The sequence below is a fragment of the Oncorhynchus nerka genome, linkage group LG2 (genome assembly GCF_034236695.1).
Source record: "Oncorhynchus nerka isolate Pitt River linkage group LG2, Oner_Uvic_2.0, whole genome shotgun sequence".
Classification (NCBI taxonomy): domain Eukaryota; kingdom Metazoa; phylum Chordata; class Actinopteri; order Salmoniformes; family Salmonidae; genus Oncorhynchus; species Oncorhynchus nerka.
Window position 1 is genome coordinate 88,687,026 of NC_088397.1, and position 288,358 is coordinate 88,975,383.

General features: G+C 44.4%; 3 protein-coding genes and 1 long non-coding RNA gene across 6 annotated transcripts in view; 2 read left to right on the forward strand and 2 right to left on the reverse strand.

Annotated features, from left to right (window-relative positions):
- Positions 1-58,912: 58,912 nt before the first annotated feature.
- Positions 58,913-109,098, forward strand: LOC115121694 (dual specificity calcium/calmodulin-dependent 3',5'-cyclic nucleotide phosphodiesterase 1B-like). Its single transcript, XM_065004209.1, has 14 exons — positions 58,913-59,382; positions 71,626-71,739; positions 84,467-84,649; positions 90,707-90,773; positions 90,979-91,095; positions 91,381-91,521; positions 92,115-92,215; positions 101,998-102,123; positions 102,465-102,566; positions 103,129-103,249; positions 103,628-103,709; positions 104,124-104,241; positions 104,479-104,615; positions 105,707-109,098. Exons 1-14 carry the CDS (start codon positions 59,330-59,332, stop codon positions 105,805-105,807), a joined length of 1,563 nt encoding a protein of 520 aa, XP_064860281.1. The 5' UTR covers positions 58,913-59,329; the 3' UTR covers positions 105,808-109,098.
- Positions 108,988-187,272, reverse strand: LOC135561898 (protein phosphatase 1 regulatory subunit 1A-like). The gene is made up of 8 exons (XM_065004210.1): positions 186,929-187,272; positions 144,202-144,262; positions 134,066-134,103; positions 133,880-133,943; positions 128,897-128,941; positions 128,579-128,749; positions 111,169-111,300; positions 108,988-110,703 (listed from the first exon to the last, which is right to left on the reverse strand). Exons 1-8 carry the CDS (start codon positions 187,007-187,009, stop codon positions 110,639-110,641), a joined length of 657 nt encoding a protein of 218 aa, XP_064860282.1. The 5' UTR covers positions 187,010-187,272; the 3' UTR covers positions 108,988-110,638.
- A 44,615-nt stretch (positions 187,273-231,887) lies between these two features.
- Positions 231,888-288,358, reverse strand: part of LOC115122803 (integrin alpha-7) — a 146,903-nt gene continuing 90,432 nt past the window's right edge. For 2 of the 3 annotated variants that reach the window (XM_065004214.1, XM_065004211.1), the window contains exons 5-22: positions 285,375-285,582; positions 284,779-284,972; positions 284,378-284,466; positions 282,930-283,156; positions 282,765-282,826; positions 282,034-282,203; positions 281,521-281,670; positions 278,360-278,475; positions 273,741-273,924; positions 267,664-267,818; positions 267,310-267,387; positions 266,966-267,068; positions 264,640-264,858; positions 264,293-264,409; positions 260,972-261,085; positions 258,640-258,738; positions 257,748-257,873; positions 231,888-234,969 (exon numbers count right to left, since the gene is read on the reverse strand). In XM_065004214.1, coding sequence (XP_064860286.1) covers positions 234,817-234,969; positions 257,748-257,873; positions 258,640-258,738; positions 260,972-261,085; positions 264,293-264,409; positions 264,640-264,858; positions 266,966-267,068; positions 267,310-267,387; positions 267,664-267,818; positions 273,741-273,924; positions 278,360-278,475; positions 281,521-281,670; positions 282,034-282,203; positions 282,765-282,826; positions 282,930-283,156; positions 284,378-284,466; positions 284,779-284,972; positions 285,375-285,582 — 2,564 coding nt within the window. In that variant the 3' untranslated portion in view covers positions 231,888-234,816. Of the gene's footprint in view, positions 234,970-235,555; positions 235,687-257,747; positions 257,874-258,639; positions 258,739-260,971; positions 261,086-264,292; positions 264,410-264,639; positions 264,859-266,965; positions 267,069-267,309; positions 267,388-267,663; positions 267,819-273,740; positions 273,925-278,359; positions 278,476-281,520; positions 281,671-282,033; positions 282,204-282,764; positions 282,827-282,929; positions 283,157-284,377; positions 284,467-284,778; positions 284,973-285,374; positions 285,583-288,358 lie in introns of all 3 variants that reach the window. The other variant, XM_065004215.1, reaches the window with a different exon arrangement.
- LOC115122804 (uncharacterized) overlaps positions 285,521-288,358 on the forward strand; it is an 11,663-nt gene continuing 8,825 nt past the window's right edge. The window contains exon 1 of the long non-coding RNA XR_003862519.1: positions 285,521-285,608. This is a non-coding gene — a long non-coding RNA (uncharacterized LOC115122804). The remainder of the gene's footprint in view (positions 285,609-288,358) is intronic.

The following is a 288,358-nucleotide window of genomic DNA, read 5'->3' on the forward strand; positions in this document are numbered from 1 at the left end:
CATGGGGATGCTGTGGGAGTTGAATCCTCGGTCTTATCTAATTCGGCTCACTGTGAACAATTGCTGGAAGTGGCGCAAGGATATTTATTTCCATTTTCTGTGATCAGGTTTTCCTGCGCTTTCCGATGTAACGCACGTTATGTTATAGCCACAGTCGTGATTTAACCAGTTTTAAAAACGTCCGAGTGTTTCCTATCCACACATTCTAACCATATGAACGTACTATATTCCTGGCATGAGTAGCAGGGCGCTGAAATGTTGCGCGATTTTTAACAAAATGTTCAAAAAAGTAGAGGGTAGGAGCAACAGGTTAAGTGACTCAAACATTACAATAAAATCTATGAGCAACAAAAAAAAACACCTAAAAAACATCAGCTGAGACGTTATAAATAGCTCTCTGTAGTATGTAATGATTGAGATGGGCTAGTTGATGTGGACATTTCTCAGACGTTATAAATAGCCCTCTATAGTATGTAATGACTGAGATGGACTAGTTGATGTGGACATTTCTGACAGATTATAAATAGCCCTCTATAGTATGTAATGACTGAGATGGACTAGTTGATGTGGATATATCTGACAGATTATAAATAGCCCTCTATAGTATGTAATGACTGAGATGACAAAAGGAAAACTAATGATCCTCTACCTAATTTTGAAATTGCACCTTTATTATTTTTTGTATTTTTAATTTCACCTTTATTTAACCAGGTAGGCCAGTTGAGAACAAGTTCTCATTTACAACTGCGACCTGGCCAAGATAAATTACAGTGTGACAAAAACAACAACACAGAGTAACACATAGAATAAAGAAATGTACAGTTAATAATGCAATAGAAAAGTCTATATAGAGTGTGTGAAAAATAAGATTAGGGCCGGTAGGAAATAAATAGGCCATAGTGGCGAAATAATTACAATATAGCAATTAAACACTGGAATGATAGATGTGCAGAAGATTAATGAGCATGTAGAGATACTGGGGTGCAAAAGAGAAAAAGAAAGAAAAAAACAATACAGGGATGAGTTAGTTGGGTGGGCTATTTACAGATGGGCTATGTACAGATACAATGATCTGTAAGCTGCTCTGACAGCTGATGCTTAAAGTTAATGAGGGAGATATGAGTCTCCAGCTTCAGTGATTTTTGCAGTTCGTTCCAGTCATTGGCAGCCGAGAACTAGAAGGAAAGGCGGCCAAATGATGAATTGGCTTTGGGGGTGACCAGTGAAATATACCTGCTGGAGCGCGTGCTACAGGTGGTGCTGCTATGGTGACCAGTGAGCTGAGATAAGGCGGGGCTTTACCTAGCAAAAACCTGTAGATGACCTGGAGCCAGTGGGTTTGGCAACGAATATGAAACGAGGGCCAGTCAACAAAAGTATACAGGTCGCAGTGGTGGGTAGTATATGGAGCTTTGGTGACAAAACGGAGGGACTGTGATAGACTGCATCCAATTTGCTGAGTAGAGTGAAATTGCAGAGCGCCAAATTCAAATACAGAAATACTCATTATAAAAATTCAGAAAACATACAAGTATTTATATAGGTTTAAAGATTAACTTCTTGTAAATCCAACCATGGTGTCAGATTTCAAAAATGCTTTACGGCGAAAGCATACCTCATGATTATTTGAGATTTGAGAAACAGTAACCAGCCAAGTAGAAGAGTTACACAAGTCAGAAATAGAGATAAAATTAATCCCTTACCTATGATGATCTTCATATGGTTGCCCTCAGAAGACATTCATTTACTCAATAAATGTTTGTTTTGTTCGATAAAGTCTCTCTTTATATCCAAAAACCTCCGTTTTGTTTGAGCGTTTTCTTCAGTTATCCGCAGGCTCAAATACAGACATAAAAATCCAATTTGTATCCGTAGAGTTCATAGAAACTATGTTTACATTCAATCCTCAGGTTGTTTTTAGCCTAAATAATCAATAATATTTCAACCGGACAATAACGTTGTCAATATAAAAGGTAAACAAGAAAGGCACTCTCTCGGTCGCGCGCAAGAAAAAGCTCTGTGACACTGCAGGGTCCACTCATTCAGACTGCTCTTACTCCCTCATTTTTCAGAATACAAGACTGAAACAATTTCTAAAGACTGTTGACCATCTAGTGGAAGGCATATGAACTGCAATTTGAGTCCTAAGTCAATGGATACTGTAATGGCATTGAATGACAGGTTCTAGAGACTCCAGGTCAGAGGAGTGGGACATACAGGACTGTATGAGACAGGTTCTAGAGACTCCAGGTCTGTCAGGGTTTACCAGAATTGGACCCAGAAGCAGACCAGGACAAGGTGAGTATAAAGATGGTGAGTATTTATTAATCGATGAGAACGTGGAGGTAGATAGTTCCGGGTGGAGGAGCGGGCAGCGGAGGTGGGTTGATGGGAGTGGATAGGCAGATCCAATGGATAACAACACACTGGCGATGAGCAGACAGGGATGGGGTATGGGTTCCGGGTGAATGGTTCATGGCTAACGATCCGGCAGGGAATGGATGTCAGGTCAGAGCTTTTGAAGGGGAGAGGTGATGATCAGGACAGGTGTGCAGATTACTGATGGGATACAGGTGCGGGTGAACATTGACCTCCCAACAAGCTAATTCGCCCGGCAACCAGACAGGGTGCGTTCCAGGACACCGGAAACACACTCCAGGACAGAAACACAGGCAAACACAGACTCAGGAAGCGGGATTCGTGACAAGGTCAGAGGAGTGGGACATACAGGACTGTATGAGACAGGTTCTAGAGACTCCAGGTCAGAGGAGTGGGACATACAGGACTGTATGAGACAGGTTCTAGAGACTCCAGGCCAGAGGAGTGGGACACACAGGACTGTATGAGACAGGTTATAGAGACTCCAGGTCAGAGGAGTGGGACATACAGGACTGTATGAGACAGGTTCTAGAGACTCCAGGTCAGAGGCATGGGACATACAGGAATGTATGAGACAGGTTTTAGAGACTCCAGGTCAGAGGCATGGGACACACAGGAATGTATGAGACAGGTTTTAGAGACTCCAGGTCAGAGGAGTGGGACATACAGGACTGTATGAGACAGGTACTAGAGACTCCAGGCCAGAGGAGTGGGACATACAGGACTGTATGAGAGTATAACTAAAAACAGGAGCTAAGGAATAGTTTCAGATTAATACAGTAGTGTTTCAAAATGAAGGCCTGTCATCTCAGAGATTTCACAGTTTATAATGTGAATTTGAAAATGTAATATCCCTCATATTGTGGACTGGGCTGACCTACAACTACAGTAGCAGGCCAACACGTTCCCAGACATGTGTTGAGTCCAGGTAACGGACTAAACTGTCTAGTCTACATGCCCTAATCACCCCCTGTTTCTCCCCCAGGCCCTCCCTTCGCCCTTAGCCCTATGATGCTCTGCCAGACTGGCATCATTTTCATCACCCTGCCCTGTCAGCTGAGTGGTTGGCACAGCGATTGGACATAATGCTGGCTAAATGAGCTGAGTGGTTGGCACAGCGATTGGACATAATGGGGCGGCAGGGTAGCCTAGTGGTTAGAGCGTTGGACAACAGCAATACCGGAAGGTTGCAAGGAGGGGGGTCAAATATTTCCCTGAGCTGACAAGGTACAAAAATAAACTGATAAATTAACAGTTCTGCCCCTTGAAAATAAGAACTAGTTGTTCTTAAAATAGCTGGCATTCTTGCCTTTTTTTGTTAATCGTTAATAAATAATAGGTAAATAATGCTGGCTAAATGAGATGATCCTGGGGCTCTGGTCTGGCACAAAGCCCCAGGACCAGCTTGGACATAATGCTGGCTAAATGAGCTGAGTGGTTATAGGCACTGCTGGATTGGACATAACTGCTGGCTAAATGAGCTGAGTGGTTTTTGGCACAGTGCTCAATTTGATTGGACATAATGCTGGCTAAATGAGCTGAGTGGTTGGCACTGCGATTGGACATAATGCTGGCTAAATGAGCTGAGTGGTTGGCACGGCGATTGGACATAATGCTGGCTAAATGAGCTGAGTGTGTGTTCCTGGCAACTGGACCTGGCCCTCCTTGTTGGCACCAGATGATCAGCAAACAGATTTGACATAATGCTGGCTAAATGAGCTGAGTGGTTGGCACGGCGATTGGACATAATGCTGGCTAAATGAGCTGAGTGGTTGGCACGGCGATTGGACATAATGCTGGCTAAATGAGCTAAGTGGTTGGCACAGCGATTGGACATAATGCTGGCTAAATGAGCTGAGTGGTTGGCACAGCGATTGGACATAATGCTGGCTAAATGAGCTGAGTGGTTGGCACAGCGATTGGACATAATGCTGGCTAAATGAGCTGAGTGCTGCTTCTCCTTGCCACGTCTCCATAACATCTGCCTCCCCCGGAGTCTGTAATTAGCACCTCACTGTGGAGCAACAGCCTGAATACTGAACACTCTGAGAGGTATAGGAAGGGAGGGGGGTCAGGGTTAATATTTCTCTCTCTCAAGCAAGTGAAATAGATAAGAAATACAATTGAAATAAACAACGATAAATTAACAGTATACATTAAAAGGAAAATAAATATGTTATATTTACACTGGTGCTTGTTCTTCACTAGTTGCACTTTTCTTGTGGCAAAATAGCCAAATGGCATTCTAGTTTGCACAGTTTTTTTGTTAATCGTTTCCAATGTGTCAAATAATAATATTTTAGTGTTCTCATGATTTGGTTGGGTCTAAATGTGTTGCTATCCTGGGGCTCTGTGGGGTCTGTTTGTGTTCGTGAACAAAGCCCCAGGACCAGCTTGCTTCAGGGGACTCTTCTCCATGTTCATCTCTCTGTAGGTGATGGCTTTGTTATGGAAGGTTTGGGAATCACTTCCTTTTAGGTGGTTATAGAATTAAACGTCTCTTTTCTGGATTTTGATAATTAGCGGGTATCAGCCTAACTCTGCTCGGCATGCATTATTTGGTGTTTAATGTTGTACACAGGGGATGCTTTTGAAGAATTCTGCGTGCAGTGTCTCAATTTGGTGTTTGTCCCATTTTGTAAATTATTGGTTGGTGAGCGGACCACATACCCCAACCATAAATTATTTCTAGCCAGATCCTAATTGGGATGTCCAATTTGTTCCTTTTGATGGCACAGATGCCCCTTCTTGTCTTGTCTCTCAGATCGTTCACAGCTTTTGGAAGTTACCTGTTGTGCTGATGTTAAGGCCGAGGTATGTGCCGTTTTTTGTGTGCTCTAGGGCAACAGTGTCTAGATGGAATTTGTATTTGTGTTCCTGGCAACTGGACCTTTTTTGGAACCTCATTATTTTTGTCTTACTGAGAATTACTGTTTGGGCCCAGGTCTGACAGAATCTGTGCAGAATATATAGGTGCTGCTGTTGGCCCTCCTTGATTAGGGAGAGAAGCACCAGATGATCAGCAAACAGAAGACATTTGATTCTAGTAGGGTGAGACCGGGTTCTGCAGACTGTTCTAGTAACCTTGCTAATTCATTTATATATACATATATATATATATATATATATGTGTGTGTGTGTGTGTGTGTGTGTGTGTGTGTGTGTGTGTGTGTGTGTGTGTGTGTGTGTGTGTGTTGAAGAGGATGGGGCTTAAACTGCATCCCTGTCTAACCCCACAGCCCTGGGGTCTCTCTTTCTCTCTCAATTTCAAACAGCCTTCATTGGCATGGGAAAGTCTCTCTGGCTAACAAACATTCCACTGTGAGTCAATAACTTCCGGAGACACCTGAAACCCCACCTCTTTAAGGAATACCTAAAAAAGTGACTGATGCTCTTAGTAAATATTTAGATGCAACTGTTAAACTCACAGTGGAATGTAGATTGTATTTACTAAGAGCATCAGCCAGTTTTCCTCAGGGATCAATGTCAGTGTCATGCTCTGAGCAGAGACATGCAACCATCTCCGTTTTCTGCTCCAGTCTTTCTAACTGAAGACAAAGCATATCTTAAACATGTGCTTTGAAATCACCCCTACTTGTTTTTGTTTGTTTTATGTGTCTGAGTGAATTCTCAAGTCACTTTCCCTCCAGCTTCAAGTAGTCCTTTGTCTTATGCTGTGACTACTACTGGGCTCAGAACCAAGTTCCAACGTGCCAAAGGGATTGTGTTCTCATTCAACTCCTTATCCATATGTAGAAGCAGTCATATCCATAATAATTATACACTCTGACAAGCAAAAATATGTCATGGCCAGGGGGCTAAACTCACTGAGAGCTGTGGAAGGGGGATCCCAGATACAGTACTGCTATTATGCAGAGATAGCAAAAAGAAGAGGAGAAGACAGGAGGAGAAGAGAGGAGGAGAGGATGAGCGGAAAGGAGGAGAGGAGGAAAGGACAAGAGGATGAGAGGATGAGAGGAGAGGAGAGGGGAGGACGAGATTAAAGGACAGGAGAAAAGAGAGCGGAAGAGTGGAGAGGATGAGAGGAGGAAAGGACAAGAGGATGAGAGGAGAGGAAATTATTAAAGGAGAGGAGAGGAGAGGTGGACATTACAAAAAGAAAACCAGCCCCGTCGCGGACCAGGATGTCTTGCTCCCAGACAGACTAAACAACTTCTTTGCTCGCTTTGAAGACAATACAGTGCCACTGACACGGCCCGCTACCAAAACCTGCGGACTCTCCTTCACTGCAGCTGACGTGAGTAAAACATTTAAACGTGTTAACCCTCGTAAGGCTGCAGGTCCAGACGGCATCCCCAGCCGCGTCCTCAGAGCATGCGCAGGCCAGCTGGCTGGTGTGTTCACAAACATATTCAAATAATCCTTATCACAGTCTGCTGTTCCCACATGCTTCAAGAGGGCCACCATTGTTCCTGTTCCCAAGAAAGCTAAGGTAACTGAGCTAAAGGACTACCGCCCCGTAGCACTCAGTTCCGTCATCATGAAGTGCTTTGGGAGACTAGTCAAGGACCATATCACCTCCACCTTACCTGACACCCTAGACACACTCCAATTTGCTTACCGCCCAATAGGTCCACAGACGACGCAATCGCAACCACACTGCACACTGCCCTAACCCATCTGGACAAGAGGAATACCTATGTGAGAATGCTGTTCATCGACTACAGTTCAGCATTTAACACCATAGTACCCTCCAAACTCGTCATCAAGCTCGAGACCCTGGGTCTCGACCACGCCCTGTGCAACTGGTTACTGAACTTCCTGATGGACCGCCCCCAGGTGGTGAGGGTAGGTAACAACATCTCCACCCCGCTGATCCTCAACACTGGGGACCCACAGGGGTGCGTTCTGAGCCCTCTCCTGTACTCCCTGTTCACCCACGACTGCGTGGCCATGCACGCCTCCAACTCAATCATCAAGTTTGCAGACGACACTACAGTGGTAGGCTTGATTACCAACAACGATGAGACGGCCTACAGGGAGGAGGTGAGGGCCCTCGGATTGTGGTGTCAGGAAAATAACCTCACACTCAACGTCAACAAAACAAAGGAAATGATCGTGGACTTCAGGAAACAGCAGAGAGAGCACCCCCCTATCCACATCGACGGGACAGCAGTGGAGAGGGTAGAAAGTTTTAAGTTCCTTGGCGTACACATCACGGACAAACTGAATTGGTCCACCCACACAGACAGCGTGGTGAAGAAGGCGCAGCAGCGCCTATTCAACCTCAGGAGGCTGAAGAAATTTGGCTTGTCACCAAAAGCACTCACACACTTTTACAGATGCACAATCGAGAGCATCCTTTCCGGCTGTATCACCGCCTGGTATGGCAACTGCTCCACCCACAACCGTAAGGCTTTCCAGTGGGTAGTGAGGACTGCACAACGCGCTACCGGGGGCAAATTACCTGCCCTCCAGGACACCTACACCACCTGATGTCACAGGAAGGCCATAAAGATCATCAAGGACAACAACCACCCGAGCCACTGCTTGTTCACTCCGCTATCATCCAGAAGGCGAGGTCAGTACAGGTGCATCAAAGCAGGGACAGAGAGACTGAAAAACAGCTTCTATCTCAAGGCCATCAGACTGTTAAACAGCCATCACTAACATTGAGTGGCTGCTGCCAACATACTGACTCAGCTCCAGCCACTTTAATAATGGAAAAATGTATTTAAAAAAATATATCACTAGCCACTTTAAACAATGCCACTTAATCTGTTTACACACCCTACTTTACTCATCACATATGTATATACCTTACTCGATACCATCTACTGTATCTTGCCTATGCCGTTCTGTACCATCACTCATTCATATATCTTTATGTACACATTCTTCATCCCTTTACACTTGTGTGTATAAAGTTAGTAGTTGTGAAATTATTAGGTTAGATTACTTGTTGGTTATTACTGCATTTTCAGAACTAGAAGCACAAGTATTTCACTACGCTCGCATTAACATCTGCTAACCATGTGTTTGTGACAAATAAAATGTCATTTGATTTGAGATGAAAGGAGAGGAGAGGAGAAGAGAGAAGGCGAGGAGATGAAAGGAGAGGAGATGAAAGTAGAGGAGAGGAGAGGAAAGAAGAGGAAAGAAGAGGAGAGGAGAGGAGAAAGTCAGACAGACAGCTCTATCTTCTCACTACCTGTGTATTTTGATTCAAATGAACTCAACCAGCAAACATGTAATGCTGCCACAGATCTGAACAAGCTGATCTTTTACAAGTGCTATTGAGTTTCTTACATTTCTAAGATTCAAAACAGATATGAATTATTCCGGCCTGCCCTCTACTGTGATGATGACATATGGAGGTGAATGGTGGAGGCACGTAGCTATACCTCTTTTTCTCCACATGGCTCAAACCTGGGAGATCTGCAGTTCTATGTATCGCCCCTGGCATCTATTTCATTTATTTCATCCTTTATTTAACTAGGCAAGTCAGTTAAGAACAAATTCTTATTTACTACAATGACGGCCTACCCCAGCAAAACCCTCCCTAAACCCGGACGACGCTGGGCCAATTGTGCGCCGCCCTATGGGACTCCCAATCAAGGCCGGGAGTCCCATAGTACACACAGAGAGATGCTTGACTGGCGAGAAAAGTGAATTTGTGCGAATTGCCGGAACCTACTAGATTTGATGTACCTAGAAACACATAATAGGGATCTACTAGATTTGATGTACCTAGAAACACATAATAGGGATCTACTAGATTTGATGTACCTAGAAACACATAATAGGGATCTACTATGTTTGATGTACCTAGAAACACATATAATAGGGATCTACTAGATTTGATGTACCTAGCAACACATATAATAGGGATCTACTAGATTTGATGTACCTAGCAACACATATAATAGGGATCTACTAGATTTGATGTACCTAGAAACACATATAACAGGGATCTACTAGATTTGATGTACCTAGCAACACATATAATAGGGATCTACTAGATTTAATGTACCTAGCAACACATATAATAGGGATCTACTATGTTTGATCTACTATATAATAGGTTTGATGTACCTAACACATATAATAGGGATCTATCACACATATAATACTAGGGATCTACTAGGTTTGATGTACCTAGCAACACATATAATAGGGATCTACTAGATTTGATGTACCTAGAAACACATAATAGGGATCTACTAGATTTGATGTACCTAGAAACACATAATAGGGATCTACTATGTTTGATGTACCTAGAAACACATATAATAGGGATCTACTAGATTTGATGTACCTAGCAACACATATAATAGGGATCTACTAGGTTTGATGTACCTAGCAACACATATAATAGGGATCTACTAGATTTGATGTACCTAGCAACACATATAATAGGGATCTACTAGATTTGATGTACCTAGCAACACATATAATAGGGATCTACTAGGTTTGATGTACCTAGCAACACATATAATAGGGATCTACTAGGTTTGATGTACCTAGCAACACATATAATAGGGATCTACTAGGTTTGATGTACCTAGCAACACATATAATAGGGATCTACTAGATTTGATGTACCTAGCATCACATATAATAGGGATCTACTAGATTTGATGTCCCTAGCATCACATATAATAGGGATCTACTAGGTTTGATGTACCTAGCAACACATATAATAGGGATCACTATTTGATGTACCTAATCTACTAGGTTTGATGTACCTAGCAACACATATAATAGGGATCTACTAGATTTGATGTACCTAGCATCACATATAATAGGGATCTACTAGATTTGATGTACCTAGCATCACATATAATAGGGATCTAATAGATTTGATGTTCATAATTGTGGATGTAGGGGCACACGGCCGAAAGAGCTATGGTGGAGTGTTTCAAGATAGTTATTTTGGGTCCAAACTGCTCCAGAAGACCCTGGATTTACTACAGCCAGCTGTCCTGCCGGGTTCCACAGCGCCAAGCCCTCAACGCCAAGTTTTCCTGGGAGATGTAGCTTCCCCCCTACATGAGAACCTCATGCGCCCTTATCCAGGTATGTTGATAATAGAATGTTGGAATCAATTTGACTTTTTCTGTATCTAATTTCCCTTGTTACTGCATACATACTTTATATGAAATCCATGTCTGTAATATGGCCATACATTTGGCAGAAGGTTAGGAAGTGCAGCTCAGTTTCCACCTCATTTTGTGGGCAGTGTGAAAAGAAACAAGGGCCTCAGTGGAGATGTCGTGGAAAGGCTGCTCCGGAAATGTTGCTGCTGGCTTGTTGGGCAGATGAAGCATGGGGTTTGTTGAAGGATGGGTTATGTTGTTGTATTTTCTATTGTATTCGAACTGTTACGAACCCCTTTGGCCCTGCAGTCTAGGGGGGATGGAAACGAGACCCGTAAATATATCTCATGCAAATCATAACAGTTTGAAGGAACAGTGAGAACTAATAACCACAGACAACCTAAACCTACCGTCAAACACTTAAGTTGAGGCTGAACTAGAAGCAGAAACTCGCATCACCCCTACAGATGACCAATCACGGATGAAGGGGCTTCGGCTTTCAAACTTCGGCTGGCACTAGAGAAAAAAAAAAAAACAACCGACAAAACCCTAACCGAACTTCAAAATGAACAAAAACATCACAAAATGACATCATAATATATGCTTGAACTGTACCGAACTGTTTCGGTTGGGAAGCATACGGCCGTCTTTACACCAGTCCCACACCCAACCCTATTCCCATCCTCAAGTACAACCCCATTCCCAACCCTACCTACCAAGCACAACCCTAAACCCCAACCAACACCCAGGTCCCTCCTCTTCCCACCACCTCCCCTCTTTTCCTCCACCGAACTACCCCAGACCGCCTTGTTAAAGTGTCTAGCTCCCTCAGACTCTGTGTGAAAATAATAAACACAAGTCTATTCAGGCTGATTCTAATTGATGTCAATCATTGGTTTGCTGCTCAGTGTGGTTGATGTTGATTTATTACATAAACACACACTGAAAAATCCCCTTATCCCTCCTTACTGCTATCTCTCCGAGAGTGAAGATCTGGGTTCAAATAATATTTAAAAAAAATTCAAATAATGTATGCTTCCTTGATTGAGTTTGTGTGGTGCAATGAAACCAGGAGCATAGACTTAAAAGTGCAGTCCCCAAGCATCTGGCACTCCATGCAGGCTAAAACAAACACCATGTATTTTGTTTTACAAAATACAAACACAAAAATGCTTTCAAATACTATTTGAACCCAGGACTGCTGAGAAGTTTTCTGTTGAGAGAGTTTGAATCTGGTTCAGAAAAGCAGAAAATTACACATGGCTGTGGAATAGCTGGAACTTTCTCTAGTGTGCTTGTCTGTCTCTTGGTAAATCATTATGTCTAATCTGTAAATAGCTGTGTTTGTTATGTATCTCAGAGCTGTTTGCCAGGTTAATGAAGACCGTATGGTTGGAGCCAGGAGGGAAAGAGTCTGTACGCGGGCAGAAATCTGGAAACACATTTGTGTTGTCCATTACTGTACTTATGTGACAAGGTGTCAAAATATAGGAAATTATTTGAATTGCGCTTTCAAATTGCTTTCAAGTCTTAAAATAATTGTTTTCCTACATTAATTTAAATTTTGTGAATGTCTCTAGGCAGGGTAGCCTAGTGGTTAGAGCGTTGGACTAGTAACCGAAAGGTTGCAAGTTCAAATCCCCGAGCTGACAAGGTACAAATCTGTCGTTCTGCCCCTGAACAGGCAGTTAACCCACTGTTCCTAGGCTGTCATTGAAAATAAGAATTTGTTCTTAACTGACCTGCCTAGTAAAATAAAGGTTAAAAAAATTAAGAAAATTCATGTGTAAGAATTGAAACACCAAATGAATCCCCAGCTCTCAGGTCTGAGGAGATAGGGCCATTTTGTGTGAGTTTATAAAGCCTACTGTACCTGGGAATGAGAGGACGGACAGACAGAGGTGGAAGCCTGCCACTAAGAGCTGATGCAATGGAACTCTCAGATCCTATGGACAGTTTCCCAGACCCAGGTTAAGCCTGGTCCCAGATCTGTTTTGCCAAGTCTATGTGACAATGACCATAGGAGTTAGCAAGACAGCACGGACACATCTGTTACCAGGCTAGGTTAAGTCTATATATTTCTGGAATGTAAAGGTAGTTCAAATGGAGATTCTCCTTTGAGCATGCTTTTCAAGTTCAGGAATAGACTAGGCTTCAATCTGGGTCTGGGAAACCAAACAGGCCCATACTGTACTGCAGCATGCTGATCACCTCAACCACAAGCAGGTATAGGGTGACATCTAGTGGAGACGGATGGAACAGCACTCTCTACAGCTCAAATGGGGTAATAGCTGAAACTGTATCTATTTTCAAAAAGGATACGCTATTGTCACCTGTCACTGGCAAACCTGTTGTAGTGCCTGTACTAACAGGGGATTCGATCCTAGTTATAGAGACCAAAATTGAATCAGCATTATGCACGAAGTTGTTACTGGGCTGTCTGCACCCCGGCCGTGATTTGGAGTCCCATTGGGCGGCGCACAATTGGCACAACATCGCCTAATCCCCTCAGGAGGCTGAAAAGATTCAGCATGGGCCCTCGGATCCTCAAAAAGATCTACAGCTGCACCACTGAGAGCATCTTGACTGGATGCATCACCGCTTGGTATGGCGATGTGCTTGGCCTCAATTTCCTTTCGTCCACGGTCAGCTCCTTTGTCTTGCTGATGTTGAGGAAGAGGTTGTTGTCCTGGCACCACACTGCCAGGTCTCTGACCTCCCTATAGACTGTCTCATCGTTGACGGTGATCAGGCCTACCACTGTAGTCTCGTCAGCAAACTTAATGATGGTGTTGGAGTCGTGTGCGGTCACTCTGTCATGAGTGAACAGGGAGTACAGGAGGGAACTAAGCACACACCACTGAGGGGCCCCCATGTTAAGGGTCAGTGCGGCAGATGTGTTGTTGTCTACCCTCACCACCTGTGGGCGGCCCGTCAGGAAGTCCAGAATTCAGTTGCAGAGGGAGGTGTTCAGTCCCTGGGTCCTTAGCTTAGTGATGACCAGCATTCTCACTTAGGTGCTCCTTCTGTCCAAGTGGCAAGGTCAGCGTGGAATCCAATAGAGATTGCTTAATTTGTGGATCTGTTGGGTGGTATGTGAATTAGAGTGGGTCTAGGGTTTCTGGGATGATGGTGTTGATGTGAGACATGACCAGCCTTTCCAAATATTTAATATAAGTGCTACGGGGAAGTAGTCATTTAGGCAGGTTATCTTGGTGTTCTTGGGCACAGGGACTATGATGGTCTGCTTGAAACATGTAGGTATTACAGACTCGTTCAGGGAGTGTTTGAAAATGTCAGTGAAGACACTTGCCAGTTGGGCAGCGCATGCTCTGAGTATGTGTCCTGATAATCCGTCTGTCCCTGCGCCCTTGTAAATGTTAACCTGTTTAAACCTGTCTTACATCGACTATTGACATCCAGAACAGGAGGAAAATAAGCAAATTAGTTTAGGCGCTACATGTCAGGAACCGAATAAGCACATTCGATTATACTAAATCCACACACTAATTTTAGTTAATGACCTGAAATTAGTGAATTCATCAAAATTCATCAAAATGACTCCAATCCCCCCCTCCAGGTTCTGTTCCAGACATGCCCGGTTCTGTTCTAGACATGCCTGGTTCTGTTCCAGACATGCCCGGTTCTGTTCTAGACATGCCCGGTTCTGTTCCAGACATGCTCGGTTCTGTTCCAGACATGCTCGGTTCTGTTCTAGACATGCCCGGTTCTGTTCCAGACATGCTCGGTTCTGTTCCAGACATGCTCGGTTCTGTTCCAGACATGCTCGGTTCTGTTCTAGACATGCCCGGTTCTGTTCCAGACATGCTCGGTTCTGTTCTAGACATGCCAGGTTCTGTTCCAGACATGCCAGGTTCTGTTCTAGACATGCCCGGTTCTGTTCTAGACATGCCCGGTTCTGTTCTAGACATTCCCGGTTCTGTTCCAGACATGCTCGGTTCTGTTCTAGACATTCCCGGTTCTGTTCTAGACATGCCCGGTTCTGTTCTAGACATGCCCGGTTCTGTTCTAGACATGCCCGGTTCTGTTCCAGACATGCTCGGTTCTGTTCTAGACTGTTCTAACCGCAGCCCGTCTGGTGTTCAACCTTCCCAAGTTCTCTCACGTCACCCCGCTCCTCCGCTCTCTCCACTGGCTTCCAGTTGAAGCTCGCATCCGCTACAAGACCATGGTGCTTGCCTTCGGAGCTGTGAGGGGAACGGAACCTCAGTACCTCCATGCTCTGATCAGGCCCTACACCCAAACAAGGGCACTGCGTTCATCCACCTCTGGCCTGCTCGCCTCCCTACCACTGAGGAAGTACAGTTCCCGCTCAGCACAGTCAAAACTGTTCGCTGCTCTGGCCCCCCAATGGTGGAACAAACTCCCTCACGACGCCAGGACAGCGGAGTCAATCACCACCTTCCGGAGACACCTGAAACCCCACCTCTTTCAGGAATACCTAGGATAGGATAAAGTAATCCTTCTCACCCCCCTTAAAAGATTTAGATGCACTATTGTAAAGTGGCTGTTCCACTGGATGTCTTAAGGTGAACGCACCAATTTGTAAGTCGCTCTGGATAAGAGCGTCTGCTAAATGACTTAAATGTAAATGTAAATGTTCTAGACATGCCAGCTTCTGTTCCAGACATTCCCGGTTCTGTTCCAGACATGCCAGGTTCTGTTCCAGACATGCCTGGTTCTGTTCCAGACATGCCCGGTTCTGTTCCAGATATGCTCGGTTCTGTTCTAGACATGCTCGGTTCTGTTCTAGACATGCCAGGTTCTGTTCTAGACATGCTCGGTTCTGTTCTAGACATGCCAGGTTCTGTTCCAGACATTCCCGGTTCTGTTCCAGACATGCCTGGTTCTGTTCCAGACATGCCAGGTTCTGTTCCAGACATGCCTGGTTCTGTTCCAGATATGCCCGGTTCTGTTCTAGACATGCTCGGTTCTGTTCCAGATATGCTCGGTTCTGTTCTAGACATGCTCGGTTCTGTTCCAGATATGCTCGGTTCTGTTCTAGACATGCTCGTTTCTATTCTAGATATGATCGGTTCTGTTCTAGACATGCCCGGTTCTGTTCTAGACATGCCCGGTTCTGTTCTAGACATGCCCGGTTCTGTTCTAGACATGCTCGGTTCTGTTCTAGACATGCTCGGTTCTGTTCTAGACATGCCAGGTTCTGTTCCAGACATGCCTGGTTCTGTTCCAGATATGCTCGGTTCTGTTCTAGACATGCTCGGTTCTGTTCTAGACATGCCAGGTTCTGTTCTAGACATGCTCGGTTCTGTTCTAGACATGCCAGGTTCTGTTCCAGACATTCCCGGTTCTGTTCCAGACATGCCTGGTTCTGTTCCAGACATGCCAGGTTCTGTTCCAGACATGCCTGGTTCTGTTCCAGATATGCCCGGTTCTGTTCTAGACATGCTCGGTTCTGTTCCAGATATGCTCGGTTCTGTTCTAGACATGCTCGGTTCTGTTCCAGATATGCTCGGTTCTGTTCTAGACATGCTCGTTTCTATTCTAGATATGCTCTGTTCTGTTCTAGACATGCCCGGTTCTGTTCTAGACATGCTCGGTTCTGTTCTAGACATGCCAGGTTCTGTTCTAGACATGCCAGGTTCTGTTCTAGACATGCCAGGTTCTGTTCTAGACATGCCAGGTTCTGTTCCAGACATGCTCGGTTCTGTTCTAGACATGCCAGGTTTTGTTCTAGACATGCCCGGTTCTGTTCCAGAAATGCCTGGTTCTGTTCCAGATATGCTCGGTTCAGTTCTAGACATGCTCGGTTCTGTTCTAGACATGCCAGGTTCTGTTCTAGACATGCTCGGTTCTGTTCTAGACATGCCAGGTTCTGTTCCATACATGCCAGGTTCTGTTCCAGACATTCCTGGTTCTGTTCCAGACATTCCCGGTTCTGTTCCAGACATGCCTGGTTCTGTTCCAGACATGCCTGGTTCTGTTCCAGACATGCCTGGTTCTGTTCCAGATATGCCCGGTTTTGTTCTAGACATGCTCGGTTCTGTTCCAGATATGCTCGGTTCTGTTCTAGACATGCTCGTTTCTATTCTAGATATGCTCGATTCTGTTCTAGACATGCCAAGTTCTGTTCCAAGCTTCGACCACAATAGCTGATGGACAAGACCATGGAATTATCTTTCAAATACATCAACAAGAGCATCAACAAGAAGCTCCTCAACATCAACATCAGGGTAAACAGTGTAAGCAGCTACACTCAATCCACCACAATAATCGTATTAAATGTTAATATATATAATGATCATCTGTAAAATGTGTCTAATCTGATATGAATTGTTATCATGAATCAAAGCAGCAGCATCTGACAGGCATCCACATACAGGAGTCTGAGGTGATGACCACCATAACCAATTACTATGACTTCAAATCAAACTTTATTCGTCACATACAACACCTTACCATGAAATGCTTACTTAAAAGCCTTTAACCAACAGTGCAGTTCAAGAAGAGGTAAGCAAATATTTACCATATCAACTAAAGTAAAATAAATAAATTAAGTAACACAATAAAATAACAATAATGAGGCCATATACAGGGGGTACCGGTACCGAGTCAGTGTGAGGGGGTACAGGTTAGTCAAAGTAATTTGGACATGTAGGTAAGGGATGAAGTGACTATGCATAGATAATAACAGTGAATAGCAGCAGTGTCAAGGGGTGGCAATGTAAATAGTCTGGGTGGTCATTTTATTAATTGTTCAGCAGTCTTATGGCTTGGGGGTAGAATCTGTTAAAGAGCCTTTTGGTCCTAGACTTGGCGCTCTGGTACCGCTTGCCGTGCAGTAGCAGAGAAAACAGACTATGACTTGGGTGACTGGAGTCTTTGACAATTTTTTGAGCTTTACTCTGTCACTGCCTAGTATATAGGTCCTAAATGGCAGGAAGCTTGGCCCCAGTGATGTACAAGGCCGTACGCACTACCCTCTGTAGCGCCTTATGGTCAAATGCCAAGCAGTTGCCATACCAACCGGTCAGGATGCTCTCGATTGTGCAGCCGTAGAACTTTTTGAGGATCTGTGGACCCAAATCTTTTCAGTCTCCTGAGGGGGAAACGGTGTTGTCGTGCCCTCTTCACGACTGTCTTCGTGTGTTTGGCCCATGATAGTTTGTTGGTGATTTGGACACCAAGGTACTTGAAACTCTCTACCCGCTCCACTGCAGCCCCGTCAATGTTAACCTTTAAGGATCCGCCCATTTTTTTCAATTTTCGAAAAAAATTACATACCCAAATCTAACTGCCTGTAGCTCAGGTCCTGGATATGCATATTCTTGGTACCATTTCTGAAGAAACACTTTGATGGTTGTGGAAATGTGAAAGGAATGTAGGAGAATATTACACAATAGATCTGGTAAAAGATAATACAAAGAAAAAACTGACCGTTCTTTTGTATTTTTTTGTACTATCATCTTTGAAATGCAAGAGAAAGGCCATAATCTATTATTCTAGCCCAGATTCAATTAGATTTTGGCCACTAGATGGCAGCAGCGTATGTGCAATGTTTTAGAATGATCCAATGAACCATTGCCTTTCATGTTCAAAATTGTGCAATCTCCTCAAACAATAGTATGGTATTCGTTCACTGTAATAGCTACTGTAAATTGGACAGTGTATTTAGATTAACACGAATGTAAACTTTCTGCCAATATCAGACATGTCTATGTCCTGGGAAATGTTGTTGTTACTTACAACCTCATGCTAATCGCATTACCCTACGAGGTGTTAATGGGGGGCCTATTCGGCCCACCTATTCGGTCCTGTGCCTCTGGTGTATTCATTATGTGTGATGAAGGATTGTAGGGAGGTCATGTAATAATAAAGAAATTATTATGATGAAAATAAAATAAAACACATCAATCTATCAACCAATTTCAGAATAGAAAATAGAAAAATATCTTAGTGATGATACAACAAAATAATACGCTATGTATGACATCTCACCCAATTTTTGGGGATAGGCTGTGGCATTTCTTTGATAACCCACAATTCCATGGTATCCAATTGGTAGTTACAGTCTTGTCTCATTGCTGCAACTCCCATATGGACTCGGGAGAGGCAACGGTTGAGAGCCATGCGTCCTCTCAAACCTGCACTGCTTCTTGACATCAATGTGTCAGAGGAAACACCTGGCGTGCACTGCTCCCAGCAGTGCATCCAGAGGCCTGCCACAGGAGTCACTAGTGAGCAACGTGACAAGAACATCCCTGCCCACCAAACCCTCTCCTAACCCAGAGGACCAATTGCTGGCCGCCCCATGGGTCTCCTGGTCACGGCTGGCTGCGACAGAGCCTGGACTCGAACCCAGAGTCTCTAGTGGCACAGCTACCACTGTGATGCAGTGCCTTAGACCACTGCGCCACTCGGGATAACATGTCTTCATGTTATCCAGAGGTAAACAAATCATCGGCCAGAGCGCCAAGTGTGTGCTTCAAGAGCGAAAAGAGATGGGTGGGGCTAAAGCTTAAGAGGGTGTTAACTTTCAAAGCAGAATTACTTTCCCATTGTTCCTCAACTGCAGGGTATGACATACAATTTTGTAGCTCTGAGTCTCTATTTTCATATAATCTAAAAAACACTATTTCAAATGTTGCTACAGAAGACTGAATCCAGGTGGCGAGTCACCTATGAGGATATTTGTTTTATTTCACCTTTATTTAACCAGGTAGGCAGTTGTAAATGCCATGACTAGCAGGTGTCTATTCCCTTTTGCCCTCTGTACTGTTCCACTGCATTATTTGATGTCTGTTCTGTTACAGAGCAACATGAATGCATCAACCCACTATATTATTTGACGTTTATACTGTTACAGAGCAACATGAATGCATCAAACCATTGTATTATTTGACATCTGTACTGTTACAGAGCAACATGAATGCATCAACCCACTATATTATTTAACATTTGTACTGTTACAGAGCAACATGAATGCATCAACCCACTATATTATTTAACATTTGTACTGTTACAGAGCAACATGAATGCATCAACCCACTATATTATTTAACATTTGTACTGTTACAGAGCAACATGAATGCATCAAACCATTGTATTATTTGACATCTGTACTGTTACAGAGCAACATGAATGCATCAAACCATTGCATTATTTGACATCTGTACTGTTACAGAGCAACATGAATGCATCAACCCACTATATTATTTAACATTTGTACTGTTACAGAGCAACATGAATGCATCAAACCATTGTATTATTTGACATCTGTACTGTTACAGAGCAACATGAATGCATCAACCCACTATATTATTTAACGTTTGTACTGTTACAGAGCAACATGAATGCATCAAACCACTGTATTATTTGACATCTGTACTGTTACAGACCAACATGAATGCATCAACCCACTATATTATTTAACGTTTGTACTGTTACAGAGCAACATGAATGCATCAACCCACTATATTACAGAGCAACATGAATGCATCAACCCACTGTATTATTTGTCCTGGCTGTACCGAGTCTGTGTTCTGACTACAGACTAACACTTTTTCAGGATCATGTTTATGAACTGCTGAATAAAATTCAACACTAGTAGATTTGTCCCTTAGGGCCACCGTAAGTGTCACACAGCACATTATAACTAACTTACAAGTTATCATGTTAGCCTACTTTTTAACCTGCATCATTAATTAATTCAGTAATTCATGAATCCACTCACTTACTAATTCATCCATTCACTCACTCACTCACTCACTCACTCACTCACTCACTCACTCACTCACTCACTCACTCACTCACTCATTCATTCATTCAGTAATTCAGTAATTCATTCAGTAATTCAGTAATTCATTCATTCATCAGGCGATGAATTGTTGTTCTTCACCAAGAACTACCTGGAGCTCATCATCACCTACACGTCCATCATCGTCATGTTGTCACGTATTGATGAAGGTCTTGACGGCCATGTACAACTGTGCTCGCGAGATGCACAACGGAAACAGGTAAGACCGGTTACATCTATTAGCCATTTAAATACAGTCAATTCAGGAAGGGATTCGGCATACACATTTAAGAATAGAATGGAAACAGACCTCATTGAAAATTATATTCTTTCATTGACATTTCTGAACAGACAATTAATGAATTTCTTTTCATAGGCAAATACATAACCAGATCACATACTCACACTGCAAGCTCATTTCACTCTGAATTAAATTCATACTAGAAATAATCAGACATAGGCTTTCTCCACTCATTCAACGGAGGATGGCATTTCAACAAAAATGTATGATTAAAAAAAAATCTGATTTTCTCATCAGGATGGTGTTAGCGTAAGCTAAGCAACTGCCCAGTCACGACAACTTGACTTCTCTTAGCCATCGACATAGCCATGCATCATCTCAAAGATGATTACCCATAATTGCACACAGTTGTCTCCTCAACTAATAACTGGTTAATTGGCAGTAACAACACATCTTTCCCTTCCTGTCCAACCTTTCCCAGAGCGAAAAGCAGTACACTGACATTTTGAGTCTTGACATATTTATTTATATCTACAAAATGGCAAGAAGAAGTTTACATTGATCAAAGATGCCGAGGAGGAGGAAATACAACAGGGAACAAAGAAATTGAATGTCACAGCAATTTTCCACCAGTCCCTTCATAATACGCCTCAGTAGCTTGGAGATAGAGAGCCACTTGTGATCAAGCTAACGGAGTTTAGAAGGAGAGGTGTAACACCACAGTAGTGGAGAATGCCTCTCCTTCATCTCCTAATCAAAGACTGGTAAGCAGTAACGACAGAATGGGGAATCTGATTCACTTTTTGTGTGGCTTATGCCACCACATGATACTGCTGTTTGTATGACTTAGTACTGTACATGACAATGTAAGTGTATACATGCATGAATGTGTGGTTGATTGGCTAAGTCATGTGTGATTAATTTGACTGATCCTCCAGTGACACTGCGTATCCTCGCCTGGCTCAGATGTTTCTGTGGAATTAACTGCCCATGAAAAAACTCACTGAGGAGTTCGGACCTCACATTATGGTAATGTCGACTGTATGCTCACTAGGGTATATTCACCCTGTTATATTCACTATGGTGTATTCACTAGGGTTTATTCATCTGGGTATATTCACAAGGGTATAATATAATGTTTACATACCCTACATTATTCATCTCATATGTATATGTATATACTGTACTCTATTTCATCTACTGCATCTTTATGTAATACATGTATCACTAGCCACTTTAACTATGCCACTTTGTTTACATACTCATCTCATATGTATATACTGCACTCAATACCATCTACTGTATCTTGCCTATGCCGCTCTGTACCATCACTCACTCATATATCTTTATGTACATATTCTTTATCCCCTTACACTTGTGTCTATAAGGTAGTAGTTTTGGAATTGTTAGCTAGATTACTTGTTGGTTATTACTGCACTGTCGGAAATAGAAGCACAAGCATTTCACTACACTCGCATTAACATCTGCTAACCATGTGTATGTGACAAATACAATTTGATTTGATTTGGATATTGACCTCATCCCATCAGTAGATGATGCAAGGTTATGCCTTCCTCAGCATTTTAAATAAGCATGCCACATTCAATAACAAATGAACCAGTAAGAGATATAGCCCTCGCTTCACTCCAGACCTGACTGCCCTTGACCAGCACGAAAACATCCTGTGGCGTACTGCATTAGCATCGAATAGCCCCCGTGATATGCAACTTTTACGGGAAGTTAGGAATCAATATACACAGGCAGTTAGGAAAGCTAAGGCTAGCTTTTTCTAACATGAATTTGCACCCTGTAGCACAAACTCCAAAAAGTTCTGGGACACTGTAAAGTCCATGGAGTTTAAGAGAACCTCCTTCCAGCTGCCCACTGCACTGAGGCTAGGAAATGTTGTCACCACTGATAAATCTACTATAATTGAGAATTTCAATAAGCATTTTCTATGGCTGGCCGTGCTTTCCACCTGGCTACCCCTACCCCGGTCAACTGCCCTGCACCCCCCACAGTATCTTGCCCAAGCCTCCCCCTTTTCTCCTTCACCCAAATCCAGATAGCTGATGTTCTGAAAGAGCTGCAAAATCTGGACCCCTACAAATCAGCAGAGCTAGACAATCTGGACCCTCTCTTTCTAAAATGATCTGCCAAAATTGTTGCAACCCCTATTACTAGCCTGTTCAACCTCTCTTTCGTATCGTCTGAGATTCGCAAAGATTGGAAAGCTGCCGCGATCATCCCCTTCTTCAAAGAGGGAGACACTCTAGACCCAAACTGCTACAGACCTATATCTATCCTACCCTGCTTTTCTTAGGTATTCGAAAGCCTAGTTAACAAACAGGATACCGACCATTTTGAATCCCACAAACCTTCTCCGCTATGCAATCTGGTTTCAGACCTGGTCAAGGGTGCACCTCAGCCACGTTCAAGGTCCTAAACGATATCAAAACTGCCATCGATAAGAGACATTACTCTGCAGCCGTTTTCATCGACCTGACTAAGGTTTTCGACTGTGTCAATCACCACATTCTTATCGGCAGACTCAACAGCCTTGGTTTCTCAAATGACTGCCTCTCTTGGTTCACCAACTACTTCTCTGATAGAGTTCAGTGTGTCAAATCGGAGGGCCTGTTATCCCACCTCTGCGCAGACGGCACCATTCTGTATACTTCTGGCCCTTCTTTGGACACTGTGTTAACTAACCTCCAGACTAGCTTCAATGACATACAACACTCCTACCATGTCCTCCAACTACTCTTAAATGCAAGTAAAACTAAATGCATGCTCTTCAACCGATCATTTCCTGCACTTGCCTTCCCGTCCAGCATCACTACTCTGGACGGTTCTGACTTAGAATATGTGGACAACTACAAATACCTAGGTGTCTGGTTAGACTGTAAACTTTCCTTCCAGACTCATATTAAGCATCTCTAATCCAAAATTAAATCTAGAATCGGCTTCCTATTTCGCAGCAAAGCATCCTTCACTCATGCTGCCAAACATACCTTCGTAAAACTGACCATTCTACCGATCCTCAACTTCGGCGATGTCATCTACAAAATAGCTTCCAAAACTCTACTCAACAAATTGGATGCAGTCTATCACAGTGCCATCCGTTTTGTCACCAAAGCCCCATATACTTCCCACCACTACGACCTGTACGCTCTCATTGGCTGGCCCTCGCTTCATACTCGTCGCCAAATCCACTGGCTCCAGGTCATCTTCAAATTTTTGCTAGGTAAAGCTCCGCCTTATCTCATCTCACTGGTCACCATAGCAACACCCGTAGCACGTGCTCCAGCAGGTGTATCTCACTGGTCACCGCCAAAGCCAATTCCTCCTTTAGCCACCTTTCCTTCCAGTTGTCTGCTGCCAATGACTGGAACGAACTGCAAAAATCCCTGAAGCTGGAGACTCATATCTCCCTCACTAGCTTTAAGCACCAGCTGTCAGAGCAGCTCACTGATCACTGCACCTGTACATAGCCCATCTGTAAATTGCCCATCCAACTACCTCATCCCTGTATTTATTTAGGTATTTATCTTGCTCCTTTGTACCCATGTATCTCTATTTATTGCCTTACCTCCCTTATTTGACCTCATTTGCACACACTGTATCTATACTTTTTCTACTGTATTATTGACTGTATGTTTGTTTATTCCATCTGTATCTCTGTGTTGATGTATGTGTCGAATTGCTTTGCTTTATCTTGGCCAGGTCGCAGTTGTAAATGAGAACTTGCCTACCTGGTTAAATAAAGGTGAAACAAATGTAGATTTTTTTTTAAATCTCTTGGTCCTGTGGTACTCTACATGTTAACCTCTTGGTCCTGTGGCTATCTACATTTTAATCTCTTGGTCCTGTGACTTTCTAAATATTAATATCTTGGTCCTGTGGCTCTCGAAATGTTAGTTTCTAGGTCCTGGGACTCTACATGTTAGTTTCTGGGCCCTGTGGCTCTCTACATGTTAGTTTCTGGGCCCTGTGGCTCTCTACATGTTAGTTTCTGGGCCCTGTGGCTCTCTACATGTTAGTTTCTAGGCACTGTGGTTCTCTACATGTTAGTTTCTAGGCACTGTGGCTCTCTACATGTTAGTTTCTAGGCCCTGTGGCTCGCTACATGTTTGTTTCTGGGCCCTGTGGCTCACTACATGTTAGTTTCTAGGCACTGTGGCTCTCTACATGTTAGTTTCTAGGCACTGTGGCTCTCCACATGTTAGTTTCTAGGCACTGTGGCTCTCTACATGTTAGTTTCTGGGCCCTGTGGCTCTCTACATGTTAGTTTCTGGGCACTGTGGCTCTCTAAATGTTAGTTTCTGGGCCCTGTGGCTCACTACATGTTAGTTTCTAGGCCCTGTGGCTCTCTACATGTTAGTTTCTAGGCCCTGTGGCTCTCTACATGTAAAGAAACAATGCATTCAACGTCTGTAGTCATAAACTGGATGTAGTCTTTGCATAGGAATGTGGGACCAAATAGGCCTACGAAACATTTGACTTCTGTAATACACGTTAAGTGAATTAGTACAAACACTTATGACAAATAGATACATAAACTGCTTTAATTTATAAATGGTAAAAAAGACATGTATGAACATACCCTAAAGTGAAAGGTGTCATTTTGTAATGTTGCCTCGTATGAAACATTTGATCTCATATTCAAAATATAAATAAATACAGACAGGAGTGTATCTGGGAATGATCTTACTGCCGTAGGGCCGACATATGAACTTGGGTTTTCCACAGATGGCATGAGTACCTGTCCTGGATGGATGGGGCACTGAATACTTTGTGAGTACTAGCTTTCATCTTCAGACTCAGGAGCCAGTATAGACTTATGCTGAATTCTGATAAATGTCTTCAGTGGTTGCACACTGTATTCCCATTGAGCTCTCCTCTGGATACTTTTCCCGCTTTTCTCTAGTGGGTTTCCTGCTGTGTCACAGCAGTCCGAACACAAACCAGGAGCTGTGGAAGACGGCCCTTTATCTCAACATCATCAGGGATGAGACACTTAACATCCACAAGTACACAGACGACTACTGTGATGGTCTGAAAGGGTACGACATTATTATGACATGTTGTATACTAGGTCCACTGAGTGATGGGCCTGGGACTCAAGCGTATTTTATTCTAGGCCCAGTTTCCCATTAGTGATGGCAAAGCCCGGTTTCCCATTAGCGATGGCAAAGCCCGGTTTCCCATTAGTGATGGCAAAGCCCGGTTTCCCATTAGTGATGGCAAAGCCCAGTTTCCCATTAGCGATGACAAAACCCGGCTTCCCATTAGCGATGACAAAACCCGGTTTCCCATTAGCGATGACAAAACCCGGTTTCCCATTAGCGATGACAAAACCCGGTTTCCCATTAGCGATGACAAAACCCGTTTCCCATTAGCGATGACAAAACCCGGTTTTCCATTAGTGATGACAAAGGTTTTGGTAAACAGTTTTAACCATGTTCCTACGAAGGTTTTAATGCAACAATATATATGTTAGGGACACAAGGCCCTGTCTGGTAATGTGTTGTATTGTGACGGTAAGCTATTGTCAAATACATCTTACTATTGACAACATATTCTGTTTCTTCGTGTCAGGTACAGTAAGCGTGTTGCAGACATCAAAGAATGCAGGGAGCTATAATATATGCAGACAGAGAGTTCCTATCCTGTACTATAATAGATGTAGACAGAGAGCTCCTATCCTGTACTATAATAGATGTAGACAGAGTTCCTATCCTGTACTATAATAGATGCAGACAGAGTGCTCCTATCCTGTACTATAATAGATGCAGACAGAGAGCTCCTATCCTGTACTATAATAGATGCAGACAGAGAGCTCCTATCCTGTACTATAATAGATGAAGACAGAGAGCTCCTATCCTGTACTATAATAGATGCAGACAGAGAGCTCCTATCCTGTACTAGAATAGATGCAGACAGAGGCCTCCTATCCTGTACTATAATAGATGCAGACAGAGCGCTCCTATCCTGTACTATAATAGATGTAGACAGAGTTCCTATCCTGTACTATAATAGATGCAGACAGAGAGCTCCTATCCTGTACTATAATAGATGCAGACAGAGAGCTCCTATCCTGTACTATAATAGATGCAGACAGAGACCTCCTATCCTGTACTATAATAGATGCAGACAGAGCCTCCTATCCTGTACTATAATAGATGCAGACAGAGTGCTCCTATCCTGTACTATAATAGATGCAGACAGAGAGCTCCTATCCTGTACTATAATAGATGCAGACAGAGACCTCTTATCCTGTACTATAATAGATGCAGAGAGAGCTCCTATCCTGTACTATAATAGATGCAGACAGAGCTCCTATCCTGTACTATAATAGATGCAGACAGAGAGCTCCTATCCTGTACTATAATAGATGCAGACAGAGAGCTACTATCCTGTACTATAATAGATGCAGACAGAGAGCTCCTATCCTGTACTATAAAAGAAGTAGACAGAGAGCTCTGAAAGTAACACAGGCCACCAGTATGGAACTGTTGCTGAATATGAACTTGTCTATGTGTGTATCTCTCTCTCTCTCTCCCTCTATCCCTTTCTCTCCCTCTCTCCCTTTCTCTCCCTCTCTCTTTCTCTGTCTCTCTCTAAGGCGTTGTTTGTCTTCATGGCTCTGTCATTTTTCCCATGACGAGGTTCTGTGGCTCGTCAGACATTCTGACAATATTCCCAAGATCAAGACCCCATGGGACTGCATAGACTCATACATTTGAAGTAGCTGACACAAAGCAGACCTTCCTACCACCTAAAACAGACCGTCCTGCCATGACACTTTGCACATATCAACCAAATATATACAGTACCATATTACTACTTCAGCTGTCAAGTCACAAAACTAAACAATGTAGCAAATGCTTATACTACAGTGGTCTGGATAAATAGTCCTGCTGTTGATACAGTAGTCTTTAGATTGTGTTTAAGTATAGTACTACTGTACTGTTGATATAGTAGTCATTAGATTGTGTGTTTAAGTATAGTTCTACTGTACTGTTGATACAGTAGCCATTAGATTGTGTGTTTAAGTATAGTTCTACTGTACTGTTGATACGGTAGTCATTAGAATATGTGTTTATGTATAGTCTTACTGTTGATATGGTAGTCGGTCACTAGTTTACGTATAGTAATACTGTTGATGCAGAAGTCAAATAAAATAAAATGTATTTATAAAGCCCTTCTTACATCAGCTGATATATCAAAGTGCTGTACAGAAACTCAGCCTAAAACCCCAAACAGCAAGCAATGCAGGTGTAGAAGCACAGTGGCTAGGAAAAACTCTCTAGAAAGGCCAAAACTTAGGAAGAAACCTAGAGAGGAACCAGGCTATGAGGGGTGGCCAGTCCTCTTCTAGCTGTGCCGGGTGGAGATTATAACAGAACATGGCCAAGATGTTCAAATGTTCATAGATGACCAGCAGGGTCAAATAATAATAATCACAGTGGTTGTCGAGGGTGGAACAGATCAGCACCTCAGGAGTAAATGTCAGTTGGCTTTTCATAGCTGATCATTTAGAGTATCTCTACCTCTCCTGCTGTCTCTAGAGAGTTGAAAACAGCAGGTCTGGAACAGGTAGCACGTCCGGTAAACAGGTCAGGGTTCCATAGTCGCAGGCAGAACAGTTGAAACTAGATCAGCAGCACGGCCAGGTGGACTGGGGACAGCAAGGAGTCATCGGGCCAGGTAGTCCTGAGGCATGGTCCTAGAGCTCAGGTCCTCCGAGAGAGAAAAAATGAAAGAAAGAAAGAGAGAGAATTAAAGAATTAGAGAGAGCATACTTAAATTCACACAGGACTGTGGATAAGACAGGAGAAATACTCCAGATATAACAGACTGACCCTAGCCATGTATAGTCCTAATGTTGATACAGTAGTCATTAGATTATGGGTTTATGTATAGTCCTACTGTTGATACAGAAGTCACTAGTTTATGGGTTTGTGTATAATCATACTATTGATACGGTAGTTACTAGTTTGTGACTATTATTGTATCATTGCATCAATGACGTTGTCCCCACAGTGACCATACGTACATACCCCAACCAGAAGCCATGAATTACAGGCACATCCGCACTGAGTTAAAGGGTAGAGTTGCCGCTTTCAAGGACTGGGACTCTAACCCGGAAGTTTACAAGAAATCCCGCTATGCCCTCCAACAAACCATCAAACAGGCAAAACGCTCTAAACATTCTACACCGGCTCTGACACTTTCCAGATGTGGCAGGGCTTGCAAACCATTACAGACTACAAAGGGAAGCACAGCTGAGAGCTGCCCAGTGACATGAGCCTACCAGATGAGCTAAACTACTTATATTCTCACTTCGAGGAAAATAACACTGAAATATGCATGAGAGCACCAGCTGCTCCGGAAGACTGTGTGATCACGCTTTCCGCAGCCGATGTGAGTAAGACCTTTAAACAGGTCAACAAACCGCATGGCCAGACGGATTACAAGGACGTGTACTGCGAGCATGCGCTGACCAACTGTCAAGTGTCTTCACCGACATTTTCAACCTCTCCCTGTCCGAGTCTGTAATACCAACATGTTCTTAGCAGACCATCAAAGTCCCTGTGCCCAAGAACACTAAGGTAACCAGCCTAAATGACTACCGACCTGCAGCACTCATGTCTGTAGCCATGAAGTGCTTTGAAAGGCTAGTCGTGGCTCACATCAACACCATTATCCAGAAGCCCGAGATCAACTTCAATTTGCATACCAACAGATCCACAGATGATACAATCTCTATTGCACTCCACACTGCCTTTTCCCACCTGGAAAAATGGAACACCTACAGTATGTGAGAATTTTACTCATTGACTACAGCTCAGCGTTCAACACCATAGTGCCCTCAAAGCTCATCAATAACCTAAGGACCCTGGGACTAAACACCTCCCTCTGCAACTGTATCCTGGACTTCCTGACGAGCTGCCCCCAGGTGGTAAGGGTAGGTAACAACATGTCTGCCAAGCTGATCCTCAACACAGGGGCCCCTCATGGGTGCGTACTCAGTCCCCTCCTGTACTCCCTCTTCACTCATGACTGCACTGCCAGGCACAACTCCAACAGCATCATTAAGTTTGCAGATGACACAACCTGATCACCGACAATAATGAGACATCCTATAAGGAGGAGGTCAGAGACCTGGCCGTGTGGTGCCAGGACAATAAACTCTCCCTCAACGTGATCAAGACAAAGGAGATGATTGTGGACTACCGGAAAAAGAGGACCGAGCACGCCCCCATTCTTATCGACGGAGCTGCAGTGGAGCAGGATGAGAGCTTCAAGTTCCTTGGTGTCCACATCACCAACAAACTAACATGGTCCAAACACACCAAGACAGTCGTGAAGAGGGTACGATAAAACCTATTTTCCATCAGGAGACTGAAAAGAGTTGTCATGGGTCCTCAGATCCTCAAAAGGTTCTACAGCTGCACCATCGCAAGCATCCTGACTGGTTGCATCACTGCCTGGTATGGCAACTGCTCGGCCTCTGACCGCAAGGCACTACAGAGTGTAGTGCGTACGGCCCAGTAAATCACTGGGGCCAAGTTTCCTGCCTTCCAGGTCCTCTATATAAGGCGGTGTCTGAGGAAGGCCCTAAAAATGTCAAAGACTCCAGCCACCCTAGACTGTTCTCTCTGCTACTGCACGGCAAGCTATACCGGATTGCCAAATCTAGGTCCAAGAGGCTTCTAAACAGCATCTACCCCCAAGCCATAAGAGTCCTGAACATCTAATCAAATGGCTACCCAGACTATTTGCATTGCCCCCCCCCCCTCTCCCCCTCTTTTACACCGATGCTTCTCTCTGTTGTTATCATATATGCATTGTCAATTTAACTTGTTATGGCTGGGGATAGTATTGAGTAGCTTGGATAAATAAGGTGTCCAGAGTAAACTGTCTGCTACTCAGGCCCAGTTGCTAATATAGATTTGGACAGAAAACACTCTGAAGTTTCCAAAACTGTTTGAATGATGTCTATGAGTATAACAGAACTCAAATGGCAGGCAAAACCCTGAAAAACAATCCAACCAGGAAGTGGGACATTCCTAAGGCTTCCACTAAATGTCAACAGTCTTTAGAACCTTGTTTGATGCTTCTACTGTGAAGGAGGGGGGAATGGGAGCTGAATGAGTCAGTGGTCTGCCAGAGTGGCATGTGAGAGTTAGCTTGCGTTCCATTGCATTTCTGAAGACAAATGAATTCTCCGGTTGGAACATTACTGAAGATTTATGTTAAAAACATCCTAAAGATTGATTCTATATTTCGTTTGACATGTTTCTACAAACTGTAACGGAACGTTTTGACTTTTCATCTGGCCTGCGCGTCATGAATTTGGATTACTGGGATAAACAAAAATGATGTATTTGGACATAAATGATGGACTTTATTTGAACAAATCAAACATTTATTGTGGAACTGGGATTCCTGGGAGTGCATTCTGTTGAAGATCATCAAAGGTAAGTTAATATTTATAATGTTATTTCTGACTTCTGCTGACTCCACAACATGGCGGATATCTGTATGGCTTGATTTGTTGTCTGAGCGCTGTACTCAGATTATTGCAAGGTGTGCTTTTTTAAAATCTGTCACAGCGGTTGCATTAAGGAGAAGTGTATCTATAATTCATGCATAATAGTTGTATCCTTTATCAATGTAAACATAAACATAAGGTACCAATGTAATCTCAGACTTTTGTATATAAATATGAACTTTATCGAACAAAACATACTGTACATGTATTGTGTAACGTGAAGTCCTATGAGTGTCATCTAATGAAGATCATCAAAGTTTAGTGATTCATTTTAGCTCTGCTTTTTATGACTCCTCTCTTTGGCTGGAAAAATGGCTGTGTTTTTCTGTGACTAGGTGCAGACCTAACGTGTGGTGTGCTTTCGTCGTAAAGCCTTTTTAAAATCGGAGACTGTGGTGGGATTAACAACAAGTTTATCTTTAAAATGGTGTAAAATACTTCTATGTTTGAGGAAATTTAATTATGAGATTTCTGTTGTTTTTAATTTGGCGCCCTGCACTTTCACTGGCTGTTGTCATATCGATCCCGTTAGCGGGATTCAAGCCATAAGAAGTTTTAATAACTCTACCTTTTAAAAAATACTGATAAGAATCAGAAATTAAAGTAACAAGCAATTAAAGAGCAGCAGTAAAATAACAATAGTGAGACTATATACAGGGGGTACTGGTTACATATTACCTCAACTAACCAGTGCCCCCGCACATTGAATCTGTACCAGTACCCACCTGTATATAGTCTCGCTCTGGTTATTTTACTGCTGCTCTTTAATTGCTTGTTACTTTTATTTCTGATTCTGATCAGTATTTTTAAATCTGCATTGTTGGTTAGGGGCTCGTAAGAAACCATTTCACTGTAAGGTCTACACCTGTATATATACAGTATATATATATATATTCACTCCTAAAGACTGAACTATGACTCCTATATATTCCACTGCTAAAGACTGATCTATGACTCCTAAATATTCCACTGCTAAAGACTGAACTATGACTCCTAAATATTCCACTCCTAAAGACTGATCTATGACTCCTATATATTCCACTGCTAAAGACTAAACTATGACTCCTAAATATTCCACTCCTAAAGACTGATCTATGACTCCTATATATTCCACTGCTAAAGACTGAACTATGACTCCTATATATTCCACTGCTAAAGACATGGTTGTGTTTGTCTCCAGTTTCTCCTCTCAGAGCAGTGAGGTTTCTATGCAGTGCTACATCATGTCTTTCCCTCTGGTCTGGTTTGGTCTGGTCTGGTCTGGTCTGCTCTGGTCTGCAGCCAGAGTCCACCAGCTGTGTCCAGATGAGGGCAGTACTGGGCTACGAGACACTATCTGGGTATCTGACCGTAATAACATATTTTAACTGGTTATGCTAAATTTATAGACAGCCATGTAATTTTCAGGTCACATCACGTCAAATACTGAATGGTGAAAGCAATTATTCCATTGGTGTGAAACATCTCAATAAATTGTGGAGAAAAAACCCAGAAAAAACTAATTGTTTATGAATATGGTAAAGTCTGAGAGACATCTCTTCGTGTTTCTTGTTGATGTCTAGACGGAGGCGGTTGAGAGGAGGTGCAACCTCAATGACCAGGTGTGTGTGTGTCTGCGTGTGTGTGTATGTCTGCATGTCTGCGTGTGCGTGTATGTTTGCATGCATGTGTTTGCGCGCGTGTGTGTTCGAGATATGTAACCTCGATGACCAGGAATCTGGGGGAAGGTTACAGGTCACAGAGCTAATTAACTATAAGATTCATGCAGCCATTTGACAGTATTTCCAATTATATTACAACGCCCTCGTAGTCACTGCGCTAGATTTAAAGGTACAATCTGGCATCTGGGAACCTTTTCAATGGTAATTTACATTCTACATATTTACCCTTTAATAAAGCAAATCCCAGATTGTAGCTTTAATGTAGGAGTGTGCCAGTAGGAAAGTGAAGAGGAGGTGGTGTAACGAGAGAAGGTTTTTTCTCTCTATGCTGGAAAACATAGTGAGAGTGTTTAGTTTCGACTCCTGAGAGGTTGCAGCATAGCAGGAAGAAGTCAAATCACTCATTTCATTTTCTGTAAACGCTGAAAGCAACGGATAACAGATTTGAATGGAAAACATTCTATTACTGTTTCTTCTATGTGGTTCTCTTAATCATGTTCCCTATTAGCTGTTGCCCAAACACTGTGGCCAGATCGTAAGTGCAGCTTGCCATAAGAAGCAGAAGAAGCCGGTGCCCAGAAAAGGAGAGGTGTAAAGAGGGAAATCTGGCATAGAGAGGCAGAGGATGGACCGCGCCATCGTCATCAAGTCAGTGCTTTTAACCATCCATCCCCCTATAACTTTTTATCCCTCTCTCTACCACTCCATCCATCCCCCTATAACTTTTTATCCCTCTCTCTACCCCTCCATCCATCCCCCTATAACTCTCTATCCCTCCCCTATAACTCTCTACCCTGCCCTCCATCCATCCCCCTATAACTCTCTATCCCTCTCTCTACCCCTCCATCCATCCCCTCTATCCATCCATCCCCCTCTCTCTCTACCACTCCATCCATCCCCCTATAACTCTCTATCCATCCATCCCCCTATAACTCTCTATCCCCTCCATCCATCCCCCCCTATAACTCTCTATCCCTCTCTCTACCCCTCCATCCATCCCCCTATAACTTTTTATCCCTCTCTCTACCCCTCCATCCATCCCCCTATAACTCTCTACCCTCCATCCATCCCCCTATAACTCTCTATCCCTCTCTCTACCCCTCCATCCATCCCCCTATAACTCTCTATCCCTCTCTCTACCCCTCCATCCATCCACCCTATAACTCTGTATCCCTCTCTCTACCCCTCCATCCATCCCCCTATAACTCTCTATCCATCCATCATCCATCCCCTTTCTCTCTCCATCCATCCATCCATCTCTCTATCCCTCTTCACCCCTCCATCCATCCCCATAACTCTCTTCCATCCCCCCCTCCATCCATCCCTCTGTATACCCCTCCTATCTCTCCATCCATCCCCTCCATCTCTACCACTCCATCCATCCCCTCCATCCCTCTGTCTATACCCCTCCATCTCCTCTATACCCCTCTCTATACCCCTCCATCCATCCCCTATAACTCTCTATACCCCTCTCTCTCTCCATCCCCCATCTCTCTCCATCCCCTCCATCCATCCCCTATAACTCTCTATCCCTCTCTCTACCCCTCCATCCATGTCTATACTCCTCTACCCTCCATCCATCCCCCTATCTCTCTCTATACTCTCTATACCCCTATCCCTCTCTCTACCCCCATCCATCCCCTCTATAACTCTCTATCCCCTCTCTCTATACCCCTCCATCCCCTCTAAACTCTCTCTCTTTACCCCATCCATCCCCCTATACTCTCCATCCTCTCTCTACCCCCATCCATTCCTCTATAACTCCTATCCCCCTCTCTCTACCCCTCCATCCATCCCCTCTCTTACCATCTCTCTACCCCTCCATCCATCCCCTATAACCTCTATCCTCTCTCTACCCCTCCATCCATCCCCCTATAACTCTCTATCCCTCTCTCTACCCATCCATCCCCCTCTCCTATCCCTCTCTCTACCCCTCCATCCATCCCCTCTTTTATCCCTCTCTACCCCTCCATCCATCCCCCTATAACCCCTCTCTACCCTCCATCCATCCCCTATAACTCTCTATCCCTCTCTCTATACCCTCCATCCATCCCCATATAACTCTCTATCCCTCTCTCCACTCCATCCATCCCCCTCTCTCTCTACCACTCCATCCATCCCCTATAACTCTCCATCCCTCTCTCTACCCCTCCATCCATCCCCTCTATACTCTCCCCTCTCTCTACCCCCTCCATCCCCATATAACTCTCTATCCCTCTCTCTACCACTCCATCCATCCCCATAACTCTCTCTACCCCCATCCATCCCTCTCTATACCCCTCCATCCCTCTCTCTATCTCTCCATCCATCCCCCTATAACTCTCATCCCTCTACCCCTCCATCCATCCCCCTATAATCTCCATCCCCATCCATCTACCCCTCTCCATCCCCTCTCTCTATCCCTCTCTCTACCCCTCCATCCATCCCTATAACTCTCTATCCCTCTCTCTATACCCTCCATCCATCCCCCTATAACTCTCTACCCTCTCTCTACCCCTCCATCCATCCCCTATAACTCTCTATCTCCCACTCCATCCATCCCCCTATAACTCTTGCCATCCCTCTCTCCCCTCCATCCATCCCCTATAACTCTCTCATCCCTCTCTCTACCCCTCCATCCATCCCCTATAACTCTCTATACCCCTCCATCCATCCCCCTCCAACTCTCTATCCCTCTCTCTACCCCTCCATCCATCCCCCTATAACCTCCTACCACTCCATCCATCCCCTATAACTCTCTATCCCTCTCTCTACCCCTCCATCCATCCCTATATCTCTCCATCCCTCTCTCCCCTCCATCCATCCCCTATAATCTCCTAATCCCCATCCATCCCCTATAACTCTCCTCCCCTCCATCCATCCCCCCCTATACCCTCTATCCCTCTCTCTACCCCTCCATTCATCCCTATAACTCTCCATCTCTCTCTACCCCTCCATCCATCCCCCTATAACTCTCTATCCCTCTCTCTACCCTCCATCCATCCCCCTATAACTCTCTCTACCACCCATCCATCCCCCTTAACTCTTATCCCTCTCTCTGCCCCTCCATCCATCCCCCTATAACTCTCTATCCCTCTCTCACCCCTCCATCCATCCCCCTATAACATTGTCTCTGTGACATCCCTCTCTCTTTTACCCCTCCATCCATCCACCTATAACTCTATCCATCCATCAATCCTTTCTCTTCCATCAATCCATCCATTTCTCTATTCACCTCCGTCCATCTCCAATCCTTCCATCCCCTCTCCATCCCTCTGTATACCCCTCCATCTCTTCCATACCCCTCCATCTCTCTCCATACCCCTCCATCTCTGTCTATACCCCTCCATCTCTCTCTATACCTCTCTGGTAGGGAGGCTACATCTCTCTCCATACCCCTCCATCTCTCTCCATGGGTCCATCTCTGTCTATACCCCTCCGGTACCTCTCTATACCCCTCCATCTCTGTCTATACCCCTCCACCCTTTCTATACCCCTCCATCTCTCTCTATACCCCTCTCTATACCCCTACATCTCTCTCTATACCCCTCTCTATACCCCACATCTCTCTCCATTCCCTCCATCCCTCTCTATACCACTCCATCCCTCTTTATACCCCTCCATTCCTCTCTATACCCCTCCATCTCTAATCTATACCCCTCCATCTCTCTCTATACCCCTCCATCCCCCTCCTGTGTGACCCCTCCACCTCTCTCTATGTCCCTCTCTATACCCCTCCATCCCCTCTATACCCCTCCATCCCTCTCTATGTTAGTCCATCTCTCTGTTGTCCAGGATCCCCCTCTAGGTTCCTCCACCTCTCTAGGATCCCTCACTATGGAGTCCATCCCTCTCTATACCCCTCCATCCCTCTCTATACCCATCCATCCCTCCCCCTCTCTAAGAGCTCTAGCCCCTCTCTATGCCCCTCCACCCCTTCTATACCCCTCTCTATGGTGATCTATACCCCTCCACCCCTCTCTATGTCCCTCCACCCATCTCTATACCCCTCTCTATACCCCTCTCTATCACCCCTCTCTAACCCCTCTCTATACCCCTCCATCCCTCTCTATACCCCTCCATCCCTCTCTATAGGAGAGACCATTCCTCTCTATACCCCTCCATCTCTCTCTATACCCCTCCACCTCTCTCTATACCCCTTTATATACCAGATCCCTCTCCATACCCCACCTGGTACCCCTCCACCCCTCTCTATACCCCTCCATCCCTCTCTATATCTCTCCACTCCTGTCTATATCTTGCCATCCCTCTATCCCCTCATCCTTCTCTATATATCTCCAAATCCCCATCCATCCCTCTCCATACCCCTCTCTATACCCCTCCACCCCTCTCTATACCCCTCCACCCCTCTCTATACACCTCTCTATACCCCTCTCTATACCCCTCCACCCCTCTCTATACCCCTCCACCCCTCTCTATACCCCTCCATCCTTCTCTATATCTCTCCACCTGTCTATATCTTGCCATCCCTCTATCCCCTCATCCTTCTCTCTCCAAATCCCCATCCATCTATATACCCCTCCATCCCTCTCTATACCCCTCCATCCCTCTCTATACCCCTCCATTCCTCTCTATATCCCTCCATCCTCTATACCCCTCCATCTCTCTCTATACCCCTCTCTATACCTCTCTATATATCTCCATCCCCATCTCTATACCCCTCCATCCCTCTCTATACCCCTCCATTCCTCTCTATACCCCTCCATCCCTCTCTATACCCCTCCACCTCTCTCTATACCCCTTTATATACCACTCCATCCCTCCACCCCCCTCTCTATACCCCTCCACCCCTCTCTATACCCCTCCATCCCTCTCTATATCTCTCCACTCCTGTCTATATCTTGCCATCCCTCTATCCCCTCATCCTTCTCTATATATCTCCAAATCCCCATCCATCCCTCTCCATACCCCTCTCTATACCCCTCTCTATACCCCTCTCTATACCCCTCCACCCCTCTCTATACACCTCTCTATACCCTCTCTATACCCCTCCCACCCCTCTCTATACCCCTCCACCCCTCTCTATACCCCTCCATCCCTCTCTATATCTCTCCACTCCTGTCTATATCTTGCCATCCCTCTATCCCCTCATCCTTCTCTATATATCTCCAAATCCCCATCCATCCCTCTCCATACCCCTCTCTATACCCCTCTCTATACCCTCCACCCCTCTCTATACCCCTCTCTATACCCCTCTCTATACCCCTCCACCCCTCTCTATACCCCTCCACCCCTCTCTATACCCCTCCATCCCTCTCTATATCTCTCCACTCCTGTCTATATCTTGCCATCCCTCTATCCCCTCATCCTTCTCTATATATCTCCAAATCCCCATCCATCTATATACCCCTCCATCCCTCTCTATACCCCTACATCCCTCTCTATATCTCTCCACTCCTGTCTATATCTCGCCATCCCTCTCTATACCCCTCCACCCCTCTCTATACCCCTCCACCCTCTCTATACCCATCCATCCCTCTCTATACCCCTCTCTATACCCCTCTCTATACCCCTCCACCCCTCTCTATACCCCTCCACCCCTCTCTATACCCCTACATCCCTCTCTATATCTCTCCACTCCTGTCTATATCTCGCCATCCCTCTCTATACCCCTCCACCCCTCTCTATACCCCTCCACCCCTCTCTATACCCCTCCATCCCTCTCTATACCCCTCTCTATACCCCTCCACCCCTCTCTATACCCCTCCACCCCTCTCTATACCCCTCCATCCCTCTCTATATCTCTCCACTCCTGTCTATATCTTGCCATCCCTCTATCCCCTCATCCTTCTCTATATATCTCCAAATCCCCATCCATCTATATACCCCTCCATCCCTCTCTATACCCCTACATCCCTCTCTATTTACGTAAGTAATCACACCCAGAGTCATTAGATTTATAGTATCACCTTTGGCAGCGATCACAGCTGTGTGTCATTCTGGGTAAGTCTCTAAAAGCTTTGAACACCTGGAATGTGCAACATTTACAAAACATTATTTTATTATAAGTTGTTTGTTGATCGTTGCTTGACAGCTATTTTCTCATCTTGCCATAGGTTTTCAAGATGATTTAATTCAAAACTGCAACTAGGAACATTCACTCAGGAACATTCAATGTCATCTTGGTAAGCAACTCTAGTGTATCTTCTTTGGACTTTGCCTTCGCTCAGCTCTATTCCGTTTCTTTTTATCCTAAATTCTCTAATTCTTGTCGATGACAAGCATACTCATAACATGATGCAGCCACCACCATGCTTGAACGTATGAAGAGTGGTACTCAGTGATGTGTTGTGTTGGATTTGCTCCAAACATTGTATTTAGGATATAAAGGTAATTTCTTTGCCACATTTTTTGCTAAATTACTTTAGTGCCTTAATGCAAATGAGATGCATGTTTTGGGATATTTGTATTCTGTACAGCACTTCCTTCTTTTCACTCTGTCATTTAGGTTAGTGTTGTTGTTGATCCATCCTCAGTTTTCTCCTATCAGAGCCATTAAACTCTGTAACTGTTTTAAAATCACAATTGGACTCGAGGCGAAATCCCTGAGCGGTTTCCTTCCTCTCCGGCAACTGAGTTATGAAGGATACCTGTATTTTGTAGTGACTGAGTGTATTGATACACCATCCAAAGTGTAATTAAAAACTTCACCATGCTCAAAGTGATATTGATTGTCTGCTTTTTTGTATTTTTACCCATCCACCAATAGGCTCCCTTCTTTGTGAGGCGTTAGGAAACTAACTGGAACCATGCTGGATTGAGGGACCTTACAGATAATTGTATATGTGTGTACAAAGATGAGATAGTCAGTCACAAATCATGTTAAACAGTATTATTGCACCCAGAGTGAGTCCATGCAACTTATTATTGTGACCTGTTAAACACATTTTTACTCCTAAACTTTTAGACTTGCCATGACAAAGGGATTGAATTCCTATTGACTCAAGACATTACAGCTTTTCATTTTTAAAACAATTTGTTGGCATTTCTAAAAACATAATTTCACTTTGACATTATGGGGTATTGTGTGAGCCCAGTGACACAAAATCTAAATGTAATAAATGTTTTATTCAGGCTGAAACACAACAAAATGTGGAAAAAGTCAAGGGGTGTGTAAACTTTCTGAAGGCCACTGTATATTGTATGAATTCAGGAGGTCAGACAATCATAGCTAGGTTACTATTTTCTTTCAAAATTGACATTCATACAAACGCAGGAGACTCTAATGGATGTGTGTACATGTTCTGTTTCGTCTCCAAGTCCCTACCAGATCATTATCTCTCCGTCATGCTGCCCCTCCAGAGTGGCAGCTCAGCAGTATGACTGCTTCTACCCGAGTCACTAACGTAAATACAGGCAGCGGAGAGAGAGAGAGAGAGAGAGAGAGAGAGAGAGAGAGAGAAATATGGAAAGAGAGAGTTAGAGGAGAGGGAGAGAGTTAGAGATGGAGAGAGAGATAGAGGGTAGAGAGAGAGAATGAGAACAAGACAACGAGAGAGAAGGGGTTGTGCCCGTTTCTACAGAAAGCAGACAAGAAAGACCCTGGACTGGAGCTAGCTTTCAACCAAGCCAACTTGCTGGTCCAGAGTATCATATCCATCACATGGTCCTCTTGAGCCTGACTGTTGTACATTCAGACTGCCGTTCCAGTCCTGTTTGATGCTCATGACGTTGGTTTGTCCTTGTTACATGATCAGGATCCATCACAACCAGACCACCCAGGAGATGCTTTCACTCTAGTGGTAGCATGAGACGGAGTCTACAACCCACACAAGTGGCTCAGGTAGTGCAGCTCATCCAGGATGGCACATCAATGCGAGCTGTGGCAAGAAGGTTTGCTGTGTCTGTCAGCGTAGTGTCCAGAGCATGGAGGTGCTACCAGGAGTCAGGCCAGTACATCAGGAGACGTGGAAGAGGCCGTAGGAGGGCAACAACCCAGCAGCAGGACCGCTACCTCCACCTTTGTGCAAGGAGGAGCAGTAGGAGCACTGACAGAGCCCTGCAAAATAACCTCCAGCAGGCCACAAATGTGCATGTGTCTGCTCAAACAGTCAGAAAAAGACTCTATGAGGGCCCGACATCCACAGGTGGGGGTTGTGCTTACAGCCCAACACCGTGCAGGACGTTTGGCATTTGCCAGAAAACACCAAGATTGGCAAATTCGCCACTGGCGCCCTGTGCTCTTCACAAATGAAAGCAGGTTCACCCTGAGCACATGTGACAGACGTGACAGTCTGGAGACACCGTGGAGAACGTTCTGTTGCCTGCAACATCCTCCAGCTTGACCGGTTTGGTGGTGGGTCAGTCATGGTGTTTCTTTCTGTTTCTTTGGGGGGCCTCCATGTGCTCGCCAGAGGTAGCCTGACTGCCATTAGGTACCGAGATGAGATCCTCAGACACCTTGTGAGACCATATGCTGGTGCGGTTGGCCCTGGGTTCCTCCTAATGCAAGACAATGCTAGACCTCATGTGGCTGGAGTGTGTCAGCAGTTCCTTCAAGAGGAAGGCATTGATTCTATGGACTGGCCTGCCCGTTCCCCAGACCTGAATCCAATTGAGCACATCTGGGACATCATGTCTCGCTCCATCCACCAACGCCACGTTGCACCACAGACTGTCCAGGAGTCAGCGGATGCTTTAGTCCAGGTCTGGGAGGAGATCCCTCAGGAGCCATCCACCACCTCATCAGGAGCATGCCCAGGCGTTGTAGGGAGGTCATACAGGCACGTGGAGGCCACACACTACTGATCCTCATTTTGACTTGTTTTAAGGACATTACATCAAAGTTGGATCAGCCTGTAGTGTGGTTTTCCACTTTAATTTTGAGTGTGACTCCAAATCCAGACCTCCATGGGTTGATAAATTTGATTTCCATTGATCATTTTTGTGTGATTTTGTTGTCAGCACATTCAACTATGTAAAGAAAAAAGTATTTAATAAGAATATTTCATTCATTCAAATCTAAGATGTGTTATTTTAGTGTTCCCTTTAGTTTTTTGAGCAGTGTATATATAAACTCAAACACACAAAAACACAACCGATGTATAGCGGACAGTCCATCACAACACTCTACACTGACTCACAGGCTGACTCATACAGGCTGACTCATACAGGGTGACTCGTACAGGCTGACTAGTACAGGCTGACCTGTACAGGCTGACTAGTACAGGCTGACTCGTACTGGCTGACTCATACAGTGTGACTCGTACAGGCTGACTAGTACAGGCTGACTCATACAGGCTGACTCATACAGGGTGACTCGTACAGGCTGACTCATACAGGCTCACTAATACAGGCTGACTCGTACAGGCTGACTCATACAGGCTGACTCGTACAGGCTGACTCATACAGGCTGACTCATACAGGCTCACTAATACAGGCTGACTCATACAGGCTGACTCATACAGGCTCACTAATACAGGCTGACTCGTACAGGCTCACTTATACAGGCTGACTCGTACAGGCTGACTCATACAGGCTGACTCATACAGGGTGACTCGTACAGGCTGACTAGTACAGGCTGACTCGTACAGGTTGACTCATACAGGCTTACTCATACAGGCTGACTCATACAGGCTGACTAGTACAGGCTGACTCGTACAGGCTGACTCATACAGGGTGACTCGTACAGGCTGACTAGTTCAGGCTGACTCGTACAGGCTGACTCATACAGGGTGACTCGTACAGGCTGACTAGTACAGGCTGATTCGTACAGGCTGACTCGTACAGGGTGACTTGTACAGGCTGACTAGTACAGGCTGACTCGTACTGGCTGACTCATACAGGGTGACTCGTACAGGCTGACTAGTACAGGCTGACTCGTACAGGCTGACTCATACAGGGTGACTCGTACAGGCTGACTCGTACAGGCTGACTCGTACAGGCTGACTCATACAGGCTGACTCATACAGGTTCACTAATACAGGCTGACTCATACAGGCTGACTCATACAGGCTCACTAATACAGGCTGACTCGTACAGGCTCACTTATACAGGCTGACTCGTACAGACTGACTCATACAGGCTGACTCATACAGGCTGACTCGTACAGGCTCACTAATACAGGCTGACTCATACAGGGTGACTCGTACAGGCTGACTAGTACAGGCTGACTCGTACAGGCTGACTCATACAGGGTGACTCGTACAGGCTGACTAGTACAGGCTGACCCGTACAGGCTGACTCATACAGGGTGACTCGTACAGGCTGACTCATACAGGCTCACTAATACAGGCTGACTCATACAGGCTGACTCATACAGGCTGACTCATACAGGCTGACTCATACAGGCTGACTCATACAGGCGCACTAATACAGGCTGACTCGTACAGGCTGACTCATACAGGCTGACTCATACATGCTCACTAATACAGGCTGAATCGTACAGGCTGACTCATACAGGCTGACTCATACAGGCTCACTAATACAGGCTGACTCGTACAGGCTCACTTATACAGACTGACTCGTACAGACTGACTCATACAGGCTGACTCATACAGGCTGACTCGTACAGGCTCACTAATACAGGCTGACTCATACAGGCTGACTCGTACAGGCTCACTAATATAGGCTGACTCATACAGGGCACGCTCCCATCCAAATAGACAGGGCTGAATTAGAGCAGGTTAAGGGCTTCTAGTTCCTCTGTATCCAAGTCATCTAAACACATGCGCACAGTCGTGAAGAAGGCCGCTTCCCCATAAGGAGGTTGAAAAAGTTTTGCATGCGCCCTCAAATACTCAAAACAAGTTCTACACCATTGAGAGCATTTTGACTGGCTGAATGACTGCTACGGCAACAGCACCGCCTCGATCACATGGCGCTACAGAGTGTAGACAGCCCAGTACATCACTGGGGCCTAGCTCCCTGCCATCCAGGACCTCTATATCAGGCAGTGTGGTAGGAAGGCCCGGAAAATCATTAAAAACTCCAACCACCCAAACTATCTCTGCTTCCGCATGGCAAGCGGTACCGGTGCAAAATGTCTGGCACCAACTGGCTCTTGAACAGCTTCTATCCGCAAGCAATAAGACTGATAACAAAATAGCTGATTTTACTTTAAAATAAAGTAAAATCAATCGTTTTTTCTCAGTGATGATTGAATTATTTGATAAAAAGCGGGACATGATTGTTTCATTGCGGTTCAATGGGTCAAAAGAGAGGACTTTCCGGCACAATCTGGGACATGTAGTCACCCTGAACATAATAGAACATAATTATTTACCTTTGTTTAACTAGGCAAGTCAGTTAAGAACAAATTCATATTTTCAATGACGGCCTAGGAACAGTGGGTTAAACTGCCTTGTTCAGAGGCAGAATGACAGATGTTTACCTTGTCAGCTCAGGGATTCGATCTTGCAACCTTTCAGTTACTCGTCCAATGCTCTAACCACTAGGCTACCTACCACCCCACATAATAGAACAGAACAGAATAGAACAGAATAGAGCAGCACGTAATAGAACAGAATACAGTAGAACAGAATTGAATAGAATAAAAGAGAACACAATTAATTAGAATGAACTGAGCCACTTACAGAAATGCTCTGCTGACTCTGCTATAGTAAGCTGCTTATCACAGAGAGATATAACTGAGTCTTTTGTGAAATGGTGCGAAGCCAATTACTTGGACCTAAATGTACTTAAGACCAAGGAGCTGGTGGTAGATTTTAGGAAAAAGAAAGATGTTATTAATCCCATTTCTGCTAAGGGTGAAGAGATTGACGCTGTTGGTTCTTAGATGTACTTGTGTGTAAAAGTGGACAACAAATTAGACTGGAAGGAGAATGCTCACCGTGTCAATACAAATGACCTCTCTAGACTGTGCTTTATAAGGAAGCTTAGATCTTTTAAAGTACGTGACAAAATGCTTTGTATGTTCTATAGCAGTGTAGCCGAGTGCAATGACCTATTCCATTGTGTGCTGGAAAGGGAGTTTAACGAAAGAGGACTCTTTTACAAATATTGAACAAATCATTAAGAAGGACATTGCTACAATTGGCTGCAGCCTGGAATCACTGCAGGACATGATCCTGAGAAGGCTGCAAGTAATAACACATGATCATGGATAATGACACACACCCACACCAGAGCACTCTGATGACACACACCTACTCCACAGGGCTCTGGTGACACCTACACCACAGGGCCCAGATGACACACACCCACACCACAGGGCTCTGATGACACCTACACCACAGGGCCCTGATGACAAACACCCACTCCACAGGGCTCTGATGACACACACCCACTCCACAGGGTTCTGATGACACACACCTACTCCACAGGGCTCTGATGACACACACCCACTACACAGGGCTCTGATGACACACACCTACTCCACAGGGCTCTGATGACACACACCCACTCCACAGGGTTCTGATGACACACACCCACTCCACAGGGTTCTGATGGCACACACCCACTCAACAGGGCTCTGATGACACACACCCACTCCACAGGGCTCTGATGACACACACCCACTACACAGGGCTCTGATGAGACACACCCACTACACAGGGCTCTGATGAGACACACCCACTACACAGGGCTCTGATGACACACACCTACTCCACAGGGCTCTGATGACACACACCTACTCCACAGGGCTCTGATGACACATACTCCACAGGGCTCTGATGACACACACCCACTCCACAGGGTTCTGATGACACACACCCACTCCACAGGGCTCTGATGACACACACCCACTCCACAGCACACTGATGCAACACAGGAGCAGCTTCAGTAGCAGGTTATTCCTGCCCAGACGTTCCACAGAGAGGTTTAGACCGTCATTTCTACCCACAGGCATTTAATGAGTGTAATTGATGAACTGTTTTGAGGTCGTACTATTGGAAAATGGTGCTGCCTGTTTTTTCCCCAGAGTAGGATAGAAAACAGCACTTGAATCAGACTATTATTTTAGGGATACTGTGGTACATACATGTGCCTTTATGTTTCTTTAATGTGTGCTGTTTTTTATATTGTGTTTGTCCTTGTTAAGTGTCCTGTCATTGCAAGTCATTGATGATGCATGCTGTAATTAATCAGTTTCCCAAATTGGGATTATTAAAAGTAATACTCTACTCTCTCTCTACTCTAGAACAAAATAGAATGGAACAGAAACTAACAGAATAGAACAGAATAGAATAGAACAGAATATAACATAGAATGCAATGATTGCTAACGTGTTTACGGAACTTACTAATGAATTATAGCCACAGCATTAGCATTTTTAGCATCAGCATGCGCTCTAATTTGAGAGGCAATCAGAGCAGGAGAACGCTTATTTTAATAGTTGTCTCTGACTGTGGAATGCCCCCTGGTCTACTTACGTCACTCCCCTGAGAGTGAGAGTGGAACAGACCGAGCAGACATGCCAGACTTGGGTTCAAATACTATTGGAAATCATTTGAAAAATTCTATCTGTGCTGGATTGAGCTTGTCTGACAGAATGGAACCTCTAGAAAAGTCCTAAAATTGCAAACGTTGCCCACTTGGCTCTCCAGGCAGGCTAAAGCAAACACTCAAAGTATTTAACAGATAGTAGTTTAGTAATAGTATTTGAACCCAGGTCTGCAGCGCAAACAGTCCGGTCCAGGATAACCCCTAAGACGTCAGAACCACCAGGCACCAAGCAGAGGCAAGCTGACCTCCCTGAGAGAGACACATATCATGTCTGTCTGCTCTGAAACCTCTCCTCTAAAATTACCACCTTATCGGAAACATTCTGCCCCTCAAACTCCCCTGCCTACACCGCTGTGTGGTCCAGAAAGAGGACATGTGTAGTTATTAACTAATGATTTATTGTCTCAGTTTAGGAAAAATATTAACTTAATTGATGCCCTTTTCAAGTAAGTAAATGACAGTATCAGTAAGAGATGTATTTTTAGAGACATGATACAGGTACCCATAAGGGTGTTTAAGCCGGCAGGTCTGACTTGGGACATTGCCCCTGGTCTGGTGGCAGCCATCGCCAGTATGCGAATAGGTAAACACAATGGCCTCTGGTGGAATGTCACTGTTCATACAGGTAATGGTCCAAGACAATTGATCCTATCTGGCTCGTAGGACCACTATATGGGTTTATGACAAGATGGGAGGATAATACAACCTTTTCCCCTTGAAAGTTGGACCCTGCACAATACAGCTTTATGACAAAATTACATGATGCCTCTCCCCCCCCCCCCCCCCCCCCCCCCTCAGGAGGCTGGAAAGGTTTGGCTTGGGCCCTCAAATTCTCAAAAAGTTCTACAGCTGCACCACTGAGAGCATCTTCACTGGCTGCATCATCGCTTGGATGATTTGATTTGATCATTGCTTGGTATGGCAACTGTTTGGCATCTGACCGCAAGATGCTACAGAGGGTAGTGCGTATGGCACAGTACATCACTGGGGCCGAGCTTCCTGTAATTCAGGACCTCTATAACAGGGGGTGTCAGAGTAAGGCGCTGAAAATTGTGAAAGACTCTAGCCACTCAAGTCATCAAATGTTCTTGTGCTACCGCACGGCAACCAGTACCGATGCAGTCTGGAACCAAAGGACCCTGAGCAGCTTCTATCCCCAAGCCATAAGACTGCTAAATAGTTAGGTAGATATATTTATCAAAAATATAATCGCAACATGCAACAATTTCAAAGATTTTACTGAGTTACAATTCATAGAAGGAAATCAGTCAATGGAAATAAGTTCATTAGGCCCTAATCTATGGATTTCACATGACTGGGAATACAGATACGCATCTGTTGCTCAAAAAAGTCAGGGATGTAAGCATCCCAAACATCCTGTCAATCCAAAGCATTCCAAACATGCTCAATGGGTGACATGTCTGGTGAGTATGCAGCTTCTTGATATGCCACACCTGTCAGGTGGATGGAGTATCACTCAATCAATAAAACGTATTTATGAAGCCCTTCTTCAATCAGCTGGTATCTCAAAGTGCTGTACAGAAACCCAGGCTAAAACCCCAAACAGCAAGCAATGTAGGTGTAGAAGCACAGTGTCTAGGAAAAGCTCCCTAGAAAGGCCGGAACCTAGGAAGAAACCTAGAGAGGAACGAGGCTATGAGGGGTGGCCAGTCCTCTTCTGGAGGTGCCGGGTGGAGATTATAACAGAACATGGTCAAGATGTTCAAATGTTCATAGATGACCAGCATGGTCAGATACTAATAATCACAGTGGTTGTAGAGGGTGCAACAGACAGTAGGGGAGGTAAGTCCAACTCTTACTATAGTAGACAGTATGGAGGTAAGTCCAACTCTTACTATAGCAGACAGTAGTGAGTTAAGTCCAACTCTTACTATAGCAGACAGTAGGGAGGTAAGTCCAACTCTTACTATAGCAGACAGTAGTGAGGTAAGTCCAACTCTTACTATAGCAGACAGTAGTGAGGTATGTCCAACTCTTACTATAGCAGACAGTAGGGAGGTAAGTCCAACTCTTACTATAGCAGACAGTAGGGAGGTAAGTCCAACTCTTACTATAGCAGACAGTAGGGAGGTAAGTCCAACTCTTACTATAGCAGACAGTAGTGAGGTAAGTCCAACTCTTACTATAGCAGACAGTAGGGAGGTAAGTCCAACTCTTACTATAGCAGACAGTAGTGAGGTATGTCCAACTCTTACTATAGCAGACAGTAGGGAGGTAAGTCCAACTCTTACTATAGCAGACAGTAGGGAGGTAAGTCCAACTCTTACTATAGCAGACAGTAGTGAGGTAAGTCCAACTCTTACTATAGCAGACAGTAGGGAGGTAAGTCCAACTCTTACTATAGCAGACAGTAGTGAGGTAAGTCCAACTCTTACTATAGCAGACAGTGGTGAGGTATGTCCAACTCTTACTATAGCAGACAGTAGGGAGGTAAGTCCAACTCTTACTATAGCAGACAGTAGGGAGGTAAGTCCAACTCTTACTATAGCAGACAGTAGTGAGGTAAGTCCAACTCTTACAATAGCAGACAGTAGGGAGGTAAGTCCAACTCTTACTATAGCAGACAGTAGTGAGGTAAGTCCAACTCTTACTATAGCAGACAGTAGTGAGGTATGTCCAACTCTTACTATAGCAGACAGTAGGGAGGTAAGTCCAACTCTTACTATAGCAGACAGTAGTGAGGTAAGTCCAACTCTTACTATAGCAGACAGTGGTGAGGTATGTCCAACCCCAAACAGTGTCTCTTACTATAGCAGACAGTAGGGAGGTAAGTCCAACTCTTACTATAGCAGACAGTAGGGAGGTAAGTCCAACTCTTACTATAGCAGACAGTAGTGAGGTAAGTCCAACTCTTACAATAGCAGACAGTAGGGAGGTAAGTCCAACTCTTACTATAGCAGACAGTAGTGAGGTAAGTCCAACTCTTACTATAGCAGACAGTAGTGAGGTAAGTCCAACTCTTACTATAGCAGACAGTAGTGAGTTAAGTCCAACTCTTACTATAGCAGACAGTAGTGAGGTAAGTCCAACTCTTACTATAGCAGACAGTAGGGAGGTAAGTCCAACTCTTACTATAGCAGACAGTAGTGAGGTAAGTCCAACTCTTACTATAGCAGACAGTAGTGAGGTAAGTCCAACTCTTACTATAGCAGACAGTAGTGAGGTAAGTCCAACTCTTACTATAGCAGACAGTAGGGAGGTAAGTCCAACTCTTACTATAGCAGACACTAGTGAGGTAAGTCCAACTCTTACTATAGCAGACAGTAGTGAGGTAAGTCCAACTCCTACTATAGCACACAGTAGTGAGGTAAGGGATTTGATTTGTTAACTTAATTTTCCACTGGGGAAATTCTTCTTGCAGGGCCATATGTTTACCTTACCTTGATACATGTTCTTCCCTTCAAAAAACATAATTTGTCAAATGTTTTCTTTTGGATATCAAAGTCTGGCCGAATATTGCATTGCCCGTGTGTCTGGACTCCATCATGCTAACTGGTTCAATCTGGTTGACATTCCACACCAGTTTACCAGAATTTTGGAGCACAGTGAAATCAGTGTAGTAGCACAGTGACATCTTTGAGTACTATTAATTCCCCACTGACTTTAACTGATGCACATCACAGGGACTCTGTCTGTTACCAGGGACTCTCAGAGACTGCCTGTTACCAGGGACTCTGTCTGTTACCAGGGACTCTGTCTGTTCCCACGGACTCTCAGAGACTCTGTCTGTTACCAGGGACTCTGTCTGTTACCAGGTACTCTCAGAGACTCTGTCTGTTACCAGGTACTCTCAGAGACTGCCTGTTACCAGAGACTCTGTCTGTTACCAGGGACTCTGTCTGTTACCAGGTACTCTCAGAGACTCTGCCTGTTACCAGGGACTCTGTCTGTTACCAGGGACTCTGTCTGTTACCAGGTACTCTCAGAGACTCTGTCTGTTACCAGGTACACTCAGAGACTGCCTGTTACCAGGGACTCTGTCTGTTACCAGGGACTCTGTCTGTTACCACGGACTCTCAGAGACTCTGTCTGTTACCAGGGACTCTGTCTGTTACCAGGTACTCTCAGAGACTCTGTCTGTTACCAGGTACTCTCAGAGACTGCCTGTTACCAGAGACTCTGTCTGTTACCAGGGACTCTGTCTGTTACCAGGTACTCTCAGAGACTCTGCCTGTTACCAGGGACTCTGCCTGTTACCAGGGACTCTCAGAGACTCTGTCTGTTACCAGGGACTCTGTCTGTTACCAGGTACTCTTAGAGACTCTGCCTGTTTACCAGGGACTCTGTCTGTTACCAGGGACTCTGTCTGTTACCAGGTACTCTCAGAGACTCTGCCTGTTACCAGGGACTCTGTCTGTTACCAGGGACTCTGCCTGTTACCAGGGACTCTGCCTGTTACCAGGGACTCTCAGAGACTCTGTCTGTTACCAGGGACTCTGTCTGTTACCAGGTACTCTCAGAGACTCTGCCTGTTACCAGTGACTCTGTCTGTTACCAGGGACTCTGTTTTGTGTCCCAAATGACACTCTATCCTCAATAGTGTGCACTACCTTTGAGGTGGCACACCCCATAGGGCTCTGGTCAAAATTAGCGTACTACATAGGGAATAGCAGATTTTGTTTATAGGCAGCTAAATGTTGATGTGCTTTCATAAAGTTAGTCTTGGCCAACAGCCTGTTGACCTAAGTGACTTGGCACAGAGCCGAAATGAAATATGCATCATCTGCAAAATATGCATCATCTGCAAAATATGCATCAAAGCCAAAGAAAGGGTGGCATTTGCTTTCCGGTGGTTTTAAAATGGCTGGTATTCAAAGGAGTGAAAGGACACCTGAGATCTTGGAAATGTGCTGTTTCCTGCTGCACCACAAAGTGTTGTGTTTCATTTGTTTACTTGCTTTAGGTGGTACTGAATGCATCTAAAAAAACAATACTTTGTTCTTCATGGAAGCTGCAAGGTCCTTCTGAAACCCGTGGTTGATGCTATCCACCAATGTCTTCTGGGAGATCTTTGTCAATGTATAAAAAGACCTACCATTTGGTTTTCTCGATACCTGTGTGGTTGTGTCTTCAATATGCAGGTCACCACAACAACATCCACTGTCTGGCTACAGCAGTCAATCAGCTGATTAATTGATTCAATTAATTTGTTGATTGATTGCAGGGCACCCCTGATTGTAAGTCGTTATGGACAATAGTGTCTGCTAAATTACCAAAATGCGGTCTTGTTTGGGGGAAGAGCTCATTAGAATAATAACCACCAGTGTGCTTTGCAAATGTTCATTTTTAACATTTATATGTTGGTCATTTAGCAGACGCTCTTGTCCAGAGCGACTTACAGTCAGTGGAATCATCTAAGGTTGATTTAAAAAATTAAAAAAACATCACAGTCATAGAAAGTAAAAGGTATCTGTAACCGTGACTGGAATCTTGTTGTATTTGAGGATACATTGGTCTTCAAAACCTCATCGTTTTGTAACAAGATTTATTTTGATGAATCTTGGCCCTGCTCTTTGGGGTCCGGGCCATGTAGCTGTCTCTGTACCTGTAAAAGCACAACTCTTTGGGGTCCGGGCCACGTAGCTGTCTCTGTACCTGTAAAAGCACAACTCTTTGGGGTCCGGGCCACGTAGCTGTCTCTGTACCTGTAAAAGCACAACTCTTTGGGGTCCGGGCCACGTAGCTGTCTCTGTACCTGTAAAAGCACAACTCTTTGGGGTCCGGGCCACGTAGCTGTCTCTGTACCTGTAAAAGCACAACTCTTTGGGGTCCGGCTGTCTCTGTACCTGTAAAAGCACAACTGTCTCTGTACCTGTAAAAGCACAACTCTTTGGGGTCTCTGTACCTGTAAAAGCACAACTCTTTGGGGTCCGGGCCAGCTGTCTCTGTACCTGTAAAAGCACAACTCTTTGGGGTCCGGGCCACGTAGCTGTCTCTGTACCTGTAAAAGCACAACTCTTTGGGGTCCGGGCCACGTAGCTGTCTCTGTACCTGTAAAAGCACAACTCTTTGGGGTCCGGGCCACGGCTGTCTCTGTACCTGTAAAAGCACACTTTGGGGTCCGGGCTGTCTCTGTCTTTGGGGTCCGGGCCAGCTGTCTCTGTACCTGTAAAAGCACAACTCTTTGGGGTCCGGGCCACGTAGCTGTCTCTGTACCTGTAAAAGCACAACTCTTTGGGGTCCGGGCCACGTAGCTGTCTCTGTACCTGTAAAAGCACAACTCTTTGGGGTCCGGGCCACGTAGCTGTCTCTGTACCTGTAAAAGCACAACTACTGAAGGGATTTATAAATAACACTAATTGATTGATTTGATTGGTAATTGATTTGGTACTGTGCATCGCTAACAGAAGATACTGGATCTAACTCTGTAACCTTTCAGAAATGACCTGTGCTTTAACGTTGTAACCTTTCAGAAATGACCTGTGCTTTAACGTTGTAACCTTTCAGAAATGACCTGTGCTTTAACGTTGTAACCTTTCAGAAATGACCTGTGCTTTAACGTTGTAACCTTTCAGAAATGACCTGTGCTTTAACGTTGTAACCTTTCAGAAAAGACCTGTGCTTTAACGTTGTAACCTTTCAGAAATGACCTGTGCTTTATTTAACCTTCAAAGGGTATATGAAACAAAATGAAGACGTTTTTGGAGAGGATTTGACCAAATGTAGACTAATAATTCGTACTTCCATTTTCTATAAATAAAGATGACTAACATTTATTAAATGACGTGTTTACAGTAAAGGAGAACAACAACATGTAAATGAATGGTAATTTGAGTTTATTTCCAGCCCACCGGAACCTTACTGTCCTATATCAACAGTCCCCGGTGTTCACCATGGGGTCTGTTGTTAGGCTGGGGGGAAGGTGGATGATCACATTCTGCTGTGTGTGTGTGTTTGTACTGTGTCCCAATGGTCTAGATTAAAAGTTCTAGGTAGGAACTCTCTGTACAATACTCAGTGGAAGGACACAGTCTACTGGCTGGAGAGTTGGTGGGCCAAATGTAGCCTCAAACCAAGACACCCCACATCCCAGTGGACAGGAACACCCCACAGATTTCAGAACATCACTATTTATAACAATTTTACTCCCCATACTACTAGCATGCTCCCTTTGTCACAATGCATACATAGTGAATGGTTAAGAAACACATTTTAATGAAATTGTGTAGACATGACTAACCTTGATCAGATAGGGATTGGATCATATTGAAACTCACATGTTAGCGCAACAAGGCTTCTCTGTCTGTGTGTGTATGGGTGGAGAGGGAGGGGAGGGTAGAAGGGGAGGGTGGGGTGGAAGGGGAGGGAGGGAGGGGAGGGTGATATTGACAAAATAAGAATAGTTGTGGGTCCTGACAAAGGAAACTACTACATAGCAGATATTTGGGTTTAGCTCTGATAGTCCATTTATTTTTTTATACCTGGTGCTAACATGCATAATTTGTCCTGATCTTTGCCACATTCTGATTAAGCCCACATTTTTTGACAGGTGTAGATAATTAAAAGACACATTGTGGTCTGATCTTTCTGACCATCTACGGAGGTAGTCAGGCACACATTGTTTCTGGATATCAAGTGTAAACAGAACTGGATGGCCAAAGCATTTTAATCATCATTAACCCGACCTCTATAATCATTGACAGGTGGCACCATTGACTTATGGCATCTGTAAATAAATGAATCCATATTATTTTGAAAGAATATCTGTCCAAAATATTTGCATACAGAGAGGAACGAACTAATCTGCTCACAATGCAGACACAGTGGACAGATAAGAGACATTTTAATACAGTGTTTGGATCATATTGATCATATCACAGAACTCAAATGTTAGCGCAAGGCTTTTGATCAAGTTGGTAAATTACCTTGCTTGAACCCTCTTATCACAGTGTATCCTCCCTGCCGGACCTTGTCCCTAGCTTCCTGTCGGACCTTGTCCCTAGCTTCCTGTCAGACCTTGCCCCTATCTCTCTGTTGGGCCTTGTTCCTAGCACCATGTGAGGCCTAGCTCCATGTGAGGCCCTGTCCCTAGTGCCCTGTCGGGCCGTGTCTCTAGCTTCCTGTCAAACCTTGTCCCTAGCTTCCTGTCAAAACTTGTCGTTTGCTCCCTGTGAGGCCTTGTCCCTAGAGCCCTGTCGGTCCGTGTCCCTATAGCACAATTTGAGGCCTTGTCCCTAGCTTCCTGTCGGTCCTTATCCCTTGCTTCCTGTCGGACCTTTCCCCTATCGCTCTGTCGGGCCTTGTTCCTAGCACCATGTGAGGCCTTGATCCTCAACACCCACAAGTGTGCGTGCATAGCCCCCTCCTGTACTCCCTGTTCACCAATGACTGTATGGCCATGCACGCCTCCAACTCAATCTTCAAGTTTGCAGATGACACAACAGTAGTAGGTTTGATTACCAACAACGATGAGACAGCCTACAAGGAGGAGGTGAGGTCACTCAGAGTGTGGTGTCAGCAAAACAACCTCTCACTCAACATCAACAAAACGAAGGAGGTGATCGTGGACTTCGGGAAACCACAGGGCGAGCACCCCCCTATCCACATCGACGGGACAGCAGTGGAGAAGGTGGCAAGTTTTACATTCCTCGGTGTACACATCACGGACAAACTGAAATGCTCCATCCACACAAACAGTGTGGTGAAGAAAGCGCTACAGCGCCTCTTCAACCTCAAGAGGCTGAAGAAGTTTGTATTGTCACCTAATATCCTCACAAACTTTTACAGATGCACAATTGAGAGCATACTGTTGGGCTCTATCACCACCTGGTATGGCAACTGCACCGCCCACAACCGCAAGGCTCTTCATAGGGTGGGGCAGTCTGCACAACGCATCACAGGGGGCAAACTACCTGCCCTCTAGGACACCAACACCACCCGATGTCACAGGAAGGCCAAAAAGATCATCAAGGGCAACAACCACCCAAGCCACTGCCTGTTCACCCTGCTATCATCCAGAAGGCAAGGTCAGTACAGGTGCATCAAAGCTGGGACCGAGAGACTGAAAAACAGCTTCTATCTGAAGGCCATCAGATTGTTAAACAGCCATCACTAACACAGAGCGATGTACTAGGTATTTGTTGTGGAATTGTTAGATTACATGTTAGATATTGTTGCACTGTCAGAACTAGAAGCACAAGACATCTGCTAATGCAATAACATCTGCTAACCATGTGTATGTGGTTAACATCAGTTGATTTGATTTGATGTGGGGCCCTGTTCCTAGCTCCTTGTGAGGCCTTGTTCCTAGCTCCTTGTGAGGCCATGTTCCTAGCTCCTTGTGAGGCCTTGTTCCTAGCTCCATGTGAGGCCTTGTTCCTAGCTCCTTGTGAGGCCTTGTTCCTACCTCCTTGTGAGGCCTTGTTCCTACCTCCTTGTGAGGCCATGTTCCTAGCTCCTTGTGAGGCCTTGTTCCTAGCTCCATGTGAGGCCTTGTTCCTAGATCCTTGTGAGGCCTTGTTCCTAGCTCCATGTGAGGCCTTGTTCCTAGGTCCTTGTGAGGCCTTGATCCTAGCTCCTTGTGAGTCCATGTTCCTAGCTCCTTGTGAGGCCTTGATCCTAGCTCCTTGTGAGGCCTTGTTCCTAGCTCCATGTGAGGCCTTGTTCCTAGCTCCTTGTGAGGCCTTGTTCCTAGCACCATGTGAGGCCTAGTTGAGGAAACATCCTCCTCCTATTGAACTCCACAGTGGCTGCTCTGCTATGTCCCGAGGCACTGATGACGGTCACTGATGGAAAAATGGGCTTACATAAAGACTCACAGCTTGTAGTGTTGGTGACACAGTTGGTAGAGATGCTCACCTGCTGAGAGCTGGGGAGTTGGAGATCTCTAAGGCACAGGACCTCTGACACACATACTCACACACGTCACATACACTCTGTCACACACCTTCCAGATATACATTTACGCGCACAATCTCACACACACTACAACCTCTGCAGCATCAACCAACAGCCAGGAATCACGCTATGCAGGCTAGAATATCGAACTCTGACATCCGCCTGGAGACATGGAAGACAAATTTCAAACAGTAAGGACCAAAGCCGTGATAGAACTATGCTATAGTTTCATAATGGTAGACAAAGTGGTAGGTAGTGGTTCCTAAATGGATAATGTTAGATAAAGAATGTTAAATTACAAATGTATGATCTGTTGGTGATTCGTGTTTAAATATAAGATAAGACAATGTATTGTCTGTTTACAGTTTGCACGTAAAAGTTACTTTGAATCTTCAAACTGCTCCTGATAATGCTGAATCCTCACAATATTTTTAAACGGAGACTAAAGGTTCCCGTGTCTCTGGGATTTATAGAGATACTGTACGAATTCAAGTCTCTGCAATAAAAGTAAATAGACAGTGAATTACATCTGCTCTGAGGTCAGTTCCTAGGCAGAGAGAGACCAGAGGTGGTGGTTGATATAGTTAATGGGAATAGAGAGAGGAGTGGAGAAGGAGAGAGAGATAGAGGGGGAGAGACAGGAGAGAGGGAGAGAGATATTCAGTGGGAGGAGAGGAGTGGACAGGACCAGACTAGCACGTTTAATCTACACAAGATGAAGAGGTTTAATCTAGACTAGATGAAGAGGATGTCCAGCAGTCATAATTAAATCAGATCAATCCTTCTAAATGCAATCAAAAGACACTGAGAATCCTTGGCTAATGAACACTGGAAGACTCCTCCCACTCTGCAGTTTGATTGGTTCTCGATTTTTTATTCTCCCACTGGGCACAGGTCAGTTCATCTTCTAGTTTTGATATACATTTGGTTGAAATTTCAACTAATGTGAAATCAACAAAAAATGTAACTATGTCATTGGATTTAGGTTAAACATTGGCTGTAAAAAAACATTCCCTTACGTTGATTACAATTTTCAAATCCTGTCATTTTTCCACATTGATTCAGCATCATCATCACATATATTTTTGTTGTTGCTGTTGAAATGATATGGAAACATCTATGATTCAACCAGTTTTTGGCCAGTGGGCTAATCCTTCTACTAAGTCATGATAAATGATCAGATTAAAGATTCATTAGCAAAAGAGCTTTTAAATAAAATAAAAACAGTATGGGGATGAGGTAGGTGAAAATGGTTTTTTTCCCTTGCAAAGGTGAAGATTTTCCCCGACCACCCTGATGCCAAAGTGTAAACACAACATATCAAACATTTAACAACCAACTAATTCAAATTGCCTTTGAATGTAACAAAAAAAATGGAAATTGAAACCTCTGAATTGACTTAATCGTTAAGAGTCTATTGATGCACACGTGCGTCAATCTCAGTGTCATAATAAAATAAAATAAAAAATCCCTATCAAAATCCGTATATAATGGCACATCCTCAGTGAAAGGTGGCCGAGCTACAGCGACGTTTGTCAGACCATGAGATGTCCCGAAAATGTCTTCTCACCATTGGGCGTTTTGCTCACCACAAGTGTCACGAAACTCATCTGAAGGTAACCCATATAAATGAATGGAAGTATGGCGATATATATATAGATATTAAACCTTAATCTGAAGGTAACCCATATAAATGAATGGAAGTATGGCGATATATATATAGATATTAAACCTTAATCTGAAGGTAACCCATATAAATGAATGGAAGTATGGCGATATATATATAGATATTAAACCTTAATCTGAAGGTAACCCATATAAATGAATGGAAGTATGGAGATAGTTTTGTGCAAACAAACATTTTGGGTTAAACGTGTGTCCCAAAAACTCATTCCTTCTGATAAATGTTTTGACTGTCCTTGTTTTTGTTAGTTTATGAATGCGTTATCCTGTGGTGTTTCTATGGGCTTTAGTAGTGAACCACAAATTCTATATTTTTTTGTATACCTAAAGGGGTCCTACAATTCAGAACCAAATCGCTAAATGATCCATGGTATGAGCATCTTAAAACAATTCTATTTGTTCTCTTAGTAGAACCCACCCCCTTTTTTACAATTCTCAGAATGAAATGCAGTCATACGCTCTGAATTGAAGAGGCAAGTCAAAGAGCATGGGAGCATGGGAGTGACCCAGTCACCAAGCAAGACAAGCAACCAGGGAAAGTCACTCATTTCCCCAGTGACGTCGCCAGAGCCCTCTCCCAGCCTCACAGTTATAAAACGAGGCTTAATGAATTGAAGCTATACATGATGTGTGTATGCCCCAAGTTCAAAAATCAATTGAATGTCATCTCTGATCTTGTACTGTAAGTGACTAGAAACTCTTAGATTTCTTTTGCCATGAAAGCTATGAAAGAGAAGGAGATGAAGTTTCAGCCTCCACATCGGACATGTTGTTGTTGTTTTGATAAATGTTTAGGATTCAAACAAACTGCCACACTGTGTTGTAATGTGTTGGAGAAATGCCTTTTTTTAACATAACCCCTGGTTATTGACTCATGTTACGGTTGTGTTTTCATTTGACATGGCCTGTAAGGTTGTTGTATTTCTGGGTAGCCGAGTACTAGTTAGCCTGTGGAGAATTGTTGTGGGTGACTTTCCAGGACAGTTTTTATTGGTTTATTTTGGTTTGGTCATTCTATCACACAGGCTCTGTAGTGAACAAGACTTTGGTCTGTGCTTTGCCGGTGCAGTGGAAAATTCTCATTGGGGTTTAGAGTTCACACACACATTGCCTTGAAAGCATAGCAGTCAACACCCCACCAGTGAGGTTGCCTCGGCCACTCCCCCCTCTCTCTATTTCTATCTCTTCCTCCAGCCCAGCCCTGCTTCCTTTCACAGCATTGACAGAACTGACACACTTTGGCCTCGACCAATCACAGTTCAGGTCCCATCAGATGTGGGTGCAGGCTACGCAGGCTGGGGTCTACCAGAAGTCTTTCTCGGGACAGAGAACTGTGGGTGGTTCAGTTGAATAGTAGGCTATCTGAGAGAACTTTGGGTGGTTCAGTTGAACAGTAGGCTATCTGAGAGAACTTTGGGTGGTTCAGTTGAACAGTAGGCTATCTGAGAGAACTTTGGGTGGTTCAGTTGAACAGTAGGCTATCTGAGAGAACTTTGGGTGGTTCAGTTGAACAGTAGGCTATCTGAGATAACTTTTTGCTTTCTAGTATTTTCTGGGGAGAGTCTCTCTCAGTTCTCTGTGTCACTGTGCCTGAGCTCTGAGCTTAGGGCTGTAAGAGACAGTACCTTTGGGCTGTGCAGGCAGTGTCTAACTGTGGGCTATAAGAGGTTGTAAAGGTTTTGCCTTACTGTGGGCTGGATGGCTGAGCTGGTGAGAGTGAGGAAGAAACATCTCCAGACACCTATCTCCAGGTAAGAGAAGGGGGAGAAAAAGTGAGTAGCAATGAATTTCTGAACCTTATTAACCTTTCTTGTCTGTGATAAGGTAGGAAGTAAGGTGTTATACTGTACATACTGAGGTAACTGTAACATCCTGAGGTTACTGTGCATACTCAGGTTACTGTAACATCCTGAGGTTAATGTACATACTGAGGTTACTGTACTTGCTCTACTGAGGTTACTGTAAAATCCTGAGGTTACTGTAACATCCTGACGCTACTGTAACATCCTGAGGTTACTGTAACATCCTGCGGTTACTGTACATACTGAGGTTACTGTATATACTAACGTTACTGTAACATGATGAGGTTACTGTACATACTGAGGTTACTGTATATACTAACGTTACTGTAACATGATGAGGTTACTGTGCATACAGAGGTTACTGTACATACTGAGGTTACTCTATATACTGTACTCAGGTTACTGTACATACTGAGGTTACTGTAAAATCCTGAGGTTACTGTACATACTGTACTGAGATTACTGTACATACTGTAACATATGTGCTGCGTCAAGGTCTGAGGACACATCTCTCTCTGTATGGCATGCGGACTGAAACAGTCTACTGCTTTTGTTTCATGAATCTGTCTGCTTGTTGGTTTCTTTTGTCGGTCCGTCCCTCAATAGGCTGTTCTCCGCTTTGTAATGTGGTTGTGAGACCTTTATTTTAACAATTGATATGCATAACCTTGACGTGTTTAGTTTGGAGTTTAGAGTGATAGGACGTGCCACACTTCTCTGTACAACTCCTCACTGCTCCTCATGGCTCTTCGTTGCTCCTTATTGCTCCTCACTGCTCCTTATTGCTCCTCACTGCTCCTCACTGCTACTCACGGCTCCTCACGGCTCCTCACGGCTCCTCACGGCACCTTATTGCTCCTCACTACTCCTCACTGCTCCTTACTGCTCCTCACGGCTCCTCATTGCTCCTTATTGCTCCATACTACTACTCACTGCTCCTCACTGCTCCTCACAGCTCCTCGCTGCTCCTTACTGCTCCTCACGGCTCCTCACTGCTCCTCACTGCTCCTCATTGCTCCTCACTGCTCCTCGCTGCTCCTTACTGCTCCTCACGGCTCCTCACTGCTCCTCATTGCTCCTCACTGCTCCTTATTGCTCCTCACTGCTTCTTACTGATCCTCACTGCTCCTCACTGCTCCTTATTGCTCCTCACTGCTTCTTACTACTCCTCACTGCTCCTTATTGCTCCTCACTGCTCCTTACTGCTCCTTATTGCTCCCCACTGCTCCTTACTGCTCCGTATTGCTCCTCACTGCTCCTTACTGCTCCTTATTGCTCCTCACTGATCCTCACTGTTCCTCACTGATCCTCACTGCTCCTCACTGCTCCTTACTACTCCTCACTGCTCCTTATTGCTCCTCACTGCTCCTTACTGCTCCTCATTGCTCCTAACTGCTCCTAACTGCTCCTCACTGCTCCTCAATGCTCCTCACTGCTCCTCGCTGCTCCTCACAGCTCCTCGCTGCTCCTCGCTGCTCCTTACAGCTCCTCACTGCTCCTCGCTGCTCCTCGGTGCTCCTCATTGCTCCTAACTGCTCCTCGCTGCTCCTCACTGCTCCTCACTGCTCCTCACTGCTCATCGCTGCTCCTCGCTGCTCCTCACTGCCCCTTATTCCAAGATGGCATAGCCGTAGCAGGTCTGTTTGTCTTGTCCCGTCAAGTCCCATGTATATATATTTTTCTTGGTATATATTTCCTATATATATATATATATATTTTTTTTTTAATCTCAATTTCCATCATCGGACTGAACATACTCTCCTGCAACCGCCTCACCCAATGTGGTATGGATCTGCTATTTATTACACTTTAGAACCGGAACTCCGCATCAGCAGCTAGCCAGCTAACTAGCTACTAGCTAGTAGTCAGTTAGTCACTGCTAGCGGTCATCACCGTTAACTCGGACATCAGCCAGCTTCAGCCGGGTCAATTTCTACCAGTCTGCACAGCGCGATATCAACCCATAGCATATCGACTGCTTTTTCTCTACCTCATCTCCGGATTCCTTTCACAAGCTCTGAACCTTTACACCGGATCATCATAGCTAGCTAGCTGCTATCCGAGTGGCTACTCCTGGCTAACGTCTCTGTCCCGAAGCAAGCACCAGTTAGCCTGGAGCTAACCTCGAGCTAGGCCTGTCTCCCGGCTAGCTGAAGAGGTCCATCAGCCAATTCTTGGGCTACAATACTATTTTGCCAATTGGCCTGGACACTTACACAGCCGACACGGAGCCCCACCGATCCATCACGCCTGGTCGGCCAACGTAACCGTCCAAGGAGGTTTCAACAGGCTTTTCCGTTGTGACGTCCCCCGAAGGCCCATCTATTAGCCTGCTAACTGTCTGAATCGCCGTGACTCCAGCTCGCCTAGCTATTCACTCGACCCAATGATCACTTGGCTACACATGCCTCTCCCTAATGTCAATATGCCCTGTCTATTGCAGTTTTGGTCTGTGATTATTGTCTTATTTCACTGTAGAGCCTCCAGACCGGCTCAATAAGCCTTAGTTAGCCCTTTTGTTCCACCCCCCATACATGCAGTGACCTCATCTGGCTTAAATGGTGCCTTTAGAAACAAAACCTCTCTCATCGTCACTCAATGGCTAGGTTTACCTCCACTGTATTCACATCCTACCATACCCTTGTCTGTATATTATGCCTTGAATCGATTCTTCCGCACCCAGAAATCTGCTCCTTTAACTCTCTGTTTCCGAACACACTAGGCGACCAGTTCTTATAGCCTTTATCCGTACCCTTATCCTACTCCTCTTCTGTTCCTCTGGTGATGCAGAGGTTAACCCAGGCCCTGAAGCCCCCAGCTCCACTCCCATTCCCCAGGCGCTCTCATTTGTTCATTTCTATAACCGTAAAATCCTTGGTTTCATGCATGTTAACATCAGAAGCCTCCTCCCTAAGTTTGTTTTACTCACTGCTTTAGCACACTCCACCAACCCTGATGTCCTAGCCATGTCTGAAATTCAGCTTAGAAAGGCCACCAAAAATCCTGAAATTTCCATCCCTAACTAATAATATTTTCTGACAAGATAGAACTGCCAAAGGGGGTGGAGTTGCAATCTACTACAGAGATAGCCTGCAGAGTTCTGTCATACTATTCAGGTCTGTGCCCAAACAATTCGAGCTTCTAATTAAAAAAATCCACCTTTCCAGAACAAGTCTCTCACCGTTGCCGCTTGTTATAGACCCCCTTCAGCCCTCAGCTGTGTCCTGTACACCATATGTAAATTGATTGCCCCCATCTTTCTTCAGAGTTCGTACTGTTAGGTGACCTAAACTGGGACATATTAACACCCCGGCCGTCTTACAATCTAAGCTAGATGCCCTCAATCTCACAGAAATGATCAAGGAACCTACCAGGTACAACCCTCAATCCGTAATCATGGGCACCATCTTAGATATCATCCTGACCAACTTGCCCTCCAAATACACCTCTGCTGTCTTCAACCAGAATCTCAGCGATCATTGCCTCATTGCCTGCGTGTGTAATGGGTCCGCGACCACCACTCATCACTGTCAAACGCTCCCTAAAACACTTCAGCGAGCAGGCCTTTCTATCGACCTGCCTCGGGTGTCCTGGAAGGATATTGACTTCATCCCTTCAGTAGAGGATGCCTGGTTGCTCTTTAAAAGTGCTTTCCTCACTGTCTTAACAAAGCATGCCCCATTCAAAAAAGGTGGAGCTAAGAACAGATATAGTCCTTGGTTCGCCACAGACTTGACTGCCCTTGACCAGCACAAAAACATCCTGTGGCATTCAGCATTAGCATCGAATAGCCCCCATAATATGCAACTTTTCAGGGAAGTCAGGAACCAATATATTCAGTCAGTTAGGAAAGTTAGGAAATGTGCATCCTATAGCACTAATTCCAAAAAGTTTTTGGACACTGTAAAGTCCATGGAGAATAAGAGCACCTCCTCCATGCTGCCCACAGCACTGAGGATAGGAAACATTGTCACCACCGATAAATCTACGATAATCGATCATTTCAATTAGCATTTTCCTATGGCTGGCCATGGTTTCCACCTGGCTACCCCTACCCTGGCCAACATGTCAGCCCCCTGCAGCAACTTTCATTATTATTTTTTTTCTTATTATACCTTTATTTAAACCAGGTAGGCCATTGAACTGCGACCTGGCCAAGATAAAGCAAAGCAGGGAGACAAAAACAACACAGAGATACACATAAACAAACGTACAGTCAATAACACAGAGAAATGTATGTACAGTGTGTGCAAATGTAGAAGAGTAGGGAGGTAGGCAATAAATAGGCCCTAGATGCGAAAATAATTACAATTTAGCATTAATACTGGAGTGATAGATGTGCAGATGATGATGTGCAAGTAGAGATACTGGGGTGCAAAAGAGCAAGAGGGTAAGTAATAATATAGGGATGAGGCAGTCGGTGTGCTGTTTTTAGATTGGCTGTGCACAGGTACAGTGATCAGTCAGTAAGCTGCTCTGACAGCTGATGCTTAAAGTTAGAGAGGGAAATACTCAGCAAACTGGATGTAGTCTATCACAGTGCCATCCGTTTAGTTACCAAAGCCCAATTTACTACCCACCACCGCGACCTGTATGCTCTCGTTGGCTGGCCCTCACTCCATATTCGTTGCCAAACCCACTGGCTCCAGGTCATCTATAAGTCTATGCTAGGTAAAGCCCTGTATTTTCTCAGCTCACTGGTCACCATAGCAACACCCACCCATAGCACGTGCTCCAAGCAGGTATATTGCACTGGTCATCCCCAAAGCCAACACTTGGCTGCCAATGACTTTGGCTGCCTTTCCTTCCAGTTCTCTGCTGCCAATGACTGGAATGAATTGCAGAAATCTCTGAAGCTGGATTCTTATATCTCCCTCTCTAACTTTAAACATCAGCTGTTTGAGCAGTTTACCAATCACTGTACCTGTACACAGCCAATCTGTAAATAGCCCACCCAACTACCTCTTCCCCATATTGTTATTTATCATCTTGCTCTTTTGCACCCCGGTATCTCTACATGCACATCATCATCTGCAAATCTATCACGCCAGTGTTATTGCTAAATTGTAATTATTTTGCCTCTCTGGTCTATTTATTGCCTTACCCTCCCTAATCTTCTACATTTACGCACACTGTACAAACATTTTCTATTGTGTTATTGACTGTAGGTTTGTTTATGTGTAACTCTTTGTTGTTGTTTTTGTCGCACTCCATTGCTTTATCTTGGCCAGGTCGCAGCTGTAAATGAGAACTTGTTCTCAACTGGTCTACCTGGTTAAATAAAGGTGAAATAAAAACAAAAATAAAAAATAGCACCTCACTGCTCCTCACTGCTCCTGACTGCTCCTCACTGATCCTCATTGCTCCTGACTGATCCTCACTGCTCCTGACTGCTCCTCACTGATCCTCACTGCTCCTCACTACTACTTACTGCTCCTCACTGATCCTCACTGATCCTCACTGCTCCTCACTACTCCTCACTGATCCGCACTGCTCCTCACTACACTCCTTACTGATCCTCACTGATCCTCACTGCTCCTGACTGCTCCTCACTGATCCTCACTGCTCCTCACTACTACTTACTGCTCCTCACTGATCCTCACTGCTCCTTACTGCTCCTCACTGATCCTGACTGCTCCTCACTACTACTTACTGCTCCTCACTGATCCTCACTGATCCTCACTGCTCCTCACTACTCCTCACTGATCCTCACTGCTCCTCACTACACTCCTTACTGATCCTCACTGATCCTCACTGCTCCTCACTACTCCTTACTGCTCCTCATTGCTCCTGACTGCTCCTCATTGCTCCTGACTGCTCCTCACTGCTCCTCACTACTCCTCACTGCTCCTCACTGCTCCTGACTGCTCCTCACTGATCCTCACTGCTCCTCACTACTCCTTACTGCTCCTCATTGCTCCCGAATGCTCCTCACTGATCCTCACTGATCCCCACTGCTCCTCACTACTCCTCACTGCTCCTCACTACTCCTCACTGCTCCTCACTGCTCCTGACTGCTCCTCACTGATCCTCACTGCTCCTCACTGATCCCCACTGCTCCTCACTGCTCCTCACTGCTCATCCTGAGGTTACTGTAACATCCTGAGGTTATTGTACATCCTGAGGTTACTGTGACATACTGAGGTTACTGTCAAATCCTGAGGTTACTGTCAAATCCTGAGGTTACTGCACATACTCTACTGAGGTTACCGTACATACTCTACTGAGGTTACAGTACATACTCTACTGAGGTTCCTGTACATACTCTTCTGAGGTTCCTGTACATACTCTATTGAGGTTACAGTACATACTCTACTGAGGTTACAGTACATACTCTACTGAGGTTACCGTAACATCCTGAGGTTACTGTAACATCCTGAGGCTACTGTACTTATGGAGGTTACTGTAACATACTGAGGTTACTGTAAAATCCTGAGGTTTCTGTACATACTCTACTGAGGTTACCATACATACTCTATTGGGGTTACTGTACTTGCTCTACTGAGGTTACTGTGACATCCTGAGGTTACTGTACATACTGAGGTTACTGTACATACTGAGGTTACTGTAACATCCTGAGGTTACTGTACATACTGATGTTACTGTACATCCTGAGGTTACTGTAACATCCTGAGGTTACTATACATACTGAGGTTACTGTACTTATGGAGATTACTTTAACATCCTGAGGTTACTGTAAATACTCTACTGAGGTTACTGTAAATACTCTACTGAGGTTGCTGTAAAATCCTAAAGTTACTGTACATACTCTACTGAGGTTACTGTACATACTCTACTAAGGTTACTGTACATACTCTACTGAGGTTACTGTACATACTCTACTGAGGTTACTGTACATACTCTACTGAGGTTACAGTACATACTCTACTGAGGTTACTGTACATACTCTACTGAGGTTACTGTACATACTCTACTGAGGTTACAGTACATACTCTACTGAGGTTACTGTACATACTCTACTGAGGTTACAGTACATACTCTACTGAGGTTACAGTACATACTATACTGAGGTTACCGTACATACTCTGCTGAGGTTACAGTACATACTCTACTGAGGTCACTGTAAAATCCTGAGGTCATTGTACATACTCTACTGAGGTTACTGTACATACTCTACTGAGGTTACAGTACATACTCTACTGAGGTTACCGTACATACTCTACTGAGGTTACAGTACATACTCTACTGAGGTTACTGTAAACTCCTGAGGTTACTGCACATACTCTACTGAGGTTACTGTACATACTCTACTGAGGTTACCGCACATACTCTACTGAGGTTACAATACATACTCTATTGAGGTTACCGTACATACTCTACTGAGGTTACAGTACATACTCTACTGAGGTTACATTAAAATCCTGAGGTCATTTTACATACTCTACTGAGGTTACAGTTCATACTCTACTGAGGTTACTGTACATACTCTACTGAGGTTACAGTACATACTCTACTGATGTTACTGTACATACTCTACTGAGGTTACAGTACATACTCTACTGAGGTTACTGTACATACTCTACTGAGGTTACTGTACATACTCTACTGAGGTTACTGTACATACTCTACTGAGGTTACTGTACATACTCTACTGAGGTTACAGTACATACTCTACTGAGGTTACTGTACATACTCTACTGAGGTTACTGTACATACTCTACTGAGGTTACAGTACATACTGAGATATTACAACTGGTAATGTATCTTCTGAAACTGAGACGGTACATTAAACGCATGTTTTCCTTCCTCTTTAATCCACAACAAAGCAGTCACATTATCAAGCAGATTATTCTAAATTCGTCATCAAGCATGAAGCCCTCCCGCTGTGTCGCAGCCCTCCCATGCCTGCTATTTTTATGACTGGGCGGCTTTCAGAACCCCCTCGCTGACGTGTGATTAACACACAAGCGGCTCATGTCACTTTCACAGAGTTGACGCCGTCTTCATTTGTTGGCTAACAGTGCAACTGTGATTAAAAATGAAGTGATTGTGGTCCCACCGTGACTAACCTCTTCATAATGCATTCTAAGTACACATGCTGTGCATAACGCATTATAATGCAGGATACATCTTAATAGCTGCTCATAAACATCTATAACAACATTCATAGAGCATTATGAGCAGGCAGCTCAATTGTTAAGCACGAGAACTTGAACACTCATAAACCCTATTTTATGAGAAATGGATTATCACCATCCCTTAAATCAATTTTCAAATGCCAGTGGTTGTTTTTGAACCCTTGAAGTGCAGTGTAGTCTACTCGGGGGGTATTTTATGTTCTAAGATTGGCATATGAGGTCAGAGCAATAGTATGTGAGTTAGTGTTACTGATTTCCCTGTCAATTTTATTTCCTGTGAAAGTATTTTGCCTTGGGGGGGCTGTAGTTTTAGCCTGGGCTGTGTTGTTTTTGATCCAGCGTGTATAGGCTACATATATTTTTTTTTTATTCTTGATTTAGTAACTGTAGACCATAATGAATAGCAGCCTTATAACATAAATGTAGTGAAACACTGATGGTGTCATGAGTCAGTTTGGAGCACCAACTACTAATGCACCGGAGAATAAGTTCAGATATGCATTATATATGGTGAAAAGCACTTAGTGTATGTATCGCTAGGAAGCACTATCAGCATTCTATGAGCTTTCCATCTGGATTTTATCAGCATTCTATGAGCTTTCCATCTGGATTCTATCAGTGTTCTATGAGCATTCCACCTGGATTTTATCAGCATTCTATGAGCATTCCATTTGGATTCTATCAGTGTTCTATGAGCATTCCACCTGGATTTTATCAGCATTCTATGATCATTCCATCTGGATTCTTTCAGCCTTCTATGAGCATTCCATCTGGATTCTATCAGCGTTCTATGAGCATTCCATCTGGATTCTATCAGCATTCTATCAGCACTCAATCAGCCGATTCGACCCTTTGAATTGATATACACTAAATATATAAAAGTATGTGGACACCCCTTCAAATTAATGGATTTGGCTACTTCAGCCACACCCGTTGCTGACAGGTGTATAGAATTGAGCACACAGCCATGCACAAACGTTGGCATATTAATTCATTTATTTTACCTTTATTTAACTGCATAGATTACCATTTGCAGCAGAATGGCCTTACTGAAGAGCTCAGTGACTTTCAACGTGACACCGTCACAGTATGCCACCTTTCCTACAAGCCAGTTCGTCAAATTCCAGCCCTGCTAGAGCTGCCCCGGTCAACTGTAAGTGCTGCCTTGGGAAGTGGTAAGCCACACAAGCTCATAGAACGGGATCACCAACTGCTGAATAGCGTAGTGTGTCTGTCCTTTGTTGCAACACTCACCACCGAGTTCCAAACTGCCTCTGGAAGCAATGTCAACACAATAAGTGTTCATTGGGAGCTTCATGAAATGGGTTTCCATGGCCGAACAGCCACACACAAGCCTAAGATCACCATGCTCAAAGCGTTGGCTGAAGTGGTGTAAAGCTTGCTGCCATTGGACTCTGCAGCAGTGGAAGCGTGTTTTCTGAAGGGATGAATCACACTTCACAATCTGGCAGTCCGACGGACGGGTTTTGCTTATGCCAGGAGAACACTACCTGCCCCAATGCATAGTGCATGGTTCGGGCCCCTTAGTTCCAGTGAAGGGAAAGCTTAATACTACAGTATACAATGACATTCTAGATGATTCTGTGCCTTCAACTTTGTGGCAACAGTTTGGGGAAGGCCCTTTCCTGTTTCAGGATGACAATACCTCCGTGCACAAAGCGAGGTCCAAACAGAAATGGTTTGTTGAGATCGGTGTGGAAAAACTTGATTGGCCTGCACAGAGCCCTGACCTCAACCAATGTTCCCTCTAATTCTAATTTACCTGCCAATGCATTGTTGTTCTGGACATTTATTTAAATTATATTTGAAAATTTGAGGTAGGCTATATAGGCAATATGATCACAGGCTATAATAGATCTGTTGTTGTATTGCTTGTGAGGCACAGCCATACAATTAAATCATTTGTTTTTATTTTTTATTTTACTGGGCTGATGGTGAATGCATCTGATGGTCAGTCTCAGCATGCCTCCACTCTCCCTTTCCTCCACTGACACTGACCAAAAAAGGACACAGTATTCAAACTCTAAACATTTTTGTAATCTCACAGTATCGATTTTTCAGTAACAATCTTTTATCCCTGCTATGTTACTGAGACATCCGATTGGCCAGCAGCAGGCCTATAGTGCACTTGATTTACTCTCTGGGAAGGCAGAGTTCGTACCTTCAGACACTTTAAATGATTACAAATGGCAACAATTGGCCTACCCTGCGTGCAGGGCAGCTGAATCGGGTGCACCTACTGCCAACAGCCCGAGACGAATACAAATAATAGGAACACAAGGCTTTATAGTTGGGTTTTTACAGAAATGTTCGGTAATCGACTAGGAATGCCTTGGAGATCAACCAGTCGATCGTGATCGACCGGTTGGTGACCACTCCTCTAGAAAGTTAAGTAAAGTTCAAGCTCGTGCTTCTCTCCGTGGGCTGATATTTGACCTTCACCCCATCGAACACCTTTGGGATGAATTAGAAAGCCGACTGCTAATTGCTCAACATCAGTGCCTGACCTCACTAATACTCTTGTGGCTGAATGGAAGTAAGTCCCCGCAGCAATGTTCCAACATCTAGTGGAGAGCCTTCCCAGAAGAGTGGAGGCTGTTATAGCAGCAAAGGGGGACCAACTCCATATTAATGCCCATGATTTTGTAATGAGATATTCGATGTGCAGGTGTCTACATACTTTTGGTCATGTACTGTATCTAATTCTGTATGCATGCCATTTTAAGATGCGGTGGCCGTATAACCAAATGATTGAAAGTTTGGGCAGTTTTCCTATTTAATGGAAAATATGGGGCTAATGATAGAAAATGTGGGGCTAATGATAGAAAATGTGGTGCTAATGATAAAAAATGTGGGGCTAATGATAGAAAATGTGGGGCTAATGATAGAAAATGTGGGGCTAATGATAGAAAATGTGGGACTAATGATAGAAAATGTGGGGCTAATGATAGAAAATGTGGGACTAATGATAGAACATGTGGGGCTAATGATAGAAAATGTGGGACTAATGATAGAAAATGTGGGGCTAATGATAGAAAATGTGGGACTAATGATAGAAAATGTGGGGCTAATGATAGAAAATGTGGGGCTAATGATAGAAAATGTGGGGCTAATGATGCCTTCCTGCCACTGGTTCTCTGGTCCGCTCCACACCTCACGGAGTAGTATTACAACTCTTCCAAATGATTGATATTTATTAATTGTCTCTCTCTCTCCCTCCATCTCTTTCTCTTTCTTTCTTTCTTTCTTTCTTTCTTTCTTTCTTTCTTTCTTTCTTTCTTTCTTTCTTTCTTTCTCTCTTTCTATCTCTCTCTCTCTCTCTCTCTCTCCTTCCCCTCGTTCTGTCCCTCTCTCTCTCTCTCTCTCTCTCTCTCTCGCTCTTCTCCCCCCCTCTCTCTTTCCCGTTCTCTCTCTCTCTCTCCCTCCATCTCTCTTTCTCTTTCTTTCTTTCTTTCTTTCTTTCTTTCTTTCTTTCTTTCTCTCTTTCTATTTCTCTCTCTCTCCTCTCCCTCTCTCTCTTTCCCTCTCTGTCTCTCTCTCTCTCGCGCGCTCTTCTCCCCCCTCTGTCTTTCCCCCTCTCTCTCTCTCTCTCTCTCTCTCTCTCTCTCTCTCTCTCTCTTCTTCTCCCCTCTCTCTCTTTCCCTCTCTCCCAGTTTCCCAGACCTTTCATCCTATTGTCAAAGCATTGCCAGCTCATAACATTGATCCATAATATACAAACACAAGGCTTTTGGGGGGGAAATTGCTTAGTAATTGCTCCCATCATATACCTGACTGTGTTTTGAAAACACTGCTGTCTTACTGAATATCTTGTTGTTGATGATAGTGTTGTGCTATGACAGGAACCAAGGTTATTCATCAACAAAATGTCATCCTCCACTCCTACTTTAAATTAAACCCAACATTAAAGGCATAAAAGCTCTGATGAAGGTCGTGAGGCTGATACTAAGCAAGTGCAGCGTGCAGGATTTTCTTTCCTCTAAAAGTTCATTAGTAACACCATCATAAATCCTTTATATTGCCTATATCATGTGTAAAGTGCTTATGAAGACTTTTGGGACTCTCTTTCCAGGCTGAGGTGTATGGTCAAGCAATTGGAAGAGAAAGATGTGGACTTCGAAGATCTGAAGAAGAACTTGGACTACACAGCATCCTTACTGGAAGCTGTTTACTTTGATGGGACCAGGTAAAGTGTGGCCTTTAGTGTGATTATATTGTATGATACTGTAAGCCCCTACTGCCTGCTTAAGGCCTGGAACGCATTTACGAACCAACTATATCAGCATATCCTTGTTTCCACTCTGAACACAATGCTCCACATTATGTGTTGTCTATATTTAATATTTGAGCCATAAGGTGTTCCAAGGCAAGCATGTCTACTTGTCTATATTTAGTATTTCCCCTTAGACACCCTGTCTCCTTTGATATGACCCCAAAGCACCTTGATGAAGGCTGTCATGAAGGCTGTGATAATCGATATGAAGATGGCTGTAATGAAGGATGTAGAGAAAGATATGAAGATGGCTGTAATGAAGGAAATAAAGATGGCTGTATTGAAGGCTGTGATGAAGCCTGTGGTGAAGGCTGTAATGAAGGCTGTAATGAAGGATATAAAGATGGCTGTAATGAAGGCTGTGATGAAGGCTGTGGTGAAGGCTGTAATGAAGGCTGTAATGAGGGATATAAAGATGGCTGTAATGAAGGCTGTGATGAAGGCTGTGGTGAAGGCTGTAATGAAGGCTGTGGTGAAGGCTGTGGTGAAGGCTGTGGTGAAGGCTGTAATGAAGGCTGTAATGAAGGATATAACGATGGCTGTAATGAAGGCTGTGATGAAGGCTGTGGTGAAGGCTGTAATGAAAGCTGTAATGAAGGCTATAATGAAGGATATAAAGGTGGCTGTGATGAAGGCTGTGATAAAGGGTATAAAGGAGGCTGTGATGAAGGCTGTGATGAAGGGTTAAAAAAAAGAAAGCTGTAATGAAGGATATAAAGAAGGCTGTGATGAAGGATATAAAGAAGGCTGTGATGAAGGCTGTGGTGAAGGCTGTGATGAAGGCTGTGATGAAGGGTAAAAAAAAGAAGGCTGTGATGAAGGATATAAAGAAGGCTGTGATGAAGGCTGTGATGAAGGATATAAAGAAGGCTGTGATGAAGGCTGTGGTGAAGGGTATAAAGCAGGCTGTGATGAAGGATATAAAGAAGGCTGTGATGAAGGCTGTGATGAAGGATATAAAGAAGGCTGTGATGAAGGCTGTGATGAAGGCTGTGGTGAAGGGTATAAAGCAGGCTGTGATGAAAGCTGTGATGAAGGTTGTGATGTAGGTTGTGATGAAAGTTGTGATGAAGGCTGTAATGAAGGAAATAAAGAAGGCTGTGATGAAGGCTGTGGTGAAGGCTGTGATGAAGGGTGTAAAGAAAGATTGTGATGAAGATTGTGATGAAGGGTATAAAGAAGATTGTGATGAAGGCTTGATGAAGGTTGTGTTGAATTTTGTGATGAAGGCTGTGATGAAAGGCTGTCATGAAGGAAATAAAGAAGACTGTGATGAAGGCTGTGATGAAGACTGTAATGAAGGAAATAAATAAGACTGTGATGAAGGCTGTGATCAAGGCTGTAATGAAGGCTGCAATGTTTCCATCTACTTAAATGTGTCATTCAACAGAGTGTGATTGCTGTACCGCTTAGAATAAGGGAAACGAAAAAGAATGTGTCCCTGTCCCTGTTCCCATCACTGTCTCTCCTCTCTCAGGCAGGTCTGATTTGCTATCTCTTTCTCTCCTCTCTCAGGCAGGTCTGATTTGCTATCTCTCCTCAGGCAGGTCTAATTTGCTCTCTCTTTCTCTCCTCTCTCAGGCAGGTCTGATTTGCTATCTCTCCTCAGGCAGGTCTAATTTGCTCTCTCTCCTCAGGCAGGTCTGATTTGCTATCTCTTTCTCTCCTCTCTCAGGCAGGTCTGATTTGCTATCTCTCCTCAGGCAGGTCTAATTTGCTCTCTCTTTCTCTCCTCTCTCAGGCAGGTCTGATTTGCTATCTCTCCTCAGGCAGGTCTAATTTGCTCTCTCTCCTCAGGCAGGTCTGATTTGCTATCTCTTTCTCTCCTCTCTCAGGCAGGTCTGATTTGTTATCTCTCCTCAGGCAGGTCTAATTTGCTCTCTCTTTCTCTCCTCTCTCAGGCAGGTCTGATTTGCTATCTCTCCTCAGGCAGGTCTAATTTGCTCTCTCTCCTCAGGCAGGTCTGATTTGTCCACTCTCAGGCAGGTCTGATTTGCTCTCTCTCTCCTCTCTCAGGCAGGTCTGATTTTCTCTCTCTCTCTCCTCTCTCAGGCAGGTCTGATTTGCTCTCTCTCTCCTCTCTCAGGCAGGTCTGATTTGTCCTCTCTCTCCTCTCTCAGGCAGGTCTGATTTGCTCTCTCTCCTCTCTCAGGCAGGTCTGATTTGTCCTCTCTCTCTTCTCTCAGGCAGGTCTGATTTGCTCTCTCTCCTCTCTCGGGCAGGTCTGATTTGCTCTATCTCTCCTCTCTCAGGCAGGTCTGATTTGTCCTCTCTCTCTTCTCTCAGGCAGGTCTGATTTGCTCTATCTCTCCTCTCTCAGGCAGGTCTGATTTGTCCTCTCTCTCCTCTCTCAGGCAGGTCTGATTTGTCCTCTCTCTCTTCTCTCAAGCAGGTTTGATTTGGTCTCTCCTCTCTCGGGCAGGTCAGATTTTTTCTCTCTCTCCTCTCTCAGGCAGGTCTGATTTGTCCACTCTCGGCAGGTCTGAGTTGCTCTCTCTCTCCTCTCTCAGGCAGGTCTGATTTTCTCTCCTCTCAGGCAGGTCTGATTTGCTATCTCTCCGCAGGCAGGTCTGATTTGCTCTCTCTTTCTCTCCTCTCTCAGGCAGGTCTGATTTGCTATCTCTCCTCAGGCAGGTCTAATTTGCTCTCTCTCCTCAGGCAGGTCTGATTTGCTCTCTCTCTCTCTCCTCTCTCAGGCAGGTCTGATTTGTCCTCTCTCTCCTCTCTCAGGCAGGTCTGATTTGCTCTCTCTCCTCTCTCAGGCAGGTCTGAATTGTCCTCTCTCTCTTCTCTCAGGCAGGTTTGATTTGCTCTCTCCTCTCTCGGGCAGGTCAGATTTTTTCTCTCTCTCCTCTCTCAGGCAGGTCTGATTTGTCCACTCTCAGGCAGGTCTGATTTGCTCTCTCTCTCCTCTCTCAGGCAGGTCTGATTTTCTCTCTCTCGCCTCTCTCAGGCAGGTCTGATTTGCTCTCTCTCCTCTCTCAGGCAGGTCTGATTTGTCCTCTCTCTCCTCTCTCAGGCAGGTCTGATTTGCTCTCTCTCCTCTCTCAGGCAGGTCTGATTTGTCCTCTCTCTCTTCTCTCAGGCAGGTCTGATTTGCTCTCTCTCTCCTCTCTCAGGCAGGTCTGATTTGCTCTATCTCTCCTCTCTCAGGCAGGTCTGATTTGTCCTCTCTCTCCTCTCTCAGGCAGGTCTGATTTGCTCTCTCTCCTATCTTCGCTCTGGATAAGAGCGTCTGCTAAATGACTTAAATGTAAATGTAAATCTTAGGCAGGTCTGATTTGTCCTCTCTCTCTTCTCTCAGGCAGGTTTGATTTGCTCTCTCCTCTCTCGGGCAGGTCAGATTTGTTCTCTCTCTCCTCTCTCAGGCAGGTCTGAGTTGCTCTCTCTCTCCTCTCTCAGGCAGGTCTGATTTTCTCTCCTCTCTCAGGCAGGTCTGATTTGCTATCTCTCCGCAGGCAGGTCTGATTTGCTCTCTTTTCTCTCCTCTCTCAGGCAGGTCTGATTTGCTATCTATCCTCAGGCAGGTCTAATTTGCTCTCTCTCCTCAGGCAGGTCTGATTTGCTCTCTCTCTCTCTCCTCTCTCAGGCAGGTCTGATTTGCTCTCTCTCTCCTCTCTCAGGCAGGTCTGATTTGCTCTATCTCTCCTCTCTCAGGCAGGTCTGATTTGTCCTCTCTCCTCTCTCAGGCAGGTCTGATTTGCTCTCTCTCCTCTCACAGGCAGGTCTGAATTGTCCTCTCTCTCTTCTCTCAGGCAGGTTTGATTTGCTCTCTCCTCTCTCGGGCAGGTCAGATTTTTTCTCTCTCTCCTCTCTCAGGCAGGTCTGATTTGTCCACTCTCAAGCAGGTCTGATTTGCTCTCTCTCTCCTCTCTCAGGCAGGTCTGATTTTCTCTCTCTCTCCTCTCTCAGGCAGGTCTGATTTGCTCTCTCTCCTCTCTCAGGCAGGTCTGATTTGTCATCTCTCTCCTCTCTCAGGCAGGTCTGATTTGCTCTCTCTCCTCTCTCAGGCAGGTCTGATTTGTCCTCTCTCTTCTCTCAGGCAGGTCTGATTTGCTCTCTCTCTCCTCTCTCAGGCAGGTCTGATTTGCTCTAACTCTCCTCTCTCAGGCAGGTCTGATTTGTCCTCTCTCTCCTCTCTCAGGCAGGTCTGATTTGCTCTCTCTCCTATCTTAGGCAGGTCTGATTTGTCCTCTCTCTCTTCTCTCAGGCAGGTTTGATTTGCTCTCTCCTCTCTCGGGCAGGTCAGATTTGTTCTCTCTCTCCTCTCTCAGGCAGGTCTGATTTGTCCACTCTCAGGCAGGTCTGAGTTGCTCTCTCTCTCCTCTCTCAGGCAGGTCTGATTTTCTCTCCTCTCTCAGGCAGGTCTGATTTGCTATCTCTCCGCAGTCAGGTCTGATTTGCTCTCTCTTTCTCTCCTCTCTCAGGCAGGTCTGATTTGCTATCTCTCCTCGGGCAGGTCTAATTTGCTCTCTCTCCTCAGGCAGGTCTGATTTGCTCTCTCTCTCTCTCCTCTCTCAGGCAGGTCTGATTTGCTCTCTCTCTCCTCTCTCAGGCAGGTCTGATTTGCTCTATCTCTCCTCTCTCAGGCAGGTCTGATTTGTCCTCTCTCCTCTCTCAGGCAGGTCTGATTTGCTCTCTCTCCTCTCACAGGCAGGTCTGAATTGTCCTCTCTCTCTTCTCTCAGGCAGGTTTGATTTGCTCTCTCCTCTCTCGGGCAGGTCAGATTTTTTCTCTCTCTCCTCTCTCAGGCAGGTCTGATTTGTCCACTCTCAAGCAGGTCTGATTTGCTCTCTCTCTCTCTCAGGCAGGTCTGATTTTCTCTCTCTCTCTCTCTCAGGCAGGTCTGATTTGCTCTCTCTCCTCTCTCAGGGTCTGATTTGGTCTCAGGCAGGTCTGATTTGTCCTCTCTCTCCTCTCTCAGGCAGGTCTGATTTGCTCTCTCTCTCTCTCAGGCAGGTCTGATTTGTCCTCTCTCTCTTCTCTCAGGCAGGTCTGATTTGCTCTCTCTCTCTCTCTCAGGCAGGTCTGATTTGCTCTATCTCTCCTCTCTCAGGCAGGTCTGATTTGTCCTCTCTCTCCTCTCTCAGGCAGGTCTGATTTGCTCTCTCTCCTATCTTAGGCAGGTCTGATTTGTCCTCTCTCTCTCTCTCAGGCAGGTTTGATTTGCTCTCTCTCCTCTCTCGGGCAGGTCAGATTTGTTCTCTCTCTCCTCTCTCAGGCAGGTCTGATTTGTCCTCTCCAGGCAGGTCTGAGTTGCTCTCTCTCTCCTCTCTCCTCTCTCAGGCAGGTCTGATTTTCTCTCCTCTTTCAGGCAGGTCTGATTTGCTATCTCTCCGCAGTCAGGTCTGATTTGCTCTCTCTTTCTCTCTCTCTCAGGCAGGTCTGATTTGCTATCTCTCCTCGGGCAGGTCTAATTTGCTCTCTCTCCTCAGGCAGGTCTGATTTGCTCTCTCTCTCTCTCCTCTCAGGTCTGATTTGTCCACTCTCAGGCAGGTCTGATTTGCTCTCTCTCTCTCTCTCAGGCAGGTCTGATTTGCTCTATCTCTCCTCTCTCAGGCAGGTCTGATTTGTCCTCTCTCTCCTCTCTCAGGCAGGTCTGATTTGCTCTCTCTCCTCTCTCAGGCAGGTCTGAATTGTCCTCTCTCTCTTCTCTCAGGCAGGTTTGATTTGCTCTCTCCTCTCTCGGGCAGGTCTGATTTGCTCTCTCTCTCCTCTCTCAGGCAGGTCTGATTTTCTCTCTCTCTCCTCTCTCAGGCAGGTCTGATTTGCTCTCTCTCTCCTCTCTCAGGCAGGTCTGATTTGTCCTCTCTCTCCTCTCTCAGGCAGGTCTGATTTGCTCTCTCTCCTCTCTCAGGCAGGTCTGATTTGCTCTCTCTCTCCTCTCTCAGGCAGGTCTGATTTTCTCTCTCTCTCCTCTCTCAGGCAGGTCTGATTTGCTCTCTCTCTCCTCTCTCAGGCAGGTCTGATTTGTCCTCTCTCTCCTCTCTCAGGCAGGTCTGATTTGCTCTCTCTCCTCTCTCAGGCAGGTCTGATTTGTCCTCTCTCTCCTCTCTCAGGCAGGTCTGATTTGTCCTCTCTCTCCTCTCTCAGGCAGGTCTGATTTGCTCTCTCTCCTATCTCAGGCAGGTCTGATTTGTCCTCTCTCTCTTCTCTCAGGCAGGTTTGATTTGCTCTCTCCTCTCTCGGGCAAGTCAGATTTTTTCTCTCTCTCCTCTCTCAGGCAGGTCTGATTTGTCCACTCTCAGGCAGGTCTGAGTTGCTCTCTCTCTCCTCTCTCAGGCAGGTCTGATTTGCTCTCTCTCCTATCTCAGGCAGGTCTGATTTGTCCTGTCTCTCTTCTCTCAGGCAGGTTTGATTTGCTCTCTCCTCTCTCGGGCAGGTCAGATTTTTCTCTCTCTCTGATTTGTCCTCTCTCAGGCAGGTCTGATTTGTCCACTCTCAAGCAGGTCTGATTTGCTCTCTCTCTCCTCTCTCAGGCAGGTCTGATTTTCTCTCTCTCTCCTCTCTCAGGCAGGTCTGATTTGCTCTCTCTCCTCTCTCAGGCAGGTCTGATTTGTCCTCTCTCTCCTCTCTCAGGCAGGTCTGATTTGCTCTCTCTCCTCTCTCAGGCAGGTCTGATTTGTCCTCTCTCTCTTCTCTCAGGCAGGTCTGATTTGCTCTCTCTCTCCTCTCTCAGGCAGGTCTGATTTGCTCTATCTCTCCTCTCTCAGGCAGGTCTGATTTGTCCTCTCTCTCCTCTCTCAGGCAGGTCTGATTTGCTCTCTCTCCTATCTTAGGCAGGTCTGATTTGTCCTCTCTCTCTTCTCTCAGGCAGGTTTGATTTGCTCTCTCCTCTCTCGGGCAGGTCAGATTTGTTCTCTCTCTCCTCTCTCAGGCAGGTCTGATTTGTCCACTCTCAGGCAGGTCTGAGTTGCTCTCTCTCTCCTCTCTCAGGCAGGTCTGATTTTCTCTCCTCTCTCAGGCAGGTCTGATTTGCTATCTCTCCGCAGTCAGGTCTGATTTGCTCTCTCTTTCTCTCCTCTCTCAGGCAGGTCTGATTTGCTATCTCTCCTCGGGCAGGTCTAATTTGCTCTCTCTCCTCAGGCAGGTCTGATTTGCTCTCTCTCTCTCTCCTCTCTCAGGCAGGTCTGATTTGCTCTCTCTCTCCTCTCTCAGGCAGGTCTGATTTGCTCTATCTCTCCTCTCTCAGGCAGGTCAGATTTGCTCTCTCTCTCCTCTCTCAGGCAGGTCTGATTTGCTCTCTCTCCTATCTCAGGCAGGTCTGATTTGTCCTGTCTCTCTTCTCTCAGGCAGGTTTGATTTGCTCTCTCCTCTCTCGGGCAGGTCAGATTTTTTCTCTCTCTCCTCTCTCAGGCAGGTCTGATTTGTCCACTCTCAAGCAGGTCTGATTTGCTCTCTCTCTCCTCTCTCAGGCAGGTCTGATTTTCTCTCTCTCTCCTCTCTCAGGCAGGTCTGATTTGCTCTCTCTCCTCTCTCAGGCAGGTCTGATTTGTCCTCTCTCTCCTCTCTCAGGCAGGTCTGATTTGCTCTCTCTCCTCTCTCAGGCAGGTCTGATTTGTCCTCTCTCTCTTCTCTCAGGCAGGTCTGATTTGCTCTCTCTCTCCTCTCTCAGGCAGGTCTGATTTGCTCTATCTCTCCTCTCTCAGGCAGGTCTGATTTGTCCTCTCTCTCCTCTCTCAGGCAGGTCTGATTTGCTCTCTCTCCTATCTTAGGCAGGTCTGATTTGTCCTCTCTCTCTTCTCTCAGGCAGGTTTGATTTGCTCTCTCCTCTCTCGGGCAGGTCAGATTTGTTCTCTCTCTCCTCTCTCAGGCAGGTCTGATTTGTCCACTCTCAGGCAGGTCTGAGTTGCTCTCTCTCTCCTCTCTCAGGCAGGTCTGATTTTCTCTCCTCTCTCAGGCAGGTCTGATTTGCTATCTCTCCGCAGTCAGGTCTGATTTGCTCTCTCTTTCTCTCCTCTCTCAGGCAGGTCTGATTTGCTATCTCTCCTCGGGCAGGTCTAATTTGCTCTCTCTCCTCAGGCAGGTCTGATTTGCTCTCTCTCTCTCTCCTCTCTCAGGCAGGTCTGATTTGCTCTCTCTCTCCTCTCTCAGGCAGGTCTGATTTGCTCTATCTCTCCTCTCTCAGGCAGGTCTGATTTGTCCTCTCTCTCCTCTCTCAGGCAGGTCTGATTTGCTCTCTCTCCTCTCTCAGGCAGGTCTGAATTGTCCTCTCTCTCTTCTCTCAGGCAGGTTTGATTTGCTCTCTCCTCTCTCGGGCAGGTCTGATTTGCTCTCTCTCTCCTCTCTCAGGCAGGTCTGATTTTCTCTCTCTCTCCTCTCTCAGGCAGGTCTGATTTGCTCTCTCTCTCCTCTCTCAGGCAGGTCTGATTTGCCTCTCTCTCTCTCTCAGGCAGGTCTGATTTGCTCTCTCTCCTCTCTCAGGCAGGTCTGATTTGCTCTCTCTCTCCTCTCTCAGGCAGGTCTGATTTGCTCTCTCTCTCCTCTCAGGCAGGTCTGATTTGTCCTCTCTCTCCTCTCTCAGGCAGGTCTGATTTGCTCTCTCTCCTCTCTCAGGCAGGTCTGATTTGCTCTCTCTCTCTCTCTCAGGCAGGTCTGATTTGCTCTCTCTCTCTCTCTCTCAGGCAGGTCTGATTTGCTCTCTCTCTCTCTCTCAGGCAGGTCTGATTTGTCCTCTCTCTCTCTCTCAGGCAGGTCTGATTTGCTCTCTCTCCTCTCTCAGGCAGGTCTGATTTGTCCTCTCTCTCTCTCTCAGGCAGGTCTGATTTGTCCTCTCTCTCTCTCTCAGGCAGGTCTGATTTGCTCTCTCCTATCTCAGGCAGGTCTGATTTGTCCTCTCTCTCTTCTCTCAGGCAGGTTTGATTTGCTCTCTCCTCTCTCGGGCAAGTCAGATTTTTTCTCTCTCTCCTCTCTCAGGCAGGTCTGATTTGTCCACTCTCAGGCAGGTCTGAGTTGCTCTCTCTCTCCTCTCTCAGGCAGGTCTGATTTGCTCTCTCTCCTATCTCAGGCAGGTCTGATTTGTCCTGTCTCTCTTCTCTCAGGCAGGTTTGATTTGCTCTCTCCTCTCTCGGGCAGGTCAGATTTTTTCTCTCTCTCCTCTCTCAGGCAGGTCTGATTTGTCCACTCTCAAGCAGGTCTGATTTGCTCTCTCTCTCCTCTCTCAGGCAGGTCTGATTTTCTCTCTCTCTCCTCTCTCAGGCAGGTCTGATTTGCTCTCTCTCCTCTCTCAGGCAGGTCTGATTTGTCCTCTCTCTCCTCTCTCAGGCAGGTCTGATTTGCTCTCTCTCCTCTCTCAGGCAGGTCTGATTTGTCCTCTCTCTCTTCTCAGGCAGGTCTGATTTGCTCTCTCTCTCCTCTCTCAGGCAGGTCTGATTTGATCTATCTCTCTCTCTTTGTCCCTCTCTCTCTCAGGCAGGTCTGATTTGTCCTCTCTCCTCTCTCTCAGGCAGGTCTGATTTGCTCTCTCTCTATCTTAGGCAGGTCTGATTTGTCCTCTCTCTCTTCTCTCAGGCAGGTTTGATTTGCTCTCTCCTCTCTCGGGCAGGTCAGATTTGTTCTCTCTCTCCTCTCTCAGGCAGGTCTGATTTGTCCACTCTCAGGCAGGTCTGAGTTGCTCTCTCTCTCCTCTCTCAGGCAGGTCTGATTTTCTCTCCTCTCTCAGGCAGGTCTGATTTGCTATCTCTCCGCAGTCAGGTCTGATTTGCTCTCTCTTTCTCTCCTCTCTCAGGCAGGTCTGATTTGCTATCTCTCCTCGGGCAGGTCTAATTTGCTCTCTCTCCTCAGGCAGGTCTGATTTGCTCTCTCTCTCTCTCCTCTCTCAGGCAGGTCTGATTTGCTCTCTCTCTCCTCTCTCAGGCAGGTCTGATTTGCTCTATCTCTCCTCTCTCAGGCAGGTCTGATTTGTCCTCTCTCTCCTCTCTCAGGCAGGTCTGATTTGCTCTCTCTCCTCTCTCAGGCAGGTCTGAATTGTCCTTCTCTCTCTCTCTCAGGCAGGTTTGATTTGCTCTCTCCTCTCTCAGGCAGGTCTGATTTGCTCTCTCTCCTCTCTCAGGCAGGTCTGATTTGTCTCTCTCTCCTCTCAGGCAGGTCTGATTTGCTCTCTCTCTCCTCTCTCAGGCAGGTCTGATTTGTCTCTCTCTCTCTCTCAGGCAGGTCTGATTTGCTCTCTCTCTCTCTCTCTCAGGCAGGTCTGATTTGCTCTCTCTCTCTCTCTCAGGCAGGTCTGATTTTCTCTCTCTCTCCTCTCTCAGGCAGGTCTGATTTGCTCTCTCTCCTCTCTCAGGCAGGTCTGATTTGTCCTCTCTCTCCTCTCTCAGGCAGGTCTGATTTGCTCTCTCTCCTCTCTCAGGCAGGTCTGATTTGTCCTCTCTCTCCTCTCTCAGGCAGGTCTGATTTGTCCTCTCTCTCCTCTCTCAGGCAGGTCTGATTTGCTCTCTCTCCTATCTCAGGCAGGTCTGATTTGTCCTCTCTCTCTTCTCTCAGGCAGGTTTGATTTGCTCTCTCCTCTCTCGGGCAAGTCAGATTTTTTCTCTCTCTCCTCTCTCAGGCAGGTCTGATTTGTCCACTCTCAGGCAGGTCTGATTTGTCCTCTCTCTCCTCTCTCAGGCAGGTCTGATTTGCTCTCTCTCCTCTCTCAGGCAGGTCTGATTTGTCCTCTCTCTCCTCTCTCAGGCAGGTCTGATTTGTCCTCTCTCTCCTCTCTCAGGCAGGTCTGATTTGCTCTCTCTCCTATCTCAGGCAGGTCTGATTTGTCCTCTCTCTCTTCTCTCAGGCAGGTTTGATTTGCTCTCTCCTCTCTCGGGCAAGTCAGATTTTTTCTCTCTCTCCTCTCTCAGGCAGGTCTGATTTGTCCACTCTCAGGCAGGTCTGAGTTGCTCTCTCTCTCCTCTCTCAGGCAGGTCTGATTTGCTCTCTCTCCTATCTCAGGCAGGTCTGATTTGTCCTGTCTCTCTTCTCTCAGGCAGGTTTGATTTGCTCTCTCCTCTCTCGGGCAGGTCAGATTTTTTCTCTCTCTCCTCTCTCAGGCAGGTCTGATTTGTCCACTCTCAGGCAGGTCTGAGTTGCTCTCTCTCTCCTCTCTCAGGCAGGTCTGATTTTCTCTCCTCTCTCAGGCAGGTCTGATTTGCTATCTCTCCACAGGCAGGTCTGATTTGCTCTCTCTTTCTCTCCTCTCTCAGGCAGGTCTGATTTGCTATCTCTCCTCAGGCAGGTCTAATTTGCTCTCTCTCCTCAGGCAGGTCTGATTTGCTCTCTCTCTCTCTCTCTCCTCTCTCAGGCAGGTCTGATTTGCTCTCTCTCTCCTCTCTCAGGCAGGTCTGATTTGCTCTCTCTCTCCTCTCTCAGGCAGTTCTGATTTGTCCTCTCTCTCCTCTCTCAGGCAGGTCTGATTTGCTCTCTCTCCTCTCTCAGGCAGGTCTGATTTGTCCTCTCTCTCTTCTCTCAGGCAGGTCTGATTTGCTCTCTCTCTCCTCTCTCAGGCAGGTCTGATTTGCTCTATCTCTCCTCTCTCAGGCAGGTCTGATTTGTCCTCTCTCTCCTCTCTCAGGCAGGTCTGATTTGCTCTCTCTCTCTCTCTCAGGCAGGTCTGATTTTCTCTCTCTCTCCTATCTCATGCAGGTCTGATTTGTCCTCTCTCTCTTCTCTCAGGCAGGTTTGATTTGCTCTCTCCTCTCTTGGGCAGGTCAGCTTTTTTCTGTCTCTCCTCTCTCAGGCAGGTCTGATTTGTCCACTCTCAGGCAGGTCTGAGTTGCTCTCTCTCTCCTCTCTCAGGCAGGTCTGATTTTCTCTCCTCTCTCAGGCAGGTCTGATTTTCTCTCTCTCTCCTCTCTGTCGTGTCTTTGGCTATGCCGGATTAAGAAATATGACATGCTATTCTATAAAATAATGTCTCCGTAATTAATATTACCTGATTGAGCTAATCATGTAACTGTAACTAGAGAGTCGGGCACCACAAAATTATATGTATAGAGCTGTTATCTTCCGAATAAACTCTTAAAGTCCTAGTAAAATTTTACATCACTAGCAGTCAACATTAATCTTCATCTTACTTCAGTCTCATCTGCAAGAACCCTGGCTAACAATTTGAATCAGCAATACAAAATTGGGTTTAATTATTTATTTACTAAATACCTAACTAATCACACAGAATTCACATACACACAATTAATCATAACTTGATTACAAATGACGTCATAAAGGAAAACATCCCTAGCGGGCGGAACAGATATGACAGCTTGTTACACAAAGGAAAAGGGGCTGGGTTGAGTGAAAGAGCGGGAGACTGAGGAACAAAGGGAAAAAGCTGTGCTATCATAAATACAGTATCTTATGCATTCTAAATTACCGCCCATTTGGAAAAGAAAATGCAATAAATATTTACTCTGAGCTGCTATCTCTCCGCAGGCAGGTCTGATTTGCTCTCTCTTTCTCTCCTCTCTCAGGCAGGTCTGATTTGCTCTCTCTTTCTCTCCTCTCTCAGGCAGGTCTGATTTGCTATCTCTCCTCAGGCAGGTCTAATTTGCTCTCTCTCCTCAGGCAGGTCTGATTTGCTCTCTCTCTCTCTCCTCTCTCAGGCAGGTCTGATTTGTCCTCTCTCTCCTCTCTCAGGCAAGTCTGATTTGCTCTCTCTCTGTCCTTTCAGACAGGGTCTGGACACAGAGGATGACCTCCAGAAGCTGCACTCTGATGGCGTGCCCACGGAGGTCACTGATTGGCTGGCTTCAACCTTCACTCAGAGGGCCCGCCACCCCGCCCGCCGCTCTGACGACAAACCAAAGTTCCGCAGCATCGTCCACGCAGTGCAGGCTGGGATCTTTGTCGAGAGGTAGATGGAAAACGTTATTATCTTCAATGAGGACATGAATTTGTAATATAAAGTAAAGGAGGCTCGCCCTGGTCCTCCTCATTCATTTGTAATATAAAGTAAAGGAGGCTCGCCCTGGTCCTCCTCATTAATTTGTAATATAAATTAAAGGAGGCTCGCCCTGGTCCTCCTCATTAGTTTGTAATATAAAGTAAAGGAGGCTCGCCCTGGTCCTCCTCATTAATTTGTTATATAAAGTAAAGGAGGCTCGCCCTGGTCCTCCTCATTAATTTGTAATATAAAGTAAAGGAGGCTCGCCCTGGTCCTCCTCATTAATTTGAAATATAAAGTAAAGGAGGCTCGCCCTGGTCCTCCTCATTAATTTGTAATATAAAGTAAAGGAGGCTCGCCCTGGTCCTCCTCATTCATTTGTCATATAAAGTAAAGGAGGCTCGCCCTGGTCCTCCTCATTAATTTGTAATATAAAGTAAAGGAGGCTCACCCTGGTCCTCCTCATCAATTTGTAATATAAAGTAAAGGAGGCTTGCCCTGGTCCTCCTCATTAATTTGTAATATAAAGTAAAGGAGGCTCGCCCTGGTCCTCTTCATTAATTTGTAATATAAAGTAAAGGAGGCTCGCCCTGGTCCTCCTCATTAATTTGTAATATAAAGTAAAGGAGGCTCGCCCTGGTCCTCCTCATTCATTTGTAATATAAAGTAAAGGAGGCTCGCCCTGGTCCTCCTCATTCATTTGTAATATAAAGTAAAGGAGGCTCACCCTGGTCCTCCTCATCAATTTGTAATATAAAGTAAAGGAGGCTCGCCCTGGTCCTCCTCATTCATTTGTAATATAAAGTAAAGGAGGCTCGCCCTGGTCCTCCTCATTAATTTGTAATATAAATTAAAGGAGGCTCGCCCTGGTCCTCCTCATTAGTTTGTAATATAAAGTAAAGGAGGCTCGCCCTGGTCCTCCTCATTAATTTGTAATATAAAGTAAAGGAGGCTCGCCCTGGTCCTCCTCATTAATTTGTAATATAAAGTAAAGGAGGCTCGCCCTGGTCCTCCTCATTAATTTGTAATATAAAGTAAAGGAGGCTCGCCCTGGTCCTCCTCATTAATTTGTAATATAAAGTAAAGGAGGCTCGCCCTGGTCCTCCTCATTCATTTGTCATATAAAGTAAAGGAGGCTCGCCCTGGTCCTCCTCATTAATTTGTAATATAAAGTAAAGGAGGCTCGCCCTGGTCCTCCTCATTCATTTGTAATATAAAGTAAAGGAGGCTCGCCCTGGTCCTCCTCATTCATTTGTAATATAAAGTAAAGGAGGCTCACCCTGGTCCTCCTCATCAATTTGTAATATAAAGTAAAGGAGGCTTGCCCTGGTCCTCCTCATTAATTTGTAATATAAAGTAAAGGAGGCTCGCCCTGGTCCTCTTCATTAATGTGTAATATAAAGTAAAGGAGGCTCGCCCTGGTCCTCTTCATTCATTTGTAATATAAAGTAAAGGAGGCTCGCCCTGGTCCTCCTCATTCATTTGTAATATAAAGTAAAGGAGGCTCGCCCTGGTCCTCCTCATTAATTTGTAATATAAAGTAAAGGAGGCTCGCCCTGGTCCTCCTCATTAATGTGTAATATAAAGTAAAGGAGGCTCGCCCTGGTCCTCCTCATTAATTTGTAATATAAAGTAAAGGAGGCTCGCCCTGGTCCTCCTCATTAATTTGTAATATAAAGTAAAGGAGGCTCGCCCTGGTCCTCCTCATTAATTTGTAATATAAAGTAAAGGAGGCTCGCCCTGGTCCTCCTCATTAATTTGTAATATAAAGTAAAGGAGGCTCGCCCTGGTCCTCCTCATTAATTTGTAATATAAAGTAAAGGAGGCTCGCCCTGGTCCTCCTCATTAATTTGTAATATAAAGTAAAGGAGGCTCGCCCTGGTCCTCCTCATTAATTTGTAATATAAAGTAAAGGAGGCTCGCCCTGGTCCTCCTCATTCATTTGTAATATAAAGTAAAGGAGGCTCGCCCTGGTCCTCCTCATTCATTTGTAATATAAAGTAAAGGAGGCTCGCCCTGGTCCTCCTCATTAATGTGTAATATAAAGTAAAGGAGGCTCACCCTGGTCCTCCTCATTAATGTGTAATATAAAGTAAAGGAGGCTCGCCCTGTTCCTCCTCATTCATTTGTAATATAAAGTAAAGGAGGCTCGCCCTGGTCCTCCTCATTCATTTGTAATATAAAGTAAAGGAGGCTCACCCTGGTCCTCCTCATCAATTTGTAATATAAAGTAAAGGAGGCTCGCCCTGGTCCTCCTCATTCATTTGTAATATAAAGTAAAGGAGGCTCGCCCTGGTCCTCCTCATTAATTTGTAATATAAATTAAAGGAGGCTCGCCCTGGTCCTCCTCATTAGTTTGTAATATAAAGTAAAGGAGGCTCGCCCTGGTCCTCCTCATTAATTTGTAATATAAAGTAAAGGAGGCTCGCCCTGGTCCTCCTCATTAATTTGAAATATAAAGTAAAGGAGGCTCGCCCTGGTCCTCCTCATTAATTTGTAATATAAAGTAAAGGAGGCTCGCCCTGGTCCTCCTCATTCATTTGTCATATAAAGTAAAGGAGGCTCGCCCTGGTCCTCCTCATTAATTTGTAATATAAAGTAAAGGAGGCTCGCCCTGGTCCTCCTCATTCATTTGTAATATAAAGTAAAGGAGGCTCGCCCTGGTCCTCCTCATTCATTTGTAATATAAAGTAAAGGAGGCTCACCCTGGTCCTCCTCATCAATTTGTAATATAAAGTAAAGGAGGCTTGCCCTGGTCCTCCTCATTAATTTGTAATATAAAGTAAAGGAGGCTCGCCCTGGTCCTCTTCATTAATGTGTAATATAAAGTAAAGGAGGCTCGCCCTGGTCCTCTTCATTCATTTGTAATATAAAGTAAAGGAGGCTCGCCCTGGTCCTCCTCATTAATGTGTAATATAAAGTAAAGGAGGCTCGCCCTGGTCCTCCTCATTAATTTGTAATATAAAGTAAAGGAGGCTCGCCCTGGTCCTCCTCATTAATTTGTAATATAAAGTAAAGGAGGCTCGCCCTGGTCCTCCTCATTAATTTGTAATATAAAGTAAAGGAGGCTCGCCCTGGTCCTCCTCATTAATTTGTAATATAAAGTAAAGGAGGCTCGCCCTGGTCCTCCTCATTAATTTGTAATATAAAGTAAAGGAGGCTCGCCCTGGTCCTCCTCATTAATGTGTAATATAAAGTAAAGGAGGCTCGCCCTGGTCCTCCTCATTAATGTGTAATATAAAGTAAAGGAGGCTCGCCCTGGTCCTCCTCATTAATGTGTAATATAAAGTAAAGGAGGCTCGCCCTGGTCCTCCTCATTAATGTGTAATATAAAGTAAAGGAGGCTCGCCCTGGTCCTCCTCATTCATTTGTAATATAAAGTAAAGGAGGCTCGCCCTGGTCCTCCTCATTCATTTGTAATATAAAGTAAAGGAGGCTCGCCCTGGTCCTCCTCATTAATGTGTAATATAAAGTAAAGGAGGCTCACCCTGGTCCTCCTCATTAATGTGTAATATAAAGTAAAGGAGGCTCGCCCTGGTCCTCCTCATTAATGTGTAATATAAAGTAAAGGAGGCTCGCCCTGGTCCTCCTCATTAATTTGTAATATAAAGTAAAGGAGGCTCGCCCTGGTCCTCCTCATTAATTTGTAATATAAAGTAAAGGAGGCTCGCCCTGGTCCTCCTCATTCATTTGTAATATAAAGTAAAGGAGGCTCGCCCTGGTCCTCCTCATTAATTTGTAATATAAAGTAAAGGAGGCTCGCCCTGGTCCTCCTCATTCATTTGTAATATAAAGTAAAGGAGGCTCGCCCTGGTCCTCCTCATTCATTTGTAATATAAAGTAAAGGAGGCTCGCCCTGGTCCTCCTCATTCATTTGTAATATAAAGTAAAGGAGGCTCGCCCTGGTCCTCCTCATTAATGTGTAATATAAAGTAAAGGAGGCTCGCCCTGGTCCTCCTCATTAATGTGTAATATAAAGTAAAGGAGGCTCGCCCTGGTCCTCCTCATTAATGTGTAATATAAAGTAAAGGAGTAAATTTGGAGGCTCGCCCCCTGGTCCTCCTCATTAATTTGTAATATAAAGTAAAGGAGGCTCGCCCTGGTCCTCCTCATTAATTTGTAATATAAAGTAAAGGAGGCTCGCCCTGGTCCTCCTCATTAATTTGTAATATAAAGTAAAAGGAGGCTCGCCCTGGTCCTCCTCATTCATTTGTAATATAAAGTAAAGGAGGCTCGCCCTGGTCCTCCTCATTCATTTGTAATATAAAGTAAAGGAGGCTCGCCCTGGTCCTCCTCATTAATTTGTAATATAAAGTAAAGGAGGCTCGCCCTGGTCCTCCTCATTAATTTGTAATATAAAGTAAAGGAGGCTCGCCCTGGTCCTCCTCATTAATGTGTAATATAAAGTAAAGGAGGCTCGCCCTGGTCCTCCTCATTAATTTGTAATATAAAGTAAAGGAGGCTCGCCCTGGTCCTCCTCATTAATTTGTAATATAAAGTAAAGGAGGCTCGCCCTGGTCCTCCTCATTCATGTGTAATATAAAGTAAAGGAGGCTCGCCCTGGTCCTCCTCATTAATTTGTAATATAAAGTAAAGGAGGCTCGCCCTGGTCCTCCTCATTAATTTGTAATATAAAGTAAAGGAGGCTCGCCCTGGTCCTCCTCATTAATTTGTAATATAAAGTAAAGGAGGCTCGCCCTGGTCCTCCTCATTAATTTGTAATATAAAGTAAAGGAGGCTCGCCCTGGTCCTCCTCATTCATTTGTAATATAAAGTAAAGGAGGCTCGCCCTGGTCCTCCTCATTCATTTGTAATATAAAGTAAAGGAGGCTCGCCCTGGTCCTCCTCATTCATTTGTAATATAAAGTAAAGGAGGCTCGCCCTGGTCCTCCTCATTAATGTGTAATATAAAGTAAAGGAGGCTCGCCCTGGTCCTCCTCATTAATGTGTAATATAAAGTAAAGGAGGCTCGCCCTGGTCCTCCTCATTAATTTGTAATATAAAGTAAAGGAGGCTCACCCTGGTCCTCCTCATTAATTTGTAATATAAAGTAAAGGAGGCTCGCCCTAGTCCTCCTCATTCATGTGTAATATAAAGTAAAGGAGGCTCGCCCTGGTCCTCCTCATTAATTTGTAATATAAAGTAAAGGAGGCTCGCCCTGGTCCTCCTCATTAATTTGTAATATAAAGTAAAGGAGGCTCGCCCTGGTCCTCCTCATTAATTTGTAATATAAAGTAAAGGAGGCTCGCCCTGGTCCTCCTCATTAATTTGTAATATAAAGTAAAGGAGGCTCGCCCTGGTCCTCCTCATTCATTTGTAATATAAAGTAAAGGAGGCTCGCCCTGGTCCTCCTCATTCATTTGTAATATAAAGTAAAGGAGGCTCGCCCTGGTCCTCCTCATTAATGTGTAATATAAAGTAAAGGAGGCTCGCCCTGGTCCTCCTCATTAATGTGTAATATAAAGTAAAGGAGGCTCGCCCTGGTCCTCCTCATTAATGTGTAATATAAAGTAAAGGAGGCTCGCCCTGGTCCTCCTCATTAATGTGTAATATAAAGTAAAGGAGGCTCGCCCTGGTCCTCCTCATTAATGTGTAATATAAAGTAAAGGAGGCTCGCCCTGGTCCTCCTCATTAATGTGTAATATAAAGTAAAGGAGGCTCGCCCTGGTCCTCCTCATTCATTTGTCATATAAAGTAAAGGAGGCTCGCCCTGGTCCTCCTCATTCATTTGTAATATAAAGTAAAGGAGGCTCGCCCTGGTCCTCCTCATTCATTTGTAATATAAAGTAAAGGAGGCTCGCCCTGGTCCTCCTCATTCATTTGAGAAAAACAATGCAACATTAAAAAACCCTCCTTCTATATAATGTTGTGAATGGGGTTTGTGAAGTGTGTGTCATAGGGTCAGGATAAATTCACTTCTGTACATTTGCAGTGGAATTCTTGATCCACATTCTGTTATAACAAGGACATCACAGATTCACTACTGAGATTGTCCAATGCAAAACATTGAATGTGCTGTTGTTCCAGGATGTTCAGAAGGGCCTACACTGCTGCCATGCCTGACCAACCTGCAGCAGTAGTTAACTGTCTCAGGGTAAGAATATGTGATCTGTTATCATTTCTAAAGTCTTTAATTGAGCTACAACGTAAGGAGCAGAGCCAGGAGTTTCCCTGACGGTATGACTACAGTATGAGCTATCGACCTTTTCAATTTCAGACTCCAATTCTTGAAAACCTCAATGTGCTTTGGACATAACAGATATCTGTTATCTATTTGTCTCTATCATCTCCATCTTTAGGACATTGACCGGTGGAACTTTGATGTGTTTGCCCTGAACACAGCCAGTGATGACCACGCACTACAGACCCTGGTCTTCGAGCTGGTGACACGATACGAACTCAACAGCAGATTCAAGGTCTCCACATATCACTTTGCATGTCCTTACTATTTTACCTCCTTCTGTTTCTGTACAGCTTTAATTTTACATTAGCCTCTAAAAATTCTAACTTTTCTCACTGACATAAACAGCTGACGCAAACACACATAGTATTGTCTACCTTTTCTAGTGTGTAAAACTGTTTCCATAAGTAGTACACTAGAGGGCAGACTCAGACACAGGCCAGTTAGTTGATGTAGTGTGCTCGAACACAACAGATGAACTCCGTGTGAACTTTCCATGTCATAATGTGTGGTATTACAGATCCCAATCTCCTGTCTGATGTCCTTCTTGGAGAAGCTGGAGAAAGGCTACAGTAAACACAGCAACCCCTACCACAGCAGTGTCCACGCAGCCGACGTCACACAAACCCTACACTGTCTGCTCTTACGTACAGGACTAGTGGTACAGTACAGCTCGTCTTCTCTCCTTTTATAACACGTTATCCCTATCATGTATTTGATTGTCACAGCTCAGGAAAGGACATTTCCCAAATTGTGTCTGCCTGGTCAGGTCACTGGCTACAGTGTGTGCATGGACTTGTATGAAATAGCAGAAGAAAATGTATAGGGTTTGTGGGAAATAATAAAGGAAAATATATATTTTTAAAGATATGTATGTTTGTATGTGTATTTGTATGCATATGTATGTGTATATTTATGTATTTATATTTATATACATATGTGTATGTGTATATATATATACACTATTAATATATACCCCCAAAATATATGGGGTATTGGAAATGACGAAGACAATTACATTGATGGAATCTATAATCAAAAAGGGGGGAAATCCAATATAGATGTATTTACTGTAAACCAATGTAAATGTCTGCATTTGAAATACAGGTGTTTACAATAAGGGGTGTCTGTGTTGGTCTAGCCTCCAGCACTGGTTACTCTATAATAACGATACACTAACTCTATATGAAAGGTATATGTAGGTTATGTATGTGAGGTTTATAACAAGGGTATCTGTGTGGGTCTCACATGCAGCACTGGTTGACTGAACTGGAGGTCCTGGCGTCCCTGTTTGCTGCGGCCATCCATGACTACGAACACACTGGAACTACAAACGACTTCCACATTCACACAAAGTAAGAAAAAGTCAAGTAAGATAAAGTAAAGTAAGATAAAGTAAAGTAAGAATTACTGAGGTGTTCGAAGATGCATTTGATTTCAGAGTGAGTGGGAGAGAGTGAAATCGAATCCACATTTACACCAACTAAAATAAACAATGTGTATGTTTTATTCTCTGAATTTATTACAGTTTTTCTCAATTGCTAAAACACTAAAAACCCATTGGCTGAACAAAGTTCTCAGTTGCCTGGACTCATTTAGCTAATTATGTCTGTTGTCAATACCTTAAACCATTTCACATGATAAAACACAATTTGCAGATCTCACTTAGACTTTTCAGCAAAACTCCAAACACATTCTCATTCTCAAAACACATTCTTCACTCTCATGCACATGTCATCCATACTGGTAAACACAAGTGGCAACAATCAAATACAAATAGGGAACATATGTCATTGATTGAACACAACCACTCAAAATTGATTTAACCTGTTTCAAATGATGCGACACAACCAATATAAGCCAGTTCAGAGAGCAAACAGGTTGTTGAAGCTGGGAAGGAGAAAGTAGAGCAAAGCAGAGTAGTAATTTCTGATCAATTTTGAGCTACTATGATAGAACATGTTTTCGTTCATCAAAAGACAATGACGGAAAAATATTAATATTTTTTTTTTATTAAAAATGTACTTCTCCCTGAGAATTGTAATTTTGAACAATGTGTTTTCTATTTTTCGGTGTATTGTTTACTGACTGCTTGAGAGTGTATATCTTTTTGATCACTTTGTTTATAATTTGAGAGCAGTGTTTGATTTTGAACACAGGTAAAACTGTTTCGAGGCAAATGTTTCATTTTGCGAGAGGAGACAGAGGTTATGTAAATAGTGCTTGAAGATGACGTTTTGTGTTTAATGTTTTCAGGAAATGGAGCAAGGTTTCAGAAATTGTGTTTTAGCAATTGAGAAAAACTGTAAATGACTGAGGTGCTCAAAATGCATTACAGTAAAGAGTGGGAAATGGAGAGAGAGAGAGAGAGAGAGAAAGAGAGTGAGAGAGTGAGGGAGAGAGCAAGAGAGAGAAAGAGCTAGAGAGTGTGTGTGCGTACTTGCATGTATGAGAGAGAGAGAGAGAGAGAGAGAGAGAGAGAGAGAGAGAGAGAGAGAGAGAGAGAGAGAGAGAGAGAGATAGAAAAAGAGAGAAAGTGACAGAGAGAGAGAGAGAGAGAGAGAGATATGCTTTCAGCTCCTATTCCTTCTTAAGCAAACATATCTTATGGAGGGAAGCTGCTAATTTTAGCAGTAGATTTTCCACATAGAGACACAGAGGCACCTAAGAACTCTGCCTCCTGGCACACAGATCAACTCTTTATTTTGGGAACAAAAACACGAGGGCCTATCAACACTACAAAGAACAACGCTGTGATCACACTTCACCAGACCTGGCGCCAGGATACAGTGATTAAGGGGGCAGTTGAAATCAAGCAAGGGGGAAACATTTTTGGGGGTTCTTACATTGGAATTAAATTGAATTCTGCTTTACCACAATACACATAACATTTAAATAGAGAGACACTGACATCATAGAGTGCTTTCGAAATGTGTGGCATATATCTGCTGCACTGAATCAGTACAATGGACAGCGCCAGATAGGACAGATAGGACATTTTGGTAATGAATATAGGCTGCAAGATAGACAGGGAAATTCACTAAATACAAACAGCATGATTTCTATTTGCTGTCTAGTCATATGGTCTATCGCATTAGATGTTATTTAATTTTTTTCTTGAAGGTGGATTAACTTTTTGCCTGAGAAATATGGATTGGTAAAACATTCCATTCAGCTATGGCTCTATATAAAACTGTAGATTTAAGGCGATTTGTCCTTGGCTCGGGTTGTTTTAGCTGCCCTGAATTTGCATGTTTGGTTTGTGACTTAAAAATACTGTTTAAAAAAATGCTAGTATGTACTAATTTAAGTCATTTAGCAGACTGCTTAGTATGTACTAACTAGACTTAAAAATACTGTTTAAAAAAATATATATACAGTATAACATTCCTAAAGAAAATCAGAAGACTAGATAGTAATATGTTTTTAACATGAAGAAATGAGAAATTCTGATAATATTTGGATAATATTAATACGGTCAGATAATCTGGCAGCCCTGTTTTGAGCAATGAAGAGCTAATCTGGCAGCCCTGTTTTGAGCAATGAAGAGCTAATCTGGCAGCCCTGTTTAGAGCAATGAAGAGCTAATCTGGCAGCCCTGTTTAGAGCAATGAAGAGCTAATCTGGCAGCCCTGTTTTGAGACTTTTGGAGCTTTTTTCTATCTTTCTTTGCTGCAGATGAACATATAACCAGACTACTCTAAGAGTGATAGGACCAGGGACAGTACTCTAAGTGTGATAGGACCAGGGACAGTACTCTAAGTGTGATAGGACCAGGGATTGACCATATAACTGGACAGTACCCTAAGTGTGATAGGACCAGGGATTGACCTTATAACTGGACAGTACTCTGAGTGTGATAGGACCAGGGATTGACCATATAACTGGACAGTACTCTAAGTGTGATAGGACCAGGGATTGACCATATAACTGGACAGTACCCTAAGTGTGATAGGACCAGGGATTGACCTTATAACTGGACAGTACTCTAAGTGTGATAGGACCAGGGATTGACCATATAACTGGACAGTACTCTGAGTGTGATAGGACCAGGGATTGACCATATAACTGGACAGTACTCTAAGTGTGATAGGACCAGGGATTGACCATATAACTGGACAGTACTATGAGTGTGATAGGACCAGGGATTGACCATATAACTGGACAGTACTCTACAGGGAGGAGGTTAAGTGGAGTGGTGGGAATAACCTCTCCCTGGACAACAGGAGACAGCGGAGAGAGCACACCCCAATCAACATCGCCGGGGCCACATTGGAGAGGTTCAGAAGCTTCAAGTTCCTTGGCGTGCATATCACTGACGACCTGAAGTGGTACCACCTCACCAAGAAGGCACATCAACACCTCTTCAACTACAGGAAGCTGAAGAAATTTGGCAGATGCAGATCAACAACTTTCTGTCGGGCTTCATCCCCACCTGGCAGGGAAACTGCACCGCCTGCAACTGCATCCCCCGCAACCGCAACGCCAAAAAACGCAACGCCCACAACCGCAACTACAATGCCCACTACCACAATTCCCGCAACCGCAAATGCCAGTAACCGAAAAGCCCACAAACGCCCCGCCTGCAAACACCCCGCCCACACCCGCATTGGTCTCCAGAGGGTGGTGCGGTCAGTCCTACGCATCACTGGGGGCACACTGCCAGCCCTCCAGGACATCTACAGCACCTGGTGTCACAGGAAGGCCAAGAAGATCATCAAGGTCCCCAGCCACCCAAGCCGCGGCCCGTTCACCCCAGGTCATCAGACTGTTGAACAGCCACCACTGACCGTCCACTGCCCAGTGGTCTGCCCTGAAACTTAGACACTGTTACCAGCCGGCTAAAACTCTGAACTCTACCCTGCACCTTAGAGACTGCTGCCCCATGTACAGTATATAGACATTGAACACTGGTCGCTTTAAGAATATTTACAATGTGTTTTACACACTTTATATGTATATACCGTATTCTAGTCAAGGATCATCCTTAATAACTACTGCTGTACACACCTTTTCTATTCACATGCTGTCCATACTGTCTATACCATTTACATATACAGTTGAAGTAGGAAGTTTACATACACCTTAGCCAAATACATTTAAACGCAGTTGTTGTTTTTTTACAATTCCTTACATTTAATCCTAGGAAAAATTCCCTGTTTTAGGACAGTTAGTATCACCACTTTATTTTAACAATGTGAAATGTCAGAATAATAATAGAGAGAATTATTTATTTCAGATTTTATTTCTTTCATCACATTCCCAGTGGGTCAGAAGTTAGCATTCACTCAATTAGTATTTGGTAGCATTGCCTTTAAATTGTTTGGCTTGGGTCAAACGTTTCGAGTAGCTTTCCACAACCTTCCCACAATAAATTGGGTGAATTTTGGCCCATTCCTCCTGACAGAGCTTGTGTAACTGAGTTTGTTTTGTAGGCCTCCTTGCTCACACACGCTTTTTCAGTTCTGCCCACAAATGTTCTATAGGATTGAGGTCAGGGCTTTGTGATGGCCGCTCCAATACCTTGACTTTGTTGTCCTTAAGCCATTTTGCCAAAATTTTGGAAGTATGCTTGGGGTCATTGTCCATTTGGAAGACCCATTTGGAAGTCTGCTTGGGGTCATTGTCCATTTGGAAGACCCATTTGGAAGTCTGCTTGGGGTCATTGTCCATTTGGAAGACCCATTTGGAAGTCTGCTTGGGGTCATTGTCCATTTGGAAGACCCATTTGGAAGTCTGCTTGGGGTCATTGTCCATTTGGAAGACCCATTTGGAAGACCCATTTGGAAGTATGCTTGGGGTCATTGTCCATTTGGAAGACCCATTTGGAAGTCTGCTTGGGGTCATTGTCCATTTGGAAGACCCATTTGGAAGTCTGCTTGGGGTCATTGTCCATTTGGAAGACCCATTTGGAAGACCCATTTGGAAGTCTGCTTGGGGTCATTGTCCATTTGGAAGACCCATTTAAAACCAAGCTTTAACTTCCTGACTGATGTCTTGAGATGTTGTTCAATATATCCACATCATTTCCATCCCCATGATGCCATTTATTTTGTGAAGTGCACCAGTCCCTCCTGCAGCAAAGCACACCCACAACATGATGCTGCCACCCCCGTGCTTCACGTTTGGGATGGTGTTCTTCGGCTTGCAAGCCTCCCCATTTTTCCTCCAAACATAACAATGGTAATTTTGGCCAAACAGTTCTATTGTTGTTTCATCATTCCAGTGGACTTTTCTCCAGAAAGTACAATCTTCTTCCCCATGTGCAGTTGCAAAACCTAGTCTGTTTTTTTTGGTGGTTTTTGGAGCAGTGGCTTCTTCCTAGCTGAGTGGCGATATAGGACTTGTTTTGCTGTGGATATAGATACTTTTGTACCTGTTTCCTCCAGCATCTTCACAAGGTCCTTTGCTATTGTTTTGGGATTGATTTGCACTTTTCGCACCAAAGTACATTCATCTCTAGGAGACAGAATGCGTCTCCTTCCTGGGCGGCTGCGTGGTCCCATGGTGTTTATACTTGCCTACTATTGTTTGTAGAAATGAACGTGGTACCTTCAGGCATTTGGAAATTGCTCCCAAGGATGACCCAGAGTTGTGGAGGTCTACAATTCTATTTCTGAGGTCTTGGCTGATTTCTTTTTATTTTCCCATGATGTCAAGCAAAGAGGCACTGAGTTTGAAGGTAGGCCTTGAAATACATCCACAGATACACCTCCAATTGACTCTAATTATGTTAATTATCCCATCAGAAGCTTCTAAAGCCATGACATAATTTTCTGGAATTTTTCGAGCTGTTTAAAGGCACAGTAAACTGTATGTAAACTTCTGACCCACTAGAATTGTGATACAGTGAGTTATAAGTTAAATAATCTATCTGTAAACAATTGTTGGAAAAATGACTTGTGTCATGCACAAAGTAGATGTCCAAAACGACTTGCGGAAACTATAGTTTGTTAACAAGAAATTTGTGGAGTGGTTGAAAAACGAGTTTTAATGACTCCAACCTAGTGTATGTAAACTTCTGACTTCAACTGTATATTCCGTTCTGATATTTCAGTTTTGTTTTAACTTGTGGATGATGTGTGTATTGTTATTGAATTGCTAGATATTGCTGCATTGTTGGAGATAGAAACAGAAGAATTTCACTGTACCTGAGATAACACCTGCAAAACTGGATACTTACCAATAAATGTTGATTTGGTGTGTGTGTGTGTGTGTGTGTGTGTGTGTGTGTGTGTGTGTGTGTGTGTGCGTGCGTGCGTGCGTGCGTGCGTGCGTGCGTGCGTGTGTGTGTGTGTGTGCTTGCGTGCGTGCAAAGCTTCATGTTTTATTTTGATTTCAGTCATTTTTACTCCCCCAGTAAAATGTTATTTTTACTCCTGAATCTTGGGCACCTCCATTGGGATTATTCAGTTGCATTGCATCACATTTCCTCATTATACTGTTACGACAGTACTACTTAAATGCTCTTTTTGTTCTGCTTGCAAATGGAAGCAGATTAATCCTAAAAACACGTACTAAGCTGTTGCTGCAGTCTTGAAAAGTTGTTGTACAGCCTAAACATTGACAATTAAATGTCTCCTTTTTTTTGCCTAAGTTTTCTACGCAGTGTTTATCCCTACGGGGAATCCCATTTACTGTGTAGCGCTGATATCTGTTTATTATCCATTTCTAAGTGCCTAGTAAACATGTATGCAAATTACTTTCGACAGGGGGCTTGATAATGGATGTGACTCAATTAACTTGCTCCTGCTCCTTTCTCCTGAGCCATTTATGTCCATCTGTTTCTCTTCTCTCATTACCTCTTTATTACAGCTCCACCACTCAGAATCTCACTATCTGGTGATGTCTATATACATATTTTTTATTTTTCCTTTATTTAACTAGGCAAGTCAGTTAAGGACAAATTCTTATTTTCAATGACGGCCTAGGAACAGTGGGTTAACTGCCTGTTCAGGTGGAGAACGACAGATTTGTACCTTGTCAGCTCAGGGATTTGAACTTGCAACCTTCGGGTCACTAGTCCAACGCTCTAACCAATTGGCTACCCTGGTCATCTACATACAGTGCCTCGGAACGTATTGATGAAATTGTTTCTTTCCCCTCATCAATCTGCACACAGTACCCAATTGTGACAAAGCAAAAACAGGTTTTTCTAAATGTTTGCTAATTTATTCAAAATAAAAAAACTGAAATATTACATTTACATAAGTATTCAGAACTTTTGCTCAGTACTTTGTTGAAGCACCTTTGGCAGCGATTACAGCCTCGAGTGTTCTTGGGTATGACGCTACAAGCTTGGCACATCTGTATTTGGGGAGTTTCTCCCATTATTCTCTGCAGAACCTCTCAAGCTCTGTTAGGTTGGATGGGGTGCGTCGCTGCACAACTATTTTCAGGTCTCTCCAGAGATGTTCGATCGGGTTCAATGATCTGGCTGGGCCAATCAAGGACATTCAGAGACTTGTCCTGAAACCACTCCTGTGTTGCCTTCAAATCAAATCAAATCAAATGTTTATTTGTCACATACACATGGTTAGCAGATGTTAATGCGAGTGTAGCGAAATGCTTGTGCTTCTAGTTCCGACAATGCAGTGATAACCAACAAGTAATCTAACTAACAATTCCAAAACTACTGTCTTATACACAGTGTAAGGGGATAAAGAATATGTACATAAGGATATATGAATGAGTGATGGTACAGAGCAGCATACAGTAGATGGTATCGAGTACAGTATATACATATGAGATGAGAATGTAGACAAAGTAAACAAAGTGGCATAGTTAAAGTGGCTAGTGATACATGTATTACATAAGGATGCAGTCGATGATGTAGAGTACAGTATATACGTATGCATATGAGATGAATAATGTAGGGTAAGTAACATTATATAAGGTAGCATTGTTTAAAGTGGCTAGTGATATATTTACAACATTTCCCATCAATTCCCATTATTAAAGTGGCTGGAGTTGGGTCAGTGTCAATGACAGTGTGTTGGCAGCAGCCACTCAATGTTAGTGGTGGCTGTTTAACAGTCTGATGGCCTTGAGATAGAAGCTGTTTTTCAGTCTCTCGGTCCCAGCTTTGATGCACCTGTACTGACCTCGCCTTCTGGATGATAGCGGGGTGAACAGGCAGTGGTTCGGGTGGTTGATGTCCTTGATGATCTTTATGGCCTTCCTGTAACATCGGGTGGTGTAGGTGTCCTGGAGGGCAGGTAGTTTGCCCCCGGTGATGCGTTGTGCAGACCTCACTACCCTCTGGAGAGCCTTACGGTTGAGGGCGGAGCAGTTGCCGTACCAGGCGGTGATACAGCCCGCCAGGATGCTCTCGATTGTGCATCTGTAGAAGTTTGTGAGTGCTTTTGGTGACAAGCCGAATTTCTTCAGCCTCCTGAGGTTGAAGAAGGCGCTGCTGCGCCTTCTTCACGACGCTGTCAGTGTGAGTGGACCAATTCAGTTTGTCTGTGATGTGTATGCCGAGGAACTTAAAACTTGCTACCCTCTCCACTACTGTTCCATCGATGTGGATAGGGGGTGTTCCCTCTGCTGTTTCCTGAAGTCCACAATCATCTCCTTAGTTTTGTTGACGTTGAGTGTGAGGTTATTTTCCTGACACCACACTCCGAGGGCCCTCACCTCCTCCCTGTAGGCCGTCTCGTCGTTGTTGGTAATCAAGCCTACCACTGTTGTGTCGTCCGCAAACTTGATGATTGAGTTGGAGGCGTGCGTGGCCACGCAGTCGTGGGTGAACAGGGAGTACAGGAGAGGGCTCAGAACGCACCCTTGTGGGGCCCCCGTGTTGAGGATCAGCGGGGAGGAGATGTTGTTGCCTACCCTCACCACCTGGGGGCGGCCCGTCAGGAAGTCCAGTACCCAGTTGCACAGGGTGGGGTCGAGACCCAGGGTCTCGAGCTTGATGACGAGCTTGGAGGGTACTATGGTGTTGAATGCCGAGCTGTAGTCGATGAACAGCATTCTCACAGCCTTGGCTGTGTGCTTAGGGTCATTGTCCTATTTGAAATTGATCTTTCGCCCCCAGTCTGAAGTCCTGAGCGCTCTGGAGCAAGTTTTCATCAAGAATCTCTCTGTACTTTACTCCGTTCACTTAATCCTGACTAGTCTCCCAGTCCCTGCATGATGCTCCCACCATCATGCTACACCGTAGGGATTCAGGCCAAAAAGTTCAATCTGAGAGTCTTTAGGTCTGAGAGTCTTTAGGTGCCTTTTGGTAAACTCCAAGCAGGCTTCCTTGTGCCTTTTAATGAGGAGTGGCTTCCGTCTGGCCACCCTACCATAAATGCCTGATTGGTGGAGTTCTTCAGAGATGAGTTCTTCTGAAAGGTTCTCCCTTCTCCACAGTGGAACTCTCGAGCTCTGTCAGAGTGACCATCGGGTTCTTGGTTACCTTCCTGACCAAGGCCCTTCTACTTCAATTGCTCAGATTGGCCAGGTGGCAGCTCTAGGAAGAGTCGTGGTGGTTCCAAACATCTTCCATTTATGAATGGTCAGTTCCTTTGACCTCATGCTTGGTTTCTGCTCTGACATGCACTGTCAACTGTGCAACCTTATATAGACAGGTGTGTGCCTTTCCACATCAATTTAATTTCCCACAGGTGGACTCCAGTCAAGTTGCAAAAACATCTCAAGGATGATCAATGGAAACGGGATTCATCTGAGCTCAATTTCAAGTCTCATAGCAAAGGGTCTGAATACTTATGTAAATAAGGTATTTCCTTTTTTTAAATCTTTAATACATTTGCAAGAATGTATAAAAACCTCCTTTTGCTTTGTCATTTTGGGCTATTGTGTGTAGATTGTTGAGGATTTTTTAGTATTTAATCTCTTTTAGAATAAGGTTGTAACGTAACAAAATGTGGAAAAGTCAAGGGGTCTGAATACTTTCTGAATGCACTGTATGTGCTTTATCCAACCCCTCTGACTGTCATTGTCATGCCATACGTGTTTCTGTAAAACAAAGGACATAGTATATCCTGGTCCCAGATCTGTAGGATTAGAGTTAAAGCTAAGGCATGACAACAGTAGTCAGATAATTTAGCTAAAGCCCGATCATTGAAGTAAAACCAATCTAGCTATTACTTCATGATTGTTTTTCATCTGTGTGTGTTTTGTGTAGGTCAGACTTTGCTATGATCTACAACGACCGGTCAGTCCAGGAAAGCCACCACATCAGTGCTGCGTTCCATCTTCTACAGGACGACCAATCCAACATCTTCATGAACCTCTCCAGAGAACAGTGGATGTAGGAGAGATGTACTGTATCAATATGCTGTGAGACAGACAGAGACAGACAGACAGACAGACAGACAGACAGACAGACAGACAGACAGACAGACAGACAGACAGACAGACAGACAGACAGACAGACAGACAGACAGACAGACAGACAGACAGACAGACAGACAGACAGACAGAAGCAAACCCAACCACAACTCCCCTTTGAGCAGCACAAATCTATGTTACCATGGGAACAGAGAAACCCATCAGGACAGTCTGGAAAGGTTAGATGGGTGTGTTTATGCGTTTGTGTGTGAAAGGGCAGTCTGGAAAGGTTACATGGGTGTGTTTCTGTGTGTGTGACAGGGAGCTGCGAGCGCTGGTGATAGAGATGGTGTTGGCTACAGACATGTCGTCTCACCTTGTCCAGGTCAAAGCCATGAAGGGGTGTCTGCAGCAGCACGAAGGGTACGTGCTGCTCCACACTTTACCCAGGTCACATCATCTGAGATGTAGATTATGGTGGTACAGATGTAGGATCTTAATTTGAGACAATTTGCTACAGCAGGAAAATAATCCTTGAGCAACAGGAAATGTGAATTATTATGTGGATTATAATGAATGTATGGGTTGATATAATTTTCATTAGAGCAAGTCAAGTCTGACTTTTTTAAGTAGAAATGACAAACGTTAGAAGACTTTTTAATCCTGAAAAATACTACAAGTTTGCATTTCCTGCCATGCAGGGAAATTCTCAGCAACAAAATAGTGATCAAATTATCTGTAGGCCTACTTGATAGCACATTGTGAGAAAGGTACTATATTAAATGACATATTTTTTTAGACATATTGATGGATTTCATTCCTGTTAATACTTGAAGAGCAATTTATTTTTCATAACTTAAAATGAATGTGCTGTGTAACTCTCCCATTGACTCCAATGATCAACATGACAGCCAAAGAAGCTCAAGTTCTGTTCTGGTCCATATCTAGCAGTCACTCGTGGTCATTTGTTTCCTGTGGTCAACAGCATAGACAAACCAAAAGCGCTGTCCCTACTACTGCACACTGCAGACATCAGCCACCCCTCTAAGCCCTGGAGTCTACACTCTCGCTGGACCAAAGCCCTCATGGACGAGTTCTTCAGACAGGTAGGACCCATGGAGGAACTTACAACTGGGTACAGGGTTTTCTTGACTGTTTCAGTTTTAGATAGTCTTTGGTACTGTGTTGGTCCTGGGTCATCTTCTGTACTGTGTCGGTTCTGGATCGTCTTCTGTACTGTGTCGGTCTTGGATCGTCTTGTGTATTGTGTCGGTTCTGGATCGTCTTCTGTACTGTGTCGGTTCTGGATCGTCTTCTGTACTGTGTCGGTTCTGGATCGTCTTCTGTACTGTGTCGGTTCTGGATCGTCTTCTGTACTGTGTCGGTCTTGGATCGTCTTGTGTATTGTGTCGGTCCTGGATTATCTTGCTCATTGTTGTTGATTGTCTTTGAAACATTTTTTTCTCTCTTTCTGTTTCTCTGAGGGTGACAGAGAGGCAGAGCTTGGTCTTCCCTTCTCTCCACTGTGTGATCGGAACAGCACCCTGGTCGCAGAGTCACAAATAGGCAAATTATAAGACATTACTGCACATGGTCATCACTGAGTCATCCATTTGAGTCATCACTGAGTCATCCATTTGAGTCATTACTGAGTCATCCATTTGAGTCATCACTGAGTCATCCCTGAGTCATCATCAACCATCAATATATATGCTCTCATTTTATATACTTTGGACAATGTGTATGCAAAACCATACTGTCTAAAGCACATATGCAGGTTGTGTATGAAGATGTGATCTTTAACATGTAAAAAACAGGGTTGTTACATAATGTATAATATTAGTATTATTAGACATACATGTTAGTCATTTAGCAGACACCCTTATCCAGAGCCACTTGTAGTAGTAAATGCATACATTTTCACACAACGTAGCAATTGTTTTTGTAGTATATAGCTAACAATACTGTTTTTGTGCGCAGGTTTCATAGACTTCATAGTAGACCCTACGTTCTCCCTACTGACTGACGTGGCTGAGAAGATAGTCATTCCCCTGGTGGAAGACAACCCAGGCCCACCGGACCCCTGCAATCGACATAGGTGGCATTCAAAGCATGTTTATTAGACTAGAACCCCAGCTTAGACGTTAGTTAGCTAGTTGGTTTCTTAACTTGTACCTACGCACGACAAATACTTTCAAACACTTGGGCTGCTGTACAATGGAAACAATGGAATAGCTCCAAAAGCACAAACCCAAATCTAAATTAAGCACACCCCAATTACATTTGACATATGTGTTTGACTCAGGTCTGATGCTTTTTTTGTCTTTTTTTTCAGTAATCTGTGGAAGGAGAGTTCCAGAGGACTACAGTGGAGCTTGTCTCACATCACCTCAGAACTGGTCAGCTTCAGATCCACCTGGACACGACACACAGAAGACAACAAGTTCAAATGGAAGGAGAGCGGCTCCAATGGTAATGTGACAGACTTCTATTAACACCCTGTTGTAGCTCAGAGGTGGGCAATCTTACCTTGCCAGGCATGGCTGGTTGGGGTGGTGTATTGACGCTTGGCTGGAATCCCGACACCAGCTGTCGCAGTGTATGATTGATTGCTCACCCCTTGGCTTGGCTCTATGAATACTCAGTGGCTGCATCCCAAATGACACTGTATTCCTATGCAGTACACTACTTTAGACCAGGGCCCTACGGGCCCATAGGCCTCTGGTCGAAAGTAGTTCACTATATAGGGAATAGGGATCCATTTGGGGCGCAGGCAGTGTCTCTCTTTGATTTCCAAAAAGATTGAGGAGATATCAAGGAGACATACAGTAAGCCATGTTTATACTTGGTACTAACATCCATCCATCTTGTGTCTGGATCATGTCCACATTCTGATTATGCCCACATTTTCAGCCAGGTTTAGATGATTAAAAGAAGCATTATAAACTGATTTCGATCAGATCTTGTATGTGTAAATGGACAAGATCAGGATGAATATTCTTTCCAACCTATTGTATTTCAATCAATCTATCATACTATCATGCTATCACACCATCATGCTATAATATGATCATCCTATCATATCATCATGCTATTATGCTATCATATCATACTGTCATACCATCATGCTATCGCGCAATCATGCTATCATTATTTATTTATTTATTTTATTTACTGTTATTTTACCAGGTAAGTTGACAGAGAACACGTTCTCATTTACAGCAACAACCTGGGGAATAGTTACCATCACCATCATGCTATCATACTATCATGCTATCATGCTATCGTACCCTCATGCTATCATACCATCAAACTATAATGCTATCATACCATTATGCTATCGAACCATCATGCTATCATACTATCATGCTATCATGCCATCATACCATCATGCTATTGTACATCATGCTATCATACCATCCTGCTATCGTACCATCATGCTATCATACTATCATACCATCATGCTATCATACCATCCTGCTATCATGCTATCGTACCATCATGCTATCATACTGTCATACAAAAATCATACTAAATATACTTTAATCCTCTTCCCCTCTCAGGGCTCTTGGATCAGATCGTGTCGAAGGAACCGTTGGCTGGTGAAGACGATGAGCTCTCTGAACAACTGCTGCAGACCCCTTCTAATGATGCTAAACAGTAGATAGGCCTCTCATGTAGTATGATGCCTATGTAAATGATATGTAAACGGAGGGTTGGGGAGAACTGTTTACATGTAATCTTTTACATGTAATCTTGATAATAATACAAAAATGTAACTGTAATCAGCTACTTTACCAGCTAAAATATTGTAAATGGATTCCAAATTCCAAATACTTTTGAAAAACAATTACTTAAAAATTCAGGGAAAGAATACATTATGCCACCTTTCTGTTTCTCAATGACATTCAATTCAGCACTGAAAAAAGGTGCCAGTTTATGTTTGTTCCACCTGGTTTGATGGATCCTTTCCATCTTCTTCTGATGTCTCTTAAGGGGAAAGTAATCAGTTGACATTACAGAGTGGAGGGGAAAGTAATCCAAAAGTAACTGAAAGTAATCAGATTATGTTACTGAGTTAAGGGGATAGTAAGCCAAAAGTAACTGAAACTGAGTTTGGGTATCCAAAAGTTAAGTTACTGATTACAATTTTGGACAGATAACTAGTAACTGTACCTGATTACATTTAGAAAGTAATCTATCCAACCCTGTGTAAATTATAGTAATTTAATGAAGATTACCAAAACATGCTGGTCATGTTATATGCTAATTACCATACATGATTTTACGGTGGTTTGCTTGCAATTTGTTAACCAGTTAGGAAAACTTTCATGGAGAAACTTAGCAAAGATCATGTATCATGGGTAACATGGGTAACATGGGTAGCATGTATGTTACATGGAATAGACGGGTAATGTCAACGGTACCAGCAGTGAAAGGCTGGCCTTATCATGTGGAAGATGTACGATTTAATCATGTGACTGTTGTTGTTGATGTAAAGTACAACAAGACAAAACGTTTTCTACTTCTTTATATTCTACCCGTACCACGGAGGAGATGTTGATGTGCTTTATATTCTACCCGTACCACGGAGGAGATGTTGATGTGCTTTATATTCTACCCGTACCACGGAGGAGATGTTGATGTGCTTTATATTCTACCCGTACCACGGAGGAGATGTTGATGTGCTTTATATTCTACCCGTACCACGGAGGAGATGTTGATGTGCTTTATATTCTACCCGTACCACGGAGGAGATGTTGATGTGCTTTATATTCTACCCGTACCACGGAGGAGATGTTGAGGTGCTTTATATTCTACCCTTACCACGGAGGAGATGTTGATGTGCTTTATATTCTACCCGTACCACGGAGGAGATGTTGATGTGCTTTATATTCTATCCGTACCACGGAGGAGATGTTGATGTGCTTTATATTCTACCCGTACCACGGAGGAGATGTTGATGTGCTTTATATTCTACCCGTACCACGGAGGAGACGTTGATGTGCTTTATATTCTACCCGTACCACGGAGAAGACGTTGATGTGCTTTATATTCTACCCGTACCACGGAGGAGATGTTGATGTGCTTTATATTCTACCCGTACCACGGAGGAGATGTTGATGTGCTTTATATTCTACCCGTACCACGGAGGAGATGTTGATGTGCTTTATATTCTACCCGTACCACGGAGGAGATGTTGATGTGCTTTATATTCTACCCGTACCACGGAGGAGATGTTGATGTGCTTTATATTCTACCCTTACCACGGAGGAGATGTTGATGTGCTTTATATTCTACCCGTACCACGGAGGAGATGTTGATGTGCTTTATATTCTACCCTTACCACGGAGGAGATGTTGATGTGCTTTATATTCTATCCGTACCACGGAGGAGATGTTGATGTGCTTTATATTCTACCCTTACCACGGAGGAGATGTTGATGTGCTTTATATTCTACCCGTACCACGGAGGAGATGTTGATGTGCTTTATATTCTACCCGTACCACGGAGGAGATGTTGAAGAGTGATTCTTTATCTAATTCTTCATCTGTTTTCTTTCAATCCAAAGAATTGGAATCGTGAACTATACTGAACATACAGGATATCAGTAGCCATTGTCCCAGATCATTAGCCAACTCTTCTGACTATCAGCCAGAAAAATAGCCTGGAGACCCATCTATAGCCAAACTAGCATTTCTTCTCCACGATGAGTCTTGATTTGCTTGCCTCCCTTAAGTTTTGTAGAATGCGGACACATTCTGATCATTCTGATTGGTTCCAGAAACCGGTGGGCTGGGCCAGAGCCGGCCTACATGATGACAGTTTCAACTTTGATACTCTGATTGGTTAGATTGATTAGAGACAATCCAATCACTGATTTAATTGTTTTGTACAACGCCCCTCATTTTCACAGCAGCACAAATGACTTCTGGGATGGCAGCTTCAGATTTCAGGATGGCACAGTCATAGAGCAGAATAATTCACTTCAGTATGACGCGTCAGGCAACCCAGAACTGCCATATTGTACAAGTCTTATATCTCTAACGTTGTGATTCTGAGGCCGTCCTACTATGGACACAGCACATCAAAGGCATGACAGACAGTAATAGTCAGAAGAGTTGAATGAAGCACTGCAGATCTGGGACCAGGCTGAGATATCAGTCCAATCCTTCAGCAGAGTACCGTTCACTGGTCCTCCAGTAGGAGGAGCCAAAACTGTGGGGAGGAAGACTGAACCAGGCTACAGTGGTATTATGAAATGCATTGGGTGAAAACTGGTCACGTTGTGAAATATTTATGTGTTTTATGCTCGCAGCACCACGTCTATTGAATAATTGATAATAGGGTTTTGTTATAAGTCAACCTTACTTACTCAACATTATAGGTCAGTGATGCAACACTAAAGTCAGAGCCGTATTGTTGGTAGTTCTTGGCTTGGCATGAATTAAAATGGATTATAAATTGGGTGGTTCGAGCCCTGAATGCTGATTGGCTGACAGCCGTGGTATATCAGACCGTATACCACGGTTATGACAAAACATGTATTTGTACTGCTGTACTTACGTTGGTAACCTGTTTATAATAGGAATAAGGCACCTCTGGGGTTTGTGATATATGACCAATATATCACGGCTAAGGGCTGTATCAAGGCACTCCACTTTGCGTCTTGCCTAAGAACAACCCTTAGCCGTGGTATATTGGCCATATACCACACCCCCTTGGGCCTTATTGCTTAATTATAGCATGGATTATGAGGAAAGGAATAATATGTTTTGTTTAAAGAAGTAAACACAACGCTTGTCCAATTTCAACACTTTTATGTATCAAACCATTTTTTTTTAAATGACATATGTAATCATTACCAAGTCAAACAAAGTTGAACTAAAATGCAGATATAGATGGATTTCATGTATCGTAATTTATCATTAATAAAAATGAAATAAATACACAATCATTTATGGTGTTCATACATTGAAAATGAATTACAAGATAATGTTTTTAACAGATGTAGAGTGTTCAATGCTAAATAACTGAAAAGCTTTCTAAAAGCAGAATATAATTGTGGGTCAGATTCCCGGGACCACCCATACATAAAACATAGGAACACATGACTGTAAGTATATTACTTTTATGTTGAAATCCTTTCACCTGCCTCATTCAGTAGACCTCTCTAAATTGACATAATGTCGTTCATTTGCTGTGTACTATACATACAGTACATTGAAGTAATAAGCCTAATCTGTCATCGAAATTATATGATGACGCTGACGAATATTAGGTCTAAAATGTCACCCAATCAGGACCCTAATGTCACATCAGTGAAGCAGAGTATGGGATCGAACTAGTGGAAAACAAATATATTTACCAAAGATAAAAGATAAAATAAGTTCCATATGCTTCTGGATGTTGTTACGGTACAGAAAACAATACGATATACTGGTAGTGAAATAAAAACTCTGAATGATGTACTGGGGGGAGTACAGAACAAAGGGGTGTGTAGTACTAAATCTGTACTATGCATGACTGGGATGTCAATAGACACGTAAATACATGTTGTTGTTTTTTCGTTTTTAAAAGGTCAAAGTTCACCCAGAGTCCTGTCCAATGAATTGGTCCCTTAATCAGATATGTTTTGGAGACTTCAGAGACTCAAATAGACGGAGACCGAAAACACTCTGATCACAGCTCCAGATTGGGTCATTGATGATTCCCAGGATGCCTCCCAAATAAGCACTGTGTCCCCAATAATACAGTAGTAAACTACTCCATTTGGCTCTGGTCAAAGCTAGTGCACTATATGAGGAATGATGTTATATGAGGAGTGATGCAGTGATACTGCCCTGTGACTCTTAAAAATAGACAATGTTATTGTCGTGGCACAAATATGAATAAGGACTAAATGCTGTTCTTGTTGTTTATCCGAGTCTCTTTTGCCCACCGAGGTCTAGTTCCTTCAAGAGTCCTGGACGGCAGGTCTAAAACATCAAATCAATCTTAGAATCATCTTGAGACAATATTTGGATTTATGAGTATTATACAGCGGCCATATTAGACATGTGAGTGCTAGGCCGTTACAGTTTGTGTACACAACAAACCAAAAACTGTCGTGAAAAATAACCAAATATTTCCTGTCCTGGTTTGGAACATTAGACAATTAGTTACAGATTAGTAGGGCAATCAAATGAGTAAATCAATAGAAACAAAAAACACCTAGTCATAAATAAACGCCTAGTCATCTCTCCAGCTGCACGGTATAGTACCTGACCGGACATATATCCTGATGTCTCCGCATCTACAGTGTGTCTGTTTATCAAAAGGATGATCACTTGTCTGTCTGTTGTCTGTAGTTATTGACTGAACAGCAGGTCCCAAATGGCAACCTATTCCCTACATGGTGCACTATTTTTGACCAGAGCCCTGTGGGAATAGGGATCCATTTGGGACACACAACAGGTTGGTGTGGAGGCTGTTCCATGGTTCTATTTGTCTTCTTATTCTTGGATGGGTTTCTTTGTTTTCTTCTCCTCTGGATCTGCTACGGATGCAGATGTTGTGTCTGTGGTTGAAATATTGGACACATATACACACACACAGGGAGAGAGGGGTAGAAAGATGGAGAGAAATAAATCAGTGAGATCAGGCTCGATATTTGAGAGCTTGTTAGCTTATTCCTACAGTATTTCTTAGACATTTTTTAATTAAACATTTCTTCAAAATTTTGATCCACATAAAATGTTAGAGTCAGTATGCAGTAGGTTATAAAAAAGGCTCCATTGTTGGCACACATTCAAACTATTGCAGGCATATTGCAAAAAGTTGCTTTGTTCTGAAGCTACATGATCAAAGCACTATTACAGATGTTAGCTTCATTATTATGCTAAATTAAGCCAAATCGTTAAATAGTTTAACAGATGAAAATAAACACTGTCTGTCTGAATTCTAAAGATTCCCAGTGATGATATCAAAGGGATTAGGATAGTGTAACACTACTGTCTGCAATAGGTGCAGGGGCTCCTCCTACCTGCTTGTGTGTGTTGTTTTTGTTGTGATGGTGATGTTGCTGCCATGGGGACGGTGGAACATCCCACTTCTTCCTTGGAGAAGGAGCACTCATGTCCCCCTGCAGAGTCTGATAGACTGTCCCGTGAAAACTCTGCTGGACACACAGAAAGTGTCCTTTACAGAATAGATGTGGTTAGCAGGTCAATGGAAAGCAGACTGTGAAGAATGGCGCCGAAGTGATTCAACAAATCTGATCTGACAAAGATGATATTCTTTAAATCCGTCATGATTGATGTATTGTAGTAACAGGTCCACAATGTGGTGACTAACATATTAGATATGTGTGTCTGCGAGCAGGGGTTGTTGGAGAGATTTCAATTCTGTACAGATATGAGATATACATTTCAAAATAGATTATAAATATAGTTTATTTATTTATTGTCCTATCATGATGGAATGGTACCCAACCCTATAACCTGGACACCCACCTGAGCGATCCATACACTAAGGAGAAGTCCTTATCTGTTTTATGAGCCTACTGTAAGTAGCCTATACACAGCCAAGACAGAAATATTAATGCACTCAGAGACCCACTAAAGCAGCACCGCCCCCTCAAGAGTCTAAGCCTGCCTGGCAGGGTTGGTCCTACAAAGCCAAAGCCCCCTGATGGGAGAGCATGATATACCAGGAATTGCTCAAAGCTGCTAATGAGAACCTTGATGACCTTGTACCTAGCCGGTGGGAGTCCCGGTGGGGTGCCACCACCCAGGCAGTAGCTGTGCTGACAACACTAGCTGCAGTAACCCATAGGAAGGGGGTCACAGTCGGACATTCAGAGAGGGAGCAAATTATTGTGGCCCTGGTGGCACAGAATAATCAAAGGTCTGACTTCACAGAGAATCTTGGGAAAATGGTCAGAACTGGGGACCAGCGTGTTTCAGGAGAAGTGGGTATATTATTTTGCTCAAATTTTCATGCCTTCTCAAACAGCTGTAACTGTATATGCATTTGCACATCAAGTCCTTTCTTGAGTTGGGCTCGGGGATGGAACAACTGTTGAACATCTGAGCTTGTGGTTGTTTGTGGGGGAATGGGATCGAGTTTGCATGAGTATGTGTACATATCCCACATCTGATGCTATGGGGCAATGATGTTAGGGACAACATAGGATGAATCACAATAATTGTTTGCTAAAATAATACTTGCTTGTCAGAAAAATAAATGTTGGAATGTCAAACCTGGTTCTAGGTAACTGCCTACAATATTAAGCATATTATTCGTTAATTGTGTAAATTAAGATTTTTTTATATATACATATTTTGTTTTACATCTATATATAATACAAATCGAGGTGAGGGTGATATAAATGCATTTGACGGTTGATCTGCTTCTGTTCTGTGGGTGGCACTGTGTGATCTTTTCGAAGGATGGTTCCCGGTCTCTCGGGGGCCCTAGGATCTGGGGGGGGTGGGGGTGGTCTATCGGTCACTGGGAAGACAATCCAACATGGGATGGGGGAGGGGGGTTTAGCGGGTGGAATAGAGGAGTACAGTTGGAGGTTTTACTTAGTAGCAATGCAAATATCATGGTACAGCTATATGGACACTCAATCACTATGGTGCTTTTTAATGGCAAGTTTACAAACATATAAACTCAGCAAAAAAAAGAAACGTCCTCTCACTGTCAACTGCGTTCATTTTCAGCAAACTTAACATGTGTAAATATTTGTATGAACATAAGATTCAACAACTGAGACATAAACTGAACAAGATCCACAGACATGTGACTAACAGAAATGGAATAATGTGTCCCTGAACAAAGGGAGGGTTCAACATCAAAAGTAACATTCAGTATTTGGTGTGGCCACCAGCTGCATTAAGTACCGCAGTGCATCTTCTCCTCATGGACCGCACCAGATTTGCCAGTTCTTGCTGTGAGATGTTACCCCACGCTTCCACCAAGGCACCTGCAAGTTCTCTGACATTTCTGGGGGGAATGGCCCTAGCCCTCACCCTCCGATCCAACAGGTCCAGACATGCTCAATGGGATTGGGATCCGGGCTCTTCACTGGCCATGGCAGAACACTGACATTCCTGTCTTGCAGGAAATCACGCACAGAACGAGCAGTATGGCTGGTAGCATTGTCATGCTGGGGGGTCATGTCAGGACGAGCCTGCAGGAAGGGTACCACAGGAAGGGTACCACAGGGAGGAGGATATATCTTCCATATAACGAACAGCGTTGAGATTGCCTGCAATGACCAAAAGCTCAGTCCGATGATGCTGTGACACACAGTCCCAGACCATGACGGACCCTCCACCTCCAAATCGATCTCGCTCCAGAGTACAGGCCTCGGTGTAACGCTCATTCCTTTGACGATAAACGCAAATCCGACCATCATCACTGGTGAGACAAAACCGCGACTCGTCAGTAAAGAGCACTTTTTGCCAGTCCTGTCTGGTCCAGCGACAGTGGGTTTGTGCCCATAGGCAACGTTGTTGCCGGTGATGTCTGGTGAGGACCTGCCTTACAACAGGCCTACAAGCCCTCAGTCCAGCCTCTCTCAGCCTACTGCGGACAGTCTGAGCACTGATGGAGGGATTGTGCGTTCTTGGTGGAACTCGGGCAGTTGTCGTTGCCATCCTGTACCTGTCCCGTAGGTGTGCTGTTTGGATGTACCGATCCTGTGCAGGTGTTGTTACATGTGGTCTGCCACTGCGAGGACGATCAGCTGTCCGTTCTGTCTCCCTCTAGCGCTGTCTTGTCTCACAGTACGGACATTGCAATTTATTGCCCTGGGCACATCTGCAGTCCTCATGCTTCCTTGCAGCATGCCTAAGGCACGTTCACGCAGATGAGCAGGGACTCTGGGCATTTTTCTTCTGGTGTTTTTCAGAGTCAGTAGAAAGGCCTCTTTAGTGTCCTAAGTTTCCATAACTGTGACCTTAATTGCCTACCGTCTGTAAGCTGTTAGTGTCTTAACTTCTTTGGGAACGGGGGCAGTATTGAGTAGCTTGGATGAATAAGGTGCCCAGAGTAAACTGCCTGCTACTCAGGCCCAAAAGCTAGAATATGCATACAATTATTAGTTCTGGGTAGAAAACACTGCCGTTTTTAAAACTGTTTGAATGATGTTTGTGAGTATAACAGAACTCATATGGCAGGCAAAAACCTGAGAAAATATCCAAACCAGAAAGTGGGAAATCTGAGGTTTGTAGGTTTTCAAGTCTTTGCATATCCAATATGCAGTGTCTCTGGGGTCATATTGCACTTCCTAGGGCTTCCACTAGATGTCAACAGTCTTTAAAACCTTGTTTCAGGCTTCTACTGTGAAGGGGGAGAGAATAAGAGCTGTTTGACTGAGAGGTCTGGCAGAATGCCATGAGTCCGTGAGAGTTAGCTGCGTTCCCTTTCATTTCTAAAGACAAATGAATTGTCCGGTTGAAACATTATTGAAGATTTATGATAAAAACATCCTAAAGATTGATTCTATACATCGTTTGACATGTTTCTACGAACTGTAATTTAACTTTTTTGACTTTTCGTCTGAACTAATTGCTTGCGCACTGTGCAACAGATCCGCAAGGTAGATGGATGATTTTAAATATGTTGAATCATAAACAGATATGGCTCATTAATCTATACTGGTCCAAGTAAGGATCAAACCTACAAGCAATACAAGACTCTATTATTATGGTGGGAGATTAAATACCTCAATGGACCTTAAAGGAAATCACACTACAAACTATCACCTTCGTGCACATAAGGAAATCACGGATACCATGGATATTTTGGAACCAGTGGCTATGTGGAGGCTTAAATATACTGACCTAGTGAGATATACATGGCAGTCTGAAAGTATTCAGACGCTAAACTTTAATATTTCCAGTTTTACTTTTAATACATTTGCAAACACTTCTAAAACACTATTTTTGATTTGTCATTATGGGGTATTGTGTGTAGATTGATGAGGGAAAAAACACTTTTTAATTCATTTTAGAATAAGAGTGTAACGTAACAAAATGTGAAAAAAGTCAAGTGGTCTGAATACTTACCTAATGCACTCTACATGGCGGAGGCTCAATCAAGATAGTCGTTTTTACTACTTTCTAATGCCATTCTCACTGGCAAGAAAAGTTTAAAAAGTGTTGATAGGGGATAGAATGAAGTCGGAACATTAAATTATTTGCATATACGTTGCTCTTACATAATTTCCACGTTTGCGAGGATATTGGAAACGAATCAAAGCCTATTGGATTATTATTTGTTTTTAACTAGGAAAGAATCATGTATAACTGACTCTTTCTGATATAGGTACAGCAGATCCCCTTATTGTATGGGACACTGTTAAATGTACTTTTAGGCTATGCAATTCAATAATCACCTTTAAAACAAAAGCTATTTAGGTCAAAAGAGTTCATATTAGCAAAAGGAAATAGAGGGACTAACATAGAGCTACAGAATAAGTTAGCGGAAAAACAAGAAGAAATTGAGGAATTTATTCAAGAAATATCAAGTGGAATATATTATAAAAAATAAAGCGAACTGGATGAATATGGGGAAAAATACACCAAATTATTTTTTAATCTTCAACATAGAAATGCAACCAAAAATACATTTACTGAAACGGGTTACATATCCTAGTTTACCTATATGTTTATGGTCTTGCCTACACCTAGCGACCTGTTTTTAAAATGATATGAGCAAAAAATATTTCATTTTATTTTAAACGGCAAGCTAGACGAAATTGAACGGACCTATTTATATAATGAATATGAATTCGGAGGGCAGAAATGATGAAATATTAAAGGATTAGACTTCTCACTAAAGGCATCAGTCATACAAAAGTTATACTTAAATCCAAACTGGTTCTCTAGTAAATTGGTAAGAATGTCTCATCCTATGTTCAAGAAGGGCCTTTTCCCCTTTATTCAGATTACAAACTCACTTTTGGTTGTTTGAAAAGGAAATAATCTCCAAAATATCACTATTTTTAAAACAAGCCATAAATAGTTGATTGCAATTTCAGTTTAGTCCACCAGAAAATAATAATACAACAATATATTGGATATATTTGGCTGTTTTTCATAACATTTAGAAGCAGTCCCTTTTCAGGTTTAGAAGAAGTGACTGCTAAAAGCTAACTCCCGTTTGTATACATTGCTAGCATAGCTAGCACAGAGAAATCGTGGGTGGTAGTGAAAGTCGTTTTTAACTGTAATGCAGTTGATTGGTGAGAATGACATGAACATGTATTGGGGTTGACAGCCATACAAACATTGTACTCGAATTTGTACCTCAACATAGTGTGAAATGCACATAATCGATAGCCAAAATGTAGACACATTTCACTTGGGGGCAACGTTTCCCCCACGGCATCTTTCCGACACACGTTTCCATGGCCTTTACATTGTTTTGGTTGAGTTCCATTACCCTCTTTACCATTTTTATTAATGGGTTGCATGGTTCTTCACAATATTGTTTTGAATGTTTGTTTTAGGACTGATGCTCAACTAAGCATTCTACTCAATGCAGTCTCAATTGGTGCGGATAAAGATTTTGTCTAAAGTGCATTACTGTGGAAACACAATGACATTTCAAAAGGAGGCAAAACATTTGTAGGACTTTTTTTTGTCATCATTGCGATGTCACCAGATTGACTTTAGATGCAGGTTAACTTTAGCTAGCTAGCTAATATTGAGGGGAGAGCACATACATTTTAGCTAGCCAACGTTAGCATTGCTAACTTTTTCTAACAAACGTTACTAGCTCATGGCAACATTGCCATCTCTCTAAAGTAAACTTGACGACATCACAATAATGGCAACGTTATTTTCTACAAATGATTTGTCTATGCTAGCAATGTCATCGTAATTCCAGATGAAACAGCCATTAGCCCATTTCAGAAAGACTTGGCATTAACCATCAGTCAGAATTCAATATGCTGCGACATCAGTAGAATGCTGATAACCATGGCAACAACACAACCGAGTGACGGAGATGCAACCCATGAATAGTATGGCAATGACTTTTAAAATTTTTCAATTTCTATATTCCAAATGTTATTTGGAATGTTCTAATTCCAATTCCATTGTTCCAGTTCCATTGTTCCAGTTCCAAACCTGTTTTTATTGTATTGAGGGGAGAATCACCTCCTCGTCTCATCAGTCATCAGTCAATGTTATTACTGATGCTGAGTGAGTTTTAAAGGTTGATATTTTTACAAGTCCAAAGTTGACTATTGATGGTAATGATTCAGGGGGGTTGGGTTAAATGCAGAAGACACATTTCGGTTTATTGGATTCAGTTGTGCAACTGACTAAGTATCCTCTTTTCCCTTTTTGCCATTGATTATTTTCATCCATTGGTTTTCTCTTTTCTTTCTAGACGTTGCCATTTAATCAATTTTTCCGTTCTGATTTTCAATAGTCTATACTAAATGGGACTATGGGACAAAAACATAGTGTGTCTTTGCGAGAGGAAAATGTCACCCAGCATAGTATCAAAGGCACCAATATTGAGAAAATATTGCATTCTACATACAGTTGAAGTCGGAAGTTTACATACACATAGGTTGGAGTCATTAAAACTATTTTTTCAATCACTCCACACATTGTTTCAACCACTCCACACTTGTTAACAAACTATAGTTTTGGCAAGTCAGTTAGGACATCTACTTTGTGCATGACACAAGTCATTTTTCCAGCAATGTTTACAGACAGATTATTTCACTTATAATTCGCTGTATCACAATTCTAGTGGGTCAGAAGTTTACATGCACTAAGTTGACTGTGCCTTTAAACAGCTTGGAAAATTACAGATAATTATGTCATGGCTTTAGAAGCTTCTGATGGGCTAATTAACATAATTTGAGTCAATTGGAGATGTATCTGTGGATGTATTTCAAGGCCTACCTTCAAACTGAGTGCCTCTTTGCTTGACATCATGGGAAAATCAAAAGAAATCAGCCAAGACCTCAGTAAAACAATTGTAGACCTCCACATGTCTGGTTCATCCTTTGGAGCAATTTCCAAATACCTGTAGGTACCACGTTCATCTGTACAAACAATAGTATGCAAGTATAAACACCATGGGACCACGCAGCCGTCCTACCGCTCAGGTAGTAGATGCGTTCTGTCTCCTAGAGATGAACGTACTTTGGTGCAAAAAGTGCAAATCAATCCCAGAACAACAGCAAAGGACCTTGTGAAGATGCTGGAGGAAATAGGTACAAAGGTATCTATATCCACAGCAAAACGAGTCCTATATCGACATAACCTGAAAGGACGCTCAGCAAGGAAGAAGCCACTGCTCCAAAACCTGCATAAAAAGCCAGACTACGTTTCGCAACAGCACATGGGGACAAAGATCATACTTTTTGGAGAAATGTCCTCTGGTCTGATGAAACAAGGATAGAAATGTTCGGCCATAATGACCATTGTTATGTTTGGAGGAAAAAGGGGGAAGCTTGCAAGCCGAAGAACACCATCCCAATCATGAAGCACGGGGGTGGCAGCATCATGTTGTGGGGGTGCTTTGCTGCAGGAGGGACTGGTGCACTTCACAAAATAGATGGCTTCATGAGGTAGGAAAATTATGTGGATATATTGAAGCAACATCTCAAGACATCAGTCAGGAAGTTAAAGCTTGGTCGCAAATGGGTCTTCCAAATGGACAATGACCCCAAGCATAAATTGTGGAAAAATGGCTTAAGGACAACAAAGTCAAGGTATTGGAGTGGCAATCACAAAGCTCTGACCTCAATCCTATAGAACAGTTGTGGGCAGAACTGAAAAAGCGTGTGCGAGCAAGGAGGCATACAAACCTGACTCAGTTACACGAGCTCTGTCAGGAGGAATGGGCCAAAATTCACCAAACTTATTGTGGGAAGGTTGTGGAATGCTACCCGAAACGTTTGACCCAAGTCAAACAATTTAATGCTACCAGATACTAATTGAGTGTATGTAAACTTCTGACCCACTTGGAATGTGATGAAAGAAATAAAAGTTGAAATAGATCATTCTCTCTATTATTCTGACATTTCACATTCTTAAAATAAAGTGGTGATCCTAACTGACCTAAGACAGGGAATGTTTACTCTGATTAAACGTCAGGAATTGTTAAAAACTGAGTTTAAAAGTAGTTGGCTAAGGTGTATGTAAACTTCTGACTTCAACTGTATATATGGTTTACCTGGATCCATCCAGCCACAGAATCAGCCACAGCAGGGAATCTGAGCACAGCTCTAGGGTTCATTTTACTAATGAATTTAAAGCAGTTGGCACGATAAGAGGTCAGCACAGCTGCCATGCTAGGACTACATTTCCTAGCATGACGTAGCAGTCGGACGTGTGTTTTGTCTTGTCCCGTCCTGTATAGTGTAAATATAGTTTTTCCTCGTTTTTTTCTGTATATATTTCGTACATATTTTAATCTCACTTTCCAAATACAGGCTGAATATACTCTCCTGCAACCCGCATCACCCAATGTGGTACGGATCTGCTTTTTCTATACTTTAGAATCGGAACCCTCATCAGAAGCTAGCCAGCTAACTAGCTACTAGCTAGTAGCTAGCCACTGCTAGCGGTCTTCAACGCTAACTAGGACACCAGCGCGACATCTACCCAAAGCATATCAGACTGCTTTTTCTCTACCACATCTCCGGATTCCTACCGCAAGCTCTGAACCTTTACACCGGATCATCGCAACTAGCTAGCTGCAATCCGAGTGGCTACTCCTGGCTAACGTCTCTGTCCCAGAGCAAGCACCAGTTAGCCTGGAGCTAGTCTCGAGCTAAGCCCATCTCCCGACTAGCCGAAGAGGTCCAACAATACCTAATTTGCCAATTGGCCTGGACCCTCTACTGCCGACACGGAGCCCCGCCGATCCATCACGACTGGTCCGCCGACATAATCGTCCGAGGGGGTTTCAACAGGCTTTTCCGCTGCGACATCGCCAAAGATCCATCTGCTGGCCAAGGCCCGCGAGCTTTCTGAATCGCTGATTCCGCATGAAGAGGAATAAACAGACTCACCCCATCGCGACGTCCCCCAAAGGTTAACTCTCTAGCCCTCGCTATCTCCCTGCTTGCTAATTCGGCCTGCTAACGGCTAGCTTGTCAAGCTCCGGTCCGCTAACTGCTACCTTGTCTAGCTCGGGCCTACGAACTGTTAGCTTGTTAGCACAGGCCTGCTAACCGTCTGAACCACCGTGTCCCAATCACTCTCTGGCCCCATTTACTTTCTATCTCTTTTTGATTTTTAATTTGTTTATACCTTCCGGAAACCTGCCTCACCCAATGTGATACGGAATCGCTATTACTTTTACTCTTATTTTTATTTTTATGGAGGTTCTTGACACACTCAAGAACCTCCAGACGCTAACCAGCTAACTAGCTACAAGCTATTTAGTCATTGTTAGTTTTTAAAAACCTGGATAACACTCGCCAGCCCAGCCCCCTGCCCATCCACTGCTGCCCCTGGACACTGATCTCTTGGCTACATAGCTGACGCACGCTGGACTGTCCATTAATCACGGTACTCCTTTCTGCTTGTTTGTCTTACCTGTCGGCCCCGTTGCCTATTCAACGCCATTTTACCTGCTGTTTGTTGTGCTAGCGGATTAGCCTCGTCTACTGTTTTTAGCTAGCTTTCCAAATTCAACACCTGTGATTACTGTATGCCTCGCTGTATGTCTCTCTCAGATGTCAATATGCCTTGTATACTGTTGTTCAGGTTAGTTATCATTGTTTTAGTTCACAATGGAGCCCCTAGACCCACTCTGCATACTCCTGTTACCTCCTTTGTCCCACCTCCCACACATGCAGTGACCTCACCCATTACAACCAGCATGTCCAGAGATACAACCTCTCTCATCATCACTCAGTGCCTGGGCCTACCTCCGCTGTACCCGCACCCCACCATACCCCTGTCTGCGCATTATGCCCTGAATATATTCTACCATGCCCAGAAACCTGCTCCTCTTATCCTCTGCCCCCAACGCTCTAGGCGACCAGTTTTGATAGCCTTTAGCCGCACCCTCATACTACTCCTTCTCTGTTCCGCGGGTGATGTGGAGGTAAACCCAGGCCCTGCATGTCCCCAGGTACCCTCATTTGTTGACTTCTGTGATCGAAAAAGCCTTGGTTTTATGCATGTCAACATCAGAAGCCTCCTCCCTAAGTTTGTTTTACTCACTGCTTTAGCACACTCTGCTAACCCTGATGTCCTTGCCGTGTCTGAATCATGGCTCAGGAAGGCCACCAAAAATTCAGAGATTTCCATACCCAACTATAACATCTTCCGTCAAGATAGAACTACCAAAGGGGGCGGAGTTGCAGTCTACTGCAGAGATAGCCTGCAAAGTAATGTCATACTTTCCAGGTCCATACCCAAACAGTTCGAACTACTAATTTTGAAAATTACCATCTCCAGAAATAAGTCTCTCACTGTTGCCGCCTGCTACCGACCACCCTCAGCTCCCAGCTGTGCCCTGGACACCATTTGTGAATTGATCGCCCCCCATCTAGCTTCAGAGTTTGTTCTGTTAGGTGACCTAAACTGGGATATGCTTAAAGGGCCAGGCCTGAATACTGCCCCTTCTGGAGGAATTCGGCACCCATATAAACCATGATAAATTTTTGTCAAAAGTTGCTAATATATGCAATTAAAAATTGTTATCGAATAGGAAACACTCTAAAGCTTATAAAACCGTTTAAATTTTGTCTCTAGCTAAAGCAGAAGTCTCAGGGCATGCATTCTCCCAAAGTCTCTCTTGTATGGGAAAAGTTGCCATCACTTTGACGTCAATACACACTTCCCAAAGAGCTATAACCAACGTTCTATCATCTTCAGCGTGAAGCCTGAACCCAAAAAGTTTCACAGGTACAGGACCCAACGTGTGCTAACTCTGTAACCTTTATAACATGCTAAGGCTTAATTATAAACATAGTTTGACACTCAAATATAATGTATACTTTCGACGTTTTGGTGCGCAGCCACTTGAAATTTGCATACCCTCATTTAGACCGTGTCTAGTTTGAGAACCACAGACTTGCAAACTGAACGCTAACTTGCCCTTCCACGTCTTCTGAAGCAAAGCCATGGTACATTTTGGGATCCATGATAGAGGAGTCAGCATGCTAAATGAGAGCGCCGACTGCCTCTTTATCTTGCCAACCATATTTAGTCAAAGTTTATGATGTGTATTCCTTGTTAGCTGACGTTATCTGCCGGAGCTATTTATTTCTCCTGACATTGCATTTTTGAACGATGCATAATTGTAAACAGAGATTTGTGGATATATATTGCATATTATTGAAAAAAAATGAATGTACTCATGTTATATTACTGTCATCTGCAAAAGGTTAGTGAAATTATTTTTCTTTTAATCCTGAATTGCATATTTTTCTTACTTGGCTAAGCTAATGAGGTATGTATGCAGTGGTGGTTGGACACTGCCTCATTCCCAAAGGGGAACTAGTAGCTCTAACAGGTTTAACACTGCCTGTCAATCTCACTCAAATCATCAAGGAACCCACCAGGTACAACCCTAACTCTATAAACAAGGGCACCCTCATAGACGTCATCCTGACCAACTGGCCCTCCAAATACACCTCCGGTCTTCAACCAGGATCTCAGCGATCACTGCCTCATTGCCTGTATCCGCCACGGAGCCGCAGTCAAACGACCACCCCTCATCACTGTCAAACGCTCCCTAAAACACTTCTGTGAGCAGGCCTTTCTAATCGACCTGGCCCGGGTATCCTGGAAGGACATTGACCTCATCCCGTCAGTTGAGGATGCCTGGTCATTCTTTAAAAGTAACTTCCTCACCATTTTAGATAAGCATGCTCCGTTCAAAAAATGCAGAACCAAGAAGAGATACAGCCCTTGGTTCACTCCAGACCTGACTGCCCTCGACCAGCACAAAAACATCCTGTGGCGGACTGCAATAGCATCGAATAGCCCCCGTGATATGCAACTGTTCAGGGAAGTCAGGAACCAATACACGCAGTCAGTCAGGAAAGCTAAGGCCAGCTTCTTCAGGCAGAAGTTTGCATCCTGTAGCTCCAACTCCAAAAAGTTCTGGGACACTGTGAAGTCCATGGAGAACAAGAGCACCTCCTCCCAGCTGCCCATTGCACTGAGGCTAGGTAACACGGTCTCCACCGATAAATCCACGATTATCGAAAGCTTCAATAAGCACTTCTCAACGGCTGGCCATGCCTTCCGCCTGGCTACTCCAACCTCGGCCAACAGCTCCGCCCCCCCCGCAGCTCCTCGCCCAAGCCTCTCCAGGTTCTCCTTTACCCAAATCCAGATAGCACATGTTCTGAAAGAGCTGCAAAACCTAGACCCGTACAAATCAGCTGGGCTTGACAATCTGGACCCTCTATTTCTGAAACTATCTGCCGCCATTGTCGCAGAGTTCATCTCATCCTATGCCTCCCTCCAGTCCCTCGACTTCTTGGCACTGACGGAAACATGGATCACCACAGATAACACTGCTACTCCTACTGCTCTCTCTTCGTCCGCCCACGTGTTCTCGCACACCCCGAGAGCTTCTGGTCAGCGGGGTGGTGGCACCGGGATCCTCATCTCTCCCAAGTGGTCATTCTCTCTTTCTCCCCTTACCCATCTGTCTATCGCCTCCTTTGAATTCCATGCTGTCACAGTTACCAGCCCTTTCAAGCTTAACATCCTTATCATTTATCGCCCTCCAGGTTCCCTCGGAGAGTTCATCAATGAGCTTGATGCCTTGATAAGCTCCTTTCCTGAGGACGGCTCACCTCTCACAGTTCTGGGCGACTTTAACCTCCCCACGTCTATCTTTGACTCATTCCTCTCTGCCTCCTTCTTTCCACTCCTCTCCTCTTTTGACCTCACCCTCTCACCTTCCCCCCCTACTCACAAGGCAGGCAATACGCTCGACCTCATCTTTACTAGATGCTGTTCTTCCACTAACCTCACTGCAACTCCCCTTCAAGTCTCCGACCACTACCTTGTATCCTTTTCCCTCTCGCTCTCATCCAACACTTCCCACACTGCCCCTACTCGGATGGTATCGCGCCGTCCCAACCTTCGCTCTCTCTCCCCCGCTACTCTCTCCTCTTCCATCCTATCATCTCTTCCCTCTGCTCAAACCTTCTCCAACCTATCTCCTGATTCTCCTCAACCCTCCTCTCCTCCCTTTCTGCATCCTTTGACTCTCTATGTCCCCTATCCTCCAGGCCGGCTCGGTCCTCCCCTCCCGCTCCGTGGCTCGACGACTCATTGCGAGCTCACAGAACAGGGCTCCGGGCAGCCGAGCGGAAATGGAGGAAAACTAGCCTCCCTGCGGACCTGGCATCCTTTCACTCCCTCTTCTCTACATTTTCCTCTTCTGTCTCTGCTGCTAAAGCCACTTTCTACCACTCTAAATTCCAAGCATCTGCCTCTAACCCTAGGAAGCTCTTTGCCACCTTCTCCTCCCTCCTGAATCCTCCTCCCCCCCTCCTCCCTCTCTGCAGAGGACTTCGTCAACCATTTTGAAAAGAAGGTCGACGACATCCGATCCTCGTTTGCTAAGTCAAACGACACCGCTGGTTCTGCTCACACTGCCCTACCCTGTGCTCTGACCTCTTTCTCCCCTCTCTCTCCAGATGAAATCTCGCGTCTTGTGACGGCCGGCCGCCCCACAACCTGCCCGCTTGACCCTATCCCCTCCTCTCTTCTCCAGACCATCTCCGGAGACCTTCTCCCTTACCTCACCTCGCTCATCAACTCATCCCTGACCGCTGGCTACGTCCCTTCCATCTTCAAGAGAGCGAGAGTTGCACCCCTTCTGAAAAAACCTACACTCGATCCCTCCGATGTCAACAACTACAGACCAGTATCCCTTCTTTCTTTTCTCTCCAAAACTCTTGAACGTGCCGTCCTTGGCCAGCTCTCCCGCTATCTCTCTCAGAATGACCTTCTTGATCCAAATCAGTCAGGTTTCAAGACTAGTCATTCAACTGAGACTGCTCTTCTCTGTATCACGGAGGCGCTCCGCACTGCTAAAGCTAACTCTCTCTCCTCTGCTCTCATCCTTCTAGACCTATCGGCTGCCTTCGATACTGTGAACCATCAGATCCTCCTCTCCACCCTCTCCGAGTTGGGCATCTCCGGCGCGGCCCACGCTTGGATTGCGTCCTACCTGACAGGTCGCTCCTACCAGGTGGCGTGGCTAGAATCTGTCTCCTCACCACGCGCTCTCACCACTGGCGTCCCCAGGGCTCTGTTCTAGGCCCTCTCCTATTCTCGCTATACACCAAGTCACTTGGCTCTGTCATAACCCCACATGGTCTCTCCTATCATTGCTATGCAGACGACACACAATTAATCTTCTCCTTTCCCCCTTCTGATGACCAGGTGGCGAATCGCATCTCTGCATGTCTGGCAGATATATCAGTGTGGATGACGGATCACCACCTCAAGCTGAACCTCGGCAAGACGGAGCTGCTCTTCCTCCCGGGGAAGGACTGCCCGTTCCATGATCTCGCCATCACGGTTGACAACTCCATTGTGTCCTCCTCCCAGAGCGCTAAGAACCTTGGCGTGATCCTGGACAACACCCTGTCGTTCTCAACTAACATCAAGGCGGTGGCCCATTCCTGTAGGTTCATGCTCTACAACATCCGCAGAGTACGACCCTGCCTCACACAGGAAGCGGCGCAGGTCCTAATCCAGGCACTTGTCATCTCCCGTCTGGATTACTGCAACTCGCTGTTGGCTGGGCTCCTGCCTGTGCCATTAAACCCCTACAACTCATCCAGAACGCCGCAGCCCGTCTGGTGTTCAACCTTCCCAAGTTCTCTCACGTCACCCCGCTCCTCCGCTCTCTCCACTGGCTTCCAGTTGAAGATCGCATCCGCTACAAGACCATGGTGCTTGCCTACGGAGCTGTTAGGGGAACGGCACCTCAGTACCTCCAGGCTCTGATCAGGCCCTACACCCAAACAAGGGCACTGCGTTCATCCACCTCTGGCCTGCTCGCCTCCCTACCACTGAGGAAGTACAGTTCCCGCGCAGCCCAGTCAAAACTGTTCGCTGCTCTGGCCCCCCAATGGTGGAACAAACTCCCTCACGACGCCAGGACAGCGGAGTCAATCACCACCTTCCGGAGACACCTGAAACCCCACCTCTTTCAGGAATACCTAGGATAGGATAAAGTAATCCTTCTCACCCCCTTACTAGATTTAGATGCACTATTGTAAAGGGGCTGTTCCACTGGATGTCTTAAGGTGAACGCACCAATTTGTAAGTCGCTCTGGATAAGAGCGTCTGCTAAATGACTTAAATGTAAATGTAAAATGTCGCAACCCCTATTACCAGCCTGTTCAACCTCTCTTTCATATCGTCTGAGATCCCCAAGGATTGGAAAGCTGCCGCAGTCATCCCCCTCTTCAAAGGGGGAGACACCCTGGACCCAAACTGCTATAGACCTATATCCATCCTGCCCTGCCTATCTAAGGTCTTCGAAAGCCAAGTCAACAAACAGGTCACTGACCATCTCGAATCCCACCGTACCTTCTCCGCTGTGCAATCTGGTTTCCGAGCCGGTCACGGGTGCACCTCAGCCACGCTCAAGGTACTAAACGATATCATAACCGCCATCGATAAAAGACAGTACTGTGCAGCCGTCTTCATCGACCTCGCCAAGGCTTTCGACTCTGTCAATCACCATATTCTTATCGGCAGACTCAATAGCCTCGGTTTCTCGGATGACTGCCTTGCCTGGTTCACCAATTACTTTGCAGACAGAGTTCAGTGTGTCAAATCGGAGGGCATGCTGTCCGGTCCTCTGGCAGTCTCTATGGGGGTGCCACAGGGTTCAATTCTCGGGCCGACTCTTTTCTCTGTATATATCAATGATGTTGCTCTTGCTGCGGGCGATTCCCTGATCCACCTCTACGCAGACGACACCATTCTATATACTTTCGGCCCGTCATTGGACACTGTGCTATCTAACCTCCAAACGAGCTTCAATGCCATACAGCACTCCTTCCGTGGCTTCCAACTGCTCTTAAACGCGAGTAAAACCAAATGCATGCTTTTCAACCGATCGCTGCCTGCACCCGCATGCCCAACTAGCATCACCACCCTGGATGGTTCCGACCTTGAATATGTGGACATCTATAAGTACCTAGGTGTCTGGCTAGACTGCAAACTCTCCTTCCAGACTCACATCAAACATCTCCAATCGAAAATCAAATCAAGAGTCGGCTTTCTATTCCGCAACAAAGCCTCCTTCACTCACGCCGCCAAGCTTACCCTAGTAAAACTGACTATCCTACCGATCCTCGATTTCGCGATGTCATCTACAAAATGGCTTCAACACTCTACTCAGCAAACTGGATGCAGTCTATCACAGTGCCATCCGTTTTGTCACCAAAGCACCTTATACCACCCACCACTGCGACTTGTATGCTCTAGTCGGCTGGCCCTCGCTACATATTCGTCGCCAGACCCACTGGCTCCAGGTCATCTACAAGTCCATGCTAGGTAAAGCTCCGCCTTATCTCAGTTCACTGGTCACGATGGCAACACCCATCCGTAGCACGCGCTCCAGCAGGTGTATCTCACTGATCATCCCTAAAGCCAACACCTCATTTGGCCGCCTTTCGTTCCAGTACTCTGCTGCCTGTGACTGGAACGAACTGCAAAAATCGCTGAAGTTGGAGACTTTTATCTCCCTCACCAACTTCAAACATCAGCTATCCGAGCAGCTAACCGATCGCTGCAGCTGTACATAGTCTATTGGTAAATAGCCCACCCATTTTCACCTACCTCATTCCCATACTGTTTTTATACTGTTTTTTTATTTATTTATTTACTTTTCTGCTCTTTTGCACACCTCTACCTGTACATGACCATCTGATCATTTATCACCCCAGTGTTAATCTGCAAAATTGTATTATTCGCCTACCTCCTCATGCCTTTTGCACACATTGTATATAGACTGCCCATTTTTTTTCTACTGTGTAATTGACTTGTTAATTGTTTACTCCATGTGTAACTCTGTGTTGTCTGTTCACACTGCTATGCTTTATCTTGGCCAGGTCGCAGTTGCAAATGAGAACTTGTTCTCAACTAGCCTACCTGGTTAAATAAAGGTGAAATAAAATAAATTTAAAAAAATCCTTTTCCCATTCAAATCTACCTTTTACTCTCCCTCTTCTTTTCCCACCCCAGACCTGACTGCCTGCTCCCTCTACCCATGTCTCTCTCTCCCAACCCCTCTCTCTCCCAACCCCTCTCTCTCCCAACCCCTCTCTCTTCCACCCATCTATCGCCCACCCCTCTCTCTCCCAACCCCTCTCTCTCCCAACCCCTCTCTCGCCCAACCCCTCTCTCTCCCAACCTCTCTCCCAACCCCTCTTCCTTTTTTCCTCCCTCCACTCTTACCCTCCATCTGACAGCGCAGCTTCTCGAAGGCCTCCGCAGTGACATTGTCGCCGGTTCCCCAGGCCTCCTCATCCTCCGGTAGCTCCAGCTCCTCCTCTTCTCCGGTTGGCAGAGTGTCCGGGCTGGGTCTGTCTGACAGACAGCTCTCTGAGGAACACTCATCATCTCCACCTATATATTGTGTTGGAAAAAAAAATATGCAGAAGACGAATGTATGTTGTTCGCTGCAGCTTATGGAGAATACATTTGCAGTGTATTCTATTCTGTTGTCACGGTGTCCTGTGCAAGCAAACAATAAGGTATAAACTCTTCTCATACCGTGCTGCTGCTTGTACAGGTGGTGTTCTACCATGAACTGCAATTCTGCAGGGAGGGAGAATGTGAGAGAGGTTGTGAGAGAGGTAGAGAGGGAGGGGGAAAATACACAATAAAAAGGTGTATTAGTCAATGTTAATATACTGTACAGTACGCCATTATGAACTGATGAAATCTTCCCCGTCTTTCTGTAACACAGCCTTCTTCAGCGTGTTCATTCGAGTTGAAGCTGCTTGTAATGTAATGGAAGTGACTTAGCCCATATTATTGTGTGGGCGATAAATGTGTTGATTATACCTTTAGAGGTTCACCTAGGTCTCATGATAGGGGCTGTACCAAATGTTTGATATATTATAGCAATTGATTATGCTCATGTTGTATTAATAGAAGGGGAGGGGTTTTAAGACCCCTCCCTCCTTACATTTATAGGGTCCTAGACTACAGATTAACAATATATATACATTATGAGGTTTAATATTGTTTCACAGTACTTTTCTAGTCTCTCTGCCTCTTATGAAGAAACTGTCTGAGAAATGTGTGACTGTGAAGACAGAACTCTGCAGGGGAGTGTAAAAGATAAGAGATTAGTTTGTCATTCCACTGTAAATCAACTTGGACATTTACTGCTAAGCTTTTAGATAGCTATATAAACAAGAGTTTTAGTGTTGAGTTGACATGGTTTTGACGTAGGTAGTGACATCACTAGAGCTGGACTTTGGGTTTAATAAAATAACTTGGGACCTTTTCTTTGATGCAGAACTTACTCAGAAACATGCGTTTATGTTCCTGTTGTCCACTTCTGTCTGCAATTGCATTAATACAGTTTTTTGATTCAATTTAATTAAAGATATTGTCATAATTCACAGATGAGCCAATGATTGACAAGGAATAAGGAAACGAACCCCAACAATACGCACCCTTAATTAGCACACACACACATTTGTGGGAAGGTTGTGGCCAGAGTCATAGGGCTCCTCAAGCCTGCATCCCAAATGGCGCCCTATTCCCCATAGGGCTCTAGTCAAAAGTAGTGCACTATGTTGGGAATAGGGTACTGTTTGGGACACCTAAAGTGTCTTCAGAATGTTTTTACACCCCTTGACTTATTCCACACTTTGTTGTATTACAGCCTGAATTCAAAATTGATTAAATCGTTTTTCTTCTCAACCATCTACACAAAATACCCCATAATGACAAAGTGAAAACATGTTTTATTTTTTTTCCACATTTATTGAAAATTAAATACAAAAACATCTCATTCACATAAGTATTTAATCAATAGTTTGTAGAATCACCTTTGGCAGCGATTACAGCAGTTTTTCTGGGTAAATTTATAAAATAATTCCACATCTGGATTGTGCATAATTTGCCCATTATTATTTTCAAAATTCTTCAAGCTCTGTCAAATTGGTTGTTGATCATTGCTAGACAACCATTTTCAGGTCTTGCCATAGATTGTCTAGTAGATTTAAGTCCCAACTGTAACTTGGCCACTCAGGACATTCACTGTCTTCTTGGTAAACAACTCCAGTGTATATTTGGCCTTGTGTTTTAGGTTATTGTCCTGCTGAAAGGTGAATTAATCTCCCAGTGTCTGATGGAAAGCAGACAGAACAAGGTTTTACTCTAGGATTTTGCCTGTGTTCAGCTCCATTTCATTTATTTTTATTCTGAAAACCTTCCCAGTCCTTAACATTTACAAGCATACCCTTAACATGATGCAGCCACAATCATGCTTGGAAATATGAAGAGTGGTTCTCAGTGATGTGTTCTGTTGGATTTTCCCCAAACTTAACACTTTGTATTCAGGACATAAAGTGAATTTCTTTGCAACATTTTTTCAGTTTTATTTCAGTGCCTTATTGCAAAACAGGATGCATGTTTTGGAATATCTTTATTCTGTACAGGATTCCTTGTTTTCATTAATTTAGGTTAGTATTGCTCAGTTTTGTCCTATCCTAGCCATTGAAAGTGTTACAAAAGTGTTTGTTATGTGTTAAAGCTCTGTTAAAATATGCTTAAAATTATTAAAAGACAAGAAAGCGATTGTGATTGTGTTGAATTTTGTTTGGGAAATAAAGAAAAATATTTTTCATTCAGTAAAGACATTTGTAGACGGCTTAATTTATCGTGTCCCGAGGCACGACCATATCTGTAGTGCTTACCTGAATTCTGATTATTTTCAGGGATACACAACATCCTGAAATATATGTAGATACTGTCTCTTTGTTAAAAAATACTACAATATTTCCCTTGATGGAGTAACGCTGAATGTACAAAAATGGCTCAACTTACCCTACTCTTCCCTACTGTTAGTTTCTCTGATGATAACGTGGCCAAGATCAATGCGCTGTATATTCAGATTCAGTTCCCACTCTATCCCGAAACAGAACATAGACTCCTAAGATAAAGATAAAACTGGAACCAAAATACCTCCTTCTGCAGAAGAACCTTTTCTGAACCCTTTGTTTGGACTGTTGTGTTCATTTCTTTTATCATTTGTCCAGGAGAGACCTACAGAGCCTCCAGGAGAGACCTACAGAGCCTCCAGGAGAGACCTACAGAGCCTCCAGGAGAGACCTACAGAGCCTCCAGGAGAGACCTATAGAGTCTCCAGGAGAGACCTACAGAGCCTCCAGGAGAGACCTACAGAGCCTCCAGGAGAGACCTACAGAGCCTCCAGGAGAGCCTACAGAGCCTCCAGGAGAGACCTACAGAAGCCTTCAGAAAGTCTTCACACCGCTTGACTTATCCCACATTTTGTTATGTTACAATCTGAATTTACAATGGATTAAATTGGGGTCATTGGCTTCCACACAGTACCCCATCATTCTAAAGTGGAATGATGTTTTTCGAAATTCTTACAAATTAATTAAAAATGAAAAGCTGAAATATCTTGGATCATTAAGTATTCAACCCCTTTCTTATGGCAAGCCTAAATAAGTTCAGGAGTAAAAAAAATGTGCTTAACAAGTCACATAATAAGTTGCATGGACTCAAACATGTCGTTTGAATGACTACTTCATCTCAGTACCCCACACATACAATTATCTGTAAGGTCCTTCAGTCGAGCAAGTCATTTCAAACACAGATTCAACCACAAAGGCAATGCCTTTGCCTCTCAAAGAAGGGCACCTATTGGTAAATGGGTAAAAAAACAAAACAGACATTGAATATCTCTTTGAGCATGATGAAGTTATTAATTACACTAAGGATGGTGCATCAATACACCCAGTCACTACAAAGATACAGGCGTTCTTCCTAACTCAGTTGCCGGTGAGGAAGGAAACCGCTCAGGAATTTCACCATGGGGCCAATGGTGACTTTAAAACAAGTACGGAGTTTATTTAGGGATAGGCGTCTCGCTAGCGGGACAAATTCCGGTGACACTGGAGGGTGTGCAATTCAAATAAATAATCATAACAATTATGGATATTAAACCTTTAGGTACATATAAGTGTGTTATATTCACAAATAACGATTAAATATTAACTTTTTGAAACTCTTCCTCTGATTTGTCATCCAAAGGGTCCCAGCTATACCATGTAGTGTCGTTTTGTTTAGTTGGCGCCATTGATTTGAGTAATCCACTCGTTCAACATGCAGAGAAAGGAATCTGAAAATCTACCCCTAAACCTTGTCAAAATACGTTTTTATTCACTCCTCAGATACCCTAAAATGTAATCAAACTATAATATTTCTTATGGAAAGAAGTATGTTCAATAGCACACTGTCTTCATGGCGCACCCAAACATGAATTTCCAAGACTCTGTCCCTGTACTAAAACTGATATTTCTTATTCATTTTTTGAAGTTACAAGCCTGAAACCTTGAACATAGACTGCTGACACCCTGTGGAAGCCATGGGAATTGCATCCAGGTAGCTAATTTTCAATATGACCTTTTACTTGCCTTTCTAAGAGGATGGTCGCTCAAAAACAAAAAATGTGTTGGTTTTTCTTTAGATTCTTTTCCTACCATATTTATTGTGTTATATTCTCATACATTAGCTTAACATTTCTACAAACTTCAAAGTGTTTTCTGTCCAATTGTACCAATTATATGCATATCCTGGCTTCAGGGCCTGATCAACAGGCAGTTTACTTTGGGCACGTCATTCAGGCAGAAATTGAGATTTTTAACATAGAGCAGGCCCTGTCGTTACCTCATTTCCAAGAGATAATGCCTTACATTATGCCTGGGAAGAAAACACTTCCCAGGCGTAATGCAAAAAATGTACAATTTGCTCAAATTCCCATTGGCTCAACCATCAGCTCAACTTACCCAAAGGTCATTGGCTAAACTTACCCCAAGGCAAACATTTAGACTATATTAGCCCACACAGCTACAAGGATGCACTTTAATATTGAAGCTTAGAGAGACCGCAGCTGATGTATAGACCAATCTTAAAATTATCTACTTTGGTTTAGATACATGAAACCTCTAACACAATAAAAGACACCCTGGTTCGAATCCAGGCTGTATCACAACCAGCCGTGATTCGGAGTCCCATAGGGCGGCGCACAATTGACCAAGCGTCTTTCGGGTTTGGCCGGTGTAAGCCGTCATTATAAATGGGAATTTGTTCTTATCTGACTTGGCTAAATAAAGGTTACATTTAAATGTTAAAACATTTTATTTGACTTGGTGAAAATCTGTTTTTTGGACCTAACTTGTTTTTTTTTACTTCACAGATTACACGAAATTATGACCTCTTACTAAATATTTGGTCAAATTATTAATTTTGTGCATGGTTTCCTAGAAACAAGGGTGGCTCAACTTAGCCCACTCTCTTATTTGTTCTGTTTAGGAAGTGAAGAGAGTGCAAACCGAGGACACATTCAGAACTTTGGGCTGACTAACATATTATTAAACTGAAGAAAGTCACACTGCAATAACCCCATGTTTAAATAAGAGCCCATCTTAAATGACTATATTGATGCTCATGTGTTACCTTCTCTACAATTCGTAAGCTACATGACCTCACCTTTCATGGTGGGCGTGCCTCTTGCTCCCTTCCTCCTCTGCCTGGGAGAGTTCAACAGGGCTGCCTGCAACAACATGTCAACATTAATAAGGTAAGCCGGGCCAGAACATCTTCATTTGTCCATGGGTTGTCGTTACTAATGATTTCTCTATAGATGCATTCCATATGAAGTACACAGTTGATTACCTTGTATAACTGGTTAGGAAGACGGTCTTCGTCTATTTCTGTAGGAGGGAAAATAAAAGATGGGTTGTGAATTAAACTGTAACATAAACAAATCCGATGAACTGTGTAGGTTGGCAGGAAGCCTAGTTGTTAAGAGCTTTGGGCCAGTAACCGAAAAGATGCTGATTCGAATCCTGAGACAACTAGGTGCAAAAGTAATTTGATGTCCACTTAACCCTAATTCCTTCTGTTAATCACTCTGTAACAGTGTCTCTGCCAAATGCCTAAAATAAAATGTAAAATGATGAACCCGCACATAGACTTGGCAGGACAGTATAGTCCTATAGTTCTGCCAGTCTACAGCTGTGTTCCAGTATACAGCTGTGTTCCAGTATATAGTCCTATAGTTCTGCCAGTCTACAGCTGTGTTCCAGTATACAGCTGTGTTCCAGTATATAGTCATATAGTTCTGCCAGTATACAGCTGTGTTCCAGTATATAGGCATATAGTTCTGCCAGTCTACAGCTGTGTTCCAGTATATAGTCCTATAGCTCTGCCAGTCTACAGCTGTGTTCCAGTATATAGTCCTATAGTTCTGCTAGACTCCAGAGGGACTCGAAAATGTATGGTGACTAAGGTGACTTTGTGCCAGTCTATGTGTGTGTGTGTGTGTGTGTGCGTGTGTGTGTAAACATGTATGTTGTGTGTGTGTGTGTGTGTGTGCGTGCGTGCGTGCGTGCATGTGTGTGTGTGTGTAATCATGTATGTTGTGTGTGTGTGTGTGTGTGTGTGACCTTGTGCCAGTCAGTCCAGATGGTCTAATGACCCCCTCAGACCTCTGCCTGACGTCAGCAGGACAAGTGGCACTGGATAGTCACAATGCTGACATTACTACAACCACAACCACAGGACTGATCCTAGATTTACAACAACAACCACACACACACACACACAACATACATGTTTATACACACGCACACACACACACACATGCACACAACATACATTTTTACACACACACATACACAACATACATGATTACACACACTCACAGACACACAACATACATGTTTACACAGACACGCACGCACACACACACAGTCTTTTTCTAGGACACCACCACCTTGTTGCCTAGCAACCTAAACATCCCCAGACACCAGTACAGTTCAGTGTGTCTGTGTGTGTCTATGGGTGTGTCCATGCGACCTCCATGCATGTGTGTGTACACTTGAGCATGTTTGTGTGTGTTTGTCTGAGTGTGTGTCTGCATATGAAATGTGAACAGCTCTCCAACCCGCCTGTGATGTGTCTGCATCTGTTTCAACACTCCTCTTGGCACCACATAACAATTCAGCACGTTTTAATATCTACATCAACTGAATAAAAAAATAAAAAATGAACGACTTCTCATAAAAACACACCAAGAAAGCCCCTTTTGATTTTTAACAACGTGTGTTTGTGATGATGCATCAAACATCCATATTTTTAGCAAGTCCCAAGTGTCTGGCCATCAAGATTTTTGTTTCAAAACCATTAAAATAAGTAGGGCAGTGTTCTCTCTCTCTGTCTCTGTCTCTGTCTCTCTCTCTCTCTCTAAAGGGTAAGGGTTACAGCTCAGTGTGTGAATTTGAATAAGCTGAGGGGTCTTCTCCAAACTGACTAGGAGTGAATCTCAAATGGAATCCTATTCTAAAGAGCCTATGTGGTCTCTGCTCAAAAGTAATGCAGGATATAGGGCTCTAGGTGTAACGGGATTCTTCTGTTGAAGGAGAGGCGGACCAAAACGCAGCGTGGTTATTGTGATACATCTTTAATAAAGATGAAAATAGAACAATATACTACAAAAAAAAAAAAGAAACCGTGAAAACCTGGTGTAACAAACACAAAGACAGGAACAATCACCCACAAACCCCAACACCAAACAGGCTACCTAAATATGGTTCCCAATCAGAGACAATGACTAACACCTGCCTCTGATTGAGAACCATATCAGGCCAAACACAGAAACAGACAAACTAGACACACAACATAGAATGCCCACTCAGATCACACCCTGACCAAACAAAACATAGAAACATACAAAGCAAACTATGGTCAGGCTGTGACAATAGGTCAAAAGTAGTAGACTACATTGTAGATCATTTGGTGTTATCTTTTTTATTATAGATTATAGGGTGTTGTCTTTATTATTATAGCCTATAGGGTGTTATCTTTACTACTATAGCCTATAGGGTGTTATCTTTATTATTATAGCCTATAGGGTGTTATCTTTATTATTATGGCCTATAGGGTGTTATCTTTATTATTATAGCCTATAGGGTGTTGTCTTTATTATTATAGCCTATAGGGTGTTATCTTTACTACTATAGCCTATAGGGTGTTATCTTTATTATTATAGCCTACAGGGTGTTATCGTTATTATTATAGCCTATAGGGTGTTGTCTTTATTATTATAGCCTATAGGGTGTTATCTTTACTACTATAGCCTATAGGGTGTTACCTTTATTATTATAGCCTATAGGGTGTTATCATTATTATTATAGCCTATAGGGTGTTATCTTTATTATTATAGCCTATAGGGTGTTATCTTTATTATTATAGCCTATAGGGTGTTATCTTTATTATTATAGCCTATAGGGTGTTATCTTTATTATTATAGCCTATAGGGTGTTATCTTTATTATTATAGCCTATAGGGTGTTATCTTTATTGTTATTTAGTGTTATCTTTATTATTATAGATAATCATGTGTTATCTTTATTATTATAGATCTTTATTATTATTGTCACTCCCTGACCTTAGAGAGCCTTTTTATGTCTCTATTTGGTTTGGTCAGGGTGTGATATGGGGTGGGCATTCTATGTTTTGTTTTCTCAGATTTTCGTTTTCTATGTTTTGGCCGGGTATGGTTCTCAATTCGGGACAGCTGTCTATCGTTGTCTCTGATTGGGAACCGTACTTAGGTAGCCCTTTTCCCTCCTTTCATTGTGGGTAGTTGTCTTTGTTTGTGGCACTACAGCCCTTAAGCTTCATGGTCGTTTTGTATGGTTTATTGTTTTGTTGGCCTCATTTTAAATAAAGGAAAAATGTACGCTCACCACGCTGCGCTTTGGTCCAGTTCTTTCGATGGCCGTGACAATTATAGCCTATAAGTGTTATCTTTCTTACTATAGCCTATAGGATGTCATCTTTATTATTGTATAGGGTGTTCTCTCCCTCTCTCTCTCTCTCTCTCTCTCGACAGGCATCCAGCTACAGCTCACTGTGATACAGATATCAGAGGAGAGTGGTGTGTGTGTGTAGTACGGAACTGTTCTTTGTCTTCAGGGAGAAAATCAGAGACTCAGTTAATCTCCTGTGAATCTCTTTGTTGAGAGAAAGATCCCTAAGATCAAAGACAGAAAAGAGAGTTTATATATAGTCTATAAATACCTATCACAATGACTTAGCAACATTTACTATACCACAACCACCACACACACACACACGCACACACACACACACACACACCAGGGAGGAGAGAGAGAGAGAGAGATTTTTTGTGAGTGAGTATTGTTTATTCTTAAAAAAGTATTGAAATTTAGAGACGGAGAGAGAGAGGTGTCCCACTCTCTTATGACACCAGGGAGAAGAGAGAGACAAAGACAGAGACAGACAGAGAGAGTTGGAGAGAGAGAGAGACAGAGAGAGGAGAGGTATCCCACAAGGAAGGAGAGAGAGAGGAGAGGAGACGAGAGATGGTATCCCACAATGAGAAGAGAGAGAGACGTTTGGTTCCAAATATCAGGAAGGACAGGAGCCATATAAGGATAAGGGGATTAGTTCCGATGGTAAGGAAGGACAGAAGGACAGATGGACTAGAGCCAGATGGGGTTAGGGAACCTAGATCCAGTAGTCATGAATGATAGGAAACACCAAGTGGGAGCACGGACATACTACATTATTGATATGGAAATTACATGCTGTATATACCGTATGTATGACACAGATCTAACCATGGCAACCTGGACATCTAATGTCACAATGAGGAGTAAAAACGTAGGAAGGTAGGAGATGTTGTAATATAAAGGAAGGAGGGTATAGGAGGTATAATATAAAGGAAGGAGGGTAGGGGAGGTATAATATAAAGGTAGGAGGGTAGGGGAGGTATAATATAAAGGAAGGAGGGTAGGGGAGATATAATATAAAGGAAGGAGGGTAGGGGAGGTATAATATACAGGAAGGAGGGTAGGGGAGATATAATATAAAGGTAGGAGGGTAGGGGAGATATAATATAAAGGAAGGAGGGTAGGGGAGATATAATATAAAGGAAGGAGGGTAGGGGAGGTATAATATAAAGGAAGGAGGGTAGGGGAGGTATAATATAAAGGAAGGAGGGTAGGGGAGGTATAATATAAAGGTAGGAGGGTAGGGGAGATATAATATAAAGGAAGGAGGGTAGGGGAGATATAATATAAAGGAAGGAGGGTAGGGAGATATAATATAAAGATAGGAGGGTAGGGGAGATATAATATAAAGGAAGGAGGGTAGGGGAGGTATAATATAAAGGTAGGAGGGTAGGAGAGGTATAATATAAAGGAAGGAGGGTAGGGGAGGTATAATATAAAGGAAGGAGGGTAGGGAGGTATAATATAAAGGAAGGAGGGTAGGGTAGGGAGGTATAATATAAAGGTAGGAGGGTATAGGAGGTATAATATAAAGGAAGGAGGGTAGGGGAGATATAATATAAAGGAAGGAGGGTAGGGGAGGTATAATATAAAGGTAGGAGGGTAGGGGAGATATAATATAAAGGAAGGAGGGTAGGGGACGGGAGGTATAATATAAAGGAAGGAGGGTAGGGGACGGGAGGTATAATATAAAGGAAGGAGGGTAGGGGAGGTATAATATAAAGGAAGGAGGGTAGGGGAGGTATAATATAAAGGAAGGAGGGTAGGGTAGGGGAGGTATAATATAAAGGTAGGAGGGTATAGGAGGTATAATATAAAGGAAGGAGGGTAGGGGAGGTATAATATAAAGGTAGGAGGGTAGGGGAGGTATAATATAAAGGAAGGAGGGTAGGGGGTATAATATAAAGGAAGGAGGGTAGGGGAGGTATAATATAAAGGAAGGAGGGTAGGGGAGGTATAATATAAAGGAAGGAGGGTAGGGGAGGTATAATATAAAGGAAGGAGGGTAGGGGAGGTATAATATAAAGGAAGGAGGGTAGGGGAGGTATAATATACAGGAAGGAGGGTAGGGGATATATAATATAAAGGAAGGAGGGTAGGGGAGGTATAATATAAAGGTAGGAGGGTAGGGGAGATATAATATAAAGGAAGGAGGGTAGGGAGATATAATATAACGGTAGGAGGGTAGGGGAGATATAATATAAAGGAAGGAGGGTAGGGGAGATATAATATAAAGGAAGGAGGGTAGGGGACGGGAGGTATAATATAAAGGAAGGAGGGTAGGGGAGGTATAATATAAAGGAAGGAGGGTAGGGGAGGTATAATATAAAGGAAGGAGGGTAGGGGAGGTATAATATACAGGAAGGAGGGTAGGGGATATATAATATAAAGGAAGGAGGGTAGGGGAGATATAATATAAAGGAAGGAGGGTAGGGAGGTATAATATAAAGGTAGGAGGGTAGGGGAGATATAATATAAAGGTAGGAGGGTAGGGGAGGTATAATATAAAGGTAGGAGGGTAGGGGAGATATAATATAAAGGAAGGAGGGTAGGGGAGGTATAATATAAAGGTAGGAGGGTAGGGGAGATGTAATATAAAGGTAGGAGGGTAGGGAGGTATAATATAAAGGTAGGAGGGGAGCGGAGATATAATATAAAGGTAGGAGGGTAGGGAGGTATAATATAAAGGAAGGAGGGGAGGGAGGTATAATATAAAGGAAGGAGGGTAGGGGAGATATAATATAAAGGAAGGAGGGTATGGGAGGTATAATATAAAGGAAGGAGGGTAGGGGAGATATAATATAAAGGAAGGAGGGTAGGGGAGATATAATATAAAGGAAGGAGGGTAGGGGAGGTATAATATAAAGGAAGGAGGGTAGGGGAGATATAATATAAAGGTAGGAGGGTAGGGGAGATATAATATAAAGCAAGGAGGGTAAGGGAGGTATAATATAAAGGAAGGAGGGTAGGGGAGATATAATATAAAGGAAGGAGGGTAGGGAGATATAATATAAAGGTAGGAGGGTAGGGGAGGTATAATATAAAGGTAGGAGGGTAGGGGAGATATAATATAAAGGAAGGAGGGTAGGGGAGCTATTATATAAAGGTAGGAGGGTAGGGGAGGTATAATATAAAGGTAGGAGGGTAGGGGAGGTATAATATAAAGGTAGGAGGGTAGGGGAGATATAATATAAAGGTAGGAGGGTAGGGGAGGTATAATATAAAGGTAGGAGGGTAGGGGAGGTATAATATAAAGGTAGGAGGGTAGGGGAGGTATAATATAAAGGTAGGAGGGTAGGGGAGATATAATATAAAGGAAGGAGGGTAGGGGAGATATAATATAAAGGTAGGAGGGTAGGGGAGATATAATATAAAGGTAGGAGGGTAGGGGAGATATAATATAAAGGAAGGAGGGTAGGGGAGATATAATATAAAGGAAGGAGGGTAGGGGACGGGAGGTATAATATAAAGGTATGAGGGTAGGGGAGATATAATATAAAGGTAGGAGGGTAGGGGAGATATAATATAAAGGAAGGAGGGTAGGGGAGATATAATATAAAGGAAGGAGGGTAGGGAGATATAATATAAAGGTAGGAGGGTAGGGGAGATATAATATAAAGGAAGGAGGGTATGGGGAGATATAATATAAAGGAAGGAGGGTAGGGGAGGTATAATATAAAGGTAGGAGGGTAGGGGAGGTATAATATAAAGGTAGGAGGGTAGGGGAGGTATAATATAAAGGTAGGAGGGTAGGGGAGATATAATATAAAGGAAGGAGGGTAGGGGAGGTATAATATAAAGGTAGGAGGGTAGGGGAGATATAATATAAAGGAAGGAGGGTAGGGAGATATAATATAAAGGAAGGAGGGTAGGGGACGGGAGGTATAATATAAAGGTATGAGGGTAGGGAGATATAATATAAAGGTAGGAGGGTAGGGGAGATATAATATAAAGGAAGGAGGGTAGGGGAGATATAATATAAAGGAAGGAGGGTAGGGGAGATATAATATAAAGGAAGGAGGGTATGGGGAGATATAATATAAAGGAAGGAGGGTAGGGGAGGTATAATATAAAGGTAGGAGGGTAGGGGAGGTATAATATAAAGGTAGGAGGGTAGGGGAGATATAATATAAAGGTAGGAGGGTAGGGGAGGTATAATATAAAGGTAGGAGGGTAGGGGAGGTATAATATAAAGGTAGGAGGGTAGGGGAGGTATAATATAAAGGTAGGAGGGTAGGGGAGATATAATATAAAGGAAGGAGGGTAGGGGAGATATAATATAAAGGTAGGAGGGTAGGGGAGATATAATATAAAGGTAGGAGGGTAGGGGAGATATAATATAAAGGAAGGAGGGTAGGGGAGATATAATATAAAGGAAGGAGGGTAGGGGACGGGAGGTATAATATAAAGGTATGAGGGTAGGGGAGATATAATATAAAGGTAGGAGGGTAGGGGAGATATAATATAAAGGAAGGAGGGTAGGGGAGATATAATATAAAGGAAGGAGGGTAGGGGAGATATAATATAAAGGTAGGAGGGTAGGGGAGATATAATATAAAGGAAGGAGGGTATGGGGAGATATAATATAAAGGAAGGAGGGTAGGGGAGGTATAATATAAAGGTAGGAGGGTAGGGGAGGTATAATATAAAGGTAGGAGGGTAGGGGAGGTATAATATAAAGGTAGGAGGGTAGGGGAGATATAATATAAAGGAAGGAGGGTAGGGGAGGGATAATATAAAGGTAGGAGGGTAGGGGAGATATAATATAAAGGAAGGAGGGTAGGGAGATATAATATAAAGGAAGGAGGGTAGGGGACGGAGGTATAATATAAAGGTATGAGGGTAGGGGAGATATAATATAAAGGTAGGAGGGTAGGGGAGATATAATATAAAGGAAGGAGGGTAGGGGAGATATAATATAAAGGAAGGAGGGTAGGGGGAGATATAATATAAAGGAAGGAGGGTATGGGGAGATATAATATAAAGGAAGGAGGGTAGGGAGGTATAATATAAAGGTAGGAGGGTAGGGGAGGTATAATATAAAGGTAGGAGGGTAGGGGAGATATAATATAAAGGTAGGAGGGTAGGGGAGGTATAATATAAAGGTAGGAGGGTAGGGGAGGTATAATATAAAGGTAGGAGGGTAGGGGTGGTATATGATAAAGGTAGGAGGGTAGGGAGATATAATATAAAGGAAGGAGGGTAGGGGAGGTATAATATAAAGGTAGGAGGGTAGGGGAGATATAATATAAAGGTATGAGGGTAGGGGAGATATAATATAAAGGAAGGAGGGTAGGGGAGATATAATATAAAGGAAGGAGGGTAGGGGAGATATAATATAAAGGTAGGAGGGTAGGGGAGATATAATATAAAGGAAGGAGGGTATGGGGAGATATAATATAAAGGAAGGAGGGTAGGGGAGGTATAATATAAAGGAAGGAGGGTAGGGGAGATATAATATAAAGGTAGGAGGGTAGGGGAGGTATAATATAAAGGTAGGAGGGTAGGGGAGGTATAATATAAAGGTAGGAGGGTAGGGGAGATATAATATAAAGGAAGGAGGGTAGGGGACGGGAGGTATAATATAAAGGTAGGAGGGTAGGGGAGATATAATATAAAGGTAGGAGGGTAGGGGAGGTATAATATAAAAGTAGGAGGGTAGGGGAGATATAATATAAAGGTAGGAGGGTAGGGGAGGTATAATATAAAGGTAGGAGGGTAGGGGAGGTATAATATAAAGGTAGGAGGGTAGGGGAGATATAATATAAAGGAAGGAGGGTAGGGGAGGTATAATATACAGGAAGGAGGGTAGGGGTTATATAATATAAAGGTAGGAGGGTAGGGGAGATATAATATAAAGGAAGGAGGGTAGGGGAGATATAATATAAAGGTAGGAGGGTAGGGGAGCTATAATATAAAGGTAGGAGGGTAGGGGAGATATAATATAAAGGTAGGAGGGTAGGGGAGGTATAATATACAGGAAGGAGGGTAGGGGAGGTATAATATAAAGGTAGGAGGGTAGGGGAGCTATAATATAAAGGTAGGAGGGTAGGGGAGCTATAATATAAAGGTAGGAGGGTAGGGGAGGTATAATATACAGGAAGGAGGGTAGGGGAGGTATAATATAAAGGTAGGAGGGTAGGGGAGGTATAATATAAAGGTAGGAGGGTAGGGGAGGTATAATATAAAGGAAGGAGGGTAGGGGAGATATAATATAAAGGTAGGAGGGTAGGGGAGGTATAATATAAAGGTATGAGGGTAGGGGAGATATAATATAAAGGTAGGAGGGTAGGGGAGATATAATATAAAGGTAGGAGGGTAGGGGAGATATAATATAAAGGTAGGAGGGTAGGGGAGGTATAATATAAAGGTAGGAGGGTAGGGGAGATATAATATAAAGGTAGGAGGGTAGGGGAGGTATAATATAAAGGTAGGAGGGGAGGGGAGATATAATATAAAGGAAGGAGGGTAGGGGAGATATAATATAAAGGAAGGAGGGTAGGGGGGGTATAATATAAAGGAAGGAGGGGAGGGGAGGTATAATATACAGGAAGGAGGGTAGGGGAGGTATAATATACAGGAAGGAGGGGAGGGGAGGTATAATATAAAGGAAGGAGGGTAGGGGAGATATAATATAAAGGAAGGAGGGTAGGGGACGGGAGGTATAATATAAAGGTAGGAGGGTAGGGGAGGTATAATATAAAGGTAGGAGGGTAGGGGAGATATAATATAACTAGATTATAATACATAATAAATTGCTTCACTGTGTGTCCGCCTCTGCATTGCTGCTCTATGGAGTTTTACGCTGAGTCCTTTTTACTTTGTGATGACTGCTAATGTTAAAGGTCTTTATAAAATACGTTTGATTGATTGATCTGCTGCCAGCGGACCAGTAGACTGAAGACGGGCAGAAGACACATTTCAGTTCTACACAATAATGGACACTAGAGTTGGCCCATGTATTAAAGTGAATAAGATGCTATTTAGTTACCTGGAGAAGACTGGTCACTGGAAGCTACCAGAGTAGCAGGGGTGGGCCGACGTCTTCTGATCTGGAGAGAAACAGACAGAACTGACATCAGTATTCAAGAACTCGAGAAAAAGTACATAAGAAACCAAGAAAAACACAAGATTTTGTGGTGGTGGTGTTTGCTTAGAGATAGAATTAAGATGTGTTGTGGGGTTAAAAAAAGACTCCAACAACAGTATTGCACCCACACAAACAGCTGACCTCATCCTCAACTCCCTCAGTTGCACAGACACACACACGTACACACACACCAGCGGTTCTGAGCTGTAGCTGCCAGCCTTGCTGAGTAAGGACGAACGACATGTGAGGTCCAATCCTAATTTTGTTTCTAAATGCTGAAATCTGCAATTACAAAACAGTCTAGTTGGCTTTCTGTTCACTGCTCTGACGACGAGCTCATGTCTGAAGGAGACGACACCTGCGAGGGTAAAAAAACAAACACGCCCTGTTAAAGAACTCTTTTTATTTTTAAAATATTTTTTATATATATTGACTTTCAATGTCACACACTGTTATTTATGTGTATCTTGTACTGGAGTGACAAAAACAGTCAGCACCATGATGATAGTTTTAGAGGCAGAGTTAGGAGAGCTTCTTCACCTGCTGTTTATCACTATTTTTCTCTGATTTAAGTATAGCCTACATGTAAGGAAGACAAGATGGAATTCATAGAACAACACAGTAGCAAAACTCCTAACCCAACCTCGGTTGGGATGCGAAACAGTCTACACGCAGAAACAAGAAACGGAGGCTGAGTTCACACAGGCAGCCCAATTCTGATGTTTTTATTGGCGAAAGAGCTGATCCGATTGGGTCAAAAGACCAATTAGTGGGAAAAGATCATAATTGGGGCAGCCTGTGTAAACACAGCCTCTGAAAATCTTTGAAATGCATATGTTACTACTGAAGAAAATGCTTACCTAATGAGAGTCTTGCTCTGCTTTCTTAGTTAATGATAAGGGTTTATTTAATAGGGACTCATTATGGGATTCGATGTTTTCTCCTTGATGACGTACTGCTCACCAGTCAATGTTATCTCCTTGATGACACACTGTTGCTCACTAGCCAATGTTATCTCCTTCATAATACACTGCTCATTAGTCAATGTTATCCCCTTGATGACAGACTGCTGCTCACTAGCCAATGTTATCTCCTTCATAATACACTGCTCATTAGTCAATGTTATCACCTTGAATGACACACTGCTCATTAAATCAAATCAAATCAAATCAAATGTTATTTGTCACATACACATGGTTAGCAGATGTTAATGCGAGTGTAGCGAAATGCTTGTGCTTCTAGTTCCGACAATGCAGTGATAACCAACAAGTAATCTAACTAACAATTCCAAAACTACTGTCTTATACACAGTGTAAGGGGATAAAGAATATGTACATAAGGATATATGAATGAGTGACGGTACAGAGCAGCATACAGTAGATGGTATCGAGTACAGTATATACATATGAGATGAGAATGTAGACAAAGTAAACAAAGTGGCATAGTTAAAGTGGCTAGTGATACATGTATTACATAAGGATGCAGTCGATGATGTAGAGTACAGTATATACGTATGTATATGAGATGAATAATGTAGGGTAAGTAACATTATATAAGGTAGCATTATTTAAAGTGGCTAGTGATATATTTACAACATTTCCCATCAATTCCCATTATTAAAGTGGCTGGAGTTGGGTCAGTGTCAATGACAGTGTGTTGGCAGCAGCCACTCAATGTTAGTGGTGGCTGTTTAACAGTCTGATGGCCTTGAGATAGAAGCTGTTTTTCAGTCTCTCGGTCCCAGCTTTGATGCACCTGTACTGACCTCGCCTTCTGGATGATAGCGGGGTGAACAGGCAGTGGTTCGGGTGGTTGATGTCCTTGATGATCTTTATGGCCTTCCTGTAACATCGGGTGGTGTAGGTGTCCTGGAAGGCAGGTAGTTTGCCCCCGGTGATGCGTTGTGCAGACCTCAACTACCCTCTGGAGAGCCTTACGGTTGAGGGCGGAGCAGTTGCCGTACCAGGCGGTGATACAGCCCGCCAGGATGCTCTCGATTGTGCATCTGTAGAAGTTTGTGAGTGCTTTTGGTGACAAGCCAAATTTCTTCAGCCTCCTGAGGTTGAAGAGGCGCTGCTGCGCCTTCTTCACGACGCTGTCAGTGTGAGTGGACCAATTCAGTTTGTCTGTGATGTGTATGCCGAGGAACTTAAAACTTGCTACACTCTCCACTACTGTTCCATCGATGTGGATAGGGGGGTGTTCCCTCTGCTGTTTCCTGAAGTCCACAATCATCTCCTTAGTTTTGTTGACGTTGAGTGTGAGGTTATTTTCCTGACACCACACTCCGAGGGCCCTCACCTCCTCCCTGTAGGCCGTCTCGTCGTTGTTGGTAATCAAGCCTACCACTGTTGTGTCGTCCGCAAACGTTATCTCATTGAATGACACACTCATGCTCACTAGTCAATGTTATCTCTTTGATGACGCACTGCTCATTAGTCAACGTTATCTCCTTGAATGACACACTGCTCATTGGTCAATGTTATCTCTTTGATGACGCACTGCTCATTAGTCAATGTTATCTCCTTGAATGACACACTCCTGCTCAGTCAATGTTTTTTTTGGGCACCAAAGAAAACAAATGATAAACAACAACACATTTAAACGATGTGCAGGTGTGGTTGGAAGCCCAAGGGTTGAAATGAAAACCACACCACAAACAAGGTTTGTTACAACAGATGACAAAACCTACTAATTATAAATATATAAATTAATTGATCAGTAAAAATGTTTTGTTTAAATGTGTGTGCACATGTGTGCATGTGAGTGTGTGAGAGAGAGTAAGGCTATATGGAGGAGATTACTGAGTAGTTTGGTTCATCAGACTGACCTCCAGTTTTCTCTTGACGTTATTGAGGGAGATTGAGGTTTTGGCATAATAATTCCATAGTATGGTACCTCTGTGTGTTATCTCCTTGATGACACACTGCTAATTGGGTATGCAGACTAAAAGAGGATTCATTTCCTTTCACACACAACCAGAGAAAGACTGTGTATAAGAAGCAACATCTCTCTTTCTTTTGGTCTTTCACACCAGATGGAAAGTGATTATATTAACCTGTGGTTGCGTGTTCCCTTGCATTTGCGTGTGTGTGTGTGTGTGTGTGTACCATATCTTATGCTACACACACACATTATTCCATACTTACTATACCATACCGCGATACCATACCATACCATATCTTACCATACCCTACCATACCTCAATACCACACCATATCTTACCATGCTATACCTCAATACCATACCATATCTTACCATGCTATGCCTCAATACCATACCATATCTTACCATACCATGCCATACCATACCTCAATACCACAACATACCTTAATACCATAACATATCTTACCATACCATACCTGAATACCAATACCATATCTTACCATGCTATACCTCAATACCATACCATATCTTACCATACCATGCCATACCATACCTCAATACCACAACATACCTTAATACCACAACATATCTTACCATACCATACCATACCTTAATACCAATACCATATCTTACCATGCTATACCTCAATACCATACCATACCATACTATACCTCAACACCATACCATATCTTATCATACTATACCTCAACACCATACCATATCTTACCATGCTATACCTCAATACCATACCATACCATACTATACCTCAACACCATACCATATCTTATCATACTATACCTCAACACCATACCATATCTTACCATGCTATACCTCAATACCATACCATATCTTATCATACTATACCTCAATACCATACCATATCTTACCATACCTCAATACCATACCATATCTTACCATACCTCAACACCATACCATATCTTATCACACAATACCTCAGTCACCAGTATACTTTTATTTACAAAGCCATTTGGGGTTAACAACCATTTTATTTGAGATTTGACATCTCTTTTTCAAAAGCGTCCTGGCCAAGATAGGCAGCACCAAGTCATTACACAATTACAGACAGACAACATGAAAAACTACAAGTAATCTAGTAAAAACCATAGAATTCACAAGAGTATAACAAAATTATAAAACAGCAAATTAAAAACATTGACAAGTCAGGGAATCAGTCTCAAGATCATTCATCAGTGATTTATAAATACCAATCGGGTAAGTCCTTCCAGTTTGATGAGTACATAAAAACCCATTTACCAAATTTAGTTTGGACATTTGGAACAGTTAGCAGGATAAAGTCCAGCGAACGAAGAGAGTACCCACCACATTTCTGAACAATAAAAATGCCCAAATAAAAAGGTAGTAAACACAAAATGGCTTTGTAAATAAAAGTATACCAGTGCCTGAGCCTACGAGTGACTAGAGAAGGCCAGCCAACCCTGGTATACAAAGTGCAGTGGTGCGTAAGGATTTTGCAGTTTAAAATAAATCTCAAAGTGCCATGGTAAAGGGTGTCAATTGATCTCAAACACTGAGGGGAATAATTCATATATAAAATATCCCCATAGTCTAGAAAAGGCATAAATATAGCTGATACTCGCCTCCTTCTGGCTTCAAAAGAAAAACAGGTCTTATTCCTAAAATAAAATCACAATTTCAGCTTCAATTTTTGTGTAAATTGTTGAATGTGCGATTTAAAAGAGAGGCCTTCATCAATTAAAATTCCAAGATATTTATATGAGGTTACAGTCTCAATCTCCTTGCCCTGACAGGTAGTAATAGGTGAAAGGTTCAGAGGTCTATTTCTTGCTTTAGAAAACACCATTAGTTTAGTTTTGTCAGTATTGAGGATAAGCTTCAATTGACACAAGGTTATGTTGAACAGTATAAAAAGCATTTTGTAAGTTCTGGAAAGATTTTGTAAGAGACGAGGCACAACAGTAAATAACAGTACCATCCGCATTAAAAATGAAGTTGAGCATTTTGGACATTTTTGTCTAAATTGTTAATATAAATAGTGAATAAGAGAGGACCAGGTGCAGAGCCTTGGGGCACACCATTACTGACAGACAATTTAACCGTCATGAGTGCACTGAGTTCTATCAGACAGATAGTTAGCAAACCATGTAACTGCATGCTCTGAAAGACCTACACTCGACAACCTCTGCCTTAGTATAGCATGATCAACTGTATCAAAAGCCTTAGAGAGATCAATAAAAAGTGAGACACAGTGCTGTTTTTTGTCAAGTGCTTCGGTGATATCATTTAAAACCTTCATGGCTGCTGTAATTGTGCTATGCTTCTTCCTGAAGTCCGATTGGTACATTGATAAAATAGAGTTAGTATATAAAAACTCTTTTAGCTGTTCACTCACAAGGGTTTCAAGTATTTTCACCAGGTGTGACAGCTTTGAGATTGGCCTATAATTATTTAAAACAGTTGGATCTCCCCCTTTTAAAAGTGGTAGGACAAATGCTGATTTCCAGATCTTTGGAATTTCATTACATTCCAGGGTTAGATTGAACAGATATGTAAGTGGTTCAGCTATGAAATCAGCTGCCAGATTTAAAAAGCAGGGATCCAAAAGATCAGGACCTGCAGGCTTTCTCTGATCTAACGATTTCAGGGCTTTATGTACCACCTGCACTGAGAATGGCAGAAAGCTACAAGTTTGACCAGCTCTCACTGGTTCATCCACACAGGGTTCTACAGAGACAGAGGACACTGAATCAAACAGCCTACCAGATGATGCAAAGTCCTCAGTGAAACAATTCAGCAATCCAGTTTTGTCATATACAGCAACAAAGTCCTTCAATACACATGACAGTAATTCATCAACATTACTGATACCAGACATAGACTTAATAGCCTTCCAAAACTTTCTAGGGTCATTCAGGTTATCAGTGGTAACAGACATAAAATATTCAGACTTGGTCTTCCTGAGAAGAAAATAACAATGGTTTCGTAACTGCCTAAAAAATAAGCCAATCAGCATCAGAACATGATTTCCTTGCTTTAGCCCAGGCTAGATTATGGTCGTGAATAATATTAGACAGCTCAGAAGAAAACCATGGATTATCCCGCCCTTTAACCCTGAACCTGCGGAATGGGGCCTGTTTGTTTACTATTTGGGAAAAACCATCATGAAAGAATTTCCAGACAGTTTCCACATCAGGGATAAACTCAATCTGCTCCAGTCAAAATAAAACAAATCATTAAAACTCTTCAAATGTCTCTTACGAATAAAACGTGGGTTTGTCGATGGAACCTTAGTATTTCTAACCGTAACAACAGCACAATGGTCACTTAAATCATTACAAAAAACACCAACCGCAGAATATTTATGTGGAACATTTGTCAATATCAAATCAATCAGGGGTTCTTTTTAGGGGCATTTAAGTTTTGGGCGAGTGGGTGAGTTAATCAACTAGGTAAGATTCATAGAATTACAAACATTCTTAAATCATCAGACACTGGCTTTAACCAACACCAGTTGAGATCACCAATCAAGATCATTTCACTGTAAAGATGTTTAGACAGAAGGTTCATCAGAGAAGAAAATACATCACCGAGAGCAGAGGAGAGTCTATAACAGCCAATCAATCTTCCTGTCTGGGTTGGCGCCCCCCCTTGGGTTGTGCCGTGGCGGAGATCTTTGTGGGCTATACTCGGCCTTGCCTCAGGATGGTAAGTTGGTGGTTGAAGATATCCCTCTAGTGGTGTGGGGGCTGTGCTTTGGCAAAGTGGGTGGGGTTATATCCTTCCTGTTTGGCGCTGTCCGGGGGTACCTGTCTCATTCTCCAGTATTTATGCTTCAGTAATTTATGTGTCGGGGGGCTAGGGTCAGTTTGTTATATCTGGAGTACTTCTCCTGTCTTATCCGGTGTCCTGTGTGAATTTAAGTATCCTCTCTCTAATTCTCTCTTCTCTCTTTCTTTCTTTCTCTCTCTCGGAGGACCTGAGCCGTAGGACCATGCCTCAGGACTACCTGGCATGATGACTCCTGGCTGTCTCCAGTCCAACTGGCCGTGCTGCTGCTCCAGTTTCAAATGTTCTGCCTGCGGCTATGGAATCCTGACCTGTTCACCAGACGTGCTACCTTGTCCCTGAACTATTATTTGACCATGCTGGTCATTTATGAACATTTCAACATCTTGGCCATGTTCTGTTATAATCTCCACCCGGCACAGCCAGAAGAGGCCACCCCTCATAGCCTGGTTCCTCTCTAGGTTTCTTCCTAGGTTTTGGCCTTTCTAGGGAGTTTTTCCTAGCCAACGTGCTTCAACACCTGCATTGCTTGCTGTTTGGAGTTTTAGGCTGGGTTTCTGTACAGCACTTTGAGATATCAGCTGATGTACGAAGGGCTATATAAATAATTTTGATTTGATTTGATCTTACCATACCGTACCTCAATTCCATACCATATCTTACCATACCATACTTCAATATCATACCATATCTTACCATACCATCCTTCAATATCATACCATATCTTACCTTACCCTACCATACCATACCTCAATTCCATACCATACCATATCTTACCATACCATACCTCAATACCATACCATACCTTAATACCATACCATATCTCAATACATACCATATCTTACCATACCATACCGCACTACCATACCATACCATATCTTACCATACTATACCTCAACACCACACCATATCTTACCATACAATTCCTCAAAACCATACCTTAATACCATACCATATCTTACCATACTATACGTTAATACCATACTATATCATACCATACCATAATACCATAACATATCTTGCCATACTTGACCATACCATAATACCTTACCATATCTTACCATACCTTAAAGCATACCATACTATAACTTAATTCCACACCATAGTCCTGGTAACCCCAGGGGGTGCACATTTTAGTGTTTGTCCTAGCACTACCCACCTGATTCAAATAACAATTCAAATCATTATTTGAGTCCGCTGTGAAGTGCTAGTGCAAAAATCAAAACGTGCACCTAGGGGGGGCCTCAGGACCGAGTTTGGGAAACGCTGTATTAATACCATACCAAGCCCTCGTAGCGGCTCTCATCAACACACACACACACACACACACACACACACACACACACACACACACACACACACACACACACACACACACACACACACACACACACACACACACACACACACACCACTGCCCCCAGAGCCTTAATCCATCCCTTTTTCCTTTCAGCTCTTTCTCCTTCACATTCAACACTGCATAACTCACAAATTGAGAAGAAAAGAGAGAAAGCCATAGATTCTGTTATTGTTGCTTCTGTAAAAGAAGTGTCAAATATGAAGAGATTCCAGCTCTTCTGATGGATCGACCAGAGTAACAATAGAATGAATTGAACTGGCTGATTCACATGGAGCACCATACTCCTCTCTCGGATTCATATGCAATATTGCTCCCCATTATAACAAAAGACGATCCATCTATGTCCTGACGTTTTTAATCTAATGTTCCCATGTTGTATCAAATAAAATAAAATAAAACGTTATTTGTCACAAGCACTGAATACAACAGGTGTAGACTTTACAGTGAAATGCTTACTTACAAGCCCTTAACCAACAATGCAGTTTTCAGAAAAATTGGTGTTAAGAAAGCTTAATGATGTACTGGGCCGTACGCACTACCCTCTGTAGTGCCTTGTGGATAGAGTCCGATCAGTTGACATACCAGGCGGTGATGCAACCAGTGCTCTTGATGGTGCACCTGTACAACTTTTGAGGATTTGAAGACCCATGCCAAATCTTTTCAGTCTCCTGAGGGGGTATAGGTGTTATCGTGCCCTCTTCACGACTGTCTTGGTGTGTTTGGACCATGATAATTTGTTGATGTGGACATCAAGGAACTTGAAGCTCTCAACCTGGTCCACTACAGCCTTTTTTTTTTTTTTATCTTTATTTAACCAGGCAAGTCAGTTAAGAACACATTCTTATTTTCAATGGCGGCCTGGGAACAGTGGGTTAACTGCCTGTTCAGGGGCAGAACGACAGATTTGTACCTTGTCAGCTCGGGGGTTTGAACTCGCAACCTTCCGGTTATTAGTCCAACGCTCTAACCACTAGGCTACCCTGCCGCCTTGTCGATGAGAATGGGGGTGTGCCCGACCCTCCTTTTCCTGTAGTCCACGATTATCTCCTTTGTCTTGATCACATTGTGGGAGAGGTTGTTACCCTGGCACCATACTTCCAGGTCTCTGACCTCCTCCCTATTGGATGTCTCATTGTTGTCGGTGATCAGGCCTACCACTGTTGTGTCATCAGCTAACTTAATGATGGTGTTGGAGTCGTGCATGGACATGCAGTCATGGGTGAACAGAGAGTACAGGGGCGGACTGAGGAAGTCCAGGATCCAGCTGCAGAGGGAGGTGTTCAGTCAGAGGGTCCTTAGCTTAGTGATGTGCTTTGAGGGCACTAAGGTGTTGAACGCTGTGCTGTAGTCAATGAATAGCATTCTCACATAGGTGTTCTTTTTGTCGAGGTGGGAAAGGGCATTATGGAGTGCAATAGAGATGGCATTATCTGTGGATCTGTTGGGGCAGTATGAAAATTGGGGTAGGTCTAGGGTTTCTGGGATAATGGTGTTTATGTGAGACATTACCAGCCTTTCAAGGCACTTCGTGCCTACAGACATGAGTGCTACAGGTCGGTAGTCATTTAGGAAAGTTACCATGTTGTTCTTGGGCACAGGGACTACGGTGGTCTGCTTGAAACATGTTGGTATTACAGGCTCGGTCAGGGACAGGTTGAAAATATCAGTGAAGACATGTGCCAGTTGGTCAGCGCATGCTTGGAGTACATGTCCTGGTAATCTGTCTGGCGCGGCGGCCTTGTGAATGTTAACCTGTTTTAAGGTCTTACTCACATCGGCTACAAAGTGTGTGATAACACAGTTTTCCGGAGAAGTTGGTGCTCTCATGCATGCTTCGGTGTTGTTTGCCTCGAAGCGACCTTAGAAGTCATTTAGCTTGTCTGGTGGGCATGTGTCACTTGGCAGCTCGCTGCTTCCCTTTGTAGTCCGTAATAGTTTGCAAAGCCCTGCCACATCCGACGAGCATCAGAGCTGGTGTAGTACGATTCAATCTTAATCCTGTATTGACGCTTTGCCTGTTTGATGGTTCGTTGGAGGGCATAGCGGGATTTCTTATAAGCTTCCGGGTTAGAGTCCCGCTCCTTGAAAGCTGCAACTCTACCCTTTAGCTCAGTGCAGATGTTGCCTGTAAACCATAACTTCTGGTTGGGGTATGTACGTATGGTCACTGTGGGGACGACGTCATCAATGCATTGATGAAGCCAGTGACTGATGTGGTGTACCCCTGAATGGCATCGGAAGAATCCCGGAACTTATTCCAGTCTGTGCTTGCAAAACAGTCCTGTTGCTTAGCATCTGCGTCATCTGACCACTTCCGTATTGAGCGAGTCACTGGTACTTCCTGCTTTAGTTTGTGCTTGTAAGCCGGAATCAGGAGAATAGAGTTAGAGTCAAATTTGCCAAATGGATGTACAGGGAGAGCTTTGTACGCGCCTCTGTGTGTGGAGTAAAGGTGGTCTAGAGTTTTTTTTCTCCTCTGGTTGCACATGTAACATGCTGGTAGAATGAGGTAACATGGATTTAAGTTTCCCTGCATGAAAGTCCCCGGCCACTAGGAGCGCTGCCTCTGAATGAGCATTTTCTTGATTGCTTATGGCCTTATACAGCTTGTTGAGTGTGGTCTTAGTGCTGGCATTGGTTTGTTGTGGTAAATGGAAAGCTATGAAAATAAAGATGAAATCTCTTTGGAAAACGTTGGTAAATCATGTGGTTTACAGCTTATCATGAGATACTCTATCTCAGATGAGCAAAAACCTCATGACTTCATTAATATTAGATTTCGTGCACCAGCTGTTATTGACAAATAGACATAGACCGCCACCCCTTGTCTTACCGGAGGCAACTGTTCTATCTTGCTGATGCATTGAAAACCCCGCCAGATGTATGTTATCCATGTCGTCGTTCAGCCACGACTCTGTGAAACATAAGATATTACATCTGAGCTCATCCATTTTACAAGTTGGCTTATTGGACTGATTGTATAGGCGGATTACCGACATGCCGTCGGATCCTTACAAGGCACCCTGACCTACATCCCCAATATCTCTGTCTCTTCTTCATGCAAATGGGCCTTGTCCAGTGTCTGAAGTGTAAATCCTTCACGTCCGACTCATTAAAGAAAAATCTTTGTCCAATACGAGGTGAGTAATCGCTGTCCTGATATCCAGAAGCTCTTTTCGGTCATAAGAGACGGTGGCAGAAACATTGTGTACAAATAAATTACAAATAACACAAAAAAACACACACAATAACAGAATTGGATAGGAGCCTGTAAAACGGCAGCCATCTCGGCAGCCTGGGCCATTAGTGACATACAAGACAGGTATCTTACAGACAGGAGTCTTTCCACATCCATCACATAATCTATATATAGACCTGTCCTTATAACAGCAATCCTGTTCAACTTTGAACTATCAGAATTATTCATGGTCTTTTGAGCAGTGAGACATCCAATTCCCTATATAGGGCACTTCCTTTGGCCAGAGCACTATAGGCCTGTATAAGGAATATGGTTCGGTTTCTTTTTTTCCTGGCTCCATCTGCTTTTCTACCATGACTTATGTCTTAATTCTTCTTCTGTATGATGCTTAGTGGTTTGTACAACAGAAGAGTAGCAGAGAGCTGGTTTAGTAGCAGGTACTGTATAATAAACGTACATTAGCCTATAATTAAATGTCATGCTGTTATGGATACTGTTCAAACTCATAAAAATAATTGAAGCTGAATCAGGAAGGAAGTAATTCAGAGGACAAGGGATACACCACTATAACTACTCTCCTTCCTTCTGGTGTCTGTGTAGGTCAGTGGTGGCTGGTAACCTAAAACATTGAGGAGGACAATGGATGAAATAACCTAATGGGAGAACAATGCTATTAACTTCCTTTTTTCTCAATTTCCGCCTGACTGACGTGCCCAAAGTAAACTGCCTGATGCTCAGGCCCTGTAGAAATGTTAAAATAATGTATGAGACTATAGTCTCAATAGTCTCATACAATACATTTTTTTGAGAGAGACCATGCTCTTACAATGGAAAGTATAGGAGCATTCTGAATTCTAGCTCCCAGGATGCCATTCTTTACACAGGGTGTCAGTCTATGTTCAAGGTTTCAGGCTTGTAACTTCCAAAACGAATGAGAAATATGAGTTTAAGCGCAGGGACAGAGTCTTGGAAATTCGTGTTTGGGTGCAAAATGAAGACATGACGCACCTGCTAAAATCGGTTTCCTTTTGAACATACTACTTTCCGTAAGAAATACTATAGTTTGATTACATTTTAGGGTATCTGAGGAGTAAATAGAAATGTATTTTGACTTGTTGAAACAAAGTTAAGCGCTAGATTTTCGGATTACATTCTCTGCCCGTTGAACGAGTGGATTACTCAAATCGATGGCGCCAACAAAACAGACTTTTGGGATATAAAGAAGGATTTTATAAAAAATAACATGTTTTGTCATTTTGTTAGATAAAAATATAAAATGACAAAACATGTTATAGCTGGAACACTATGGATGACAAATCAGAGGAAGATTTTCAAAAGGTAAGTTAATATTTAATCGCTATTTGTGCATTTTTGAGACGTGCCGGTGGAAAAATATTTTGATGTGGGGCGCCGTCCTCAAACAATCACATGGCATGCTTTGGCTGTAATGGCTACTGTAAATTGGACAGTGCAGTTATATTAACAAGAATTTAAGCTTTCAACCGATATAAGATACTTATATGAACCTAAATGTTTAATAGCCATAATTTTTATGACTGATGTGGTGCGCCCTTCAGTTTCGCCGAAAGTTGTCCCACTAGCAGGACGCCTAGCCCAAACTTAAGGAGAGGACAAGGCTATACAGCTACTGGCAGATACTCCACTATCACTACTGTTGTTTACCTTTATTCCTATCTGTACAGATAGGGGAAAAAACATTAAACTACTATATTTTCTGTATCCTGGAATGAACAAGAATCATAATGTGCTGGGCACCAGGAAGTGCAGTTGTAATGCAATTTCAGTCATAGGAGCTATAGATATATCCATTTTAGTCTAAAAGTAATAAGGTGATTATGAAATACAGTGCTGACTTCTCTCAGTATTACAGTAGCTAAGAATAGAACTGGCCTAGAGCTTGGGCTTATTTCAGTTACAGTCATCTCAGGCATGTATTCAAACAGATGTGCTTTCAGAACCTTTTTTAAATCTAGGACAGATGAGGGGTGTGACAGCCAAAACATTATCTCTGTACTGCCTCTCAGAAATGTCATCTCAGAAGCACTAGGAATTAACAGTGTTGACCCAGTGAAGGACAAATATATGTCTAGACATCAGCTTATACAAGATGTTAAATCAAACCTACCCAAGTACATCATGGAGTTACATGACCTTGAAATGCCATGATTCCTCATGTTAACTAACTAGGGACAGAAGGGTTTTATTATGCACAAAGAAGCTCTTATCGAAAGGATTGAGGTTGCTCAAATTCAAGAGAAAGGGAATGTCTCAGAAATTGATACACTGTCCTTCTAACACTGTTGGGAAAGAGATTAGGGAAGTAAAAATTGATACACTCTCATTCTAACACTGTGGGGAAAGAGATTAGGGAAGTGGAGATTGATACACTGTCATTCTTACACTGTGGGGAAAGAGATTAGGGAAGTAGACATTAGAACCACATTATGATGTCATACAAGGAACTCAGCGTTTGTTTTGAAACATGTAGAAGAAGTACGTTCCAAACCAAATGCTTAGTTCCTTGAAACTGATTACAGTTGTTAGTCAGCATCATATTATAATATTTGAGTTGTATCTACAAAATTAAGTACATAATGCAACTGCCTTGGCACACTGTGGTACCTAACACAAGCGTAAAGCATTAATATCTGTACATGGATGAGTGTACTTCCTGAGTGGGGGGTACACTGCATCCCCCAGGACCGGATCCTCCAGGACTCTACCACCCAGGACTCCAACCCCAGGACTCCAGCCCCAGGACTACAGCCCCAGGAATCCAACCCCCAGGACCATCCTCCAGGGCTCCAACCCCAGGACTACAGCCCCAGGACTCCAGTCCCAGGAATCCAACCCCAAGACCATCCTCCAGGACTCCAACCACAGGACTCCAGCCCCAGGACTCCAGCCCCAATAATCCAACCCCCAGGACCATCCTCCAGGACTCTACCACCCAGGACTCCATTACCCAGGACTCCAGCCCCCAGGACTCCATCCCCCAGGACAATCCTCCAGGACTCCAACCCCAGGACTCCAGCCCCAATAATCCAACCCCCAGGACCATCCTCCAGGACTCCAACCCCAGGACTCCAGCCCCAGGACTCCAGCCCCAATAATCCAACCCCCAGGACCATCCTCCAGGACTCTACCACCCAGGACTCCAGCCCCAGGACTTCAACCCCCAGGACATCCCCTAGGACCATCCTCCAGGACTCCATCACCCAGGACTCCATCCAGCCCCCCAGGTCTTCAACCCCCAGGACTCCATCCCCCAGGACCATCCTCCAGGACTCCATCACCCAGGACTCCAGCCCCAGGACTCCATCCCCCAGGACCATCCTCCAGGACTCCATCACCCAGGACTCCAGCCCCAGGACTCCAACCCCCAGGACCATCCACCAGGACCATCCCCTAAGATGGGGGATTGGAGTCCTCAAAGACTCCATCACCCAGGACTCCATCCCATGGGAATCCAACCCCCAAGACCATCCTCCGGGACTCCAACCCCAGGACTCCAGCCCCAGGACTCCAGCCCCAATAATCCAACCCCCAGGACCATCCTCCAGGACTCTACCACCCAGGACTCCAGGACTCCAGCCCCAGGACTCCATCCCCCAGGACCATCCTCCAGGACTCCAACCCCAGGACCCCCCCAGGACTCCATCCCAACCCCAGGACCATCCTCCAGGACTCCCCCAGGACTCCAGCCCCAGGACTCCAGCCCCAATAATCCAACCCCCAGGACCATCTCCAGGACTCCAGCCCCAGGACTCAAGCCCCCAGGACTCCCCCCATCCCCCAGGACCATCCTCCAGGACTCCATCACCCAGGACCCCAGGAATCCAGCCCCAGGACCATCTCCCAGGACTCCAGCCCCAGGACTTCATCCCATCCCCAGGACCATCCTCCAGGACTCCATCACCCAGTACTCCAGCCCCAGGACTCCATCCCCAGGACCATCCTCCAGGACTCCATCACCCAGGACTCCAGCCCCAGGACTCCAACCCCAGGACCATCCACCAGGACTCCAACCCCCAGGACCATCCCCTAAGATGGGGGATTGGAGTCCTCAAAGACTCCATCACCCAGAACTCCATCTCACAGGACTCCAACCCCCAGGACCATCCTCCAGGACCATCCTCCAGGACTCTACCACCCAAGGACTCCATCACCCAGGACTCCAGCCCCAGGACTTCAACCCCAGGACTCCATCCCCCAGGACCATCCTCCAGGACTCCATCACCCAGGACTCCAGCCCCAGGACTCCAACCCCAGGACCCCACAGGAGCATCCTCCAGGACTCCATCACCCAGGACTCCAGCCCCAGGACTCCATCCCCCAGGACCATCCTCCAGGACTCCATCACCCAGGACTCCAGCCCCAGGACTCCAACCCCCAGGACCATCCACCAGGACTCCAACCCCCAGGACCATCCCCTAAGATGGGGGATTGGAGTCCTCAAAGACCCCATCACGCAGGACTCCAGCCCCAGGAATCCAACCCCCAGGACCATCCTCCAGGGCTCCAACCCCTAAGACCAGTCCTCCTCCAGACTCCAACCACAGGACTCCAGCCCCAGGACTCCAGCCCCAATAATCCAACCCCCAGGACCATCCTCCAGGACTCTACCACCCAGGACTCCATTACCCAGGACTCCAGCCCCCAGGACTCCATCCCCCAGGACAATCCTCCAGGACTCCAACCCCAGGACTCCAGCCCCAGGACTCCAGCCCCAATAATCCAACCCCCAGTACCATCCTCCAGGACTCCAACCCCAGAACCCTTGCCCCAGGACTCCAGCCCCAATAATCCAACCCCCAGGACCATCCTCCAGGACTCTACCACCCAGGACTCCAGCCCCAGGACTTCAACCCCCAGGACATCCCCTAGGACCATCCTCCAGGACTCCATCACCCAGGAATCCAGCCCCAGGAATCCAACCCCCAGGACCATCTCCCAGGACTCCAGCCCCAGGTCTTCAACCCCCAGGACTCCATCCCCCAGGACCATCCTCCAGGACTCCATCACCCAGGACTCCAGCCCCAGGACTCCAACCCCAGGACATCCCCCAGGATCATCCTCCAGGACTCCATCACCCAGGACTCCAGCCCCAGGACTCCATCCCCCAGGACCATCCTCCAGGACTCCATCACCCAGGACTCCAGCCCCAGGACTCCAACCCCCAGGACCATCCACCAGACCATCCCTAAGATGGGGATTGGAGTCCTCAAAGACTCCATCACCCAGGACTCCATCCCATGGGAATCCAACCTCAAGACCATCCAGGGACTCCAACCCCAGGACTCCAGCCCCAGGACTCCATCCCCCCAGGACCATCCTCCAGGACTCTAAGGACTCCAGCCCCAGGACTCCAACCCCCAGTACATCCCCTAGGACCATCCTCCAGGACTCCATCACCCAGGACTCCAGCCCCAGGACTCCAGCCCCAATAATCCAACCCCCAGGACCATCCTCCAGGACTCTACCACCCAGGACTCCAGCCCCAGGACTCCAGCCCCAATAATCCAACCCCAGGACCATCCTCCAGGACTCCAACCCCAGGACTCCAGCCCCAGGACTCAGCCCTAATAATCCAACCCCAGGACCATCCTCCAGGACTCCAACCCAGGACTCCAGCCCCAGGACTCCAGCCCCAATAATCAACCCCCAGGACCATCCTCCAGGACTCCAACCCCAGGACTCCAGCCCCAGGACTCCAGCCCCAATAATCCAACCCCAGGACCATCCTCCAGGACTCTACCACCCAGGACTCCAGCCCCAGGACCAACCCCCAGTCATCCCCTAGACCATCCTCCAGACTCCATCACCCAGGACTCCAGCCCCAGGACTCCAGCCCCAATAATCCAACCCCCAGGACCATCCTCCAGGACTCTAACCCAGGACTCCAGCCCCAGGACTCCAGCCCCAATAATCCAACCCCCAGGACCATCCTCCAGGACTCCAACCCCAGGACTCCAGCCCCAGGACTCCAGCCCTAATAATCCAACCCCCAGGACCATCCTCCAGGACTCCAACCCCAGGACTCCAGCCCCAGGACTCCAGCCCCAATAATCCAACCCCCAGGACCATCCTCCAGGACTCCAACCCCAGGACTCCAGCCCCAGGACTCCAGCCCCAATAATCCAACCCCCAGGACCATCCTCCAGGACTCTACCACCCAGGACTCCAGCCCCAGGACTCCAACCCCCAGTACATCCCCTAGGACCATCCTTCAGGACTCCATCACCCAGTACTCCAGCCCCAGGACTCCATCCCCCAGGACCATCCTCCAGGACTCCATCTCCCAGGACTCCAGCCCCAGGACTTCAACCCCCAGGACTCCATCCCCCAGGACCATCCTCCAGGACTCCATCACCCAGGACTCCAGCCCCAGGACTCCAACCCCCAGGACATCCCACAGGAGCATCCTCCAGGACTCCATCACCCAGTACTCCAGCCCCAGGACTCCATCCCCCAGGACCATCCTCCAGGACTCCATCACCCAGGACTCCAGCCCCAGGACTCCAACCCCCAGGACCATCCACCAGGACTCCAACCCCCAGGACCATCCCCTAAGATGGGGGATTGGAGTCCTCAAAGACTCCATCACCCAGGACTCCATCTCACAGGACTCCAACCCCCAGGACCATCCTCCAGGACCATCCTCCAGGACTCTACCACCCAAGGACTCCATCACCCAGGACTCCAGCCCCAGGACTTCAACCCCCAGGACTCCATCCCCCAGGACCATCCTCCAGGACTCCATCACCCAGGACTCCAGCCCCAGGACTCCAACCCCCAGGACATCCCACAGGAGCATCCTCCAGGACTCCATCACCCAGGACTCCAGCCCCAGGACTCCATCCCCCAGGACCATCCTCCAGGACTCCATCACCCAGGACTCCAGCCCCAGGACTCCAACCCCCAGGACCATCCACCAGGACTCCAACCCCCAGGACCATCCCCTAAGATGGGGGATTGGAGTCCTCAAAGACCCCATCACGCAGGACTCCATCCCACAGGACTCCAACCCCCAGGACCATCCTCCAGGACCATCCTCCAGGACTCTACCCCCAGGACTCCATCTCCCAGGACCCAGCCCCAGGACTTCAACCCCCAGGACTCCATCCCCAGGACCATCCTCCAGGACTCCATCACCCAGGACTCCAGCCCCAGGACTCCAACCCCCAGGACCATCCACCAGGACTCCAACCCCCAGGACCATCCCCTAAGATGGGGGATTGGAGTCCTCAAAGACCCCATCACGCAGGACTCCATCCCACAGGACTCCAACCCCCAGGACCATCCTCCAGGACCATCCTCCAGGACTCTACCACCCAAGGACTCCATCTCCCAGGACTCCAGCCCCAGGACTTCAACCCCCAGGACTCCATCCCCCAGGACCATCCTCCAGGACTCCATCACCCAGGACTCCAGCCCCAGGAATCCAACCCCCAGGACCATCCTCCAGGGCTCCAACCCCAGGACTACAGCCCCAGGACTCCAGTCCCAGGAATCCAACCCCCAAGACCATCCTCCAGGACTCCAACCACAGGACTCCAGCCCCAGGACTCCAGCCCCAATAATCCAACCCCCAGGACCATCCTCCAGGACTCTACCACCCAGGACTCCATTACCCAGGACTCTAGCCCCAGGACTCCATCCCCCAGGACAATCCTCCAGGACTCCAACCCCAGGACTCCAGCCCCAGGACTCCAGCCCCAATAATCCAACCCCAGTACCATCCTCCAGGACTCCAACCCCAGGACTCCAGCCCCAGGACTCCAACCCCCAGGACCATCCACCAGGACTCCAACCCCCAGGACCATCCCCTAAGATGGGGGATTGGAGTCCTCAAAGACCCCATCACCCAGGACTCCATCCCACAGGACTCCAACCCCAGGACTTCAACCCCCAGGACTCCATCCCCCAGGACCATCCTCCAGGACTCCATCACCCAGGACTCCAGCCCCAGGAATCCAACCCCCAGGACCATCCTCCAGGGCTCCAACCCCAGGACTACAGCCCCAGGACTCCAGTCCCAGGAATCCAACCCCCAAGACCATCCTCCAGGACTCCAACCACAGGACTCCAGCCCCAGGACTCCAGCCCCAATAATCCAACCCCCAGGACCATCCTCCAGGACTCTACCACCCAGGACTCCATTACCCAGGACTCTAGCCCCCAGGACTCCATCCCCCAGGACAATCCTCCAGGACTCCAACCCCAGGACTCCAGCCCCAGGACTCCAGCCCCAATAATCCAACCCCCAGTACCATCCTCCAGGACTCCAACCCCAGGACTCCAGCCCCAGGACTCCAACCCCCAGGACCATCCACCAGGACTCCAACCCCCAGGACCATCCCCTAAGATGGGGGATTGGAGTCCTCAAAGACCCCATCACCCAGGACTCCATCCCACAGGACTCCAACCCCCAGGACCATCCCCCAGGACCATCCTCCAGGACTCCATCACCCAGGACTCCAGCCCCAGGACTCTAACCCCCAGGACATCCCACAGGAGCATCCTCCAGGACTCCATCACTCAGGACTCCAGCCCCAGGACTCCATCCCCCAGGACCATCCTCCAGGACTCCATCACCCAGGACTCCAGCCCCAGGACTCCAACCCCCAGGACCATCCCCTAAGAGTCCTCAAAGACTCCATCACCCAGGACTCCATCCCACAGGACTCCAACCCCCAGGACCATCCTCCAGGACCATCCTCCAGGACTCTACCACCCAAGGACTCCATCACCCAGGACTCCAGCCCCGGGACTCCATCCCCCAGGACTCCATCCCCCAGGACTCCAACCCCCAGGACTCCAACCCCGAGGACCATCCCCTAGGACTCCAATAGCCAGGACTCCATCCCCCAGTACTCCTTCCCCCAGAGAGATAGTTTGATGGACAGTGAATGCTGCTTCTCTCCAGAGCCTGATCTACACACTATGAGGTGTCCAGGCACAACAAGGAGTACTGAGGCATGTGATACCAACACAGGCACACTGAGACACTGTGATGCCATGGCTGTTCTATGACAAATCCCTGAAAATACTGAAACACCAGTGTTGAAGAAGTTACTGAAAATATAGTTCATCAAACTACCAATTACTTGACAGTGGAATAATTTAAGCTACACTACAGCTACCCTTAAGAAAAATAGAGTTTACCTAACTCAAATTACTTTGAAAAAGAACATGCAAACTACTTTGTGAAAAATAATGCAAATCGCAAGAACAGAACTTTGGGGTCAGATGTTAACAGAATGTGTAATTTAGCCTATTAAACCCCAAAACTATGTTTCACGTCAGAATTAGGCTGGTCTGATGCCAATAAAGAAAATACATTCTTACCTATTTCAACCGTATTTTATTTCTGCAAATAAAGTAGTCTGTACCCAATGGGCACAGACGTCAATTCAACGTCTCATCCACATTGGTTCAACGTAATTTCATTGAAATGATGTGGAAACCATGTTGATTGAACTGCTATGTGTCCAGTGGGTCGTTCGAGTAGTTGGCTACACTGCTACACAACAACAAAAAGCATTTCACTAACACTGTGAAACACTGAAACATTACAACACAGAAATGTTGAAGCACAAACCACTTAAATCACCTAAGCACTGAAACACCGAAACTGACACTGAAACAAAGTAGTTCCATTGCTACCTCACACTGGAATAGTGAGACACTGAAAAACTTTAACAATGAAACCCTAGAAAATACTTAAACACCCAAACAAGGAAACGCTGAAGCATATCAGCTGGCCTCTTGTTATCAGCCCCACACTGAAATACTTTGATGCCCACACCACATCAGTCAGCTCTGATAGGATCTATCACGCCCACACCACATTAGTCAGTCAGCTCTGATAGGATCTATCACGCCCACACCACATCAGTCAGCTCTGATAGGATCTATCATGCTCACACCACATCAGTCAGCTCTGATAGGATCTATCACGCCCACACCATATCAGTCAGCTCTGATAGGATCTATCACGCCCACACCACATCAGTCAGCTCTGATAGGATCTATCACGCCCACACCACATCAGTCAGCTCTGATAGGATCTATCACGCCCACACCACATCAGTCAGCTCTGATAGGATCTATCACGCTCACACCACATCAGTCAGCTCTGATAGGATCTATCACGCCCACACCACATCAGTCAGCTCTGATAGGATCTATCACGCCCACACCACATCAGTCAGCTCTGATAGGATCTATCACGCCCACACCACATCAGTCAGCTCTGATAGGATCTATCACGCTCACACCACATCAGTCAGCTCTGATAGGATCTATGACACCCACAAAACATCAGTCAGCTCTGATAGGATCTACAACGCTCATGCCACATCAGTCAGCTCTGATAGGATCTATCACGCCCACACCACATCAGTCAGCTCTGATAGGATCTATCACGCTCACACCACATCACTCAGCTCTGATAGGATCTGTCACGCCCACACCACATCAGTCAGCTCTGATAGGATCTATCACACCCACACCACATCAGTCAGCTCTGATAGGATCTATCACGCCCACACCACATCAGTCAGCTCTGATAGGATCTGTGATGCCCACACCACGTCAGTCAGCTCTGATAGGATCTATCACCCCACACCACATCAGTCAGCTCTGATAGCATCTGTGATCGCCCACACCACATCAGTCAGCTCTGATAGGATCTATGATGCCCACACCACATCAGTTAGCTCTGATAGGATCTGTGATGCCCACACCACGTCAGTCAGCTCTGATAGGATCTGTGATGAACACACCACATCAGTCAGCTCTGATAGGATCTATGACGCCCACACCACATCAGTCAGCTCTGATAGGATCTGTGACGCCCACACCACATCAGTCAGCTCTGATAGCATCTGTGATGCCCAGACCACGTCAGTCAGCTCTGATAGGATCTATGATGCCCACACCATGTCAGTTAGCTCTGATAGGATCCGTGATGAAGACACCACATCAGTCAGCTCTGATAGGCTCTGTGATACCCAGACCATGTCAGTCAGCTCTGATAGGCTCTGTGATACCCAGACCATGTCAGTCAGCTCTGATAGGCTCTGTGATACCCAGACCACGTCATTCAGCTCTGATAGGATCCGTGATGAAGACACCACGTCAGTCAGCTCTGATAGGCTCTGTGATGAACACACCACGTCAGCCAGCTCTGATAGGCTCTGTGATGCCCACACCAGATCAGTCAGCTCTGATAGGATCTGTGATGCCCACACCACATCAGTCAGCTCTGATAGCATCTGTGATGCCCACACCACGTCAGTCAGCCAGCTCTATTCTGATAGGCTCTGTGATACCCACACTCTGCTCTGATAGGCTCCGTGACGCCCACACCACATCAGTCAGCTCTGATAGGATCTATCACGCCCACACCACATCAGTCAGCTCTGATAGGATCTATCACGCCCACACCACATCAGTCAGCTCTGATAGGATCTATCACACCCACACCACATCAGTCAGGTCTGATAGGATCTATCACGCCCACACCACATCAGTCAGCTCTGATAGGATCTATCACGCCCACACCACATCAGTCAGCTCTAATAGGATCTATGACACCCACACCACATGAGTCAGCTCTGATAGGATCTATGACGCCCACACCACGTCAGTCAGCTCTGATAGGATCTATGACGCCCACACCACATCAGTCAGCTCTGATAGGATCTATGACGCCCACACCACGTCAGTCAGCTCTGATAGGATCTATGACACCCACCCATCAGCTCTGATAGGATCTGTGACGCCACACCACGTCAGTCAGCTCTGATAGGATCTATGACGCCCACACCATGTCAGTCAGCTCTGATAGGATCTATGACACCCACACCACATCAGTCAGCTCTGATAGGATCTATGACGCCCACACCACGTCAGTCAGCCAGCTCTATTCTGATAGGCTCTGTGATACCCACACCACGTCAGTCAGCCAGCTCTATTCTGATAGGCTCTGTGATACCCACACTCTGCTCTGATAAGGCTCCGTGATGCCCACACCACATCAGTCAGCTCTGATAGGATCTATCACCCCACACCACATCAGTCAGCTCTGATAGGATCTATCACGCCCACACCACATCAGTCAGGTCTGATAGGATCTATCACGCCCACACCACATCAGTCAGCTCTGATAGGATCTATCACGCCCACACCACATGAGTCAGCTCTGATAGGATCTATGACGCCCACACCACATCAGTCAGCTCTGATAGGATCTATGACGCCCACACCATGTCAGTCAGCTCTGATAGGATCTATGACACCCACACCACATCAGTCAGCTCTGATAGGATCTGTGACGCCCACACCACGTCAGTCAGCTCTGATAGGATCTATGACGCCCACACCACGTCAGTCAGCTCTGATAGGATCTATGACGCCCACACCATGTCAGTTAGCTCTGATAGGATCCGTGATGAAGACACCACATCAGTCAGCTCTGATAGGATCTGTGATGCCCACACCACATCAGTCAGCTCTGATAGCATCTGTGATGCCCACACCACGTCAGTCAGCCAGCTCTATTCTGATAGGCTCTGTGATACCCACACTCTGCTCTGATAGGCTCCGTGACGCCCACACCACATCAGTCAGCTCTGATAGGATCTATCACGCCCACACCACATCAGTCAGCTCTGCCCACACCACATCAGTCAGCTCTGATAGGATCTATCAGGCCCACACCACATCAGTCAGGTCTGATAGGATCTATCACGCCCACACCACATCAGTCAGCTCTGATAGGATCTATCACGCCCACACCACATCAGTCAGCTCTGATAGGATCTATCACGCCCACACCACATCAGTCAGCTCTGATAGGATCTATCACGCTCACACCACATGAGTCAGCTCTGATAGGATCTATGACGCCCACACCACGCCAGTCAGCTCTGATAGGATCTATGACGCCCACACCACGTCAGTCAGCTCTGATAGGATCTATGACGCCCACACCACGTCAGTCAGCTCTGATAGGATCTATGACGCCCACACCACTTCAGTCAGCTCTGATAGGATCTATGACGCCCACACCATGTCAGTTAGCTCTGATAGGATCCGTGATGAAGACACCACATCAGTCAGCTCTGATAGGATCTATGACGCCCACACCACATCAGTCAGCTCTGATAGGATCTGTGATGCCCACACCACGTCAGTCAGCCAGCTCTATTCTGATAGGCTCTGTGATGCCCACACTCTGCTCTGATAGGCTCCGTGATGACCACACCACGTCAGTCAGCTCTGATAGGATCTGTGATGCCCACAACACGTCAGTCAGCCAGCTCTATTCTGATAGGCTCTGTGATGCCCACACTCTGCTCTGATAGGCTCCGTGATGACCACACCACATCAGTCAGCTCTGATAGGATCTGTGATGACCACACCATGTCAGTCAGCTCTGATAGGATCTGTGATGCCCACACCACATCAGTCAGCTCTGATAGGATCTGTGATGCCCACACCACGTCAGTCAGCTCTGATAGGATCTATGATGCCCACACCATGTCAGTCAGCCAGCTCTATTCTGATAGGCTCTGTGATGCCCACACTCTGCTCTGATAGGCTCCGTGATGCCCACACCACATCATTCAGCCCCACACTGAAAAACTGTGAAGCCCAAACCACGTCGTCTGTCAGCTCTGATAGGATCTATGATGCCCACACCACATCAGTCAGCCAGCTCTGATAGGCTCCGTGATGAACACACCACGTCAGTCAGCCAGCTCTGATAGGCTCCGTGATGAACACACCACGTCAGTCAGCCAGCTCTGATAGGCTCCGTGATGAACACACCACGTCAGTCAGCCAGCTCTGATAGGCTCCGTGATGAACACACCACGTCAGTCAGCCAGCTCTGATAGGCTCCGTGATGAACACACCACGTCAGTCAGCCAGCTCTGATAGGCTCCGTGTTGAACACACCAAGTAAGTCACCCAGCTCTGATAGGCTCTGTGATGACTACACCACGTCAATCAGTCAGCTCTGATAGGCTCCGTGATGACCACACCACGTCAATCAGTCAGCTCTGATAGGCTCCGTGATGACCACACCACGTCAATCAGTCAGCTCTGATAGGCTCCGTGATGACCACTCCATGTCAGTCAGTCAGCTCCGTGATGACCACACTCTGCTCTGATAGGCTCTGTGATGCCAGTCAGCCAGCTCTTCTCTGATAGGCTCTGTGGTTGACTACACCATGTCAGCCAAGCCATGCAGGTCTCAGCATCTCAGGATTCATAAGTGTCATCTCTGAGTGGCACCCAGCCAAGTCTCTCTCTGCAGGGCGGCTGAGAGCTACATGATCAGCACTCAAGGCTGTCTGACTCTAACAGAGATTTCCACAACTTATATCATTCCAGTAGAGGTAACTGTAGGACAGTAAAGCAGCCTACCAACGTATGCACGGGCAAAATTACACACACACACACACGTGAGTGTGAGTACACACACACACACACAAACACACAACCTCACACATACAGCACCAAAGAGTGTTCGAACAGATGTTTCACTTCCTCCTCAGTAATTAGTGCCTATTGATATCGTAACAAGAGGACAGTGTGATTCATGGTTCACTTCCTCCTCAGTAATTAGTGCCTATTGATATCGTAACAAGAGGACAGTGTGATTCATGGTTTACTTCCTCCTCAGTAATTAGTGCCTATTGATATCGTAACAAGAGGACAGTGTGATTCATGGTTCACTTCCTCCTCAGTAATTAGTGCCTATTGATATCGTAACAAGAGGACAGTGTGATTCATGGTTCACTTCCTCCTCAGTAATTCGTTTCTATTGATATCGTAACAAGAGGACAGTGTGATTCATGGTTCACTTCCTCCTCAGTAATTCGTTTCTATTGATATCGTAACAAGAGGACAGTGTGATTCATGGTTCACTTCCTCCTCAGTAATTAGTGTCTATTGATATCGTAACAAGAGGACAGTGTGATTCATGGTTCACTTCCTCCTCAGTAATTAGTTTCTATTGATATCGTAACAAGAGGACAGTGTGATTCATGGTTCACTTCCTCCTCAGTAATTAGTGCCTATTGATATCGTAACAAGAGGACAGTGTGATTCATGGTTCACTTCCTCCTCAGTAATTAGTGCCTATTGATATCGTAACAAGAGGACAGTGTGATTCATGGTTCACTTCCTCCTCAGTAATTAGTGCCTATTGATATCGTAACAAGAGGACAGTGTGATTCATGGTTCACTTCCTCCTCAGTAATTAGTGTCTATTGATATCGTAACAAGAGGACAGTGTGATTCATGGTTCACTTCCTCCTCAGTAATTAGTGCCTATTGATATCGTAACAAGATGACAGTGCGATTCATGGTTCACTTCCTCCTGACTCTCAGTACATCAGGCTGAGATATAGCCAGAGGCTGACTCCACACTCAGTACATCAGACAGAGCTATAGCCAGAGGCTGACCCCACTGTGATCCCTGAGCAACACCTCTCTCTCATCAAGCACCCTCACACACACACACACACACACACACACACACACACACACACACACACACACACTTAACCTAAAGTTACATAAAAATAAATCACGGGTAGAAGGGCAGTGAACCAGAATTGTCAAAAAGTCAAATGTCAAATGACGATTAGACAAATAAAGAGTCCCCTCCCATGACCATAACCTTAATGATTTATAACAGTATTATTAATCTATCCCAACACTCCTAATTAATCTACTAAAAACAAAAAACATTCCTTACTACATATTTGTAGGAAGGAACTCACTCAATTTGTGTACTGTTCAAACTTGTCATTACAAACTCATTTAAATCTGGGTTATGGGACCTAGAAAGAGCATTTAGTTTTATTTACATTCAGTACTGACTTTAGAGTCAATAGTGACCTCTACAGTGCTAGAAAATCTGTCTTCCAATTAGAAAAGGCTTGGTCAACTGATGGAGCAATGGAATACAACACTGTATCTGTGGAATACAACACTGTGTCTGCGGAATACAACACTGTATCTGTGGAATACAACACTGTATCTGCGGAATACAACACTGTATCTGTGGAATACAACACTGTATCTGTGGAATACAACACTGTGTCTGTGGAATACAACACTGTATCTGTGGAATACAACACTGTGTCTGTGGAATACAACACTGTATCTGTGGAATACAACACTGTATCTGTGGAATACAACACTGTATCTGTGGAATACAACACTGTATCTGTGGAATACAACACTGTATCTGTGGAATACAACACTGTATCTGTGGAATACAACACTGTATCTGTGGAATACAACACTGTATCTGTGGAATACAACACTGTATCTGTGGAATACAACACTGTATCTGTGGAATACAACACTGTATCAACACTGTATCTGTGGAATACAACACTGTATCTGTGGAATACAACACTGTATCTGTGGAATACAACACTGTATCTGTGGAATACAACACTGTATCTGTGGAATACAACACTGTATCTGTGGAATACAACACTGTGAAATACAACACTGTATCTGTGGAATACAACACTGTATCTGTGGAATACAACACTGTATCTGTGGAATACAACACTGTATCTGTGGAATACAACACTGTATCTGTGGAATACAACACTGTATCTGTGGAATACAACACTGTATCTGTGGAATACAACACTGTATCTGTGGAATACAACACTATCTGTGGAATACAACACTGTATCTGTGGAATACAACACTGTATCTGTGGAATACAACACTGTATCTGTGGAATACAACACTGTATCTGTGGAATACAACACTGTATCTGGGGGAATACTGTGGAATACAACACTGTATCTGTGGAATACAACACTGTATCTGTGGAATACAACACTGTGGAATACAACTGTGGTGGAATACAACACTGTATCTACAACACTGTATCTGTGGAATACAACACTGTATCTGTGGAATACAACACTGTATCTGTGGAATCAACACTGTATCTGTGAATACAACACTGTATCTGTGGAATACAACACTGTATCTGTGGAATACAACACTGTATCTGTGGAATACAACACTGTATCTGTGGAATACAACACTGTATCTGTGGAATACAACACTGTATCTGTGAATACAACACAACACTGTGTCTGCGGAATGAATACAACACTGTATCTGTGGAATACAACACTGTATCTGTGGAATACAACACTGTATCTGTGGAATACAACACTGTATCTGTGGAATACAACACTGAAATACAACACTGTATCTGTGGAATACAACACTGTATCTGTGAATACAACACTGTATCTGTGGAATACAACACTGTGTCTGTGGAATACAACACTGTATCTGTGGAATACAACACTGTATCTGTGGAATACAACACTGTATCTGTGGAATACAACACTGTATCTGTGGAATACAACACTGTATCTGTGGAATACAACACTGTATCTGTGGAATACAACACTGTGTCTGTGGAATACAACACTGTATCTGTGGAATACAACACTGTATCTGTGGAATACAACACTGTATCTGTGGAATACAACACTGTATCTGTGTACTGTATCTGTGGAATACAACACTGTATCTGTGGAATACAACACTGTATCTGTGGAATACAACACTGTATCTGTGGAATACAACACTGTATCTGTGGAATACAACACTGTATCTGTGGAATACAACACTGTATCTGTGGAATACAACACTGTATCTGTGGAATACAACACTGTATCACAACACTGTATCTGTGGAATACAACACTGTGGAATACAACACTGTACAACAATGTGTCTGTGGAATACAACACTGTATCTGTGGAATACAACACTGTGTCTGTGGAATACAACACTGTATCTGTGGAATACAACACTGTATCTGTGGAATACAACACTGTATCTGTGGAATACAACACTGTATCTGTGGAATACAACACTGTATACTGTATCTGGAATGTACAACACTGTATCTGTGGAATACAACACTGTATCTGTGGAATGTATCTGTGAATACAACACTGTATCTGTGGAATACAACACTGTGTCTGTGGAATACAACACTGTATCTGTGGAATACAACACTGTATCTGTGGAATACAACACTGTATCTGTGAATACAACACTGTATCTGTGGAATACAACACTGTAATCTGTGGAATACAACACTGTATCTGTGGAATACAACACTGTATCTGGAATACAACACTGTATCTGTGGAATACAACACTGTGTCTGTGGAATCTGTGGAATACAACACTGTATCTGTGGAATACAACACTGTATCTGTGGAATACAACACTGTATCTGTGGAATACAACACTGTATCTGTAGAATACAACACTGTATCCGTGGAATACAACACTGTATCTGGAATACAACACTGTATCTGTGGAATACAACACTGTGTCTGTGGAATACAACACTGTAAATACAACACTGTATCTGTGGAATACAACACTGTAATCAACACTGTATCTGTGAATACAACACTGTATCTGTGGAATACAACACTGTATCTGTGGAATACAACACTGTATCTGTATCTGAATACAACACTGTATCTGTGGAATACAACACTGTATCTGTGGAATACAACACTGTATACAACACTGTATCTGTGGAATACAACACTGTATCTGTGGAATACAACACTGTATCTGTGGAATACAACACTGTATCTGTGGAATACAACACTGTATCTGTGGAATACAACACTGTATCTGTGGAATACAACACTGTATCTGTGGAATACAACACTGTATCTGTGGAATACAACACTGTATCTGTGGAATACAACACTGTATCTGTGGAATACAACACTGTATCTGTGGAATACAACACTGTATCTGTGGAATACAACACTGTGTCTGCGGAATACAACACTGTATCTGTGGAATACAACACTGTATCTGTGGAATACAACACTGTATCTGTGGAATACAACACTGTATCTGTGGAATACAACACTGTATCTGTGGAATACAACACTGTATCTGTGTAATACAACACTGTATCTGTCTGTGAATACAACACTGTATCTGTGGAATACAACACTGTATCTGTGGAATACAACACTGTATCTGTGGAATACAACACTGTATCTGTGGAATACAACACTGTGGAATACAACACACTGTGGATCTGTGCAACACTGTATCTGTACAACACTGTATCTGTGGAATACAACACTGTATCTGTGGAATACAACACTGTATCTGTGGAATACAACACTGTATCTGTGGAATACAACACTGTATCTGTGGAATACAACACTGTATCTGTGGAATACAACACTGTATCTGTGGAATACAACACTGTATCTGTGGAATACAACACTGTATCTGTGGAATACAACACTGTGTCTGAATACAACACTGTATCTGTGGAATACAACACTGTATCTGTGGAATATGTATCAACACTGTATCTGTGGAATACAACACTGTATCTGTGGAATACAACACTGTATCTGTGGAATACAACACTGTATCTGTGGAATACAACACTGTATCTGTGGAATACAATACTGTGTCTGTGGAATACAACACTGTATCTGCATACACATGTATATGTGTATATATTTTTTGACATCATCTACCTTGATGGCCTGAGTTCTGTCATTGAGATAATTATGAAACAAGTCTACAAACATGGAAGTCTACAAACATGGAAGCACAATTCATTCTATCATCTAGGGCATTTGCAATATTATTTACAACATGCACGGTAGCCATAGTGGTACCATGTTTAGGTCAGAATCTGGATTGGTTAATATTAAGAACACCGTTTACTGATAGATCATAATGTAGCTGTTTGTTGACAAATGATTATAGGATTTTTGCAAGACAAGGGAGCCTGGAAAGGGGTGGAAAACCAACACTTAGGCTTCTACTTCCAGCGTTTACATAATATATACATTTTACGGACACCGTATATTTTACTTTGGTTAACTTGTTGTTTTTAGTCCCTCCCTTTAACTAGTTTTCATTTCTATTTGACATATATTTTTCAACTGTGCTGTGATGCTTCACAAAAGTTCTGAACTTTTCTATTCTTATAGTTTCTACAGATTGTAAATCAAAGATCAAATGTTTTGCTATTATATTATAATGCATTATATTATTGATCGATTGACTTTTCAAATCACCCAGAGGACAGTAAATGTTACAATTCTTCAGCCAAACCTGAACCTGCTACCAAAAACATGCTACTGTACATGTGGACAGTACCAAAACAAATGATCTAATGATTCTGTCTCTTTGCATCAAGATTTGCAGAGCTGGGATGGTTGTATCCCCATATATACATAATATTCTATTGGTTGCAAGAATTTTGTATAATAATTTAAAAAGAAAAACTCTATGTTTGGAATCAACCGTCATTTTGTGTATCAGTTCATAAATCATGTGCCATGGAATTGGTACATCAAAAATCTCTCCCAACTATTTTACGACTTATAAGGCACAAATGTTTTTTTGGTCCTTAAGTGAAAAGGGTATACTTTTTTATTTATCACAATTTTCTTTGATCAGTTCTGGTCTTTAATGCAGTTAATGCAGGGTCGACAGACGAGTTCCTTACCTTCTCCCCTTTCCACTTTCCTCCTCCATTTTTACAGTAATGATGCAATTACTTGGTTGTAATTTTGGTTAGAGCAGACATTTTTCATATATTTCTGTTAGTTCCATGTGTGACATAACTCCACTAGTCCTATTTATGAAATAATTTACAAGGATTATACAATTTTTAAAACATTCTTTCAAAAATAATGTTATTTTTTTAATCAGTTATTGCATTTGAGTTTAAGCATAGTATTTTGTTGATTTCTTATGAAGAAGTTGCCTGAGAGTACAGGAGAGTACAATGGATTAGTCTAGTTTTTTGACTCGGAGTTGCTCAGCCAGAGAGATAACAAATGGATGAGAAAAATGTGAGTGTCAAAACAGGGTATAGTAGAAAAAAAGCTCTGAATAATAACAATCATGAAGGAACGCCTGGGGCAAGAATTTGTTTTATCTTCACAATTATACGATGGTCAGAGTTTTTCAATTTGGTATCTCTAAGACAATCAATAGGCCAGTGGTTGCTGATATAATTAGCAAAATCACCAGTAGCCAAATACTTATGGGGACGGTTAGTCAGGATACGGTAAGCCAATCAAGATTTACATCTCCTAACACAACCAGTTTAGATACCAGAAAGGGTTTTAAATCATCAGAAATAGTACCAACAGCCTCCGCGAAGCGGCTGGGAGGCAGTAGACCACAGTAATAAATATATGCACATTCTAGCTTATGGCCACTTTTACAGCCAACAGCTCACACATTTTTGGGGACAGAGATGCTAAGAGAGCAATATGCCATAACAGAAGTCTATCACATCTAAAACGGCAACGTCCTTATCCATAATCAAATTATTCAGCCAGGTCTCTGAGATGACCGTAACATCTGGGCTAGTAACATGCACCCATACATCCAGAAATGTTCAACCCTATGCAAGATGTGACAACAGCAGGAGTGTCCATGGTGGATAAATGGTGACATAATTGTTAATAGAATTGGATGAGCTAGCCACAATGGGCTTCCTGATTGCACACAAAATGGCAGAAATAATAATAGAATTCAGGTAAATGTGCACAAGATTACTATTATAAGTACCCCTATGCTTAGGAGCACATGCAGCAATACCATATCTTGATATGACAATTAGTAGCTTAGGTGGAGCTAACAACAGTGTGTTCCGTAAGGTAAATAACAGAGCTTTCAATGGAAATTAAATTAAACTGGCACAGAATGACTCATTACAATACCCCCTATCAACATGGGAAGCTGTGACAGAATGACTCATTTACAATACCCCCTATCAACATGGGAAGCTGTGACAGAATGACTCATTACAATACCCCCTATCAACATGGGAAGCTGTGACAGAATGACTCATTTACAAACATGGGACCCCATATCAACATGGGAAGCTGTGACAGAATGACTCATTACAATACCCCCTATCAACATGGGAAGCTGTGACAGAATGACTCATTACAATACCCCCTATCAACATGGGAAGCTGTGACAGAATGACTCATTACAATACCCCCTATCAACATGGGAAGCTGTGACAGAATGACTCATTACAATACCCCCTATCAACATGGGAAGCTGTGACAGAATGACTCATTACAATACCCCCTATCAACATGGGAAGCTGTGACAGAATGACTCATTTACAATACCCCCTATCAACATGGGAAGCTGTGACAGAATGACTCATTACAATACCCCCTATCAACATGGGAAGCTGTGACAGAATGACTCATTTACAATACCCCCTATCAACATGGGAAGCTGTGACAGAATGACTCATTACAATACCCCAACATGGGAAGCTCAACATGGGAAGCTGTGACAGAATGACTCATTACAATACCCCTATCAACATGGGAAGCTGTGACAGAATGACTCATTTACAATACCCCTATCAACATGGGAAGCTGTGACAGAATGACTCATTACAATACCCCTATCAACATGGGAAGCTGTGACAGAATGACTCATTTACAATACCCCTATCAACATGGGAAGCTGTGACAGAATGACTCATTACAATACCCCCTATCAACATGGGAAGCTGTGACAGAATGACTCATTTACAATACCCCCTATCAACATGGGAAGCTGTGACAGAATGACTCATTACAATACCCCCTATCAACATGGGAAGCTGTGACAGAATGACTCATTTACAATACCCCTATCAACATGGGAAGCTGTGACAGAATGACTCATTACAATACCCCCTATCAACATGGGAAGCTGTGACAGAATGACTCATTTACAATACCCCTATCAACATGGGAAGCTGTGACAGAATGACTCATTACAATACCCCCTATCAACATGGGAAGCTGTGACAGAATGACTCATTTACAATACCCCTATCAACATGGGAAGCTGTGACAGAATGACTCATTACAATACCCCCTATCAACATGGGAAGCTGTGACAGAATGACTCATTTACAATACCCCCTATCAACATGGGAAGCTGTGACAGAATGACTCATTACAATACCCCCTATCAACATGGGAAGCTGTGACAGAATGACTCATTACAATACCCCTATCAACATGGGAAGCTGTGACAGAATGACTCATTACAATACCCCTATCAACATGGGAAGCTGTGACAGAATGACTCATTACAATACCCCCTATCAACATGGGAAGCTGTGACAGAATGACTCATTTACAATACCCCTATCAACATGGGAAGCTGTGACAGAATGACTCATTACAATACCCCTATCAACATGACAAGCTGTGACAGAATGACTCATTACAATACCCCTATCAACATGGGAAGCTGTGACAGAATGACTCATTACAATACCCCTATCAACATGGGAAGCTGTGACAGAATGACTCATTTACAATACCCCTATCAACATGGGAAGCTGTGACAGAATGACTCATTACAATACCCCTATCAACATGGGAAGCTGTGACAGAATGACTCATTTACAATACCCCTATCAACATGGGAAGCTGTGACAGAATGACTCATTACAATACCCAGAATATCAACATGGGAAGCTGTGACAGAATGACTCATTACAATACCCCCTATCAACATGGGAAGCTGTGACAGAATGACTCATTACAATACCCCCTATCAACATGGGAAGCTGAATGACTCAGATCAACATGGGAAGCTGTGACAGAATGACTCATTACAATACCCCTATCAACATGGGAAGCTGTGACAGAATGACTCATTACAATACCCCCTATCAACATGGGAAGCTGTGACAGAATGACTCATTTACAATACCCCCTATCAACATGGGAAGCTGTGACAGAATGACTCATTACAATACCCCCCATCAACATGGGAAGCTGTGACAGAATGACTCATTACAATACCCCCTATCAACATGGGAAGCTGTGACAGAATGACTCATTACAATACCCCCTATCAACATGGGAAGCTGTGACAGAATGACTCATTTACAATACCCCCTATCAACATGGGAAGCTGTGACAGAATGACTCATTACAATACCCCCTATCAACATGGGAAGCTGTGACAGAATGACTCATTTACAATACCAACATGGGAAGCTGTGACAGAATATCAACATGGGGAAGCTGTGACAGAATGACTCATTTACAATACCCCTATCAACATGGGAAGCTGTGACAGAATGACTCATTACAATACCCCTATCAACATGGGAAGCTGTGACAGAATGACTCATTTACAATACCCCCTATCAACATGGGAAGCTGTGACAGAATGACTCATTACAATACCCCTATCAACATGGGAAGCTGTGACAGAATGACTCATTACAATACCCCCTATCAACATGGGAAGCTGTGACAGAATGACTCATTACAATACCCCTATCAACATGGGAAGCTGTGACAGAATGACTCATTTACAATACCCCCTATCAACATGGGAAGCTGTGACAGAATGACTCATTACAATACCCTCATTACAATATCAACATGGGAAGCTGTGACAGAATGACTCATTTACAATACCCCTATCAACATGGGAAGCTGTGACAGAATGACTCATTACAATACCCCCTATCAACATGGGAAGCTGTGACAGAATGACTCATTACAATACCCCTATCAACATGGGAAGCTGTGACAGAATGACTCATTACAATACCCCCTATCAACATGGGAAGCTGTGACAGAATGACTCATTACAATACCCCTATCAACATGGGAAGCTGTGACAGAATGACTCATTACAATACCCCTATCAACATGGGAAGCTGTGACAGAATGACTCATTACAATACCCCCTATCAACATGGGAAGCTGTGACAGAATGACTCATTTACAATACCCCTATCAACATGGGAAGCTGTGACAGAATGACTCATTACAATACCCCCTATCAACATGGGAAGCTGTGACAGAATGACTCATTTACAATACCCCTATCAACATGGGAAGCTGTGACAGAATGACTCATTACAATACCCCTATCAACATGGGAAGCTGTGACAGAATGACTCATTACAATACCCCCTATCAACATGGGAAGCTGTGACAGAATGACTCATTTACAATACCCCTATCAACATGGGAAGCTGTGACAGAATGACTCATTACAATACCCCCTATCAACATGGGAAGCTGTGACAGAATGACTCATTACAATACCCCCTATCAACATGGGAAGCTGTGACAGAATGACTCATTTACAATACCCCTATCAACATGGGAAGCTGTCAACATGAAGCAGAATGACTCATTACAATACCCCTATCAACATGGGAAGCTGTGACAGAATGACTCATTACAATACCCCCTATCAACATGGGAAGCTGTGACAGAATGACTCATTACAATACCCCTATCAACATGGGAAGCTGTGACAGAATGACTCATTCAACATGGGACAATACCCCCTATCAACATGGGAAGCTGTGACAGAATGACTCATTACAATACCCCTATCAACATGGGAAGCTGTGACAGAATGACTCATTACAATACCCCTATCAACATGGGAAGCTGTGACAGAATGACTCATTACAATACCCCCTATCAACATGGGAAGCTGTGACAGAATGACTCATTTACAATACCCCCTATCAACATGGGAAGCTGTGACAGAATGACTCATTACAATACCCCCTATCAACATGGGAAGCTGTGACAGAATGACTCATTTACAATACCCCTATCAACATGGGAAGCTGTGACAGAATGACTCATTACAATACCCCCTATCAACATGGGAAGCTGTGACAGAATGACTCATTACAATACCCCTATCAACATGGGAAGCTGTGACAGAATGACTCATTACAATACCCCTATCAACATGGGAAGCTGTGAAGAATGACTCAACATACAAGAATGACCATTACAATACCCCCTATCAACATGGGAAGCTGTGACAGAATGACTCATTACAATACCCCTATCAACATGGGAAGCTGTGACAGAATGACTCATTACAATACCCCTATCAACATGGGAAGCTGTGACAGAATGACTCATTACAATACCCCCTATCAACATGGGAAGCTGTGACAGAATGACTCATTACAATACCCCCTATCAACATGGGAAGCTGTGACAGAATGACTCATTACAATACCCCTATCAACATGGGAAGCTGTGACAGAATGACTCATTACAATACCCCCTATCAACATGGGAAGCTGTGACAGAATGACTCATTTACAATACCCCTATCAACATGGGAAGCTGTGACAGAATGACTCATTACAATACCCCTATCAACATGGGAAGCTGTGACAGAATGACTCATTACAATACCCCCTATCAACATGGGAAGCTGTGACAGAATGACTCATTACAATACCCCCTATCAACATGGGAAGCTGTGACAGAATGACTCATTACAATACCCCTATCAACATGGGAAGCTGTGACAGAATGACTCATTACAATACCCCCTATCAACATGGGAAGCTGTGACAGAATGACTCATTTACAATACCCCTATCAACATGGGAAGCTGTGACAGAATGACTCATTACAATACCCCTATCAACATGGGAAGCTGTGACAGAATGACTCATTACAATACCCCCTATCAACATGGGAAGCTGTGACAGAATGACTCATTACAATACCCCCTATCAACATGGGAAGCTGTGACAGAATGACTCATTACAATACCCCTATCAACATGGGAAGCTGTGACAGAATGACTCATTACAAGAATACCCCCTATCAACATGGGAAGCTGTGACAGAATGACTCATTACAATACCCCCTATCAACATGGGAAGCTGTGACAGAATGACTCATTTACAATACCCCTATCAACATGGGAAGCTGTGACAGAATGACTCATTACAATACCCCCTATCAACATGGGAAGCTGTGACAGAATGACTCATTTACAATACCCCCCCCTATCAACATGGGAAGCTGTGACAGAATGACTCATTTACAATACCCCCTATCAACATGGGAAGCTGTGACAGAATGACTCATTACAATACCCCCTATCAACATGGGAAGCTGTGACAGAATGACTCATTACAATACCCCTATCAACATGGGAAGCTGTGACAGAATGACTCATTACAATACCCCTATCAACATGGGAAGCTGTGACAGAATGACTCATTTACAATACCCCTATCAACATGGGAAGCTGTGACAGAATGACTCATTACAATACCCCTATCAACATGGGAAGCTGTGACAGAATGACTCATTTACAATACCCCTATCAACATGGGAAGCTGTGACAGAATGACTCATTACAATACCCCTATCAACATGGGAAGCTGTGACAGAATGACTCATTACAATACCCCTATCAACATGGGAAGCTGTGACAGAATGACTCATTACAATACCCCCTATCAACATGGGAAGCTGTGACAGAATGACTCATTACAATACCCCTATCAACATGGGAAGCTGTGACAGAATGACTCATTACAATACCCCCTATCAACATGGGAAGCTGTGACAGAATGACTCATTACAATACCCCCTATCAACATGGGAAGCTGTGACAGAATGACTCATTACAATACCCCCTATCAACATGGGAAACTGTGACAGAATGACTCATTACAATACCCCCTATCAACATGGGAAGCTGTGACAGAATGACTCATTTACAATACCCCCTATCAACATGGGAAGCTGTGACAGAATGACTCATTACAATACCCCCCATCAACATGGGAAGCTGTGACAGAATGACTCATTACAATACCCCCTATCAACATGGGAAGCTGTGACAGAATGACTCATTACAATACCCCCTATCAACATGGGAAGCTGTGACAGAATGACTCATTTACAATACCCCCTATCAACATGGGAAGCTGTGACAGAATGACTCATTACAATACCCCCTATCAACATGGGAAGCTGTGACAGAATGACTCATTTACAATACCCCCTATCAACATGGGAAGCTGTGACAGAATGACTCATTACAATACCCCCTATCAACATGGGAAGCTGTGACAGAATGACTCATTACAATACCCCCTATCAACATGGGAAGCTGTGACAGAATGACTCATTTACAATACCCCCTATCAACATGGGAAGCTGTGACAGAATGACTCATTACAATACCCCCTATCAACATGGGAAGCTGTGACAGAATGACTCATTACAATACCCCCTATCAACATGGGAAGCTGTGACAGAATGACTCATTACAATACCCCCTATCAACATGGGAAGCTGTGACAGAATGACTCATTTACAATACCCCTATCAACATGGGAAGCTGTGACAGAATGACTCATTACAATACCCCCTATCAACATGGGAAGCTGTGACAGAATGACTCATTTACAATACCCCCTATCAACATGGGAAGCTGTGACAGAATGACTCATTACAATACCCCCTATCAACATGGGAAGCTGTGACAGAATGACTCATTACAATACCCCCTATCAACATGGGAAGCTGTGACAGAATGACTCATTACAATACCCCTATCAACATGGGAAGCTGTGACAGAATGACTCATTACAATACCCCCTATCAACATGGGAAACTGTGACAGAATGACTCATTACAATACCCCCTATCAACATGGGAAGCTGTGACAGAATGACTCATTTACAATACCCCCTATCAACATGGAAGCTGTGACAGAATGACTCATTTACAATACCCCCTATCAACATGGGAAGCTGTGACAGAATAATATCAGCTCACCTGTGTAATATTGACATAAGCTCTGAACCACTTGTTTTTTCAAACATGGTCCTGTTTTATCAATTGCTGTGCTGAACAACGGACAGTTCATTACCTATGTTATGTGTTGTGTGTATTTGTATTTAGTTTGGCTATAAAGGTGATGACGATACAATAATACACATGCACAATAAATAGGCCAACATCTAAAAATACATACAGCCTCCTTGTATATATTTATATATATACAGTACCAGTCAAATATTTGGACACACCTACTCATTCAAGGGTTTTTCTTTATTTTTACTATTTTCTACATTGTAAAAACAATGAAATAACACATACGGAATCATGTACACGTAGTAACAAAAAAAGTGTTAAACAAATCAAAATGTATTTTATGTTTGATATTCATCAAAGTAGCCACCCTTTGCCTTGATGACAGCTTTGAACACACTAGGCATTGTCTCAACCAGCTTCACCTGGAATGCTTTTCCAACCGTCTTGAAGGAGATCCCACATATGCTGAGCAATTGGTGGCTGCTTTTCCTTCACTCTGCTGTCCAACTCATCCCAAACCATCTCAATTGGGTTGAGGTCGGGTGATTGTGGAGGCCAGGTCATCTGATGCAGCACTCCATCACTATCCTTCTTGATCAAATAGCCCTTACACAGCCTGGAGGTGTGTGGGGTCATTGTCCTGTTGAAAAACAAATGATAGTCCCACTAAGCGCAAACCAGATGGGTTGGCGTATCGCTGCAGAATGCTGTGGTAGCCATGCTGGTTAAGTGTGCCTTGAATTCTAAATAAATCACTGACAGTGTCACCAGCAAAGCACCTCCTCCTCCATGCTTAATGGTGGGAACTAAACATGCAGAGATCATCCGTTCACCTACTCTGCATCTCACAAAGACATTTTTTTTTTAACTTGGACTCATCAGACCTCATCAGACCAAAGAACAGATTTCCACCGGTCTAATGTCCATTGCTCATGTTTCTTGGCCCAAGCAAGTCTCTTCTTATTATTGGTGTCCTTTAGAAGTGGTTTCTTTGCAGCAATTTGACCATGAAGGCCTGATTCACACAGTCTCCTCTGAACAGTTGATGTTGAGATGTGTCTCCTATTAGAACTCTGCCATTTCTGAGGCTGGTAACTCTAATGAACTTATCCTCTGCAGCAGAGGTAACTCTGGGTATTCCTTTCCTGTGGCGGTCCTCATGAGAACCAGTTTCATCATAGCGCTTGATTGTTTTTACTACTGCACTTGAAGAAAGTTATTGAAATGTTCTGCGTTTACTGACCTTCATGTCTTAAAGTAATGTTTCTATTTGTTTATTTGAGCTGTTCTCGCCATAATATGGACTTGGCCTTTTACCAAATAGGGCTATCTTCTGTATACCCCCTGCCTTGTAACAACACAACTGACTGGCATTAAGACGGAAAGAAATTTCACAAATTAATTTTTAACAAGGCACACTTGCTAATTGAAATGCATTTCCAGGTGAATATCTCATGAAGCTGGTTGAGAGTGTTCAAAGCTGTCATCAAGGCAAAGGGTGGCTACTTTGAAGAATCTCAAATATATTTTGATTTGCTTAACACTTTTTTGGTTACTACATGATTCCATATGTGTTATTTCATAGTTTTGATGTCTTCACTATTATTCTACAATGCAGAAAATAGTAAAAAAATAAATAAAGAAAACCCCTTGAATGAGTAGGTGTGTCCAAACTTTTGACTGGCTCTGTAAGTCTAATGTTCACCTTTTGGACGCTGTATCCTTGTTTTTATGCGATGACTAGATTTTGAGTTACGTAAGTTTGGGTAAAAAAATTGTCTGATGACCCCTTATACTGACAGCCCTGTAAACAATCCAGTGCAGTGGTTCTTGGTAACGGCTGGACGGATCAGGACGAACGGCGGGGAGAGTGTTGTTTACATCGACATTGGTGTCTTGTTGGTTTACATATGATGGTAAGGAGATTTTAATTTAACATTGAGCTTTAAATATGTTATTTGTCACCTGTGCCGAATACAACAGTTGTAGACCTTACAGCGGAATGCTTCCTTACAAGCCGTTTACCAGAAATGCAGCTTTAAGAAAAATAAGAGTAAAAATAATATTTACTAACTAAAGTTAAAAAATTTATAAAATAAGACAATAAAATTACAATAACAACTCTATATACAGGGGTACCGGTACAATGTGCGGGGGTACAGGTACAGGTAATTGAGGTAATATGTACATGTAGGTAGGGGTAAAGTGACTATGCATAGATTATAAACAGTGAGTAGCAGCAGCGTGAAAATATTATAATAATTTAATGAAACGGAAGGAGGAGTCGATGCAAATAACCAATTTAATAGTCACGCCAACTATTGAGATTCACACTCTGCTCTGTAAGGGCTACAACCTCCCCGTGTCATAACTAATTGATCCCGACCCACCAAATGCTCTCAGAACGGACACTATTGAGAGACCATGTCGTCCTGTGCCATAACCGCCTGCGACCCACTAGCCTAGCCCCATTTCCAGCCTGCCCTTATGTCTGTTCAGATTGAAGACTGGCTGCAATAGCACCGGTAAAACTGTACCTCATTGATCCTGTAAGTAACACCTAGGAAAGCTAACTGTAAGGTCCTGTATGATCACCTCCACTGCCTCCTCACCTGTTCAGCAGCCTCCGGGTCCAGGTGTGAGTCAAGGAGAGGCATGGTGAACTGGATCTTCCTGGGGCTGCCTGTCTCCATGGTCCTGCTGGTGGTAGAGTAGTAGTAGTAGAGTAGAAGTTGCACAGATCACTATCGAGCACTTTCTCTCTCTATCTCTGTCTCTCTGAGTCTGTCTGTCTCTCTGTTTCTCTATCTCTGTCTCTCTGAGTCTGTCTGTCTCTCTGTCTCTCTGAGTCTGTCTGTCTGTCTCTCTGAGTCTGTCTGTCTGTCTGTCTGTCTGTCTGTCTGTCTGTCTGTCTGTCTGTCTGTCTGTCTGTCTGTCTGTCTGTCTGTCTGTCTGTCTGTCTGTCTGTCTGTCTGTCTGTCTGTCTGTATCTCTTCACACCTGTCCCCTTCTATAACTCCCTTTCTCTCTCTCTCCCTGTCCTTTCTATGCCGTACTCTTTCAGTCTCTTTCTTTCTTTTCCAGCTCTACTATTACTGTGTTCCTCTGTTCCTCTGTTCCTCTGTTCCTCTGCCCGGTCTCCTTTCAGTTCTGTACTAGAGAGGGAAGCAAGGGCATACTGCGCTCCTCTCTCTCTTTCTCTCTCTCTCTCTCTCTCTCTCTCTCTCATTTGCTGAGTCTGCCTCCCTCTCGCACTTCACGCCGCCCCCTCTCCCCTCTCTCTCGTTCTATTGGCTGGTCTTTCACTGGGACTTAACTGCAGAGCCAAACCAAGCCGGAGGCTGAGGCTCTCCTAACTCCTACAAGCAGCCAAATACATCACACCATCATGCTCAGTAAAAATATTTTAGTGATGATGGATTTAAAAAAAAAAGTCAAACACCTACACACACACACACACAGCACAACACACCTACACACACACCTACACACACACACATACAGATGTACACAACACATACACTACATAACATATTGATGGGTACTGAACATAACACAGAGGACGTCCCTTTCATCTTCAGACATGTAATATTGACCTGTATTTATTAACATTTACAGCCAAGCCACGAGACAGAGACATGTTCAGTAGTCATATGTCATGTCAGAAAATATATGATATCAATATATCATGGTCATTTATGATAAGATCATGATTGAATCAGGTCCGATCAGATATGTCATTGTCAGTCATGATAAGTTAAAGCTGTGACAGATAGATGCTCTGCTGTATTCATTATGATTCGACATGTCCTGTAAACATAGCCTCCCAACACTCTGATCTGGTATGTCCTGTAAAATAGCCTCCCTCCATTCTGATCAGGTATGTCCTGTAAAATAGCCTCCCTCCACTCTGATCTGGTATGTCCTGTAAAATAGCCTCCCTCCATTCTGATCTGGTATGTCCTGTAAAATAGCCTCCCTCCACTCTGATCTGGTATGTCCTGTAAAATAGCCTCCTTGCACTCTGATCAGGTATGTCCTGTAAACATAGCCTCCCAACACTCTGATCTGGTATGTCCTGTAAACATAGCCTCCCAACACTCTGATCAGGTATGTCCTGTATCATAGCCTCCCAACACTCTGATCAGGTATGTCCTGTAACATAGCCTCTCATCACTCTGATCTGGTATGTCCTGTAACATGCCTCCCTCCATTCTGATCAGGTATGTCCTGTAACATGCCTCCCAACACTCTGATCAGGTATGTCCTGTAACATAGCCTCCCTTCACTATGATCAGGTATGCCCTGTAAAATAGCCTCCCTTCACTCTGATCAGGTATGTCCTGTAAAATAGCCTCCCTTCACTATGATCAGGTATGTCCTGTAACATAGCCTCCCTTCAATATGATCAGGTATGTCCTGTAAAATAGCCTCCCTTCACTCTGATCAGGTATGTCCTGTAACATAGCCTCCCTTCACTCTGATCAGGTATGTCCTGTAAAATAGTCTTCCAACACTCTGATCAGGTATGTCCTGTAACATAGCCTCCCTTCACTCTGATCAGGTATGTCCTGTAACATAGCCTTCCAACACTATGATCAGGTATGTCCTGTATCATAGCCTCCCTCCACTCTGATCTGGTATGTCCTGTAACATAGCCTCCTTCCACTCTGATCAGGTATGTCCTGTAACATATTCTCCTCTCTGATCTGGTATGTCCGGTAACATAGCCTCCCATCACTCTGATCAGGTATGTTCTGTAACATAGCCTCCTTCCACTCTGATCAGGTATGTCCTGTAACATAGCCTCCTTCCACTCTGATCAGGTTTGTCCTGTAAAATAGCCTCCTTCCACTCTGATCAGGTATGTCCTGTAACATATTCTCCTCTCTGATCTGGTATGTCCGGTAACATAGCCTCCCATCACTCTGATCAGGTATGTTCTGTAACATAGCCTCCTTCCACTCTGATCAGGTTTGTCCTGTAACATATTCTCCTCTCTGATCTGGTATGTCCTGTAACATAGCCTCCCATCACTCTGATCAGGTATGTTCTGTAACATAGCCTCCTTCCACTCTGATCAGGTATGTCCTGTAACATAGCCTTCCAACACTCTGATCAGGTATGTCCTGTAAAATAGCCTCCTTCCACTCTGATCAGTCATGTCCTGTAAAATAGCCTCCCTCCCTCCAAGCACAACATACTATTATTCATCTGTCAGCAGCCAGGTTTTCCCTACGCCACACTGGCACGAGGTCTGACACCTGATAACACAGACACATGTTTCTTTTAGAAACATTATCAAACAAAACAACGTTGTCCAGGGGAAATACAGATATCTTCCTTCTGTTTTTCAATGTAATATTTATAAATATATTTGTGCTATAAAATTAGTTTTTTTGTAGAGTGTTTCTGTAGGTAGGTGATATATGCACATCCCACGTCTACATTCTGCTTGGTCAAAAATTACCTAGAATAAAGAAAGATGTCAATGTTGGTTCTGGAATAAAACATAAAAGGGGGCAGTTTAAACCAGTGCCAGTCAGTGCCATTTAAGATGAGGGAGGACGATCATGGCCTTGTTTCTATTACAACATATTGGATGACTGTCATTCACCCAGCTCAATGTAATCATTAATCCAACAGCTGCAAACAAGAGTTTATATTGGACACATTCAGGTACGTTTATCCCTGTTTCGTTCCGATCCCTTCTGTTTAAGAAAGGTTTTTCAACAGAATCGGCTAATTAAAAACACCCTTGATCACACGCAAACACAGATCATCTTCATAGCAGCCAGATCATTGTATAATTCCTTTTCACACCTCCTCTCACTGTTTCCTTTGCTTGTGAACTTCAGTGCACAAAACATCAGCTGTCTGTGACCAGGGGAAAAAATATTTTCAAGCCATATCTTCATATCATAACCGCTAACCACTACACACAGCCTACGTCAGTGTCACCATGTTAGCCTCTATGGGATCAGTGGTCCCTATACCAGGATGGTTGTTGCTAATGTAACTAGAATGACGTTGTAAGTAACAGCCAACTTTTTTTTATGGGCAGAAAGATTAAATTATTGGACAACTGAAGTGTCCAATTTACAGTAGCTACTACAGTAAAATACCATGCTGATGTTTGAGGAGAGTGCACAACAACAACAAAAAAGGTATCATGGCAACTGGTTTGGTACATTCACCTCTGAAAGTAAATAATGTCTTGAAAGGATCGACTCTGGGAAAGACGAGAAGCAGGTACAGGTAAATTTAATGGGAACAGTCATGGAACAGGATAGGACAGGGTCTGGACATGAACACATAACATGTGCATAATGAAGGGCAGCCTGGCACCCTCGAGCGCCAGAGAGGGTGAGCGGGAGCGTGCGTGACAGTACCCCCCTCTAAGGGCACCACCCCTCGCCCCACTTGGGCCCGACAGGCCGGCCGAGGCAGGGGAACTGTACAAGCCGGCTGGGGGCGTAGAAGCCTGATGAACCAGCAGAGGTGTGGGATCCTGGAGAACTGGCTCAGGCATGGGATCCTGACGATCCGGCTGTGGCGTGAAAGCCCGACAACCCCGCTAAGGCGCGGGAGTCTGACGAACCAGCTGAGGCGTGGGAGCCTGATGGGGCGGATGAAGAATGATGTGGGTTGGGTGCCTGCCCACCGAGGCAAGACGACCTCTCGAGCCAGATAAGGCGTGGAAGCCCTCGAGCGCCAGAGAGGGAGAGCAGGAGCAAGCGTCACAGTACTTACATTCAGTAGTCTTGCTCTGATTTATCATCCTGAGGGTCCCAGAGATCAAATGTACATCGTTTTTTTTTTATAAAATCCATTTTTATATTCAAATGTAGAAATTGAGTTCTACAGTTTGAACCCCTGCTCTGTCTGGCCTTTGTCTTGCATTTCAAAGATGATGGAACAACAAACAAATAGAAAACATCTGTTTTTTTCTTTGTATTATCTTTTACCAGATCTAATGTGTTATATTCTCCTACATTCATTTCACATTTCCACAAACTTCAAAGCGTTTCCTTTCATATGATATAAATAATATGCATATCCTTGCTTCAGGTCCTGACCTACAGGCCGTTAGATTTGGTTATGTCATTTTAAGCGAGAATTTATAAAAAAGGGTCCGATCAAATCAAATTAAATGTATTTATATAGCCCTTCGTACATCAGCTGATATCTCAAAGTGCTGTACAGAAACCCAGCCTAAAACCCCAAACAGCAAGCAATGCAGGTGTAGAAGCACAGTGGAGAGTTATCTAATGTCAAGTCAACATCAACATAGCTACTAGAATTAATGAGTTAGTAATCCCACTGGTGTACAATCATGGAGTACAGTGTACAGTTAGCAAGCAGTTTAGCAGTTACACCGGCAGGCCTCGGTGGCAATAAATGAACAAAAACCAAAAGTGTATCTTGACTTGAAAGAGTTCAAGGGTTGGATGGCCGTAGCCAGCTAGATTATAGAGAGAGAGAGAGAGAGAGAGAGAGATAGCTTACTTAAACACCCGGCTCAAACAGGAAGGATGCTATATATCAAATCAAATTTGATTTGATTTGATTTGATATATAGCATCCTTCCTGTTTGAGCCGGGTGTTTAAGTAAGCTATCTCTCTCTCTCTCTCTCTCTCTCTCTCTCTCTCTCTCTCTCTCTTTCTCTCTCTCTCACTTCTCCTTCAATGTTCAACTTTAGTCTTTCTCTCTCTTTGAGTCAACTACTAATTGTATGTACTGCTGTGCAAGCTGGCTGTAGCTTATGCTTTCAGTGGTAGATTAATCAAGTCAAATCAATTCAAACATTATTTGTCAAATGCGGCAAAAATACAAGTGTAGACCTTAATGCTGACTTACAAGCCCTCAACCAAGACCCTCAAAACCCTCAACCAAGAGTGCAGTTTAAGAAAGGTTAAGTGTAGACCTTACCGTGAAATGCTGACTACAAGCCCTCATCCAAGAGTGCAGTTTAAGAAAGGTTAAGAAAATATTTACCAAATATTATTTTAAAATAATAAAAAGTAACACAATAACATTAACAACAACGAGGCTATATATAAGGGGTACCGGTACCGAGTCAGGTTAGTTGAGGTCATTTGTAGATGTAGGTAGGGGTGAAGTGACTATGCATAATTCTCTGATCCTTTGATTGGGTGGACAACATGTCAGTCATGCTGCAAGAGCTCTGATAGGTTGGAGGATGTCTTCCAGAAGTTATCATAATTACTGTGTTAATCTACAGAAGTGTGAGAACCATGGGCCTTCTAGGTTTTGTATTGAAGTCAATGTACCCCGAAGGGGTATAAATTGTCCTCCGGCTAAACCATGGTGCTACCCTACAGAGTGCTGTTGAGGCTACTGTACACCATGATGCTACCCTACAGAGTGCTGTTGAGGTTACTGTACACCATGGTGCCACCCTACAGAGTGCTGTTGAGGCTACTGTAGACCATGGTGCTACCCTACAGAGTGCTGTTGAGGCTACTGTAGACCATGGTGCTACCCTACAGAGTGCTGTTGAGGCTACTGTAGACCATGGTTCTACCCTACAGAGTGCTGTTGAGGCTACTGTACACCATGGTGCTACCCTACAGAGTGCTGTTGAGGCTACTGTACACCATGGTGCTACCCTACAGAGTGCTGTTGAGGCTACTGTAGACCATGGTGCTACCCTACAGAGTGCTGTTGAGGCTACTGTACACCATGGTGCTACCCTACAGAGTGCTGTTGAGCCTACTGTAGACCATGGTGCTACCCTACAGAGTGCTGTTGAGGCTACTGTACACAATGGTGCTACCCTACAGAGTGCTGTTGAGGCTACTGTACACCATGGTGCTACCCTACAGAGTGCTGTTGAGGCTACTGTAGACCATGGTGCTACCCTACAGAGTGCTGTTGAGGCTACTGTACACCATGGTGCTACCCTACAGAGTGCTGTTGAGGCTACTGTACACCATGGTGCTACCCTACAGAGTGCTGTTGAGGCTACTGTAGACCATGGTGCTACCCTACAGAGTGCTGTTGAGGCTACTGTACACCATGATGCTACCCTACAGAGTGCTGTTGAGGCTACTGTACACCATGGTGCTACCCTACAGAGTGCTGTTGAGGCTACTGTACACCATGGTGCCACCCTACAGAGTGCTGTTGAGGCTACTGTAGACCATGGTGCTACCCTACAGAGTGCTGTTGAGGCTACTGTAGACCATGGTGCTACCCTACAGAGTGCTGTTGAGGCTACTGTAGACCATGGTGCTACCCTACAGAGTGCTGTTGAGGCTACTGTAGACCATGGTGCTACCCTACAGAGTGATGTTGAGGCTACTGTAGACCATGGTGCTACCCTACAGAGTGCTGTTGAGGCTACTGTAGACCATGGTGCTACCCTACAGAGTGATGTTGAGGCTACTGTAGACCATGGTGCTACCCTACAGAGTGCTGTTGAGGCTACTGTAGACCATGGTGCTACCCTACAGAGTGCTGTTGAGGCTACTGTAGACCATGGTGCTACCCTACAGAGTGCTGTTGAGGCTACTGTAGACCATGGTGCTACCCTACAGAGTGCTGTTGAGGCTACTGTAGACCATGGTGCTACCCTACAGAGTGTTGTTGAGGCTACTGTAGACCATGGTGCTACTCTACAGAGGGCTGCTGAGGCTACTGTAGACCATGGTGCTACCCTACAGAGTGCTGTTGAGGCTACTGTACACCATGGTGCTACCCTACAGAGTGCTGTTGAGGCTACTGTAGACCATGGTGCTACCCTACAGAGTGCTGTTGAGGCTACTGTAGACCATGGTGCTACCCTACAGAGTGCTGTTGAGGCTACAGTACACCATGGTGCTACCCTACATAGTGATGTTGAGGCTACTGTACACCATGGTGCTACCCTACAGAGTGCTGTTGAGGCTACTGTAGACCATGGTGCTACCCTACAGAGTGCTGTTGAGGCTACTGTACACCATGGTGCTACCCTACAGAGTGCTGTTGAGGCTACTGTACACCATGGTGCTACCCTACAGAGTACTGTTGAGGCTACTGTAGACCATGGTGCTACCCTACAGAGTGCTGTTGAGGCTACTGTAGATCATGGTGCTACCCTACAGAGTTCTGTTGAGGCTACTGTAGACCATGGTGCTACCCTACAGAGTGTTGCTGAGGCTACTGTAGACCATGGTGCTACCCTACAGAGGGATGTTGAGGCTACTGTAGACCATGGTGCTACCCCACAGAGTGCTGTTGAGGCTACTGTAGACCATGGTGCTACCCTACAGAGTGTTGTTGAGACTACTGTAGACCATGGTGCTACCCTACAGAGTGCTGTTGAGGCTACTGTAGACCATGGTGCTACCCTACAGAGTGCTGTTGAGACTACTGTAGACCATGGTGCTACCCTACAGAGTGCTGTTGAGGCTACTGTAGACCATGGTGCTACCCTACAGAGTGCTGTTGAGACTACTGTAGACCATGGTGCTACCCTACAGAGTGCTGTTGAGGCTACTGTAGACCATGGTGCTACCCTACAGAGTGCTGTTGAGGCTACTGTAGACCATGGTGCTACCCTACAGAGTGCTGTTGAGGCTACTGTAGACCATGGTGCTACCCTACAGAGTGCTGTTGAGGCTACTGTAGACCATGGTGCTACCCTACAGAGTGCTGTTGAGGCTACTGTAGACCATGGTGCTACCCTACAGAGTGCTGTTGAGGCTACTGTAGACCATGGTGCTACCCTACAGAGTGATGTTGAGGCTACTGTACACCATGGTGCTTCCCTACAGAGTGCTGTTGAGGCTACTGTAGACCATGGTGCTACCCTACAGAGGGATGTTGAGGCTACTGTACACCATGGTGCTACCCTACAGAGTGCTGTTGAGGCTACTGTAGACCATGGTGCTACCCTACAGAGGGATGTTGAGGCTACTGTAGACCATGGTGCTACCCTACAGAGTGCTGTTGAGGCTACTGTAGACCATGGTGCTACCCTACAGAGTGCTGTTGAGACTACTGTAGACCATGGTGCTACCCTACAGAGTGCTGTTGAGGCTACTGTACACCATGGTGCTTCCCTACAGAGTTTTTTTATTTTATTTTTTTTATTTCACCTTTATTTAACCAGGTAGGCTAGTTGAGAACAAGTTCTCATTTGCAACTGCGACCTGGCCAAGATAAAGCATAGCAGTGTGAACAGACAACACAGAGTTACACATGGAGTAAGCAATTAACAAGTCAATAACACAGTAGAAAAAAAATGGGCAGTCTATATACAATGTGTGCAAAAGGCATGAGGAGGTAGGCGAATAATACAATTTTGCAGATTAACACTGGGGTGATAAATGATCAGATGGTCATGTACAGGTAGAGATATTGGTGTGCAAAAGAGCAGAAAAGTAAATAAATAAATAAAATAAAAAAACAGTATAAAAACAGTATGGGGATGAGGTAGGTGAAAATGGGTGGGCTATTTACCAATAGACTATGTACAGCTGCAGCGATCGGTTAGCTGCTCGGATAGCTGATGTTTGAAGTTGGTGAGGGAGATAAAAGTCTCCAACTTCAGCGATTTTTGCAGTTCATTCCAGTCACAGGCAGCAGAGTACTGGAACGAAAGGCGGCCAAATGAGGTGTTGGCTTTAGGGATGATCAGTGAGATACACCTGCTGGGCGTGTGCTACGGATGGGTGTTGCCATCGTGACCAGTGAACTGAGATAAGGCGGAGCTTTACCTAGCATGGACTTGTAGATGACCTGGAGCCAGTGGGTCTGGCGACGAATATGTAGCGAGGGCCAGCCGACTAGAGCATACAAGTCGCAGTGGTGGGTGGTATAAGGTGCTTTGGTGACAAAACGGATGGCACTATGATAGACTGCATCCAGTTTGCTGAGTAGAGTGTTGGAAGCCATTTTGTAGATGACATCGCTACTGAAATCGAGGATCGGTAGGATAGTCAGTTTTACTAGGGTAAGCTTGGCGGCGTGAGTGAAGGAGGCTTTGTTGACGGAATAGAAAGCCGACTCTTGATTTGATTTTCGATTGGAGATGTTTGATGTGAGTCTGGAAGGAGAGTTTGCAGTCTAGCCAGACACCTAGGTACTGTATAGATGTCCACATATTCAAGGTCGGAACCATCCAGGGTGGTGATGCTAGTCGGGCATGCGGGTGCAGGCAGCGATCGGTTGAAAAGCATGCATTTGGTTTTACCGCGGTTTAAGAGCAGTTGGAGGCCACGGAAGGAGTGCTGTATGGCATTGAAGCTCGTTTGGAGGTTAGATAGCACAGTGTCCAATGACGGGCCGAAGGTATATAGAATGGTGTCGTCTGCGTAGAGGTGGATCAGGGAATTGCCCGCAGCAAGAGCAACATCATTGATATATACAGAGAAAAGAGTCGGCCCGAGAATTGAACCCTGTGGCACCCCCATAGAGACTGCCAGAGGACCGGACAGCATGCCCTCCGATTTGACACACTGAACTCTGTCTGCAAAGTAATTGGTGAACCAGGCAAGGCAGTCATCCGAGAAACCGAGGCTATTGAGTCTGCCGATAAGAATATGGTGATTGACAGAGTCGAAAGCCTTGGCGAGGTCGATGAAGACGGCTGCACAGTACTGTCTTTTATCGATAGCGGTTATGATATCGTTTAGTACCTTGAGCGTGGCTGAGGTGCTACCCGTGCTACCCTACAGAGTGCTGTTGAGACCGGCTCGGAAACCAGATTGCACAGCGGAGAAGGTACGGTGGGATTCAGAGATGGTCAGTGACCTGTTTGTTGACTTGGCTTTAGAAGACCTTAGATAGGCAGGGCAGGATGGATATAGGTCTATAGCAGTTTGGGTCCAGGGTGTCTCCCCATTGAAGAGGGGGATGACTGCGGCAGCTTTCAATCCTTGGGGATCTCAGACGATATGAAAGAGAGGTTGAACAGGCTGGTAATAGGGGTTGCGACAATGGCGGCAGATAGTTTCAGAAATAGAGGGTCCAGATTGTCAAGCCCAGCTGATTTGTACGGGTCTAGGTTTTGCAGCTCTTTCAGAACATCTGCTATCTGGATTTGGGTAAAGGAGAACCTGGAGAGGCTTGGGCGAGGAGCTGCGGGGGGCGGAGCTGTTGGCCGAGGTTGGAGTAGCCAGGCGGAAGGCATGGCCAGCCGTTGAGAAGTGCTTATTGAAGCTTTCGATAATCGTGGATTTATCGGTTGAGGCTGTACACCATGGTGATACCCTAGAGTGCTGTTGAGACCGTGTTACCTAGCCTCAGTGCAGTGGGCAGCTGGGAGGAGGTACTCTTGTTCTCCATGGACTTCACAGTGTCCCAGAACTTTTTGGAGTTGGAGCTACAGGATGCAAACTTCTGCCTGAAGAAGCTGGCCTTAGCTTTCCTGACTGACTGAGTACTGTATTGGTTCCTGACTTCCCTGAACAGTTGCATATCACGGGGCTATTCGATGCTATTGCAGTCCGCCACAGGATGTTTTTGTGCTGGTCGAGGGCAGTCAGGTCTGGAGGTGAACCAAGGGCTGTATCTGTTCTTGGTTCTGCATTTTTTGAACGGAGCATGCTTATCTAAAATGGTGAGGAAGTTACTTTTAAAGAATGACCAGGCATCCTCAACTGACGAGGATGAGGTCAATGTCCTTCCAGGATACCCGGGCCAGGTCGATTAGAAAGGCCTGCTCACAGAAGTGTTTTAGGGAGCGTTTGACAGTGATGAGGGGTGGTCGTTTGACTGCGGCTCCTGTAGACCATGGTGCTGGCGGATACAGGCAATGAGGCAGTGATCGCTGAGATCCTGGTTGAAGACAGCGGAGGTGTGTTTGGAGGGCCAGTTGGTCAGGATGACGTCTATGAGGGTGCCCTTGTTTACAGAGTTAGGGTTGTACCTGGTGGGTTCCTTGATGATTTGAGTGAGATTGAGGGCATCTAGCTGTACATTGTAGGACTGCCGAGGCTGTTAAGCATATCCCAGTTTAGGTCACCTAACAGAACAAACTCTGAAGCTAGATGGGGACGATCAATTCACAAATGGTGTCCAGGGCACAGCTGGGAGCTGAGGGTGGCTACTGTAGCAGGCGGCAACAGTGAGAGACTTATTTCTGGAGAGGGTAATTTTCAAAATTAGTAGTTCGAACTGTTTGGGTATGGACCTGGAAAGTATGAGGTTACTTTGCAGGCTATCTCTGCAGTAGACTGCAACTCCGCCCCCTTTGGTAGTTCTATCTTGACGGAAGATGTTATAGTTGGGTATGGAAATCTCTGAATTTTTGGTGGCCTTCCTGAGCCAGGATTCAGACACGGCAAGGACATCAGGGTTAGCAGAGTGTGCTAAAGCAGTGAGTAAAACAAACTTAGGGAGGAGGCTTCTGATGTTGACATGCATAAAACCAAGGCTTTTTGATCACAGAAGTCAACAAATGAGGTACCTGGGGACATGCAGGGCCTGGGTTTACCTCCACATCACCCCTACAGCGGAACAGAGAAGGAGTAGTATGAGGGTGCGGCTAAAGGCTATCAAAACTGGTCGCCTAGAGCGTTGGGGGCAGAGGATAAGAGGAGCAGGTTTCTGGGCATGGTAGAATATATTCAGGGCATAATGCACAGACAGGGGTATGGTGGGGTGCGGGGTGCTACAGCGGAGGTAAGCCCAGGCACTGGGTGATGATGAGACAGGTTGTATCTCTGGACATGCTGGTTGTAATGGGTGAGGTCACCGCATGTGTGGGAGGTGGGACAAAGGAGGTAACAGGGGTATGCAGAGTGGGTCTAGGGCTCCATTGTGAACTAAAACAATTATAACTAACCTGAACAACAGTATACCCTACAGAGGCATATTGACATCTGAGAGAGACATACAGCTGAGGCATACAGTAATCACAGATGTTGAATTTGGAAAGCTAGCTAAAAACAGTAGGCGAGGCTAATCCGCTAGCACAACAAACAGCAGGTAAAATGGCGTTGACTAGGCAACGGGGGCCGACAGGTAAGACAAACAAGCAGAAAGGAGCTACCGTGATTAATGGACAGTCCAGCGTGCGTCAGCTATGTAGCCAAGAGATCAGTGTCCAGGGGGCAGCGGTGGATGGGCAGGGGGCTGGCGAGTGTTATCCAGGTTTTTTTTTTTTTTTTTTTTTAAACTAACCATGACTAACTAGCTTGTAGCTAGTTAGCTGGTTAGCGTCTGGAGGTTCTTGAGTGTGTCATAAAAATAAAAATAAGAGTAAAAGCGATTCCGTATCACATTGGGTGAGGCAGGTTTCCGGAAGGTATAAACAAATTAAAAATCAAAAAGAGATAGAAAGTAAATGGGGTCAGAGAGTGATTGGGACGCGGTGGTACAGACGGTTAGCAGGCCTGTGCTAACAAGCTAACAGTTCTACCCTAGGCCCGAGCTAGACAAGGTAGCAGTTAGCGGACCGGAGCTTGACAAGCTAGCCGTTAGCAGGCCGAATTAGCAAGCAGGGAGATAGCGAGGGCTAGAGAGTTAACCTTTGGGGGACGTCGCGATGGGGAGAGTCTGTTTATTTATTCCTCTTCATGCGGTGAGCTGGAGATACAGCGATTCAGAAAGCTCGCGGGCCTTGGCCAGCAGATGGATCTTTGTAGCGATGTGCGCAGCGGAAAAGCCTGTTGAAACCCCTCGGACGATTAGGTCGGCGGACCAGTCGTGATGGATCGGCGGGGCTCCGTGTCGGCAGTAGAGGGTCAGTAGAGGGTCCAGGCCAATTGGCAAATTAGGTATTTTTGGACCTCTTCGGGTAGTCGGGAGATGGGCTTAGCTCGAGGCTAGCTCCAGGCTAACTGGTGCTTGCTCTGGGACAGAGACGTTAGCCAGAGTGCTGTTGAGGCTACTGTAGACCATGGTGCTACCCTACAGAGTGTTGCTGAGGCTACTGTAGACCATGGTGCTACCCTACAGAGGGATGTTGAGGCTACTGTAGACCATGGTGCTACCCTACAGAGTGCTGTTGAGGCTACTGTAGACCATGGTACTACCCTACAGAGTGATGTTGAGGCTACTGTAGACCATGGTGCTACCCTACAGAGTGTTGTTGAGGCTACTGTAGACCATGGTGCTACTCTACAGAGGGCTGCTGAGGCTACTGTAGACCATGGTGCTACCCTACAGAGTGCTGTTGAGGCTACTGTAGACCATGGTGCTACCCTACAGAGGGATGTTGAGGCTACTGTAGACCATGGTGCTACCCTACAGAGTGCTGTTGAGGCTACTGTAGACCATGGTACTACCCTACAGAGTGATGTTGAGGCTACTGTAGACCATGGTGCTACCCTACAGAGTGCTGTTGAGGCTACTGTAGACCATGGTGCTACCCTACAGAGTGCTGTTGAGGCTACTGTACACCATGGTGCTACCCTACAGAGTTCTGTTGAGGCTACTGTAGACCATGGTGCTACCCTACAGAGGGATGTTGAGGCTACTGTAGACCATGGTGCTACCCTACAGAGTTCTGTTGAGGCTACTGTAGACCATGGTGCTACCCTACAGAGTGTTGTTGAGGCTACTGTAGACCATGGTGCTACCCTACAGAGGGATGTTGAGGCTACTGTAGACCATGGTGCTACCCTACAGAGTGCTGTTGAGGCTACTGTAGACCATGGTACTACCCTACAGAGTGATGTTGAGGCTACTGTAGACCATGGTGCTACCCTACAGAGTGCTGTTGAGGCTACTGTAGACCATGGTACTACCCTACAGAGTGCTGTTGAGGCTACTGTAGACCATGGTGCTACCCTACAGAGTGCTGTTGAGGCTACTGTAGACCATGGTGCTACCCTACAGAGTGCTGTTGAGGCTACTGTAGACCATGGTCCTACCCTACAGAGTGCTGTTGAGGCTACTGTACACCATGGTGCTACCCTACAGAGTGCTGTTGAGGCTACTGTACACCATGGTGCTACCCTACAGAGTGCTGTTGAGGCTACTGTAGACCATGGTGCTACCCTACAGAGTGCTGTTGAGGCTACTGTACACCATGGTGCTACCCTACAGAGTGCTGTTGAGGCTACTGTACACCATGGTGCTACCCTACAGAGTGCTGTTGAGGCTACTGTAGACCATGGTGCTACCGTACAGAGTGCTGTTGAGGCTACTGTACACCATGGTGCTACCCTACAGAGTGATGTTGAGACTACTGTACACCATGGTGCTACCCTACAGAGTGCTGTTGAGGCTACTGTAGACCATGGTGCTACCCTACAGAGTGCTGTTGAGGCTACTGTAGACCATGGTGCTACCCTACAGAGTGCTGTTGAGGCTACAGTACACCATGGTGCTACCCTACATAGTGATGTTGAGGCTACTGTACACCATGGTGCTACCCTACAGAGTGCTGTTGAGGCTACTGTAGACCATGGTGCTACCCTACAGAGTGCTGTTGAGGCTACTGTACACCATGGTGCTACCCTACAGAGTGCTGTTGAGGCTACTGTACACCATGGTGCTACCCTACAGAGTGCTGTTGAGGCTACTGTAGACCATGGTGCTACCCTACAGAGTGCTGTTGAGGCTACTGTAGACCATGGTGATACCCTACAGAGTGCTGTTGAGGCTACTGTAGACCATGGTGCTACCCTACAGAGTGCTGTTGAGGCTACTGTAGACCATGGTGATACCCTACAGAGTGCTGTTGAGGCTACTGTAGACCATGGTGCTACCCTACAGAGTGCTGTTGAGGCTACTGTAGACCATGGTGCTACCCTACAGAGTGCTGTTGAGGCTACTGTAGACCATGGTGCTACCCTACAGAGTGCTGTTGAGGCTACTGTAGACCATGGTGCTACCCTACAGAGGGATGTTGAGGCTACCGTAGACCATGGTGCTACCCTACAGAGTGTTGTTGAGGCTACTGTAGACCATGGTGCTACTCTACAGAGGGCTGCTGAGGCTACTGTAGACCATGTTGCTACCCTACAGAGTGCTGTTGAGGCTACTGTAGACCATGGTGCTACCCTACAGAGTTCTGTTGAGGCTACTGTAGACCATGGTGCTACCCTACAGTGTTCTGTTGAGGCTACTGTAGACCATGGTGCTACCCTACAGAGTGCTGTTGAGGCTACTGTAGACCATGGTGCTACCCTACAGAGGGATGTTGAGGCTACTGTAGACCATGGTGCTACCCTACAGAGTGCTGTTGAGGCTACTGTAGACCATGGTACTACCCTACAGAGTGATGTTGAGGCTACTGTAGACCATGGTGCTACCCTACAGAGTGCTGTTGAGGCTACTGTAGACCATGGTGCTACCCTACAGAGTGCTGTTGAGGCTACTGTAGACCATGGTGCTACCCTACAGAGGGTTGTTGAGGCTACTGTAGACCATGGTGCTACCCTACAGAGTGCTGTTGAGGCTACTGTAGACCATGGTACTACCCTACAGAGTGATGTTGAGGCTACTGTAGACCATGGTGCTACCCTACAGAGTGCTGTTGAGGCTACTGTAGACCATGGTGCTACCCTACAGAGTGCTGTTGAGGCTACTGTAGACCATGGTGCTACCCTACAGAGTGCTGTTGAGGCTACTGTAGACCATGGTGCTACCCTACAGAGTGCTGTTGAGGCTACTGTAGACCATGGTGCTACCCTACAGAGTGCTGTTGAGGCTACTGTACACCATGGTGCTACCCTACAGAGTTCTGTTGAGGCTACTGTAGACCATGGTGCTACCCTACAGAGGGATGTTGAGGCTACTGTAGACCATGGTGCTACCCTACAGAGTTCTGTTGAGGCTACTGTAGACTATGGTGCTACCCTACAGAGTGTTGCTGAGGCTACTGTAGACCATGGTGCTACCCTACAGAGGGATGTTGAGGCTACTGTAGACCATGGTGCTACCCTACAGAGTGCTGTTGAGGCTACTGTAGACCATGGTACTACCCTACAGAGTGATGTTGAGGCTACTGTAGACCATGGTGCTACCCTACAGAGTGTTGTTGAGGCTACTGTAGACCATGGTGCTACTCTACAGAGGGCTGCTGAGGCTACTGTAGACCATGGTGCTACCCTACAGAGTGCTGTTGAGGCTACTGTAGACCATGGTGCTACCCTACAGAGTGCTGTTGAGGCTACTGTAGACCATGGTGCTACCCTACAGAGGGATGTTGAGGCTACTGTAGACCATGGTGCTACCCTACAGAGTTCTGTTGAGGCTACTGTAGACCATGGTGCTACCCTACAGAGTGCTGTTGAGGCTACTGTAGACCATGGTGCTACCCTACAGAGGGATGTTGAGGCTACTGTAGACCATGGTGCTACCCTACAGAGTGCTGTTGAGGCTACTGTAGACCATGGTACTACCCTACAGAGTGATGTTGAGGCTACTGTAGACCATGGTGCTACCCTACAGAGTGCTGTTGAGGCTACTGTAGACCATGGTGCTACCCTACAGAGTGCTGTTGAGGCTACTGTAGACCATGGTGCTACCCTACAGAGTGCTGTTGAGGCTACTGTACACCATGGTGCTACCCATGGTGCAGAGTTCTGTTGAGGCTACTGTAGACCATGGTGCTACCCTACAGAGGGATGTTGAGGCTACTGTAGACCATGGTGCTACCCTACAGAGTTCTGTTGAGGCTACTGTAGACCATGGTGCTACCCTACAGAGTGCTGTTGAGGCTACTGTAGACCATGGTGCTACCCTACAGAGGGATGTTGAGGCTACTGTAGACCATGGTGCTACCCTACAGAGTGCTGTTGAGGCTACTGTAGACCATGGTACTACCCTACAGAGTGATGTTGAGGCTACTGTAGACCATGGTGCTACCCTACAGAGTGCTGTTGAGGCTACTGTAGACCATGGTACTACCCTACAGAGTGCTGTTGAGGCTACTGTAGACCATGGTGCTTCCCTACAGAGTGCTGTTGAGGCTACTGTAGACCATGGTGCTACCCTACAGAGTGCTGTTGAGGCTACTGTAGACCATGGTGCTACCCTACAGAGTGCTGTTGAGGCTACTGTACACCATGGTGCTACCCTACAGACTGTTGAGGCTACCCATGGTGCTACCCTACAGAGTGCTGTTGAGGCTACTGTACACCATGGTGCTACCCTACAGAGTGCTGTTGAGGCTACTGTAGACCATGGTGCTACCCTACAGAGTGCTGTTGAGGCTACTGTACACCATGGTGCTACCCTACAGAGTGCTGTTGAGGCTATTGTAGACCATGGTGCTACCCTACAGAGTGCTGTTGAGGCTACTGTAGACCATGGTGCTACCCTACAGAGTGCTGTTGAGGCTACTGTACACCATGGTGCTACCCTACAGAGTGATGTTGAGACTACTGTACACCATGGTGCTACCCTACAGAGTGCTGTTGAGGCTACTGTAGACCATGGTGCTACCCTACAGAGTGCTGTTGAGGCTACTGTACACCATGGTGCTACCCTACAGAGTGCTGTTGAGGCTACTGTAGACCATGGTGCTACCCTACAGAGTGCTGTTGAGGCTACTGTAGACCATGGTACTACCCTACAGAGTGATGTTGAGGCTACTGTAGACCATGGTGCTACCCTACAGAGTGCTGTTGAGGCTACTGTAGACCATGGTGCTACCCTACAGAGTGCTGTTGAGGCTACTGTAGACCATGGTGCTACCCTACAGAGTGCTGTTGAGGCTACTGTAGACCATGGTGCTACCCTACAGAGTGCTGTTGAGGCTACTGTACACCATGGTGCTACCCTACAGAGTGCTGTTGAGGCTACTGTACACCATGGTGCTACCCTACAGAGTGCTGTTGAGGCTACTGTAGACCATGGTGCTACCCTACAGAGTGCTGTTGAGGCTACAGTACACCATGGTGCTACCCTACATAGTGATGTTGAGGCTACTGTACACCATGGTGCTACCCTACAGAGTGCTGTTGAGGCTACTGTAGACCATGGTGCTACCCTACAGAGTGCTGTTGAGGCTACTGTACACCATGGTGATACCCTACAGAGTGCAGTTGAGGCTACTGTAGACCATGGTGCTACCCTACAGAGTGCTGTTGAGGCTACTGTAGACCATGGTGATACCCTACAGAGTGCTGTTGAGGCTACTGTAGACAATGGTGCTACCCTACAGAGTGATGTTGAGGCTACTGTAGACCATGGTGCTACCCTACAGAGTGTTGTTGAGGCTACTGTAGACCATGGTGCTACTCTACAGAGGGCTGCTGAGGCTACTGTAGACCATGGTGCTACCCTACAGAGTGCTGTTGAGGCTACTGTAGACCATGGTGCTACCCTACAGAGGGATGTTGAGGCTACTGTAGACCATGGTGCTACCCTACAGAGTGCTGTTGAGGCTACTGTAGACCATGGTACTACCCTACAGAGTGATGTTGAGGCTACTGTAGACCATGGTGCTACCCTACAGAGTGCTGTTGAGGCTACTGTAGACCATGGTGCTACCCTACAGAGTGCTGTTGAGGCTACTGTAGACCATGGTGCTACCCTACAGAGTGCTGTTGAGGCTACTGTAGACCATGGTGCTACCCTACAGAGTGCTGTTGAGGCTACTGTAGACCATGGTGCTACCCTACAGAGTGCTGTTGAGGCTACTGTACACCATGGTGCTACCCTACAGAGTTCTGTTGAGGCTACTGTAGACCATGGTGCTACCCTACAGAGGGATGTTGAGGCTACTGTAGACCATGGTGCTACCCTACAGAGTGCTGTTGAGGCTACTGTAGACCATGGTACTACCCTACAGAGTGATGTTGAGGCTACTGTAGACCATGGTGCTACCCTACAGAGTGTTGTTGAGGCTACTGTAGACCATGGTGCTACTCTACAGAGGGCTGTTGAGGCTACTGTAGACCATGGTGCTACCCTACAGAGTGCTGTTGAGGCTACTGTAGACCATGGTGCTACCCTACAGAGTGCTGTTGAGGCTACTGTAGACCATGGTGCTACCCTACAGAGGGATGTTGAGGCTACTGTAGACCATGGTGCTACCCTACAGAGTTCTGTTGAGGCTACTGTGACCATGGTGCTACCCTACAGAGTGCTGTTGAGGCTACTGTAGACCATGGTGCTACCCTACAGAGTGCTGTTGAGGCTACTGTAGACCATGGTGCTACCCTACAGAGTGCTGTTGAGGCTACTGTAGACCATGGTGCTACCCTACAGAGTGATGTTGAGGCTACTGTAGACCATGGTGCTACCCTACAGAGTGCTGTTGAGGCTACTGTAGACCATGGTGCTACCCTACAGAGTGCTGTTGAGGCTACTGTAGACCATGGTGCTACCCTACAGAGTGTTGAGGCTGTTGGTGCTAGGCTACTGTAGACCATGGTGCTACCCTACAGAGTGCTGTTGAGGCTACTGTACACCATGGTGCTACCATGGTGCTACCCTACAGAGTTCTGTTGAGGCTACTGTAGACCATGGTGCTACCCTACAGAGTGCTGTTGAGGCTACTGTAGACCATGGTGCTACCCTACAGAGTTCTGTTGAGGCTACTGTAGACCATGGTGCTACCCCATACAGAGTGCTGTTGAGGCTACTGTAGACCATGGTGCTACCCTACAGAGGGATGTTGAGGCTACTGTAGACCATGGTGCTACCCTACAGAGTGCTGTTGAGACTACTGTAGACCATGGTACTACCCTACAGAGTGAGGCTACTTGACCATGGTGCTACCCTACAGAGTGATGTTGAGACCACCATGGTGCTACCCTACAGAGTGCTGTTGAGGCTACTGTAGACCATGGTGCTACCCTACAGAGTGCTGTTGAGGCTACTGTAGACCATGGTGCTACCCTACAGAGTGCTGTTGAGGCTACTGTAGACCATGGTGCTACCCTACAGAGTGCTGTTGAGGCTACTGTAGACCATGGTGCTACCCTACAGAGTGCTGTTGAGGCTACTGTACACCATGGTGCTACCCTACAGAGTGCTGTTGAGGCTACTGTAGGCTACCATGGTGCTACCCTACAGAGTGCTGTTGAGGCTACTGTAGACCATGGTGCTACCCTACAGAGTGCTGTTGAGGCTACTGTACACCATGGTGCTACCCTACAGAGTGCTGTTGAGGCTACTGTGCTGTTGAGGCTACCACCATGGTGCTACCCTACAGAGTGCTGTTGAGGCTACTGTAGACCATGGTGCTACCCTACAGAGTGCTGTTGAGGCTACTGTACACCATGGTGCTACCCTACAGAGTGATGTTGAGGCTACTGTACACCATGGTGCTACCCTACAGAGTGCTGTTGAGGCTACTGTAGACCATGGTGCTACCCTACAGAGTGCTGTTGAGGCTACTGTAGACCATGGTGCTACCCTACAGAGTGCTGTTGAGGCTACTGTAGACCATGGTGCTACCCTACAGAGTGCTGTTGAGGCTACTGTAGACCATGGTGCTACCCTACAGAGTGCTGTTGAGGCTACTGTAGACCATGGTGCTACCCTACAGAGTGATGTTGGTGCTAGGTGCTACTGTAGACCATGGTGCTACCCTACAGAGTGCTGTTGAGGCTACTGTAGACCATGGTGCTACCCTACAGAGTGCTGTTGAGGCTACTGTAGACCATGGTGCTACCCTACAGAGTGCTGTTGAGGCTACTGTAGACCATGGTGCTACCCTACAGAGTGCTGTTGAGGCTACTGTAGACCATGGTGCTACCCTACAGAGTGCTGTTGAGGCTACTGTAGACCATGGTGCTACCCTACAGAGTGCTGTTGAGGCTACTGTAGACCATGGTGCTACCCTACAGAGTGCTGTTGAGGCTACTGTAGACCATGGTACTACCCTACAGAGTGATGTTGAGGCTACTGTAGACCATGGTGCTACCCTACAGAGTGCTGTTGAGGCTACTGTAGACCATGGTGCTACCCTACAGAGTGCTGTTGAGGCTACAGTACACCATGGTGCTACCCTACATAGTGATGTTGAGGCTACTGTACACCATGGTGCTACCCTACAGAGTGCTGTTGAGACTACTGTAGACCATGGTGCTACCCTACAGAGTGCTGTTGAGGCTACTGTACACCATGGTGCTACCCTACAGAGTGATGTTGAGGCTACTGTACACCATGGTGCTACCCTACAGAGTGCTGTTGAGGCTACTGTAGACCATGGTGCTACCCTACAGAGTGCTGTTGAGGCTACTGTACACCATGGTGCTACCCTACAGAGTGCTGTTGAGGCTACTGTACACCATGGTGCTACCCTACAGAGTGCTGTTGAGGCTACTGTAGACCATGGTACTACCCTACAGAGTGCTGTTGAGGCTACTGTACACCATGGTGCTACCCTACAGAGTGATGTTGATGCTACTGTACACCTTCATAGCAAAACAGTGTGTTTTAATAATAAATGATTTGGTGACATGTGAATATATTTAGTATAGTTTTATCTAAAAAATATATATTTTTTAATGTTTCACTATTTTTATGAAATTCACTGAGGAGGATGGTCCTCCCCCTCCTCTGAGGAGGAGTCTCCACTGGTTTATACTGTGTGCAGCTTGTCCTTTGTGTCTCTTATGTACACAGACAACAGTTTGTTTTGAACACTGTCATCCTTTTCAACCTTGCAGTTGTTAGAAAACAGCAATTAAGAGATATCACTGTGACAACAGGTCAGTATTCTCAGGAATGGGTCTTTGTCATCAAAGCAGTGACAGCTGCTCAGAGTGGGCCTGCATCCCAAATGGCACCCTAATCCATATATAGTGTACTACATAGGTGATAGGGTGCCAATTGTACTGTACACTGGGTCTAACACAACAACATGTTGAGCTTGTACAGCCACAGCCCACCCGCTCTTGCTCTGTCTCGCTCTGTCTGTCTCACAGTCTGTCTGTCTGTCTGTCTGTCTGTCTGTCTGTCTGTCTGTCTGTCTGTCTGTCTGTCTGTCTGTCTGTCTGTCTGTCTGTCTGTCTGTCTGTCTGCCTGTCACTCTCTCTTTCTCTCACCGTCTCCTCTCTCTCTCTCTCTCTCTCTCTCTCTCTCTCTCTCTCTCTCTCTCTCTCTCTCTCTTCCTCTCACCCTCTCTCACTCTCTCTCTCTCTCTCGCTCTCTCTCTCTTCCTCACCCTCTCTATCTCTCTCTCTTCCTCTCACCCTCTCTCTCTCTCTCTCTCTCTCTCTCTCTCTCTCTCTCTCTCTTCCTCTCACCCTCTCTCACCCTCTCTCTCTCTCTCTCTCTCTCTCTCTCCTCCCTCTCTCTATCTCTCTCTCTTTCCCTCTCTCCCTCCCTCTCTCTATCTCTCTCTCTCTATCTCTCTCACTCTCTCCCTGTCTCCCTGTCTCCCTTTCTCTCTCGCTCTCTCTCTCCCTTTGTCTCCCTCTGTCTCTCCTCTCTCTCTCTCTCTCTCTCTCTCTCTCTCTCTCTCTCTCTCTCCCTGTCTCCCTCTCTCTGTCTCTCTCTCTCTCTCTGTCTCTTTCTCTCTCTCTCTCTCTCTCCCTTTGTCTCCCTCTGTCTCTCCTCTCTCTCTCTCTCTCTCTCTCTCTCCCTCTCTCTCTCTCTCTCTCTCTCCCTTTGTCTCCCTCTGTCTCTCCTCTCTCTCTCTTGTTCCATCTCTACCTCGCTCACCCCCCTTTAGCAGCCATTTTCTCTATCATCTTGCATCACATATAGAAAACCCCCATTGAATGGGTCTGCATTGATGAGCAGGACAATCTCTGACTCAGGTTTTCTAAGGATCAGTCTTCATACAGCATCAGTAAGGTACTCTAAGCTGCCTTAAGCTTTTGTAAGTGTATGGTAAACCAGCCTTAACTAAGAGATTACGAGATTTAAAAACATTAATGATACACTACATGACAAAAAGTATGTGGTCATTTCAAAATCATGGGCATTAACATGGAGTTGGTCCCCCCTTTGCTGCTATAAAAGCCTCCACTCTTCTGGGATTCATCATTCATTCAGAGAACACGTTTCCACTGCTCCAGAGTCCAATGGCGGAGAGCTTTATATCACTCCAGCCGATACTTGGCATTGCACATGGTGATCTTAGGCTTATGTGTGGCTGCTCAGCCATGGAAACCAATTTCATGAATCTTCAGACAAACAGTTATTGTGCTGATGTTGCTTCCAGAGGCAATTTGGAACTTGGTAGTGAGAGTTGCAACCGGGGACAGGAGATTTTTATGCGTTACGTGCTTCAGGACTCGGCGGTCCCATTCTATGAGCTTGTGTGGCCTACCAGTTCTCAGCTGAGCCGTTGTTGCTCCTAGACATTTCCACTTCACAATACCAGCTGCTCCAATACGGAGCAGCTCTAGCAGGGCAGAAATTTGACGAACTGACTTATTTGAAAGGTAGCATCGTATGACGGTGCCACGTTGAAGTCACTGAGAATCTTCTGTTAGGCCATTCTAGTGCCAATGTTTGTCTATGGAGATTAAATGGCTGTGTGCTCCATTTTATACACCTGTCAGCAACGGGTGAGGCTGAAATAGCCGAATCCACTCATTGGAAGGGGTGTGTATATATAATGTATGTACAGTACATGTGGTGGAGGCAATATGAAAGAGGGTATTATGTTATATTACATATTAGTCACTTTCAGGGACTGAAGATATGTCGTTTTTGAATTCATGAAGCAAATGACCTAATCTCTCATTGTTTTGTGTTGTTTTACGAGTTTTCTAATTACATCAAACCTCATGCTTTTTTTATATTATATTATATTAGCTTCATGCTAATTCAACGTAACTCCATTAAAAGACATGGATGAACGACTGTAGCATTCATTTATCACACTGAGTGATGTTGGATTAAATGAAGGGGGAAAAACGTGATGTTGTGTCCCAAAGACTGTTTTAATATGCAAACTGTGCTCCCAGCCTGTGATGGGAATGTTAATCATATTGGTGAGAGAGAGATTCAACAACACCTGCAGAATCATTCCAATGTGTTTTATAATGCTAGTTTACTACAGCCTGATGGTATTGGATTTCCAAGTGTAAAAACTCGTTTCATAATTAAGATTTGTAGATTTTTGATTTCTAGGTTCGTTTGAAGATATGTGAATTTCATTTCCCTGCATCGATCCAGAATGTTATTGTCTTCCATAAGATGAACTACAACCTTCTTCAATCTTGTCAGTGACATTGCAATATTGTTGCCATTACACGTCCCCTTGCCAGCAAACCTTCACGTGTCCAGTGATGTCGAGGGGAATCAATGTGATGATACCAAGATGGAGGACGATAATGATGTTAAGGAAAGGAAGACAAAGAAGAGGTGAGCAGAACATCTGAGAAATATTGGATTTAAAAAAAATACAACCGCATAAACAATTACTGTTATAATTTTTAAAATGATGATACATTATATTTGATACATGCCTTTCTGGAAAGTCGAGGACAGTTTATATTACACTATACTCTTGTTCTCACCTCTCTCTCTCTTGCTTCGTCTCTCTCTCTCTCTCTCTGCATCATTTCGCCTGCTGTGTTGACTCATGAAAATCCAGATGAGTTGTGCATGGCTTTGTTGTTGACTGCAGGATGCCTCTCCCCTAATTGACCTAGATTGTTTGTGTGTGTGTATTGATATGAAGGCTATGTGTGCCGTTTTTTAAAATTTATGTAGTTCTATCCTTGAGCTGTTCTTGTCTTAAAAATAATAAAATACCAAATATGAAAAATGAGGCCTCTTTCTCTATTTCGCTCTCTCACTCCATCTCTCTCTCTCTCTCTCTCTGTCTCTCTCTCTTTCTCTCCCCTCCATCCTTTGTCTCTTCCATGGTCACACTTGTCATTTCACTGTGGTACATCTATAGCAGAAAAGATAACAGAAGGTGTCACTGACCTACAGATGAGCCAGTTTGTTACAGCAGGAAAATTATCCTGCAGCAACAGGAAATGAGAATTATAATGTGGATTAGAATTCATGGAAATATTTAGGGGTTAAAAGGGGTTAAAACATTTTTTGTTAGGGTAAATCAAGTCTGACATTTGAAATTTGAAATTACAAACTTTAAAACCTTGAATAACCTAGGTCTTTTAAAACCTTGAATAACCTACATGTTTGCATACAGTATATTCTCCATCATATAGACATTATGTGCCAGTAAAACCTTCTACAACAACCATCGAAAATGACTCGATTGACTAGGTTAAATAATCCATGAGTAATCTGACATTCAGGGAGGCCTACGAACTAAAGGAAAGACAAGCCATTTAACCCAATGGCCATTTAAAATCAATAAACCTCCATCAATACATGCTTAAATGCTTCGTTTAGCTAAATATATCCAACGTCATTCAATACTGAACTGAAACATTTGGCCATCTAAACAAACACAAGACTGCCATAAAGTTAACAAAGGAAAAGGGTTATGTTCAACTTTGCAATAACAATAGCAATGTCAGGAAAAGAAAGCATTTCTATTTGGGGATGAAAAACCGTTCAACTGATACCAATAATTTCCAGCTATATAAAAACTGCTCTCTCCACTCCCTCCCTCCCTCCCTCCCTCTCTCTGTCTCTCTGTCTCTCTCGCTTTCCCAGGTTCCTCCACAGTGCCTTGCAAAATAATTCATCTCCTTGGCGTTTTTCCTATTTTGTTGCATTACAACCTGTAATTTCAATGTAATTTGATTTGGATTTCATGTAATACACAAAATAGTCCAAATTTGTGAAGTGAAATGAAAACAATTATGAACAAAAATTATAAACTGAAAAGTGGTGCGTGTATATGTATTCACCCCCTTTGCTATGAAGCCCCTAAATAAGATCTGGTGCAACCAATTACCTTCAGAAGTCACATAATTACTTAAATAAATTCCACCTGTGTGCAATCTAAGTGTCACATGATCTGTCACATGATCGCTGTATATATACACCTGTTCTGAAAGGCCCCAGAGTCTGCAACACCACTAAGCAAGGGACACCGCCAAGCAAGCGTGCACCACGAAGACCAAGAAGCTCTCCAAACAGGTCAGGGACAAAGTTGTGGAGAAGTACAGATCAGGGTTGGGTTATGAAAAAATATCAGAAACTTTGAACATCCCACGGAGCACCAATAAAAACATGGAAAGAATATGGCACCACAACAAACCTGCCAAACCTGCCAAGAGAGGGCCACCCACCAATACCCACGGACCAGGCAAGGAGGGCATTAATCAGAGAGGCAACAAAGAGACCAAAGATAACCCTGAAGGAGCTGCAAAGCTCCACAGAGGAGATTGGAGTATCTGTCCATAGGACCACTTTAAGCCGTATACTCCACAGAGGAGATAGGAGTATCTGTCCATAGGACCACTTTAAGCCGTACACTCCACAGAGGAGATAGGAGTATCTGTCCATAGGACCACTTTAAGCCGTACACTCCACAGAGGAGATAGGAGTATCTGCCCATAGGACCACTTTAAGCCGTACACTCCACAGAGGAGATTGGAGTATCTGTCCATAGGACCACTTTAAGCCGTACACTCCACAGAGGAGATAGGAGTATCTGTCCATAGGACCACTTTAAGCCATACACTCAACAGAGCTGGGCTTTATGGAAGAAAAAAAGCCATTGCTTCAAGAACAAAATAAGCAAACATGTTTGGTGTTCGCCAAAAGGCATGTGGGAGACTCCTCAAACATATGGAAGAAGGTACTTTTGGCCATCAAGGAAAACGCTATGTCTGGCGCAAATCCAACACCTCTCATCATCCCGAGAACACCATTTAGCGCCATCCGTCATTCCTTCAATTCTGACCAGTTTCCCAGTCCCTGCCGATGAAAAACATTCCCACAGCATGATGCTGCCACCACCATGCTTCACTGTGGGGATGTCTTTCATCGGCAGGGACTGTGAAACTGGTCAGAATTGAAGGAATGATGGATGGCGCTAAATACATGGAAATTCTTGAGGGAAACACATAAACTGGGGAACGTAACAGTCTTCCAGAGATTTGAGACTGGGACGGAGGTTCAAATTCCAGCAGGACAATGGCCCTAAGCATACTGCTAAAGCAACACTCGAGTGGTTTAAGGGGAAACATTTAAATGCCTTGGAATTGCCTTATCAAAGCCCAGAACTCAATCCAATTGAGAATCTGTGGTATGACTTAAAATTGCTGTACATCAGTGGATCCCATCCAACTTGAAGGAGCTGGAGCAGTTTTGCCTTGAAGAATGGGCAAAAATCCCAGTGGCTAAATGTGCCAAGCTTATAGAGAAATACCCCAAGAGACTGGCAGCTGTAATTGCTGCAAAACGTGGCTCTACAAAGTATTGACTTTGGGGGTGGATAGTTATGCTGTCACGCCCTGACCTTAGAGATCCTTTTTATGTCTATTTTGGTTTGGTCCGGGAGTTGGGGTGGGCATTCTATGTTTTGTGTTCTATGTTTTCTATTTCTGTGTGTTTGGCCGGGTGTGGTTCTCAATCAGAGGCAGCTGTCTATCGTTGTCTCTGATTGAGAACCATATTTAGGTAGCCTTTTCCCACCTATGTTTTGTAGGTAGTTGTTTTCTGTTTTGTGTGTCTGCACCAGACAGAACTGTTTCGTTTGTTCCGCTTTGTTAATTTTTGTTCTAGTATTCAGTATTATTAAAAATCATGAACTTGTACCACGCTGCAACTTGGTCCTCTTCTTCAAACAACCTGTACATATGCATGTTCACGTTTTTTGTTTTTTTTCTCTTATTTCTTGTTTGTTTCACAATAAATCAATAAAAATGTATCTTCAAAGTGGTAGGCATGTTGTGTAAATCAAATGATACAAACCCCCAAAAATACGTTTTAATTCCAGGTTGTAGCTGGTTCACCCACAGCCAGTCAGAACACTATAGACTTGGCATTTCACCCCACTTGGCAAACACTTAGGAAAAACCCCACCACCAGTGGGGTGATAGCCTGGGTTCCCAGGTTCCTCTATAACCCCACCACCAGCAGTACACACAGCCACTGTTCCCAGGTTCCTATAACCCCACCACCAACCCAGTACACACAGCCAGTCAGAGCACTATAGACTGGGTTCCCAGGTTCCTCTATAACCCCACCACCAACCCAGTACACACAGCCAGTCAGAACACTACAGACTGGGTTCCCAGGTTCCTCTATAACCCCACCACCAGCCCAGTACACACAGCCAGTCAGAACACTATAGACTGGGTTCCCAGGTTCCTCTATAACCCAACACACACATACAACAGAGCTAAACACTGCTAGTTACTTGAAGATATTCTACATCAGGGTTGTTATGACATCATATATTGGCCAGGCTCATTTAAAAAAGATAGGACTTCCCTAAATAAATCTAGAATTATGGCTATACTTCTGTATTTGATGTCTGTGGAGATATCCCCCAAGGGTCAGGACTCAATAGAATACACAGGAACATGTCGCTCTTGCTTTAGATTCTAAAAGCATGTGCATCATTAGTTCTTTTGATAGCTTGTATGCCTCAGGGAAGGAATATAGAACATGGAATCAAAGACTGTTCCTCACAGAGTGTTGCTCAGAATAAATATCCTCAAAATGCCTATATGATGAATCTGAATACCCTCGTTAGGGATACAAAAAACATTGATTGTGCATCTGTGGAGACAGACACACACACACATTCACCGGACACACACGGAGACACGCACAAATTCACCGGTGTGTCTGTCTCTATGTATTTAAATCTCTTTAATCTCACAGGGAGGCTATTAAGAATGTCAGAATGAATCCTTTTAAAAAGTGACAGACAATTATGACTTTCTCTCTCTCGCACCCTCTCTCCATCTCTTTCCCTCCCTCTCACCCCTTCCCTCTCTCTCTCTCTCTCTCTCTCTCTCTCTCTCTCTCTCTCTCTCTCTCTCTCTCTCTCTCAGTCACCCTGCCTCTCCACCCTCTCTACCCTCTCTCTTTCTTTTTCTTTCTCACTCTGCTGAGACTGTGGCAATATTGGTGTGCAGAATAATACCAGGCAAGAGAGTGACGGACTCCCCAGCAACTTATTTCTGTCTACTGCTCATCTAAAGTGGATCAGAGAAACTCAAGTGTCTAAACATATCGAATCCAATCACTTATAACACTCATTACAGACTCTTTCAAGTCAGAAGTCTTTATTGGTTAAACAGAAATCGTCAGATCAACAATCAAACATATAGTTTTTTAACAGCGCTTGGGCTAGGTGCGCTTGATTCATCTCGACCAGCACGCCGGAATAGTGTAGTTTACCTCATGTCTCTCTGAGTGAGATGAATCAAGCGCACATACAGAACCAGTCAAAAGTTTGGACACAACTACTCATTCAAGGGTTTTTCTTTATTCTTTATGTTCTCCATTGTAGAATAATAGTGAAGACATCAAAACCATGACATACCACATATGGAATCATATAGTAACCAAAAAAAGTGTTAAATAAATGAACATGTATTTTGATTTTAGATTCTTCAAAGTAGCCACCCTTTGCCTTGATACCAGCTTTGCACACTCTTCGGATTCTCTCAACCAGCTAACCCTGGAATGCTTTTCCAACAGTCTTAAAGGAGTTCCAACATATGCTGATCACTTGTTGGCGGATTTTCCTTCACTCTGCGGTCCAACTCATCCCAAACCATCTCAATTGGGTTGAGGTTGGGTGGTTGTGGAGGCCAGGTCATCTGATGCAGCACTCCATCACTCTCCTTCTTGGTCAAATAGCTCTTACACAGCCTGGAGGTGTGTTGGGTCATTGTCCTGTTGAAAAACAAACGATAGTCAGACTAAGCGCAAACCAGATGGGATTCGCTTCAGAATTATTGAGAATTAAAACGTGTAGTGTATTCAAGCTTTAAAAAGGCTTTAAAAGTTTATAATTTCCACATTAAAATGTCAGACTTTTGGCCTAACGACAAATGTATCAACCCCTTCAAAAATCGTTCATTAATTGTAATCCACATAATAATTCAAATGATGTTTTATTCTTTAGCAAACTGGCTCAAGACAAGATCCTATATCTGTACTCTGTGTTCAATGTTTTCCCTGTTACCCCTGGTATGCACCAATCAGCATGCTGGAAGTCTCTCAGAACTGCTAAGAGAACGGGGGATGCTTGTTTAATCATTAGGGCTAGGAGGTTTTCCTGACCACAGGACTAGAGCAAGAAAAACTCCTGGCCCTTTACAACATAATGGAATTTCAGGAGTTCGGTGAAAGAGAACATTTATGTACCGAATGATTTATTTATTCATCTGTCACAGTCGGCCTATATTTCCTAGGTCATTGCTGAGTGCTGAACCAAATTATTCATTTCCAGCAGCGATGTGTGTGAGAGTTGGAGGTTATTTCTTGCCAAATCTTTGCAGCACAGCCATGCCCCAGATATGTCCTGGAGCCTGTTCTCAGTCCCTGGGCTGTATCCTATCCCCAGTCAACAAGTCTCCTCTGGTGTTAAGGCCAAACCTTCAGAGGATACAGTCACATTACAGTATCAGTTTGCATCCCAAATGGCACCCCGTTCCCTATGTAGACGACAAAAGTAGTGCACTACATAAGGATTAAGTGCCATTTGCCCTAGTCAAAAGTACTGCATTACATAAGGAATTAGGTGCCATTTGCCCTGTACACAGGGAATAGGGTGGCATTTGGGACACATATTTTGTAATGTAAGGTGGTTTTCAGAGAAGCTGAACTTCTAATGAACAGATGGGGGAAGTGAGCGTGAATTACTATTCCCACGTTACTATTAAAACTTGACTATTTCCACTTTAATATTAACACGTTTTATTTATTTTATATTTTTTAGGGGGTAGATCAGCTTTAATAATGTGGATAGATTGTAGCTTCCATCAATGTAATTGTCTGCATCATTTCCAATCCCCCTTATTTATTATTTGTAATGATATCTACATACGGTATGTAAAACTAAGCTACACTGCATTACACAGTGCAGCGGATAGGCTGATAGGCTGATAGGCTGATAGGCTATCCCAATCACAAGCCCTGGCCTGCGTTGCTCTTGCTGACGTAGACCTTTTTGTGCTGCCTAACCAAGGCTTCCTCCGAAGAAAAAAATATATAATTTTTTAAATGCTATATCTGTTTGTGCGGACTACTGTAGGCCTACTGATGTCCTGTTCAGTTGGAGAGGGAGAACATAAAGATGATTGTATGTATCGTGTGTCGAATGATGAGGAATATTTTTGTATTTAATCCATTTTAGAATAAGGTTGTAACGTAACACAATGTGGAAAAAGTGAAGGGGTCTGAATTCTTTCCGAATGCACTGTGTATAGATATTTTCCATTATTATTTTCCCCTAACCTTATCACCCCTCCCCTAATTTGAGTAAACTAATAGACAACAACATTTAGGCTTCTACTTCCAGCTTATACATACTACAGACATTTTACAGACACAGTGTATTTTACAGACACAGTGTATTTTACAGACACAGTGTATTTTACAGACACAGTGTATTTTACAGACACAGTGTATTTTACAGACACAGTGTATTTTACAGACACAGTGTATTTTACAGACACAGTGTATTTTACAGACACAGTGTATTTTACAGACACAGTGTATTTTACAGACACAGTGTATTTTACAGACACAGTGTATTTTACAGACACAGTGTATTTTACAATAATAAACATTTGTTTTGTTTTTAATCCCACCCGTCAGCTCCACTCAACCCCTCCCATCTCTATCTGAACACCATCCAGTTTTTTCAACTGTGTTGTGATGTTTCACAAACGTTCTGAATCTTTCTATTCTCACACAGTAGTTTCTACAGATTGTAAATTAAAGATGAACATTGTTGCTAAAAGTATTATCATATTATTGATCGATTGACTATGACTTTTCAGATCGCCCAGCAGTACTAGAGTTAGCTCAAGGTAAATGTTGCAATTCTTCAGCCATTCCTGAACCTGCGACCAAAAACAAGCTCCATACAGTATGGACAGTAGCAAAACAAATAATCGAATGATTCTATCTCTTCGCACGCAAAATTTACAGAGCTGGGTTGGTTGTATCCCCCATGTATATAACATTCTATTGGTTGCAAGAATTTTGTTTAAAAAATGTGAACTTTTGAATCGCCTTCATTTTGTGTATCAGTTCATAAACCATGTGCCATGGAATCGGTACATCGAAAATCTCTTCCCAACTATCTTGTCAAAGCTTCTTTTTTTTTATTGTCCTTTAAGGAAATTGCGATAAATAAAAAAGTATACCGGTTTCATTTAACCAATTGTGGTCTTTAATTCAGGGCCAACAGACAAGTTCCTTACTTTTTCTCCCACTTTCCACTCCTCCATGTTTGCGCTAATGCTGCAATTTCCATATATTTGTGTAAGCTGCATGCGTGACATATCTCCACCAGTCTTTTTTATAAAATAATTTACAAAGATCATACCTTCTATTTTATTTTTATCGATCAGTATATTTGAGTTTAACCATAATATATGTTGTATTATTTATTCTGTCTTTTCTGGTGCATTAAACAACCAACTTTCTGTGGCTTGTTTTAAACAAGTGACATTTTGGAGATGGTTTCATTTTCAAATAACCGAAAGTGAGAGGTTGTAATCTGAATAAAGGGAAAAAGGCCATTCTTGAACATGGTGTGAGACATTCTTACTAATCTGCTAGAAAACCAGTTTGGATTTAAGCATATCTTTTGTATGACTGAAGCCTTTAATGAGAGGTCTAATGCTTTAATATTTCATTTCTGCCCTCTGAATTCATATTCATTATATAAATAGGCCCATTTAATTTTGTCTGGCTTGCCGTTCCAAATAAATGGAATATTGTTTGCTCATATATATATATATATATATATATATATTTTTTTTTTAAGTCGCTAGGTATAGGCAAGGCCATTAGCAAATAGGTAAACTGAGATATGACTAAAGAGTTAGTAAGGGTGATTTTTACACAAATAGACAAGTATTTTCCTTTCCATGGTAGCAAGAACTTATCTATTTTTGCTAACTTTCTACAAAAATGCACTGAGATCATTTATTACTTATGTGATTTGTATGCTGAGTATGTCCACATCACCATCAGACCATTTTATTGGTAAACTAAGCAGTAATTTAAAAAAACGTTTTTGGGGGGGATCCAATTGGTTATATAAGTTATCACTTGTCATAATTTGCTTGTAATCAAGAGAGGTTAGAAAAATAATATCTAGATCCTCTATGATGCTGTGGAGGGATCCAAATTGTGGATTTAAAAGAAAACGTGAAACATCAGTGTACATTGAATCTTTTGTTTTTAAGCCCTGGATTTCTTGCCCCTTGATACTATTGTTGGATCTGATTTAAATAGCTAACATTTTTATGGACATAATAAATAGATATGCCGACACTGGACAACCTTGTTTTATTGCTCTTGACAGTTTTATACTTTCTGAGAAGTAGCCATTATTTACTATTTTACACCTACAGTTAATTTACATACCTTTAACCCATTGTATAATTGAAATATTCCTGGCATTTATAAATGAATTCCAGTCGTACTTTATCAAAAGCCTTTTCAAAGTTAGCTACTGTATGAATACCAGGACTGGTTTCACAGATTTTTCACAGTGTTCTATTGTTTCCAGTACTTACTTGTCTTGTATTATCTAAAAAAAACTGTCTGATTAGGATGAATAATATCCAACGATACCTTTTTGATTTCATGTGGTATGCAGTTTGTTAGAATCTTTTGCATAACAACAATGAAATGAAAGGGGCCTCGTTTAAATGGACTGAATCTTTGTTTATCACTTCGGTCCTGTTTCAGTAATAATGAAATCAGACCTTCTTGTTGAGTATCTGATAATCTACCATTTTTATAGGAGTGGTTAAAACATGCTAATAACGGTCCTCTGAGTATATCACAAAAGGTTTGGTATACCTCCACTGGTATGCCATCCAGCCCTGGAGTTTTAAGGTTTTAATTGCATTATGAAATTCTTCCTCTGTAATTTGGCACATGAGTCTTTCTGTACAGATGTTCATTTTACATTATTCATAGAAAAAAAATCCATACAATTAACTTCGGTTAGTGGAGATGGAGGAGACTGAAATGAAAACATATGCTTAATTAAAGTACTTTGCTTCCTCTTTCAAAATATTGTTCGGGTAATCATGGGTGACTCCGTCATTTGTAACAAGTTTCAGTAAATTATTTGTGATACAATTTCTATGTTGAAGATGAAAAAACGATTTGTTGCATTTTTCCCCATATTCCATCCAGTTTGTTTTATTTTTATAATATATTACACTTTTTTTAATTTAAAATAAAATATTTTCTTGAATAAGTTTCTCCATTTATTTGTGTCTTTCCTCTGACGTATTCTGTGCCTCTATGGTACAGTTGTTATTGCTATCTATCTGTACTGTTAGTCTCTCTATTTCCTTTCTGAATATGAATTATTTTAACTAAAATGGCTTTTGTTTAAAAGAAGAGTATTGTATTGCATGGCCTCTAAAGGCACATTTAATAGTGTCCCATACAATAAGGGGTTCTGCTGTATATATACAGTTGAAGTTGGAAGTTTACATACACCTTAGCCAAATACATTTAAACTCAGTTTTTCACAATTCCTTACATTTAATCCTAGTAAAAAAATGACTGTCTTAGGTCAGTTAGGATCACCACTTTATTTTAAGAATGTGAAATGTCAGAATAATAGTAGAAAGAATGATTTAATTAAGCTTTTATTTCTTTCATCACATTCCCAGTGGGTCAGAAGTTTACATACAGTCAAATAGTATTTGGTAGCATTGCCTTTACATTGTTTAACTTGGGTCAAATGTTTCGGGTTTCAACAAGCTTCCCACAATAAGTTTGTGAATTTTGGCCCATTCCTCCTGACAGAGCTGGTGTAACTGAGTCAGGTATGTAGCCTCCTTGCTCGCACACACATTTTCAGTTCTGTCCACAAATTTTCTATAGGATTGAGGTCAGGGCTTTGTGACTTTGTGACCTTGACTTTGTTGTCCTTACGCCATTTTGCCACAACTTTGGAGGTATGCTCGAGGTCATTGTTCATTTGGAAGAACCAAGCTTTAAAACCTCTTAAGGATTAGCCCCTTTTTTTTTTTTCACCTAAAATGACATACCCAAATCTACCTGCCTGTAGCTCAGGACCTGAAGCAAGGATATACATATTCTTGGTACCATTTGAAAGGAAAGACTTTGAACCTCATGGACATGTGAAAAAATGTAAATGTTCTGTCAAGACTGCCCAAATAAGCCTAATTTGTTTATTAAGGTCAGTCAATGTGGAAAATGTCAAGAACTTCGAAAACGTCTTTCTTGTGGAGTTGCAAAAACCATCAAGCTCTATAAAGAAACTGGCTCTCGTGAAGACCTGCCACAGGAAAGGAAGAGGATAAGTTCACTAGAGTTAACTTCAACTCAGATTGCAGCCCAAATAAATGCTACACGGAGTTCAAGTAACAGACACATCTCAACAACAACAGTTCAGAGGAGACTGCGTGAATCAGGCCTTCATGGTCGAATTGCTGCAAATAAACCACTACTAAAGGACACCAATAAGAAGAAGAGACTTTCTTGGGCCAAGAAACACGAGCAATGGACATTAGACCAGTGGAAATCTGTCATTTGGTCTAGTGAGTCTAAATTGAAGATCTTTGGTTCCAACCGCCCTGTCTTTGTGAGGAGCAGAGTAGGTGAATGGATGATCTCCGCATGTGTGGTTCCCACCATGAAGCATGAAGGAGGAGGTGTGATGGTGTGGGGGTGCTTTGCTGGTGACAATGTCTGTAATTTATCTAGAATTCAAGGCACACTTAACCAGCATGGCTACCACAGCCTTCTGCAGTGATATGCCATCCCATCTGGTTTGGGCTAAGTGGTACTATTATTTGTTTTTCAACAGGACCATGACCCAACACACCTCCAGGTGACAGTTATTATCTATGTTACTATTTTACCAAGAAGGAGAGGGATGGAGTGCTGCATCAGATAACCTGGCCTCCACAATCCCCCGACCTAAAAAAAAATGGAGATGGTTTGGAATGAGTCGGAACACAGCGTGAAGGAAAAGCAGCCAACAAGTGCTCAGCATATGTGGGAACTCCTTCAAGACTGTTGGAAAAGCATTCCAGGTGAATCTGGTTGAGACTGGTAAGTGTATATTTACTGACTAGTTGAAGAACGCCCAGTTTGTTATTTATCGACTTCAGCAAGTCAGTTTCTACACGCATTAATCGTCTGTATCCATCGAGGAGTCACGTGTTCTTTTGGGGATTGGTTCTCCATGCTTACTGTCCGACATGTTTGGGTATTGATTGTATTGGTGATAGTGGTCAATCCATTTCTCTAGCCTTACAATTTGTTTTGTGTTGTGTTGTTTTCCAGATTGAAGGTTATTGCCCATGAGTATGTGGAGTGAAGTTTTAATATTTTCTTCAGATTTACAGGTAATGAATATTACGTTTTATCTTGAGGCATTCTGCACCGCTGTCTTCAGTCCGCCATTTCCTGTCTCCTACTATTAACACTTTACTCTTCACACGTTACTATTAACACGTTACTATTCACACGTTACTATTCACACTTTACTATTAACACTTTACTCTTCACACGTTACTATTAACACGTTACTATTCACACTTTACTATTCACGTGTTATTATTCACACTTTACTATTCACACTTTACTATTCCCATTCTAATATTCACACGTTACTATTCACACTTTACTATTCACGTGTTACTATTCACACTTTACTATTCACACTTTACTATTCACATGTTACTATTCACACTATTCACGTGTTACTATTCACACTTTACTATTCACGTGTTACTATTCACATGTTACTATTCACACTTTACTATTCACGTGTTACTATTCACACTTTACTATTCACACTTTACTATTCACGTGTTATTATTCACACTTTACTATTCACACTTTACTATTCCCATTCTAATATTCACACGTTACTATTCACACTTTACTATTCACGTGTTACTATTCACACTTTACTATTCACATGTTACTATTCACACTTTACTATTCACACTTTACTATTCACATGTTACTATTCACACTTTACTATTCACACTTTACTATTCACACTTTACTGTTCACATGTTACTATTCACACTTTACTGTTCACATGTTACTATTCACACTTTACTATTCACACTTTACTATTCCCATTCTACTATTCACACTTTACTATTCACACTTTACTATTCCCATTCTACTATTCACACTTTACTATTCACGCTTTACTATTCCCATTCTACTATTCACACTTTACTATTCCCATTCTACTATTCACACTTTACTATTCACACTTTACTATTCACGCTTTACTATTCACACGTTATTATTCACACTTTACTATTAACACTTTACTATTCCCATTCTACTATTCACACTTTACTATTCCCATTCTACTATTCACACTTTACTATTCACACTTTACTATTCACACTTTACTATTCACGCTTTACTATTCACACTTTACTATTCACACTTTACTATTCCCATTCTACTATTCACACTTTACTATTCACACTTTACTATTCTATTCACACTTTACTATTCACACTTTACTATTCCCATTCTACTATTCACACTTTACTATTCACACTTTACTATTCACACTTTACTATTCACACTTTATTTTTCACACTTTACTATTCACACTTTCTTACTATGTGATCAATACACTGCTGTTTGTTATCATTGCTTGTGGATAACAAGAGAGTGAATCAGAAGAGAGTGAATTAGGAGAGAGAATCAGAAGAGAGTGAATCAGAAGAGAGTGAATTAGGAGAGAGAATCAGAAGAGAGTGAATCAGAAGAGAGAGAATCAGAAGAGAGTGAATCAGAAGAGAGAAAATCAGAAGAGAGTGAATCAGAAGAGAGTGAATCACGGCTGCCAGGAGACAGTTGTCCAGCTAGTTAACCCTTCTCACGTCCTCACCATCCTATCAAACATGCACAACAGGACTTGAAGATGGAATCCGCCGTAGGGGAAACAGCGCCACTGTCCGCCCCACAGCCGTTGTTATTGTTTTGTTGACGAAGAGGAAGGTGAGGAGCGTTGCCCAACGTGGTTAAAAATGGCAGTACATTTTCTGCTGTTCTATCACACGGGCAATGATGTCATAGAGGAAACTGTGTTGATTGTTTGCAGTAACTTCGTTGTTGCTGTAAAATCCCAAACGGCTGTGGCAGTTTCAACAGCATTCCAGCTTTAACCCCCACATACATGTACTCAATCTCCTACCATTGGTGAGCAGGAGACCAATGTTGGATTTCTGGGGGGCAATGTCTTTGTTTGTACCCCCTTGCTTATTGGGCAAGACACTTATATTCTAATATATTTGCTCTATAAGATATTGTTTTAATTCAAACGATGAGCTTTACAAGATGCATTTCCTCAATTACAATAAAATAGTGATCAACATGAAATACATTAACCTCTAATTTAGATCTACATCTACTTTTACATCTACATCTAATTTACATCTACATGATCATTTACATCAACATTTACATACATTTGACATTTGAGTAATTTAGCAGACGATCTCATCCAGAGCGAAGCACAGTTAGTGCATTCATCTTCAGATAGCTAGGGTGAGTCACCACATATCACAGTCGTAGTAAGTACATTTGTATGAATATAATATATTTAGATAAAAGGCACGTTCACTGAAAAGCATAGGCTTGCTGCACTCAAGCAGTACATTTTCAGAGCAACCCAGATTCCCTGCCTCAGCCTGAGGCTCTCAACTAGGCTATAGCTAGTCTGTCACAATGAGCACTCAGAACAGGACCTTGAAATATAGATTACTACAGAGCAGATCCTTATTACACATACAGTATCTGAACCCACTACCACTCACATTACCATTGGTCCTTGATGTGAGCCCAGACCGAAGCACAGATCAGTGGGGTGACAGGCTCTTTGATTGGTTCTATCGTACACTTCTATAAACTATTATCTCTAGCAGTGGTTTAAAGAACTTAAGTAAAAATACTTTGAAGAACTACTTAAAAGTAGTTTTTTGGGGGTATCTGTACTTTACTATTTACATTTTGGGCAACTTTTACTTTTACTTCACTACATTCCTAAAGAAAAAAACATACTTTTTACTCCCTACATTTTCCATTACATCCAAAAAGTACTCGTTACATTTTGAATGCTTAGCAGGACTTGAAAATTGTTAAATTCACACACTTATCAAGAGAACATCCCTGGTCATTCCTACTGCCTCTGATCTGGCGGACTCACTAAACACAGAACATCCCTGGTCATCTCTACTGCCTTTGGTCTGGCAGACTCACTAAACACAGAACATCATCCCTGGTCATCTCTACTGCCTCTGATCTGGCGGACTCACTAAACAGAGAACATCCCTGGTCATCTCTACTGCCTCTGATCTGGTGGACTCACTAAACACAGAACATCCCTGGTCATCTCTACTGCCTCTGATCTGGCGGACTCACTAAACAGAGAACATCCCTGGTCATCTCTACTGCCTCTGATCTGGCGGACTCACTAAACACAAATGCATCTTTTGTAAATGATGTCTGAGTGTTGGGGTGTGGCCCTGGCTGTCCATTTTAAAAACAAAAAAGGATATGTATAAGGGTAAAGTGACTAGGCATCAGGATATAAGATAAACAGAGTAGCAGCAGCTTGTATGTGAGTGGGTGGGTGTAGAGTCAGTATAAATGTATGTGAGTGGGTGGGTGTGTGTAGAGTCAGTATAAATGTATGTGAGTGGGTGGGTGTGTGTAGAGTCACTATAAATGTATGTGAGTGGGTGGGTGTAGAGTCACTATAAATGTATGTGGGTGGGGGGTGCAGAGTCAGTATAAATGTATGTGAGTGGGTGGGTGGGTGTAGAGTCACTATAAATGTATGTGGGTGGGGGTGCAGAGTCAGTATAAATGTATGTGAGTGGGTGGGTGTAGAGTCACTATAAATGTATGTGAGTGGGGGTGCAGAGTCAGTATAAATGTATGTGAGTGGGTGGGTGTAGAGTCACTATAAATGTATGTGGGTGGGGGTGCAGAGTCAGTATAAATGTATGTGAGTGGGTGGGTGGGTGTAGAGTCACTATAAATGTATGTGGGTGGGGGTGCAGAGTCAGTATAAATGTATGTGAGTGGGTGGGTGGGTGTAGAGTCACTATAAATGTATGTGAGTGGGGGTGTGTGTAGAGTCACTATAAATGTATGTGAGTGGGTGGGTGTGTGTAGAGTCAGTATAGATGTATGTGAGTGGGTGGGTGTAGAGTCAGTATAAATGTATGTGGGTGGGTGGGTGGGTGTAGAGTCACTATAAATGTATGTGGGTGGGGGTGCAGAGTCAGTATAAATGTATGTGAGTGGGTGGGTGTAGAGTCACTATAAATGTATGTGAGTGGGGGGTGTGTGTAGAGTCAGTATAAATGTATGTGAGTGGGGGGTGTGTGTAGAGTCAGTATAAATGTATGTGAGTGGGTGGGTGTGTGTAGAGTCAGTATAAATGTATGTGAGTGGGTGGGTGTAGAGTCACTATAAATGTATGTGAGTGGGGGGTGCAGAGTCAGTATAAATGTATGTGAGTGGGTGGGTGTAGAGTCACTATAAATGTATGTGAGTGGGTGGGTGTGTGTAGAGTCAGTATAAATGTATGTGAGTGGGTGGGTGTAGAGTCAGTATAGATGTATGTGAGTGGGTGGGTGTGTGTAGAGTCAGTATAAATGTATGTGAGTGGGTGGGTGTGTGTAGAGTCAGTATAAATGTATGTGAGTGGGTGGGTGTAGAGTCAGTATAGATGTATGTGAGTGGGTGGGTGTGTGTAGAGTCAGTATAAATGTATGTGAGTGGGTGGGTGTAGAGTCAGTATAGATGTATGTGAGTGGGTGGGTGTAGAGTCAGTATAGATGTATGTGAGTGGGTGGGTGTGTGTAGAGTCAGTATAAATGTATGTGAGTGGGTGGGTGTAGAGTCAGTATAGATGTATGTGAGTGGGTGGGTGTGTGTAGAGTCAGTATAAATGTATGTGAGTGGGTGGGTGTGTGTAGAGTCAGTATAAATGTATGTGAGTGGGTGGGTGGGTGTAGAGTCAGTATAAATGTATGTGAGTGGGTGTGTGTAGAGTCAGTATAAATGTATGTGAGTGGGTGGGTGTGTGTAGAGTCAGTATAAACGTATGTGAGTGGGTGTGTGTAGAGTCAGTATAAATGTATGTGAGTGGGTGTGTGTAGAGTCAGTATAAATGTATGTGAATGGGTGGGTGTAGAGTCAGTATAAATGTATGTGAGTGGGTGGGTGTAGAGTCACTATACATGTATGTGCATGTTATGTGTGAGTGAACAGATGATGGAGTGAGTGTGTTGGAGTGACTGTGTGTGTGTGTGTGTGTGTGTGTGTGTGTGTGTGTGTGTGTGTGTGTGTGTGTGTGTGTGTGTGTGTGTGTGTGTGTGTTGGTGTGTGTTGGAGTGACAGTGTGTGTGTGTGAGTGTGTAGGGCCCTGTGAGTGTGTAGGGCCCTGTCAGTGTGTAGGGCCCTGTGAGTGTGTAGGGCCCTGTGAGTGTGTAGGGCCCTGTGAGTGTGTAGGGCCCTGTAAGTGTGTAGGGCCCTGTGAGTGTGTAGGGCCCTGTGAGTGTGTAGGGCCCTGTCAGTGTGTAGGGCCCTGGGGGTGTAGGGCCCTGTGAGTGTGTAGGGCCCTGTGAGTGTGTAGGGCCCTGTGAGTGTGTAGGGCCCTGTGAATGTGTAGTGCCCTGTGAGTGTGTAGGGCGCTGTAAGTGTGTAGGGCCCTGTGGGTGTGTAGGGCCCTGTAAGTGTGTAGGGCGCTGTGAGTGTGTAGGGCCCTGTAAGTGTGTAGGGCCCTGTGAGTGTGTAGGGCCCTGTAAGTGTGTAGGGCCCTGTGAGTGTGTAGGGCCCTGTGAGTGTGTAGGGCCCTGTGAGTGTGTAGGGCCCTGTGAGTGTGTAGGGCCCTGTCAGTGTGTAGGGCCCTGTGAGTGTGTAGGGCCCTGTAAGTGTGTAGGGCCCTGTGAGTGTGTAGGGCCCTGTGAGTGTGTAGGGCCCTGTAAGTGTGTAGGGCCCTGTAAGTGTGTAGGGCCCTGTAAGTGTGTAGGGCCCTGTAAGTGTGTAGGGCCCTGTAAGTGTGTAGGGCCCTGTGAGTGTGTAGGGCCCTGTGAGTGTGTAAGGCCCTGTAAGTGTGTAGGGCCCTGTAAGTGTGTAGGGCCCTGTGAGTGTGTAGGGCCCTGTGAGTGTGTAGGGCGCTGTGAGTGTGTAGGGCCCTGTAAGTGTGTAGGGCCCTGTGAGTGTGTAGGGCCCTGTAAGTGTGTAGGGCCCTGTGAGTGTGTAGGGCCCTGTGAGTGTGTAGGGCCCTGTGAGTGTGTAGGGCCCTGTCAATGTGCGTAGAGACAGTGCAAAAATACAAATAAAAGGTAAATAAAGACACAAGGTGAAAGTCTGTATTTATCAGTTGTATTGCTTTTTAAAATTGAACTAGGCAAGTCTGTTAAGAACACGGCCTACACCGGCCAAACCCAGACGACAGCGCCCTATGGGACTCCCAATCACAGCCAGATGTGATACAGCCTGGATTCAAACCAGGAACTGTTGTGATGCCTCTTGCACTGAGATGCACTGTTTAAACTGCTGCGCCACTCGGGCGCTTGGGATGGAAGCTGTTGGTGTCAGACTGGACTCACCGATACCGCTTGTGTGATGCACTGGGCTGTCTGCACTGCCATCTGTAGCGCCATGCAATCGAGGGCGGTGATATTGCCATACCAGGAAGTGATGCAGCCACAGGTTTGGGTTGCGTTGGAAGGGACGGACGGATGAATGGCTGGCTGGCTGGCTCACTCGCTCACTCGCTCTCATAGCAGGCAGGGGCAAAACTATGGCACGGCACTTCTCCGACCTTGCTGGGGGGTCTATACTGATGGGGAGCCTAATAGTCCGCGTGTGGGTGCTTGTTCTCCGGTACAAGGGCAGCTTGCGACTTGCCACTTTCCACTGTTTTATGCTACAGCTGAGGTGCATCATTTTCCCTGCCATCAATCCACACACGCGCACACACACACACACACACACACACACACACACACACACACACACACACACACACACACACACACACACACACACACACACACACACACACACACACACACACACACACACACACAAACACACACACACACACACCCTGATTAGGACTCACCCATGTGATAATTACAGTGGTGTCAGATGGACATGGCTGGCAACACGCAAACACCGGGCTCTTCCGGGCTCTTCCCGGTGGTGCTGCTGAGTGCGGTGGAAGGGAGAGGCTGGAGGGGGGCAGTGGCCCCCTTTTGTTTAACACCTGCAACTGACATTTCCTGCAATCTAGACCAAAATAAATACCGTATTGGGGTGTGGTGCCTGGCTTTAATTTGATTTAATAAAATAACTATATATATATATATATATATATATATACATATTATTACATATTGCTGCAGCCAAAAGGTGTCGCAGCCAGTCCACAAGGTGCCTCAGCCAGTCCACAAGGTGTCGCATTGACACTCCTGCGTTCTTTTGGGGAGAACCCAGCTGGTATATTCTTTTTATAAGATTAATTTCAGGAAAACTGCCATTTTATCTCAACTTCTCTTCTGGCTTGAAATGAAAACACATAAAATGTCAGATCTTGTTTTAAGGTAACAGTCCCGAACACTACAGCTGTATTTTCAACTTTCAGTACTCAGCCCCTCAGCCCCTCCAAGCCAACCTAAATGTCCTGGACCTGGTGTCCCTGGAGGAGTTCAAAGGTCAAATAGATGAACAGATTGAGTCATGTAGCTGTTTCTAGTTGTCATCCGATGTCACCAGTCGGCATTGCCTTTTATGTAAGGAAGCATTTTATTTCACTGATGAAGTTTTGATACTGTAATGGCCCAGTAGTTTTACATACAGGACCTAATGCTTCCCGACTTGTGTCGTGTACATGTTCTTCACTGCTTCTTATACTGACGGATCTTCTGCTTCATGTCTTGTTTCTGTCTGAAACTTATGTGTTGAAGCTGCTGCTGTCTTGGTCCAGGTCTCTCTTGGAAATGTGATTTTTATCTCAATGAGAATACCCTGGTTAAATAAAAGTTCAATAAAAACATACTCCGATCATACCGGAATATACCAGAACATACTAGAACAAATCAACATTCAATGCCATTTTGTTATCTGTGCGTTGAACCATACAGGTAATTCTATTTAACTAAGATAACAGGAACAAAATCCAACTGTCTTTCAGTACTATATAGTGCATACTGTCTACAATTACAAAAAGCATATCCTTTCATCCTTTGAATGTACGATTTATTCTAAATAAGGATACCTCTGCATACATTCTCTAAGCAATGTTTTCTTCTATATCAACAGTTTTTACAAACATTTGAAGTATTCTTGGGATTTGTATACTGTATATGTACTGTATATCCCCTCCTTCCAAGCCAAGTCAAACCAGAGTGTGTTATCGCCATCTAGTGTCCACAAGACATTTAGCAGGTTCAGGCATTTTGACAGAAATACAAGGACCAAACCCAGTTGATTCTGAAACTAAATTCATTTAATTAGTCTTTAACTTTTGTTGCTATTTACAATGGTAAAACAAATAAATCAAATCATGACCCCCCCAACCCCCAAAAAAAAATTAGGCTGAACAACACCAATATTCTTTAATGCATTTATTACAAGATTGTCCAGCAATTTCTAAATCACAAAGTAGACTCTACATGCTCATAGGCCCAGTAGACAACAGGGACGTATATTAATTGCGTGTACAGGGCCGTATATTCATTGTGTATATTCATTGTGTATATTCATTGTGTGTACAGGGCCGTATATTCATTGTGTACAGGGCTGTATTCTCATTGTGTACAGGGCTGTATATTCAGTGTGTGTACAGCACTGTATATGCCACCATAGTCTCACTGCTCAACTTCTCATATCCATTCACTTCAGGGGTGATGGGGCCAGGAGTTTCTCCAGACCAAGTACCCAGTCCAGAGAAAACTCCAGGCCCTACTTGAAGGTTTTAAACTGTGTCGTGAAACACTCTGCAAATTATGTACCTTAACCTTCAGTAAACCTTTATTAAACCTTTAGTTAACCTTCAGTAAACCTTTAGTTAACCTTCAGTAAACCTTCAGTAAACCTTTAGTTAACCTTCAGTAAACCTTTAGTTAACATTCAGTAAACCTTCAGTAAACCTTTAGTTAACCTTCAGTAAACCTTCAGTAAACCTTTATTAAACCTTCAGTAAACCTTTAGTAAACCTTTAGTTAACCTTTATTAAACCTTTAGTTAACCTTCAGTAGCTCCAAAGTTAAGTATCATCTTTTTGAATTAAACCATAAGGCACTTTTATGTAAATACAAACTGTAATAAATGATTATTTACAATCATCTTTCCCATAAAGGTTTCAAACTATTGAGGACATCTAAGGGTCTGCAGGGGGATATGTGAAGTACCTGAACAATGTGGTACTCAACCACAATTATAAACTTTGTTTGTTTGTATCTAATATCTCCTACCATGAGCTGAAGCTGTTGATATTGTCGTTTCGTACGTTGAAGTTGTTTTCTTCAACATTATTCAGGTGATGGATTGTTATTGTGAATTCCTCAATGGCTGTTCCTCACAGCCGACCGACACAAAACAAAACTACAGCCTAAACAGTCACAACACAATCAATTCAACCTAATTCCAACGTTATGGCCATAGCAGCGCTACAGTCAGAAGGCTGGGCAGTGTTCAGTAGGTATCAAATGGAAGAAAACAGAAAGGGACAATCTGAACTTTGTAAGAAACACTTGCTTTGGTTTTCCGTTGCAAAACGTTTTACCATGGTGTGTCCTAATGAACAAGACCCTAAGGACTTCAACAAGACAACAGACTAATGTGTTCTGATCAGTCTTATCGAAATGGGAGCTGGTGTTGTCAGATCATTGTCATTCTGCTGTATCAACAGTAGTATTACAGTGACTCAAATTAAAACGCTAAACAATAATATATAAACATAGTTTTTCTTTGTCCTTTTCGATCTTACTGTACAGTAGCTATGACAAGAAGCAGTCCGAGTCATAGGCATTGGCTTTGAAATAAGTGTGTGTTCGTGTGTGTGTGTGTGTGTGTGTGTGTGTGTGTGTGTGTGTGTGTGTGTGTGTGTGTGTGTGTGTGTGTGTGTGTGTGTGTGTGTGTGTGTGTATGTTAGCCTATCGGAAAAGATCAGTGAATATTGATGCCTGTCAGCAGTAGAAGTCCATTTGAGTGTCAGTGTTCAGTCTATCAATATGTATTGATCAATCTGATTGGTATTGATCTAGTCAGAATTCTGTGTGCAGTATTACAGTCTGTAAAAAACACCAATGCAAGTCAGTCAGTCAGATAATCAGTCAGTCAGTCAGATAATCAGTCAGTCAGTCAGATAATCAGTCAGTCAGTCAGATAATCAGTCAGTCAGTCAATCAGTCAGTCAGATAGTCAGTCAGTCAATCAGTCAATCAGATAATCAGTCAGACTGTCAGTCATTCAGATAGTCAGTCAGATAATCAGTCAGGTAGTCAGTCAGTCAGATAGTCAGTCAGTCAGATAGTCAGTCAGTCAGTCAGTCAATCAGTCAGTCAGATAGTCAGTCAGTCAATCAGTCTGTCAGATAATCAGTCAGACAGTCAGTCAGTCAGATAGTCAGTCAGATAATCAGTCAGATAGTCAGTCAGTCAGATAGTCAGTCAGATAATCAGTCAGATAGTCAGTCAGTCAGATAGGTGCTTCTACACCTGCATTGCTTATTGTTTGGGGTTTTAGGCTGGGTTTCTGTACAGCACTTTGAAATATCAGCTGATGTACGAAGGGCTATATAAATAAATTTGATTTGATTTGATTTGATAGTCAGTCAGTCAGATAGTCAGTCAGTCAGTCAGTCAGTCAGATAGTCAGTCAGTCAGATAGTCAGTCAGTCAGATAGTCAGTCAGATAGTCAGTCAGATAGTCAGTCAATCAGATAGTCAGTCAATCAGATAGTCAGTCAATCAGATAGTCAGTCAATCAGTAGTCAGTCAGATAGTCAGTCAGTCAGATAGTCAGTCAGTCAGATAGTCAGTCAGTCAGATAGTCAGTCAGTCAGTCAGTCAATCTGTCATTCAGATAGTCAGTCAGTCAGATAATCAGTCAGACAGTCAGTCAGTCAGATAGTCAGTCAGATAATCAGTCAGATAGTCAGTCAGTCAGTCAGATAATCAGTCAGACAGTCAGTCAGTCAGATAGTCAGTCAGATAATCAGTCAGATAGTCAGTCAGTCAGTCAGATAGTCAGTCAGTCAGATAGTCAGTCAGTCAGATAGATATTGATCCAGTCATTCTAAAAGTACAATACAGTAGAATACAGTAGAATACAGTAGAATTTTCACCATTGATAAATCCATGATGGGAAGTGTGCACACTTCAGAAGAAGGGTGATGAATCGGGACATAGCCTCAATGTGCACAACAGTGTTGTGACACGGTCAGTCTGCACACGTTTGTTCCACTGCAGAGTTAGTGAGTGCCATAGGGTTGAATGGGTGTTTGCTGCTATTCTAGTCCTCGTTTGTTGATGCTGTTCAGGAGCTTCCGTCGCTCCAGTGTGTGGCCCACTCCTTCTTCTGGAGGATCCCTGCCTTCTGCTGGAACTGGGGCCGGTCTTGACGGGGGATCTTCACTGCATGGTACTGAGGAACTTTGTCTTCATACTGGACCCGACGGAAGAAACCACACTGTGGGGGAGAGAGAGAGAGAGGGGAGAGAGAGAGGGAGAGGGAGAGGGAGAGATAGAGAGGGAAAGGGAGAGAGAGAGAGAGAGAGAGGGAGAGAGAGAGAGAGAGACAGAGAAAGAGACAGACTAGGTTGATGTTGCTATGCAACCCAAGGAAGATTTTTGGTTGCTGATTATGAAACATTGTACATGTGCCACAAAAGCCAAAAACATCCAGGTGATTTGCATAAAGTTTGAATAAAACAGGTGACACACAACAAGCAAAGTAAACACACCACACAGCATAACACGCATATGCTGCCAACTCACTCGCCATTTTGTGAGAAACAAGAAACAAGTTCATTCTGGCATTCTAACCTAATCTAATCAGGAGACATATGACCAGATGAAATTTGATTATTCACGAATAGAACAGGAAGGACAATCTCATCAGGAAGAGAACATGTAAACAACTTTCTACAATGCCAGGATGAACTTGTTTCAGGTATACAGAGGTTTACAGACCACAACTCAGGCAAAGTCACAGCACTGACAGGCCGGTACAGAGCAGGCCAAGGTGCAGAGCAGGCTAGGGTGCATGGCTTTACCACTTGGAGAGGGCAGGAACCTATTGGTCTGACGCCTGCTTCTCAACCTCAGAGGGCTGAGCATGCATGTGGGCGTGGTAGTACTCTGTTTCGTACTGCGGGCGGCGCTCTGTACGCTTGAAGAACCCACACTGGGGAGGAGGAGGAGGAGGAGGAGTTACAACAGAGATGTGGAGGTAGGAAGAGAGAGAATGCAGTTTGAAAAAAAGTAAAGAAGAAGAGAGATGGACTAGAGAAGAGAGGAGAGATGGACTAGAGAAGAGAGAGAAGGAGAGATGGACTAGAGAAGAGAGGAGAGACGGACTAGAGAAGAGAGATGGACTAGAGAAGAGAGGAGAGACGGACTAGAGAGGAGAGGAGAGATGGACTAGAGAAGAGAGATGGACTAGAGAAGAGAGGAGAGACGGACTAGAGAGTAGAGGAGAGATGGACTAGAGAAGAGAGATGGACTAGAGAAGAGAGGAGAGACGGACTAGAGAAGAGAAGAGAGGAGAGATGGACTAGAGAAGAGAAGAGAGATGGACTAGAGAAGAGAAGAGAGGAGAGATGGACTAGAGAAGAGAGAGAAGGAGAGATGGACTAGAGAAGAGAGGAGAGACGGACTAGAGGGGAGATGAGAGATGGACTAGAGAAGAGAGGAGAGATGGACTAGAGAAGAGAGGAGAGATGGACTAGAGAAGAGAGAGAAGGAGAGAAGGACTAGAGAAGAGAGGAGAGACAGTCTAGAGAGGAGAGGAGAGATGGACTAGAGAAGAGAGGAGATGGACTAGAGAAGAGAGGAGAGACGGACTAGAGAGGAGAGGAGAGATGGAGTAGAGAAGAGAGGAGAGATGGACTAGAGAAGAGAAGAGAGGAGAGATGGACTAGAGAAGAGGAGAGATGGACTAGAGAATAGAGGAGAGATGGACTAGAGAAGAGAGGAGAGATGGACTAGAGAAGAGAGGAGAGATGGACTAGAGAAGAGAGGAGAGATGGACTAGAGAAGATATGAGAGGAGAGATGGACTAGAGAAGAGAGAGAAGGAGAGATGGACTAGAGAAGAGAGAGAAGGAGAGATGGACTAGAGAAGAGAGACAACGCAGTTTGAAAAAAATTAAAGAAGAAGGCTCTCAAGAGAAGACAGGCCATGTGCTCACTGCCCACAAAATGAGGTGGAAACTGAGCTGCACTTCCTAACCTCCTGCCTAATGTATGACCATATTAGAGAGACATATTTCCCTCAGATTACACAGATCCACAAAGAATTCGAAAACAAATCCAATTTTGATAAACTCCCATATCTACTGGGTGAAATTCCACAGTGTGCCATCACAGCAGCAAGATTTGTGACCTGTTGCCACGAGAAAAGGGCAACCAGTGAAGAACACACACCATTGTAAATACAACCCATATTCACGCTTATTTATTTTATCTTGTTTCCTTTAACCATTTGTACATTGTTAAAACACTGTATATATATAATATGACATTTGTAATGTCTTTACTGTTTTGAAACGTCTGTATGTGTAATGTTTACTGTTAATTTTTATTGTTTATTTCACTTTATATATTCACTTTATATATTATCTACCTCACTTGCTTTGGCAATGTTAACACGTTTCCCATGCCAATAAAGCCCTTGAATTGAATTGAATTGAGAGAAAGAGAGATGGACTAGAGAAGAGAGATGGACTAGAGAAGAGAGGAGAGACAGACTAGAGAAGAGAGGAAAGATGGACTAGAGAAGAGAGATGGACTAGAGAAGAGAGGAGAGATGGACTAGAGAAGAGAGATGGACTAGAGAAGAGAGGAGAGATGGACTAGAGAAGAGAGGAGAGATGGACTAGAGAAGAGAGGAAAGATGGACTAGAGAAGAGAGGAGAGATGGACTAGAGAAGAGAGGAGAGATGGACTAGAGAGGAGAGATGGACTAGAGAAGAGAGATGGACTAGAGAAGAGAGGAAAGATGGACTAGAGAAGAGAGGAGAGATGGACTAGAGAAGAGAGGAGAGATGGACTAGAGAAGAGAGGAGAGATGGACTAGAGAAGATGGACTAGAGAAGAGAGGAGAGGAGAGATGGACTAGAGAAGAGAGAGAAGGAGAGATGGACTAGAGAAGAGAAGAGAGGAGAGATGGACTAGAGAAGAGAGGAGAGATGGACTAGAGAAGAGAGATGGACTAGAGAAGAGAGGAGAGATGGACTAGAGAAGAGAGGAGAGACGGACTAGAGAAGAGAGGAGAGGAGAGGAGAGATGGACTAGAGAAGAGAGGAGAGGAGAGACGGACTAGAGAAGAGAGGAGAGATGGACTAGAGAAGAGAGAAGAGGAGAGATGGACTAGAGAAGAGAGGGAAGGAGAGATGGACTAGAGAAGAGAAGAGAGGAGAGATGGACTAGAGAAGAGAGAGAGATGGACTAGAGACTAGAGAGAGAGAGAGATGGACTAGAGAGAGAGGAGAGATGGACTAGAGAAGAGAAGAGAGGAGAGATGGACTAGAGAAGAGAGAGAAGGAGAGATGGACTAGAGAGGAGATGAGAGATGGACTAGAGAAGAGAGGAAAGATGGACTAGAGAAGAGAAGAGAGGAGAGATGGACTAGGAAAGAGAGATGGACTAGAGAAGAGAGGAGAAATGGACTAGAGAAGAGAGATGGACTAGAGAAGAGAGGAGAGATGGACTAGAGAAGAGAGGAAAGATGGACTAGAGAAGAGAGATGGACTAGAGAAGAGAGGAGAGATGGACTAGAGAAGAGAGGAGAGATGGACTAGAGAAGAGAGAGAAGGAGAGATGGACTAGAGAAGAGAGGAAAGATGGACTAGAGAAGAGAGGAAAGATGGACTAGAGAATAGAGGAGGGATGGACTAGAGAAGAGAGATGGACTAGAGAAGAGAGGAGAGATGGACTAGAGAAGAGAGGAAAGATGGACTAGAGAAGAGAGGAGAGATGGACTAGAGAAGAGAGAGAGATGGACTAGAGAAGAGAGGAGAGATGGACTAGAGAAGAGAGGAGAGATGGACTAGAGAAGAGAGAGAGAGATGGACTAGAGAAGAGAGATGGACTAGAGAAGAGAGAGAGATGGACTAGAGAAGAGAGATGGACTAGAGAAGAGAGGAGAGATGGACTAGAAGAAGAGAGATGGACTAGAGAAGAGAGATGGACTAGAGAAGAGAAGAGAGGAGAGATGGACTAGAGAAGAGAGGAGAGATGGACTAGAGAAGAGAAGAGAGATGGACTAGAGAAGAGATGGACTAGAGAAGAGAGGAGAGATGGACTAGAGAAGAGAGAGAAAGATGGACTAGAGAAGAGAGGAGAGATGGACTAGAGAAGAGAGGAGAGATGGACTAGAGAAGAGATGGACTAGAGAAGAGAGGAGAGATGGACTAGAGAAGAGAGGAGAGATGGACTAGAGAAGAGAGAGAGATGGACTAGAGAAGAGAGAGAGATGGACTAGAGAAGAGAGATGGACTAGAGAAGAGAGGAGAGATGGACTAGAGAAGAGAGAGGAGAGATGGACTAGAGAAGAGAGGATGGACTAGAGAAGAGAGGAGAGATGGACTAGAGAAGAGAAGAGAGATGGACTAGAGAAGAGAGGAGAGATGGACTAGAGAAGAGAGAGAGAGAGATGGACTAGAGAAGAGAGAGATGGACTAGAGAAGAGAGGAGAGATGGACTAGAGAAGAGAGGAGAGATGGACTAGAGAAGAGAGATGGACTAGAGAAGAGAGGAGAGATGGACTAGAGAAGAGAGAGAAGAGATGGACTAGAGAAGAGAGATGAGATGGAAGAGAAGAGAGATGGACTAGAGAAGAGAGGAGAAATGGACTAGAGAAGAGAGATGGACTAGAGAAGAGAGGAGAGATGGACTAGAGAAGAGAGGAGAGATGGACTAGAGAAGAGAGAGATGGACTAGAGAGAGAGGAGAGATGGACTAGAGAAGAGAGGAGATGGACTAGAGAAGAGAGGAGAAGATGGACTAGAGAAGAGAGAGAGATGGACTAGAGAAGAGAGGAGAGATGGACTAGAGAAGAGAGGAAAGATGGACTAGAGAAGAGAGGAGATGGACTAGAGAAGAGAGATGGACTAGAGAAGAGAGGAGAGATGGACTAGAGAAGAGAGAGAGATGGACTAGAGAAGAGAGGAGAGATGGACTAGAGAAGAGAGGAGAGATGGACTTAAAGAAGAAGAGGAGAAGATGGACTAGAGAATGAGAGGAAACTGATGGACCTCCTAACCTCCTGAATGATGACCATAGAGGAGAGATGGACTAGATCCAAAAGAATTCGGAAAGAAATGGACTTTGATAAACTCCCAGATCTACTGGAGAAATGGACTAGAGAAGAGAGATGGAGTAGACAAGAGAACAAGGAGAGATGGACTAGAGAAGAGAGATGGACCTGAGACAGAGAGGAACACTGAGATGGACTAGAGAAGAGACAGAGATGTTTACCAGAGATGGACTAGATATATTACTGAGAAGAGATTTTATCTTGGACTAGAGAAGAGAGATTTGGACATGTTAAACAGAGGATAAATGGACTAGAAAGAAGATGGACTAGAGAACAAAGAAGATGGACTGAGAAGAGATTTTTAGATGGACTAGAAAGAGACATGGACTAAAAGAGAGGAAAGATGGACTAGAGAAGAGAGGAGAGATGGACTAGAGAAGAGAGAGAACAGAGAGATGGACTAGAGAAGAGAGGAAAAAGATGGACTAGAGAAGAGAGGAAGACTGGACTAGAGAAGAGAGGAAATAAGATGGACTAGAAAGAGAGGAAGATGGACTAGAGAAGAGAGATGGACTAGAGAAGAGAGGAGAGATGGACTAGAGAAGAGAGGAAAGATGGACTAGAGAAGAGAGGAAAGATGGACTAGAGAAGAGAGGAGAGATGGACTAGAGAAGAGAGGAGAGATGGACTAGAGAAAAGAGGAGAGATGGACTAGAGAAGAGAGGAGAGATGGACTAGAGAAGAGAGAGAGATGGACTAGAGAAGAGAGGAGAGATGGACTAGAGAAGAGAGATGGACTAGAGAAGAGAGGAGATGGACTAGAGATGGACTAGAGAAGAGAGAGATGGACTAGAGAAGAGAGGAGAGAGAAACGATGGACTAGAGAAGAGAAGAGAGGAGAGATGGACTAGAGAAGAGAGGAGAGATGGACTAGAGAAGAGAGATGGACTAGAGAAGAGAGGAGAGATGGACTAGAGAAGAGAGGAAAGATGGACTAGAGAAGAGAGGAGAGATGGACTAGAGAAGAGAGGAGAGATGGACTAGAGAAGAGAGATGGACTAGAGAAGAGAGAGAGAGATGGACTAGAGAAGAGAGGAGAGATGGACTAGAGAAGAGAGAGATGGACTAGAGAAGAGAGGAGAGATGGACTAGAGAAGAATGAGGAAAAGATGGACTAGAGAAGAGAGAGAGATGGACTAGAGAAGAGAGATGGACTAGAGAAGAGAGGAGAGATGGACTAGAGAAGACTCCCAGATGGACTGAAATTAAGAGATGGACTAGAGAAGAGAAGAGATGGACTAGAAGAGAAGAGAGGAGAGATGGACTAGGGAAGAGAGATGGACTAGAGAAGACAAGAAATGGACTAGATTTTAGAGAGATGGACTTTAACCAGAATTGAAAACACTAGAGAAGAGAGGAAATATGATGGACTAATGTCTTTACTGAGAAGAGATGAGAGATGGACTAGAGAAGAGAGGAGAGATGGACTAGAGAAGAGAGGACTTTATGGACTATTAGAAGAGAGGATAGATGGCTAGATGTTAGGAGAGATGGACTAGAAGCCCCTTGAAGAAAGAATTGGACTAGAGAAGAGAGAGAGATGGACTAGAGAAGAGAGATGGACTAGAGAAGAGAGAAGAGAGATGGACTAGAGAAGAGAGATGGAGAGAGATGGACTAGAGAAGAGAGATGGACTAGATGGACTGAGAAGAGAAGAGAGGGAGAGATGGACTAGAGAAGAGAAGAGATGGACTAGAGAAGAGATGGAGAGAGATGGACTAGAGAAGAGAGATGGACTAGAGAAGAGAGGAGAGATGGACTAGAGAAGAGAGGAAAGATGGACTAGAGAAGAGAGGAGAGATGGACTAGAGAAGAGAGGAGAGATGGACTAGAGAAGAGAGATGGACTAGAGAAGAGAGGAGAGATGGACTAGAGAAGAGAGGAGAGATGGACTAGAGAAGAGAAGAGAGGAGAGATGGACTAGAGAAGAGAGGAGAGATGGACTAGAGAAGAGAGATGGACTAGAGAAGAGAGAGAATGATGGAAGAGAAGAGAGATGGACTAGAGAAGAGAGGAGAGATGGACTAGAGAAGAGAGAGAAGGAGAGATGGACTAGAGAAGAGAAGAGAGGAGAGATGGACTAGAGAAGAGAGGAGAGATGAACTAGAGAAGAGAGAGAAGGAGAGATGGACTAGAGGAGAGAGGAGAGATGGACTAGAGAAGAGAGGAGAGATGGACTAGAGAAGAGAGGAGAGATGGACTAGAGAAGAGAGATGGACTAGATAAGAGAGGAGAGATGGACTAGAGAAGAGAGAGAAGGAGAGATGGACTAGAGAAGAGAAGAGAGATGGACTAGAGAGATGGACTAGAGAAGAGAGGAGAGATGGACTAGAGAAGAGAGGAGAGATGGACTAGAGAAGAGAGAGAGATGGACTAGAGAAGAGAGGAAAGATGGACTAGAGAAGAGAGATGGACTAGAGAAGAGAAGGAGAGATGGACTAGAGAAGAGAGGAATGGACTAGAGAAGAGAGGAGAGATGGACTAGAGAAGAGAGGAAAGATGGACTAGAGAAGAGAGGAGATGGACTAGAGAAGAGAGATGGACTAGAAGAGATGGACTAGAGAAGAGAGGAAAGATGGACTAGAGAAGAGAGAGATGGACTAGAGAAGAGAGGAGAGATGGACTAGAGAAGAGAGGAAAGATGGACTAGAGAAGAGAGGAGATGGACTAGAGAAGAGAGGAGAGATGGACTAGAGAAGAGAGGAGAGATGGACTAGAGAAGAGAGGAGAGATGGACTAGAGAAGAGAAGAGATGAGAGATGGACTAGAGAAGAGAGGAGAGATGGACTAGAGAAGAGAAGAGAGATGGACTAGAGAAGAGAGATGGACTAGAGAAGAGAGGAAGGAGATGGACTAGAGAAGAGATGGACTAGAAGAGAGAGAGATGGACTAGAGAAGAGAAGAGAGAAGAGAGAGATGGACTAGAGAAGAGAAGAGAGGAGAGATGGACTAGGGAAGAGAGATGGACTAGAGAAGAGAGGAGAAATGGACTAGAGAAGAGAGATGGACTAGAGAAGAGAGGAGAGATGGACTAGAGAAGAGAGGAAAGATGGACTAGAGAAGAGAGATGGACTAGAGAAGAGAGGAGAGATGGACTAGAGAAGAGAGGAGAGATGGACTAGAGAAGAGAGAGAAGGAGAGATGGACTAGAGAAGAGAGGAAAGATGGACTAGAGAAGAGAGGAGAGACGGACTAGAGAAGAGAGGAAAGATGGACTAGAGAAGAGAGGAGAGATGGACTAGAGAAGAGAGATTGACTAGAGAAGAGAGGAGAGATGGACTAGAGAAGAGAGAGAAAGATGGACTAGAGAAGAGAGGAGAGATGGACTAGAGAAGAGAGGAGAGATGGACTAGAGAAGAGAGGAAAGATGGACTAGAGAAGAGATGGACTAGAGAAGAGAGAGAGATGGACTAGAGAAGAGAAGAGAGAGATGGACTAGAGAAGAGAGGAAAGATGGACTAGAGAAGAGAGATGGACTAGAGAAGAGAGGAGAGATGGACTAGAGAAGAGAGATGGACTAGAGAAGAGAGGAGAGATGGACTAGAGAAGAGAGAGAAGGAGAGATGGACTAGAGAAGAGAAGAGAGGAGAGATGGACTAGAGAAGAGAGGAGAGATGGACTAGAGAAGAGAGATGGACTAGAGAAGAGAGGAGAGATGGACTAGAGAAGAGAGAGACTAGGAAGATGGACTAGAGAAGAGAGAGAGGAGAGATGGACTAGAGAAGAGAGGAGAGATGGACTAGAGAAGAGAGGAGAGATGGACTAGAGAAGAGAGAGAAGAGATGGACTAGAGAAGAGAGGAGAGATGGACTAGAGAAGAGAGAGAGAGAGATGGACTAGAGAAGAGAGAGAGATGGACTAGAGAAGAGAGATGGACTAGAGAAGAGAGGAGAGATGGACTAGAGAAGAGATGGACTAGAAGAGAGAGATGGACTAGAGAAGATGGACTAGAGAAGAGAGATGGACTAGAGAAGAGAGGAGAGATGGACTAGAGAAGAGAGAAAGATGGACTAGAGAAGAGAGGAGAGATGGACTAGAGAAGAGAAGAGATGGACTAGAGAAGAGAGATGGACTAGAGAAGAGAGGAGAGATGGACTAGAGAAGAGAGGAAAGATGGACTAGAGAAGAGAGGAGAGATGGACTAGAGAAGAGAGGAGAGATGGACTAGAGAAGAGAGATGGACTAGAGAAGAGAGGAGAGATGGACTAGAGAAGAGAGGAGAGATGGACTAGAGAAGAGAGAGATGGACTAGAGAAGAGAGAGAGATGGACTAGAGAAGAGAGATGGACTAGAGAAGAGAGGAGAGATGGACTAGAGAAGAGAGATGGACTAGAGAAGAGAGGAGAGATGGACTAGAGAAGAGAGAGAAGGAGAGATGGACTAGAGAAGAGAAGAGAGGAGAGATGGACTAGAGAAGAGAGGAGAGATGGACTAGAGAAGAGAAGAGAGATGGACTAGAGAAGAGAGATGGTCTAGAGAAGAGAGCGAAGGAGAGATGGACTAGAGAAGAGAGATGGACTAGAGAAGAGAGGAGAGATGGACTAGAGAAGAGAAGAGAGGAGAGATGGACTAGAGAAGAGAAGAGAGGAGAGATGGACTAGGGAAGAGAGATGGACTAGAGAAGAGAGGAGAAATGGACTAGAGAAGAGAGATGGACTAGAGAAGAGAGGAGAGATGGACTAGAGAAGAGAGGAAAGATGGACTAGAGAAGAGAGATGGACTAGAGAAGAGAGGAGAGATGGACTAGAGAAGAGAGGAGAGATGGACTAGAGAAGAGAGAGAAGGAGAGATGGACTAGAGAAGAGAGGAAAGATGGACTAGAGAAGAGAGGAGAGACGGACTAGAGAAGAGAGGAAAGATGGACTAGAGAAGAGAGGAGAGATGGACTAGAGAAGAGAGATGGACTAGAGAAGAGAGGAGAGATGGACTAGAGAAGAGAGGAAAGATGGACTAGAGAAGAGAGGAGAGATGGACTAGAGAAGAGAGGAGAGATGGACTAGAGAAGAGAGGAAAGATGGACTAGAGAAGAGAGGAGAGATGGACTAGAGAAGAGAGGAGAGATGGACTAGAGAAGAGAGGAGAGATGGACTAGAGAAGAGAGGAGAGATGGACTAGAGAAGAGAAGAGAGGAGAGATGGACTAGAGAAGAGAGGAGAGATGGACTAGAGAAGAGAAGAGAGATGGACTAGAGAAGAGAGATGGACTAGAGAAGAGAGGAGAGATGGACTAGAGAAGAGAGGAGAGATGGACTAGAGAAGAGAGGAGAGATGGACTAGAGAAGAGATGGACTAGAGAAGAGAGATGGACTAGAGAAGAGAAGAGAGGAGAGATGGACTAGAGAAGAGAGATGGACTAGAGAAGAGAGGAGAATGGACTAGAGAAGAGAGATGGACTAGAGAAGAGAGGAGAGATGGACTAGAGAAGAGAGGAAAGATGGACTAGAGAAGAGAGATGGACTAGAGAAGAGAGGAGAGATGGACTAGAAAAGAGAGAGAGAGATGGACTAGAGAAGAGAGACTGGAGAGAAAGAGAGGAGAGATGGACTAGAGAAGAGATGGACTAGAGACGATGAAGAGAAGAGAGGAAAGATGGACTAGAGAAGAGAGGAGAGATGGACTAGAGAAGAGAGATGGACTAGAGAAGAGAGGAGAGATGGACTAGAGAAGAGAGAGGAAAGATGGACTAGAGAAGAGAGGAGATGGACTAGAGAAGAGAAGAGATGGACTAGAGAAGAGAGAGATGGACTAGAGAAGAGAGGATGGACTAGAAGAGAGGAGAGATGGACTAGAGAAAGAGAGAAGAGAGATGGACTAGAGAAGAGAGGAGAGAGAGGAGAGATGGACTAGAGAAGAGAGGAGAGATGGACTAGAGAAGAGAGGATGAGATGGACTAGAGAGAGAGGACTAGAGAAGAGATGGACTAGAGAAGAGAGGAGAGATGGACTAGAGAAGAGAGAGGAGAGATGGACTAGAGAAGAGAAGAGGAGAGATGGACTAGAGAAGAGAGGAGAGATGAGACTAGAGAATGGACTAGAGAAGAAGGAGAGATGGACTAGAGAAGAGAGGAGAGATGGAAGAGAGGAGAGATGGACTAGAGAAGAGAGATGGACTAGAGAAGAGAGGAGAGATGGACTAGAGAAGAGAGAGAAGGAGAGATGGACTAGAGAAGAGAAGAGAGAGATGGACTAGAGAAGAGAGGAGAGATGGACTAGAGAAGAGAGGAGAGATGGACTAGAGAGAGATGGACTAGAGAAGAGAGGAGAGATGGACTAGAGAAGAGAGATGGACTAGAGAAGAGAGATGGACTAGAGAAGAGAGGAGAGATGGACTAGAGAAGAGAGGAGAGATGACTAGAGAAGAGAGAAGGAGATGGACTAGAGAAGAGAGGAAAGATGGACTGGACTAGAGAAGAGAGGAGAGATGGACTAGAGAAGAGAAAGATGGACTAGAGAAGAGAGGAGAGATGGACTAGAGAAGAGAGATGGACTAGAGAAGAGAGGAGAGATGGACTAGAGAAGAGAGGGAAAGATGGACTAGAGAAGAGAGGAGAGATGGACTAGAGAAGAGAGGAGAGATGGACTAGAGAAGAGAGGAAAGATGGACTAGAGAAGAGAGGAGATGGACTAGAGAAGAGAGGAGAGATGGACTAGAGAAGAGAGGAGAGATGGACTAGAGAAGAGGAGAGATGGACTAGAGAAGAGAAGAGAGAGAGATGGACTAGAGAAGAGAGGAGAGATGGACTAGAGAAGAGAGAGAGATGGACTAGAGAAGAGAGATGGTCTAGAGAAGAGAGATGAAGGAGAGATGGACTAGAGAAGAGAGATGGACTAGAGAAGAGGAGAGATGGACTAGAGAAGAGACTAGAGAGGAGAGATGGACTAGAGAAGAGAAGAGAGAGAGATGGACTAGGAAGAGAGATGGACTAGAGAAGAGAGGAGAAATGGACTAGAGAAGAGAGAAAGATGGACTAGAGAAGAGAGGAGAGATGGACTAGAGAAGAGAGGAAAGATGGACTAGAGAAGAGAGATGGACTAGAGAAGAGAGGAGAGATGGACTAGAGAAGAGATGAGAGATGGACTAGAGAAGAGAGAGAGGAGAGATGGACTAGAGAAGAGAGGAAAGATGGACTAGAGAAGAGGGAGACGGACTAGAGAAGAGAGGAAAGATGGACTAGAGAAGAGAGGAGAGATGGACTAGAGAAGAGAGATGGACTAGAGAAGAGAGGAGAGATGGACTAGAGAAGAGAGGAAAGATGGACTAGAGAAGAGAGGAGAGATGGACTAGAGAAGAGAGGAGAGATGGACTAGAGAAGAGAGGAAAGATGGACTAGAGAAGAGAGGAGAGATGGACTAGAGAAGAGAGGAGAGATGGACTAGAGAAGAGAAGAGAGGAGAGATGGACTAGAGAAGAGAGGAGAGATGGACTAGAGAAGAGAGATGGACTAGAGAAGAGAGGAGAGATGGACTAGAGAAGAGAGATGGACTAGAGAAGAGAGGAGAGATGGACTAGAGAAGAGAGAGAAGGAGAGATGGACTAGAGAAGAGAAGAGAGGAGAGATGGACTAGAGAAGAGAGGAGAGATGGACTAGAGAAGAGAGATGGACTAGAGAAGAGAGGAGAGATGGACTAGAGAAGAGAGGAAAGATGGACTAGAGAAGAGAGGAGAGATGGACTAGAGAAGAGAGGAGAGATGGACTAGAGAAGAGAGATGGACTAGAGAAGAGAGGAGAGATGGACTAGAGAAGAGAGGAGAGACGGACTAGAGAAGAGAGGAAAGATGGACTAGAGAAGAGAGGAGAGATGGACTAGAGAAGAGAGATGGACTAGAGAAGAGAGGAGAGATGGACTAGAGAAGAGAGGAAAGATGGACTAGAGAAGAGAGGAGAGATGGACTAGAAGAGAAGAGATGGACTAGAGAAGAGAGGAAAGATGGACTAGAGAAGAGAGGAGAGATGGACTAGAGAAGAGAGAGAGATGGACTAGAGAAGAGAGATGGACTAGAGAAGAGAGGAGAGATGGACTAGAGAAGAGAGATGGACTAGAGAAGAGAGGAGAGATGGACTAGAGAAGAGAGATGGACTAGAGAAGAGAGGAGAGATGGACTAGAGAAGAGAGAGAAGGAGAGATGGACTAGAGAAGAGAAGAGAGGAGAGATGGACTAGAGAAGAGAGGAGAGATGGACTAGAGAAGAGAGGAAAGATGGACTAGAGAAGAGAGGAGAGATGGACTAGAGAAGAGAGGAGAGATGGACTAGAGAAGAGAGATGGACTAGAGAAGAGAGGAGAGATGGACTAGAGAAGAGAGGAGAGATGGACTAGAGAAGAGAAGAGAGGAGAGATGGACTAGAGAAGAGAGGAGAGATGGACTAGAGAAGAGAGGAGAGATGGACTAGAGAAGAGAAGAGAGGAGAGATGGACTAGAGAAGAGAGGAGAGATGGACTAGAGAAGAGAGATGGACTAGAGAAGAGAGGAGAGATGGACTAGAGAAGAGAGATGGACTAGAGAAGAGAGGAGAGATGGACTAGAGAAGAGAGAGAAGGAGAGATGGACTAGAGAAGAGAGATGGACTAGAGAAGAGAGAGAGATGGACTAGAGAAGAGAAAAGATGGACTAGAGAAGAGAGATGGACTAGAGAAGAGAGGAGAGATGGACTAGAGAAGAGAGAGAGATGGACTAGAGAAGAGAGAGAAGGAGAGATGGACTAGAGAAGAGAGATGGACTAGAGAAGAGAGAGAGATGGACTAGAGAAGAGAGGAAAGATGGACTAGAGAAGAGAGAGAGATGGACTAGAGAAGAGAGGAGAGATGGACTAGAGAAGAGATGGACTAGAGAAGAGAGAGAGATGGACTAGAGAAGAGAGGAAAGATGGACTAGAAAGAGAGAGAGATGGACTAGAGAAGAGAGGAGATGGACTAGAGAAGAGAGATGGACTAGAGAAGAGAGGAGAGATGGACTAGAGAAGAGAGGAGAGATGGACTAGAGAGAGAGAGGAGAGATGGACTAGAGAAGAGAGGAGAGATGGACTAGAGAAGAGAGAGATGGACTAGAGAAGAGAGGAGAGATGGACTAGAGAAGAGATGGACTAGAGAAGAGAGGAGAGATGGACTAGAGAAGAGAGGAGAGGATGGACTAGAGAAGAGAAGAGAGGAGAGATGGACTAGAGAAGAGAGGAGAGATGAACTAGAGAAGAGAGAGAAGGAGAGATGGACTAGAGGAGAGAGGAGAGATGGACTAGAGAAGAGAGGAGAGATGGACTAGAGAAGAGAGATGGACTAGATAAGAGAGGAGAGATGGACTAGAGAAGAGAGAGAAGGAGAGATGGACTAGAGAAGAGAAGAGAGATGGACTAGAGAAGAGAGATGGACTAGAGAAGAGAGGAGAAATGGACTAGAGAAGAGAGATGGACTAGAGAAGAGAGGAGAGATGGACTAGAGAAGAGAGGAAAGATGGACTAGAGAAGAGAGATGGACTAGAGAAGAGAGGAGAGATGGACTAGAGAAGAGAGGAGAGATGGACTAGAGAAGAGAGAGAAGGAGAGATGGACTAGAGAAGAGAGGAAAGATGGACTAGAGAAGAGAGGAGAGACGGACTAGAGAAGAGAGGAAAGATGGACTAGAGAAGAGAGGAGAGATGGACTAGAGAAGAGAGATGGACTAGAGAAGAGAGGAGAGATGGACTAGAGAAGAGAGGAAAGATGGACTAGAGAAGAGAGGAGAGATGGACTAGAGAAGAGAGGAGAGATGGACTAGAGAAGAGAGGAAAGATGGACTAGAGAAGAGAGGAGAGATGGACTAGAGAAGAGAGGAGAGATGGACTAGAGAAGAGAGGAGAGATGGACTAGAGAAGAGAGGAGAGATGGACTAGAGAAGAGAAGAGAGGAGAGATGGACTAGAGAAGAGAGGAGAGATGGACTAGAGAAGAGAAGAGAGATGGACTAGAGAAGAGAGATGGTCTAGAGAAGAGAGCGAAGGAGAGATGGACTAGAGAAGAGAGATGGACTAGAGAAGAGAGGAGAGATGGACTAGAGAAGAGAAGAGAGGAGAGATGGACTAGAGAAGAGAAGAGAGGAGAGATGGACTAGGGAAGAGAGATGGACTAGAGAAGAGAGGAGAAATGGACTAGAGAAGAGAGATGGACTAGAGAAGAGAGGAGAGATGGACTAGAGAAGAGAGGAAAGATGGACTAGAGAAGAGAGATGGACTAGAGAAGAGAGGAGAGATGGACTAGAGAAGAGAGGAGAGATGGACTAGAGAAGAGAGAGAAGGAGAGATGGACTAGAGAAGAGAGGAGAGATGGACTAGAGAAGAGAGGAGAGATGGACTAGAGAAGAGAGGAAAGATGGACTAGAGAAGAGAGAGATGGACTAGAGAAGAGAGATGGACTAGAGAAGAGAGGAGATGGACTAGAGAAGAGAGGAGAGATGGACTAGAGAAGAGAGGAGAGATGGACTAGAGAAGAGAGGATGGACTAGAGAAGAGAGGAGAGATGGACTAGAGAAGAGAGGAGATGGACTAGAGAAGAGAGAGAGAGATGGACTAGAGAAGAGAGATGGAGAAATGGACTAGAGAAGAGAGGAGAGATGGACTAGAGAAGAGAGAGATGGACTAGAGAAGAGAGGAGAGATGGACTAGAGAAGAGAAGGAGAGATGGACTAGAGAAGAGAGGAGAGATGGACTAGAGAAGAGAGGAGAGATGGACTAGAGAAGAGAGAGAGATGGACTAGAAAGAGAGATGGACTAGAGAAGAGAGGAGATGGACTAGAGAAGAGAGAGAAGGAGAGATGGACTAGAGAAGAGAGGAGAGAGAGAAGAGAGGAAAGATGGACTAGAGAAGAGAGATGGACTAGAGAAGAGAGGAGAGATGGACTAGAGAAGAGAGAGGAGAGATGGACTAGAGAAGAGAGGATAGATGGACTAGAGAAGAGAGATGGACTAGAGAAGAGATGGACTAGAGAAGAGAGGAGAGATGGACTAGAGAAGAGAGGAGATGGACTAGAGAAGAGAGGGAGAGATGGACTAGAGAAGAGAGATGGACTAGAGAAGAGAGAGATGGACTAGAGAAGAGAGGAGAGATGGACTAGAGAAGAGAGATGGACTAGAGAAGAGAGGAGAGATGGACTAGAGAAGAGAGAGAGATGGACTAGAGAAGAAAGAGAGGAGAGATGGACTAGAGAAGAGAGGAGAGATGGACTAGAGAAGAGAAGAGAGATGGACTAGAGAAGAGAGATGGACTAGAGAAGAGAGAGAGAGAGATGGACTAGAGAAGAGAGGAGAGATGGACTAGAGAAGAGAGAGGAGAGATGGACTAGAGAAGAGAGGAGAGATGGACTAGAGAAGAGATGGACTAGAGAAGAGAGGAGAGATGGACTAGAGAAGAGAGAGAAGAGAGATGGACTAGAGAAGAGAGGAAAGATGGACTAGAGAAGAGAGGAGAGATGGACTAGAGAAGAGAGGAAAGATGGACTAGAGAAGAGAGGAGAGATGGACTAGAGAAGAGAGAGAGAGATGGACTAGAGAAGAGAGATGGACTAGAGAAGAGAGGAGAGATGGACTAGAGAAGAGAGGAGAGATGGACTAGAGAAGAGAGATGGACTAGAGAAGAGAGGAGAGATGGACTAGAGAAGAGAGAGAAGGAGAGATGGACTAGAGAAGAGAAGAGAGGAGAGATGGACTAGAGAAGAGAGGAGAGATGGACTAGAGAAGAGAAGAGAGATGGACTAGAGAAGAGAGATGGACTAGAGAAGAGAGGAGAGATGGACTAGAGAAGAGAGGAGAGATGGACTAGAGAAGAGAGAGATGGACTAGAGAAGAGAGGAGAGATGGACTAGAGAAGAGAGGAAGGAGATGGACTAGAGAAGAGAGGAGAGATGGACTAGAGAAGAGAGGAGAGATGGACTAGAGAAGAGAGGAGAGATGGACTAGAGAAGAGAAGAGAGATGGACTAGAGAAGAGAGATGGACTAGAGAAGAGAGGAGAGATGGACTAGAGAAGAGAGGAAAGATGGACTAGAGAAGAGAGGAGAGATGGACTAGAGAAGAGAGGAGAGATGGACTAGAGAAGAGAGATGGACTAGAGAAGAGAGGAGAGATGGACTAGAGAAGAGAGGAGAGATGGACTAGAGAAGAGAAGAGAGGAGATGGAGAAGAGATGGAGAGATGGACTAGAGAAGATGGACTAGAGAAGAGAGAGAGATGGACTAGAGAAGAGAGATGGACTAGAGAAGAGAGGAGAGATGGACTAGAGAAGAGAGAGAGGAGATGGACTAGAGAAGAGAGATGGACTAGAGAAGATGGACTAGAAGAGAAGAGAGATGGACTAGAGAAGAGAGATGGACTAGAGAAGAGAGGAGAGATGGACTAGAGAAGAGAGAGAAGGAGAGATGGACTAGAGGAGAGAGGACAGATGGACTAGAGAAGAGAGGAGAGATGGACTAGAGAAGAGAGATGGACTAGATAAGAGAGGAGAGATGGACTAGAGAAGAGAGAGAAGGAGAGATGGACTAGAGAAGAGAGATGGACTAGAGAAGAGAGGAGAAATGGACTAGAGAAGAGAGATGGACTAGAGAAGAGAGGAGAGATGGACTAGAGAAGAGAGGAGAGATGGACTAGAGAAGAGAGAGAAGGAGAGATGGACTAGAGAAGAGAGATGGACTAGAGAAGAGAGGAGAGATGGACTAGAGAAGAGAGAGAAGGAGAGATGGACTAGAGAAGAGAGATGGACTAGAGAAGAGAGGAGAGATGGACTAGAGATGAGAGAGAAGGAGAGATGGACTAGAGAAGAGAAGAGAGGAGAGATGGACTAGAGAAGAGAGGAGAGATGGACTAGAGAAGAGAAGAGAGATGGACTAGAGAAGAGAGATGGACTAGAGAAGAGAGGAGAGATGGACTAGAGAAGAGAGAGAAGGAGAGATGGACTAGAGGAGAGAGGAGAGATGGACTAGAGAAGAGAGGAGAGATGGACTAGAGAAGAGAGATGGACTAGATAAGAGAGGAGAGATGGACTAGAGAAGAGAGAGAAGGAGAGATGGACTAGAGAAGAGAGGAAAGATGGACTAGAGAAGAGAGGAGAGACGGACTAGAGAAGAGAGGAAAGATGGACTAGAGAAGAGAGGAGAGATGGACTAGAGAAGAGAGAGAAGGAGAGATGGACTAGAGAAGAGAGATGGACTAGAGAAGAGAGGAGAGATGGACTAGAGAAGAGAGAGAAGGAGAGATGGACTAGAGAAGAGAGATGGACTAGAGAAGAGAGGAGAGATGGACTAGAGAAGAGAGAGAAGGAGAGATGGACTAGAGAAGAGAAGAGAGGAGAGATGGACTAGAGAAGAGAGGAGAGATGGACTAGAGAAGAGAAGAGAGATGGACTAGAGAAGAGAGATGGACTAGAAAAGAGAGGAGAGATGGACTAGAGAAGAGAGAGAAGGAGAGATGGACTAGAGGAGAGAGGAGAGATGGACTAGAGAAGAGAGGAGAGATGGACTAGAGAAGAGAGAGAAGGAGAGATGGACTAGAGAAGAGAGGAAAGATGGACTAGAGAAGAGAGGAGAGACGGACTAGAGAAGAGAGGAAAGATGGACTAGAGAAGAGAGGTGGACTAGAGAAGAGAGGAGAGATGGACTAGAGAAGAGAGCGAAGGAGAGATGGACTAGAGAAGAGAGATGGACTAGAGAAGAGAGGAGAGATGGACTAGAGAAGAGAAGAGAGGAGAGATGGACTAGAGAAGAGAGGAAAGATGGACTAGAGAAGAGAGGAGAGATGGACTAGAGAAGAGAAGAGAGATGGACTAGAGAAGAGAGGAGAGATGGACTAGAGAAGAGAGGAGAGATGGACTAGAGATGGACTAGAGAAGAGAGGAGAGATGGACTAGAGAAGAGACGCGAGATGGACTAGAGAGGAGAGGAGAGATGGACTAGAGAAGAGAGATGGACTAGAGAAGAGAGGAGAGATTGACTAGAGAAGAGAAGAGAGGAGAGATGGACTAGAGAAGAGAGAGAAGGAGAGATGGACTAGAGAAGAGAGGAAAGATGGACTAGAGAAGAGAGGAGAGACGGACTAGAGAAGAGAGGAAAGATGGACTAGAGAAGAGAGGAGAGATGGACTAGAGAAGAGAGAGAGATGGACTAGAGAAGAGAAGAGAGGAGAGATGGACTAGAGAAGAGAGGAAAGATGGACTAGAGAAGAGAGGAGAGATGGACTAGAGAAGAGAGGAGAGATGGACTAGAGAAGAGAGGAAAGATGGACTAGAGAAGAGAGGAGAGATGGACTAGAGAAGAGAGGAGAGATGGACTAGAGAAGAGAAGAGAGGAGAGATGGACTAGAGAAGAGAGGAGAGATGGACTAGAGAAGAGAGATGGACTAGAGAAGAGAGGAGAGATGGACTAGAGAAGAGAGAGAAGGAGAGATGGACTAGAGGAGAGAGGAGAGATGGACTAGAGAAGAGAGATGGACTAGAGAAGAGAGGAGAGATGGACTAGAGAAGAGAGAGAAGGAGAGATGGACTAGAGAAGAGAAGAGAGGAGAGATGGACTAGAGAAGAGAGGAGAGATGGACTAGAGAAGAGAGATGGACTAGAGAAGAGAGGAGAGATGGACTAGAGAAGAGAGGAGAGATGGACTAGAGAAGAGAGATGGACTAGATAAGAGAAGAGAGATGGACTAGATAAGAGAGGAGAGATGGACTAGAGAAGAGAAGAGAGATGGACTAGAGAAGAGAGGAGAGATGGACTAGAGAAGAGAAGAGAGATGGACTAGAGAAGAGAGATGGACTAGAGAAGAGAGGAGAGATGGACTAGAGAAGAGAGCGAAGGAGAGATGGACTAGAGAAGAGAGATGGACTAGAGAAGAGAGGAGAGATGGACTAGAGAAGAGAAGAGAGGAGAGATGGACTAGAGAAGAGAGGAAAGATGGACTAGAGAAGAGAGGAGAGATGGACTAGAGAAGAGAGGAGAGATGGACTAGAGAAGAGACGGAGATGGACTAGAGAGGAGAGGAGAGATGGACTAGAGAAGAGAGATGGACTAGAGAAGAGAGGAGAGATGGACTAGAGAAGAGAAGAGAGGAGAGATGGACTAGAGAAGAGAGGAGAGATGGACTAGAGAAGAGAGGAAAGATGGACTAGAGAAGAGAAGAGAGGAGAGATGGACTAGAGAAGAGAGGAAAGATGGACTAGAGAAGAGAAGAGAGGAGAGATGGACTAGAGAAGAGAGGAGAGATGGACTAGAGAAGATAGGAGAGATGGACTAGAGAAGAGAGGAGAGATGGACTAGAGAAGAGAAGAGAGATGGACTAGAGAAGAGAGATGGACTAGAGAAGAGAGGAGAGATGGACTAGAGAAGAGAGGAGAGATGGACTAGAGAAGAGAGGTGGACTAGAGAAGAGAGGAGAAATGGACTAGAGAAGAGAGATGGACTAGAGAAGAGAGGAGAGATGGACTAGAGAAGAGAGATGGACTAGAGAAGAGAGGAGAGATGGACTAGAGAAGAGAAGAGAGATGGACTAGAGAAGAGAGGAGAGATGGACTAGAGAAGAGAGGAGAGATGGACTAGAGAAGAGAGGAGAGATGGACTAGAGAAGAGAGGAGAGATGGACTAGAGAAGAGAGGAGAGATGGACTAGAGAAGAGAAGAGAGATGGACTAGAGAAGAGAGGAGAGATGGACTAGAGATGGACTAGAGAAGAGAGGAGAGATGGACTAGAGATGGACTAGAGAAGAGAAGACATTGAATGAAAAGATAATAATGGAAATAGATGTAAGTTGGCTGATGTACATTTTTTGTAGGTGTAAAACAACACATTTCCCAGCACCTATCTGGTGGATGTGAGAATAAAAATAAAAAAGTAACCCGTTTTCTCTCTTCCAGAGTATGCAGGCCAGCAGAGCCAGCAGCAGGATACCAGCCAGCAGAATAGAGATACACCACATGACCAACAGTATGTGGACACCTGCTCGTCAAACATCTCATTCCATAATCAGGGGCTTTAATATGGATGTTGCCGCCCCTTGCTGCTATAACAGCCTCCACTCTTCTGGGAGTGATGTCGGGCGATGAGGACTGGTTCGCAGTCGGCGTTCCAGTTCATCCCAAAGGTGTTTGTTGAGGTCAGGGCTCTAATAGAGGCCAGTCAAGTTCTTCCACACCGGTCTCTAAAATCCATTTCTGTATGGACATCACTTTGAGTATGGGGACGTTGTCATGCTGAAACAGGAAAGGGCCTACCCCAAACTGATGCCTCAAAGTTGGAAGTACAGAATCGTCTAGAATGTTATTGTATGATGTAGCGTTAAGATTTCTCTTCACTGCAACTAAGGGGCCTAGCCCAAACCATGAAAAACAGCCCTAGCCCATTACTCCTCCTCCACCAAACTTTACAGTTGGCACTATGCATTCAGGCAGGTAGCGTTCTCCTGCCATGCGCCAAACTCAGATCAGTCCGTCGGACTGCCAGATAGTGAAACATGATTCATCACTCCAGAGAACACGTTTCCACTGCATGGTGATCTTAGGCTTGTGTGCGGCTGCTCAGCCGTGGAAACTCATGGTGATCTTAGGCTTGTGTGCGGCTGCTCAGCCATGGAAACTCATGGTGATCTTAGGCTTGTGTGCGGCTGCTCAGCCATGGAAACTCATGGTGATCTTAGGCTTGTGTGCGGCTGCTCAGCCGTGGAAACTCATGGTGATCTTAGGCTTGTGTGCGGCTGCTCAGCCATGGAAACTAATTTCATGAAGCCCCCAGAGGAACAGTTATTGTTCTGACGTTGGTTCCAGAGGCAGTTTGGAAGTCGGTAGTGAGTGTTGCAACCGAGGACAGACGATTTTTACTCGCTATGCGCTTCAGCACTTGATGGTCCTGTTCTGTGAGCTTGTGCGGCCTACCACTTCGCGGCTGAGACGTTGTTGCTCCTTTTCGTTTCCACTTCACAATAACAGCACTTACAGTTGACTGGGGCAGCTCTAGCAGGGCAGAAATTGTATGAACTAACTTGATGGAAAGGTGGCTTAAATGTAAATGTAATGTAAATGTGGCATCCTTTGATGGTGCCACGTTGACGCTGCCGATGTTTGTCTATGGAGATTGCATGGCTGTGTGCTCAATTATTTATTTTTTTACATCTGAAATAGCTGAATCCACTCATCTGAAGGGGTGTCCACATACTTGTGTATTTATATTGTATGTAGGTACAGTAATTAATGTACCATAGGTACGTAAGGTCATGTGATATGTGTTGTGTCTTCTACGGTATGCAGACCAGCAGAGCCAGCACCAGGATAATAGAGATATGTAGGAACAGTAATAGAGGTGCTTATTCTGTGTTATACTAGGTGTTGGTACCTTCCTGAGGATGCAGACCAGCAGAGACAGCACCAGGATAATAGAGATATGTAGGAACAGTAATAGAGGTGCTTATTGTGTGTTATACTAGGTGTTGGTACCTTCCAGAGGATGCAGACCAGCAGAGCCAGCACCAGGATAATAGAGATATGTAGGAACAGTAATAGAGGTGCTTATTCTGTGTTATACTAGGTGTTGGTACCTTCCTGAGGATGCAGACCAGCAGAGACAGCACCAGGATAATAGAGATATGTAGGAACAGTAATAGAGGTGCTTATTGTGTGTTATACTAGGTGTTGGTACCTTCCAGAGGATGCAGACCAGCAGAGCCAGCACCAGGACAATAGAGATGTGTAGGAACAGTAATAGAGGTGCTTATTCTGTGTTATACTAGGTGTTGGTACCTTCCAGAGGATGCAGACCAGCAGAGCCAGCACCAGGATAATAGAGATATGTAGGAACAGTAAGAGAGGTGCTTATTCTGTGTTATACTAGGTGTTGGTACCTTCCAGAGGATGCAGACCAGCAGAGCCAGCACCAGGATAATAGAGATATGTAGGAACAGTAATAGAGGTGCTTATTCTGTGTTATACTAGGTGTTGGTACCTTCCAGAGGATGCACACCAGCAGAGACAGCACCAGGATACCAGCCAGGATGGCTATGAGAATCCACCACCAGGGGATCCAGTACTGGGCAGTCAGACCAACCTCTGGGTAAATCATCACTGGGATCTACAGGGCAGACACAGTCATATAAAGTAATGAGTGTTTTATTGTGAAGTGTCTTGTCTTTACTGTGTATGTGTCACTAGTAGTTAGAACACAGTCTTTTCCTGGTCAGGTCATGTCATCAGGAAAAACTCATGGCTCTAGTTGTTCATTGTAATAGTTAAGAGTGTGTGTGTCACTCAGTGTGTGTGTGTCTAAGTGTGTGTATGTGTGTGTGTCTCTGTGTGTGTCTCTCAGTTTGATTGCATGTGTGTCTCTCAGTGTGTGTGTCTTTCAGTGTGTGTGTGTGTGTGTGTGTGTGTGTGTGTGTGTGTGTGTGTGTGTGTGTGTGTGTGTGTGTGTGTGTGTGTGTGTGTGTGTGTGTGTGTGTGTGTGTGTGTGTGTGTGTGTGTGTGTGTGTGTGTGTGTGTGTGTGTGTGTGTGTGTGTGCGTGTCTCTCAGTGTGTGTGTCTCTCAGTGTGTGTGTGTGTCTCTCAGTGTGTGTGTGTCTCTCAGTGTGTGTGTGTCTCTCAGTGTGTGTGTGTGTCTCTCAGTATGTGTGTGTGTGTGTGTGTGTGTGTGTGTGTGTGTGTGTGTGTGTGTGTGTGTGTGTGTGTGTGTTTCTCGGTGTGTGTGTTTCTCAGTGTGTGTGTGTGTGTGTGTGTGTGTGTGTGTGTGTGTTTCTCGGTGTGTGTGTTTCTCAGTGTGTGTGTGTGTGTGTGTGTGTGTGTGTGTGTGTTTCTCGGTGTGTGTGTTTCTCAGTGTATGTGTGTGTGTGTGTGTTTGTTACCTGTGCAGCAGCATCCCTCAGCACCAGGTGTTTGATGCTGGACTTGACTGTGATGTTGGCTCTAACCAGCAGCTCCAGAGCACTGACTGATGGGAACTCCTAAGAGAGATGAAAAGAGAGGGATGGAAAAGAGAAGAGGAGAGAGGAAAAGAGGAGGAGAGAGAGAGAGACATGAAAAAGGAAAAAGAGGAGAAGAAAGAGAGAGAGACATGAAAAAGAGGAGAAGAAAGAGAGAGAGAGGGAGGGGGGAGAAGAAAGGATAGAGAAGATTAACACTAGTCATTTACTAGGTGAAGGAGATTAGCGTGGCTCCGACCAGTAGCTCCAGAACCTGGTCTGAAGGAAACTCCTGACAGCAAGAGATCACATCAATACATGATGTATCCATCAAAGGTTACAGAAATCCCTTTTAACATCAATAGTTGTCTTGGCATATCGTGCTTTATAGCAGGCCAGCCTAGACCCCAAAGAGCAAGCAGAAGCAGAGAAGACTTCCACAACACAGACATTTACTAAGGAGATGAGATTACACTGGCCAAACATGATCAATGACATTATCAATGATATATTTACATGAGATGGTCTATAATAGTTTAGCCTGGCAAGAGACCGAGATCACTGTGTAATTTAGCCAACTCCTATGAGTCATTCCTCATTGTTTCATTTACAATGAATGACAAGGAACACGGATAATGACGGCTTATGATGATTTATACATTGTCATAACAAAACGCAAAGTGTCCCTCGTGTTTCCTTGTAGTTACAGTATGCGATCGGCTCTCACTCCTTCATCATGCCCTTTCACAGTTACTGTTTCAGCAATACAAATGCTACTATTTAACATACACTTTGCATTGAGTTGGTACTTCAGGAAAACGTGCCAAGCAGAGACATGAAACGTTGAAGCTGTGACAGAGTAATGGCCACAGTGTTCAGAGGTGTTGTTGTTGAGGGGTAGTGTTGTTGTTGAGGGGTAGTGTTGTTGTTGAGGGGTAGTGTTGTTGTTGAAGGGTAGTGTTGTTGAGGGGTAGTGTTGTTGAGGGGTAGTGTTGTTGAGGGGTAGTGTTGTTGTTGAGGGGTAGTGTTGTTGTTGAGGGGTAGTGTTGTTGTTGAAGGGTAGTGTTGTTGAGGGTAGTGTTGTTGAGGGTAGTGTTGTTGAGGGTAGTGTTGTTGTTGAGGGTAGTGTTGTTGTTGAAGGGTAGTGTTGTTGAGGGGTAGTGTTGTTTAGGGGTAGTGTTGTTGAGGGGTAGTGTTGTTGAGGGGCAGTGTTGTTATTGAGGGGCAGTGTTGTTGAGGGTAGTGTTGTTTGAGGGATAGTGTTGTTGAGGGTAGTGTTGTTGAGGGTAGTGTTGTTTGAGGGTAGTGTTGTTGAGGGGCAGTGTTGTTGAGGGGTAGTCTTGTTTGAGGGTAGTCTTGTTTGAGGGGTAGTGTTGTTGAGGGGCAGTGTTGTTTGAGGGGTAGTGTTGTTTGAGGGTAGTGTTGTTGAGGGGCAGTGTTGTTTGAGGGGTAGTGTTGTTGAGGGGCAGTGTTGTTGAGGGTTAGTGTTGTTGAGGGGTAGTGTTGTTAAGGGGTAGTGTTGTTGAGGGGTAGTGTTGTTGAGGGGTAGTGTTGTTGAGGGGTAGTGTTGTTAAGGGGTAGTGTTGTTGAGGGGTAGTGTTGTTGAGGGGTAGTGTTGTTGAGGGGTAGTGTTATGTTTGTTCTTTGATGAATGCTGAAACCAGGCGCAGCATTACTACTTTTAATAACCAGATGCTTCATCTAGCAAAGTACATCACTTGTGTAGCCATACCACCACAAGTTCTGCATAGCGCATTGCATTATGGGAACAGTAGTCTAAGTTAAAAACACAATACAATACATGAGTGCAGGTTTTATCTATCTATAAACTATAAGCTAAAAAAAAGGCACTTGTTTTTTCCTACTAGCACTGACTTTGATGATAAATACTTTTTGGAGGGAAAATGTACTTGCTATGATTGGGATGTGTCGTCTCAGCTAGCTATGTTGAAATGAATACACTACTACTGTAAGTCGCTCTAGATAAACAGTGTCTGCTAAATTACTAGAATAGAAATGTAATGTGATGTGTTTGTTTGTTTTACCTTCAGGAAGGTGCTGTTACACCACATGTTGTGTGGGGTGAATTGCATCGTGGGAACAGTAGTCTTTGTTATTACCACATAATAACATAATGTGATAGGTGATGTGGTGTTTTACCTTCAGGGAGGTGCTGTTACACCACGTGTTGTGTGGGGTGAATTGCATTGTGGGAACAGTAGTCTTTGTTATTATCACATAACAACATAATGTGATAGGTGATGTGGTGTTTTACCTCCAGAAAGGTGCTGTTCCAAAGGCGTCCCTGGATCTTGAGGACAGCCGAGTCAGAGAAGCTGTGGAGAGGACACTGGAACAGCACACAGCGCGCTGAACCCAGCAGACAGTCCTACATAGAGGGTTGGGAAGACCATCGATGAGAATAGCAGAGTTGCTATTCAATCAAACTCACAGTATGGATGCGTTGAGGTACAGGGCTCTAAGGGCATGTTTGTAGCACGTGAGCTATGGGATGTTTTATATAGTGCTGGCCTGATTACAACCAGTGTTGTGGAGTAGTGAACTACATTTAGTTAAACCAGTAATTTAACTACATTTTACAGTAGCTTGATGGTAGTTGAACTAAATTCAACTCTTGGTAGTGTTTCCGGTAGTTAAACACTTTTTTAGCCATGTAGCGGTGTAGCTAACTACTGGAACTACACACTACTGTTTTACCATGTAGCGGTGTAGCTAACTACTGGAACTACACACTACTGTTTTACCATGTAGCGGTGTAGCTAACTATTGGAACTACACACTACTGTTTTACCATGTAGCGGTGTAGCTAACTACTGGAACTACACACTACTGTTTTACCATGTAGCGGTGTAGCTAACTATTGGAACTACACACTACTGTTTTACCATGTAGCGATGTAGCTAACTACTGGAAATACACACTACTGTTTTACCATGTAGCGGTGTAGCTAACTATTGGAACTACACACTACTGTTTTACCATGTAGCGGTGTAGCTAACTACTGGAACTACACACTACTGTTTTACCATGTAGCGGTGTAGCTAACTACTGGAACTACACACTACTGTTTTACCATGTAGCGATGTAGCTAACTACTGGAAATACACACTACTGTTTTACCATGTAGCGGTGTAGCTAACTATTGGAACTACACACTACTGTTTTACCATGTAGCTGTGTAGCTAACTACAGGAACTACACACTACTATTTTACCATGTAGCTGTGTAGCTAACTACTGGAACTACACATTACTATTTTACCATGTAGCTGTGTAGCTAACTACAGGAACTACACACTACTATTTTACCATGTAGCTGTGTAGCTAACTACTGGAACTACACATTACTATTTTACCATGTAGCGGTGTAGCCAACTACTAGAACTACACGCTACTATTTTACCATGTAGCGGTGTAGATCAGACCTGCCTGTTCATGTGATTAATAGGATAAATTACACATTCTGTTCAAATCTGACTCCAAAGTGATCTATTCTTACGATTTGTAGTCTATGACGTTTCAGATTTAGATATGATAATATATCACAAAGTAGCTTTAGTTCAGTTAACTGTATTATCTTGACTGTGGATTCCATATAGAACCCTCAGTGGAAAGGGTTATTCATGGAACTCAAAAGGGTTCTAACTTGAACCAAAAAGGGTTCTCCAAAGGGTTATCCTATGGGGACAACCAAATAACCATTTTAGTTCTAGATAGCACCTTTTTTCTAAGAGTGTACACATACAGTGACAAGAAAACGTACGTGAACCCTTTGGAATTACCTGGATTTCTGCATAAATTGATCATCAAATTTGATATTATCTTCATCTAAGTCACAACAATAGACAAACATAGTGTGCTTAAACTAATAACACACAAATTATTGTATGTTTGTCTATATTGAATACATAATTTAAACATTCACAGTGTAGGTTGTAAAAAGTATGTGAACCCCCCTAGGCTAATGACTTCTCCAAAAGATAACTGCAGTCAAAATCAGCTAATCTGGAGTCCAATCAACGAGACGAGATTGGAGATGTTGGTTAGATCTGCCCTGTCCAATAAAAAAACACTCAAAAAATGTGCTATTTGCTATTCACAAGAAGCCTTGCCTGATGTGAACCATGCCTCAAACAAAAGACCTAAGATTAAGAATTGTTGACTTGCATAAAGCTGGAAAGGTTTACAAAAGTATCTCTAAAAGCCTTGATGTTCATCAGTCCACGGTAAGACAAATTGTCTATAAATGGAGAAAGCTCAGCACTGTTGCTACTCTCCCTAGAAGTGGCCATCCTGCAAAGATGACTGCAAGAGCACAGCGCAGAATGCTCAATGAGGTTAAGAAGAATCCTAGAGTGTCAGCTAAAGACATACAGAAATCTCTGGAACATGTTAACATCTCTGTTGACGAGTCTGCTATACGTAAAAACACTAAAACAGAATGGTGTTCATGGGAGGGCACCACCGAAGAAGCCACTGTTGTCCACAAAAAAACATTGCTGTCTGAAGTTTGCAAAAGTGCACCTGGATCTTTCACAGCGCTACTGGCAAAATATTCTGTGGATAGATTAAACTACAGTTGAGTTGTTTGGAAGGAACAAAAAGGCACAGCACACCAACATCAAAACCTCATCCCAACTGCAAAGTATGGTGGAGGGAGCATCATGGTTTGCGGCTGCTTTGCTGCCTCAGGGCCTGGACATCTTCAAGTTTATCAAGACATTTTGCAGTTACGCTTTCTGTCCGCCAATTGAAGCTCAACAGAAGTTGGGTGATGCAACAAGACAACGACCTGCAACAACAGAATGGCTTCAACAGAAGAAAATACGCCTTCTGGAGTCCTGACCTCAACCTGATTGAGATACTGTGGCATGACCTGAAGAGAGCAGTTCACACCAGACATCCCAAGAATATTGCTGAACTGAAACAGTTTTGTAAAGAGAAATGGTCCAAAATTCCTCCTGACTGTGGTGCAAGTCTGTTCCGCATCAACAGTAAATGTTTGGTTGAAGTTATTGCTGCCAAAGGAAGGTCAACCAGTTGTTAAATCCAAGGGTTCACATACTTTTCCCACCCTGCACTGTGAATGTCTACACGGTGTGTTCAATAAAGACATGAAAAACATATCATTTCTGTGTGTTATTAGTTTAAGCAGACTGTGTTTGTCTATTGTTGTGACTTAGATGAAGAACACATCACATTTGATGACCAATTTATGCAGAAATCCAGGTATTTCCAAAGGGTTCACATACTTCTTCTTGCCCCTGTAGCTTTAGTGTAGCTTCTTCCAGTGTGAAGTAACTGGTAACTTGATAAACAATATTTTCAGAGTAGCTTCCCCAATAATGGTTACAACCCCATTGTAATCCCTCTTGTTCCCTGTCCCCCTGCACCTCTCTGATTCAGAGGGGTTGGGTTAAATGCGGAAGATACATTTCAGTTGAAGGCATTCAGTTGTACATCTGACTAGGTCTCCCCCTTTCCCTGTCTCTCTCTTTCTCTGACATCTCTCTCCCTCTCTCTTTCTGTCCCTCCCTCACTCTCACTTTCTGTCCCTCCCTCCCTCTCTCTCTCACCAGTTTGAGTGACTTGCGTCTCTCTGAGGCAGCCACAGCAGGCGTAGTCCTACCCAGACTGCCCTTGGTCATCACATGGCCCTCCTCTTCTGGGTTGGAACGCCCCTTCCTCCTGACCTGTTCACAGGGACATGAAGCAGAGGACAACACACATTACATCACGTATATCAAATATACCTATATATATTTTTTTTTATATCTCATGAAACCACAACAATAGTTTTAGGCAAACAATATAATTATGCTTTAGCTCATGAGTGTGAGGAGGTGTACCCCTTTTTGTCCAATAGGGTTATTTATGGACAATATTATATACCCCTTATGGCTCAAGACCACTAAAATCCTACCTTCAGGCCTGCTGCCTGTGGCTGGTCGTCAGAAGGAGAACTGTGGGAGAACTTGCGTGGGTTGAGGGAGGTGTGGGGGGTACAGGGTGTTTCTGGATGGCCATGGAAGTGGAGAGCAGTGGGGTACAGGAGCCACTTCCCATTGGACAGCTCGTGAGGCCACATGATGTTGAGGAAGGCGGAGCCTAGAGTCTGCAGGGACGGCCCGGTGTTGGTCACCTGATCAAAACATGAAGGGGTGAATAGTTAACTGAATGAAAAAAAGCACACCAAAATATTAATATATTGCTCTCTTCACAACACTGCATAGCTTTTTATCTTATATCTTCCAAGGTCCAGAGCCATAGAAATATATCCGTGTGCTACATTATCAATCAATCAATCGAATGTATTTATAAAGCCCTTTTAACATCAGCGGATGTCCCAAAGTGCTATGGTTTAATACCTGTTGTATTCGGTGCATGTGACAAACAAACATTTATTTGATTTTTAGAAACACGGTGGCTAGGAAAAACTCCCTAGAAAGGCAGGGACCTAGGAAGAAACCTAGAGAGGAGCCAGGCTCTGAGGGGTGGCCAGTCCTTTTCTGGCTGTGCCGGGTGGAGATTATAACAGTACATGGCCAAGATGTTCAAATGTTCATCGATGACCAGCAAGGTCAAATAATAATAACAATAATCACAGTGGTTTTAGAGGGTGCAACAGGTCAGCACCTCAGGAGTAAATGTCAGTTGGATTTTCATAGCCAGTGAATTTCGGCGCTACAGGTTTTTTTTATGGATTAATGGGAGATTCAATATAGACTGATAGTTTTTTACATTTTCTGGGTCAAGGTTTGGCTTTTTCAAGAGAGGCTTTATTACTGCCACTTTTAGTGAGTTTGGTACACATCCGGTGGATAGAGAGCCGTTTATTATGTTCAACATAGGAGCGCCAAGCACAGGAAGCAGCCCTTTCAGTAGTTTACTTGGAATAGGGTCCAGGATGCAGCTTGAAGGTTTTGAGGCCATGAATATTTTCATGAATGTGTAAAGAGATATAGAATTAAAAAACTTGAGTGTCTCCATTGATCCTACTGTAGATCCTGGAAGTGTTGTGCAGACTTTGGAGAAATATGCACATTCAAAGAGTAGTCCGTAATTTGCTTTCTAATGATCATGACCTTTTCATCGAAGAAGTTCATGAATTCATCACTGATGAAGTGAAAGCCATCCTCTCTTGGGGAATGCTGTTTTTTAGTTAGCTTTGCGACAGTGTCAAAAATAAATTTAGGATTGTTCTTATTCTCCTCAATTAGATTGGAAAAATAGCCTGAACGAGCAGCAGCTCTTCATTGTTGCACGGTATGTCTTTCCAAGCTAGTCGGAAGACTTTCAGTTTGGTGGAGCGCCATTTCTTTTCCAATTTTCTGGAAGCTTGCTTCAGGGCTCAGGTATTTTCTGGAAGCTTACTTCAGGGCTCGGGTATTTTCTGTATACCAGGGAGCTAGTTTCTTGTGACAAATGTTTTTTGTTTTTAGCAGTGCGACTGCATCTACAGTATTACACAAGGTTAAATTGAGTTCCTCAGTTCGATGGTTAACCAATTTTTGTCCTCTGACGTCCTTGGGTAGGTGGAGCGAGTCTGGAATTTATAGCACGACTTTTGATGATCCTTGGTTGGGGTCTGAGCAAATTATTTATTGTGATTGCAAACGTAATAAAATGGTGGTCCGATAGTCCAGGATTATGAGGAAAAACATTGAGGTCCACAATATTTATTCCACAGGATGAAACTAGGTCCAGGGTATGACTTGTGGCAGTGAGTAGGACATGTTTGACAAAACCCACTGAGTCGATGATGACTCCGAAAGTCTTTTGGAGTGGGTCTGTGGACTTTTCCATGTGAATATTAAAGTCACTAAAAATGTGAATATTATCTGCCATGACTACAATGTCCGATAGGAATTCAGGGAACTCAGTGAGGAACGCAGTATATGGCCCAGGAGGCCTGTAAACAGTAGCTATAAAAAGTGATTGAGTAGACTGACTAGAAGCTCAAAAGACTGGTCACTAGTGTAACCAGGAGGAGAGGCCTCATTTAACACAGTAAATTCATCAGTCTTAACCCATGTTTCAATCAGGCCAATCACATCAAGATTATGATCAGTGATTAGTTCATTGACTATAACAGCTTTGGAAGTGAGGGATCTAACATTAAGTAGTGAGTAATGAGATCTCTTTCAATAATGACAGGAATGGAAGAGGTCTTACTCCAGTGAGATTGTTTAAGTGAACACCGCCATTATCATGCTACATCGACTTTTGATTTGTCTCCTCATCCTCACCGTAAACTCAAACTCCACAGCACTCCCCACATCGTCCAGGGTCTCCATGGCACTCTCCCCCTTTACGGCCCCACTGAAGAACAGCTGGTGTGGTCTGGCCAGCCTGAAACAACACAGAGACAGACAGGCGGATAGGGTCAGTGGACAGCTGGACAGAGCCTGGGAGCCTTATGGTACTACTGTTAACTGTTTGTTCCTCAGAACTCCCTGAAAACAGTAGCAACTGTCACTATCCTGGGTTAAATATCAGTCAATGTGTATTGACCTACTGACTCACTGTACCGAATGTGGCCTCCGGGGGCAAAATGAGTTTGACACACCAATGACATGAGGGTGTGACTTACACACTGACCGCCAGGGGGAGCTCTATGATGATTTTAGCCACGGCTGTGACTGTCGTCAGGTCTCGCTGTTCACTGATGCTGAGGAGGAGACAACATACACACATCATATTGCAATCTGGAAAAAAAGATCTATCTTCATTAATGACTATTTCAATTTGAATACATATATTGAAAGTAGCAATTCCCTTCCATGTGCAATGACAGCTGTATTTCTCTAGTACCAAGTAAAGTCATCCACCTTGTGAATTGCCATGGTATGAAAATAAACCGTTTTTTTTTTTTTTTACAGTATGAGAAACCTAAGATACATTAAATAGACCAACTACGAAAATGAGTTGCCCAGCCAGGACTTACGTAGCCAACAGGAGGTTGACAGTGAGTTCCGTGGTCTCTATGGTGATAGCAGACGTGCTGAGGATGATGTAGAATTTCAGTATAGCATCTCTCTTCAGGGGGTTTCCCAGCTCGCACTCCGCCTGAGACCCGTTCTGATTGGCCTGGCACACCACCTACACACAGGAAATAGGAAACACAGGATTATTATACTGCTAATGTAGCAAAGCAAAGTTGCATTAAGGTTTTCCTGACCACATCACCAACATAGTTTTTTCTGGCTCTAAGCATAATATGTCAGCCCTGTCCAGAATCGATTCCTAGACCCTACCTCCTAGACCCTACCTCCTAGACCCTACCTCCTAGACCCTACCTCCTAGATCCTACCTCCTAGACCCTACCTCCTAGACCCTACCTCCTAGACCCTACCTCCTAGAACCTACCTCCTAGATCCTACCTCTTAGACCCTACCTCCTAGACCCTACCTCCTAGACCCAACCTCCTAGACCCTGTTGGAGATCTGAGAGGGATACAAACGTTTATTCTGAATACCTGTTGTCCCCTGAAGCAAGAGTAGGAAAGGATGTCCGGCAGAGTTAAGATCAGGGTTAAGATCAGGATTAAGATCAGGATTAAGATCAGGGTTAAGATCAGGGTTAAGATCAGGGTTAAGTCCATATTCCAATTCAATTCTAGAAATCACTCATGAAGTGAATAATTTACATTGAATTAAATTAGAGTTTTAAAAATCTTATGGAATTATGGAATTGGAATTGGAAATAGACTGCTTAGACTTGTTTTAATTGGAATTGAATTGGAATTGTAATATTCAATATTTAATGACCATAGTATAAAACATTTACTGTAGGATTTGTTTTGCAACATATCAACCTGTATTCCTATATTTCCAGTACAGCTAGGCTGTCGGAACAATGACATGATCAGCCTTAAAGCCTGAGAGAATTTCATTCTAATTGGGATTTGTGGAATTGTTGAGGATAATATTGAATTGGGAATTGCATTCTTGAATTTACCTAACATTGGAATTCCAAGGAATTAAAATATCTCTAAATTCAAAGACTACACTGGATTTTTAATAGACAATAAATGGAATTTACACAGAGAGAGAATTTAATTAAAATGGAATTTGTGGAATTGACCACAACCCTGGTTAGGATTAAGGCTAGAATTAGGTGTGTGTACATGTTGTTCCCTGAAGCAGGAGTAAGACAGCGTTTCTGGCAGGGTTAGGGTTTAGGCTAGGGTTAGAGTTAGGTGTGAATACCTGATGTCCCCTGAAGCAGGAGTAGGACAGCGTTTCTGGCAGGGTTAGGGTTTAGGCTAGGGTTAGAGTTAGGTGTGAATACCTGATGTCCCCTGAAGCAGGAGTAGGACAGCGTTTCTGGCAGGGTTAGGGTTTAGGCTAGGGTTAGAGTTAGGTGTGAATACCTGATGTCCCCTGAAGCAGGAGTAGGACAGCGTTTCTGGCAGGGTTAGGGTTTAGGCTAGGGTTAGAGTTAGGTGTGAATACCTGATGTCCCCTGAAGCCATAGTAGGACAGCGTTTCTGGCAGGGTTAGGGTTTAGGCTAGGGTTAGAGTTAGGTGTGAATACCTGATGTCCCCTGAAGCAGGAGTAGGACAGCGTTTCTGGCAGGGTTAGGGTTTAGGCTAGGGTTAGAGTTAGGTGTGAATACCTGATGTCCCCTGAAGCAGGAGTAGGACAGCGTTTCTGGCAGTGTTAGGGTTTAGGCTAGGGTTAGAGTTAGGTGTGAATACCTGATGTCCCCTGAAGCAGGAGTAGGACAGCATTTCTGGCAGGGTTAGGGTTTAGGCTAGGGTTAGAGTTAGGTGTGAATACCTGATGTCCCCTGAAGCAGGAGTAGGACAGCGTTTCTGGCAGGGTTAGGGTTTAGGCTAGGGTTAGAGTTAGGTGTGAATACCTGATGTCCCCTGAAGCAGGAGTAGGACAGCGTTTCTGGCAGGGTTAGGGTTTAGGCTAGGGTTAGAGTTAGGTGTGAATATCTGATGTCCCCTGAAGCAGGAGTAGGACAGCGTTTCTGGCAGGGTTAGGGTTTAGGCTAGGGTTAGAGTTAGGTGTGAATACCTGATGTCCCCTGAAGGAGGAGTAGGACAGCGTTTCTGGCAGGGTTAGGGTTTAGGCTAGGGTTAGAGTGAGGTGTGAATACCTGATGTCCCCTGAAGCAGGAGTAGGGCAGCGTTTCTGGCAGGGTTAGGGTTTAGGCTAGGGTTAGAGTTAGGTGTGAATACCTGATGTCCCCTGAAGCAGGAGTAGGGCAGCGTTTCTGGCAGGGTTAGGGTTTAGGCTAGGGTTAGAGTTAGGTTTGAATACCTGATGTCCCCTGAAGCAGGAGTAGGACAGCGTTTCTGGCAGGGTTAGGGTTTAGGCTAGGGTTAGAGTTAGAGTTAGGTGTGAATACCTGATGTCCCCTGAAGCAGGAGTAGGGCAGCGTTTCTGGCAGGGTTAGGGTTTAGGCTAGGGTTAGAGTTAGGTGTGAATACCTGATGTCCCCTGAAGCAGGAGTAGGACAGCGTTTCTGGCAGGGTTAGGGTTTAGGCTAGGGTTAGAGTTAGGTGTGAATACCTGATGTCCCCTGAAGCCATAGTAGGACAGCGTTTCTGGCAGGGTTAGGGTTTAGGCTAGGGTTAGAGTTAGGTGTGAATACCTGATGTCCCCTGAAGCAGGAGTAGGACAGCGTTTCTGGCAGGGTTAGGGTTTAGGCTGGGGTTAGAGTTAGGTGTGAATACCTGTTGTTCCCTGAAGCAGGAGTAGGACAGCGTTTCTGGCAGGGTTAGGGTTTAGGCTAGGGTTAGAGTTATAGTTAGGTGTGAATACCTGATGTCCCCTGAAGCCATAGTAGGACAGCGTTTCTGGCAGGGTTAGGGTTTAGGCTAGGGTTAGAGTTAGGTGTGAATACCTGATGTCCCCTGAAGCAGGAGTAGGACAGCGTTTCTGGCAGGGTTAGGGTTTAGGCTAGGGTTAGAGTTAGGTGTGAATACCTGATGTCCCCTGAAGCAGGAGTAGGACAGCGTTTCTGGCAGGGTTAGGGTTTAGGCTAGGGTTAGAGTTAGGTGTGAATACCTGATGTCCCCTGAAGCAGGAGTAGGACAGCGTTTCTGGCAGGGTTAGGGTTTAGGCTAGGGTTAGAGTTAGGTGTGAATACCTGATGTCCCCTGAAGCAGGAGTAGGACAGCGTTTCTGGCAGGGTTAGGGTTTAGGCTAGGGTTAGAGTTAGGTGTGAATACCTGATGTCCCCTGAAGCAGGAGTAGGACAGCGTTTCTGGCAGGGTTGGGGTTTAGGCTAGGGTTAGAGTTAGAGTTAGGTGTGAATACCTGATGTCCCCTGGAGCCATAGTAGGACAGCGTTTCTGGCAGGGTTAGGGTTTAGGCTAGGGTTAGAGTTAGGTGTGAATACCTGATGTCCCCTGAAGCAGGAGTAGGACAGCATTTCTGGCAGGGTTAGGGTTTAGGCTAGGGTTAGAGTTAGGTGTGAATACCTGATGTCCCCTGAAGCCATAGTAGGACAGCGTTTCTGGCAGGGTTAGGGTTTAGGCTAGGGTTAGAGTTAGGTGTGAATACCTGATGTCCCCTGAAGCCATAGTAGGACAGCGTTTCTGGCAGGGTTAGGGTTTAGGCTAGGGTTAGAGTTAGAGTTAGGTGTGAATACCTGATGTCCCCTGGAGCCATAGTAGGACAGCGTTTCTGGCAGGGTTAGGGTTTAGGCTAGGGTTAGAGTTAGGTGTGAATACCTGATGTCCCCTGAAGCAGGAGTAGGGCAGCGTTTCTGGCAGGGTTAGGGTTTAGGCTAGGGTTAGAGTTAGGTGTGAATACCTGATGTCCCCTGAAGCCATAGTAGGACAGCGTTTCTGGCAGGGTTAGGGTTTAGGCTAGGGTTAGAGTTAGGTGTGAATACCTGATGTCCCCTGAAGCCATAGTAGGACAGCGTTTCTGGCAGGGTTAGGGTTTAGGCTAGGGTTAGAGTTAGGTGTGAATACCTGATGTCCCCTGAAGCCATAGTAGGACAGGTAGTGTGAAATGAATTTCTTGCAAACTCCAAATCCAACAATGCAGTACTAAAAATAACATAAAGTAGAAATCAAAATAAGAAGTGAGAAGAACACGAGAAAGTAAGAAGCTATATACAGGGTTAGTGCCAATACCATATTTACAATGTGCAGGGATACTAGAGTGATAGAGGTTGACACACTACATGGCCAACAGTATGTGGACACCCCTTCAAATTAGTGGATTAGTCTATTTCAGCCACACCTGTCATGTATACAGTCATGCAACGAACAGGCCGAGCACACAGTCATGCAATCTCCTTAGAAAACCATTGGCAGAAGAATGGCCTGTACTGAAGAGCTCAGTGACTTTCAACATGGCACCTTTTCAGCAAGTCAGTTTGTCAAATTTCTGCCCTGCTAGAGCTGCCCCGGTCAACTGTAACGGCTGTTATTGTGAAGTGGACATTTCTAGGAGCTGCTATGGCTCAGCTGCGAAGTGGTAGGCCACACAAGCCCACAGAATGGGACCACCGAGTGCTGAAGTGCGAAAACATTGTCTGTCCTCTGTTACAACACTCTCTATGCGTGAGTGTGTAGAGTCCTGTGAGTGTGAATAGGAATAAATACAAGGTCTGTGTAGCCATTCTAGTCTGTGTAGCCATTCTGTTAGCTATTTGCAGCCTTATGGCTGTTCTGGATTCTGTTGGTGTCAGACTTGATTCACCGGTACTGCTTGCCATGCGGAAGCAGAGACAGTCTGTAGCTTGGGTGGCTGGAGTCTTTAACGATTTTACGGGCCTTCCTTTCCCACCGCCTGACATAGAGGTCCTGGGTGGCAGAGAGCTCGGACATGCGATCAAGGGCGGTGCTGTTGCCATACCAAGCATTGATGAAGCCAGTCAAGATGCTCTCAATGGTGCAGCTGTAGAACTTTTTGAGAATTTGAGGGCCCATGCCAAACATTTTCAACCTCCTGGGGGGGAGAGGTGCTGTCATGCCTTCTTTGCAATTGTGAGCATGTGAACCAAGTCCTTAGTGATGTGGACACAGAGGAACTTGAGGCTCTTGACCCGCTCCACTGCAGCCCTGTTGATATGGATGGGCTTGTTTCTTTTAGTCCACAATCAGCTCCTTGGTCTTGCTGACGTTGAGGGAGAGGTTGTTGTCCCGGCACCACACTGCCAGGTCTCTTGGTGCCTAGCCACCCTCATTTCATGATGGTGTTGGAGTCGTGCGTGGCCACTCAGTCATGGGTGAACAGGGAGTACAGGAGGGGACTAAGCACACACCCCTGGGGAACCCCCGTATTGAGGGTCAGTGTGGCGAAGGTGATGTTGCCTACCCTCACCACCTGGGGGCTGGCCCGTCAGGAAGTCCAGGATCCAGTCGCAGAGGGAGGTGTTCAGTCCCAGGGTCCTAAGCTTGGTGACAAGTTTGTAGGGGACAATGGTGTTGAATGCTAAGCTGTAGTCAATGAAGAGCATTCCAACAGTGTGGAGTGCAATTGAGATTGCATTGTCTATGGATCTGTTCGGGTGGTATGCAAATTGGAGTGGGTTTAGGGAGTATGGGATGATGGAGGTGATGTGTACCATGACCAGCCTTTCAAAGCACTTTGATTAAAGATGTGAGTGCTGCAGGGTGGTAGTCATTGTGGCATGAAGCCTTAGAGTTCTTGTGAAGGTGATTGTAGTCACCTTTCACGCAGTCAAATTATTAAATTGTTTTTCAAATACCGCTGAAATTCTGGTGTTTCTATGTAAAATGGTTTTGTTATATTTCAGTCTTCTGTGGTGTATAGTAAAGTGTAATATTGGGATACAAACTTAAAAATGAATACATTTCATCCCTATATCTGACAGGTCTTCTTTTTTAAAGACCATAACCATGTGTGTGAGGTGTATACGTTTGTTTCAAAGTAGATATTTTTAAGACTGCCAAGAAACACTCTGTGTGACTCTGATTTAGCCCACTGTAGCAAAATGTTTAAGATGTGGGGATGCAGCCTAGGACAAGGAGAGGTAGAAAATTACTGTGAATATGTGTGTGTGTGTGTTTGGTGTGTGTGTACCTGTTGTCCCCTGAAGCCAGAGTAGGACAGGGTGTCTGGCAGGGTCACCAGTAGCTGGGCAGCATGGGCATCATCTCCATCCTCCTCTGGGGACAGAGGGTCTGAGGGCATGTTGGTGACGGTCACCTCCAACACCACAGACCTCTGGTCAGACAGAGAAAACACCGCCACTGCTTCATCATCCCTGCAATGAAGGGATTAAAAGGGAAATAGAAAAGGGGAATAGAGAAAGTGGTTAGACATAGGATCTCTGGTCAGACAGAGAGAACACCGCTACCTCCTTGCCATCTCCGGAATGAGAGGGGCATGAGGCGGCAAGTAGCCTTGTAAATAAGAATTTGTTCTTAAATGACTTGCCTAGTTAAATGATAAATACAAAATGAGGAAATAGAAAATAAGTGGTTAGATATGAAGTGTGGCACACCAGGGGGTTTGATCTAAATGTTTACACAGATCAGACACAAGTGTGATACCTCAATTTCAAAGGTGTTTATCTAAAACAATAAAGAAAAAGACCCAGGTCTCCTCCATGAGACGTCTTCTGGGCTCCGGGGAATGCTGTCTCCTCTGGGGTAAAACACAGAGCCCCTTGGTTCTACCGGACTGTAAGGATGTCTATCCGATAGCAACCTCTCCAATGTGCTTCCCAGCTGGTAGTTGTATGGGCCCTGTACGGCTGGTGAGCAATCAGCTCCTTGATTACTCGCCAGCAACAATCAGCCCCAAGTAGTCCTGTCCGGAGGACCCGTCGAGACCTGGAACGTTCAGTAGAGGAAGCCACCGCCATCCCCCTGGTGGCTTGTCCATGGTACGCCACACATTCCCCTTAGCCCTGTCAGGAGGGGGGAATGTCAGTGCGATGAATGTCTCCCTTCTCGATAGGGCATTCCTGTTCCCATGCTTTGCCGCTGAACTGTACAAAACAGAAACATAGAAGCAATGATGGGACAAGAACCAACTGGTGACACAATCGTTGGTGAACTTCCCCTGCCATTCAGACCAGGGAAGCATGGTCTGTGACCAGGCTGAAGTGGGTGCCAAACAGGCACTTCACTGCTAGACACGCTTTCTCGACAATCGAGTACTTATTTTCTCTGTGTATCAGCTTCCAGCTTATTTTCATGATGGGGTGTTCCTCCCCATTGTGTACCTGGGACAGGACAGCCCCTAGTCCCACATCGCAGGCATCCGTCTGCACCAGCCTCGGTACCTGGAAATCGGGCATCATCAGAATCAGATGGGAGCACAGGGCTTCCTTCAGGTGCTTGAATGTCACTTCGGCCTCATCCAACCACCACTGTTTTCGGAGGCGGGCCCTGGTCAGATCGTTAATGGGGGAGACTATAGCCGCAAAGTTGGGGATAAACTGACTATAATATTCCGCCTCCCCCAGGAAGGACATGACTATCCCACCAGTCACAAACAAACTGATGTCGTTCACCCCCCTGAAGTCACTGCAGAAAAGCAGACTACCGTCCGGTTTGAGCACCGTCACGATGGGGCTGCCCCATGTGCTGTGGGACTCCTTGATGACTCCCATCCTCAGCATAGCCTCCACCTCCTGCTTCACAGCCTTCCTTCTGGCTTCTGGATCCAGTATGGCCTCTTTCGTACCTTTTCTCCGGGCCAGGTGCAGACGTGGTGTTCAATGAGGGTCGTTCGGCCCAGTTTCTCTGAAAACACAGCGGTGTTCCGAATTAAAACCCGGAGGGTTTGTTTCTGGGCTGGTATAAGGTCCTTATTGCTCAGGATCACCACTAGTCAATGTCCCAGGTTTTGACCACAATATGGCCAAAGCTGTCCTCACGTGGCACCTCTTCAATAGGTTCACATGGTAAATCTGTTGGGGTTTCAGTCTCCCTGGCTGCCCTACAAAGTAATTTACGGGTCCCAGCTTCTCTGTCACCTCGTACGGCCCGTGCCATGTTGCCAGGAACTTACTTTCTGTGGTGGGGATTAAAACTAGCACCTTGTCACCCACCTGGAACTCTCGGGGCTGGATCTCCCAATTGTAGACCTTGGCTTGAGTGCGCTGGGCATTCACCATATGTTTCCTTACCACTGGCCATATGGCTGTCATCCACTCCCTCATCGTCGCTATGTGTTCCACCACACTGTGAAAAGGGTTCAGCTGGGCTTCCCACACCTCCTTGGCGAGATCCAGTAGGCAACAAGGTCTCCTCCTGTAAAGGAGTTCAAAAGGGGAAAACCCAGGGGATGCCTGGGGCACTTCTCAGATCGAGAACATTAGGTGGGGTAGTAGGTGCTCTCAGCTCTTCCCGTTCCGCTAAATGACCTTGCGCAGCATTTGTTTGAGTGTCTTGTTGAAGCATTTGACTAGCCCATCTGTCTGCGGGTGAATGACAGAGATCCACAGATCCAGAGAGCACACAATTCTTTCATTAGTTGGGACATGAACTCGATACCTTCGTTAGTCAGGATCTCGTTTGTGATGCCCACCCTGAAAAGGTGGAACAGCTCCCAGGCGATTTCCTTGGGGACCTCCACCTGTAGGGGAATGGCCTCGGAATATCGGGTAGCATAATCTACTATTACCAGGATGTACCGGTGTCCTCGGGACGTTTTTACTAGGGGATCCATTATATCCATGGTGATGCGTTCCAACGGCACTCCGATGATCAGTAGGGGAACCAGTGGGTTCCCGGAAGTGTGCTTTTGGGGCTGTGATTTGACACTCCGGGTAGCTGTGGCAATAGTATTTTTCTTTATTTTCACTATTCTCTACATTGTAGAAGAATAGTGAAGAGATTGAGATTCTTCAAAGTAGCCACCCTTTGATGACAGTTTGGCACACGCTTGGCATTCTCTCAACCAGCTTCACCTGGAATACTTTTCCAACAGTCTTGAGGGAGTTCCCATTTATGCTGAGAACTTGTTGGCTGCTTTCCTTCACTCTGCGGTCCAACTCATCCCAAACCGTCTCAATTGGGTTGAGGTTGAGTGATTGTGGAGGCCAGGTAATCTGATGCAGCACTCCATCACTCTCTTCTTGGTCAAATAGCCCTTACACAGCCTGGAGGTGCGTTGGGTCATTGTCCTGTTGTAAAAACAAATGATAGTCCCACTAAGCGCAAACCAGATGGGATGGCGTATCGCTTCAGAATGCTGTGGTAGCCATGCTGGTTAAGTGTGCCTTGAATTCTAAATCAACCACAGACAGTCAATAGCAAAGCACCCCCACACCATCACACCTCCTCCTACATGCTTCTAGGTGGGAACCACACATGTAGAGATTGTCCGTTCACCTACTCTGCGTCTCACAAAGACACAGGGGTTGGAACCAAAAATGTCAAGTTTGTACTCAAGGACAGATTTCCACTGGTCGAATGTCCATTCTGCGTGTTTCTTGGCCCAAGCAAGTCTCTTCTTCGTATTGGTGCCCTTTAGCAGTGGTTTCTTTGCAGCAATTCGATCATGAAGGCCTGAGTCACGCAGTCTCCTCCTGAACAGTTGATGTGTAGATGTGTCTGTTACTTGAACTTGAGGCTGGTAACTCTAATGAACTTATCCTCTGCAGCAGAATTAACTGTGGGTCTTCCTTTCCTGTGGTGGTTCTCATGCGAGCCAGTTTCATCATAGGACTTGATGGTTTTTGCGACTGCACTTGAAGAAACTTTCAAAGTTCTTGAGATTTTCCGTATTGACTGACCTTCATGTGTTAAAGGAATGATGGACTGTCGTTTCTCTTTGCTTATTTGAGCTTTTCTTGCCATAATATGGACTTGGTCTTTAATCAAATAGGGCTATTTTCTGTATACCACCTCTACCTTGTCACAACACAACTGATTGACTCAAACACATTAAGGAAAGAAATTCCACAAACACCTTTTAATTGAAATGCATTCCAGGTGACTACCTCACGAAGCTGGTTGAGAGAATACCAAGAGTTGCAAAGCTGTCAAAGGGTGGCTACTTTGAAGAATCTCAAATATAAAATATATTTGTTTAACATTTTTGTCATTACTACATGATTCCATATGTGTTATTTCACAGTTTTGATGTCTTCGCTATTATTCTACAATGTAGAAAATAGCAGAAATAAAGAAAAACTTTGGAATGAGTAGGTGTGTCCAAACCTTTGACTGGTACTGTATAATGGTGTGTATAGAAGTTATTTTCGGATATAGGTAATAATACAAGAAACTTTCTGGGAAAATAATATAAGAATGTTTTAATTTGACCTTTATTTAATTAGGCAAGTCAGTTAAGAACAAATTCTTATTTTCAATGACGGCCTAGAAACAGTTGGTTAACTGCCTGTTCAGGGGCAGAACGACAGATTTGTACCTTGTCAGCTCGGGGGTTTGAACGTGCAACCTTCCAATTACTAGTCCAATGCTCTAACCACTAGGCTACCCTGCCGCCCGAAATACCATACCATTACAAAAAATGAAATACTGCAAAGTTGTCTAGTAGCTAGAAACAGGGCGACCGTATCTGTGGGCGCCACCTTGTCATCAAAGCTCTCCAGGGGCAGTGTTGGGCAGCTCTGATATAGAGGAATGGTCAAATACAATGTAGAATGTAACAGCTATTAGAATTGCTCAACTACCTCTTCTCCGGGAGATGAGGAAATACAAAGAAGAAGTCATACTAACCTTGGCAGAGGGGTGAAGAGGTCAGAGGTGGAAGGTCGGGTTCCAAACTGGTAGGTCAACTTCAGGTTGCTCTGACAGATCTTATCATCGCCACAGCCTTCCCTCAGGAAATTCACCTGCAACGGAGGAGACAGACACATTTCAAATCATAGAATTGACCATAGAATCTTTTTAAATGTCCAAATGATTTCACTTTGGGAAACTGGTTCCCCCTCTATGAAAAAACAAAACCCTGTACTATACCGGTATCATACAGGTATGTATTAATTAGGCATGTAACACGACCATCTCCCTTCAGGAAAATGCAGATCAGTATGTTCCCTGGTTCTGTTGTTATGGTACTGACCTCAGAGTGTAGGGTGTTGGAGGTGGTGGAAACACTCAGTACAGGAGGTAAAGGTGCTGACCTCAGAGTGCAGGGTGTTGGAGATGGAAACACTCAGTACAGGAGGTAAAGGTGCTGACCTCAGAGTGCAGGGTGTTGGAGGTGGTGGAAACACTCAGTACAGGAGGTAAAGGTGCTGACCTCAGAGTGCAGGGTGTTGGAGGTGGTGGAAACACTCAGTACAGGAGGTAAAGGTGCTGACCTCAGAGTGCAGGGTGTTGGAGGTGGTGGAAACACTCAGTACAGGAGCTAAAGGTACTGACCTCAGAGTGTAGGGTGTTGGAGGTGGTGGAAACACTCAGTACAGGAGCTAAAGGTGCTGACCTCAGAGTGTAGGGTGTTGGAGGTGGTGGAAACACTCAGTACAGGAGGTAAAGGTACTGACCTCAGAGTGTAGGGTGTTGGAGGTGGTGGAAACACTCAGTACAGGAGGTAAAGGTGCTGACCTCAGAGTGTAGGGTGTTGGAGGTGGAAACACTCAGTACAGGAAGTAAAGGTACTGACCTCAGAGTGTAGGGTGTTGGAGGTGGAAACACTCAGTACAGGAGATAAAGGTACTGACCTCAGAGTGTAGGGTGTTGGAGGTGGTGGAAACACTCAGTACAGGAGCTAAAGGTGCTGACCTCAGAGTGTAGGGTGTTGGAGGTGGTGGAAACACTCAGTACAGGAGGTAAAGGTGCTGACCTCAGAGTGCAGGGTGTTGGAGGTGGAAACACTCAGTACAGGAGGTAAAGGTGCTGACCTCAGAGTGCAGGGTGTTGGAGGTGGTGGAAACACTCAGTACAGCAGGTAAAGGTACTGACCACAGAGTGTAGGGTGTTGGAGGTGGAAACACTCAGTACAGGAGGTAAAGGTACTGACCTCAGAGTGTAGGGTGTTGGAGGTGGTGGAAACACTCAGTACAGGAGGTAAAGGTGCTGACCTCAGAGTGCAGGGTGTTGGAGGTGGAAACACTCAGTACAGGAGGTAAAGGTGCTGACCTCAGAGTGCAGGGTGTTGGAGGTGGTGGAAACACTCAGTACAGGAGGTAAAGGTACTGACCACAGAGTGTAGGGTGTTGGAGGTGGAAACACTCAGTACAGGAGGTAAAGGTACTGACCTCAGAGTGTAGGTGTTGGAGGTGGTGGAAACACTCAGTACAGGAGCTAAAGGTACTGACCTCAGAGTGTAGGGTGTTGGAGGTGGTGGAAACACTCAGTACAGGAGCTAAAGGTGCTGACCTCAGAGTGTAGGGTGTTGGAGGTGGAAACACTCAGTACAGGAGGTAAAGGTACTGACCTCAGAGTGCAGGGTGTTGGAGGTGGTGGAAACATTCAGTACAGGAGGTAAAGGTACTGACCTCAGAGTACAGGGTGTTGGAGGTGGTGGAAACACTCAGTACAGGAGGTAAAGGTACTGACCTCAGAGTGTAGGGTGTTGGAGGTGGTGGAAACACTCAGTACAGGAGCTAAAGGTACTGACCTCAGAGTGTAGGGTGTTGGAGGTGGTGGAAACACTCAGTACAGGAGCTAAAGGTGCTGACCTCAGAGTGTAGGGTGTTGGAGGTGGTGGAAACACTCAGGACAGGAGGTAAAGGTGCTGACCTCAGAGTGTAGGGTGTTGGAGGTGGAAACACTCAGTACAGGAAGTAAAGGTACTGACCTCAGAGTGTAGGGTGTTGGAGGTGGAAACACTCAGTACAGGAGATAAAGGTACTGACCTCAGAGTGTAGGGTGTTGGAGGTGGTGGAAACACTCAGTACAGGAGCTAAAGGTGCTGACCTCAGAGTGTAGGGTGTTGGAGGTGGTGGAAACACTCAGTACAGGAGGTAAAGGTGCTGACCTCAGAGTGCAGGGTGTTGGAGGTGGAAACACTCAGTACAGGAGGTAAAGGTGCTGACCTCAGAGTGCAGGGTGTTGGAGGTGGTGGAAACACTCAGTACAGGAGGTAAAGGTACTGACCACAGAGTGTAGGGTGTTGGAGGTGGAAACACTCAGTACAGGAGGTAAAGGTACTGACCTCAGAGTGCAGGGTGTTGGAGGTGGTGGAAACACTCAGTACAGGAGGTAAAGGTACTGACCTCAGAGTACAGGGTGTTGGAGGTGGTGGAAACACTCAGTACAGGAGGTAAAGGTACTGACCTCAGAGTGTAGGGTGTTGGAGGTGGTGGAAACACTCAGTACAGGAGCTAAAGGTACTGACCTCAGAGGGTAGGGTGTTGGAGGTGGTGGAAACACTCAGTACAGGAGCTAAAGGTGCTGACCTCAGAGTGTAGGGTGTTGGAGGTGGTGGAAACACTCAGTACAGGAGGTAAAGGTGCTGACCTCAGAGTGCAGGGTGTTGGAGGTGGAAACACTCAGTACAGGAAGTAAAGGTACTGACCTCAGAGTGTAGGGTGTTGGAGGTGGTGGAAACACTCAGTACAGGAAGTAAAGGTGCTGACCTCAGAGTGTAGGGTGTTGGAGCTGGAAACACTCAGTACAGGAGGTAAAGGTGCTGACCTCAGAGTGTAGGGTGTTGGAGGTGGTGGAAACACTCAGTACAGGAAGTAAAGGTACTGACATCAGAGTGTAGGGTGTTGGAGGTGGAAACACTCAGTACAGGAAGTAAAGGTGCTGACCTCAGAGTGTAGGGTGTTGGAGCTGGAAACACTCAGTACAGGAGGTAAAGGTGCTGACCTCAGAGTGTAGGGTGTTGGAGGTGGTGGAAACACTCAGTACAGGAGGTAAAGGTACTGACCTCAGAGTGTAGGGTGTTGGAGCTGGAAACACTCAGTACAGGAGGTAAAGGTACTGACCTCAGAGTGCAGGGTGTTGGAGGTGGAAACACTCAGTACAGGAGGTAGTGTGTCTCGTTCCTCTGGGTTAGTTTCTGAGGAGAACATGGGGGGTCTGATGGTGTGGGTGATGGCCAGAGAGATGGGACGCAGCTTATCACGGATATTCTCCTGTAAGGGAAATAATTCAATGATTACTCAACGGGATTCAATTATATGGGAGTCATATGATATTGGAGTTGGAAGGAAATAATATTTGTTTTCATTCAACTTTTAAGACAATTATTAAATTGTTAAATTATGCCAGTTTAGCTAAATAAAGCACAACTTAAATACTTTTTCTACCCAGAGTAGTAACACAGTGCAACTGCATGTACTGGGTGATAGAGAGCACTGACAGAACTGAACACTTAGCTTTGCCTTTTTTGATGTTGCATAGTGGAAAGAAAAGGTCATTGATATATTCTGTAGTTGTAATCTCTAACACCTCCCGTTCGTATTCAGATTAAATGATTGTGTCATATTGTACTGTACGTTTAGTTGGAAGGTGGCGCTCTGGCAGGCGGGATGGCGTTGACCTTTCAGCTCCACCTCGTCAGTGTGTGTATACTCCGCCGCCTTTGCACTGCGACCCAGGAAGCTAACACGGTGGGGCAGGCCGAGCTTCCTGCGCTCTGTGTCAGCCTCGATGAGTAGGACCAGGGCTAGTGGGAGGGAGGGAGGCAGGAATGAAGGACGGGGAGGAAAGGAAGGAAGGAAGGAAAGAGAGTCAGAGAAAAGCCAGCACACTACAACACACCAGAGATAAGCTACTGGACATATTATCACACTATTTTACACAGCTGGACATATTACCAGACTATTTTACACAGCTGGACATATTACCAGACTATTTTACACAGCTGGACATATTACCAGACTATTTTACACAGCTAGACATATTACCAGACTATTTTACACAGCTGGACATATTACCACACTATTTTACACAGCTGGACATATTACCAGACTATTTTACACAGCTAGACATATTACCACACTATTTTACACAGCTAGACATATTACCAGACTATTTTACACAGCTAGACATATTACCAGACTATTTTACACAGCTGGACATATTACCAGACTATTTTACACAGCTGGACATATTACCAGACTATTTTACACAGCTGGACATATTACCAGACTATTTTACACAGCTAGACATATTACCAGACAGAAAAACCAACTGGTTCTAAACAGAGATGTGTACAGTAACTCACTGATGTCTGGTGAGTAGGTCTCTGGGTAAGCAGTATAGGTGAAGCAGGCTTTGACCTCCACACTGACAACAGAGAATAAAGTTTGTGAACAACAATCTGTCAACAGCAGAAGCACACTACCAAACGTGGTAGTGAAGGATGAGAAGAATGTTATTTGTGACCTACCACACTCCATCTCTCCCCTTGCAGTTGTGTTGCTCCAAGTCAATATACTGCTGAGGTTCGATGGATACATCCCGGGTCACGTGAATGACCGGACGAGACCTGTACAGAACTAGCTTATCACCGAGAGAGCCTACTGCCAGGTCAGGGTACAGGTTCCCATCGATGTCCAGACCTCCTGAGATGGAGTAGCCGAACCTCTTCACCCCCTCGTCCACTCCATCCAGGATCTGTGAGGGGCAACATGAAGGTCACATGTCTTAACTTGTATAATCAAGTGCAACTTTAAACCTGTAATTATTATTCAGATAGTCCTACACACCTGCATTTAGGGTATGATGTTATCAGTCAGTTAACTTAGTTGAACTTGAACCACATCAACTTTATTGAGACTTAACGATATGTCCACCATGAAGTTTGCAACACCGGAGTCGAGGCTTTGATTCGGATATGATGAGACACCATTGACTACTAAAGTTTCCCCATGTGTAGCCCTTTCCCATAGTCAAATGACCAAATCACCCTCTATTGGCCTCATGGGTGGAATGTTATTCATATTTCTCAGAATTTCAGAATTAATAAAACATTTTTACAAAAATCTGGTGTTTCTATGTCAAATGGTTTTGTTATTTTTCAGTCTTCTGTGATGTATAGTCAAGTCTAATATTGGGATACAAACTCAAAATTTAATACATTTCAACTCTATAAGCCCATAACCATGTGTCTGAGGTGTATATGTTTGTTTCAAGGAACATTTGTTCAAGACTACCAAGAAGCACTCTGTGTGACCCTGATTTATCCCACTGTAGTAAAAGGGTATCAATATACACATGGCAATCATAAACACTGAAATACATGGAAATTGCTATTATACAAAGGGTAATTTCACAGTATCATATTAAATATAGTATATGATATGTACACTGACTATACAAAACATTAACGTTCCATGACATAGACTGAGCAGGTGAATCCAGGTGAAAGCTATGACCCCTTATTGATGTCACTTGTTAAATCCACTTCAATCAGTTTAGATGAAGGGGAGGAGACAGGTCATATTAGGATTTCTAATCCTTGATACACTTGAGACATGGATTGTGTATGTGTGCCATTCTGAGGGTGAATGGGCAAGACAAAAGGTGTCAGTGCATTTGAACAGGGTAGGGTAGTAGGTGCCAGGAGCACCGGTTTGCATCAAGAACTGCAACGCTGCTGGGTTTTTCATTCTCAACAGTTTCCCGTGTGTATCAAGAATGATCCACCACCCAAAGGACATCCAGCCAACTTGACAAGTTTGGGAAGCACTGGGCCAGCATCCCTGTGGAACGCTTTCATCACCTTGTAGAGTCCATGTCCCCAACGAATTGAGGCTGTTCTGAGGGCAAAATCAGGGGAGGTGCAACTCAATACACTCAGTGATGAGCAACAAGCTTTCTAAAGGCTCTTCTTACCTGTGCAGGCTTGGTGTCGATGCCTGATGACAAGCCTCGGTAGATAAACACTTTGCCATCCCCATCGAACGGAGCCCCCACAGCGATGTCTGGACGGAGAGAGACAGAAACACATTGAATATAAACTCTACTAAGCCTCATTAAAACATTGTCTTTTGTTTTCTCTTTCATAAAATTATCAGGAAAACTCGTGACCTAAAGACAATAGGTATGCGTCCCAAATGGCACCCTATTCCCTATGTAGTGCACTGCTTCTGACAAGAGCCCTGGTAAAAGTGGTGCACTACATAGGGAATAGGGTGCCATTTGGGATGTGACCCAGTGACACAAGCCCTTCAAATCAGTGGATTGTAAAGTGAATGTTGTTTAAATGCTTTTGATTTGATCCAGTCCTTCCTCACCGTCATATCCGTCCCTGTCCAAGTCTCCCACGTTGTTGACGGTCAATCCAAACATGGAGTCATAGGTTCCATTGAGCCTGATTGGCTGAGCATATTCCCAGTTACCGAATGGATTGAGAAAGATGTACACAGCACCTCCGATCTCTGCTTTTCGGTCAAAGTAGTTAGGAGCTCCCACTATCAGGTCTGTCCAGCTGGGGGGAGAGAACAGGGAAGGAGGGAGAAAAGGGAGGGAGGGAGGTTCAGAAAGAGCTCTACAGAATCTTGGGTGGAAACAAGAAGATAATGGTTACAAATATAAACATTTAATTATTTATATATTATATAAACATAAACATCTGTAACTGAAATAAACGTTTTCCAAGGTTCTTTAGAAATCCTGGTCAGAGTGTTCCCAGTTATAGGATTCCATCCTTTCCTACCTAATTCAACTTCCATCTGGGATTTCTGAAAACATGGGAACAGGCAATTTTCGGGAAATGTGGAACCTTACTCAGCCATCCCTGTTGAGTCATGGTTACAGAGTACCTGTCCATACATTCCCATACACGACTATCAATAGTATCAGCAGCAGACATTAGCGCATTAGTTCTCACCCGTCACTGTTGAGATCAGCCGTAGCCACAGAGTACCCGAAGGAAGAAGCCAGCTCCTCTCCCCACAGGATGTGCTGTGGCACCAGGCGGTACATGTTATCTTTACGCAACAGCACCACCGCCCCCGTGTGATTGGCTCTCGGAGCCCCCGCCACGAAGGTCAGCTCACCACGACTCATTATGCCTTGAGCAGAGTCCACTGAGAAGCCTGGAGCAAGGTATCATGGGATAACGGTTAGTAGCAGTAGTGTGTGTGTGTGTGTGTGAGGGGGTGGGCATGTTTGTCTTCTACAGAGGTAAAGACAAGGTCTGTGTGTGTGATAAGAAGTGAAACAGAAGATTCCTAGTCTTACTATAGTGCATGTAAACAGAGGATTCATCTTACTTTAATGGGATTTACTCCCTCGGGATGGGGTGTGTGTAGGGATGTGAGGGGTGTGTGTAGGGATGTGAGGGGTGTGTCTGCAGTGGTATAGTGAAATAGTGAAAGAGGGGGGAATTGAACGTGCATGTGGTGTGACATGAGCATGTGTGGAAAAAATATCAGATACAAATCAAATCATTTCATTCACAATGACATTTTCTGTTGTTCTTGCTATATTCCAACATGGCGGGGTGTCAGAGTAGGGATTGGCAGGGAGTCTTGTGTTAGTCCAGGGTCAACATTCAGGCAGAAGCATCTCATAGACAAAAACAGAGACAGACAAATACTGTGCTAAAAGCATCCTCTAGACAGACATCCAGAGAGACAAACAGAGACGGACACAGAGAAGTTCAGGGCGACAGGTGTGGAATGACCAAAAGGTTGGCTGAACTACTGTAGGAAGCTGGTTGTAAGACTTATGCTTGTATATTTTAGTCTGGTCAAATAATTAACCAGCTTGAGAATCATAACTAGTTAATAAATTTGCCTTGAGAGAACAGGTAGCCTAGCGGTTAAGAGCGTTAGGCCAGTACTTGAACAGTCGCTGGTTCAAATCCCAAAGCCGATTAGGTGAAAAATCTGTTGATGTGCTCTTGAGCAAGGCACTTACTAGTTGCTCTGGATAAGAGTGTCTGCTAAATGACTCAAATGTAGACTATGACCTCATTAGTTGTTCAGCAGACAGTTGTTCGGTAGCTTTTCTGTTTTGGACGCATTTTGTAGAAGCTCCAAGGAAACAGGTTTGGAATTCTGCTGTCTGACTCACTGTAGAACAAGAGAATAATAGAGCTGTGTCCCTTTAAGATGAATGTGACAGTTGGACATGTGATCCAGTAACAGTGTAGGCCTTTAAGAGATAAAGAGAAAACGTCTGTAAATATAACAAACTAGGCCTTTAAGAGAGGGATGAACTCATTTGTCTTTTCACGCAAAAAAAGTCACATCACAACTCTAGTAAAATGTATTTGTGTCCCTTTAAGAGGAATGCTACAGTTATAGTTGATATCTACCCAAAATAAGGCCTTTACTATTACAAAGAAGTCTGATCCTCTCTGTCTTTTACACAAAGAAGTCTGATCCTCTCTGTCTTTAACATAAAGAAGTCTGATCCTCTCTGTCTTTTACATAAGAAGTCGGATCCTCTCTGTCTTTTACATAAGAAGTCTGATCCTCTCTGTCTTTTACATAAAGAAGTCTGATCCTCTCTGTCTTTTACATAAGAAGTCGGATCCTCTCTGTCTTTTACATAAGAAGTCTGATCCTCTCTGTCTTTTACATAAAGAAGTCCAATCTGCTCCTTAAAGCTATAAAGGGAAGGGAGGCTTTATCTTGCAACCTTTTTTAAACTGGGGCCCACCAGGATTCGGGAATGGGGCCCACCAGGATTCGGGAATGGGCCCCACCAGGATTCGGGAATGGGGCCCACCAGGTTTTGGGAATGGGGCCCACCAGGTTTTGGGAATGGGGCCCACCAGGATTCGGGAATGGGGCCCACCAGGTTTTGGGAATGGGGCACACCAGGATTCGGGAATGGGTTCCACCAGGTTTAGGGAATGGGGTCCCTGCAAACAGTTGTGTTGTGCAGCTGTCTACAGTGCAGGCCCTCGTGGTTGTAAGACTTATGTGAGGTATAAATGGACCTAAATATAATGTAGCTTCTTTACTGATCTCTGATCAGTAGTTCTCAGTGGGACTTCCTGTCAACGGAAAATCGTGTGAGACAAATTGGAAAATTGAAACATTTCATTTTTCATTGGCAGTATTTATTTTGGCAGTTACTGTGGAAAAACTGGGCCTGACTCATCAGTGGACTACGCTGGGTTCTCTATCCAACAGTAATCAGATTTAATGGATACGATCTGAGAAGAAACAGCATGTACAACTGCTGCTGCCTGGGTAGTGACTTGTTCACTCAGTCGAAAGACTGGATTTAATTATAAGCTATTTACATTTGCAATAAGCTTTTTACATTGTAAGACATTAGGGACCAGTTTCCCGGACACATATCAAGCCTAGTCTTGTACCAAGACATCATTTTATTGGAGAATCTCCATTAGACATAATACAATAACAGAATGCATACAGGGCTGGTTTCCCGGAAGTCCTGGACTATAAAGGATCTTACTGTTATTATACTATACAGTACATTAGACATCTTTATCAGTCAAGACGAGTAGATTCCCGTGTGAAGTCAGTCAGAGATGAAGATGACAACAGACTGTGGTGAAATTCCTTTACATTTAATTCTGCATTTTTATTAGGATTGAACTTAAATCTGCCATTTAGCTAAGCTAAAACATAACCTGTAATAGCACTATCGTCTGTCTGTGGCCTTTTAGTAAGCGTGCAAAACATATGGTATGTGAATTTAGTCATTATGTAATTTGGTTAGAGGGTCAATGGAGGCATGCAGCGAGTTATAAGTGAGGGGTCAAAGGTTATAATGGCCATTAAGGATGTGGAGGACGAGGGATAAGGCAGGATATTCCTCCCAAATGGAACCCTATTCTCTATGTAGTGCACTGTGGGCCCTATAGGCTCTGGTCTAAAGTAGTGTACT

Excerpts from the sequence above, each read along its gene's own strand:
- LOC115121694 (XM_065004209.1), top strand. The coding sequence starts at position 59,330 with ATGGCTGAGCTGGTGAGAGTGAGGAAGAAACATCTCCAGACACCTATC. Across the intron at positions 91,522-92,114 it reads TCTTACGTACAGGACTAGTG|CACTGGTTGACTGAACTGGA; the intron begins GTACAGTACAGC and ends TCTCACATGCAG. Across the intron at positions 103,250-103,627 it reads TGGACGAGTTCTTCAGACAG|GGTGACAGAGAGGCAGAGCT; the intron begins GTAGGACCCATG and ends TGTTTCTCTGAG.
- LOC135561898 (XM_065004210.1), bottom strand. The coding sequence starts at position 187,009 with ATGGAGACAGGCAGCCCCAGGAAGATCCAGTTCACCATGCCTCTCCTT. Across the intron at positions 144,263-186,928 it reads ACCCGGAGGCTGCTGAACAG|ATCAGAAGACGTCGGCCCAC; the intron begins GTGAGGAGGCAG and ends GTTTCTCTCCAG. Across the intron at positions 128,750-128,896 it reads CCTGTACAAGCAGCAGCACG|GTGGAGATGATGAGTGTTCC; the intron begins GTATGAGAAGAG and ends CACAATATATAG.